Genomic DNA, 288,358 nt, shown 5'->3' with positions numbered 1-288,358 from the left:
TTTCAGCTCATCCCTTAAGAATGTCTATTTAAAAATTATATTTTACTTTACTTGGGACACATTTATTAATTTTCTCCAGTGAATATAAAAAATATAACTTGGCAACCGCTTTCTACCAAGTTGGGCAGTTCTTGTGGTGGTGTGTTTGCCAGATAAAGATGGAGCTGGACACTAAAAACTTAAGGTTTTACTTGCTAGCAGTACTGCTTCACAATGATAGGTGGGATTGGCAGTGTGAGGGGTCTGAGGGGCTTTAAATTGGGGTGAAACTTCAATGGATGAGCTTTTCCACACTGCACAGATGCCATCATGCTCCACATGTGCCAGGCAGAGCAGTCTACATTTTGGGGAGCCTGGGGAACCTGTGCTGTGGATGCATTAAATCTCCAATCTGGATTCTTGTGCAATTGGTTGCGTGTGCTGCAAATTCTCAGCTCTGTTTGCTTGTTCTGATGTCTCCAGATGTGAAAGGTTGCATTAACTTGGCTTATTTTTTTTTGTGCATGATGAAAGAACACACAGTCAAGAGGAGAAATGGTTCTGGAGTTGGTGGATAAGAGATGCTTATCCTTAAGTTACAGTATGGATGTAAATAAAGATGTGAGCTGTTTTCAGTGCTTTTTAATTTGGATGGAGAGGCTGCAACTGGCAGGGCTTTGTACCCTGAAACTAAGGAGAGTCTTACAAGCTGAGCCTGGATCATGGGCTATAAGATCAAGAAGCATTACATGGTGCCTTCATGTGTCTGCTTTGAGAAAAATCATCATTGTGTTCCTTCAAAAAGGAGCAAATTCTAGAGGGAACTTGATGGGAAAACTCCTAAATCACCCAAGTTGTGGCCATGGGATTCTGCAGAGTCCTGTTCTAATTCTCAGAAGAATGTGAGACACATGCTAGAAAGGGTTTTGACTTTAGGAAGATTTAAAATGTGGAAAATGGCATAATTTGATGATGATAATAAAATCAGTTCTATGTTTCAGGTTTTCTCCATTTAAAATCTTACTTGACACATTTTCTACTCAGAGTAGTCCCTGCCAACATTACTGAGCACCTGTAGATACTGTGGTCTGTTCAGTAGTAAATGCATCATGGAATTTAATTTCAAGTTTCCTTCAAACAGTCTACCTGTGACTGATAAAGCTTATGGGAAAGAGAAGATTTATTCTGTTTCATAGTAATTTTTTTGGAGTAATTGATATTTAGGGTGAAAACATTACTTAAAAATTGCAATTCAACAAATCATAAATTTAGGCTTTGCCATTCAAAATTACTCCTGCCTCATTTTCAAAATGGTATATTCTGACACTGACTTCTTTCCCCTTGGCAGAGTATACTAAATTCATTGTTCACCTCAGTAAATTAAAGGCAGCAGAGCTGGGTAAAACACTAATTGCTTAAGGTACATTTTTATTTATCAAGTTATTTAGCCTGTACACTTTGTTCTCACTGCTTTGAGAACACAAACTGTTTTCTGAACAGGTACTTGACATGATGGCTTGGCCCCAAGACCCGTGGAATTATGTTTGATAGGTCTGGAAGCCTCCTGAGTATTGTTGCAGCATCCTTGGGACCAGCTCAGCTGAGATCTATAGGGTTAATAGGAACTTTCTTAGAATTAAATTTAAGACCAGTCTTTGCTAACTGTTATCTGTAACATTTCATATCTTTATGTATTTTTAGTGGAGTGCCTTTGAAAGACCTTAAAAAGACACAGTGTTTGTCTGGGGAAATTTAATGTTGTTGAGTTTTCTCAGCATATAAAAGGCAGCCATGCTTGATATGTCCTAGTTCTTGCAAAAGTTGCTGGAAAATGGCAAGATTTTTTTTACACTTTTGTTATGTTCAGATGGACTTTTGGGGCGTTGATGATTTATTTTCCACATAATCTTTATGAAGAGGGAAGTTCTGTAGTGCAAACACAGTTTTGGTCTGATAGAAACCTGTGGCAGTAACTGAACTGGGGAAACATGGCTAAACCCTCTTTAGCACAGAGAGGAGATGGGATGGGTGTGCCTGCTCAGTGTTTGAGGTGTGCACACCCTGCAGCATCCCTTCAGTGGTGGTCAGTGAAACAGCCCTGCGTGCTGGCCAGGCAGGGCATCCCACCACACTCACCAACAGCTGCCCTGTGAATTTTCCTGTAGCACTTGATACCCAGCGATATTTTCTCTTTTCATACTTTATCTGAGTATTTAGATATTCCCAAGCAGATCCAAAGAATTAATGGGTTGATAAAATATTTTCCACAACAAACTATGACTGAGCTGTAGGGTTGGTTTTGCTGGACAGCTGCAAAAATGGATGAGGTGTATGTTGTACTGCAGCTGAAACTCTTGGATGTTTGTATCCAAGCCTTTTTGAGGGTCACTGGAACAGCACTTAGAGATGCTACTGAAGAGAAAGTCCTGCTGGAGCAAATAGTGGGGGAAGTTATTCAGGAGTACTCATGCTTGTAGCAGTTCTGTCCTTAGATCTATTGATCTTCTTTGTGTGTGCTCCTTTTCCACCTAATTTGGCACAGCTCTGTTGCCAGTTGGTTGCTGAGATTATGATGTAGGGGTTGATAAGCACTTGCCAGCATTCAGAAACTTTCCATTCCCACACTTTGCAAGCCCATGCCATTTTTCAAGCCTGTCATTTGAAGCTGTTTGAATCATGGTAGAACAATGACAAGTGAGGGAGAATCTGTTACTACTGATATTTATCTGGGAGCCTCCTTTGGTGCAATTACCAGCTGGGGAGATAAAAAGTGTGGTGCAAAGAGTGTGTTTGGATGATGGTCAAAAAACAGAGGTTAGTGCACTCTACGAGGAGCTGGAGAGTGCTGGACCAGCACCAAGCAGTCACAGATTATTGCACTGAACAGGCTGGGACCTCCACATGGGAAAATGGAGCCAGGGACAAGGAGAAGAGAGCCCTGGCTTCACCTGTTCCCATTGTCACTGGAAATTTAGGGTTCAGAGGTGGAACTCACTGCCCCGTTCAGACAATATTTGATATTGATGCACAGGTAAGGTAGGAGCCATGGGCAGTCATCAGCAAATGCTGTGACATTTCCTATCTGTGCCACTCATGTCTTCAGAGACTTTGTGTTCCTGTGAGCTAGCAAGGGGTAAAATCCTCATGTAAACATAGTGAGCCTGTTATTCAATGCTTTGCTGATCAAAGAAAACCTTTCCTCCTCCCTGGCCTTGTACACTTTCTGTGTTCAGGTGTTGTGTGTTCAGATAGTCCCAGGAGCTGATGTGTGTGTTAATGACCACTCACTACACACTTGTAGGTAAGATCAAAAAGCACTTGCCATGTTATTCCTCTTCCACAGTATTTTGTTTCCATGCTCCCCCCTCCCTCCCCTTTATTCTTCTTTCAGGTTTTCTGTATGTAATTTTCCCTACTCTTGCTGCTGACCCTGCCCTGCTTGTCCTGGGATGAGCTGTCTGTGCTTGGGATGGGCTCTCACGCCAGGACTGCCCCACAAAGGTTCCTGCCCTGCATTCCATCTGTGCCTGGGCTGTGGTGTGAGCCCTGTGCAGGGACTACTCCAGGTTAGAAATAAATGACTGGCTGTGACTTGGAAGGATTTCCCAATCTGATGCATCTCATAGCTACAACAATGGGCATATTGGTCCGAGACAGTGTGTTTCAGGTGGCTGGGGAAAGAAAATGCACGTTCAAGTTTGACAGTAGCAGCCTCAGATGAAGAGTGTGTGTCTTGTCTTCTTTCAGACAATACAGAGAGGTCAGCAGTGAAGTTGTACTGCACCCTGGGGGGCTGGTTTTGGTTTTCAGTGGGGTGTGAATGAGGGGCCACACCTCGAACCTCTGTGAGTAACCCCTGTGATGGTTTAATTTCCATCTTCCGATCACAAAGCTGTGGTTGCCCTCTCAGTCCCTTCACAGGATGTCTCTGGCACAGGTGGTGGCAAACCTGGGTTGTGAGAGGGGTGAACACTTGAAGAGAAATGTTTTAAGCAGGGTCAGGTGCCTGATCTGACCCCTAACACCCCCATCCCTGGTGCTGAGGCCCATCAGCAGAAGAGCTGGGGTGCATGGCTTGGCTGTGCCCTGTGAAGGCCAAGGCTAACCCAAACTCTTTGCTGCTCCTTGGGGAAGGTGAGCATGAACTCATCAAGTGGTTTTTGTATCTGATGGAGCTTCTCAGCCAGGGATGAGGCAATTAGTTATTAAAAACCCACAGGCCCATAGAGAGAGCAAAGTTTACTGAGGGAGCAGGCAGCACTGTGGATCCAGAGTTGTGTGCAGCTTCCTGCAGCAAGTGCAGTGCAGCCCCAGCTCCTTACACTTGAACTTACTTTAAAAAGCAATGTCAGTACCATTATTACTTGATATGGGCTACTATTTAATCAGCTCCCAGTGGAGCCCTCACTATTTTCATCCTTCCACCAAGTACAGCTCCTTAAAAGACAAACAAATTCGTAATATCTTTGTATTTTCCCTTGAGACAAAGCTGTAAAACAGCCAAAGCCCTCAGTGTCTCTCAGTGATTTTGTTAATGCTCTCAAAACCTCACACTATGTAAAGCTTTGGGATTGCTCAAACCAGGAAACCTGACACAGAGCTCTCTTTTTTATCTGCAAAAAAAGATATTGTGTCATGATTTTTAGGAATAAAGCTGCAAAACAGCTTGATGTGGGTTTTTCTTTCAACAAAAACAATGTGTTGAAGCATTCCAGATGTGTCAGTTTACTGAAGTTCGTGGGGTGTGTAGAAGTCTCAAGATCCTCTACCTGCAATGACACATAAATGCCAGAGCCACTAATTTTGCTTAAATGCTTATGTGCAACTTTTTCCATAAGGTTTGACTCAGAACTGCTTTTTTGAGATGAGTTATGGATGCATCAATTCCTAGCAAGACAGCATGACCACAGTGGAGACTTAGTGCATGTTCTGGTTGATCATCACAGGTAGCCCTGCTGTGGCAAAACTGCTTTCAGATGGGATTTAGCACTGCACAAAACAAACTGGGAGATGTGGTGGCTTGGCAAAAGCGGGGTAGTTGATGCACAGACCAAATCCTTACTCTGCAGTATTATTTTTTAGGTATTAACTGGGAAAAAACCCAAACACAGAGGTCTTGTCATTCTGCAGGGCAGCATGGAATAAATGAACTAGTTTGTTTTAGGCTGCTCACAGACCTTTTGAAACCCAAATTCCTATTGCAGAGGCAGAAATTCCTCCTTGCAAATTCTGAATATGGGCAGTGGTAGAGAAATTGTAGATTTTCAATTGTGAAGAAAGCTGCTAGTAACACCAGATCTGGAAAATTGTCTTTCAGAAGAGAAAAATTTACTTTTTTTTTTTTTTTTTTTTTTTTTTTTTTTTGTATGAGTACTGCCTGCTGAATACAATTAGCATTTTCCTGTAGGGCTAATGATTGAGAATTTATTAGGGACCATTTTATTTCTAGAAGAATGTACTGTATAATCAAAATTTCTGATAAAGGAAAGAGCGGTTTGAGTTATCCTATGATGACAAACTCAAAGTCAAGAACAAGACCAGTCAATTCTGTGATTTCTGGCTATGGAAGAGATGCAGGCACATGCTATGATTTGGGATGTTCTTCACATCACAGTCTAAAGGTGTTTCTAAATGCTGTGGCCACTGTTATTGTTATCACCTATTGTGAATCAGGATGCATCACTTGATTTTTCACTCATTCCACTTGATCTAAAGCAACTGATTCCCTGAGGGGATGCAAAGGTTTGTAGGTGAAGGGTAGGGTACAGGTGATCAGGGCAAAATCTGTGGTAAAGACATCATCTTTTGGTACTATATTTGTTGGAAAAGTTGACAGGTTTTGAGGCATGAAAAAAACATTTTCAGCAGTTCTGCCTTCTGCTTACAGACAGTGCCTTGCCTTTGCCCTTACACCATCACAACCACTTCTGTTTTCTCAAAACTTTCTTGGTTGTCTTCAAGCATCACCCAAAACACTTCTTGTTTTTCCTGCAACTCAAAATACAAACAGTATCACCTTTTTGTGTACAGCAATAATCCTGATAAGATTTCTCAGGAACCTCAGCAGAACAAGTCAGAAGTAATTTCATTGACGCAGTTCTGCGGTGTGCCGAAATACATCAAGTTGTCATTTATGGCATACTTGTTTTCTTTCTTTGTCTTGATCCAAAGACATAAATAATTGTAATGGATTGTTTGTGGTGTTTGAAGAAAAAAATGTTCTAATCGTATGGTTTAGGTTTCTTTCACTTCTGGCTGCAAGGTCTGGAAATAATTAAACCTACTAGAAAGAAATGCATATGGAAAGAAAATATCTGGAGGCAGAACTTTTAAATCTATTAAAGGGAGTGAGAAGTGAGTAAATAACATATCAAGATGAACCAGCCAGGGGATCACTGGCTTTGGGCCATGGTTTTTAGGTCATATTTATAGGAAGAGATAGACCTGAGATCTGCATAATGAACGGCCCCAAAGCTGGGGCATCAAAAATCTGATTTGAAACCATCTCTAATGAAGGTACAGATCAAGTCAAGAGATGGTTTTTAAGTATTATAGGGTTATTAACAAAGAGGATAAGTGTGACATTAGTCTCTTTGAAACACCTTGAATTAGCAATGTGGATAATGATGGTTGGAAACGCAATTGCATCTGGATCAGCCTGCTGATGTGGGGGAACAGAGCAATGGTGTTATACACACTGTAAACAGCTCCTGAATGGCTTCCAGATCATATTGGAAGATAATTGTTTGTACAGCTGGATCTTCTCTATCTGCCTTCAAACCACTCTGCAACCATGTGGAGAAGATTTTATTATATTTTAAATCTGGGTATCTTCAGAATATTCCAATACCTCCTGAGCTTGGAGAAAAACTCTAATTATTGCATAGCTCCAAAACCTCTGGGCTGGAGGTTTTGGAAACATTTGTACATCTCTGTGGAAGGAATATAATTCCTAAAATGAACCAAGTCCTTAAGAAATGAGAGTGTTTCCACTCTTAAGGCCCTCTAAGAAAGCTCAAGACAAGGTGTTCTTCATTATTTTAATTTTAATTCCTTGGTGCACACATAGCAATCTGGCTGCATAATTGCAGAGCTATTGAAACGAATCTGAGAATCAGGATGTTACTTTGGTGGTGGATGAAACAATAGTACAACTGTCATAAGAGTGCTAGGGGTTTTTTAATAAATTACAGTGTAAAAAAGGTGCTTACATGCTTTGAACAGTGACTGTTTTGGTGAGGTTTTTTAGTAACAGTCATTTTTAATATATTTTACCATACACAGATTCCTTCCATTAAAAGCCTTGGCCTGATAAAAATATGGCCTTAATATAAATTGATCTTTTTATTTCACAACATCAAGCTCTTATGAAGAGGAGAACATAGTGGTGACATGCAGAATGCAGAGTTCTTTTCTTGGCAGTGGTGGACATCAAATCAAGATTTATAACAAAACATATTTTACTGAAATGAATTGGAGGCAGGAGCTGGTCAGGATGAGTAACATGCTTATAAAAACTCTCAAACTTCTCTGTCTGATTGGATCCACCCAGAGAAAGTTCCTTCAACTCCATCAACACACACAAGAACTTCCTAACTGCAGAAGTACCACTCATGCCAGCCATAAGAAAGGCAAAAGGATGGGAATGGGAGTGGCTGTTGGTGAAAACAAGGGTATCAGGAATTTTGTCTAGCATTGGAGAAGTTGTCTTTTGGTGGGAAAGAAGGATATGCAGAAGATGCTGTGCCAAAGTGCAATTTGTAGTTGCTCTGATGGGGAGCCCTGGCAAGCCCCCTTTCCTTCCCTAGACCCAAATCTCCTCTAGCAGAACTGGTCCCTTTCCTTTGTGCTACTGCAGAGAAGGCAGTGACAGCAAGGCTGAGCAGGAGGAAGGATGGAGTAAGAGCTGGAGGCTGATTGCTGCTTTGGGACCTTCTTGCAGGCTTTGGTTATTGCATTTCTTCTTTCTTATTCATTGTTTTATTTCTGTCTTTTTTTGCTTTGTTTTTGTTTTTTTTTTTTTTCATATTCCCCCCAACTTATGTCAAACTGTCTTAGATTACAAACACCAAGGGCTAGTTTGAGTTACACTCCCATTACATTTTCAACTCCTGAGCATTACTGCCTAGGAGCAATCTGCTCCAGGACAAGTCTAGGCTAAGCCTTGATATAGTTTGGCCCCTTCTGGAAAGGGGTTTTTGTGACTTTACTGCTAGGGAGAGGGGCAGCTGCATGCAGGGAAGCAGCCAGGCTGTGGGAAGTGAGCAGCACAGGTGTGGGATGGATGGATGGATGGATGGAAGATGTGGAGGTGCTCCCATGCAAGACAGGGAGGGAACTGTCTGGGATGGGCTGTGAGCACAGAGTGCTGCCTGGGGGAACAATACAGGATATCCCCTAAGCCAAACCTAAAAAATAATTTATCCCTCCCTGCAGGCCTCAGGGAACTGCTTGGTGCAACTTTCTTGGATGCAGCGCTGAGCCCTGCTTTGCTCACAGTCCCACTGGGCTGTGGCTTGTGCTCCTGTGCCTTTGATGACTGACTGATGTCTGTCAATCACTGTGCCTGTGCTTTCACTTCTCACCTGGGCTCCCACCTGCACCTGCTCTATATGAAGGGGCCTCTCTGCTTTGCAGCAGCCCACAGAGGCTTTGTGCTTTGGGCAGAGGTACAAAAGAAGCCAACCAAGCCATTGCAGAGCAGTGCTGCAGTGCTGCCCTTCTTCTCTTCCCTCTTTTTGAGAGCCCAGTGCCTGCTGTTCAGTTTCCATCAGCAAGTTCACAGGACAGACCCTTTGCATCTGACAGTGGTCTGATGTCCTTGATGCTCATGTGGTTGGCTGGTGGGATGCTCAGGGAGCAGTGTCCTCCTCCTTGCTGCTGCAGAAATGTTGCATTTCCGAAATGAAGTGTGCTGTTTGCATGTCAAATGGCACAGGGCATTTTCACAGCTCTCCTGGCAGCCACAGGCTTGGCGTATTGCAGGCTGAAGAGCTGCCAAGGGCAAGCATTCAGAGAAAAAAAAAAAAAAAATCCCTTGCAGGCAACTGCCAGAGTTTGGTGCCAGGTTAATCAGAACTCCCCATTGTCTCTCTGAGACAAATGTTCTGATTAAATCTATTGTTGGGCTTGATGGGACAAAGTGTTACTGAGTTACATCACAGCTATAATGTGGAAACTGGAACACAGCACAATTTATGGTGGAATGTTCCCTGGTATTGTTCAGAAATATCACCACAGAAGAAGTTTGTGGGAATGATTATTTGAAAGCTGCTGGTCTAACAGTGGCTTGAGCCCAGCTCCAGGGTGTCTAACTAGGCTCTGCTCCATAGCTTAAGTAAACTACTTAACCTCCCTCTTTCTGCCTTGCCCTTTATGAGCAGTGGTGTTAAAGTGTTTGTCTGCCTTCCTGCAAGGATCTGCTTGTGTTTCCAGCTGGCTCTGGTTTGTGCACCCGTGCTGGTGTTGCAGACTCTTGCTGGGTCTGCTGGACTGGCGGTTTTCTCTCCTCTCTGTCCAGCCTGGTCATTGTGTTCTCATTGCTGCAGCATCTCAGAGGTGACTGGGGTGATTCTGAGTCCTGCCTGCTGGGGCTAGCATGGCAGAGAGATCCTGGCACCCACTGCTTCCACAGTTTGCTCCTGCAGGTCTGCAGTCCAGCTCCATGGGAAGAGCACTGGGACTCCCTGGTCTTTAAACAGTGCTGCCTAAAGGACTATGTGGTTCTTAAACGTGGAAAAGAAGCAAGTAAAGTGTTGGTTGTGCAAGAGGCAACACTGATGAGACCTCAAAAAAGCTATTGCAGGACATGAAAGAGGTGGAATCAGACTGTCTTGTCTAGCCACCTTATGTCACTTAATAAAAGACAGATATCCATGAGACGTGTAGTGCATGAGATTGCATCCAGATTTGGTGGCTCCCATCCATCCATCCATCCATCCATCCATCCATCCATCCATCCATCCATCCATCCATCCATCCATCCATCCATCCTCACACAGCCTGAGTGCTGCTGGCTCCTGGCTGTCCTTAGCCAAAAGGGCTCACTGAGGTGTCAGAGCACACTAGATAACTTGAGCAACCTTAGGGTCACCAGTGTTAAACTGAACACTGAAATTTGGAGAGAAGGTCATCTGTCTCTTTCTCACTGACTCTCATGTAGCAAACAACAAGGTTTGCATGAGCACCTTCTGACGTTTGATAATGTCATCTCTGCAAAGTGTCATTGTGTTGGAGAACAGGAGACAGACTGGACTAAAGGCACAGGAGACTGAGTAAAACAAGTAACAGAGCATCCAGGGGTCTTGAAGTCTGGGTGGGATCTAGCTGGTCAGGTTTTCCATGATAATGGATCAGAATATCTCATCTTATGTCTGTAATTTTTTGAAGATGCTCTAGCCTCCTAAACTCTGAGGAAAATGTTTTCACTATGCCAAAAATTCTCAGGCTTTGATGGCTCTCCCTGAGGTGGCTGAGTCGCCTGTTCAGATGCCTTTCTCCCTCTTGTGCAGTTTGGGGTGGAGGAGAAACAACACCTTCCTTTCCTTTGTCTTGTCTTTGCCTTTATCTTTTTTCTCTGTTTTTTGTTTTGTTTTACCTGGGTTTGGAGACAGGGGTGATTTACAAGCTAAAACAATGCAGCCTGTGGCATCAGGGAGCTTTCATATTGCAATCACCTGGGTTGTGTTGTCATAGCTTTGTTGGTATTTTAGCCATAAACACACCACTCTCACTTAAGGCACAAAGACCATGCTGTAAGTTCATTTTGCTTGGCAGAATGTGCTTAAAAATGAAAAGGTTTCTTTTTGTCACATGTGTTTAATGTATGGGCTAATTAGAAAGGAATGTTAATGTATGGCATCAACCACCAGCTGCAACATAACAGCTGAGCTAAATTTGGTAATAGTGAAGGGGCATAACCCAAGTACCCAGACCAGCAGACAATGGTTAGTGTAACCAAAAAGGGTTTGTGATATCAAAACAAGTGGGAACAGTTCAGCTGGCAGCTTGTAGATTGACATGAGAATCAGAGGTGTAGACAGAAATGAAAAAATAGAATTAAGTGACGGAACAGTTTTGGAAAGAGACAGCTGCATGGATTAGTTGCCTCATCAATTGATGAAGTTAGTTTGAGTACCAGCTGGTGAAGCTCTACCAATGATTTTCATGAGCCATGACAACTTATAGTTTATGAGCTACAATGGTGGAAAGTGCTGAAAATGTGTTCAGTGCTGTGAGGAATGGATTCAAGATGATGTGAGCGAGGGGTATGTGGTGTGTTCTCATCCCTGGAGGGGAAGGATAAAACAGTCTAAAACTGTTTTGGGAATAGCATCTCAACATAGTTGCAAGGACACCACAAGAAATAAAATATTAATTGGAGATCTTCCAAAGATGGGAAATTATTGACCCAGAAATCCTTCTTCTTTCAAAGAGCAATGACATTAGACAAGTTCATAAAGATACTAGGCATGGTAAAAGGGAATTCTACCAGCAGTGAACCTGATTGTGGGTCCTAAGCATTGAATATTATAGCAATGTATAATGAGGCAAAACAATGATCTGGGCTGCTCATGTCAGAGTATCTGGTGATGAGATTTGTTTCATCGATGAAAATCCAAGAGAGAAAGAAGCTCAACATACAGAAGGAGTGAAGCCTTCCTGAGGAGAAAATAAGGGGGGGAAAATTTAATGTGTGCAAAGGAAATAAGGCGCCTCCTAGCATGAAGGAAGAAATTAGTGGCAGATGAGAGGAATGAAGCACTAGACTCAAGCCTTCAGAGAAAAAAATATGCCAATTTTTTGACTTGGGAATGCAGACATTGCATGTGGTGGATGACAGTATCTGCTGGGATGTGGCGGTGTAATGCTGTTACCAAACACACTGAATTAACTGGGTATTTTTCTCAAGATCCAGATTTGTTTAATGTCTGTAACTCCTATATTTTTATGAGATGTATTATACTCTGCCTTTTCTAGAAGACATTTATTAGACAGAGACTGTCAGTGGTCAGAACAAATGTTTCCTTGAAGATGAATTTATGATATTTTGGATGTAGTCAGATGATAACTTTAGCTAAGCTGAACAGGACTCAGGAGTCACTCCAGGCAGATGTTATTGAAAGAAACCCTCAGTATTCAGTGATGCAGCTCCACACAGATCTGCCTTCCAGAAAAATGCCATCTCCCTTGCCTGAGAAACTGAAATACTTAAAATAGACAGTGACTTAGGAACTGCATGGGACCAAAAGCAGTTTTACTGTCGCTGCCAGACCCAGTGCCTGATCCTGCTGTGTCTCAAGGCCTGGCAGAAGTAAGATCTTGACATACACAGTCTGTTTTTTCATGTCAAGAAAACTTGGATGCATTGGCCTGGAGGAAGCTGTGGTATTACCCAATAAAGAAAAATGGACCTGGTCTCAGTAGATCAGGAAGTGCTTGGTCCTGCACTGTCTGGTGCCAAAACCATTCCAGGTAAAATGGCAATCTGTGCTTAGCCCTCTTTAGCCCTCCAAAAATCAAGTATCTTGTCTAAGCAGTGATTTCATACCCCACTATGGTCAGCTTGCATGGAGTGACTGGTCCAGCCTGCTTCAGGTGGCCACACACGTTTGGGTGAATCCTGTTTAAATGCAGAAGGAGCCTGTGTGACCAGCATACACTGGTGATGAGCTTGTAAATGCTGGAGAGTGAATTAGTTGAGCCCAATCCTCCTTAAGTGTATCCCTCTCTTTTCTGGAAAGTGGGGAATTGCCCCCAGTCTTCTCTGAGTGTCTCCCTGTGCAAAGCTGCAGTTTCATGTGCTTGGGTCGGTCAGTGTGATGCTCTGAAGTGGGAGCATTCCTGCAGCCTCATTTCAGGCAGTTTTCTTGTTCAGTTTGATATTACATGTTTCTTAATATGTTTACAAATTGTGGCTTCCTTTTGTCCTGGATTCTGCTGTTCCAGGCATTTTTATTTTCAGCTTTCTGTTTCACAAAATGTCTGTAGCTTTTAATGGAATTGAAATGTACCTTAGAAGGGCTAGACATTCACCATCAAAATCCTTCTAGGAGTTATTTCATTATTTTGAAAATGTTTAAAGTGGCTTGTTGGACTGCTAGAAGTGAGGCTAAGCAGTTATTTGCCTAAACAACACCTTAAGGTGTTTAAAACCCAGCAGAGCTGTAACCTATGTGACTGCTGCCCCCATGTCAGGTGAACTTTGTCCAGTAAAAAATACACCTGATACAAAATCATTGTTGTGTTATCTCCAGTTCAAGGGAATGAAAATAAAAATGCAGATTAATTTCTCACTCCAAGAACTGCCCTGCATTGAGCTAGGAAGGACACCCTCCATCAGCATGAGGTCTTTGTCTGTGCTGCCAACTTGTCCAATGTTGCCCATTGGTCTGAATGGCCCAGTGGATCCCTAATTTCTAAATACAGTTAATGATGTTCTTGCAAACATGCTCACAGATAAGATTGTCCCTTGGAAAAAGTCCTGGTATCAGGACTTCTGTCAGGCTTTGGACTAGTCTGTGGAGATGCAAGTTTGCTGGAAATGTTTGGCATGGCATTTCAGTTGAGTCACCACCCTGGAGGTATTTAAAAGCTGTGTAGATGTGGTGATTAGGGATATGGTTCAGTGGTGGACTTGGCAGTGCTGGGTTAATGGTTGGACTCAGTGATCTTAGAGGTCTTTTCCAGCCTAAATGAACAGATTCTGTGATTCAGCTTGTCACTGCAGCCTGCTGTACTCCCTGCATGGTGCAGCCATGCCCACTGTGTGGCTGTGAGAGGGCTCTCCTGTGGCCACCTAAACCAGTGTGGTGGCACTCCCTTGTCTTCCCCAGAGTGTGGAAACTGTCTAGAGTGACAAGTACTGAGGATTTTGTGTGCCCAGCTAGAGATATGTCATCAGGCACCCTCATTTTTGTCTTATGGGTATTTTAAAGTAGCAACATCTAAATCCATGTGTCACCCTAGGAAAGTCCCTGTGATTTAGCAGTAGAGAGACCACAGACATGTCAGTGCATCGTGAGGGAAAGCTGCATCACCACGATGCCTGAACCCCTTGACTGGCACCTGCCTGCACCTCCAGCCTTGTGGGAGGTAGTAAATGCTGAGGTGAACTGAGGACACGCTCACAACTCATGCTTTTATACAGGTGTTATCTGAGGTGCAGTTTACATGTGTGAAAGTATAGTAACCCCAGACTGATGGCAATCAGTATTATTGGCAAATAGTATCTGCTTATTGTCACTGTTGGTAGTAGTGTACAATTAGAAGGATTTTCATAGCTACCCAGAGCAGTGTGTCAAGGATCATTTCCCCTTGGCCTTCCTTGCAAGAGACTGATTGCTGATAGAGAGAACATAAATTTCAACCTGTTTGAGCTGGTTGTAGCCAGTTTTCCATAAACACGTTACAGTTTAACGCCAAGGAATGCTCTTTAGAACAGATGGTGAGAAGGAATGGCACCCATTCAAACCAGCATGGCTAAAGAAATTTTGGGTATGTTTTTGCAAAATGAACATCGTGTATGCATATGTGTGTGTTCTTACATATAGGTAGGACTTCCATTAACATAATTCTCAGTAAATAACCTTGACTCATTTTTCAGCAGTTAAATACCTATAGAAATGCCAACCATATTTTACTGCTCTCTTCTTAGTAATTTGCTCAGTATTATATAGACTTTTGTTTTTCTAGTGACAAGATGGAAATCATTCACATTGATATGGTAACTGGAACTTTATTACTGTAAATCTTCTGGTTTAATTTTTAGAGATGGGACATACAGTGTCCTGATGATGATACTGTCTGGAAAATGTTATTTTCTTTCCTTTATCACAGTACTTGTTTTACAATGGGCTGCCAATAAGGTTTAAAAAAGTTCTGAAAATATTTGAAAATCAACATATTCAACAATATATAATCCCTACCAGAGCATTGACATCCTCTATGAAACACAGATTTCCTCTGTCCTATTTTAAACACCTGTGAATAGAATTTCAAATGTGCCATGTTTGAGGAGACTCTAAGTTGTTCTGAGAAAATATGAAGAATAATTGACTATAGCTGGCCAGCTGTGTTTTCAGACATGATTTGCACACACGTGCTCACACTCCTACAGGGCTCCTCCTTACTTGGGCTGTATAAAACATCAATTTCCATAGCAAAGGTGGTCTGTGGTTTGAGTTCTCACGTTTGCCCCACCAGCTACACGTGCTGACAGCAGTTTTCATGCTGGGGGACAATTACAAACCTAGCTGAAGGTTTGTGTTTCTGCTGCGTGTCTGCAGTAGCAATGAACACCCTTGTTCCTCCAGAAAAACCTTCCCTGTAATAAGATCAGATCATCTTGTTTGGATTAGCAAATTGTCAGTCTGGTTGTTCCTCCTGCTCGTCTTTAATTTCTAATCTAGTGACAAGCTGTGAGTTATTTGATTTGATTCTTATGGTGGATCCAGGGAAAAAACGCAATGCCTTGAGGATCACTGTGTGGCTGGGAGTGAAAAAGTATGTCCAGTTTGGAAGTCTGCTTTTTATGAACTCCTCAGTGATGATATGAAGTGCAAACTTGAAATCCCTGCCAGGGCAGTCTGAGAAATACAGATTTTATGAGATACTTAAGGAATTTGCAAACATTTTTGAGGGGAGAACCAACAGTTGTTTCAAATATATTTATCTGTGACCTAGAAAAATTGTTCTTGTGGTTTTGTGATCTAATGTGCCTTGTGCTATAGACGTCCACAATAATTTTTAATAACCGATTCATTACCAGTAGTCCAAATCTACGGACCAAAGACATCTTTAGCAGCCATAAGAGCTCTGAGAGCACTTCAATTACATTACACAAACAAGATACTACTGTGTATGAAAGAGCTGTACGACTTGTATTTTTGCTTCAGTTAAAATATAACCAAAACATAATCTTTTGTACATGGCCTCGTGAAAGAATCACGTGCAGTAGCACAGAATAGTGGCACTACCATAAAATTAAGTGGTTGTTAAAGGATTTGAGATATGGTCCTAAAGTTTGTAAAAGGCACTTCTTCTAAATAGGGGATATTAATCTCCACAGTTCTAGCAATTATATTTTATTATATTGTGTCATATTTTATTTTTGTGCTTTTTGTCATGGCCAAAGCAACCGGTGTGTATTTGAGGTGTAGTTTTAAAGCACCAATAGTGTTGTTGGAAGTTGGCTGCATTTCAGTGGTGGGGAGGTGTCAAGTATTTGACTAAAATTTCAGAAGATTTGTAGCTTCTAATTCTATCATTCATTTGCCTGTTCAGCTGGGTTATGCTGTTTTTATCAGGTATAGGTGAGATTGACACTGGCATAGAGCCTTCATCTCTACAGCTTTTAAAAGAGATTTAAAAAAATTAATGGGGGAAAGAAAAGTGCCCCAAAAAGGGGTGTTGGGAGAAGTCTATTTTTTCGCACTAAGAGAAGTTAACTCTCTCTGTCTTTAGCTTTTGGTAGGGCAGGCTCCCTTTATCACCCTGCATAGCCACAGCAGCAAGAGCAGCATGCCATTTCTTCTGGAAGGGGCAGCAAGATGAAGGGTTTGCAGCTGAAGAGGGATGCTGGTACTTAAAAATAAAGCATGACTTTTAATGGGAAGGTGATTAGCCAAACTACAATGGGATGGCATTGATTATCTGCCTTTTGGTAACTACTGAGGTCCTTGCTGAAAGGTATGTTTCAGTCACACCAGAGTATTATTTTAAACAGAAGAAGCCGTTTCAGTAAATAGAAAGGGAGCTTACAAGCAATACGGCTCCTTCTGGCTTTAAATACTCTGAATTATCAAGGTACTGCTGGTTGTTGCAGCCATGCAATTTATGAAGTTCAGACTGCACCTTCCTCCAGTGTGCAGTCCTGGGAAAAGACCCAGCTAGTCCAAGGCCAGATGCTCAAAGATTAATGTTTGATGTTTATTCATTTCTGCTACATTCAGTGGGTTTTATGCCATTATATAGTTCATGATACTTTGATCCTTTGATCCTTTCTGAGAAGGCAGGTGCATATGTGTCTTTTGCATTGTTTTCCCCTCTTTTGGAGAGGGATGTGCCTTGCAGTGAGGATGGTGATATACATGACAGAGACCCATGCTGAGCTTTCTACGAGACATCAGCCCTGAGCAAGCATTGGGCTGAATATTTGTCAGAATCTGAGCCTTTGGATAACAGAGTTACAGATGTACAGTATTTTGTACTCCACCTCTTGGCAAACACACTCATTAATTGTCCATTTGGTAAAAAATCCTCATATATGCTGGTTGGAAAAAATTAGACGGGAAAACCTTTTGCTCAATTCTCAGAACATGGGAAAGAAACAAGAACATGTGAAAAGTGTTTGGGAAACACTTGGATGAGTGGTGTATGAGTGTACATTAATTCATTATAATGAAAATTGCATCAGCTTTCTTTCTGGAGTTTTGGGGTTTACATATGATGCCCCCATGGCTACAAGGACCATGTGTTCTCCTCAGCTGACTGTAGACAAGCTGGTGAGGAGCCCTGATGTCAGCAGAATGTAGCAATGCTCCCTCTGCTCCGTGCCTGGCCTCCCATGCTGGGGCTCTGCTCTCTGTGCCTGTGTTCTCACGACCATCTCTGGTTCCTATCATGGGGCAGAAAACCTTCCCTTGGCAAAAAGGTCCTCCCTTGACCATCCTCCTTCATCTCAGTTGTTTGTTCCCAGATGAGTTATTGATCTGGTGCTGGTAGCCTTGAGCATTGTTTCCAAACAGCGGACACAGAAGCTGCTTGGAAAGGCAGTGATGAAACCAGAATGATAATTGCTGTTAGTTATGAAGTCTCATTTCTGCAGTCTCAACCAGGCAGGGACCAGTGGGTGGCCAAGGCATGGCTGAGGGACAGAACTGATCTCAAGACTGAGAAGATTGCTAATTTAAAGGTGAGTTAGGCATCTGATGGCAGGCAGTGTAGATGGATTATTGGCAACAGATGTCCTTCCACAAACCTGTGTTTTTTCCAGCATTAGAGAAATGGGGTGATTTCTTAGCTTACAAGTTGGAATCTGCCTGAAAATGGTCTTTCTTAACCATTGCCAGTTGGACCACCTCCCTCCTTGGTCCTCTGTGAGCCAGCTTTTCAACAGCCTCTACAGCAATCCCCCTTCTGAAATGTATTAGAGGAAAAAATTGCTAATACTGGAAATGACCTGTTCACCTTCAGATGCCTTCATGCAGGCTGTGTCAGGGAATTTCATATATTCTTTTTCAGTAATGAAGTAAGCTGGCAATGGAGAGTTTTCTTTGCAGGACATCATTAAACAGCCCACGTGCTGGGCTGGCCCTTACACGTGTGCCCTTTTGCCCTCTGCTGGAACCAGCAAAAGGTGTGTCACAAGGACATCATTCCTCTGCATGAATCAGTCCACTAACCCATTTTCCAGCAGCAGCAGCAATAGGTTCTTCTGTTCCTTGTCACCCTGAAGCACTGGGTGGATGCTGTCTGTGGCTGGGTGATGTCTCTGAAGCTGAAATGACCCAATGACCAGCCAAGCAGACTTTTGTCTCCAGCAAATGTGTGCAAGAAACTGCTTTGCCAGCATGCACATGGGCTGCTTGGAAGGTGTTGCATTAGAGCCTCCTCCTAATGAGCTGTGGGCTCTGGGAGTTGTGCATTGGGCTAATCTTTCCAGGAATTTGACTTGAAAGCTTACCACATTTCCAAGTACAGGACATCCCCGTGCAAATGAAGAGTAGAGTGTCTGAACTCCCATTTGACTGTATTTGTTCTAGATATTTATTTGCCCTTGCTCTTGCAGGACTTTTAAAAGTCCAGTATAATGTCAGATGTGCTGAATGCTGTTTAAAAAACCCCGACTCATCAATCTTCATGGATTTTTGTTTGGCACTTATAGGTTAGGCCTGGAGACACAGCCCTTTTATAAGTGTGCTGTGCGCTTTTAAACTCATATATAAGGACATTGAGGCATGAGGTTTGCATTTGCTTTGCACTCAGCCATGCCTGCAAACGAACCAGCTGTATAAAACACACAGCAGAGCTGTGTTCTGCTCCCTGTGATGGTCCCACAACCTGCTGAGGCTGGTCACCACCAGCCCTGTGCCCCAAATCCTGGAGCTGGGGGCTGACACACTAACAGGGAGCAGCTCCTGCTGCACAAGGACAGCCCATCTCCTGCTGTGGCAGCTGCATCACCTGGAGCCCATCCTGTCCTTCTGTCAGGCTGTTTTTGCCATTCCAGCCTGTCAGTGTACCGCAGCCATCAGCAGAGACATTCCAGGGGAAGTTGTGCAACTGTGCCTGCTTAATCATTAACTGGGACGTTCTAGCTGTTAAAGTTTTTATTTATGTCTAGATTTTTGTGAGGGGAGACACTTGTTGGCCCAGGCAGGCTGGATTGCACACAGAGCTCTGGCGCTCAGCCGCGCTCTGCCCTGCGCGCATGGAGCTGAGCAGTGCGAGGCCGGCCAGGATTGAAAGCAGGGCTCCCAGTGACGAAGGGAAGCAAAACTGTCACTCCTAAGGAGCTCTGGCTTTGCTGAAGGTCCTGGCTGGGAGCTGCTCCATGCTGGATGTGTCACCATGAGGAGCCTGCCCTAAAGGGGCAAAGCCAAGGCACAGGGGGTGACCCACGGCCAGGACTTGGGCACCTGTGTGTGGAGAGTCGGGTTGTCACAACAAGAACCAAACCCCATCTCAGTGGGAGGATTCCTGGAGGCTCACTGGGACTGGGGTGTGTGGGGAGGGCTGCAGGGGCTGCAGATGGGGTTTTCTTTCCCCAACATGTGGGGTTTGTGGCTCTTGCACTGGGTCTCAGAGCTCTCTTTTAGACAGTGTCGAGACAGTTCCACCTCACTACTGGCTAGAAGTGGTTGGTGGGGAGATCATCCCTTCTTCCTCCTTCATCCCCCACCTCATGCTGCATTTTACTGTTCAGCTGGGGCATATCTTGGTTTGAGTCAGTGTTTTGGCCATGCTGATTGATTTCAGAAATTTGTGTATTTGAGGCACTAAAACAGCATGGCTTGATCAGCAGAGAAGCAGTCTGAATTCCTGCTCATTTTTGAGGTCTACTGAGGGTCTGCTATGTTCCCCCTAAGCACCCCTCTCTGATTCACTGTCACACTGGATATTTTGGAAGGTGTGAATGATATCAGCTACAGCAGACACCTCTTCACTGTCCTTTCATCTCTAGCTTGCAAGGTCCTGCCAAAGCCACAAGAACACAGGAACAGAGGTGAGAGCTGTCCCTGGGGCAGAGCCAGGGAGAGGGAATCTGTGTTCCCATCTCATCTTCCCTGCACCATTACCCCAGGGATCAGGACCAGTGCAGCAAGGTTAAGGTAACATATTTTGCACCCAAAATACACTGAGCAAGGAATCAATCTAGCAAACAATCTCATGCTCCACAGAGAAATCCTTTAGCTGTGCTTGCTGCTGTTTGTGGCTGTGCTGCACCATGGCTTCCCAGTGAAGTCACTGAGCCCAGCTGGGTGTAACTGAGGGTGGTGCTCACATTGTCTGGGCTAAATGTCAGCAAGGAGCAGCAACAGTTGAACAAAATGGATTTCCAAGCATTTCCCTTCTTCTGGTCGTGCAGAGCCCTCGTTCTTGGATGGCCGAGGCAAAAAGACAAGAGCAAAGTTATTTTAGATGGAAAAGTAGCTAAATGTTTTGTTCTTTGTGCATAGAAATAAACAGAAATGAGCTCTGGGTCTTGTAAACATCAACACCCACTTTTGTGTATGTAGCCCAGCTGCTAGGAAAGCATGGTGTGTTCTAACTCCACTTTGAGTTTAAGGAATAAGCAGAATCCACTGCTCAGCCCATGGGGTTCCTGACCATGCTTTGAGGGTGCCCAGTCAAGACCTGAGTGTTACCTGTGCTGATGTGATTCTGCCTTCCTTCACAGTGGGTAAACTCAGCTGGGCTAGCTCAGAGCTGCCTCTGGAACTGTTTGATCCAGGGGAATGGTCAGAGTGCTCTCTGGCAGATGGACCACAACCTGCTCCTGGATGCTTGTGCTGCGTGTCCAAACTTCCTCAGCTGCTGCATCCACTGCTGTGGCTAACACAGGTGACAGGGGAATGTTGAGGAAAGCCCATGGTTCTGAGCCTTCCCAAAGAGTGTTACCCTGAATTTGGACCAGATGTGACGTACAAGACCTTCCTTTACCCTGATACAAGTCTGAAAATGTCCTTGGTAAGGTACTGATTCTTCAGTGATGGTGCAGAGGGACCTGGGCCATGCTCTGAGGGGAGCTGCTGTCAGATGAAAGTCTGCTGTAAGGTCTCTAAGCAGTTAAAGACTGGCATATTTACACTGAATGTTTTGCTAATGTTGGTCTTCCAAGAAACCAGTTGTAAAACTTGCTGCAGGACTGCTTCTGCAATAGTGTGCCAGGCAGCAACTGGAGCCTTGTGTCCAGGACAGAGCCTTGTGAACTGCTGTCTAGGAAACACTTCTGCACCAGACAAACCCTTGGTTTTCTGTGTTTACTGTTCTGTCTTATTGTGAAACTTGTTCTGAAATATTGTTCCTAATGATTTGAAACAAATTCCTTCTTGCCATCTTTTTTGTGGTGCTTGGAACCAAGGTATCCAAGTCAGAAGGGAAGATTTGGTCTTAACCTGACCTTCCAATAAGCATAGATACAGTTCCACTTTTCTAAAATTATGTGAAACTGGACTTGGCTTGTGTTCTTTTTATGTAGGGTTGAACTTTTCTGGTGTTCATGTATTTATAAACTGAAAGTACCTCAGCAGTGGGAAAGGACATGGACAACTCTGAGTGTCTTCATGGACTGATGTGACTGTAGGCACACACCTTGCACAGGCAGAGAACTGCAATGCTGCAATTTCCTACGCTGATGAGGTGATGTTGGTGAGTTTGCTAAACCCTGCAGCTGTGATGTCTGCTGGGAGCCTGGCTGCCACAGGCTGACAGCAGAGCTGGGCTCTGTGCAGGACAGTGCTGTGCCCAGGGCGTGCATTCTGCGGGACTCTTCTGCTCCCTTCTGGCCAAGTCCTGAAATCCAAACCAGGGAAGATTTTCTCCTCATCTTGGCTGGGTATCAGGATTGGTGTTAGAAGGTCTGTGGTCAGCACAATCCTTGATGCTGGCGGTACAGGAAATGAAGGGTGGGGATGAGTGTGCCCCATCATGTAGTGCAACCATTTATGAGTTCCACTTCTCTTTCCTTTTCACCCACAAACTTCATGGTAACCAGTTTCTTCTAGAAGCTTTTGAGGTCCTCAGAGGATATGTGCTCAAGAGTCACAATTACTGCAGTGCTGCAGCAAGTTAGTGATTTCTTTTCTCCTGCTCAGGGCTTGCTTTTCATGCTGATTTCTTTTCCTCGCTGCTGTACTGCTAATGTTTAACCTCAGGGACTTCCTCACCAACCTACAGCCCAGACCCTGCAGTAATGGCACAGAACTGTCCTGTTTTTCCTCAGGGTAGCTGATTTTGATGTGGAGACAACTTCTGTCTCACAAGGGTTGAGAATTTTGGAAGTGGCAAAGTGCTGCCCATCACACCTCAGTGCCTCAGTGCTTGTCTGCAAGTCAATATGTTTATTCTGGACCAAAATTAAGTGTACTGTTGAATTAAATGAAAGAGAATCTATAACCATGACTGAAATGTGTTTGCAAAGAAGCTCTCCCCTCTTTTTGCATACTATTCAGCTGCTCTGTATAGTTGAGACAAGTGGGGTCCCACGTGGGATTAGTGTCCCCTTTGAGGGACAGGAAACTTGGACACAAAGATACATGACTAAGCTCATATAGGGTCCTGTAAGGAGCCAAGGCCACATAGGGAGCTCAGTGTCCTCCCTAGAGTCATTGACCCAGGCCCAGGAGTCCTCTAATAGATTGGGAAAGAGAGCTGTGCCACATTCAGACTCAGGGTCACTACCTTGTGTGGCCCATGCCACTGTCCCCAGCAGTGTCAGGACCTGGAGGGGTGGCTTGTCGAGCAGGCTGTGGTGCTGCCATGGGTTCACCCTTGCAGTGCTGCTCTGCTCCAGGCATACAATGAGCTAATCCTACACACCTGGCTCTGGCTGCAGTTCCCAGGATGAAAAAAATCACCTTTATCTGTAATCAAAGTTTTAACCTGAAGAACTGACAACCCTAAACAAAAGGCAGTTAAAAAAGAAGCCCAACGTTTATTACCTAACATGTTTCCAAAACCCCATCATGTTTAACCTAAACATACTGCTCTTAGGGGGTGTGAGTCATGTCTTTAATCACTGAGATTTGACAATAGCAGGTAAATTAGCAGGTTGCAATACAGGAAACCTTTCTTAGAATGTCACATTGCCAATCCTGGTGCAGGGTTGGGACCTCAGGTGTATCTTCCAAGAACCTACCTAGGCTGTAGACCAGTATTAGTCAGATATGTTCAAATCCAGCGCAGCTGTGCTGGCAAAAGCTCCTGTGTAAAAATCGAGGTGGTAAAAAAAGCCTTTGGTTTGGATGATTGTATTACTCAGGCTAACCTGCCCCAGCATGAGGGCTTTTGTAAGCTGTCTGCATGTGTGTCTTCATCCCAGTGGAGTTAATTGGAGAAATTTGTTGAATAGACTTGTGTTATCTTCCTACAGCCACTCATGTCTCCAGGTGTCCATGGCATGGAATATACATGGGTTATTTATCATCATGGACCAGCTACTGTTAAACTTTGCTGGGACTTAAAACACCATCCCATTGGTTTCCTACCATCTTTCTGGCTATTAAATGGCTACTGTTTTGTTTATATTACTCTTTTCTGCTACACACATATAACTTGTGCGAATATTTTTATTATAATTATTTTGAAAGTGTTCTCCCATCTTTTTCTCATTTTTCTCTTCCTTGTCAGCCTTCTGCAAGCGTTCCTTTTTTCATCTAACCTCTCACAGACTACTGCTGCTAAAGGCATGAACACTGGATCACCACTAAGAAAAATCTGCTGATTGATGAAGCTGTTGTAGATATCTGCACTTCTTTTTCATTATTACTTCTATCTGTACCAAGTGGGAGAGTCTTGCCTTTCAGACCTTGTTTGCTCTTTCATCCCTTCATTACCTGCCTCGTGCCCCCACTCACCTGTGCCCTATCAAATGCTTATGCGCATCCTCAATGAGGAGCCTGTGTCCAGAAGAGCTCAATGGCAGGCCTTCAAAGGAGACTGTAACATACAGAGGACAAAACCAGGTATTTTTTTCTCCAAGGTTTATGCCGGTAATAAATCCTAATATAAGAACCAATAGATTAACAACAGCAAAGGGGAGCAGCGCAGATGGAGTTAATGCACAGGTACTAATGAGCATACCTGCAGATTTGCACACTGAAAACTGATGTTGAATTATATATATTTCTGTTTATACCCTCGCCTAGTTCCTCCTGTATTTCCTGTTCTTCTTTATAAGTTGTAAACTCTTTAAGGCAGAGGTTTCTGTGTAACACCTGTCAGTCTTGACTGAGGACAGAGCTACTTAATAATGATGTTATTACTAAATAAAAATGAGCGTGCTGGTCATGACTCCAGGTTCTCATTTATCTACAGCTTCATGTTGATTTCTTGATGAGAATCTCCTTGGAAGCTGAGGAAATTGGAACGCCTTGGACTTGGCTTATGACACCAAGAATCTGCAAACTTTAGAGGCTCTGTTGAGAGTAAGTTAAGAGACAAACCATGTTTTTTACTTTCTAGACTTCATGCTGTGCAGCTGGGTTCTTGTGAGAACCTGGCACTCTTATCAACAGGACATGCCTCAAGCCTTGCGAATCCTGCCATAGGTAGCACCACAGGCAGATGGTGTAGATCCATGGGCTTCCATGGTCAGGACAAGAAGTTGGCAGTTCTAAGGTTTGTCTTTCCCTTGTATTGGAACTGCTAAGATTGGGGAAACTCCAATTTTGAGTTGTATTCACCACTGCCCTTTTTAATTTTCCTCCTGGGCTTCATATTGCCTCACTTTAGCCAAGAGGCAACAGGTGAGAGACGGGGGTTTGGTCTGACCCAGAGAGGCTCAGCAGCTGATCTGCCAGGAGCACAGAGCCATTAATGAACCCTTGGGGTTCATGAGCCCAGATCCCTGCAGGTCCTGACTCTTGTGGAAGGTCTGAGCAGGGATGTCTTATGCACAAACTCACTGTGTCCAGGCAAGGCTTGCAGCAGATTGTCTTCTCCATGCATTGGAATACACTGTCCTCTGGTCTTGAGAAACAACAGCAAGGGAGTTTTACATATGAGGCTTTTGCCATGTTGATTAGATTCTGATGTATCTTATCCAAGATTTTAATGGAAAGCTTTCCTCTCCATTCCTACGGGCCAGATACTCAGCTGGTGTAAACACAAATGCCATTGCTGCTGTGTTCTTTGACGCAAGGTTAGGGCTGAGCTCATGGTGCTGTTGTGTCTGGGAATATTTTTATCCTTTAGAGATATTTGCCCCCTCTCCCCCTCTGTCTCCTCAATGATTCTTTCTTCTCAGCAAATGTGCTCTTCTGTCTGGAACATATGGGACAAGTATTTTCTTCCATTCCTTCACTACTCAAAAACGGTCAAATCAATTTGGCTAAAATTAAAACCTTTTGGGTTGAATCTTAGCCTAGAAAACCTCATCTCCCAATGGAATCCTTGAAGAAATTTGTGAGCAATTTCCAAAAAGGATGGAGCTGTTGATGCCTTAGGTTTTAGCTTTTATATTTTTCAGATTCTGTACTGCTATAGTGAGTAGTTCTGAGCTTCATGTTAGGGGATGGTGAACTCTCTTCACAGAGTACATAGACAAAACAATTCCTTCCCGAGCTTGGAACCAAAGACATATGATCCAAATTTCAGGCCCAAGAGCATAAACAATGTGGACTGAAGGGAGAAAAACAAGAAGGATGGGACTTCATAACCTAAAGCTGTAACTGGACAATTAACTCCAACATGCAAATGGACCAGAACTTATAAAAGTGAGAGACCTTGTGACTGGTTGTCCATTTTATGTGACCATTTTGGGTTCATCGTGGTTGTAGCCCTGGCAGGGCTCTTGTACTGCCCAAGGTGGATCCACTGAGGCCTTTTAGTAAATCCCTACTTTATTCTTTAACTCCATCTAGCCTCTGTTCTAGGTCAGCCTTGACAAGGCATCACTGCCTTGTAAGAAAGGGGTAGAAACCAATTGGAAAAGCCCTTTGGTAGTAGTTACAGCCCTGCCTTCAAGTGCACAACTTGGTTACTTGAGAAGGGAGGGTGGCTGGTGACTTCTGCAGCTCTGTACAATCAGCAGGGAAATCAATTCTAGTGACCAAGGCATGCCTTTCCCCACCTTTGTTGTTCATCTGTGTGAGTCTTTACACTTCTGCTTTTGGCTGGAAATGTAAATGACTAAGTATTTGGTTCCAGACTTTGCAGACTTCAGAAGGTCAAATAGCTTGGAAAAGCTTTTTAAGTTTTGGATTGTTTAACCCAATCCTTTGAGATTCACAGAAAATGATATAAAAAGTTGTCATCTTTGTGGATGAAATAGTGAAGGGTACACTGGTGAAGCAGCAAAAAAGACTAATTTCTTACAGTAAAACTTAGTTAGTTTTGCTCTAATTAAGTGAATATTGTCACCCTCCAAGCTGGGATTTTCTTTTCTTATTTTCTTGGATATTGAATTGAGTCAGAGTAAGCTGTGCCCTTGACTTGTTCCAGTTGCAGTAGTGGGTGAATCACTAGCAGTGTGATGAATTCAGTGTGGGGAAGAGCCTGCATGTGGTTGTGGCCAGGTGAAGAGCATTATCTGGTTTGGGGTGGCTGATTAGGGTGATTAGCTCAGAGTGATTCCTCCAAGGAGAGAACCTATACAAGGAATAAAAGGTGCTCACACCAAATTAACTTTCAAGTCCTGTACCACATCTGACATTAATTATTACAGACACATTTCTAGCACCTTATATTGAGGAAACAGGATCTGATTGGTGTGAAATACCTGCTTTGACACAGAATTAGTTTCTTCGTAGCCCTGATGCCTTTGTTCCATGCACTAGCACAGGTGGGACTGAAGTCTGGTTACATCTGACTTTTTATGTGCCTTCAAAGTCTGCACAGAAAACCCACAGTCCTTATGATTAGAGCAATTCTTTGTAGCATATCCAGCAGACACTTATCTAAAGAACATTGCTTGAAGCTGGAACAAGTACTCTGACTGTCTCTGTCATGTTAGAATTCCTGTCAGAACACCTAAATGATAACTTCTGGTGTTTAAACATCAGACTTTACCTTTCGCAGATGTCTTTGCCCTTTTTAAGCACTTGGAACATGTTATACTACGGCCCAGTTTTTTGCCTTCGTGTATGGTAGCACATGCAACAGTGTCAGGCATGATATCTTTACAAAACAAGGAAAAGAAAATTTTTGATAAGTCCCAGTTGTTCTTCTAAATCCCATTGTTCCAGAGTACATATATCTTGAGGGTTGGCATTACAGGGAACTAGAGAGCTTCTGCAAGTTATCCTTGCTGTCCTAGCACCCATCCCTTTCTTTGTACTCAGTATGGCGCTCAGGGTATTGATAAAAATGTCACTGTCACATTTGCTGGACACTCTGACCATCTCTTTGCTGCTAAAGAACCATTATCCTCAGATTGGATATCAGTACCTTGCAAAGAAAACTTCTCTAAATTAGATGGGAGGTATTTCAAATGCCTATTGACTGGAAAACAGAAGGATATAGACAGAGCAGGACCTGGAACCTCAAGTCCCTCTCCCAGCTCTGAAAAGTGGTCTGTGGGGTGTCTGAGCTCTCTGCTTGGCAATGTGTGCCTCCAGGCCATTCTCATTTCTGTACAAGCAGCCAGTGACCTGTGCCTGAGGCATCATCCAGGGCAGGCATGGTCTCACCCACCCAGGCACACACAGCACTTATTGTGCCCCCAGGCAAGGCCAGCTGGGTTTTCTGGGGCTAAGCACAGAAGAGCAGGCGGGAGCCTGTGCTGCTCAAACCAGGACAGGGCAGGACCTCTCCTCCTCAGATTTCCCCCTCTGTCAACCAGGAACTGTGACACTGACTTCCTTTACTAGATACTTTGACATACACTGAAGAGTTTTTTTCCTTCTGTCAGGATTCATAATCATGCAGAAAGATCTGCTGGGCTGACAGCAAAGAACATATTGTGGTGGAACAAAATGTTGATCTCTGTCTATCCAAAAGCTTGCAGTCTTAGTAGAAAGTAGGCATTATGGATAGACAAATATTTTGGGGTAAACATGGGATAGGTGTTGTAGATTCCTCAGGAGTCTGTGGCCATATTCTTCCTGTCCTAGTTTCACCCAAAAATGTTGCTGCGTGCAGTATATGAAGATTGCTACTCATGCAAATTTAAATATTTACACTAAAATAGAAAGAGATTTTTCAGGTCATTGCTTCCTTATAGCAGCTTGTAACTGTAGTGTTCTTGGATCATTGTTTTCACTCACTCTTGTTTTCATAATGCCTGTGAATATTGAATTTCTGTTACAAACAAAAAATTGCAAAAAAACCCAATGCTACAAGAGGATTATTTAGCATAGCACACTGATAAGGACAAAAACTTCTAACTTCAGTATAAACACACTACAGAGCAACGCAGGGATGTCTCTGAGGACACAGACCTGAACAGAAGCTGGATGTCCAAATGATTAGTGAAGCTGAAGCTGGCTGTTTGTTGTAGGTTTCTTGTGTCCATGCTGGTGTTAAACAATCCTTGGTTATGATTGTTGGTATTAAGTTCAAGTAGTTGTCTTGCATTCAAGCAATTCCCAAATTTCTGTCAAAATACAGTGGAGAAGGGAGGAGACTGAGTGCTCACGGCATTCATGGAGTTTGCTGTGTGTGCAGAGCTGGGGTAAAAGCAGAATTCTGCCTCTGTCCTCACCTTTGCTTGATGCAAAACGCCAGGAGCAAGAGATGGACTTGTGTGCTCAGGGTGGCAGATGGGCATGGCAGGTGCAGCAGCTTGTTCTTTAGCTCAGTTTGCATGGAACTTGGATGGAAACATAACTCCAGGAAAAACCAAATTCACCTTTCTGCAGGTGAGGACTTTTCCTTGTGCAGGAATCCAGATGTGGGAACATGAGATTTTCTGCCTGGGTTTTTCCCTGCATGACCCACTGGAGCTAGATGGATCCACCTTGGTTGAGGGATAAGCCATCTGCAAGTAGGGCTATTTAGTTCTGTGTTTGACTCAGCAAGTCTGAAAATAAGTAGTCAATTTGGATTAAATGTCACAACGATATTTAGGTTCCTAAGTAGAAGTCTGGGTGCAGTAAGAATTAGGATGTTGAATGCTTTCAAGATGGCATTGTGAATCTGTGATGCAACTGTGCCATGAAAATAGGAGGTTTGTTTACCCTATTGAGCAATTTGATAGGAACAACCATATTAAGTCAAAAGCATTCAAGAAGTTTCTCCCTCTCAGCCTTTCTTGATGCACCAATATGGCCCCATAGAAAGTGCACTGTGAAAGGCTGAGCCACAGCCTCCCTTTGCTAATCTCAGCAAGGTCTGGCTTGTTTGCTGTTTTTTCTGGATTTTCTCAGGCACATCCAGCATGCACAGCTCTGCTTTTGACCACTGCTGTGAACTGAGGTCATGTGGGATGTTCCACCTGCTGAGCCACCTCCAAATCCCAAACTCCTAACAGTGCTCTGGCTGGAAGTCTCCTCTATCCAACATGGATTGTGCTGGTTGAGAGCCCATATAGAACAGGGGGGATATTGCCAGGCGTGATGCAGTCCCAAGGAATACACTGAACTGGGTTAGATAAATGGATGGTGTTAGTGGATCTCACCAGTCAATACCAGTTGTTGGTAGTACCATTAGTACCAGTCAATACCAGTTGAGGACTTGGTCTCTTGTGCTTCAAGGAAATCTTTCATGAGGCTGGCTGAGTCAAAGGATGCCTCTCCTCTTTGAAGGTGTGTGGCAATGAGCTCAGTCTGTGCCAGGCAGGGTTTCTGGAGGTACCCACACCTGCCTGGGGGAGATGGGTACATCCACATAACTTAGAAAACCTTATAGGGATCTCACTCAGGTGCCCTGGAGTGGCATAATTATATGGGGTTTAATTAGGGATGTGCTGTCTGTGTGACATGCCAATTAGGGATGTATGGTGTTCCCAGACTGGGAAAGACTTACTGCTCTAATGACAAGTGTTCTTGCATAAAAATAGGTTTGTCTTATACTGGAAGCTATGTACAAGTGTCTGTGACTGCTGAGAGAGATCTCCTGAGGATGTGAGCTGCAGAACTGGAATTTGCTCAGGTCTGAAGTTGTTTAGCTGAAATGAAGAACAGTAAAGGAAATTTGCACATTTTGCCCCTAATTATTGCAACATTTCTTACAAACTTCATAGTGAATTTCAGTGAAAACTCTCATACTCAGGATGAGGAGATCATCCGTACTCAGGTGACATGCTGCTTCCCTAGGCTTTGGGACCAGGCATTTGAGTCAAGGAAGGGCCCTGCTGCCTTTATGGGCTTTATTTAAATCTCAGAACCTCTGAAAGCAGCAAGCTTATGTTGAACCTTTTACTGCTGAATATGGTATTTACATCTGCTCAAATCCACAGAAAGCTGCACATGCCTGCACTTACTCAGCCAGAGAAAGACCTGAAAATCCCCATTCCATTCAAAGGACAGATTTGCCTTCCATTCCTCTGCCAGGAATTCTTAGTCAAATCCTATGGAAAATAGTCCTATCTGAGCAGTAAATCTCAGATGCTTCTGCATGTTTATTCTCTATTTCCATCTCATTGGCCCGAGTTCATTTTTAACCTTTGATTAGGGCAGCTATGTAGTGGAGGCAGGCTGGTGGTGTATGCATTTGTTTCTTTTTTTTTTTTCTTTAAAAAAAAGTCCTCTAGCAAAAGAGCAGGGCAGATGGTGATAGAAAGACTGGCTTTGCTTAGCAGTGCAAATAAGTGGTCCCTCCTTCTTCCTCTCCCTGTGATAGGTTAGACTGGAACCAACTGACCTGGTTCTGCCTGAGCCAGCTCCAGAGGGATTATAACAGCCAAGGGTAAAAACAAATTGAATACCTGCATGGTGTTTCCATTTTGCAAACTGCAGTGTTTGCAACAAAGCTCTACAACGATTTGCGTCAAATCAAGACCAGTCTGTTGCTCATCTGACCAAAAGAATTTGTTGTATTTTATGCAGTACTTGCTCTTTGACTATTTTAGTATATAGGCTGAGTTTCTTGGATTCGTTCAATTTCAGGTGGGCTCCTGAAATGCAACCAAAATTCAATTCAGTGCAATAACTAGACATGGGTAACTGCCACGCCCTTAAAATTTTTACATTTTGCAATTTGGGCCTTATGCTGTGGGTCCAGATCTGCCTTTACAACAGCTCCTTGCTTCCTCTGGGTATGAAAAATTAAAATTATTCCCTACCAGAACATTGTGGTCTTGGTGAAATATAAGATCAGCAGACATACAGATGGGCAGTGCTACTTGTCTGCACTGCAGACAGGCTACCTGTCTAGCTTTTAGGAGCTGATATGGACCCTTTATAAACAAAAATAAGCTTTCTTAAGATCTATACAAATGAGGTACTTTGCTTTTCCGTGACCACAGCTGTATAGAGAAGTAACTTTACACTGTAAATCAGTCACTTCAATGTGCATTTTCCAAGGAAGTTCTGCACAGGAGATGGTTGTTCCCTGTTCCCTCGTCCAAATGCTGCTCTCCAGTCTAATTCAGAGCCAGCATTTCAGGGGCAGGATCTGGTTCTTTATCCCGAATTTGCCTGTCATCACTTGAGGCAAATTTTGCCTCCAGTACCCTAAAAGCTGTTGACAAATAACTTATACACAAAACCACATTTAGCCAGAAGACAAATGTCCTAAAATCAATCTAATGCCTCACTCTAGTGACTTAAGGTGAACAATTCCCTGGGACCTGATTAGATACATCTACATATTCTCAGGGAATTGGTGGATGAAGTGGTTAAGTCACTGTGCATCTTATTTGAGATGCTATGGCAGTTTGGTGAAGTTCCCACTGACTGGAAAAGGGGAAATATAACCCCCATTTTTTAAAAATGAAAAAAGGAGGAACTTGAGGAACTACAGGCCAGTGAGCTTCACCTCTGTTCCTGGCAAAATCATGAAGCAGATCTACCAGGAAACTAGGCAAAGGCCCGTGGAAACTGAGGAGTGATTAGTGACAGCCAACGCGGCTTCACTAAGGACAAATCAGCCCTGACAAATGCAGGGTTACCCACACCAGGGTTACAGGGTTACAGTGTTGATGATAAGGCAAGAGCAGAAAGATTACCTAAAAGATATAATATAGATAAAATCATATGAGAACTGCACTTCATGCTGGTGCTGTGATGCATTGTGATGAAGCTTAAGTTGGGGCATCTCATGGTGTGATGCCGAGAAGCGAAAAGAGGCACTATGAAATATAGAAATTCTGACAGCTGATAGCCTTTCTGTAAGAAATGCCATGTGCAAACAGAGCTTTACTTGCAAGGTGTGATGCTGTCTCCAGTAATTTCACAGCAACCATGACTACTAGGATAGTAAAGTCTGCCAACAGAGAGACCCATTCTTTAACTCAATTGGTGAGTTAAAAATGAAGCTTAGGAGTTATTGCCTCTCAAATTGTTCCTTACAGCATTTCTCTGTATCTCCCTTAACCTCCTGCACAGAAATGTACACATTGATCAGGCTGAACTTTCATCTCTCCTTCTGAACACAAATTGAAGCTGGGCCCTCTGACACGATGAAGATGAGTGTACCTGCATTACCCTTTTCCTGCACCTGCATTTCCCAGTTGGGCTCCCTTTATCTCCCCTCAGGGCACTGTGGTGTCTGGGAGAGGGTCTGCCAGACACGCTCATTCTGTCCATGACTTGCTGCTCTCCAGCTCTCACTTGCTTGGATGTGTCACTATGACTTCCAGATGTTGTGACAAACCAAGTAAACCGTGTCTCTGAGCCAGCTCATTCTGTAGGCAGACAAGACAAGATGGAGAGGAGTTTTGCAATAAGATTTTTTTCTAATGCTGACAGAGGAATCCTGTGGGCTTTAAAATGCGTAGAAATCTCATTCCTAGTAAATTTTCCACAGCAGCTGGAGGTTGGTTGGTAAATATGCACTGATTCTTCTTTTAATTCTCTCATTTCTGATGCTTTGAGTACAGGTATACTTTTCCTGGCAGATGATGGAAGGTTTGCATGTTGCACTGCTGAAAAGGAGCCTTTTTTGTGAGCCAGGCATGTACAGGAAATACATAGCTTTCTGGGATTTATTAAAAGCACTGTTTTTAATAACTTATCTAGTGTGACTGATGGGAAGGAAAAACCTCTATAGTCACACAGAAGAAGATTCCAAACTGTCTGTGTTTGGGGGAAATAGGAGATTTATGTAGTAGTTAACATGCAGCTGTTTCAGCAACCATCGTGAAAAACAGTGATGTACTTCAGTCAAGATTCAGAAGTCATCAAAGAAGTCTGCCCTTGTATTCAAGGGATGACCATCAAATACTGTAAAAAGCAGTGAACTGCAGTCATGCCCTGCATGGCTACAGGGCAGGGATGCTGCAAAAGGCTATTAGAGCTTGGATTTTATCCTTTGAGCAACTCAGGTATTACAGTGACACTTTTAAATTCAATTTAATGTGACCTAAGTCTAAAGATAAATTTGTGGGGCAGTCTCAGGGAGATGAATACATTTCCATATATAGATAAGTGACCAGTTCATCCTCTGATGTAAATGAGCATATAACCATTATCTCAATGGTTGTGGATATATTCCAGTGCAGCGACCTGGCACATAAGATTTAGAACTGTACAAAATCTGGTTCTGAACTCAAGAATGGCACCCATTTAACTCAACTGGCCTTATTTGGCTCTGTTGGTATTAACTCCACTAAGTACTTTGCATTTCATCTGTAAACAGCTTTTGGTCTTTCATCAGCTCCTTTCCCATACATGGATTTTTTCATGTACCCTTCACATCATTAAAACGATGCAGACAAGAATCAGAAGCAACAGAGAACCCAGGGACTGAATAAAGCTTGAGTGCTGCAACCATTTTACTTACCCATCTCTTTGGGGGACACTAATCTGCACCAAAAAAAGGGCAAAATTGTGCAGAGAACATTACATAAAAATTTGTGCTTACATAAAAAGAGAATGTGTTTTTAATATTGGAAGAACTGTAAGACATGCCAGGTTCTCAGCTGGAGTAACTGAGCACAGCTACACAGATTTGCATCAGCTGAAGATCTGCCCAGATGTTTGGAGATGGGTGGAGAGAGAAATCTTCCAGTTAAATGTTATTTATATTGACAGCTAATTCCCAAGCTCAATAATTCTTCAAAGATGCAGAATTATCTTGTAAAAAAATCCAGATATAATTGTCAAATCCCCATTTTTTCCACGGATCCCAGAAAATACAAAGGATTTGTATTTCAGGGATCCATGAAAAAGGATCCCTGAAATACAAGGGATTGTCAGCTCATTCTGCAATCCTGTGGGTGAAGGCCACATGAACATTGTAAGCCTACTGAAATACCTCCACCCAACTTGGAAGATGGGTTCTGAGAAGGATTCATGGGCAGGTGTGGGCCAGGCAGAGTTTTTCTGGAGAAATGCACTTTTGTTTTGTTGTGGTAAATGCTGGAAGGTAATGTGCAGGGGCAAGGGAGGCTGGCTGGAGACTGACTGCCTTGTCTAGCTGGGCTGAGGGACGGGAAGGGCAGGGCAGAGCCATCACCAGAGGGAAAGGGAGAGAGAGAAAAACAGGCTCTGCTTGGTGATATCCTCAGGGGAGCCTCCTCAGCATCGCTGAATGGGAAATCGCCTGCAACCCTGAGAAATACAAAGGGCAAATGGAAAGAGTTAGCACATACCACTGCTGCTCTGTGGAAATGTTTACCAAGAAAAGCTTGAGATTGTGCTAAGATGCTGAGTGATGTGACAGAAGTGTGAGATCAGATAAAAGATGAAGTCTCAACTCACAGCTTCAGCATTTTTGATGTCCCCTTGTCAGCTAAACAAGGACAGCACGTGTCCCTTGCTGGATGGAGCCCTGTGGAAGTCCCTCCACATCTGCTTGCTTCACTCGTGCCCAGGTCTCTTGCAGGGTAGTGGGTACTGTGCTTTTCTCTGGACAGTGCCCTGCTTTGGCAAATGTCACTCATGGTGCCTTTCCCTTCCACAAGCCAACAGCAGGTGCCTCTCTGCCTAAACTCTCTGAGGTCTTCTGTGCTTTTCAGCATGAATGACATGGTCTGAGGCTTGTGAGAGGAAACAGAATGCTTGTAGAGAATAGAGAGAGGGATGTCACAGTCTGTAAAGTTGTATTTTGCATGCCTTAGGACATTTTTAGAGTTTCAAAAGCCCTGGCAGAATGAAAACAAGTGATGGCTTTGAGCTGAGGGCATACAGATCCCTGCAAACTTTGATGTGCCAGTTTGGCTTCTTTTGGGTCAAAATTTGTGCTGCCCAGTACCACATCTGGTAGGAGAAAGCCCCTAATGAATACAATGAAGTCATCACATTCTTACCCAGCTTAGCTGGTATTCCCAGGGACAATAGCTGTCTTCAGCAGATTGCAAAGGCTTGTGCACGTGATGAATCATAAGGCAGTGCTTAGAGATGGCAGAGCTGATTTTGTGTGGTGCACCCAATAACTCTGTGCTTGCTGGAGGACTTCTCCTTGACTTGTAGGCTTCACCTCTTGACCTCATTTTCAAGGAGAAGTTAAACTGTAACCGAATTGCTTTGCAAGTTGGTACAAACGGAGCCTGAGGCGCTCTCTGCATTTTTCTCAATTAAAACAGAGAGTAGAAGCACTTTAGACAGTGGACCAAACCTCAGAGAGAGGTGCCAGAAAAGCAACTCTGCTGGTCCCAAACTCTGTGTGCTCTGCCTGTGGATCTCATGGACTAGAGAGAAAGAATACAGGTTATTTCTGACTCTGCTCCATAGGGACTGGCTGGTCCTATAGAGCTTTCCATGTTGGATAGCTGTTACCTCTGGTGTGATCAGGAACTGGTTGGTGCTTCCATATTTCCGCAGTGAGAACACTGCCTGTGATGGAGGACTCCTAGGTTCTAGCTCAATATGTAGAATAAATGTTTGTATTAATGATACATTAATATTTGCATTAAGATGCTGTCTATAGGGCCTGACAGCAGTTGAAGAAGAGGAGGAAAGAAAAGCACAGAGTGACTTTCAGGTGTGGTGTGTAGCTCTAGGTTTCCCAAGGTTACTCTCCCACAAATCCAGCCAATCTCCTATTTTTGTTTGTTTGCAAGGCAGGATTATTTACAAAATATTCCAAAACCAAACCCAAAGGCTTTCTTCTACACTGACTTGCTATGATGCTTTTTTCTTGGTTGGAAAGAAGCTGTGGTAATGTGACAAGTTTATATTGCTACAAGTACTTTTTTTTTTTCCCTGTTGGTAAAACCTCTGAGCTTTTGAATATATTGTGTTATTACGTGGCACTGCAATGTAATTTGGCTTTCACTCTTTAATTCCATCTCTTCAAGCACAGAGCTAGCCCCATAAGTACCTGTCCCTCCTTCCTCTGCACACCTCTTGGAACAAACGTTCAAAAGATGTGGCAGAACTGTGTGCATTTCTCAGAATGCTGAAGGCCTGTTTGAGAGAGGTCACTTTGGTCCTCTGGTATTGTGTGGCTGATGGGAAGTTGTTTGAGGTCTTGGTTCATTTCAGCAAACACAGCAATCTTGGCAAGCCTTTGTCTGTGTGATGGAGAGGCAGGGTGTCAGAAAACAAGATCAGCTTTGCAGAATGGCTTTGCTGCTGTGAGAGAGAATGGCAGAATGGCTTTGCACCTGTGACTAAAATGCACAGGCAAAGGGTTCCCCTCCCTGGGCTTCCCAGAGGGATCCTGACTGCAGCATCCCCTCTGCTCTGTGCGGCACAGGGCCCACCATGGATTGCAGATCCTGTGGATCTCCCACTACATGTGGAGACCAAGTGGCTGCACCCAGACAGAGACCAGGGTGCAAGAGGTATCTAAGCCTGCCAGTCTTTTTTTATTTTTTTTTCCTTATGAGGTTATTGATACAGTAGCAAAAATCACACAAATAACTTCATTTATTATGGGAGAGATGGTAGAAAATTCAAGCTCCAAGCAAAGAGTTGGTGGGGAAGAATTCTCCTTTGCTCAGAAACAGCATCCTGCATTTGTGCTCCGTACTGAAATAACATTACTTGGTGGAATGCTGGCAGCTCAGACCCAGCTCCTCCTTTACTTCTGCATTGCTGTCTGCTGTGATGTTACCATGGGAAAGCTGCCCAGCTGTTGGTAACAGTCAGAATGTCCTGAAGGATTTTGGAAAACATCTGTGCCTTCTCTTCATTCAAGCTACCCAAATGGCTGTGCAGCTCTGGCGGTGAGTGTCACACAGATGTCACTGTGCAGCCAGCCTGGGGCAGTGGTTAATGCACAGAGACGTGTGCATTCAATTGCTGTGCGCCCATGTTCACCCTGCTGGTGTGCAGCCACCTCCTGGGATTGGGATGGCAGCTGTTAAATGCTGCACAGCAGCATTAGATAACGTGTGGGAGAGGAGGAGAAGCAAACAGTGCCCTGCTCAAGTTTGTATGAGCCCACAGTGAACAACTGCTGTCAGTCATAGCATATCCTGAGTTGGATGGGACCCACAAAGATCACTGAGTCCAGGTGACATAGGTCCTGCTCTGTGATCCTTGCTGAATCTCTCTGAATTTACTGGTGGGTCCTTCCTCTTGGAAGCAGTACCTAATCCCTCTTTCAGCTGGAGCAAGATTGTTTATCCCTGTCTGACTGTTCTCCTTCAGACTCTGAGGAGAAAAGACTCTCTATTACTCAGGCCTCCAAGCCATCCCTTTTCTTCTCCTGGGTGTTTTCAATGCTTGAGTTTTCCTGCATTCACAGGTCTCTCTCACCACCCTACATTTCCAACTAGCTGGTTTTGGTCTGTGTGTGCTCCCTCCCTTTCTGACATTTGCATCTGGGCCAAGAACCAGCCTGATCCAATGTGCCTGATGCAGCTGATCCCTGCCTGTCCCAGGGAAAGCTGAAACTCAGCTGTGTGTGGGGAGAGGAGGCAGGCTCAGAGCCCTGCTGGCATGTGGATCTGTGTCCTTTTACCTTTGCAGTCACTCTGAGCTACAAGGTGAACGTGCATTTGGGAGCAGGGACATACCTGGGCCAAAACTCTCCTGAAGCTTAAAATACCCTGAGCTGTTTAGGGGAGGTAAAAGAACAATGTTGTTGGTAGTTTGGCCTTAGGCAGGAGGCACTGTACGTCTGGTTCTGTTTGTTTGGAAGTGGAAATTGTATTCAGCTTTGCAAGTGCTCATGAAAGTTTGCAATGCTTAATGTGATTTTAGTGAGCTGGAAATTTGGTGATTATGCTGATTAATTGGGGGTGGGGGAGTTGATTCAGGAGTTAGAGGCACCAACTCGTGTGGACTCCTGTCACTTGATACTGGCTACATACAGTTTTTCCTCATGTGGATTTTTCTCAAAGAAACACTGAAATCAATGAAATTTGCTTAGTATGTCAAAAGCGAAGTGTATCAAAAGTGAAGATTCTTGGTTTGTCTTTCAGTTTTTCCACCTGTAAAATGGTGTGTAGAAAATACTTTGCTAATGCAGTTTAAAATATGCTGATAAAATGAATCATGCATAATCACTGTCTGGCTCTGCAAAGCATATTGAAGCACAAGGAGCTGAGAACACAGCACCTGCTGGGCAGGGGAGGCTGGACAGGCCTGCACAGGGCCCTCCATGTCCCTGGGAGAGGTTTTGCTGCCTTCTTCAGGATAAATTGCCACAGATACAACATTCCTGAAAGATCCCTGCTTTTTGAGGAGCTGGGCATGGATGGTGGGACAGGAGGAATATGAGCACTGCTGTGTGTCTCGGAGCTCCCAGTGTGAGTGGGTGTGTTAGAGCGCACAGGGATGGCTTGGGAGAGTGCTGTTCCTGCTGTTCTCTGCTCATAGCAAGCTTTCTTGTATTTCTTTATGTATTTCTTGTCTTATATTTGTAACTCTCTATACTGGGCATGCTTCCCTTCTTATGTTAGGCTTTCTTTCTTTCTATTGTATTACTCAACCATGCCCATCAGGCCTTGCTTTTGCCTAAAGCCTTCCTGGATGTAAACCAGCACACCAGCACCAGTCTAGCCATTATTTAAGTTATACATTAATTCAAAGCTATAGTAGGGCTTCATTATTTGCCTGTAACAGATTACTTATAAATAGTAAAATATTTAGGGGTTTTGATTTTGTTACTCCAAGAAAGCTCAAATGACTTAAAGCCAGACTGTATTAACAAACCATGACTGGGGACCAAAAGGAGTTAAAAAATAGTTACAAGGAACTGATTTCACCTTGTACCTGAGGATGTGGACCCATCTTTGATAATATTTTATCTTCAGTGAAGAATTTACATGACAGATTCTGCTTTCTTCACACTTGTTTCTGCTGATTTCAGGTCAACTAAGCAAACACCCAGGACAAATCCAAATAAAAACCCCTGCCACCTTTTCTGAGATTCAGCCTCATGATTTTGTGGAAAAGAATAAGACTTTTTGCAGCTTCTCACAAGAAAAAGAAAGAAAGGCAGCATAGTGCCACCACTGGGAGTTTGTCACACCTTGAGCCCCCTTGTGAAACTGCAGTTTACCTTTACAAGTCACAGCTCCCATGTAGTAAAGTTATCATATTCTTCCTGTTTCCCAGTTCCTTATTTATAATGTAAACACACATCCTTTTGGGAACCTGACCTTTTCCAGTGTTTGTGCTTGATTATAATTGAACTATTTGCATAGGAGACCAATTTTCATTCTCTGCTCTTGTGGCGAGTACACTGTGTTTCCATTAAAGGCGTCGGTTTTCTGATTACTAAGGAAACTAGGCAGGTTTACAGACAATAATGTCATAAAACATGCAAAGTTCTTAAAAGTACATACACCCTACTCTTTCATTTTATGGGCAGACCAGGATGTTGGAGGAGTCCTCCTCCAGTCTCCCAATGCCTGCCTGCTTGTTTACCAAAGTGATCAAAGTTCCCAGGCTCAAAGTTCTGCTCTGCCTCTTGAGGCTGCTGTATGAAGGGTTTTAATGTCTGTTCCCTCAGGCTTCAGCCTTGCAAACTTAACAGGGGCTCAGCAGTTAAGCCCTGGATTTTCTGCATCATCTTGGTTGATTGTAGCAAAATGTTTCTGGGCCATGTGGGTTTGTTCTGGTTTGGCTCAAATGGAAGAAATCCTGGGAAGGCTGGGCTTGAGTCAGCTGTGATGCATGGACTCTTCTAGATCCTGTGCCAGCACAGGCAGTGATCTGTACCAGCTGAGCTGGCCAAAGGGATAAGCTAAATATCAGAGCCTGCAGAGCCTCTGGGTCAAGGTTTGGAGCACCAAGTGGTTTAGCCTTAAAGGCAGCACATAGGAGAGGTAGTGGTGGCCTGGGATGACCTCCTGTGGCACACAAAAGTAGCATTGCATAGTAATTGCGGCTGGAAGGACCTCGGGAGGTCTCTGGTCCAACTCCCTGCTATAATCAGGGCTGATTTTGGGTAGGTTGCTTGGGGCCTTGCAGGGAAGTGTGCTGGAAGTGCAGGGGCTGGAAGCCTACAGCCTGTGGAGGGGGGCAAGGCACTGTGAGACACCCACCCTGAGACCCACAGCTTCCCAGGCTGTTTTCCTTCAAGAAACTTTAATCTCTCTTGGTGAGTGGGAGCTGACCTGGGGTGGGAGGGAATTGCCTGTCCCAGGGCAGAAGTCTCAAGGGATGGGATTTTGAAGACATTGTGCTGCCCTTGGTCTGGACAGAGCTGTCCCTTCTGCCACAGCCCATGGAGGGCTCAGGTACCTCCACCCACCTTGTGCTGCTGCTCATCCCCACGGTGGGCAGCCAGCACTGAGCCACTGGTGTGCCCTGCCTTGTTAAAGCCTGTTTTGCAGGATGCACTGTCACACGACACCGAGTCATCTGGGGACAGTGTCGCCAGGGCCAGATCTCAGAGGGTGTTGTGCTTTGATCTTCTTTTCCCCCCAAATGCAAGAAACCACAAAGACTTCAACTCCCTCAGAAATTGCCACGAGATGAAAATCCTGTGGAAGAACAATAGCTGCAACATGGTTAGAACACGCTTTTATTTTTGTTCCTACGTGTTCCGTGCAATGTTAGGCTGTGGTTGTGCTCGTGGAGAAAACAGCCAGTTCCCTACTGTTCCTGTGTGCAGAAGCACTCCAGAGATGTGAATGTGAGAAGGAGCCATTGCAATCATATGTTGGCTCACATGTGCCTTGAGCAAAAACCTTCTCCCATTTCTGCTGCCCTGAGCCCATAAATTAGATGATAATTGGGATGGCCTGGGCCTGGCCTGAAGAACAGCTCCATCCAAGCTTGCCAACACTTGTGTGCTGTGATAGCTCAGGCTGGGACCCAGCCCTGTGCTGAGGCTCTTGGGCTGGTGTGAGAGCTCAGCGTAGTGTACATGGAACTGCACTGCAGTTACTGCAGCAGCAGTGAGTTCAGTCTAACAGCATGCATGCAGCTTATCTTGAAATGGGCTTCTTTTTAAAATGTTTTATGAATGCCCATGTCAAATACTGGGGTGTCAGCCAGGCCTGCCCCAGAAACTGAGTTTGCCACCCCTGAAAAATCCCACAGGAGGATATGGATCTGATCCATTGAGGGATCAATGGATCAAATCTGGGTCAAATCCACCCACCCTCCACAGATGTTTTATTCTGCTGGTTGATTGTCACTCACACAGTTAAAAATTAAGCTAAGGAAGGCTGTGTGTGAGCTTATTACACTTCAGTTATTGCTTTACTTTTCTATAAAATCTCTCACAACCTGAGGTGCTGCTGTGTTGAGCATGTGGTGGGGGAGATGAATGAATCTGTTGCAAGGTCAGCCTGGCCCTGCTGGCCCTGGCACACTTGCATCACTCATTTTATTTTATTCTTTCCTGTGAGCCAAACACCATCAAAGAGCACTCCACATCTATAAAACCCGAGTTAATTATAATCACTTACTTTGCAAGGGAGTTTTATAACCTACCAAAGCAAGTGTCTAAAGAAGCACCTCTGGGAACACCCACTGGGGCCAGCACCAGAGCTCTTTGTTCAGGGGGCTCAGAGCTGGCAAACTCTAACTATGCCCTGGGGGCTGACCCCAGGAATCCCCAGATTGCCTAGGTAAGCTGTGGCTTTGCCTTGTGTTTACAAGCAGAAGGACATTTCTGACTTTGAAAGCTTTTGCAGGAGCTGTCAGGATGGTGGGTGTCCTGGGGGGCTGCCAGGGGGAGTGGGGGAGCAGGAGCCGGGATGCTCCAGAGTCCATTTGCTGGGCAATGACCTGAGTTCCCTGGAAAATGGTGTCCCCTGAGTGATGGAAGCAAGGCTGCAGATGAAGTCTGTGGTGGCAGTGGGGCCGCGAACCGAACACTACATCCCAACCTCAAAACATGTGTCTTTTCTGCAAAAACCTTCCTTCCTTCCTTCCTTCCTTCCTTCCTTCCTTCCTTCCTTCCTTCCTTCCTTCCTTCCTTCCTTCCTTCCTTCCTTCCTTCCTTCCTTCCTTCCTTCCTTCCTTCCTTCCTTCCTTCCTTCCTTCCTTCCTTCCTTCCTTCCTTCCTTCCTTCCTTCCTTCCTTCCTTCCGCCACTTCCTTCCTTCCTTCCTTCCTTCCGCCACTTCCTTCCTTCCGCCACTTCCTTCCTTCCTTCCTTCCTTCCGCCACTTCCTTCCTTCCTTCCTTCCTTCCTTCCTTCCTTCCTTCCTTCCTTCCTTCCTTCCTTCCTTCCTTCCTTCCTTCCTTCCTTCCTTCCTTCCTTCCTTCCGCCACTTCCTTCCTTCCTTCCTTCCTTCCTTCCTTCCGCCACTTCCTTCCGCCACTTCCTTCCGCCACTTCCTTCCTTCCTTCCTTCCTTCCTTCCTTCCTTCCTTCCTTCCTTCCTTCCTTCCTTCCTTCCTTCCTTCCTTCCTTCCTTCCTTCCTTCCTTCCTTCCTTCCTTCCTTCCTTCCTTCCTTCCTTCCTTCCTTCCTTCCTTCCTTCCTTCCCTCCCTCCCTCCCTCCCTCCCTCCTTTCCTTCATGTCTTTCTTTTTCTTTCTCGTCTTTCTTTTCTTTCTTTTCCTGCGACAAGGACGTAGCCCCTCCAAAGGCCGCAGGGAGCAGACACTGACATTCCCATCTCCCCAGCCCCACAGTGTCCCTCAGCGGCGGGAGCGCTCGGCTCGCGCGGGCGGTGCCGCAGCTCCCTCTGCTGTCCCGGAGCGCGGCTGCGGGGCCTTCCCTGCCCGCCGCTGGGATCGGCCTCGGGTTCGCCCGCTCGCCACAAGGGGCTTAAGGAACTGAGAGTGAGGAGTCTGTTCTGCAGCAGGCAGGAAAGTTTTAGGTCTGATTCAGCTGGAAGGGAAAGGCCAAGTGTTGCTCCCAGCCCGCCAAGGTCCTTCCCGGCCCCAGGGCAGCTTTTGGTGTGATCAGCGCTTTGTGTCTCTGAGAAGGCTGGAAGGGGTAAGGGGGACCAGGGCATTCTCAGAACCTGCAGGTGGCTGATTGCTGCCCTGAGAATTTTCTGTCTGGTCCATCCTGGTTGGGAAGCCCACCCTGACCCTTTTATTTTATCTTTTTTTTTTTTTTTTTTTTTCACATATGGCCTCAAAAGGGGGACAGCTGGTGGTAGGGACTGGTGTAAAGGCTGGAACCAGACCTTCTTCTCCCCCCCATTTGCAATCTTGTAGTTTTTAGTCAAATAAACAAATCCCATGGTTTTCAGGGTGATGGGAGTGACAATTTGGGAATAATGTGAGATTGTTGTCCTCTGAGAAAAGGCCAAAAGTCTTTGTATCCGTAAAATGGAAAATGTTCATGGATTTATTTTTTCTTTAATTTCATGTTTTACAAGCCCTTCTCCCACCAGATTTTCAGATCACTTCCCTGTTAAATAGTGGGAAAACATCAGAAGTCTGTTTAATTCCCAATCTTTATTATTTATAACTTGGAAAGAGAATGTTGAAAAGATTACAAACATACATTTTAAAATTACCTCTCTCCATGCTCTGATCCTGATTTAGGAGTTATTATAACTTCTTAAAATATATAGAGCTGTCCATGCATCTTTTTTGATGCTGAGTAATTTCCTCAGTGCTAAAAACCCTTTAGACACCTGAGCTCTCTCTGTCTCTGTTTCCTATTACCAAAATGGGGCTAACACCCCCTAATCTTGAGAGAATTTTATCAGTATGGAAAGACCCCCAAAAACTATGTGGAGCTGTTTGGTTGCCACAAATGAGGGCACTCCCTTTTGTAGCAGCTAAAGATCAGTGTGCTGAACAGCTCTCACAAATGTCTTTGGACAACAAATGGAAATTTCTGTGCCTTTTTCTTTTGAGAGCAACCTGAGCACAAGGTATTCGTACCAGACTGTAGCCCGCCACTCCCCTAGCCAATGTTTCTGCTTTTCCCTGTACTTTAAAAGCTTGCCTCCCTCTGCAGCTGTATTTTTATCTCAGCTGCTCCAGATGTGGAGGGTAACATCTGCACACTGCTCCTCTCCTCTCTCTGCAGGCTCTGACTAGAGAGCCCCCCCAGCAGCTCTGTGGCTGGAAGGTGACCCGAATATAAAGGTTCTGGCCTCTGCTGAGAGGCCAAGGACAAAGCCCTAAAATCTTTCCAGCTCCTAAAGCCTCTGTCAATTCTGCCAGAGGTTAAGCCAAGCACTAATCCTGTAGGAGCTTTGAAGGTTTTAAGAAAACCCCAGACACAAAGCTGCTCAGAAACTTGAGGAACGTGAGAGTTGTCTTTTGGGCAGCTGGACTTTGAGGAGCTGCACTGCACTGGAGCCTGTTGAGTGTTTGGACTTGGCTTCACCATTCAAATGCTGAACAAATGCCAAAACTGTTTGGCCAGAGAGTCAGGGAGGGGAAAGGCTGTTAGAGCTCTCTCCTGCACACAGATTTCATGACCAGTTTTTTTTTTTCTGTCCCACCCTCAGATTCATGAGAGCAATTAGCTGGCTAGTTTCTTGTATGGCCAAACAGCAGGGCTTGTCTCCTGAGTAACTCTGAGCTAAGCCCCACCAACGTGGAAGAAATCCAGAAAGTCTCTCTATAGCTCTGTCACCTTTTGAGGACCTTGAGATGTGATATTGCTTTCTTTTTCTTGGTGTAAAATTAGTTGTCTTTTGGATAGTAACACCAGCTGATATTGGAAAAGTTGTTTTTGTTGTTGCTCCAAACTTATCTGGTAATTTTTTTAAGTCTGCAAATCAGGCTGAAAGTTTAACATGTTCCTCAAGGGTGTGTGTCTGTGGGAATGACCCTGGGCAGCCCCTTGGAGCCACTCGACATGACCCTGCTCTCTGGCCTTGCACCCCAGCAAGTCCTCAGTGCTTTGTGTCAAGAAATGATTTGAATTATGAAGTGAAACCTAGGCAGAAATCTGTTCAAAGGCAGCCTTTCCTCCAGCAAATGTCTCCAAAGGCCATGGGAAGGAGCTGATTTTAGTAGCTGGCAAAACAGGAACATATGTCCTGACATGTGAGGTGGGATGGTGTTGGGACGGGGTGCAGCTACTGAATGTGCTGTAGCACAAACCCCTCTGGCCTTGCTGCTGGTTTATCCAGTGTGGTGGGACACAGGGGAGCTGAGCTCCATGTTTTGTTAGGAATGGGCAGTTTTTAACTGCTGCTGGATGCTCCAGCCCAGTACAACCCACACGGAGGTGACCCTCCTTGTTGTGGATCAGGTGCCAGATGGACATCCTGGGAGATGCCCATGATATCCACGAGGCTGCTGTGCCATGAAGGTTTCCCCCTCTGCCCATCGCTGCTGGGCAGGGCAGGATCACACACTAGTGAGAAAAGTCAACTTTCTAAGGGGAGTGCCAGCATGAAGGTACAAGGTGTTCACCTCCTAAGTGGAGATTCATCCTGATGGCTCAGAGCATCAGGCAGACGTGCACAACCACATCAGGGACCAAGCAAGTCAGGGACCTCTGAAACTATGTCTCTGCAGTACTGTGATAAAGATCTAAGGCAGCATTTAAATTATTTTTTTTTTTAATGAGAACTTGCCTTCTCATCAGCTGAAGGATTTTCTGGGTCACCATGGCCTCTGTGCATGGCTCACACCACGAGGTCCTTGTGGTGTCACAGCAGCGCAGGTGTGCTGGGCCCAGGGACAGCAGGGCATGGTGGGGGATGCAGGGTGGCATCTCTGGGACCTGCTGCCTGAAACTGGGTCACCTCCTGTGACAGCAGAAATGACTCTCAGCACAGATGGCAGGTGGGACCCTGAGTGACCTTGCCTTGTGGTCATTTTCTCATGCAGAGGCAGAGCTGGTGCACTGCAGACAGTTGTTGGTGATGCCTGCAGCAGGTGCTGAGCTCACTCTGGCCACCTTGTTTCTACAACTTGGGGATATCTGGAAAGCCAATTTTGCCTTGTGGCATAGTGTATCCCCCTCCAGAGCAAGGAGGTGTCCTGGCACAGCTCATCCCAGAAAATGACAGGTCCTCCCTTTCCCTTCTCTCTTCTCTCTTTTCCTTTCGTGCAGCCTGCTCTTGGGAAGGGCCTCCCTTAGGAAATAACGGGTGGACACAGTCTGCTCCACCTCTCAGGCATCAACTTCAGATCAGCACCTCAAAGCAAAGAAAAGCAAACCATCACTTATTGCACAGAGACAGCTGGAAATGCTGCAAGGCCCTTTTAAAACTCACCAATTTTACTCATGTCTGGTTATTGCTGGGAAAAGCTCAGATAGTACAAATAATGTAGGTGCTTATCTCATCCAGCCTTAGTGGGCTATTTAAAATGCCTTAACTGAGCTCAAAAGTGGTGCTGTTTTCTCTCCCTTGAAAATATATTTAAAAGACACTACATTTGTTTGAGAACTTTGCTGATTGACTCTAAGTAAAAATAAGCACCGTCTTGTATTGCATTGTTATGTCACATAAGCACCTTGCATAATTACCTTAGCCCCAACATAATTTTAATTATGTTAGAATTAGTGCAAAGAATTTTATCTGAGGCTCATGTAAATATTTTGTGCTCTCAACACTTTGATGTACCTAGAAAGAGATTAATGTTTGCTTTGATAATTAGTCTGTTGCATGTGGCCAAAAATTCATTACAAACACAGTTAATTAAGTTGTCAACAAACCTTTGGTCTCCGGCTGGTAAGAATAATTCCATAATTTTGTTCAGCTTGACAGGGGATTTTCTTTTTTATTGCTATCAACCCCAGCTGTCCTTGGGGGCCCATGGCACAGCAGCATTTCCTGAGAGCTCATGCAAAACTGGACAGGACACAGCGCACGTGGTGCTGCCCCGGGGCTGTAACACAAGGAAAGAAAATGAACACAAGCAAGAACATCCTTGCTGTGCAGTGACCAAGCACTGGGAAAGGCTGCACGGAGAGATTGTGGAGTCTCCCTCACTGGAGATGAGGACAAGATTCTGTCTGGAGAAGACTCTGTGCCATGTGGCTCTGGGGTGGCCTTGCTTGAGCAGGGTGGTTGGACCAGGTGACCCACTGTGGTCCCTTCCAGCCTCACCTGCTCTGTGATTCTGGGGGTGCCACTCCAGGTGTGGCACAGAGGACAGAGGTGAACATGGGCTCTAGTTCTGAGCTAGAACTCAGGAAAGGGGGAAGCAAGAGACACTGATGTGTCCCCCCACTGATGTTTATCCGCTTCTGCTGAGGGATGAGGAGCCCCAGTCCTGCTGCTTGGAGCTCATAAGAGATGGTGTAGACAGCCTGCCTTGTGTTTGGGGAGATGGCCTGGAGCTTGCCTACTGCCTGTTAATATTGTGGGTCCAGAGAGGGGCCAAATGCCACCATGTGCTCTAGTAACACAGCTCATGCCATAAGAAATCAAGGTCTTTTCCCCAAACAGCCTTTCTCTGTTGCAGGAACTCTTCAGGAGGACTGTAGCCTGGCAGGATGTCTCTGTACCCCTGCCCCAGTGCTGTGACCATGCTACAGTGGGAGCACAGACCTCTCTGGTGCCAAGGATCTCTTTGCACCATGCTCACACTTCGAGCTGGTGTGGCATCCCCCATCCTTTTTGTCTGAGAGCTGCAGCTGCCACTGAACTTGGACTCAGGTAGGTGACAGAGAGCCCCAGGAGGAATGAGGATTTGGGGCATCACTCAAGGACCAAACATCCAGTACCTCCAAGTGACTCATTTCCATTTCAAAGAGCCCATTTGTTTTATCTGGCAATTAGCTTGCATCCTCTGTAGAAAATGACTCCATAAATACCACCGAGCTCCCAGCCAATCTCCCCTTTTAAATATATTTTAAGTGCATGATTAATACACTTTCCCAGCCCCTGTCTGGGACTGTGCAGGGAGGTCAGGGAGCAGGTAAATGAAAGAAAATGGCTTCACTCGGCATTGACTGGGCTATTAATCACTGCCCATTTTCTATAAATCATGGCAGATGGCAGGAGCAGGCAGGCACTCGTGGGAAATGACACTGTGTGCATGACGGGAATCGCGGATCGCAGCGGACACTGGCAGGGGAAGGGGCTGCTCCTCACCCTGCTGTCCCCAGGGGAGGGAGGCCATGGCACTGCACCTGTGACTCACCTCCACGGGGCAGCTCTGCCCTGTAAGAATGGGTGAAAAGGTTTGCAGGAACCCTGGAAAATTCACAGAATCACAGCTGGGCCTGTCTGGGGATGGCTCTGCTTCTCATCAGGCACAGGGCAGCAGAGGGGAGGATTTGCTGCATGTGGGCAGTGAGCATTGAGGAGGATGAGTGTTGAGCATCAGCAGCTTCTAACCACCGTGGTCAGGGATACTTCTAATCAGAGCAACAATTAAAGATTTTGCTCCTGATTGCTTTGCCTCAGAGCAGATGCAGGCGGGAAACGTGAGGGAAGAAGTTAGACTGATAAAGTGAGGGGGACAGATAGATCCTAAAATGAGCTTGCATTTGGCAGCAGCGTTCATCTAGGCATTTTCTGTGCTGTAGGCTTGGAGGGATTCCCTTTTCATGCCTGGGAAATGCAGGCTCTTCCCTCCTGGAGTGATTGACCTTCTAATACTGCCTGGCAGTGCCGTGGGAGTTGTGCTTCCCTGTATCTCTATTGCATCTATGAGTGGTGGAAAGCAGCAACTTTTTTTTAGGAGAACAGACAAAACTATGTGTATAGATGAATGAAAAGAGTATTTTAAATGGAGGCTGTATGAAAGAGAAAAAAAATACAAATTATGGGCTTTCTTCTCCTGTAAATTGCCAGTCCCAATGAAACCAGCTGAAATAATCCTCCACTGCACTTGGTATTTCTTCCACAGGGAATGGGATTTTTCCTGTCACCTCTCTTTTCTACCAGAGAGGCAGAGGGATGTGTTTTTCCCTCCTTTGCTGCAAGGAGAGCTTATGTTGAGCTAATCAGTTTTGCTTTCCCGTAGCCTTGCATTGCCCTGCTTACCCCTGCAGCTGGGCACCCTTGATGCTGCCTGGCAAGGAGAGCAGCATCCCTGCCCAGAGCCCCTCCTGCACAGCTCTCACCTCCAGCCCTGCTACACAACAGCAACAGCTCCTGTTCTGCTGGCAAAATAGCTGGAAGAGCAAACTAGGCTGGCTGCCAGGGACTCCCAATTAAGTCACCACCAGCAGGATGAAAATGGTCCAGAGTAAGGAAAACCAGGATCATCTGCTCCAGACCAAATTCGGTCCTGTCTGCAGGGAAAAGAGTGGACAAGGATGGGGGTGATGGACATAGTAAGTGGATTTAAGGCTTGTGAAGGACAGCCTCTGTCCATCCCTGTAAAGGTTAACATGGAGAATGGCTCCCTGAGGGATGTGGTGGGTGCTTGAGTGTGCTGAGGTGAGTGTATGCTGCTGGGCATGAGAGTCACAGGGACCTGCAGGGTGGCAGATGCAGAAAGTGAGCAGCAAAGCAATCTTGGAAACATGTGACCAGCAAAGGAAGAAACAGCCTCAAAAAGCCTGAAGGACCCATAAAGGCAGTGAGTGGGAGATGTGAAGCAGAAGACATGTGAGATCAGGAAAGGAGAGATTAATATGCCACAGCCAAGAAAGCTTCACATTATGAAGCGCAGGCGGGCTGATGGAGAGGATGGCACGGGGACTTCAAACAGCAGCTGGGTGGCCTTGGTGCCTGCTGAAGTCATCTTCCCAGCCCAGGAGCTGCCTGGGGATGTTGTGTGCCTCCTGCTGCTCCACCAGCACAGCTGGGTCAGGCGAGGAGGAGGAGGGCTGGTCGCCTCCACAGGCAGCTGTGTGCAGATGTTTTCCGCTGAGGGAAGAGCAGTGAGGGCATCATTTGAAAGGAAAGGGAAAAATCATAGCAGAAGCTGTAGAAAAATTATTGCTGAAGGAAACCTTGCTCTCAGGCTGTCTGAAACAATGTAGAGTGAAACCCCATTTTTTTTGGCACCGAGGTTCTTCCTTCCACCCAATGCTGTTTGAACCGGGTGTTTCTCACCCCAAACAAGCCGTGTTTGGCTGCGCTGGGCTCCTCAGCTACTCCACATCCCCACTGCCCTGCCTGTGCCTGGGCTGGGAGATCTGCAAGGAGAACCCGGGGGAGGGCTGGGTCCCCCACCCCTTCCTAATCCCCTCCCCAGCTCCCCCACAGGCCTCACGGGAGCCTAATATTTGTGCATGTGTGTTTTAACACGGCATATGGTCTTCATTACACACAGACTTCTCGCTTCCATAATTATACCATGATGGGAGTTCCTGTCAAAGCCATAAAGCAAATTCTCTTCCCCCCGCCATGTCCCTCCGCCCCCATGAGCCCTCCCCATAAAACTCACAGGGGTCTCCAGTTTGCCAGGAGAACCCTCCCTCGCTGGTGGAATTAACCCTTTGCCTCCCCCCATCCGGCAGCTGCTGGAAGAAGGCCGAGCTTTCCCCATGGCCGCTGGCTCACCAGGAAAGGGGAAGGTGTTGTCCAGATTTTGGCTGTGTGAGAAGAAGCAGGGAGAGCCAGCAGTGCCTAAGCCATGCTGGGGAGCTGGGGAGGCAAGCAGCAGCCTGGGCCATTGCCCTTGTTGCTGCCCTCAGCATCCTTGGGCGTGCCAACCCCACGCACTGCCGAGGCACAGGCGCCTCTGGGTAGCGCGTGGCAGCTGTAGAACAGCACCAGCCACAGCTCAGGACAGGAAATGAGCACAGGCTGCATCTGCAGGGGAACTGCAGTGCACAGGCTGCAATTACCTGCGCTGGAGTTTGGCCAGAGCCTGCTCCTGCTCCTGCAGCGTCACTGCGGGGGCCAGGGGCTGGGGCTCGGGGGCTGAGGGGTCAAACACAGCTCTGGAGGCTGTTTGGGGCCTGGTGGGTCATACCCAAACCTTGTCTGGGGTGGATGGAGGCATGAAAATATGGAGAATTTATGCACAAGGTGGAAATTCAGCTTTATTTGTATGCTGCATTTTATGTGTGTGCTGCATTGAGAGGCATTGGGATGATGCAAATTTAGGTGCCCTTTTTCTTGGCCAGTCTGTAATTGCACTAGAAAGAGGGAGTACTGGAGGGGGACAACTTCTCCCAACAAGTCTTTCTGACCCTTGATGCCAGGGTGCTTCTGAGAGTCAGGAAAGAAACCATTTCTGGGGCTGCCCTGGCCTTTGGAGTCACCAGGATATCCCCAGTGGGAATGGGCTGCAAAGGGCTTGCTCAGCATCACACCAGAGATCCCACTCTGCTCTGTGCTCATCCTGACAGGAAAAATTCTGTTTCCCACTAGGTGGTAGAGAAGAGCTTGGCTGAAAATCCTCCAGCTTCTCACAGCTGAGCAAGAAAGGGGGGTTATAAAAAATTGAAGCCCTCTGTTTTAGCCAAGAATCCAGCAGGCCCAAATGTAGGAGCGGCGTCACTGCAGAGGGCTGGGGACAGGTGAGGGGTGGCTGAGCAGGGCACAGGTGCCACCCAGCCAACACTGGGTCCTGTTCATCACCAGCCACTGTGTGCCAGGCACTGGGAGCACACTTTTTTTTATGGCTGTGGATATTTTATGACCCTTTACTGATTGGTTTTGGGGAATATGGTTTGAAATGGGTTGTATCTGATAAAAGAAAGAGGGGAGCAGGGGACGTGTTCATGCTGATTTCATCTAGCACTTGCAGGTCCAGCATCACCCCAGGCTGTCACAGAGCTGGTGAGCTTTGCCCACAGGCCTGCACTGCCTGCACAGCAGTGACAGTACCTTTGGTGCTTTCCACTGATGTTAACTCCCTGATTTTTCCCTCTCACAAGTCAAATACATCTTCATTGACAGTGGTTTTAACTAGACACGGGAGTTATTCCACGGCAGGATTCATGCCCAGCCTGGACAGAGGGACAAGAAGGTGGCAGGACACCCTGACACCTCAAGAAGGTGGTTTCCTATTGACATCTCCAGTCCCCACAGAGACAGCCCAGGGCTGGGATTCACAGACACCCCACAGGACTGCCTGAGCTCCTCTTCCACACCCTGAAAGATCAGAGGAGTGGCAGAGCTTCAAGAAGTCACACCTGAAGGAGAATAAAACACCTGGCTCTTGCTAGACAGATGTTTATTAATCTGACCAGTTCTTAAATGTCTCTAATGAGGTAATTCTGCAGCCTGCCCCCAGTCTACACTACCCTCATGCTTACAGATATTTTCTTGCTGTATAACTTTAACCTTTTTTGCTACACTTGATGCCCCTGGCTTTCTTTGCAACACACCCTGGGCAGGAAAAGTGTTTTTTCCTTTTGTATATGGTTTATTGTATATCTGAAGCCCAATTCCACAGCAGTATTTCCTCATCTTACCTCTACCTCTTGCACACATCTTCCGTGTGCTCTTACCCATTATCCAAATCTTCCTTGGGGTTTGAGCTCAGCAGATCCATGCAAAGTGATGAAACAATCACAGATCAGCACCCAGGACACTTGACTCCTGCTAGACTAAAGACTGGCTTGAATTTTCAGTACCTGCTTGCTTTAGTTTGTGCTTTCCAGGCATCTTTGTGGGAGCTGGACCCCCAGTGAGGGGTTGAAGCAGGGAGTGAGGCACCAGCCTCAGCATTCCATGCTCTTCCCTGACTCTGGAGTATCACATTTCACTTTAGGAATTTTTTGCGCTATCTAAAAGAATAGTTCAAAGGATGAAGGGTGACAGGTGCTGTGGACTGGGGGTGTGTCAGGATCCCATCACTCAAACATCCTGCCTGGATCTGTATTTGCCCACCTTGGTGATTCAGAGGAGGGTGGAAGTGCTGGCTGTGTTTCTTTGAGTTATCTGAAGTCTGGATGGATGAGCTGCATGTGATGGCATGAAAGCAGGGACTCTGTCTTAGCTCTTCTGGGCAAACTGGATGAGTGGGAGCTGTGCAGTCCAGCAGTTGGGGCTGGGCTCATCCTGGAGGGCTTGTGATCCCAGCACTGCACAACACTGGCTCATTACCTTTTTCTGAGCACACCAGGCTTGATTGGGATGGGGAACAATGAAAGGTCTGGCCCAGCTGAAAGGACCAGCAATGCCTTTCAATCTGAAGGTACCTGCAGTAACTCTGGGAGGTTTCTGCAGCCCTGAGGTGATTGTTTTCATGGCATGAGGGTTCAGAGGCAGTGTGGCCTGTGCTGAGTTGTCTAGGATAAGTGCTTAACTAGAAATAGCTCACTTTTCTTCAGATAGGCTCATGATAATGGTAAACACTTCCTAAAAGAGCCTGAGGAATGGTGTACCTGAATTTCAGAATTTTAGGTGCTTTTTTTGTCAGTTGAAGGAGGCTTAAACATAGAGTGTTAACTTGCCTGGAGAGAAATGTCTTTTTTCAGGAGTGTGCATCTCACGGGTGCAGAAGGAAAATGAAGATGCAGCGTGGTGCTGCAGATTGAACTGCAGGGCATTCAGCTCCCAGCTGGCTCCACACTTCTGCAATGGTGGTGCTGCCTCGTGTGAAAAGGAGAGGTCCTGGAAGCCTCACTGTCCTGTGCTAAAACACAAAACCACAGTCCCCATGTGGTGTGACCCTGGGCAGTGCGTGCTGTGCCAAAACACACTGTCAGAGTGAGAGTTCCTGCAGGACAGGCAGGGATACAAGGCTTCAGGTCTGAGGATGATCAAGGGGAAGAAGGTTCTGTGCTCAGGGAGTGGGGTCACAGTACAAAGGGGTCTCTAACCAGGAGCTTTGTGCCAGGAGGTGCCTGCTGGGTTCTGGGGCTCAGTCTGAGCTGCCCTGGAGCCACAACAGAGCAAGGCACAGGAGGGGCACATCTGACACCTGGTGCCTGAGCCCTTTCAGACTGTGTGGCTCCAATCTTTGCATTTGGGTCCAAGAGCAGGGAAGTCTGAAACCACCAGACTGTCCACAGGGAGAACTCTGAGTGGTTCTGAGTGGTAAAGGCTCCTTGGGGAATTCAGTAAGTTTTGCTTCTTCTTGAGCACAGTTTTCACAATAGTTTCCAAACCTCCTGTTCCTGAGAGCATTCCTAGATACCCACACACTGTGCAGTCCCCTCTGGAGCACAGGGAGAGCTGCATTTGTTCTGCTTTAATTTGAACCTTCAAACCTCCCTTGGACAGTAACAGCACGGAATAAACAAGCTTTGTGTTGAAATATACTCCTCCTCAGTGCTACTCTGACCTAACTTGCTTTTCCTATGGACAATCTTGACACTCTTTGTTCTTTAATGCATTAATCTTCACAAGATCCCAGGGAAGCTGGGAAATGCTGCTGCTTCACTCTCACTTGTTTTTAGGGATGGGGAACTGAGATCCTCAGTATCCCACAATCAACTAAATGCTGTTCAAAGTGCTTATTTTGTACCTTTTCAGAAAACCCAGAGGCCAGCAGAATGGGGGTTGTATGCTCTGGAGGTGGATTGTACCAGAACTGACTGGATTGAAGATCTTGTGTTGACCTGAGGGGTTTTTTCCTGCAAAGGAAGGTCTGAGGCTCCCACTGGACTTTGCTCACCTCCAGCACAGAGCAAGGCTGGTGTCCCCTGGATGGAAATCAGCAGGTGGGTGATTTGGTGGCGTCTCTCTGCTCCTGTTGTATCACCAGCTGCTTTGAGGGTCCTGCTGCAGGGCCTTGAAGCAGCCAGGTCTGCTTGGCAGACCCAGAGGGACCTCTTGTCTTTCCAGACAGTTGTGATGTCAAGTGTCCATGCTGGTGGGAAGGGGGTGAGAGGGGGCTCCCTATCACTGTGACCCCCCATCACTATGAGTGTGACCCCCCATTACTGTGACCCCCATCACTGTGAGTGTGACCCTCCATCACTGTGAGGATGACCCCCTATCTCTGTGACCCCCTATCAGTGTGACCCCCTATCTCTGTGAGTGCTACCGGACCCCCCAAAAGGCCGAGAGCTTGGAAAGCATCCACACACACAGTCGATCACTTCCCTGAACTATCTGTGCTTCATGAGCCTCCAGCTCATGAATCTTGGAAGGCAAGACCTTCTCAGGAGATTTGTGGTGCATCCAGCCCCAGCTAGAAATACCACAAGAAAAGCCTCTCTTGGGGAGATCCCAGTTCTGAGCAGGAAATGCAGAGCGATGTGAGAGTGAGAAGAAATCCAGATGTGGCCACTATCTGCTTTATTTTACTCTGGGAAACCGAGTTCTCTTTTGTGGGATATAGTTTTGTCAAGCATGGTTCTCAGGCATATCCAGCCCTTGTGTTTGCCAGTTGTAATTGAGTCAGAGGCACATTTCAAAGCTCAGAGTGTGCGTGTCTGTGTGTCCGCGTGCCTGTGTGTGGAGACAGCCTCCAGCAGATCACTTTCTGTTGTTTTTCTGCTCACAGACTGAGCAGAGCTACTCACTCCCACATACAGACAGAGCTCTGGCTCACACAGCTGCCTGGGGAGCAGCACTGGCTTTTCTCCTCTTGGGCTAGGGTTGCATTTTTGAATTACTTTACCAAGAAGTGTTTAGGTATTTGAGTTTTTCGAAGTGAAGCAGTTTCTCTGCTACCAAGCCTTTGTTTCCTTGCGCAGTGCAGAAGTTTTCTTTGCAGTGTTATCTTGTTTGCAGTCCCAGCCCAGCCTGGGAAACATGCAGCACAGTTCAATGCTGAGGAAAGGAACTCTTTCCTTTTGAAAGGGACTGCTTGGTGTGAGTGACAGCCACACAGGGGTGGGAGATATTTGCTGGATTTTGGAGGTGAGCTCAGGCTCTGGAGGGGCATTTGCAGGGGAGGAAAGTATCCTGGACTTGCCAGGTAAATGCAAGCCTGAAGACAGGTTTGGAAAGCATTTTATGGCCTTGTGTGACGTGGGTGCTTGCAGTGCTCCCGTGTGAGCTTTGTTCTCCCTGGCCCTTGGTCTGTGGGGTCACTGTGATGTCCAGGCTCTTGTGGTGCCAGGGAGCAGGAGAACATTATACACATTATACACATATCCATGAGGAGCCAAATCTTTATTAAACCTCAAAAAGATCATTAATCTCACCCAAATATTTGCTATTTCTAAAGTTTAGGTAGGGGGTAGATACCCCTAGGTGTTTGGCAGCTAACACTTATTATTAAATTGAATAACAGGAGCAACAAAGTGGAACTGCTGGTCATAATTCCCCTGCCCCTCCCACACTTTTTTGAGTGCATCCAGTTGGCCCCAGAGCAGTACTATTCCCCAGCAGAAACTTTCCAGCATTTATTCATCACACACAGAGTTGACAAGTGCCTCCAATTCTCCAGTTACCAATGCACTAATGAACATCTGCTAGTCTTTCTTGCAAGTTCAAGGACTTGGGCAGGGAGTAGACTGGGGACTAAATTTCTCTCTGTGTCTGAATAAGGTTAAAAGTGGATTTTACATGAGGGCAGAGCCTTCTCTGGGGTTCCTCATACTTCTCAATTAATGGCTTCCAAAGTTCAAACCCTTTGGTTAACAGCTGCTTCTGAGAAATGGGGCTTTGAGGGAAGGAGTGAATGTGTCTTGAACTATCAGAAAAACAAGAAATAGAGATAATTTTTAGCTTGTGAGTAAGTTAAACTATTCCAAGTAGTCTTTGCTGTTGCTAGTCCTGGAGAGTTTGAAAACTTCTGGCAACCATGCAAGATCTTGCTTTGCTGCCTCTTTAGTGGGAATGTAAAAATTGCCCAACAATATATGCAGCCAAACCAACAATCATCTGGTCCCACAATGAGTATCTCTGACAGACAGCTAATTACTTCCCCAAAACCTGTGAATATTTGCTCTGGAGAACTAGCAAATAGCAAGATCTGTCCTGTACAACAAAAACTGCTCTAGAGCTTCTGCACTGTCACTTTAGTCCTGTCACTGTTTTATTGCTGGATGTTACATACAGGAAGAAAATTCAGCTTTGACTTAAGCCCTTGGATTAACAGCAGGTACAAACTGTAGTGGCATTTAACCCAGTCTTCTAGAAAGTAATTTGTTTGTGTTTAATGATTTCTGTCTTCCTTACACCAGCCTTTTAGCTCTCATTCTTTGCCTTGTCACCCATTGCCACCCAGCATGTTGTTTTGCAGCGTGGAACTGGGATGTGGAAATGGCTGGAGCAGGGAACCCAGCTCCAGGGAGAGTGTGCTACCTGGTGGGTATTGCCCAGCTGTGCAAGGAAGCCTAAGAGCTCTGAAAAATAACAAAGGTACGTGTGAAAGCTGATGCATTTAACCACTGGGGCATCTCCTTTAGGAGGTCACTGTCAGCACTTTTCTTGGAGGCTGGGGCTGCCTGTAGGTGCTGGTTACAGGTGCCTGTGTAGGGCAGTGGTGTCGCTGTGAGCCGCTGTGCAGCACACAAATCATTGCTGATGAAAATTAAATACCCAAAAAAGAAATTCCACTACCAATGGAGTGAGCAAATCATGCACAAATGACTAATAAATAGCACTGCAATCTCTCCTTAAGCTGTGATTTATCTGTCTGGAGACTTATTAAAGAAATGTTCCTGCTGTTTGCACAGTTTTTATGATGGTGCTGCTTTTTGACCCTCTCAAGTGTCAAAGCCTCTTTCTGTGCTCTGGCAGTCCCAGCAGAAGCCCCACATGTCCCCTCCACCCTGCAGTGCCTGTGACTGAGTGTCCCCACTCCCTGATGCCCTGCTCTCTCCCAGCCTCACTCAGCTGCTCCGTGCTGCTGTGAAAAGCCCTTCTTGTGCTCTGTGCAATGAAAGAACTTTCTGTGCTTTGTCATCTCCTGATCAAGCACAGGACTCAAGGGAATGCAGGAAGGAGAGTCAGGGGAGGTTTAGGTTGGATATCAGGAAAAGGTTCTTTGCCCAGAGGGTGTTTGGGTGCTGGAACAGGCTCCCCAGGGAAGTGGCCACAGCACCAAGCCTGTCTGAGTTCAATGTGGTTGGACAATGCTCCCAGGCACATGGGGGAATTCCTGGGATGGCTTGTGCAGGGCCTGGAGTTGGACTCAATGATCCCTTCGAACTCAGCATACTCTAGGATTCTGTGATCCTATGATTCTCTTTTCCAAGGCTGTTGCATCACTGCTGGGGGAGCAGAGCAGCTCATGCAGGACCTTCCTCCTTTTCCCAGGCAAAACTCATCCATGTCTGTCTGGACCAGAACTTTTGGAATGTGAGTGGGTCAGGCTGTTTTGGGCAAAGCTGTGGGAGCACTACCCTGGCTACTCCTGGCCCCTTGTCTGTCCCTGCTCTCTGCAGTGCACTCAGAAATACTGAGCTAAGGCCAGACAGAGGAAAATCTCAAACACATGGCTTTAAAAATAAATGCTTTTTTCTTTCTTTTAGCTAAAATGTGCACTTTGCATAGCTGGCTCATGAGTTCCAGCACATTTGGGGTCAGCAATAGTTTGAGGTGCCAGTGTCTTGCTGACATTATTGGATGATGGGCCAACAAACCCCTACATGTCTTTTTGATGTGTGGGACATGACAGAAGCAGCTAAAGCTGTTCTGACTCAGCCCTCAAGCATTTCTGACATCAAAGTGTAGACACAGGCAGTGCTGAATGGTCAGGACTTTGTGTTGAATCTTTTCTCACTGCTGTCTGGGGAAAAAAAAAATCTTTAGCTGCCAGTGAGGCTGACTTCTACTCTGACAATAGTTCACCCTGCAGAATATACAGTGTTATGTGACATGTAAAATTGGGGTATGATGTAGTTTAGTGTTTCCTGCTCTCTTTATGAGATGCACATCCAGTGCATGTAACCCCCTTTTAATAGTTAAAACTCCTTGCACATAACCTCCAATGCACATAACCCCCTTTTAATAGTTAGAAAATTTCAGTGTTCAGAGTGGGAACAGGGAGGAGAAAAAGGCACTTGAGGTATCAGCTTTGAGTGCCCTTTTCAGTGCAGGACAGGGAATATCTGCACCCATGTATGTGCTGCCCTGATCCATTGACCAGAATTGTCTCCAGCTGAATGAGCAAGCCCAGCTCCCACCTTGCTCCCCTCTCCATGGCTGAAGGACCCTCCCAGGAATCTGCCACATAAATTGGCTTCCCAAATATTCCCAGGTCTGCACACAGAAGCCACAATGCACCTTGGACTGTCACATTCCTGACTGCAGGTACATCCACAGAGGCTGAAACCTTGTGATAGCAATGCTAGGAACAGATCCAGCTGAAATCCAAGAGAGATACAGGCAAGAATTAAGGAGGAAGTTTTTCACAGAAAGAGTGGTCAAATACTGGAATCATCTACCAGGGAGGTGGTGGAGTCACCATCCCTCAATGTGTTTAAAAAAAGACTGGACGTGGCACTTGGTGCCATGATCTAGTTGAGGTGTTAGAACATGGGTTGGACTCCATGATCTTAAAGGTCTCTTCCAACCTAGAAATTCTATGATTCTGTGAAATTAAATTTATTTCATTAAAAAATTCATACAGGAGATGGTCTTCAATAAAGTCAGCAAACTTTCTGGATCAGCTCTATTTACTTTTTTTTTTTTTTAATATTATTTCAAAATCATAACTCTCTTTGTTGGGACTTCCAGGAGTGTCACCACCCTTCCAGCACCGGCTGGGTGTACCCAGGGCTGTTGGAAACACCCCCTGGGCTGTGATCCTGCCCTGGCTGCCCAGCCCTGCTCTGCAGCTCCCAGCCCCACAGGGCTCCTGCACACACGCTCATGCCCTGACAAATACACACAGCTGAGAAAGGTTGGAAATTTCCTGCTCAGTGTCTGCTGTCAGAAAATGCTGCTCTGCTACACTTGAGCCATCCCCATGGGAGTGTGTCAATTTGGACAAACTGAAGTTTAGGGAAAAAAAAAAAAAAACCCAGAATAACTCATTTCAATAAATTCAGAGCAGTCAGCTGTCAGAATGGCACATTTCAAGTTTTCAGTCTCAAATGCCTTCTCTTTGGCACCTCTGTGCATTAATGTATACCAGAGTACAAATTCTTACATGAAATAATGCAAAATGAATTATGAAACAGAATAATACTATCCAAATCTGGACTGGAATAGAAACACGGAGTCCTCAAAATATGAAATGTACATTAAATATAAGCATAATGGAACGGAAAAGAAAAAATCCAAAAATGCAAACAAATACTTCAGTTGACCTGAAAGGAAGTGTTTCCAGAATATTGTTTTGTAAGGGATTGCTGACAAACCCAAATTTTACCTTTCCTATTCAGTTTTTAGTGTTATGTCAGAAACCATAGCTGGAGGGAAGTCCAGAGCAGTAGATGCATGAATGTTTTTATAACCATACACAGGTATAACTGTAAGTTGTTATTCGATTTCTCTCTTTTCTTCTTTTTCCTACACCATCTGTCCCATTCTATAAACTGAAGCTGTTTTTACTTCCTACGATGGAGTTAATTACAAAGCAATTAATTGACCCAGTTATTCATGAGAGGTTTTGGTCATCCCATGGATGACAGGACTTCAAGCTCCTTTTATTTTTCTTTCAGGGCAATCACAGAAAATCTAGTGGTAGCATCCATGTGCCCAGGAAGGTGGGGAAAGTTGACCTCTTTCCATTTTTTGCAAGGCTTAAGAGACACAGGTTGCTGCTTCTTGGCCTAAGAGGAACAAAAATCACTTTACTGCAAACAGGTGTTAAGTAAGGATGGCCAAGCCCTGCACCCAGCAGTGGCTCTCCTGCACTGCCACAGGTCAAGGGCAGGCTGTGGGTTTGAAGGTGGATGTTCCCCAATGTGCAGTCGTTGGTAACCTAAAGCAGGTTTATGACAGAGCCAGGATCAGGCATTAATGCAATAGACTGGTAATTCAATCACTTTATAGAAGTTGATCTGTCCTTTTTATTACAATTATTGTCAGCCCGGGTGTTTCGTTCCATCACTGAAAATAAACATCATTTATCATACTTGTAAAGATTAGCCCCTGACAGCTCCAGCTCTGCTTTGCATAAATGTGTATTAATGTCTGCTCTGTCTGAAGTGGAGAGAGAAGTCTATATTTCACAAGAATGATTAGACAGTGTCACCACTGCTTTAAGTAATGTCTTATCATGACGGATAATCAAACTGTGAAAAAAACAACAAAAAAAGGCAATTTTTTGCATATGCATTTTTTCCTTTATTGGGCTGAGAAATAGCAATATTTTTGCTACTGCATTTTTGAGGTTTGTAATGCCCAAGCTCTGGGCTGATGATACTTTTCTGGGTTTCAGGGAGCACATGATGTTTCAGCTCATCAGCAGAGCTGGGACCTCTCTCTGCAAAGCTGCCTTGAGTCTTCCCATTGCAAGACCCAGGATCTACAACTTTGCCAGGCTTTCAACAGTCCCTGCCTTGGGCTGAGTTAAATTTGGAAAGTTTCAAGCTAAAATGATGATGACATTGGTAAGAATGAGATTAGGGAAAATCTGATGCCCAAGCTAAAATATTCTTGCAGACATTTTCCAGAGAAGCTCTAGGGCTCTGGGGCTTTGAAGCAAGAGCTCAACAGTTGGCGTGTGCCTGCCCCCAGGTCAGGGCTGCACTTTTGCTCCTCCCATCAAAATGCACCCACATTAACTGCAGGAAAAAAAGGAATTGTTTGTCAGTGTGTGCTTTAGAGGTGTTAGAGCCCAGCAGCCCCACTGTGTGTGAGTTCTCAGCTGACAGGAGGCAAGGAGCCCTGTTCCAGCGACTCTGTCTCCTGGCAGTCGCCATGGAAGATGTCTCTCTGACATCCAGAATGAAGAACAGCTAAAGACACGAGCTGAAGTCTCACTCTTTGCCAGTCAATGCCAAGAATGTTCCCTTGTCATCTGAGCCATTAATTCTCTGAGAGGGGAGTGCACCTGGGCACCAATGTCCATCACACACTGTAACTCAGCTCTCTGCTGCAGAGCACAAAAACAACTCTGCAACTTCTGTGAGGAACGTCAGAGGTGAAGCAAAGTCCTTATCATCAGCACCAGGGTTGGTACTGGGCCTATTTAATGGTTTTAGAAACTGAAGAAGGAAAACCAAACCCAACGCCTTGTGTGTTTTCAGATTTCACTTTTATTTTTTGCTGAAGTTTGAGTAGTGCACTGAAAATCCTATGATTTCTGGGAATTAGATCTGGATTTTGTGAAAACCTGAGACTGCAGAGTAAGAGTGCTTTTGTGAGAGTATCTGCTTTCATTCTTGCTGGTTTTAAAAAGAAATTTTTAAAAAGAAAGTTTGTGCCTCCATAGGTGGAAAAAAACAAAGCGCACAACAACTTAGAGGCATGAATCCTCAAAAGAAAATGTCAAATAAAACCCTTTTAAAAAATAATCTTATAATTTCTAAGACAGCCATTTTATTTTGGAAAGTTTATGTTTGAGATCAGTGTTAATTGAAGATGACACCTTAAAATTAGCCCACTGTGGAGGTATCTCATTGAATTAGATCCTAAAGGAGCAGTAATACATTAAGTACCATATATGAAAATAAATAAACCTCTTCCCTGCATAACTAATGGCTGCTTCTGCTATTAAAGCTGAAGTATTTAAAGCACTGTAACTATACTGAGTGCTTATACTACTATTTTTTCCCTTTTTTTTTTTTCCTTTTAATGACAGCCTGTTTATTTCCTTTCAGACTGCAGTTACTGCCAGTTTTACCTTATTTTCCCTGACTTGGTGCTTGTGGTGATACAAAAAACACTGTGGCACAGCTCTCCCTTTGCTGAAGAACCTGGAACTTCATTCTGGAATAAAACTGAAAAAAAAACCAAAAAGCAAAAGCAGTGCATGTGAAGGAGCCAGCTGGTGGTGGTGGAGGGAAGGAGTGGGTGAGGATGACACTGGGACCATTAGTGATTGAAGAAATGCTGATTTTAGCCAGTGGTATTAGCAACTGGCACTTTTTAAAGTGCTAAAAGCTTTGGACACAGATTACCATGTGCATATTTCAATTTCCTTTAAATCCAGGGAGATTTCCTCTTAAAGTACACTCTCTCACTCTCTGCACTTTTTTTTTTTTTTATTCAGCTAGATTGTGCTTGATGGGGACTGTTAACTGAATGCAGCATATTATATATTACTTCAATAAATCACCAGCAGCCGAAGCATTCAATATCATGCAGAGCAGTAATCAGGGGAAGTCTTAATCACACTTTAAATGGTTTGGATTTATGCTCTGCTTTCCAGGGGCTGCTGCCACTGCTGGAGAGGCTCCGAGGTGGCCAGCCAGGACCTGGTGCAGCCGGTGCCAGGGGCTGGGAGCACAGCCAGCATGCAGGGTGCATGCCAGGGGTGCCCTGCAAGGGCCAGAGGGGATGAACAGCCCCCAGGGCTTTCCTGGAGCTCTTTGTGCCTGTGCAATGGTCTCTTCAGATTGCCTGGGCATTTCGGTGTAAAAATATGTCACTCTGACAATGTAAACAGTTGCTCTTATAGCATCAAGGTTGTACAGATGTGCGGCAAATCCTCGCTTTGTTTGGACTGAAAAAATGTGTTTTAACATAGAATTTATTTCTAAAGAAATCATCAGATAAGAGCAAAACCAGCTGCTGTATTCCTTTGCCTTTTGCACTCTGTCCAGGGGATTAGAAACGCCTCCTGGATTTTTGTCAGGGTGTGGGAGAAGTAAAGAAGAAGGACTGGCTTAAAAACAACTAAACAAGCCACAAAACCCCTTAAATATAATTTTTAATTTATGACTGGTGACCCACCGAGGCTTTCCATGAAAGTAAAACGTTCCAGCCAGGGGCTGTGGGTGCGAGATCCGTGTGGAGTCAGAGGATGGGAACCTTCCTCCCTCCCCTGCACGTCACACCCCGACCTTCACCTGCACCCTTGTACCATACACAGATGTGCAGTGATGCCTTGGCCACAGGGAGAAATCACAGCAGAAACAATGGCCCTTTTGGGGGGAAGTTTGTGATTTTGGTTAACCCATGGCCTGGGGCAGGGCACAGCCCCCAGCGCGGTCACCGGCCCTTGGTGCCCACTGGGACAGGGACACAGCCCTGAGGGAGGGAGGGCAGCAGGCTGGAGAAGCACACATGGCTGGGAGAGCCCTGGGCACACTGAGCTGCTTCCCCAGCTCAGGAACATCTGTGGGCCCCTCAGCTGCAGAGAGTGAGTCTCCCTTCCAGCCTGGCATAGCCACACTGCCTGCACCATAAATTACTGCTCTGGCAGTGGAAGTGTGAACATGACCAAGCAGAGTGCAGACACAGCAGCTGGGATGGTTAAACAATAGCCCTGCACTCAGGAAACTCTCCCATAATGGTGGATTTAAGTTCCAAGGAGCTCTGTACCTGACCATTGGGTTCATTCCCTCCACCCCCTGTTTTGTTTTTCATTCAGTACCATGTTGTTCCTGTCTCTTAATAGGGCATCCTTCATTATCATTATCCCTAATAGTGGTTTATTGTATTAGTTACAGTTAATTTAAATGTTACCCAAGCATTGAAAACAGATTGCAGATGTTTTGAAACAGATGTTATTTTAATGTTAAACAAAATCATGAATATTTATGGGTCATTATTGCCTGGGTTGAATTAAGCTCTTTAAATAGTAATGTATGGGCTTAATGTCTTTTGAAGGAAATGCTCCAAAAAAAAAGGTGAATGGAAAAACACTGTCATATAAAAATGTAGAAATCATTTCTTCTGGCAACACTGTATTTTTCCTCTATGAACAGACAGAATTAATTACTGTTATATTACTAAAACAGGTACTTTTCTTGTTCTCTAGCTCAAGTTAACCTAAGAAAAATTTTTAAGCTCGGAAACACCTATAGAGCTCTGTATTTCATAGTGAAGGGGCCCACCTGCTCCCTGGAAGCAGCCCTAAAATTGCAGGAATATTTTGAGGTGGAGTCATCAGTTTTTAAGGAAAATAAGGCGAAGATGATGCAAGCACTCAACTCACTTGGTGTCAGTCTTTCCTATGGAAACAAAGAGGGTTTGTTAGTGCCACATGCAGGCTGTCTCTGCTTGAGTCATATTTCTTTCTTTATGGAGATGGACTTAGTCTTTAAGGCAGCAGCTCAAAATGGCCTTTCATTCATTACAAAGTTATTTAGTTACGGGTAGGTAACTCTGAATGACATTTCTACATCTTGCACTTTATTAGTTGATCCTAGCTGCTAAATGACATGGAGAGATCAGCAGATTGTGGCAGGGGAGTTCAGTTGTTTTGGGCAGTTTTAGATGGGGTCCAACCCACTAGAGTCGAACATTTGCCTTTGAGGTGATGAACTCCAGGGGTGTTGATGATGATTAACTCAAGAGGAAGGGGGGTGGGATAATACAGTGGAAATTTAAAAATAATAAGTCTGTAAACACAGGGATGATCTCCTCCTCCACAGACATGCAACACTTCCACTGCCTCAGGATGAGTCATGTCCTATTTAGAAGAGGAATGGCCCAAGCATTCGTTTGTGAGCACTGAGTCTGGGTGATGCTGGGATAGGAATGGGACAGGCATGGGACCTGCAGCCACAACCCATCTCTGCTTGTGTCCCCTGGGACTGTGTGCTCTAATCTGCAGCATTGAGGCTTTGTCCTTTTTTCTTCCCTTTTTCCTCTCCAAATTTATACTTTGGAGGAAAGCCTGGGTTCTCCTGAAGCTGGCAGAACTCCTTGTCTGCAGTCACGAAACCCCTGAGCAGATGGGCACAGGTTTTGGCTGAGCACAGTGGCAGTTGTTGAGCATTAAGGTCTGTAATCTCATCCAGGAGCATCTGAGCATCCCCTTCTCCCTTGGCCGAGGGCAGTGAGTGTCTCCCGTGATGCTCAGGCTGACATCCAGCACAAATATCCCACTGCTGCCACAGGGCAGGGGTGCCCCAGGCCCCAGGACCTGTCTGGTCAGGAAAGGAAGCAGGAATGTGCAGCCTCCCAGCTTCCAGTGTGATGGAGGTACAGGAGAGGTGCTGAAGCACCTTGCATCTCACTACTGCCCTGAGAGGAGGCAAAGAACAGATGTGATTGGAATAATCAGACTTTGTTTTGCTTTCCAGAAGTTGGTCAGGTAAGTTTTCTATAGTGGTGTAATCTCTTGCTGAAAAGCCATACTGAGCAATCACATCCAACTGAAGAGGTGCTCCTTCCACAGCTTGGACCTGCAGTTCACTGCTCCCGTGTCCTGAGTAGTCTGTACAGTACATTACATTCAGTAGACTGCCAGAAAGGGAGTTCATTTAGTTTGATGACAGATTAATACTGATTCACAAATTAATTTTGTCTCTTTGTATATCAAGGGTGTCCGCAACTTATTTAATTTGTAATAAATATAATTATAGAAATGAATGAGCTATCAAGATTTTTAAAGTATGATCCATCAATGTTGGCACGACTTGTAATCCTGGTCATTATAAATAAAATGGGTCTTTTGCAATATGGAATGCAATTTTCCCTGTAGTTTGTCTCATTATTTTCTGACATGTGGGTTAATATTAAATTACAATGCCTTAATTTTCAAATCAGGGCTCAATTTGTAAATAAGAGGTTAATAAATAACCTTTCCAGCTGGAGGCCTTATTGTAACTTCATTAAAATAAACTTTTAAACGAGATGAAGCCTTGATGGTACCCACATTGTCTCATCCGGTACATTGCAAAACAAAAAAACAATCTCCTGTGGCTGCCAAAAAAACCTACCCAAAGTCATTGTGCCTCCAACACATTCCAGTGGTCCTTTAAATGTTCCATATGACTGGGCTATACCCTGGCTTGCTCCATCCCCTGCTGCCTGCACATGGAGCACATGCTGAGCTGTCCTTCAGTGTAACCTTGTGGGGGCTGCAGGAGGTTGGTGCCACACCTTGTGCTGGGCATCTTCGGGGTCCTTCTCATTTCTGTCACTAAGCTCAGACCTACCCCTGCTTCTTTGTCTGCTTTCTGCTGCATTTCATGGGAATAGGTTAGAATTTAGAGAGGATATTAGGAAAATATCTTCACTGAAAGGCTTGTGAAGCATTGGAATAGGCTTCCCAGGGGAGTGCTGGAATCACCATCCCCGGAAGTGTTAAAAAAATGCAGGTGTGGTGCTTGGGGACAGGGTTAGGGGGTGGATCTGGCCGTGTTTTATGGTTGGACTTTATGATCTTTGAGGTCTTTTCCAACCCAAATGACTCTGTGATTCTCTAATGCTCATGGTCCTGTCTCTCATTACAACTTCCAGTGAAAAAGACTTTTCCCAACAGGTGCCACATTCTTCACAGGAATTTTGTGCTCTGAGCTGGATTTCTGCAGTTGGAGAGGTGGAAGGAAAGCTCTGACTTCTCCATTGGAGGCACACACCTGTGACTGGTTTGTTCTTTTCCCATTGCTGATTGCAGCTTGGACAAAGGCTATTTCCTTTGTAAAGGGGGAGTTTCCCCTGAGAGAGAAAGAAATATATGCAAGTTTATAAATAAAAAACCCAAATACCCAACCTCAAAACAAGAACTCCAAGATAAGGTAGGAAAACTCAAAAAATCAGCCCACTCTTAAAGGAAGCAGCAGGTTGCTCTGTGAGACAGAGGATGAGCTAGTTTTGCCTGTGGGTGCTGCTGCTCTGTGCTTTAACTGTGAGGAATGGTAGGCTCAAAATTTGTTGTCCTAAGAAAAAACAAATGACCAAAAATCCCAGGTCATTAGAGGATTTTTTCCCCCTAATTTGAGTATTTTTCATTTACTGTAATAGAGAACACTGAAGCATGTACACCAGATCTAGTTTACAATTGCAATCCCCTGATGGTTCTCCCGCTATTTTTATTCGAAAAATGTAATTTTTTTTTTCAGTAGTACTAAAGGCATTGGAAATATCTTAAAATAATAAACCTCGTCCTGTCTATCATTGGGGTTTATTCTGAGGGGAGAAAATACCCTTTTTATTCACCAGTTGTGCTCACAAAAAGCAATTTCTGAATCTGTTGGAACATCTGTGGGCCAGTGCTTTGCCTGAAGGACTTTGCCAGCTCTTAAATAAGGGCTGGGAAAGAGGTTTTACCTCAGCTAATCTAATTGTAACACAATACTGTATTTTGTGTGTTATCTGGGATAATTTTGAACACCACTAAAAACGTGGTTTTTCCTGTTAAAAGGAGGGATGATGCTAATCTAAAAGGCCTTCAGCCACTTACGTTATTTTACACCTTTTTCTTTTGTGAGATCTTCTCAATCCCAATTTCCTGCAAGTGAAACAACTCCGTAGAAAGATCAGGAGTGGAAAACAACTCCATGTGAGCTCCTTAGAGACTTAACTTTTTCTGGTACTGATTCACCTGTGATTAAGCCAGCCCATGTCTCTGCATAATAAATCTTCCTTTTTTACAAAAAAAAAAGCCCATAAATGACAGTTAAAACATTATTGAAGAAATGTGCAGATAGTAGTTTAGTTGAAAAATCTTTTTGATGTTTCTTTTTTCCAAGACTACTTAAGAAGTCATGTCTCAGCCCAATGCTCTTGTAAATTCAAGGTTTAGATTTGAGGGTTTTAGGATAAAGTTGTTGATGTATTATTAGTAGATGTTAAATTTTGAGGAATTTGAATGGGTTCAGGTTTTAAATTTCCCTCATAATTTGGGCAAATACAGACAATATTTTGGAACTGTTCAATGACCACAAAGCTGTCTCTCGTCTCTAAGAAAGGTTCTCAAACACATTGGTGTCATTGGTGCTTTCAACACACAGACCACTGCTGATTTGTACAAAATGCTCCCCCTTATTTCCAGTTAATGATGGAAATGCTGGGATCTATTTTCTTTTTTCCAATTAAATAGAAACCTTCACCTGGCTCAGCTCCAGTTTCTATTCCCTGAAAACATCTTTCACGTTCTCTGACAAATCTCCTGACATTGCTAAGACAAGCCATCATTTCCTGAGAGGTCCTCCAGCGAGGTGAGACCAGTTTGGCTCCAGGATGGCAGGGCAGGTCCCCTGGCCTGCAGGATGTGATTGGGTCACCACAAGGAGCACTCCCCACAGCTGGTGCTGGTGCTGCAGGGGTTCAGCCCGTGTTCTCAGCCCTCCCTCAGATCTCCCAGATACACAGCCCTCTTTCAGTGTGCCTGGAGTGATGTTTAATCCTCTGTGCATTTCATCGAATTTCACTTATCGTCATTATTGATGAGTGACACAGAGGTTAAACGATTCGCATCAAGACATTTTGCTCAAAAAAAAAAAAAAAAAAAAAAGAAAAAAAAAGAAGAAAAAAAGAATACATCAGTTTTGAGTCCGTGGAGACGCTTTGCTCAGATGCCAATCAGATGGGTAAGTGCAGCAGGCAGGTACCTCCTCAGAGGGCTGCTTTGCCAGCTGGGAAGGGGCCCAGTGAAGCCACCTGGAGATTTCCAGGTTGGTGCTGTACAGTAACAGTGGCAGAAAGGCAGGGGCACGTTTGCTTCTTGCAGCTTGGCTGAGCCGCAGAGCCTGGGAGTGCCTTTGCTCCGAGCTCCCAGCCAAGGGCAGGATGCTGGTGCTGCCAAAGGGTGGGGCAGCCCACCTACAGACTCCACAGACTCCAGGCCTGGGGCTGCACTGCCTTTCCAAGCCTGCTGCAAATCCCAAATCCGTCCCAGCTGCGCTCCTCGGTGGCTGCCCCTGCCACAGCCATTCCCACGGAGCAGGTGGCCGAACCCTCTGGTCACAGCTCCTTCCCAGGGCATGGCTGCTTGCTCAGCTGCTCAAAAGAGTAGCGGGCAAAAGAGGCAACAGAACTAAAAGCGGTGCTCCTGTTCCAGAAGTCCTTTATGTCAAACTTTACAGACCTAAATTCTTCAAAAATGGATCTCTCTTACATCCTCATAAGCATCACTTCTTTGTTTTGTTTTTGTCATGGCCCATGGAATTTTCCAAGTGGAAGACACACTGGGAGACACAAAGCCATGAAGAAAATGAGCCCACCTTTGTCCAGAGTTTTGCTTCCTTCCCTGCTGCTCTCCTCATTCCGTTTGATCTATTTTAACCAATACCACCACTCTGGAACACAGATCTTGGTGCTTTGGCCAACATCCAGCTGTGAAATGTGTGCTCTTCTTCTGCATGATTCACTCCACAGGTGTCAGGAAAGCTTTTCCTCGTAGTCCTGAGTCAAAAAATGTCTGTCTGTCAAAGCCTGGCAGAGAAGATGTTTGTATGGGCAGAGCACTCTGGGGTCCTTCCCAAAGAGGAACAGAAAAGGGATGGTGGCAGGGGAGAGAGGGGGAATTTGTGAAGGTTGTCTTCATCTGTACTCTTTCTGTACAGTGAATAGAGAAAAGGAAAGAGAGTGTTCTTTAGAAGATATTCAGAGCATCAGACCAAGCTTCTGCTCCAAAGTGCTTCCTTAAACATCCTTTTTCTATGAAGACTGTCCTGGGCTGCACTGAGTTAAGGCTGGGCAGAGGAATGTAGATCACATATTTACGCAGTCCTATTCCCTGTTTTTTGGTGCAGAAGCTGCCTTTTGTGGTGTGTCACTACACCTTCTGCTGCCTGCTGATACCCACCCTACACATGAAGGTAAAACAGCCTCTGACAGGCAAAGATATCAGCCAGAGTTTGCTTTTTGGTAAGCCATCAACACCTGGAGAGATGTTTCCAGCAAGTGCACTGTATTGTGTGCAGCAGCCCTTCCAAAGGTGACAGCAGGCATGGCACCGTGCCCCCTACATATCTGCCTGACAGGTCAATGTGGGGAAAATGGAAATAAGGGAGGCAAAGGGACCCATGTAATCAATCAGAAGTGCTGGTGCAGTTGGAGGAAGCTACAGTAGTCACAAACCCTCAGCATATGTGAAAACATTGCATTGTTCTTCTTCTTTTTTTTTTTTTTTTTACCCCAAACATATTTAATATGGCCATTTCAAGTTTTACATGAAGCATAAATCAAAGAGAAATAAGTGTACTGGGCACAACACGGGTTGTTTTGTAGCTTCTAAATTTCTTAAGTGTTAGGTCATTTTACTTACAAGTTAAATGGCTGTCTGCAAGAGGCCTTGGTTGGTCATAAATTGTCCTTCCAATAATATAAAACACACCATTTGTTTACCACACGTATGTGCTTCCAAGCAGATCCAGCAGCTCGTAAAGAACAAGAGCCCCTATGTCATCCCTACAGAGACCACTGCAATAAAGAGCTGTGGGAATGACTCTGTGCTCTGTAAGTGCAATCAGATCCAGCAACAGTAGCTTTTATGGGCTTTTTTCTCCCCTCCAGGAAAACCTGAGATATTAGTGCAATATTAAAGAGCTGTGATGGTTTTACCCAGAGCGCGATCTTACTCTTCCTGCGCTCCCCCTGGTTTTGGGAGTGGAGTGAGGTTAACACTCACAAAGAAGGTCAGAATCAGACCTGTTAGGATGGTTTGTTTTCATAAGGGATATGATTGATTAAAAAGAAGGTTAATTGAATATTATGCAGCTGCCACAGTAGTATAAATTCCAAGCTCTGGCTTATAAACAACATTTGCTCCAGAAGGGTTATTACCTGCTTCACAATTGGAGCAGTAAGCGTTTCGTTCCTTGTTTATTCCAGGATGGTAAAGCAGTAAAAATGCACATGCTGGTAACATGACCTCAGGTGGGCTCCTAGGAAATCTTAGCCCAGTTTAAGTAATAAATATGTTCTCACACTGGCAGAGGTGTGCCCTGATTGAACTCTGAAGAGAAACACCAGCTAAAAGCATCATTTGATCTAGATTAGAAACCTACTTTAAGTGTTTGAAGTAGAAAAGCAGTAGGAGCTGATCTGAGTCTCCAAAACCTTTTGTCAATAGAAAAGATGTGAACAATTTCCTTTTAATAAAATTACTGCATTTTTATTGTGATTTCTGTAGTTCTTGGACAGTACAGAGGGGTGTGATATTTACCCAATAAATAACAGGCTAACAGGATCACTAACACTTCCACTGACTGAGCCTCAGATCATGCTGAGGGTGCCCAGATTGGTGTAAGAGATCCACAGGAGTATGGGATTCACCTTGCCCCACTGCAGAAGGCATCTAAGCTGCCTCCTTGGGGGTCTCTCTGTAACCAATCAGGAGAGTGACATACATCTTTCAGAGGAAAAGTCCACCCCATTTCATGTGTCTAAGACAGGAAAGATTAATTTCACAAGACGTATGTGCCAATCTCTTGCCATGGACTTTGAAGGAACCTGGAGGGTTCGTATAGGGATCCTGAAGACAGGGTGAGGCTTTGTCCCACATGTACCTGATTCTACATACCTGATTCTGCCAGTCAGCTCAGGAGGGATCCCACAGAGTGTATCCCCTTCAGTTGCTTCTGCACGAAACTGCTGGTTCACTTGCAGCAAGTGTAATTCACTGATTCACTGGCCAGCTGCTTTGCTCAGCAGTTTTCATTCCAAGCTCATTGCTGAGCCCACGAGGATCACCTGTCAGCCTCCTCACCCTGCCTTAAGGCTCTAGCCCTGTGCACACCTTGACAAAAACAAGTGGAAAGTCAGTCTCTTGAGTAGCTGAGCTAACTCCTGCTGCAGCCAAATTAAATCTCTCATCAAGGAGCTGGATGAGACACTAACTAGTCACAACTGATGTATCTATCAGTTGCTCACCCAATAATTGCTTCCCATCACATACATAATGCACAGATTAATTTCTCCTTTCTCCAAACTCAATATTCAATTTGCCACTGTCATGGCCCATCACAGATCTGCTAATCTGTCCTATTTCTGTCTCCTTTTGGACAATGACCAAGTCAGTCAACAAGCCATTTTTATCATAAATCTTCTGGTTGGCAAATTTGTCCAGCCCTTGCTCTGAGCCCCTTTCCTGTACAATCCCTGCTGCACTGCCACTGTCCTTCAAATCACCTCTGCCAAGAGCAGTGACAGACACCTGGGCAGCAGGACTGAGCTTGCAGCAGTGACCTTGCTGCCTCTCTTTCTGCCACCTCCATCTCACTGTTGAGTGGAAGTTCTTCAAGGCAAGACCATTCCACATCTGTGCTGTATCACACACGTGCCCTGCCAGCTCCTCACCAACTGTTCCTCAGCACCACCAGAGTCCAACTAACAGTGTTGGTGTGCTAACAACAGACCAGGACCAGCCACCATTTGTCAATAAAAAGAAATAACAACAGACACAATGAATTATGAAAAAAAAAAATTACTTTTTAATGTACAAAAGGTTTATATACAGGTTCAGCATGTTACCTCCATTCTTATGATGTAGAAAACAGCTAAAAATGTTCTTAGGATATAAATTTGACAGAACAATTCACCTACAGTACTTTTAGTAATGATGTCTTCTATACATAATATATACAGTGCTGGAAAGATTATTATAATACTTTTTCAGTAAATGAAGGAAGACCACCACTGGAAAGTCCAAAAAAATCTCAAGTCATTGGAGATTTGGTTTTGCTTCTGTATTTGAACATTTGCTAATGAGATATCTGTGAGGAGGGACTCAGGAGCCATTGCTGCCCTATGCAGCTGTTAAAAAAGTCATTAGCAATCAAAGGACACATGAAAGCCTGATCCATCTCAGCGTAAGGGATGCCCAGTTGTACTCCAAGCGTCCAGGACAACATATAATGTCCTAAAAACATGTACTGCCCTCTTTTCATAAATGCGAAGGCAAGGGCAAGGTCAGTAACTGCAGGAGAATATATACAGCAGACTATAAAACAATCCCTTTAAACACAACTTTCACAGGAGACACAAATAAACAGCCAGGCACCTTGCTTTGCTTCCCTGTCCTCATGCACCCTGGACATCAGCAGGAATCATGGAGGGGTGAAGGGCAGGACTGAGAGCACCCTCTGCCTTTGGGATGAGGATGATGAGACTGAAGGATGCTGAGCAGCACCTCCCTGCACCAGCCATACCCAGGGATTCCTGGCAGCAAAGCTGTCCTGATTGATCCACCTCTGCCAAGCACAGCTCCTGCCCACCTGCTATCACAGAGTTTGCCTGGAGGTAGCACGTGGCATTTCCATGTCAGCCCCTGGTGATACTGGGAAGAGTGATCCTGACATCAGTTTGTGCAAAAGGAAAGCAAGGACACCAGAAAACACCTTTATAGAGCTGTTCTGGTCCTGTGCAGGGGACAGAGTAGGTGCAAATGAGAACATGACACTGATATGACAGGGAGATGGGAAGGAAAGAGTGAAGCTCTACTCAGTCCAGCTGCAAAAACCTGGGGGGGATGTCACATTTGTTCCCTGCCCTTCAACATATGGGGTACAAAGTATTTGAGGCTATGAGAGCAGGATGAGAGGAGTTGTCCTTGTCCAACGCAGTCTGAAGTTAAGCAAGGCCTCCTCCCACGTACATGCACCCCACTGCTTCTACCCTTTTGTCTAATGACAGCAAAAATAAATAATACAACAAAGATCAACTTACTGGCAGGTGGGACTGTCCTGGAAACAGCTGATCACTATTTTATGAGCAGTTATACTCTGGTGGAGAATTGGACTTCAGGAGGCCCTGCTCCTCCCATGTCTTCCCCAATGATGGTTCCAAGAGATTCTCACTGACCAAGCTACTATTCTGACTCAAATACCTTTTGAGACTATACACGTTTAGTGCTGCAGGTGCAGTCTGCTGGTGCAGGTGCTGCAGGCTGCAGGTGCAGTCTGCTACTCAAATGAACTGCTCAGGTTGACCCTGGTATATTTTTCGGATACAGCAGTTTTTTCATGCTGTGGGACATGTTAAGCTAGCACTGGGTGCATGCCAACAGGCCTGCTTGTGGGGCAGGGTGTTTTGGCTTATGCTTGGCCCCATATCAGTGCAGCAAGGCACCTGTTGTGCACATGGAGCCCAGACAGAACCCTGCATTGAGCACATCACACAGATGAACCCTGGCAGATTAACCTGCTCCCCCAGAGCTGCCACAGTGCACACTGGGCTGAAACAAAAGTAGAAGTCTCTCCATCACCATCACTTGTGTATGTGAGCACCTCAGCTCCCCACCAGAGAGCAAAGCTGCTGCAAAGCTGCACAGGGATCCAGTAACGTGTGCTCCAGCACTGTGACATTAAAGATGCATGTGGGGCACCGGCAGAAAGTCACTGTGTTCAGAAGGTGCAAAGTTATGCATGTGTGTCAGTCTGCATGGCAGAGCCTTCCTGCCACGGGGGATTATTTCCCAGTGATTGCTGTTCCCAGACCTCTGCTCCACTCTGCACATGATATAAACCACGTTGTAAACACATCTGATCAAAGTGTGCATTCACCTTTTATGTGTCTCATCAATGTGTCTTTCCAATGTTTTCTCAGAAACACCACTATGTTTTTATAAATGTACATTTTATATATGCTTCTGACAATACACTACATTTGATTTTTAAAGGAAGAGAGGCCTTGGCTACTTAACAAGAAAGCATGGTAAGGCACTTTGCTGAGAAGCCATTTGGAAATGTCGCTCTTTGCAAGGTACAAAGGTATTTATGGTGTAAAACAATACTGCTGGCAGAGGGCTTGTTTGGAGACCTAACTAAACCCTACTCTCATCAGAGCAGAATACATAGTATGGCTTTTATTCTAACCAAAAATGCATCCTCCCATTTCTTTCTGGGGTGGGCTGAAAATGGATTTTTTTTGCAAATGTAACTAACAGAAAAATGATGGGGAGGGCTATTTACAGGGCTTCCCAGAAGGGAGGGTTTCATCTCTAACCACCCTCATGCTGTCTCCTAGCTTGGTGGTGATACTATTCAGTGCTCTGGGAAACCAAGCCAAAAAAATAATACTAGAGGTGCACCCTTGTGGTACTGAACTGCCTGCATAAAGTTTACATAATTCTGTACACAGACTTTTTAAAATTTTCATTTTGAAATCCTTTAATGTATTTAACACTTATAAAAAACCCTACTCTATTGAAACAGATTATTTTTGAAAAGCACATTCATACAACTGCTTCACGCAGAGCCCCTTGGATAGCACCAAGGCCTTGTGCTTTACCGTTACGACATCATGTTTAGAAATTTACTCTCTTCTGCCAGCGTGGTTAGCATGGAGCTCATGTCACCTATTGCCATATTGCTGATCCCCGCAGGTATGGTGGGCAGTGTCAGAGAGTTTCGTGGAGTCGTCAGGCGAGAGGAGTTCTGGGAGAGGTTCTGCAGGATGCTGGGGCTCAGGGTTCCCGACATCAGGCTTGAATGGTCCCCATCGTCCATGATGGCATCAAAATCTATCTGGGGTGGCTCAAGACCTTGAGAGTCCACTGTGCTGGACACCTGGTTTGTTCCTGGGGAAGGCAGAGTGGCTGGCTTGCTGCTCTGTGTGCACTGCTGCTGCCTGACCCGACAGTCCGCGTGGCTGTCGAAGCCGTTGTTCTGCTCGTACATGTGGATTTGGCCGTAATAGTACATCAAGCTGCTGTCCCTCGTGCCATCCCCACACTGCTGGGCTGGTGCCAGCAGCATGTCACTGGTTCTTTTGTGCATGGCCTCCGCTGTCTCCTGGCCAGAGCTGATGGTGTTTGCAGGATGGGCAGTTCTCATGTAGCCCAGCTGCTGGGCGGTGCGGACCCCTCGGGGTCTGCTGCCTGGGTTTGGCTCCGGTGGAGGATGAGGCTGGATCATGCCAGGGGGATATGCCTGCGCAGCTGAACCCACCACGCTCTGCTGAGGCTCAAAACTGGGCTGATTGGAGGTCATGATGGGCTGAGGAAAGGTCTCCTGGGCCACAGGGAAGTTCAGGTGGCTTGGCTGAGATGAGTAGTTCTGCTGACTCGGCTCGTGCATGACCTGTCCCAGCGCTGTGCGCTCACTGTTGCTCCTGACCATCAAGGAAGGGTTGGCTGCCATGTCCATCTGCTGAGGGTGAAGGTGGGGTCCAGACTTTGCTGCCATGTTGCTGCAATTAGGAGAGATCTGATTTGGGTTGCCACTGACTGCACTGGGGCTCAGCATCTGGTGTGGTTGGTTATACCCTGTGTGCAAGCCCATGTCGGGGTTCATGCTGGGACCTAGGCTCATGTGCTGCTGCCGTAGCTGCATGCAGTTTAGCCTCTGCCCATCCATGCCCATGTTTCTTTGCATAAAGCTCTGTTGAGTTGCATTCATGCTGTTGTCTGGCAGCTGCATCTGCTGCTGGTTGTAGTTCTGGTACTGACCAAAGTTCTGCTTCTGCTGGACCACTGCTAAGTTCCCTTGTGAAAACTGCTGCTTCGACTGATTGGACATGATATCAACTGTGCCTGAGCTGACTTCATTCCACTGGACAGGCATGTTATTTTTATTCATGTCTGAAGAAGTATCAAAACTCATGGAACACTCTGCCATCATGGGTCCCAAGTGGCTCATGTTTGCCTCAGCCACTGCCATCCTGCGCTGGCTGGGCAAGGCTGGAGGCTGCAGCTTCCCACTTCCTTGGAAGTTCTGCATCTCATTGTTGTACCCCATGGAAGTGCTCTCGGCCACTGTCCCATTGTTCTGGGACTTGATGTACTGTACCACATCATCTGGCAGCATAATGTCATCATCTCCAATGGGCACGTCTGCCTCCCCGGACATGGCTTCCATGGCGATGTTTTCACTGATGCTCAGGGGCTGGGGTGAGTAGGAGTGCCGGGGCAGGCTCCCATCTGAGCGCCCATAGCTCTGGAGACCAAAATTCCTCCTGTCTGTGGGCTGTGGAGGATGGAAGGGGTTCACACTGTTGGTGCTGTTGAAGCGATGAACTCGTGGGAGAGCCTGGGGGTCTCCAGGAGGTCTCCTCACAGGGTCACTTGCCCGTCTCGTGCAGTTGCCCTGCACCTCATGGGGAAATGCTGGAGCTGATGGGTAGCCATAGGTGTTACCATCACTGCAACGCCTGGGGCCCGGTGGGAGGCGGACGGAAGGCAAGGTGGGGTCTGGTCCATCCATCAGTGAGATCCTGTTCTTCAGGGTCATCCTTTCCATGTTTGGCAGGGGGGTGGGAGGAGGGCCCCCCGTGGCAGCAGCGTACTTGGCTTTAAGCCTGTAGTGCTGAGCTGGTGTGAGGTTCAGCAGCCCCGGCATCCCGCTGCACTGGCTCGCCTCGCTCGACCGGCGGGAGGCATCCGTGGAAATGGGGTCGTAGGAGTCAGCGGAGCTGGTGTTGTTGGGGCGGTGCCCGAGATGGGAAGCCTCGCTGGAACGGCGGCTGGAGAAGTACGGGGAGATCCCTGAGGATCTGCGGCTGACAGTGTAGGCAGAGCTGACAGTGCTCGTTGTGCTGTCACGGCGCTCGTTGAGCTGGTTCAGCATCGTAACCTCGTTGACAGACAGCTCCATTATTCTGGGGTTGGGCAGCATAGCTGAAGAACCACCACTGTTTTCTAGAACAGAGCCTGAAAGAAAGGTTGCAGGGAAGGAAAAGGTTTACTTAGCTGAAAAATTTCACTTTGTGGTGTTCTAGGTGCCAGAATATGGACCCACAAAGCCACCCCCAAATACTTCATGGGAGTGATGATGAGTTTCATGTGCTGCTAGTGAATTCAAAGTTTCATTTCTAGCTCTATGCTCATGCAAAGGGAGCAAGAAGTCTGGGGAGACAAGTTAAGAAGTCCCTGCTGCAGTGTGTTTGTAACATGTACACCCTTATACTCAGCTTCTGAGGAAACGTCTCCACATAGGCTTCCCTCAGTAGCACAAAGGTAGGACTGGTGTGAACAGTGCCACAGGGACAGCACATGGCTACAACCACAGCTACTCTCTGGGACAGATGCACAGCAGTCAGGGAGAGCCCAAAGGTTGGCATTCAAAGGCTCTTCCAAGAACAACCCAAGAAGCTCTGAGATCTAGTATAACCCAGGCACTATGCCTTTGGATTTCTTGGCAAAGTTAGAGGACCTCTAAAAGGTTCAAAGAGATGCTTTTACCAGGAAATCTACCAGCCAGTGGGAAACAAGCATATGAAGCTGGAGGCAATAGCCAGGAGTTTCTGAGTGACAAAAGGCTTCTGTCAGAGCAAGATTATGGAGAGAGGTCTTGTCTGGATTGCTGCTGTGCTCCAGTGGTCTCCCAGGAAGCACATTAGCCCTCGGGGAACTCCTACTGCTAGAAAAAATGCCAGCAGTATTGTGGCTGTAACTGAGACAATGGGGACAGCTGCGTCTGGGTTCTGGTTAAGCTCAGGAACAAGGACACCAAAACCTCTGTCTCCCTTCATAGGTCTGTAGAACTGAGCACCTGGGTTTCTCTTGCACATCACCAGATGGCTGTGTTTACACCCAAGCTGTCCATTTTACCTGACATCTTTATCTATCAAAGCATGACTCAGAGGCAATAAGGAATGATATACATTCCTCCAGGGCAGACTCTTGGTTATGAAACCAGAGTCAAACTCTGAAATGTTCCTACAGGACATGGTCCAGGCCCAGGGCTTACCATTTCCTGAGATGGGAGGCAGCTTGATGTTTCTGGCTTGTGGAGCTGGGCTCACCCATGAGCAGGAATCCTTAACTGTCTTGAGTTTCTCCTTCTTGAGCTGTTCAAGTCGTTGCATCGTCGTCATGTGTTTCCTTAGCTGCAGGCTGACTGCTGAGTTACCAGATGAGACTGTTGAGTCCACGACAGGAGCGTTGTCATCCAACGCCGTCAGATCTCCCAGACTTCCCCCGCTGTGCATGTTCATTTCTACTCCACTGTCATTGTTGTTGGTGCTGCCAAGGGGTGATGGCTCACTGCTGCATGACGACTGGCCACCAGGACTGGACTGACACATCTTGGGGACAGAAAAGAGAAAAAAGAGTTGGGCAGGTGAAAACATGGATGGGAAGAAATCAGGAGCTCAACATCCCCGGTACTAGTCCTGGGGGCTAGGAGAGCTCCTATCTTAGGCTCTCCCTTGTCTTGTTACCCTCCCTGCTGCAGGACCCCAGTTCTTCCAAAAGGCAGATGCCTCCTCCCTGTGAGAGGAGGATGGGACAGCACCCCACAGCTGGAAAAACCATGGTGATTCAACTGCAAGATGGAGAGAAAACCAAATGTTTTTCCTCCAAAAGAAGGACAGATGTTTCTCGAAGAAAAGCAGCATGTCACCTGGTTGTGCAAGGTATATTGCAGCAAACACTGGCTTATCTAACATGGGATCAAGGCTTAAGTATTTCAGACACAACGTACTTCTGTCTTTAAAATACCCTAACATATAATTATGTTAGCTGACAAACTTCCCCACCTGGTAAAAACCTGGCTCACTGTTTCCAAACTCCCACTTGCAGATAAGGCAGATAAGCACCATAAATATTTATTTTATTTACATTAGGAATGTAAACTACTCACATTGAGTAGTTTATTTGCAGCAGACACTATATGGTCTGAACTTGCTCTGCTGCTGCTACCAAACAGGATGCCTGGCTTTTCTGCTCCAGGCCCATGCTCCAGCCAAAAATGGGAGTGCTGAGAAGGCAAAGTACTCTGCCCTGGTCCAAGGTGGGAATGGGAGTGCTGCAGTGTTGTTCTTTACTCCACAGCAGCCCCCCATGGGCAGGGCTGACTGGCTCTGATTGCCCTTCAGTCTAGGCAATTGCAATCCCAATATTTAATGGTAAGTTGTGATGTTGGGAGAAAGGTGGCAAAGGGAATCCTCAGGCACTGCATCCTCCCCCTTTCTGCACTCAAGCAAATTTCTCCTATCCCTCCCCACTGCCCCACATACTTCCACTTCCACCCTGTGAGGGTTAAATGGAGACAGAGATCTGCAGGAGATCATGCTTTACACAGCTATTTTAATACAAAGGATTTCTTTGCTCACCTTAGTACCGACTGTCCTTAGGAAGGTAGAGTAAGGAAGGGTAAGTGGGAATAAAGAACAGGTTGTTAGGACAAAGACAGCATTAACAAAAAGGACCAGGTTAGTAAAAGGAGGAAGAGGGAAATGCAGAATACAGCACAAATTACCAACATATCCCCCCCCTCCCATACCCCATCTTCCCTGCCTTCCCTCTTTGGGGGCACAAATAAAAGCTCCTAGGAGAGACTTTCTACCTGTTTCTATGGGTTTGGGGTGACACACAAATATGGGTCAAAACAAGGAGCCTGGGAATGATGGGAACCAGTGAGGCATCTCACCCCTCCCACCACCCTGACCTTAACCATGAAACAGGAGCTGCACGTGGACCCACCAGATGGGACGCCACCTGTCAGAGGTGCACAAGGGGAGTACGCAGTGCTGGAGAGGGACAGTGAAGAGAAACACACAGCCCAGGGCTCTGCTGCCCGTGAGATGGCTTGGCTGGAACCCTGGGAGCACAGAGTGCTAGGAAAACAAGCCCATACCTTCCGGAGAAGCAGGGTGGGGACCTGTAATTTTGTCAGTGTTTTCACAGGAAAAAAAAACCAACAAAACACATGGAGGAAGAGTATTGGAGAAAGGTCATTCTGTCCAGTGGTTCTCACACTCAGCTTTTGCAACACAGTACAGAACCTCATCACAGGAAACTGTTTCTTTAGTCAATTAGAGACATTCTGGATGTGTAAATACTAATTTTTTTCTTAACTGAAACATGCTACTCATTAGTAATTTGTCCAACAACACATCCCCTAACCCTTCTGAGAAAATCTTTGTAGCTCCAGGGCATGTTTTTCACAGGAATAACAATCTTTTCACCTGGATTCAAATCAAGAAAATATGTATTTTGGAGCTCAAAGTCCTTTCAGCTCAAATGGGAAATCTGGGGAATATGTGAACACTCCTTTGCAGGTGAAGGTCTTTTCTTCTGTATCCAGCCCATACCCTGTCCTACTCTGAGCTGATACAACAGATCAGAACTTTGGGTACAAAAGTGAAAAGAAACATCAAAAGGTAAAAGTGATTCATATGTTGCAACACTCCATCTCCTCCTCCATCCTGGAGGGGGTGGAAGAGGTTTGATGTGTCTGAAAGCACCACTATACACAGTTCCTTAGTACCACTGACCACACTACTGCCAATTGTGGAGGTGCTGTAATGGACAGAAAGCTGATAAATGGTCTTTGCTTCAGGTGCTGGAGCTGTAAAGCTTGATCATGGCTGAGTGACAGTCTGTAGTCTGTGGGCCACAGTTTATTCCTAATTTCACTCCCTTGCCTCATCACCTCGCTACAATTTTCTATGGCAGCTGGGAGCCATGTATTGAATTTCTGTACTCCTGAGAAATCTGCTCCAGCCAACCTGGGCTGATCAGGGAGGTGGGACTAGATGATCTCAAGAGGTCCCTGACAACCCCAGGGATTTTGTGCTTCTGTGTATGGTGGACAAGGAATTGAACTTGCTTTAAGATACTCAACAAAAATAGAACAGCTAGTTTTATCCCCACTGGCTTCATCAAACAGCAGCACTAGAAATAAAAGGAGAGAAGGTTGCAGGGGGGAGGAGAAAAGGGACTGCTGAAGCCAGGACCTTTGCTTCAAAGCATTCATCAATCTGTGCCCTGTGGTCATTGCTCAATTTAAACTGGTGAGGTAGGTAAAGCTCATTTGACCACACTCTTGGGTTTTACCCACTTTCACAGCACAGGAATGCCAACCTCAGCAAAGGGTACCACGTGGTCCCCGTGACTACAAGGGCAGGAATTTATGATGCTGGGTAGGAAGGTACAAAATGTAGTGGACTGTGCCCTGACCTGCAGTTTCATTTCTGGACTTGAACTCTAGGGTTGAAGGGCACCTGCCCAGAGAGGTGAATGGAATACAAATGCTTCATGCCCCTACTGCATCAGAGAGATAAGGGGCCACCGATCTCTGTCATTTCTGCCAAAAGCAACTGCTCTTACCACAGAATTCTCTGTTTTTATCGTTTTGACTTGTAAGCAATCCTCCATGCTCCTGGTGGTGCTGTTGGCCTCGGGGCTCTCCTCTGCCACCTTGCTGCTCTGCTTGGCGCTGGCCTCGTTGTCCCCGTTTTCCTTGAGTGGAGGTGGCCTCGGGTGGACGTCATTGCGCTGCTTCTTTGTGACGTGAGCATCGGGCCCGTGCACGGTCTTGACGTGCTTCCTGAGGGAGCTGGGGTCCGTGTACCGCTTCGTGCAGCCGGGGATTTTACACACGTAGGGCTTCTGTCAACACAAACAAATCTTGGGTTATATTTAGAATAAGCCCAAATATTCCAGGTACAGTGTATGGGCCAAGAAAATACTATGAGCACAGCAGCAGGCAGCAGCAAAATGTGGAGCATCTGCTCCACAGGACTCTGTAAAGACTGAGATATGGAAGATGTGATATATGGGCTGCTGCTGATCCACACAGACTTGGCTTGTCATTTCATGTTGGCTAAACTTCTTGTTTTCAGTTTCTGGATCAAAAGACAGCTAAGAATTAACAAAATACTTTCCTAGTATTACTTTCCCATGTATGTATTTGCTCGGGTGGCCACAGGAATGTTTCCCGATTAAGGATGGGAAGGAGGTGATGTAGCGGACTGGACATAAGACATTCGCTCTGCTAAGGTGGGGTCTACACCAAGAAAATGTCTGAAACCTTTTGGCTGATGGAAGTCCAGTGAATTCAAGCCAGGCTGATTCACCCTACTCAATCTATCACACCACTCCAGCACTTGTCACCTTGAAATCTGCTATTGTGCAAAACAAACCACAGGCATGCAATGTTTTTTTCAGACGACAGCACTCTACCCCGAATTCATGAATCATTGATTGCCACAGGAAAACAAGGCTGAAGCCATGCTTCTGGAAACAGAAATCGGCAACAGATACTTCTATTCTTTTAGCTTTTTTTATTTTACTGAATCTCCAATTCCAAAGTGTATTAGTACTGCAGTTGTTTGAGCTGGTGCTGCTGCACTGGAAGCTCAGAATTCATCCCAAGTTCCACTTTTGGTCTCACAACTACTCTATGTATTTTCCTGCCAATGCAATAGGATAGATCCATGAGAAAAAACAGACAGATGTTAATTGAAGGCTACTCAAAATGACCACTCCTTTAAATTTTTTTAAAAATCTGTTTTGTAATTTTGTCCAGGAACTTAAGTGAAAAAATAAAAAGGAGTATATATTCCTTGCAGAAAGCCAGCATCATCACATGAAAAACACTGAAAGTCTGTTTTGTATTCAAAAGCATGCTTCCTGACTGATCCTGGCACATCATTCAAACCAGCTAAATCCACGTTACACCCCACTGAGGTAAATATATTTTAAAGATGGGTAAACCAAAGCACAAAAATTAAAATAGTTTGTTTAAAAATACCATGCAACCTTTTGGACAAGCATTACAAAAATACTACTACTGTTATTAAGCCTTATTACAAAGAACAAAACCCCCACAACATGTGCTGAAAAAATCCTGTATATGAACAGCTCAAAGATTTTTTTATAAATATTCTTTAGGCTCAACATTTTGATTTTTCACACCCCAGCAATTAGGGTAACATGATCACTGTTGCTTAGACAGCAGACACTCCACCTAAGGGGATTCAATCATCCTCTTCATCAGGCCATACCCATTGCAACTGAGCTAAGCACAACTGCTGTTTCACTGGTGTGCCTTCATCTGTCCCTGGGTTATCCAGATTCTGACATCTAGTGACATCTTTCACCCTAGTGAAGTCAAGGGTTTAGATGTCTCAGATGCCTCCCTCCCACGCTCATGCACATACAGGGTGATACTCCTGAGGGTGGGAGAACTGGAGAACTCCCCACACACAAAGCAGAACTGGATTTATGTGTTTTAGCCTTGTTCAGCCTGAGTTGCTGAAAATGTAACTCTGAGTCTTTGGCTGGCTATAAACTCAAGGCACTCCTCTGTGTATGCACTGGAGAGCGGTCACAGGATGAAAGCCCCTTTTCCAGGTGTAACTTTGAAGGTATCCCCTGAAGGGATTCAAAGAGTCACTGAAAGTTTAAAATGTAGTGTGTATGACATTTCAACAATCAAACCAAAGCCAGTGTGGTAACACATCCTCAGCCTTGAACTTCAGCATGTTTGGACCATACACCCACGTCCTGTCACACAATGATAGTGACAAACACAGAACCTGGAACTTCCCCCTTAGAGGAGACTGGGATGACTAAGTCTGAAACTGGTGTACTCCAAGTAAACACTGCAAGCAGAGGAAAATATTTAGAAGGTAGCTAGGAACCACAATAGAGTTACCAAAGGGTAATGGGAAATATTCACAGCCACACACTTCTGCTTTGCATTTGTGTGGTTTTGTGAGCCAAGGTCTCAGTACAGTTTGCTAAGCCAGTGGTCATGGCCACAGCTGGACACAGGACCCTTGCATGGGCCTGCTGCCCAGTGTGAGGAGCTTTGCTGTGAGGGATACCAGCTGGTGTAAAGGATTGTGTCATATGATCCTCACAAAGAGGGTATCAAAAATATGGCCCAGAGAGCCATTGTATGCAGCCTACAGATCTCCCACAATCTTGGGGTGTGTCTGTACTGCATCAAGGAGGGTTGAACAGCAGTTCAGAAATAAGCATGACTGCAAAATGTAAGATGGTTTGGATAGTGGCAGTGCCTTATAGTTCCTGTGGCAGGGCCAGCTGGTCTGGTACAGATCCTCCACTAGTGGCTGTGCTGTTCCTACACCAGAGACGGGGTAGGTGTACTTTAGGAGAAGCAATTGCAGAGGATAACATCCCTGTCTGTTATCTGAGTCTTTGATTTGTGTTTGAAGGCAGCATGTGCCATGTGTCAGCATATTTAGATCAGGGTCTACAAGAGACATGGAGCTGGATGCTCCTGCTCTACAGCCTCACCTTCTTGCACAAGGGGAACCCAAATGATCTGACTTTCAAGTGTGTTCAAGCTCTGCTCAGATAAGCGAGGAGTCATCCCAGATCCAATGCAGCTCCTGATCTGGAACACTTGGGAATCTGAACCCATTGGAGAAATTACATTTACTAACACATTCAAAATGAAAATTCCACATGGGACATTAGCTGGCTCAGATGGGAAACTGCCTTGCCTAGCAAACCTCCTGGTAAAGCTCCAGGGATCTGAGCTCAAGTGATCTATGGGCAAAAAAGGCGCTCACATACTGTCAATGTGCACAGACTGGCTGAGTGAGTCTGTATCCAGCACTGAGAGCTGTACCAGCAGTTGTGATGCATTCACATGAGAATCCTTAGGAATCGAAGGAAGATGCAAATTTCCTTTAAGAGAGGAAACAATGTTGCAAAAATGTAAATCTTCACGGGCCAATTGATTTATTCAGCTTACGACCGAGAATGCAGAGAGTGACTTAATACTGCAAAATCAAGATGTGGAAATATCAACAATGAAAGGGACAATGGATCCAGCACAGAATGAAGGCAGAAAAAGCATCCACGGCTGGAGAATGAGCAATTTCCAGCACCTAAAATATGAGATTAAGCCACAATTGCCTACCTTTCAGGAGAAGAAGCTTTAACATAGAAAAATTATGTAGTCAAACACCACTTACTGGGAATGCAGGATGCTGAGCAGACAAGAAACTGCAATCTACCTTTTTAGTCCCTCCTGGCCTCAAGGTAGGTGTAGCCTTCAAACAACTCCAAACTATCCAGTTTAAGTGTGGATATGGGTTAATTTTAACCTGTGTCTTGCTGGTGGAGAACACTCCTGACGTTTGGGTTCATACCCAACCCAGTTCAAACAACTCTGGGATCCTAGTCATTCATCAGTCCATCTCAGCATCATCTCGGCCTGGAAGAGGATTCTAGATTTTGAGTCCTCATTCTGACTCAAACAGAATCTCTGAAACCTACAGAGCTTTGGTTATCACTGACTGATACTATGCCAGAGATAAAAATACTCCCAACAAACCCTTTGTAGACACAGCATCGCTTCAAAAGGCTGTCAACCGTGGCAACTGTGTTCCATTCTCCAATAGTCTATATTTAACTGTTGCAAATTAGGCTACAGACTGAATTCTTCATGGCTGAAAACACTATTAGAACTTTAGAGTGTTGGTTTTCTTCCCCTGTCAGCTAATTAGTGGTAATATAAATTTCAATCGTCGGCCATGGTTGATTGCAACAGACCATCACATGCGTTACAATAAAGGCAATTTCCTCTGCTCCCCAACTACTAATAGTGGGTCTTAATTATCCAAGGTTAACAAAGCATTGCATTGTGCTCTATCATTGTACATCAAATGATGGAGGGACTATTATTTCCAGAGCATCAGGATCCAGGGTAGCTGTTAGATTACTGCAAGTCTGCTCCACAGTAATATTAAACTCCACTTGCACAACTGTACTATACTATCTGTGCTATTAAAAATTATATGTTTGGAAAATGCTTGTTTTCATTTCCAAAGTCGATTAAAAAGTTTGCATACTTTAACATCTGTTTATGATTTCAAACACAGCTTTCATAAATATAAAGCTAATGTGGTCTGGCTCCCCAGCAAAAATAAATCCCATTAAAAAATAAGATAAACCTCTCATTACAGTAGGTTTCTTTTTACATGCGTCCAGTGTGTAAAGTGTATGTTTATTGTCAGCAAAATTTAAAAAAAGCCCTCCGTTGAGCTGTGGTGAGCCCAGGCTTACCTCATTGGAATGTGTCCTGTTCTGGTGCTTGGCTCTGTCCGAGGCATTGGAAAAGGCTTTATTGCAGCCTTCGTGTTCACAGACATAAGGTTTTTCTCCAGTGTGGGACCTCAGGTGTGTCTTTAAGTTCTCCAGGCGGGAATAGGCTTTGGAACAACCCTCAAACTAAAATAAAAAAACCACATGAGGAGTGATTAATTAACCAGAAAAATTTGATTTTCCCCCTGCCTAAACCCTTCCAATCTGTTTCTCATTCTTTCTTTTTTTTTCTTCTTTTTAAAGGGCTTGTGTTTTAGGGAACAACATCCACTTTGTTGGGAGAATTTGCTTCCCTAGGCAGGCTGAGAGTTTCAGCAGTGAGTCATATTTGAGGTGCTACTCCTTGTTGGGTACCCACCTGACATTTCAACAAGTGACTCTTTTTTTCCAGCAGGGCTAAACACCCCTCCACTCCTCCCAGAGCTCTCTCAGCCCCTCCTGCCAACCCTCTGCATCTAAAACACTCAGAACAGGGGCCCCCTCCTTCCCACCTAGGGAACTGACAGCTTCTCCACAGTCTGACCAGCCTTGCAACTCCACTTGCACCAACACTGGAAAGAGCAGACAGTTCCCTAACACACAAACAGAAATCTAGCAAGCTTTAAAGTTTCCCAAATTACAGCTTGGGTTTACTCTTGGAGGATGCTGTGGTCAGGCTGTCTGACATTACCAGTTTAAAAAACAAGACTCTCAATCTTGAAGACAGATGGATTTTTGGATGACGAAACAGGCCAGGAACCTTCCTCCTGGAAGGAAACCAGCTGCCCACACAATGAGAAGGAGCAGCTTGGGAGACGTGGTGAGGCTTTGGGTGATTAAAGTCCTGCCACCCTCCACTCTGGCTGGGCTGGAGACTTCTCGCTGCACCTGCCCCATCCCAGCATGGGAGGGTTTCACCTCCAACCAAGGAGTCTCTAAAGTGCTCTTTGACAAAACAAGTGGGAGGTTTTAAGAAATGCAAGGCTCCCTTGCAAACTCTAGCTAAATGTTGCACCGCCTGTTCAGCTGGAGCATTAAAAAGCCCAGGCTGTACTTCCTATACAAAATAACACCCTTTAAATTTCAACAAGCAGCCCCTGCTGCTGTAATGTATGTGTTGTATTCCAGTCACATCACTTAAACATGTCTACAAGTTCAGTCCAGTTGTGACAAGACTTCACATTGCTCTGCTTGAGTCTTGGCCAGTGAAGACACTGGAGCCACAGCAGGACAGGTCATGCTCTGTGTCTGATTTTCCCATGGCAGCTGAGTGGTTCTACACATCCAAAGGTCTGGTCACAGGCACCTGCATTCTATAGCAACAGTACCTGCTACCTTGGGCTCCACATGCACTGCTGGGCTGCTAGGGGGGGAGGCAAACATGCAGCCCATGAAACCCATGAAGCATGGACGCACAGATTGACCCCATACAATTTTTTGTGTTGGAAAAGAAGGCTTACTTAGGATTCTCTTTAAGGTCTAGCATAGGGATGGTGGACATAAGGCAGATTTGCTCTGCTCTTGAGATATTCACATCTCTTCAAGGACCAGTAGAAGCATCCTGCAAGAGCTGATTCCTTCCACAGCTTTGTCAGGGTGGGATGGATCCAGTTTTTTTCCTCAGACAACTTTCATTAGCCCATTTGTCCCATAGAACATGCCACAGCTCTGAGGTAGTACAGTATATATCTTTCTTCTCTTGCCCAGTACAAACAATCCTTTACAAGTCAAGTCTCTACAGTTATTGAAATACATAATTTCTCTTGCTGAAAAACAAAGGGAACTCAGCTTGAGACAACTCATGCATCCATTCTAGTTTTGCTGGATACTAACACAAAAATGCAGTTATTAAGAGCAAAAGTTCTAAGGCCACATTTTCAAATAAAAGCTTCTCAGCAAAGCAGCCAGTGCATGTTCAAAGCAGTTGTTCCCACTCTTACATGTGGATTTGATTATGCCAGTGGGAGTTCTAGCTGTCATCTGTTGAAATAATCCTTGACCAAATCCCAGGCTGCAATTGGGCTCACCGTAGCTTTATGTACATCACAAACTTCGTGTCTGAAACCATTGCTGCTTTGAAAAATCACTGCCAGACTTGGAATGCTGTGCCACAGAAGGGCACTGTCTGCAGAACTGCCATTATCCCAGGCCACTGAAAAATGGTGGTTCTCCAGTTTGGGGACATGCAACATACTGGACATGGAGGGCCTGCAGTTCTCCAGGAGGCAGAGGATGATCTGAGACTCAAACATAGCCTTGGCACTGCCCCAGTGTGCCAAAACTGAGGCTTGAAAAGGGCAGGATTGTGCAGCAGTGTTTTTTCCTGCTCCACCACAGCACTAAAGAGGATTCAGCCACTGCTGTTTTTGTCTCCTGAGTCCCTCTGCCTACAAGGGCAGGCGAGACTTGCCCTCAGTGCTCACTTTGTATGCACCAACAATCAATATTTCTTGATACTTTTAAGGAAGATTGGTAAAGCACTAGACTGGGCAAAGTGCTTTAGAAGATTAAAACAAAGGACATGCCCCTGTGCCCCGGGGGAGCTTATGCTCTAAATTAAATGAACACAAGGCTGGAAGATTGATAAAGGAGTCATGCAGCAGGCAAATCATACATATCCTAATATTTGTAAGCAGGAGCTGGGGCAGCGCCAGGGAGCGAGCAGGGCTGGAATTGGCTAATGGAGCAGAGGAGGAGGAAGATACAGGAGGAGGGCTCAGACATTTGCTGAGCAGGAAGAGACTCATCCCCAAGACTCTGGGGAGAGGAACAGTGTAATGCTGACTGCAGAGGAGCTATGAAATGCCATCAGGAGGAGAAGGCAGAGAGCAGAGGATATCAAAAGACAGGGAAGAAAAGACCTTTGGGAGAAAAAAAGGCTGGAGAAGATGAGGAGGGAGATTGTTAACACCTCTCCCAACAGCTGACCATAGTCACTCAACTCCATAACCTCGTTTCCCCCTTGTGCCCTGCATGAGGCACCCTTGGCTGCCCCACCTCAGCAAGCAGTGTGGTGAGAGGCTCCAAGTGTGAAGGCACATTTGGGATTTCCTATCTTGAGGCTAAGGAGAGGGAGAGCCCAACTCTCCCATATGGTCAGTGAGCCTGCACCCACAGGGCTGAGATGCAAAACAGCACCCCATACTCTTCCTCAGGCAGTGTTGAACCCTAGGCACAGTGCTGCTGGTATGCAGAAGGTCTGGAGACTGAGTCCTTCTTTGGGGTTTAAGCACCTCTGGCTTAACCTCACCTCTGGACTAAGAGAGCAGAGGCAGCAGGTGCTGGCCTAGATTCTCAGGCTAGAAAGAGGCATGTGGGAATGCTTAGGTCTGTGGGTGAGGGAATCTTGCATTCCCAGCAGCTGTAGTGGGTGATGCGAGGTTAGATACAAACAGGGTTAGGCACCTCCCCACAGCATGGCATTACTGGATTTCTTTCTTGGATGAAGGCAACTAAATTGGCTGGATTTTCACCTAAGTGACTTGTCCTGAGTTGCTTTGGATCTCTGTGGCAGTTCTGAAATAGCTCTTCCCAAGGAAATGCAGTTCTGCCCACTAACACCTCACCCACACTCCTTGTCCTCTTGTGCCTGGGGTTTAACCTGCAAGTAGCTGTAACCCAGGCACAGAGTGCTGGACTGGCTCTGAGCTGCTGCCAGTGGCTGGCCTGGTAGAGCCCTATCTGAAGCCATGTCCACGTCTGCAATCACATTTCTGTGACCACCCCAGCCTGGTGTCCCATTGCCCAGTGAGATGTCCCCTGCCAGCTCACCGTGCACTTGTGTGGCTTCTCCCCCGTGTGCCTTCGCATGTGCACCACCAGCATGTACTGGGCCTTGAAGGGCTTCTGCTCCCGTGTGCAGTCCTGCCAGCGGCACACAAACTCCTTCTTCTCCCCGTGGATGTGGTCGTTGTTGATGTGCTGGGAGGAGAGAAAGGAAAACCAGGTCACTCCTGGAAGAGCTGATGCCAGTGAATCATGCACAGTGCTCTGAAAGCCAGATGTTCCCTCCCCAGTGCTTGTCAGGCACTGCAGCACCTGGGTGCCAGGTGCACAGGTGACACCAGGGATGTGGACCCGCACTGTGGTCTAGTGTGCCCTGCAGAGAAAGGTGTGCAGCATCCAGCACACTGGGTACAAAGCAGGCTAAAAATGAGAGGTTTGCAAAAGCAATGGGAGCTTTTTGGAGCAGGGAGCCCTATCAGTGCTTCCCCAGCTGCTTGATGCCACTCTTGACAGGGATAACAGAGTAATTTCTGTTTCTGCTGAACCCTCCTGTGCTGCATTTACACACCTGAGACCCCTTCCTGAGATGCTGCTGGAGGATGACGGACAGGAGACAAGCCTTGGTTGGATTCAATAATCTTAAAGGTTGTTTCCAACCTAAATGATCCTATGCATCTAAGTCCATATGCTGGCCCCATGACATCCACCTGCCGTCCAGAGCTGGTGGCTGGCAGGAAATGACAGCATCTAAGAGCTATGCAGCAGGGAGAGCTCATTTACTGCTAATTGCTCAGGCCCAAGAAACTCTGTGCTGCAGTGTTGAAAAGCCAGGCCCAGAATGGTGCCTTCATCCACCCTGGTAGGGAGAAGTGGGCTGTTTTTTCCCAGTGCAGGGCAGATGAAGCCCTGCCGAAAATAAACAGAGGCAGGGGCCGGCCCGTCGGCAGCTCCCGCGGCGGCCTTGTCTCTCTGAATGGGGTCTCATTGCCAAAAATAATGCCTGTCCTCGCTCCTGTGTTTTCAGAAGACATTCACTGACAGGAAATCCTAAAATAAACCACTTTGGTTTTGGGTTTTGGCTTTTTTTGTGCTGAGATCTTTTCCAGCCCCCGCCTTCGTCCCCAGGCCAAGGCCAGGCACACATGTTGCAGCTAGGGATGAGACTCTCTTGGGGCCATGAGGCAGCATGAGGACACAAAAGCACATGAAAACAGATTCATCAGCCTTCACAGCTCCAGCTGAACTCAGTCTCGGTGTTCTGTGTGCTGCGGAACAATCCTGGGGTCAAGGTCCTCTGCCTGGGGTTCCAGTTCTACCCAGAGACAGGAGGAGGTGTATGGGGCTCAGCTGGTCTCTTGGGCACCACACGTAAACACTGAGAGCCAAAGATGTGTGCTGGGAGAGCTGGGGAAGCCTGGGTTTGGGAGAGGTTTTGTATAGGTTTAGAGTTCTGCTGCCTACAGTTCTGGTTTTACAACATGGCATTGGAGTGATATTTTAGCCTCAGATTGTGGAAATCTGATGAACCTCCCCAGAGACCCATGGACACGCTAAACCATGTCCAGACCAGCCTGGAGAGACACATCTCCAGGCTCTGCTTGTGTGGGAGTCTAACTTGCAACCAAGACTACGCACAGCAATGCTGGGAGTGTGGAAGAGCACAGGCTTACCTTTTGGTCTTGTTTGAGCCAGAGGAAGAACATTTACAGGAGGGAAGCTGTAGCTCCCATTCAGGACTATTCACTCCCTGCCCAGGCAACATCTACTTCCCATCACATGGGGTAGGAGGAGTTGCACAGCTTACTCCACTTCAGCTATAGATCCTTAGCCCCTACCTGGCTAAAGGCTTTGCTTGGGCTTCTCTCAAATTGAGTGTGGCCTTTGAGGTTGGGAGCAGCAGCAGTGCTTGCAAAAATATGTCATCACTGCTGCTGCTCCCTGTTGACATGCACTTCTCCCACAGGCACGCTGTGTATGGGGAACAGCCCCTGCTCACCCAGGTACTTTGCACACAAACTAGAGTTTTTCCATGCATGCTGAGATGGCACCTTCTCAGAAGCTGGCCTACAACATCTGTATTTCATTTCCATGTGTATTTTGGATTTCCCAAATCCACAACCCCATGTTGCTAGTAATCACAGTACAGAATACTCAATTTTTGTAACCTTCCAAATTTAGGAAAATCTTGGGATATTTCATCAAATGTTTTTCTTTGTTTATTTTTGGGTTTTTTTTTTCTGGAAATTGTGCTGAGCTGCCTGGTGCTCTGCCCTTTGCTCTGGGCAAAGTTAGTTTTTCTTACAACTGAGAGGGAGACACACAAAAACTGCTGGACACATGTGAGCCCAGCCCATCTGACAGGCATGCTGTGGTTTAACCCCAAAAAAGCAATGCCCCATAGCATGCAATGTGCAACCCATTAAGCACCTGATCACTCAACTGGCCTTAAAACCATTTCCAAATCTGTCTGTACTCAAGGACTTGATACACTAAACTAGTGGTGTCTGGCAGAGATGGGCAGGCACTAGCCTTAGATGGGAGAAGAACATGCGCCCAAAATTGTAATTTAGAGTGTAGTCCCTCTGCACAATGTTTGTGTGCAGAACATGGGCAAATGGTGACTGATGCCAATTTGGGGGCATCTAAACGTATCCAAAATGAAGATATATAAAAAATGGAGAAAGCAGACACAAGCCCTCAGGCAGGGGGTTACATGAGTGTTGCACATGGGTGGCCCCTGGCAAGCTGGGAGCCTGTTTGAGACAAGCAGCTGAAGGAAAAGGAAGAGGTAGCAGCTCCTGTAACAAAATGTGTTTAATCCAAAACTCTGCTGCAAGCACCAGGGTTGCTGGGCTGGTGAATTCCCAGCAGATATGGGCTGGCTTTAAAGAAATGGGACTCGCACCATAGACCCAAAATAAGGACTAGGGAGGTGTTGGGCTGGGAGCAAAATGGGGTTTAGACACAGATCATGTATGATTTCACAGGCACTTCCCTGAGGATGAGGAATTTGTTGACCCCAGAAGCCAAAGGAAACCAAATGGTGGATACCCAGATGAAGCAAAGCATACAAAAGGTTCTTGGAATTAATTAGAACTGAAAATCTGATTAACGACTTGGTTTGGGGATCCTTCAGAGAGCAGTTTTGACACTGGTTTGGGAACATCACTGTGATTATGGAAGCCCTGTTGCCCAAGTTTTAGAAAATCAACCCACTTTCTGTATTTCAGACACTGGAGCATATCTCCAAAGTCTGAAAGTGCTCTGTTTCTGTGGGAGGGATGAGCTGAGCAGGTCAACAGCCTCTGAGTGATATAGCTCCACAGCTCATTAACAGCAGCATTAGAGGCTTTCCCAGCCTGGACCAGGACTGAGGACAGCATGGATGATCCCTGACCCATAGCTGGTGTAGCTCTGTGGGAAGGCTCAGTGAATATGGCCAGTGAAGAGAGGAGGGCTCAGCCCCTTTCCCCATTTTCTGATCCAGTCTTCTGCACTGAGCCTTCTGTCACTTGGCCATGCACAAGGGAGACTGAAAGTGCAGCCTCAGCAGCTGAGAAGGGAGCAATATCACATAATCTATGAGAGCCTTCTTTCAGCTGAACTCCTCGGGGAGCAGCGACCTGCTTTGGCAGTGTTTACACACCGTATCTCTGATTTGCACCTTTAGTAGCTCCCAGGGTGAGCTCTGGCTGTACAGCAGCTAGTGATAAAAAATGAGGACAAGTGCACAGAAACCCAAATTTATCGCTGGGGTTTCCTCCCAACCATTACTCACATGGACGAGCTGCTCCTGAGTGTCATATTCCTTTGTGCACCCTTCCCAGTGGCAGTTAGTCTCATAAATAACCTCAGGCTCCTGTTTACATTCATCCTTATCAAGATCTTCTTTCAGGTCTGTCAGATGCTCCTGCAACACATAACGGTGCATTGTATAAGGTGAACTTCTTCCATCTGAATTCCTCCATCGCTCATAGATTACAGGGCAAGTATCAACTGATCACAAAACCATGCTTTTTGTGGCTACATAACATTCACTATTACTGTGAAATAAGGAGCTACAGGGTTTTGGCAGAAGTGGACCAGAGCTGACAACAAAAGATGAAACACCCCAAAGTCACTGCTGAAGCAGGGCCTGGATTCAGCTGGGTTGTGGGCAGTTCCCAGGAAAAACTGAAAAAAGGAAAGAGCTGGCTTCTGACCTTTGGTTGTGCTCCTTGCTGGAGCAAAACAATCAATCAGGGCAGAGTGGAGAAACATGAGTATAAAGAAATCACAGGGCACTCAGAGCCCAGAGCCCACTCACTGACATGGGCTGGGCAGGGGGTTCCTGTTTTCTGCATCTCTCAGTAGATGAGAAAATGATAGCCAACCCAAAGATTTATGCCTACAGGATGCTCCACAGGGATGAAGTGATGAGGTCTCAAAGCACTTCTTTGAGAAGGGAATTTGGAAAGCTCAAGCAAGACCCAGTGAAGAGTAGGTTGCAGAACAGAGCTCCTGGGACCCTGGCCTCATAAACGAGTTACTTTTATGCTGGATACACTGTGAGCTCTCTCCTTAACTTCTCTGTCTAGCCAGATCCTCAGTGCTAAATGAAGCAGAGAAGATTTTTGTTATGGCTGCTAGGATTAAAGCATGGGCAACTACACAATAATGTAACATACAACATAATTAGTACACATGTGAGTAAGGACAACTGTCAACTCTGCATGCATCAGACACCTGCACTACAGACAAGGCCATCAGCACCCACTATTGGCTTGGGAATCTAGCAAGACCAAACCCAGCAGGTTTGAACCCCCTTCATTCCCTTTCTTCCCAGATACTACTGCTGCCTAGCACAAAGCATCCTGCCTCCAGGACACCTTCAGACAGAAGAGATTTGTTTTAATTAGCTCTTATTTAAAAAAAAAAAAAAAAAAAAGATATTGCAAGGTGGCTCTTGGGACAGGAAACTGTAGTAATTTACAGAAAGACTTCTGGAGATTCAAACTATACCAGAGCCCAGAGCAATAGTCTGAGAAAGTTCAAAGAGCAGCTTTTTTTCCCTGCAATTCCTATTGGTTGAGCTTTAAACACTATTTTTTTTTAAATGCTTGTCTCTGTGCAAAGGGCAGTTCCCAGACAACTGTAATTTTCTACTAAAAATCTTATTTTGCCAAAATTTTTATATTTTCTGTTGGAACAGAACTGTAACAATTTAATTTGTTGAAAAGGACTGACCTGTTTTATTTCTAGCTAGTTCAATGCTAGTCTGAATCTGTACTGGAGCTCTCTTGTGTCACTGCAGAAGTTCAGTAACTCAGGTCCCTCATGCCTGGTACTTCACTGTGTCCCACAAATCTTGTCTGATTGTATTTTTTACAGCACAAACCATCATGGGAGATACTGTCTTGCCAAGGATTGCAAACACCCAAAGCACAACTCACATGAGGTGTTTCAAATGCAGCATTTCCAAAACAAAATATAGACCTTTTTTGGGATAGATGAACTTCACAGTCAGCATAAAGTGGATCAGTCAATTACTAACTGACTGTAACACAACTTTCAGCACAGTCTCCTGCAGAAAAGGAATTTCTAAATTTAATTAATTCTTCTTGCTTAGACCAAAGTAGACACCCACTATATTCAGTTTTTTAATCTGTTCTCCTTGCCAAGAACGGGCTTTTACATGGTACCTTCTAGTAATTTCCCAGTCAATACTGAAATACTGCAGGATGTGGAACCTACATTTCTCTTGGGGAATTACTTCACATACCGCCTCATTAGGAACTATTAGATGATCAGTGTCCATTTTCCTACCCCTAATTTCACCTTGTTATTCTAATAAAATCTCATTGCATTACTTTAAACCGCTCCATTCAGCGCCAATTTCAGTGTTTTTAAGACCCAGTGGATAAAACCCCTGGAGCAGGGCTGCAGGGGTGAGCCAGGCTGGTGCTATCCGAGCACTCCCAAGCTGGGCGCACACGGCTTCGCACGGAGCAGCGCACAGAGGATGGCAGTGGTTGAGCGAGCAGCTGTCTGTCCCACAGCTCCTCCACTAACACATGCTCTGAGAAAGCAACTGATGGCTTTCAAATATTTTTTCATCTGCTGCAAGAAATAAACACATTGCCCTATTAGCCCAGGCAGCGGCCAGATTGGTTTTTCAGGGCATGTGATTTTGCAGCAGTGTGTAGATGCACTCCTAAACTCAAAGCTCCAGAGAGGTGCCTCTTTGCCCTAATTGTGCTGACTACAGCATGTTTATCTTTCCCTGATATGCTATCTTCATCAATTTTACCAGCCCCCTGATGACTGAACACGTTGCTGTCCCCATGCATCATGCTGAGACCTGCTCCTGAACCAGGGCAGAAGGAGAAATTTGTCATCAACTCTTCCATTCGCCTGACAATAACACAGCTTAATATTTCATGAAAATGAAGTGCCCAGAGCACTCCTGATAGTTTACAGTTGTGATAAAGGACGGTCAGATGGATACTGTCAGCCATTAAGCAGTTTGCAATCACAGGGCTGCAAAAAGAAAGCAAAGGCCTCTGGGCCCTTCTTGGTGTCAAATGTTGTGTCACCAGTGTAAAGGATGTTTCTAGGAGCAATTCCTTGCTGAATCAAGAAGTCGTCCTTTTTTTGCAAGCCTTCTACCTACATGCAAGTTTCCCTCATAATCTATGTTTGCTCTGAGACACTAATGCTGCTTGCTTTGCAGCACAGAAAACTCAGACATCATTTTTACATTATTACACTTGATATATTTGCTCTCTCTTTTTTCCTATCCAAGCACAGCAACAGCAAGCAGAGTCCCACGTACCCATGGAATGCTTCACTCAGTCACTGCAGCTCTGCCCCATCCCTTCCTGGGCTTTGTGCTCCAAGAGACACCTGCCTGCCTGGCAGATTTTGCTGCCTTGCTCCCAGCTACAACAAAAGATGCCAAGAGGATCATTCCCAAAGATGAGACCCAGCAGCTTGCTGCCTCAACCCCACAACATGGCTCACAGGAGGGAGGTTACCTGTGTGTTTGGGGACACTGGGGGCAAGCCCTCAACTTCAGTCTTGACTTTGCTGCGTTTGTTAATTACTGGATTGACGGTGCTGCTCACGGCCGACTCACTGCTCTGCTTGCTCTAGGAAAGAAAACCAGGCAAGAAATGGCACTGGGGTTTGGGATGACACACAGACAGTGGCCCACTTCCTCATTGGAAACTAACTTTAAAATCAGTCAAGGCTGAGCTTCAGGAGTGGCAGGGGACAGCAGGATTGGCCTGGGGTTCATATGAAAACCAGCTCATGAGGGTTTGTGCAAGACAGAGGGATGGGAGAGAGGGAAGAACCAAGGGCAGCCTCAGCTTCAGGCTCGCTGGTGAGCTTGGCCTCACCACTCCTGCTCTGTTTCAGTCCATGGCATAGCTATCAAATCCTTATACAACCCCCACCCAAGCCAGCTTTATTTCTCAATGTGACAAAATGATTTGCTGAGAAAATGAATTCCTGGGGGAAGCAGGGGGCTCTGGTTACATGTGAGGGCTCTGGCATGCTGTGTCAATGAAAGACTATGTGTGTAATTTGCTAAGCTCTTAAAAAATAAGAACAACTTCAGGACAAAAAACATCCCATTGTATGTGCATAAAATTGGAACATTAACATTTTAAATACTCTTGCTAATTGCTCAAGATTGGGCCTGCAAATTTTTGAACAGAGGCAGAACTCTTCCAGCCACATTATTTTGGTAGCCAGTTTTGTAAGGAGAAAACAAAACCAATCAATCAAATAACCTGCAATAACAAACAGAGTTTGCAGTGCAGCAGCCATGAGAAACCCTAAAACAATAAACTAGTCTGAAAAGTTCAGTATGATACTACTAAAACAACGATTTGAAATGGGTGTGACATATGCTGAAGTAAGTCTTCGGGGAGAAAAGTAACTGCAATTTAGACTTGGAAGGAATGTAAGTAGAAAGAAAAATGATTAAGAATGTGCTAGGCATATTCACTGACCCCAGTGCATGTGGAGGCCTTGTGCACACATATATGTGCTTGTTTGCTCACAAGTATTAGTAAGGATGCATTTAAAGTGTGGGATCTCATTCCTAGTTTTCAAAATCTGGCCCTTGGTTTTGCAAAATTTAGCAGTAAAAATTGACATCAGGGACACATTGAGAGAAAACCTACTGAAAAAGAAGAACAGCAAGTAAAATATGAAGAGGTCCTACACAGCATGCACTTACACATTAAAGATTAGGACCATCATCATGGTTCACATCAGTACAAAAAAGGAAGGAGGGATTGGTGAAGGTCCCAACAAGAAGCTTGGTTCACAGGTGTCTTTTTTGCAAAACACTACAGCAACTGATGTTCCTCAATTTCATAGGACATAGCATGTTCAAGGAGATTTCCTGCCTGGGATGACCTTGCATATTGTGTTCAATACTTTGATGGACCAAGGCCTTTGGTTTCTGTAAGGGTAGGCGCAAGGAAGGGAGATGGGTGCAAAATTTGTCTGTGACTAATTCAGAAACACTTGCCAGAAAAAAGAAAAGCAACATAAAGGCACAGTGTGAGTAAAAAAGAGAACTGCTAAAACTCCCACAACCACCATGAAGGGAAGCTCACCTCCCACAGAGAAGGTGCCTCCACTTCCACATGTGCCATGCAGGATGGCTGTCCCTACCTGGCTGGAGTCAGAGATGCAGTTGCTGTTGCTGCTGCTCTGTGCTGGTGATGGGTTCACGGAGATGACTGCCATGTGCTGCCGGGAGGGGAAGGTTGGGGATGGCTGGATCAGGGGAGGAGTGTGTCCAAAGGCTGAGCTCAGGCCTCTTTGCTGGGTCAGGATCTGCTGGTACGTCACGGGGTTAAGCGGGTGGGGGAAGCTGAATGCCGGACTGCAGCAACAGGAGAAAGAGAAAGAGAAATGATGAGGAGTTATTTTCAACAATATTTATCATATTAGCCAGTCACTGATTCAAGTTTGGCTTCTTGGAGACTCCAGGAACCAGGCTGCAATGCCCAGATAGATGCCTTCAATGCCAGGATAAGCTTGACTGCCTACTTTACTACATTTGACTTAAACGTACCTCAGCAAACTTGTGAATCATTTTGATCCAAGCATTAGACTGATCATGATTTCCTTGCTTTCTATGTAAAAAAAAAACCACAACAAAATCCCTTGGGAGTCCTTAAGAGGATAGAACTTGGGTAAATCTGGCTTTGCTGCCCCTAAGGCTCCTGAGTTTTCCCAGGCAGACCTCTTTTGCAAACTTGCAGCTTTGGGCTTATGCTAACCTGGATATGAAAAACAAGCATCACCTGGCTCACCTGGCACAGATTACAGCAGGGGATGAATAAGTATCCACTTAACATAGTCCAAAACCATGCAATTTACTCTGCATTCAGGTGAGGGGAGTGCTGGCTCAGGGGACTGCTGAAGCATGTCACCCTTCCTATGTAGGTCACTGGTTCATCTCCAATCTAGGTCAGCAGTGACCAGGAACACCACTCCCCCTGGCTGCTTGGGCAATGACTGGGGCAACAGGTCTGAGACAGGATGCAGCAGTGGGGAGCAGTAAAAACAAAACTCTGCTCTTGGAAAAAAGGGGTTCACTCCCAGGAGCAAGTCCACTGGGCAGAGAAGGAGAAGCACAGGAGATGCTCTGTAGTAACTCAAGATGAGTGATGCACGAAGCATAGACAGCCCAAAAATTGATTATTTGCCACCTTCAAGAAGTGGCTGCCCTAAACCTTTACCCTCATGGTATTTTCACCACAGAAACTGGCCAAGGTGTGAGTGTTCAGAGAATAGGGCCATAATTAGAAACACGCTTAATAACCAATTTTGCTTTTGGAGAGAGTATTTCATTCCTGCCTTTAAGATGCTGTTAAAATAACAACAAAAAGTCTTTTCATACCAAATTTCTGGCAGTTATGCTGCTATATATGTTACCCATTTTACAAATCCTGACATTTAGAATATATTTTTAGAACACCGAGAAGCAGTTCAAATTCTTTATTATTAATTGATTATTCCCTTGGAGGCTGAAAGTTGACCATTAGGTCAGTCCCTGGACTCTACTGATTTGTTAAAAATACCAGATAGTACTCTTAATATTTGAGTGTAAGTTGAGATGCCACAGGTATGTGCAGCTAATGACAACAGGTAAAAAGGCTAGAAAAAATGTGATTGCCAGATAAGAAGTTGCAATTTGTTTATGTCAGTCTTATGTTTGATTTTACAGTCAATTTCTAAATTATGCTGCTGGATAAAGTGACTTACATAATTACTGCTACACTTATTAATAAAAACATCTCTGTTTTCCCCCACAAGCTTTAAGCATGCATAATCTTTGTAACCCTTTGCTTTGCAATATCAGTGTTAATTAGATCTAACATTTTTGACAGTTAAGTAACAAAAAGAATAATAACATTGTGAAACTTGGGTGAAGCAATCACAGTAGGGATTGACAACAGTCAGCTAGCTGCCTAATGTAAGTGCTTTTTAATTAAGATTTGAACAAAACTTTACTCAAGGGTTTAGATTTGGTTTAAATATGCTTTTAGAATTAGGCTCTTCTATCCACCCAGGCAACATTTTTTCTAAGAATGTGGGCCAGCAATTTGGAGAGTACTTTGGGGCAATCTCTTAAATCAGAGTGTTTCTTAACCAAACTGCTCACAATGAGCATTTTTTAAGACAAATTTATTATCTGTTTCTGCTTGCAGGGACGCATGATCATACTGTAATTACTGGAAACGTGGTAGCCAATAACCCCAATCCAGCCAAAGAAACCCGACCCCAAATGCCACAAAATACCCTTCCACATGCAAAACCAGATGGGGGGCTTTGATTTACTATGCTACACAGCCCTGATGCACAAAAGCAGAGGCTGCAAGGAAGGGAAGCTCTCCCTTGCAGGAGGATCATCTCTTCTTTCGTGCGGGTGGTTCCTCAGCTGAATGGAGCGGATCCCAGAGCTTTACCTGATTGTCCCGGCAGATAAATGGCCATAGGAGCCACTCGCTGCTGAGCTGCTTCTGGAGTTGTTGATATATGCCACAAGAGAGTTTGGGGAGGTCCTGATCATTGTCTGGAGATCAATGCTGGCATCAGAGAGCGGGGAGATAGACAGGGCTCGTTTCCGGCTTAATCTCGGAGTCACCCGCGGGCTCGAAAACCGGGACACTGCAGGAAAGAGAGGCTTTGTCAGACAAGACCTGTGGGCTGCTCCCTTCCTGCAGGCAGGCTGGAAGTGCTGAGAATTGCTGCACTCATGACTGCTGCGGGGTGTTCAGGCCCCAGGAGCAGCGCAGGGACCCAGTGCCCTTTGATGGGAGGTTTCCCCTCTTCTGGGCGCTGAATCACAGGGGTCAGCAGCGCCATGAATGCCTGCTTGCTTTGCTGTCCTCAGGGGAAACAGAATCCTGTCCATCACCCCCTTCCATGGGCACTAAATTAACTTAAAAGGGAGAAGGCCAGCAAGGTTTCCATGAGTGCAGCCCTGCCTGTTGACTTGGTGTCAGGAGCAGCAGGCCAGGGGAGCTGCACATCCAAGCTGGGTGCCCATTGCAAATGGTGAGTGTGTGCCTGTGCACGGGGGGAACAGAAACCAAAGGAGCATGAGCACAATGCTGACCAACCAATTAATGAAGGAGGCGAGGCTCCAGAAACCCTGAAAGTAAATTAAGAGTTTTAAGAAAACCAATTTGGCAGCTCAGGCACAAAGTTCAAGCTCTCCCGCTCTAAGGGGACCTGCCAGTGCCTGGACCCTATTAGCAATTGTCAATCATTCAGGCATGAAGTAATTTCCAACCCTGCCAGGCCCATTTATGGATCTGCAATACATGATGGGTTAATACTGTAAAAGTCTGGCATCTCTCAGTGTTTCAGTACCGCTAACTGGAACTACTGACTTCACCCAAAGGAAACTCTGCCGAGGTCTGACCCACCTGCAGATCTCTGGGGTGGCGTGGATGGGAGTTGCAGATGGGCCAAATCACAACTTTCTTCAGTACCAGGGTACCACATCCAAACCCTGCCTGGAATGACTCATCCCTCCAAAGCAAGCAGTGTTTGGCTTGTGTATTAAAAAAAAAAATATCTAAGGATGAAATATAGCACTTGGCAATGGGTCCTGGCTGGTAATCCCTGCCATCCACCCAGGGATGCAGGAGGGCTCAGCTACTCCAGTTCCTTCCCTTGATGAGCACAGCAATGTATCACCACCTGACTTTTGCAGTGGTGGTCTCTCCAGAAAGCATCCTATGGGTTTATCCTATTAAACACTGTGAATAAAACACTGAACTGCCTAGACAGGCAGTATGAGCCATTTTCCTCTAGCTGTCTGAAGGCACCGATTTTGGATGCATATCACCAAATACAAGCCTGGCACTTTGTAAGAGCATGAATTTTCTGTCCTGATGACAGTGCTGGTAGGTGAGAGGCTGACTGGGATGTAGAAGGAGGTAAGATGGGTCCTCCTGGTGTGATCAAACCATTCATTGTGCAAATGAACTAGCCTCAGCAAAGGCTGGCCTGAAAGGGTGAAATGGAGACTTCCCAAACTTCACATCTGGTTCCTGAAATCTGAGCCCTGCCAGAGCCTGGAACCAAACAACATGAAAGTTGCTTGGGCCTAGATCCTCTGGCCATCCTTAATGGTCCTCTGGCCATAAGGAATCTTGATTCAACACATGCACCACAACCTGGAAAGACCTGGGTGCTCTTCCCAGTCCTCTTCAGCCACACCTCTTTGAGCAAGTTGCTGCTTCTTTCTGTGTCCCTATTTCCCAGTGTCATCTATTTAGATGAGCTCCTTTAGACAGGGATTGTATTTTATTCTGTACAAACTGCACCAAGTGCGATGGGGCCCCATCTCAGATGAGTTGTCAGGATTTCTGTCCTACAAATAATATGCGTATTTCCAGATATAGATATTGTTTCCTGCATTTGCATTCCCACAGTCTCCTCCTTCTCTAACAGAAGGAAGCAGGCCAGATTTGACAGTCATATTTATCTCTGTTACTCCCACATCTCAAGGGAGATCTGTTTATTAATGTGCCACTTCCCTTGATAAATTACTAAATAGAAAGAAAAGCCTTGTACTCATTTCTCGCTCTTCCTTCACATGATTTATGCTCACGGTGCTGGATCAGCCATTGGTCCCCATTAATTTGCAGAGGGAAGAAGACCTGATGTCCAACAGAAACCTGGGTTTTAGCAGTGCAGACGATGTGGGCACTCCTCCCTGCTGCACACAGGTATGCCATTTTTCCCCATGTAAAACTCCATGGAAAGCTGTCAGATTATCAAGCTCTCCTGGGAAATCTCCAGCCCAAAACCAGTAATATGCATTGTGTTAGTGTCCAGTCTAATTTAGATCCTGCAAGTACTGTGGGCTGTCTGAAATGTTTGATAGCAGATCCAATAGGTTGGGCTCATGCTTTACACGAAAGCCTCTCAGGTCTTGCAGGCCTCCACAGAAAGCTGTGACCTAAAATCGTGCTATGGATGAACAATTCCTCTCTTCTTAATGACAGCCTGCCCAAGGTGCCTGAGAAGAGAATCGTCTGGGAAACAAAAAAGGAGTTTAGGCACATGAAGAAATGCTCACTAGTGCATTTAGGAAGAGAGAACATTTTAAAAATTGTTATTCAAAAGCAGATTAACAACACTGGGATTGTTCTAAATAATAAAGTTTGCCTGACCTGAATCTTCTGATCTGAGGACATGGAGCAGGAATGTTAAATGGCAGCAGGCAGCAGCAGTGGTCAGCATTTGTGTGGCTGTACATAGGAAGGGGTTCAACACGGGCTGACTGACAGCCACTGGGGCACATAAGCCAAGTCCTCTGCTTCCTGAGGTCCAGTGTTGTTCCAAAAGAAAAGCCACACACAACTGTTCAGCAGGGACTGTGCCCAGAGAAGTAACTAAAGGCGGGTTCCATTTTTCAGACACACAGATGGAAAGCTTTGGGAACATTTATCACTAACACTCCTCTCTCCTCTCCCCTTTCAAAATGAACAGGATTAGTTTAAAGAATTTTTTGATGGTTGGAAAATATGTTGGGGGAAGTTCCCCAGACAGCTTAGAGCTGGGAGGAAAGTCCAGATTTCTTTGCTAGAAGGAAACAGCATTCTTGGCACTTTCCTGCGATGCCTATGAATTATCACATCCACAAATTGCTCAGAAACTGGGATACTTCTCCCAAATTTAAATTAATCCACAACAGGCCAGTGATAACCAAATGGTCAACTCTTACATGTGGCAGCTTGTGGACCAACTGTGGTGCCTGATCCCAGGGCCCAAGAGCAGGATCAGATCCCAACTTCGTCTGGGAGGTGGGAGCAGAGGTATCCTGCTCTGACCACTTATGCGGCCGTGGGCTATCAGAGGGATTCTACAAGAGATGTTTTCTTCTGGAGCAAGAATTCAGACCTTATGTCACACTAGGGATAGTGGCAGCAAAGCCCTCCTGAAAGGAAACACCAGGTGGGAGCTCCTCTGAGGCTCCTCCAGGGTAAGGAAATTTCAGGCAACCCTTTACAGACAAACATGCTGCTGTGTCATGACAGCACTCAGGGGTATCTGCTCCCTAACAGACGAGCCTGTGAGGCACATGGGCTGCAGATGGCTCACACCCTGCCTGCTCCCCTCCCGCCTCACTGAAATCTGGCCAGAGCCACTGCTTCCCCTCCATCCCCTGGCCAAGCCCCAGGATAAATAGTGTGTTATCAAAATGGTCCCCCTTCCTCACCATTCACCAAGAAAACTCCATCCAAAGTGTACAGAAATATCCCCCCCATTCCCATAATCAAATTAAAACCAAGGGTCCCATAAAAACACAGGATGGTCCCATAACTGATAAGCAGCAATAAACTACAAACACTCTTTGTGTAACCAGTTCCTTATTCCCCTCTCTCCTTCTGCAGAGGCAACACACCTCTTTTTTAGACTGCAGCAGATGCTGGACATTTGTTCTGGCACCAGACAGTGCCCTGGGACCCTTCTTTCTTCTCTCCATAGGCCGATCAACTTTGCAGTTCAAGGAATACTAATGCTTCCCTCAAATCCTAGCTGAAAGACAAGGCTGCATTCTTCTACTCCCAATCCACAAGGTAACTGTTTAGTCGACTCAACTTGCATATGTAAATTGAATTCTTTAGAAACCAGAGTGCAGCAGGATTCCAGACACAGCACTTATGGGGTGCTCTGGGACTTTTTCTCTCTTCTGCACATATTTTTCTGGGGAGGAAAACAGCACTGCTGGCTAGAAATGGGTGGGAAATTGTTTCCCATTCTCTGAACCTTTTCTGAGATTTCAGCAAGTTTCCATTCTATGCTGGGACAAAGAAAACAACCAAAAAAAAAGAAGTCTTTGAGAGTTTTTAAGGAAGCGACTACAGGGCGCGCCGTCTGCCCAGAGTAGCCAACAGCTGGCTTGGTTGGGAAGTCATCTGTGATCCAGCACATCCAGCCTGCAAACCAGGGCTGCTGTGCCTCCAGCCCCAGGGGAAGCACTTCCTTCCTAGGTCCCCATGAGGCTCGGCTCTCTGCTTTTGTCCTGATGGAGCAGCTGCTCCACAGTTGCTCTCTCCTGCTGGAGAGAGTCCCGAGCTCACCTCTCCCAGCCACGGGCCTGCAGTCACCACCCAGCTGCACTGCCAGCCCTGCTCCTTACCCTGCTGGCTATTAAATAATTTCCTTCAAGGAGAAAGGCTCCAACAACACTGACTGAAGGAAGCTGGTGAAGCTGAATCACTGTTTGATTTGGGGAAATAAAGTCCTGCTTTGTGATTTGCCCACATCCCAGGCAAGTGTGCCAGCTGCTGGCCTGTTGGCTATGCTGCACTCAACAAAGCCTTTTACCACATAAACTGCTGATTGTGAATCAAGACATTTGTGACACCATTTGTGGCACCAGGCAGCAAAACACAGGGTAGGGATCCCCCCTCTAGCTCCAGAACTGGACAAAATGGACAGCATTGCAGGGTCATCCCTGCTATTGGTAACTGTTGCACAAACACATCTATACAACCCAATCACACTCTCAAAGCTCTGCAAAGTGATGGACCTAAAGATGATCTCTAATTTCCATCCTGGCATTATTTCAAGATCTGGATCTTGTTCCTAAAGCTGCTCCTACTCCACTCACTGGTCTCCTTTTTCTTCGTGGGCTCCAGTGATGAAATGGCTTTGCTTGTGCAGCACTTTGAGATCTGCTGGTGTACAGGGCTATAACAGCAGCAGCATCAAGTCAGTGTGGATGGACTCCTCTTGAGAGAAAATGTCTCCTCCTGAAGGGCTGAGGGTAATCACAGGAAGCCCTGTGCCTAAGGGAAAAAGCAGCTGCAAGTACTAAACATGAAAGTGGTAGCCATCTCCAGGGTCATTGTGTTTCCCACCAGTTTTTCCTGCCTCAGGGATGCTCTTGCACAACCACTCTGTCACCTGGAATAATCCACTATGTAGTATTACTTCTACAAAAGAAATACAAAAGATTGTTTTGGTCTGCTGAATAGAACCTGTAGACAGTCTCAAATGTACCCCATCAGCAATGCTATGACATTGGAAAGTGATTAACTTTTGATTTAAAAGTATAGGCTTTCCAGAAAATGGGATTAAGCCTAGATTCAAATTAGACTCTTGGATTTTGAGTCCTTGTTTGTATGAAGAAGTGGAACAGGAGAAGCAACTGAATGGTTGTTTAGTCTCCACTGGGACTGGTCTGAACACCACAACAATCTGGTACGTAAAACTTAAATCTGGTCACTGCTTCATCTTCTAGCTGTACACTGAAAACCCAGCAGAGATGCAGCTCTGGGCGGCCCAGCTCAGTCACCATGTGAACACTCATCAGACCTGGCACAGGGATGTCACCAACAAACTCCAGCTGACATTCATATCCTATTACTTTTCCTGACCTTAGACATGATGGAGTGAAGAACACTGAAAAAAACATGAAGGCACTCAGAAATTCTCTGAGAAATGCAATTACAGGAACCAGAAAGACACAGGTATGTGTCTGTGGAAGAACCACCATAGCCAGTGTCCACAGCTCCCAAGGACCAACCTGCAGTTGTTTGGAAGTGATGTGACACTGAATAGGCCAGATTTAATATATGCTTATCTCCTGCTTTTCCTTTTGCAGGTGCCAGTGTTATCACAGATGAATGATGGTGCTGCATGTGGTTTAACAAGAGCTACCTGCATTTTCAGCAAATAATTCTTGTAAAGTTTCTATGTTCCCAGGCTGGGAAGAAAAGGGCTCTCTGAATGACAGATGCAGTGAGGTGATGACTCACTGGGGGTTTATGCATGCTACTGATATTCTTGTCTCAGAAAAACACCATAAGAGGATGCTTTATTAAATTATCTGTTCAACTATTTACTTAGGCCCTGCTGATTTAAATTTTTGAAATAACTTTCTAAAAAGAGAAGGAGACACTGTCTCCTCATCGAGCATTTCAGAGCCATCCATTTTACTCTCTGCTTTAATAATGTACAATTCTCTCTTTTCTCTGGGTGATGGATAAACCCAGGCACATGGACTGGTACTGGACTGGTGCTCCTTTACACATTCTTAAAAAGCAGTGCCACATTCTCATAATGTTTGAAAGTTTCCATCTCACACAGAACCCACGTGAAGGCCCAGAAAAGGCTTTCCAGTTAACCACCAACAAAGCTTTTCACAAAGGTCATAACAAATTCTTGGTGAGCCCTGGCTCTGCAGTGAATCATGGTTATGAGCTTGGCTGCAGGAAACTGAGACCTTTGATACATCATTCACCATAGAGCTGTTTTCAGGAGAAGGCAAACAGTATGAGAGTCTTCTGCCAAGGGGAGTATCTCAGTACCTCAGATAAAGACTGATCTTCAGCAAACCACGGGATGAGCATTTTGGTGTGCTGGGAGCCAGCCTGTATCACCATGAAAACAGTCGTGTTTGCTTCCCTCACTGGTTGTTTATCTGGCACTTCAGTGAGGCACTGCTGGTCAGAGATGGACTAATAAGGAGGCAAGGAGGAGGAAGGAGTCTTGTTCATGAGCCCGAGGAGAACTTGGCAGGGCTTGTTTGCACCCATCTGCTATAACCACAGGCATTAACCCTTGGGAGAGAATACAGAGCAGTCTCACTGACCAGCTGCTTTGCAGCAGTGAAGCCTGAGATATATTTTGGGTGTTAGAGGGCAGGATGATACCAAGGAGCTTGTGCTCTATCTGACTGGGATCCAGGTTCCAAATTAATCTAGGAATTGGCAGCACAAAATGACTGTTCAGGTAAAACTTCCACAGCAGCCACAGATGAGAAACTGTTTTTCCATTAGAAGTATCTGTAAACTCCCATCACTGAAAAGCCAGAACAGCTTTTATCATTCTAAACCAGTCACTCTATGAAGCAGAAAGACCACGAAGTCTTTCATCTTAAAAGCTCAACAACAGAAACTTTGAAGCGGTAATGAAATGATGCAGATCCCCACTCCAAAACTTGTAATGGTCCACAGGCAAATCGGAAGACATCCCAGGAAACAGATGCTGAATCTGAAAGTTGAGCTGAGATTTCTCCTTCTTGCAGCAGAAATAATCCTCACACTGCCCTCTTTAATATCTGTACAACCCAGTTCTTGCAAGATGTAGCATGAAGTGAAAGACGTTTCTAACAGCTCTAAAAATCATTTGGACCTCATATATGCTTCCAGACAGACTCTTCCCAGGGCAGCAGACAGGCCACATGGGTGACTCAGCACTACAGTGCCTAACATGACTCTGTTTCTTCTTCATGTAGCCAGGAGAGACAGTTTTCTGAGTTTATAACACACAAGGCTATCACAAATACCACATTCCTGCTTTATTTAATTTCCTTGCTCGAAGTACTGTTTTATTCTTTCCACTGTGTCTCCCCATTCAGATATTTTCTCTCCTTGTGGACCTGAGAGGTCCTAACCAACATAGAACGTTCACTGTGCCTAGCAGAGCTTTGCATGTACATGGCCCAACTTCACCCCAGACACCAAGCAGGCAAAACACAGGGTGGGATGGGGAGCTAGACATGCAGCCCATCCCCAGGCACGCTCTGGTCACCCATGGTCAATGCAGCAGGACAGCAGCAATGCCCAGCTTGCTAGACCAGCCCATCTCCTACCCATGCTGCAGCCATACCATCCTCCCTATGAGAGCAGAACATACCTATTTTAGTTTATGTATATTTTATATATATGTATCTATGGAAGGAGGTGACCTTTTAAGCCAAAAAAATAGCGAGGCACCCCAAGGTTCCAGCAGGGCAGAGTGACCACATTCAACAACCTCCACCTGGAAGGCAGTCCCATTCACCTATCCCAAAATTTCAGCCATGCCAGGAAAAACCCAAGCTGCTACTCACCATCGACAGGGCTGAGGTAATCGTGGAGGTGGGCTGTGCTGGCTGCTCCCCCGCCCTGCATGAGGAGGTCCCCGTAGGGGTTTGGGTGGCCGGCCATCAGCGTCATTTGGTGGTAGTAGTCAGCAGGGTTGGCTCCCGGTGGTGGCGGGGGCAGCCCGAAGAGGCCTCGTTCCTTCAGGTGCTCGTGAGCCACTGTTGGAGCCGCGGGCGAGGAGAGAAACATGGGGAGAAGGTTCCCAGTGCAGTGTTAGACCCTGGCGCTGGCGGCCCCGGCTCCCCCCGCGCCCCCCGGCAGCCCCATGCGCACGGCTCCGCGCGTGACGTGCGCTTGGGCGTGCTTCTGTGGACAAAGGAGACCAGGCTGGGGCCTCTGCATTCCTCCATTTCCGCAAATTTATAAACAATCTCTCGTTCCCCCTTCTAATAATCCTCCCGTTCGGACGCGGCCAGCACCCCTGGGAGGGGGGAGAGGGCCCAGGCTGCCGACAGCAGTAACCCTGTCAGCATTAACATCCCTGCCTATTAGGAAGGAAAGACAAATGCAGCCCAGTTCCCGATATCAGCGTGAGGAAATTAAAGCCAAGGTCTAATGCATAGAACTAGGTTTAGTGTCTGGCAGCATAAAACCATTTTGGCTGCCAAAGCCAATTACACTCACTTTCTCCCAGCTGTAATTTTTCAAACCTGCCTCCCTACCCGCTTGCCCCATTAACTTATTTACCACCACCTTAAACAAGGGGAGAAAAAAAAAGGAAAAAAAGGAGGAAAAGAAAAGCAACCCAAAACGCAATGCCTTTCTTCCACAGCAAACAATGAAACTGGTTTTGGAAGGAGAGGACAGGGCAGAACACACACAAACACACACAAGCCATCAGACTCTCTCTGGTGGGTGCCTGAGAGTTCGAATGACGTTTCAAGGGGAGGGAAGAAGAAGACATATGCATGTCCCCATCACTATAGTGATGTTGTTTTAGCTATACAGGACAGTTTTATGCTGCCAGACACTAATCCAGGGTCCTTGTTGCTCTCTGGTGCACTTTGCTTTGCAGTGTTGAAGGGCTGCTGGCCCCTGCAGCAGCTCAGGAGCCAAGGGATGTTGGGATTTGCTGGGCATGCAGAGACCAGGTCCCCAGCTATTCCCTGGGCACTGAGCCAGCCACCTGCAACTGTGTAATGAAGCTCTTCTGATGAAGTAAGGCATGACTAACACCTTGCCACGTGAAAGCAGTGTTGTGCATTTTCCCCTTTCCCTGCTGGATGTCTTTGTCCCCAGCTCCTCAACATGGGGTCTGATAGGGCTCAGAGAACATGATCACCTCTGCCTGCACCCAGCACCAACTCCACACGCATCCTTGCCTTCACTGAGGGTTGCTGCAGAGCAGCTCAGGAGTAAGGAGGAAGAAAGCATGGCCCCTTGCCTTCACTCAGCAGCCACACTGACCCCAGACACAAAGCCAACAGGGGATAACCCAGCTGGCTTTGTCTCCTCTGTAACATCAGTCTCAGCCAGGCCAGGCAGCCAGAACAACTGTGACCCTCTCTGGGGAAAGCTGGGTCCCAGCAGAGACATAAGAACAGGGAAGCTCCTAAGAGAGAAAGAGAGCGCTGCAGAAAGGAACGTACTTTAAGCAAAATATTTATAATATGATCCAGCAGTAATAGCTATTCTCACGCTCTGCTTTCTCAGTGCGATGATGCAAAACAAATGTGTAGTTAAAGGGGGAAGAAAAAAACCAACAAAAAGAAAAAGAGACAGCCCTCCCACTTCAGAGAGCAGCTGCAGAGTCTTTGCAGCTGTAAATCCCCGGGTTTTAGGGAATTTCAGTCCTGGTGAGCTACAAAATCGCTGCAGTACCAGTAGCAGAGTGTCTTACCGTCGGCAGGGCTGAGGCCCCTGGCAGCGGAGATGACGGAGAGCGTGGGGCTGCTGTGCACAGAGCGGAGGTAGTGCTCCATGTGGGGTGCCACGTAGGGGTGAGGGGGGCTGAAGGGAGACTCGCCGGGCCCGGCAGGGTGCGGAGACAGGCGGATGAGGGAGATGTCGGAGATGACAGGGCTGCCGCTCAGAGGAGGAGGCCTGGGGAGGAAAACAGAGACACGCTGTCACTCACAGCCACCCCGAGCAGGCACAACTGCTTTCTGTCCTGCCCCACCACCTTTGCCCACAAGAGAGGAGTTCAAGCATGTCATGGGACAATCCTCTCTTCTTGGCATACACAGAGTCTGAAGTTCCCAAGCTTCCTGTGGACATGCACCAGTATTGCACTAAATATGTATTTGTGCAAGGCGGCTCACCCACACTGGGCCGCTGTGGAAAGGGGCATGAGCTGCTTTAGGCAGTGACTGCACATAGAGCAGGCATGGAACAGACCCTGTGCTGGAGATCCCACCCCATCTCCTTGCACAGGGAGGCTGGCCACACAATGATATTTGAGGCAAACTTGGGGTGTGCAAGCTCCTTGCTGCCCCTGGATATCCAGATGTTTAGTGCTGCCATGTGCAGAAAGCCCTAGACAGGGCAGTGTGTGCAAGGATGGAAACGCTGCAAGGAGAACTTATGTGATGTTGGGCTGTGCTTTGCTCAGCCCAGCACGTGTGGCTTGGTCTCTGCTGGTGCAGCAGCCCCACCTCCTGCTGTCCATCATGGCCAGCACAAACCTCCTTGACAGGTCGGTGGTACGGTTCAGAGGGCAAAAGTTCATGAGAGGTTTTACTGCATGCTTTCTGGGGGCCGCCTCTCTCAAATCCCTCAGATCTTCCCCAGGCCAAGTGCTACCTGAGAATAAAGTCAGTAAATACTGAGGGATTCAGCAGGTAACAAAAAAATGTCACATGCATGCTTTAGTGCTTAAGCAGTTTTTTGAAGGATGAACAAGGATGGAAGAGAAAGTCTGCAGACTTCTCCAGACACGTGTCCTACTGTACCCTCCAGCCTCTTAGACAAACCACAGAGGGTGCAAAGGAGAAAAAGTTACACACCCTGACCTGCGAAGCAGAAAATCTGAGCTAGACACCAAAGGAGGCAGAGCTGTCATTAGGCAAAACAAAAGAGCAAAATCTGCTTTGTATTAGCTCTCTCTGTACTGACAGAGGGCTGGAAGCAGAGCTGGTGTTGACACACAGGTCACAGCAGGGACAGCATTTGTCCCTGACTGGGTGCTCTGGCAAAGCTGAGGGAGATGGATGTGCAATCCATGGGGCTGCACCCTGAGCACAGAAGACAACGGGGATTTGGAGGTCAGGGATCTGGGATGTGGGCTGATCTAAGGGAGGGTACTACAAAGGCCCTCCACTAAGACTATCCAAATATGCCATTAGTGAGTGCGTGTAAGATTTGTCTCTCCATGCACAGACAACCACAAACACGATGATCTGAGCAGTTTCAACACGCCACCAGCACCTCAGGATCTCAGTCACACCCTGCCTTATCAACAGTTCACGTGCATTTTAATTTATTTGTAATACTTGCATATCAACAAAACCACACAGAAATGTAATATAAGCTTTGCAGACTTATTCAGCAATTTAACAAGCATGTTTGTCTTTGTTTGATCTTCTATGTGTTTCTCGGTCTTTCTGATAAATTAGTAAACCTTGTGGCTTTTTGAACACTTTCTGCTGATGGGTAGTAAATTAAATGCCTTCTGAAATATTTATAGTTCAAAGTACTTTCCTGTAGCAATGCACTCTGTGGCTCGGTGGTGTGAAATACCAGGCAGTGAAAACCTGTCACACACAAAGGCTTTGTGGAGATGCACAGCCACCAAAACAGGTGGCTCATCAGAGCCAGGCCGGGGTTTTGCCAGAGCAACACCCACCAGCATCGACCCTGTTTTCTTTCCTGACACTGAAAGACGAACTGATGATGGCATGGCTATTTCAGCCCTCACAACCTCCCCACCTGTGTTGCCATGGCCTTCCATTACCAAAATTATGGGGTGACCAGAGTCACTCCCCGGTGCCTCTTGCCATGACGTCAGCCGCGGCGGCGGCGAGCTCAGGAAGCTGCACCGAGGCTGCTGGGGCTGCTTTCTGTTGAGGCTGCTAATAAAGGCATCCGAGCACGGAGCCGACCAATTTATTTCTACCAGGGAGGAGGGAGAAGTGAATCAAAGTCTCTGTTCCAGATTTAGTTTCAATTCATTTCTAATAATCTCCACCGCCTCATCTGGAAAAAATGAAACAGGATTAAAAAAAATGATGTCATTAAGAAAACATCTGACTAATTTTTCTTCTGACGAAGACTTAATATAAGTGAGGGGCGATGTAAATTAAAAGCAGCCCCAATCTTCCCTGGGCCACAGAGCCTGCCTTAATACATAAGCCATGAAAGAGGTTTTCTTACATATACAATAAGTTCCCTCTTTCATCAGTACTCACAGCTTCTCCCAAAAGGGTTGTGAACTTCTTTGATGCAGTCCTGGAACTATGTATTACCAGGTTTACGAGCCTTTGGAGCCTCTGCTGATCAAACTGTGAGGCCGACATCTAAAATGCGTATAACAATATGAAGGGTTTGCTGTTCATTTTCTCTGTGCTAAATTAGGCAGAAATGCTGGAGTCCCTCAGAATAGGAAAACTCCACCCTGAACAAAGAGGTAACACTGGGAAAAAGATCAAGAATTTCCCCAAAATGCATGCAGCTGGAAACGCAGCTGGTGTTTGAGCATGAGGTTGGCCCTGTGCACAAAGACTGTGCTGGAGAGTAGGCAGCTCCTTATGGCTCTGCTTAAAGCCTGTCCTTGCTCACTGGTCCATCTGTGGACTAGGACAGCCATACTCCCATCAAGATCTGGCTCCTGTGAGCCCTCCCAGGCAGAGATCACCTCTCACTGTTGTACATCTACAATTCTAGCAAAACAACATCCCACAGTGCAGCATGTTGCAAAATAATGTGGCTTCCAGGAGCTGCCTCCCTAGAACTCACTCAGCCAGCGGCATCCTCTGCTCCTAACTCCCCAAAGGTTTGATTTTTTCCCCCGCTTTTTCCCAACTGCATTGTTTCATCCCACATTGAACCATCACACTGGCACTGCAACTACACAGGGAGAGGCAGCTGTATCCTCACAGGTCTGCTCCTTGCAGAGGAGACCATCACATCCTGCTCTTTAGAGGCAGTGGATGAGAGATGAAGCAGTGCAGGGGCAAGGCAGCTCTGTCCCCATGTCCAGCTCACATCCAGGGCATGCAGGGCTCTCCATGCCCATGCCCCAGACCCTGCAGTGGGACATCCTTCAGCTTGGTCTGGTGAACCAGCAATGAAAACATGGTGCCAGAGCTGTGTTCTTCAGCCTGTCCATAGAGCTCTCTGTCCAGATCTCTGCTAGCCATGTAACTCCCCATTCCTCTCCTGGATCCCATAGATAGCATGAGGAAAACGCCCTACCACCAGAGGGAGAGCTCCTGGCTTTGCTGAACACAGTGCTGTAAAAATGTTGCTGTCTGCAGTGGGATGAGGGATCTCACCTGACCACATATATATCTGGAGAAAGTGGGATTCTGGATTTCAAATAGGCTAAGGGAATTGGGTGTCCAAACACCATTAAATTTAATGTGAGCCAGGGGCCTGTTTTCCCTGTGGCTCCCGCAAGAAGCCCAAGCTCTATAATTAATGCTCAGGATTTGCAGAGCAATTTGCATCTCTGACGAAGCACGTGAGCCTGGATTCATTTCCTCCCCCACCCAGGAGAGGCTTTTCCTTTGCTGCTCTTTAACAAGGGGAGACATCACCTGATGCCACCTAAGAGCTGCAGGGCCTCATGGTGGTGCTGGGGGCATACAAGCTACTAAAGGCTTTACAGAGCAGGTCTTCACCAGTGCAGTGGATGACCCTTCTGGGAGAGCAGAAATCCTGGCACAATTTACCAGTCTTCAGCTGCCTGAGGAGCAGAACTGTGGGGCTGTGGTAACGCTTGACAACAGAGAAACACCATCAGCAAAAGGAGAGATACCAGCATCTGAGACATGATACACACTGCCTGTGGGACACTGGGAGACTTCTGGTGGTTTCCTAGGAGCTTGTCACTCTGTAACAGTCCTTCATGGGGGAAAAGAGATTTGTTTAATTTTCTAGCCTCTTGGGTTTTGCTGAAAGGAGTGACAGCTCATCTGAAGCACTGCAGTCTCATCCCAAAGTCTGGGGGAAGGAGCTGGCAGTTTCCTTTAAAAACCAAGGCAAGGAAATCTCATCCCGTGGTTTTCAGTGAGGCAGAGCACCATTCTCCTGTGCGTGCCTTGGAGCCTGGCAGGTGCTTGTCTTTGATGCTGCTGCTGGATGCAGTGCTGAGACAGAAGCCTTGTGGTCCCATGGCAGAGGAGCAGCATCCTCTCTGAGGAATTGGGCTGGGCTCCTGGGAAGAGAAAACCTCAGGAACTGGCAAAACCAGTGCTGGCTGCTATGAAAATGGCCTTGGGGAGACTTTTTCCCACTCTCCCTCAGTGGACATGTATCAGCAATCCCAAAATCTCACGTGACAAAAATGAGGCAACATCTTGCCACTGCTGTGAGCCTGCAGCCTCTGCAAGGGGCACTCAACAATGAATGTAACAGTTAAAGAAGTTGCACATTTCTGAAATAATCTCCATCAGTTAAATAAACCCCGGAAAAATGTAGACAATTACCAAGCACTAATGTTCCATGACTAGTCTAAATTAATACTTATGTGACAAATAAATTCATTCTGCAGAAAACAAAGGGCTGAATACTTTTCCATACGCTTAATGGAATATGGACACTTGAAGGCAATTGTTTTGCTCCACAATAAAGAAACGCATAGCTGCTAAACAGACATAGAAGCAAGGAACAGAATTACTCATGGGGAGGGGTATCATACTCTGGTAAAGTTTTGTTATTTAAAAAAAAGCTTTTAAAGGCAACAATCATTTTTAAACTCCACTTTTAAACCCCACAACTTCCTTTTGTTTTGTTTTACATAAAATTTCCTAGCCTGTTTCTCCAAGTGCTGTGTACCCAGAACACCACCTTTGCCTGAAGGAGGAAAGCCATAAAGACAACTGAAAAATGGACTGCTCTCATGGCAGACACTGTATGGACGGGATGCCAAAGCTGTATTCAACAGGAAACCTAAAATGCCCCAGGATTCATGCTAAATGCTTCAGTCTAAACAGCTCTCAGTAGCCCCTCAGCTTCACCTCTGTTTATTTCTGATTTAAAGTCCCTTACAACAGGAAGGGCGAGAGGTCGCAGCAGTTGTGCGGTACCCCGAGGATCAAACCCCGCGAGGTCCCTCAAAACAAGGTAACTTCCAGAGGTCAAACCTGGGCCACGACTATCAAATTCACATGGCATTTGATCATTCACACAGATTTCCCTCCCCGCCGTGTTTTCAGCCCGGAGAGCGGAGGATGTGCCGCAGGAGCAGCGCAGAGCTGCCTCGCAGCCGCCTCTCCGCAGCCGCTCCAGGCATCGCCGGTAATGAGGCGATGGGGAATCGCTCGCTCTTCCCAGCTTTCCCAGTGCTGCAACAAGTTGATAATTACCCAGTAAAGTGACCTGATGATCGAATATAAGACTATCAACTTGGAGAGCCGGCCTCTGTGTCCCTCTACAAAGAGGTCAAGATGGGGACTCCAGAGACATCACTGCTACCTCCCAGACCCTGCTCCATCGGGATGCACAAGTAATATTTCTTTCCCCTGTATTTATGAGCTCTAAAATAAGGTTAATATTTTTTTTTTCATACTCACAAAGAGGAATATATAGAAAATCAGAGCTACCACAGCTAATTCAGCAGTTAATGCCCTCACTTATAAGATGTTATAGAGATTGTGAAGCTGAACAAATGTTACAGCTTTTCTGCAGAAATTTAATGGGTATGTGCTTCATGGAGTTTGTATTTTCTCTTTTCCCCTCAAACATGTCTTTGAGCAAAAAAAGGAAGCATAAAAGTAATAGTAATAAAAGGTTTATAACAATAAAATATTGATTTTAAAAGGTATTTTTATCAACACGGGTAAGTTCCCATTAGATCGGTTTATAGATGGAATTGCTAAATTCAGCATTGCAACAAGACTGTATGGCAAAAGCAGATGCTTTTTAAAAAGATGAGCTTTAAGTGCACAGCAAGGTTTGGAGTTTTAATAGTAGGAAATAGTAATTTCTCCCACAGTAGAAATTAAAGAGGGAAATCCTATGGCCAGTGTTGCATTAGCCAGATCAGGTAACTGTGGTAATTCCATTGGGCCTTAACAGATAAAAAACTCTGAATATGACATCTCTTATTTGTGAATGTGTGGTTTGGGCAGCGCTTTGAGAAGGATTTAGGTAGACACTATGAAAATCCCACTCCACAACCACTGGCAATGGTAGTTGTCATGCCTTCAGTCTAATCTTGTACTACTGAAATCAAAGAAAACTCTGCCACCAATGGGAGGAGCAACAAGAACACGTCTCCAACACAACTCCTATGATTTTCATCTACACAGTATCGTAATATAAGGTACAATTTCTTTACATGATTATTTTTTCCATGCCTTAGACTTAATGCTACTTCCAGCATGTGAGTAATTTAAAATCCTTGTTCCAGGTAAGAAAAATAATTTTTTGTTACAAAAGTAGAAAAAAACAGTGGTAAATATCTTTCATTTTTCCTTTTGAAGGATGATTCCATAGATGATTCCTGACTTCAATCCTATACCTAAAATATCTAAATCCAAGAACAAATCAAACAACCTATTTGATTTCACCTGATATATATATTATTTTTTAATAATGAAATCAAAACTGTTTTGGTTTAGAGCTTGCAACCTTTTTTCATCTAAGTTCCACCATAAGTTAACAACGATTTCAAGCTCACAGGTTGTTGGCAGCCTCAGTGGGGACAGGAGCAACTTTTGGAGAGAGCAAAGTTGGGAGCCTGAGCACAGGGATTGGTTCTCAGATTAAAAACTCTCCTGACCACACATGGTATCTTTTTGCATTTGCGCTGCATTTATCACAAGGGTCCAGTATTGGCTGACATTTGTAGTCACAACTGCAACACAACAACAATAACAATATTTGCTTTTAAAATGGAAGAAAACCGCAAATTTTTATAAGTAAGGTTGCCCTCCATTATACAACACACAAAGAAGCAAGACATCAAAGGTAGAAATTAGGGTTGATATGGGACCTTCAAACCCAAATCAAATTAGTGTCTTAGGGATAGATCTTTGATTTAAGCTTAATAGTGGTGATTTTTTCTCGGATTGTTTTATACTTAATCAGCCACACAACCCACTGTGCAGACATATGTTCCAAAAGCACATCAAAGCAAGTAAACATTCTGTTTCAGATCCTAATATCCTTTTTTTAATCTAATTATCTTACTTACATGATCTTTTAATTTAAGTTCTGAAAGCCCACCTTTTCACACAAGCTTTCCTTTAGGAATGGAGGTAGAAGGATGACCAGCTCAGTTCCTGTGAGATACTTACCAAAAAAACTGCACAACGAATAAATCAAAGCACAGCAGATGAGGCTCTAAGATAGTTTCTTGAGAGATTAATGATGAAAGCCTTCAGAGAAGCGTATTTTAAGAAGGGAAACTTCAAGGAAGGTAGCTGAGGGGGAGAGAAGGAAGAAAAGTGAGAGAAAAGGCATGAAGGAAAGCATGAATAGAAGTGTAGGAGCCAGTGAAAGGAAGCAAACCTAAGGAGCAGTGGAAGCCTGGAGGCATGTAAGCTTCACGTTGAAACCACCATGCATGAGAACTTGATTCCAGAAGTCACAAATTTTGAGAGCTGGGGTGTCAAAACACTGCAGGGTCAGGGTGGGGAGGGGATGAAGGCTGGGCTGTGGCATGGCTGATTGAAGGAGCAAGTCAGGTGGGAATCAGTGGGGAAAAAGACAGGGAGAGGTGTAGACACAGACCAGATCCTGATGGCAGAGCTGAGGGAGATCTGAGAGGAGCCAACACTGGTGTGGGGATGTGGGAAACGGGTGTCAGAGAGATGTGTCAGATGTGACACAACCATTTCTCTGCATCTCATTGTTTTCCCTTGGGACACATGTTGAGGATATTAGCACTTTCAAGTGAATACTTTGCTTGTAGCTGTGAAGAAATTGGTCTTGGGAAAACAAATGGAAGTGCATGTTTGTGGGGAAGAAATCTGAGTTCTTGAATCCCTGCCCAGTGTCTTCTTCCTATGCTACTTTTGGGTGGAGGCTTCTCTCCCTTAAAAGGTTATAACATTCAAGTGCTACGGAAGGGTTTAGCATTTAAAAGACAATTCCTATACTACTTTGGGAAACTCTGTTTCCATGTTATGCCAGCACTAACCCATTGAGGAGAGAGAAGGACAGTGGCAGCAACACCATAACAACAGGGCTCATGGAAGAGTCAGGCAAACTACAAAAAATGCTTATTCATTCATTACACTTTAAATCTGCCTTGGCTCCATACCTGTCATATCCCAGAAAAGCAAAAAAAGACCATTCCTCTTCATCATGACTGTAATACAATCAACCGGCTGCAGCATTACTCTAACCAACGTTAACTAACAGAGTCTGTGTCTGACATCTATAATTTCATGTTAACAAATTAGGTAAGACTCCTGCATTTCCTGGTACCTTGAATGCCCAAGAAGCTCATAACTTTTCTTTATATGCAAAATGTCAGGGAAAGGGCAAACAATGTTATGCCAGAAGACCATAGCCAAATCACTTGGTTGGAATGTGCTGTAAATCACGGGGTGAATGGAAAATGAATCTTTGTTCCAGGACAACGACTTCCAGCATTAATGTTTCTGCTAATATGCTTCTTTTTCTGTTGGGAATGTCCTCTTCCCACAATCCAAGGTCCTATAACTTAAAACCTATAGCTAAACAAGACACCAAGGAAGGAAAACCTACATCCAATTAATTACAAAACTCTGAAATATCCTGCTTCTCTTTACTAAAGTACAGGAGAAAACCATTGGTGTTCAAGCCTTAGAAAAATGACACACTTGCCCTAAGCAGCAGTAAGCTGCTGTAACTAACTGGAAGTAACCAAACCCCATAGTTTACAAAGGGGAATATAACAAAATGGAACAGGTACAGCACAGATCTCTACAGAGCCTTTCCAGACACAGCAGACAGAGGAGCTCTGTCAGTACATAAAGGTGATTGTGATAGCTGTGCAGAAATACATCTCTCACACACACAGACACATGCCAGGGATTCTGCTGGTGTGCTGTGTGCCTACCTGCCTCTGGTGCATCACAGCACAAAGGAGTAAGAGACATGCCTTTCCATAATAACAAAGCTTTTGGTTGGGGCTCCCTGGGTTTTCTGCAGGAATTAATTTTACTGGTATTTGACACATTTTAAACAGCAACAGTACTCACAGTAACCTCCAAAGGGAAATATTCTTGAACAATATCTAATAAATACATTGATTTCTAATAATAACCATCTGCCCTAAATCTTTTTGCTGACAGGTTTAGTTGGACCAAAGGCCCTTTTCACATCTACTTCATGACAGTTCCCATCACTACATAAAGACTTTGAAGTGCCCTAACGTGCAGTAAAACGCAAGATAACCTACCAAACTGTCAATATTTCTTCACTTCTAAAAGGAAATGCTAATGGCACTCAAAGAGCTCAAGATGTAATGTAAGATCTGATCCAGCAGACTGGCTGATCTAACCAGCCTTTGCTTTGCAACGAGGATGTTGAAAAGCAAGCAATTATATGGTGAAGAGCAGAACTAGGTAAAAGTTTTTCACTGATATGACTGTAGGGAATAAACCCTTTTTATTCCAAACAACCTTTTCTCTTGAAGTATCTGGAGCTTTCTGTACAAAATAAGAGAATTAACAATAAATCAGCACTTCAACATTTATTTCTTCTTTTTAACCTATCACTTTTTTTCCATTTCTATTTGCTTTTTTAACATTAGAAAGAAAATGAACATGAATGAGACATAAATGGTTTTTTAAAATCTGGACAGCATTCCACTAGGGTTTAATTTTTCACAGAGAAAAGCTGAGCACAAAAAATTCCAAGAAAGCAGAGTCTCTCCAATTGCAACAAAACTAATTTGTTGCAACAAACAACTGGCATGCCTGCAATGTAAGACTGAGAAAGGCTCTAGAAAGTAAAAGCAATAAACAGAAGCCCAGTCCTGTGGTAAAACCCCAGTCCTGCTCACCACACTGTACAACTTGAACATACTTCAAAGGAGCCAGGATGCTTCCCCTGCCCCCCAAACCATCATCTCATGGTAAAAAAACATGAGGTGTTTCATATCTCATCTGCCACGTAACCACCCAAAGAGCCTTCCTTGCAAAACTCCTTTGCTCCCAGATCCACTGGTGTCATTGACTACAGCTGCTCTCCTATTCTTTCGGTTTTTCAGTGGCATAGGAAAATATAACACATTTATCAGGGAAAGAATAGGGATCTGATGTTTCCCAGCTGTTTACTGCTGGAAGTTTACACTAGTGCTGTTCAACCTGTGGTTCGCAAAACCCTTGGGAAGCACTAAAAACTCCTTTAGGGGCTGTGAAAGACAGCGAAAAATCTCTGCAAATCTCTTGTTATTCAGGCCAAATTCATGATACTATGTTTAACAACTCTGCTAGAAATTTTTTAGGAAGGCCACATACTGTAATAGCTTGAAAACCCCTCACTGACCCTATGCTTCCCAAAATCAGTAAAAATTACATACAAAACATTCTTAGAGTAATCCCTGATGTCTGCACCAATCCATCCTGCACCCACCAACATCAGCTGGTGCAGGAGCAGGCACATGTGATTTAGGGAACTTTGCAGTGCTGGTGCAGAGGTAACCCCATCTCCTGTCTGCTGAGTACCTACAGCAATACCTCCTTCCCAACACCATGCAAAGGGAGACCTGTGGGCCTCATCTTTCATTCCCTTATCTCATGCAGCTATTCCTTATGCAGACACATTTCTGTATACAAATCCCATTATACTTGACCCTCAGTTCACCCTGTTTCCATTACAACGCTGTAGACTCAACCAGACTTGCTCCAGTGCCAACTCTGTGCTGTCATTCCTTGCGCAGAGTGGTAATAAAGAAATCACTGTTTTAAGCTGACAAAGAACAGATTTCTTACTAAGTAAACACTGATGTTTTGGTAGGGAAATTAAGTTATAAAATTGTGTCTACAAAGGGAGACCATACAGATGGAGTTTGTTAAGAGACAGCAATACAGTCAACAGTGGTTAATTCAATTGCCTGCTACTTATCAGATTTTTTTTAAAAAAGGCTTATCCAGCTTTTGTAAATGCAAATGCAGAGGAGCATTTCAAAGAGCCGTTGTCATTGCAGCTGGAGAGTGATGTACACATGCACATGGTCTATCCAGGCCAAAGAACCCAGCACTGCATATCTGCTGTGGCTGTGCTGGTGCCCAGCAGGTCTGGTGCTCACCAGCCTGGCAGGAGAGGGGGCCTGGGCACAGACAGCTCCTCACCATGCCACCACCCACCAGTGGCTTCTGTCCTTAGGGCTGTGCCATGGCCTCGTGTCTCCTGGCCACTGCTCTCACCTGCCCCTCTGCCTGCATGGGGCCTCCCATCAATACCAGACACCCCAGACCTTCCTTCACCTCAGGTTACAACTGGGCACTAAGCTCAGCTGGGTAGAAGCAGCAAGTTCAGTACATCCAGCCCTCAGCTGACCCTTAAGATATGCCAACCTGACCTCAAATGTCACATCTAATTCCCAAAAGCACCAGGTTGATGCCAAGTAGCTGAAACTGTTTCTCTCCTAAAAGCTTCAACGGCAGAGGCACAGCCACTCTTTATGCTCCCCCTTCCAGGGAACTGCAGCTGGGTTTGGGGTGCTGCCTGAAAAACAGGGGGGTTTTGCAGCATCAGTGCTGGCAAAGGCCCCCAGACATCCTCCTCACACTAACAGTTCTGGTGCCTCCTGTACTGCTGATCCAGGGGTAGAAACAGGAGGATCTTCATCACTCCACAGCCTCAAAAATTCACCCTTCCTGCATCTCACCAAAAACCAGTGCACATGCCATTAAAGTGGTGACAGGGATGAGACCCCCAGCCCTGTTTGTGCACACTCAAACTACGCAGGGCCGAGGAAGAGATGGCTGCATGGGCAAGGGCAGGTGCTCAACTCACAGGTTACAGCCACTGCTTTCCACAACAGCAGCCTGAGATGGTCATCTAGCTAGTCTGAACACAACCCCACTGCAATGGGGACAATTTAAAACGACCAGAGAGCTGTGGAGGGGTTCTTTGGAACATTTTATCAAGAAAGATCGAGAACATGATTTATTTTTTGCATAGGATAAAGTTCACTGTGAGATTCAGCGTGTAGCATGACGTAAAGTCTCAGGCAAGCCAAAAGGTGTTAACATTATGTGCCCTTTAAATGAGGCAATTAGTCAGTAAAACGAGATGTGCTTAGGTTGGAACTATGTAAATACACTCATTTTATTAATATAAGGCAAAAATCTAAAAAATATATATTGCTGGGCAATTAAGTCACCAAGTATTGGTTCTATTTAAAATTCAAGAGAAGGGATATTAAACACACTCAAATTTTAATGAAAACATTTGCATCAGTTTTAATAATTCAGCACAAAATGTTATTTAAACATTTCTCTCTGGTTTTGGAAAAGGCAAACACAGGGCCATTGTACTGTGGTCTGGAAATGAGAAATCAGAACCGTTCAGGTGCAGTGGATTTCTTTACTCACTTTAGACAACTCAGTAGCAGAAAAACCAAGCCTGGCAATCAAAGCTATGCTGAAATCCCAGTTGTGAGGTTTTCCATGCGTTAGAAGCTTTTGAAAGTCCCATCAGTCATCTTTTTGCACCACCAAGTATCATCTGCAGCCCAAGCTGGTTTCAGTGGGGTATAAGCTTTTACATACCTTCATTGTAGGAAAAGGCTGTAGGCAGGATTTTGATAAGAAATTCTCCTATCTGCAGTTTAGTTTTAAAATAGAACTTAAGATCCTGCACTTTGCATGTTTTGGGGTTTTTTTATTTAGCTGTATCAGCTGCTTGATTTGTTTAAATAAGCAAAGGATGTAACAGGTGAAACTAATGTTGATTTAAAAAATATTTTATGGTTTAAATAATCTAAAGTATTAGTGGGAACCAAGGAAATTCAAGTATCTGGATCTGAACTGCCAATATTCACAATTCTATTTGTGCATGTCACATCAGAGTACAGGAAAGCTGCTCATAATCTAACGACAATATAATTGCTCTTACCCAGCGTGCAGTACACGTTTGGTACTCATGAAAATGTAAGGATTAATACAAGCATTCATGCCTACTACAAAAGAGTTTCCAGCCAACGCTAAAAAGGTGCAAGAATGCACAGGCCATGTTCTAAGGTCAGTCATAGAGTATCTGAGGGACAGAGCAAGTGCAGGAAGTTACAAGGACCTATTGGTAGGAGATAAACGTTTGATTACAAAATTCCCACATGAAAGGTCTCATTCTCCTGTTCAGTGAAGGAGGATAAAAGTTTGACAAGTCAAAAATTATTAACAAATGCAGCTTGTGGTATTGTACACATGGATTTTTACAGGCATATTTGTCAAGTTCTTGTAACATCTCCAAAGAAGCGAGACTGCTGTGCTGCATGTCCACCTTCCACCTTCAATAACAGCTTCTGAAAGTCTACAATTTCATTTTAATCAAAGATTTCCTCCTGGACACCACTGGCTCTTTCAACTGAATCTCAAATGTGATTGGGGAGGGCAGACCATGGTGGTAGACCAGGAGATGACTTTCAGCCCAGCTTTCACCCAGTGAGGCTGGTAACAGGAGCAGGAGACTAAACTGAGACCTTACACTGCTAAGTAAAGAAGACACCACACACACCCTTATGTGCACACACAAATCCTTACTGCACTGGAAGTTCATAGATTGCAGCAAATTTGCTGGTGAATGTGTGAACCACAAAATTGCCCTGCCTGGGAGAAAAGCACCAGTGAACACACAGCTGGAAGGGCTGGGTTTATGGAACACAAAGTAATGAAGTCAATCACAGAAACCAGATCCTGGAAAAAGTCCAGTTTGGCAATATAGTCAAAAACCAAGTGAAGGGATAAGAAACCACTGCATCCAGTGCAAGACTTTGGCAGGGAGCACAGTCTGCTGCTCTTCAGCACAAGGCACCTTACGGAATCTTCTGTCCCTCAATTTGTGCCATTTACTCACTAAGTCACCCTGGGAAGGGTAACTCACCCAATATACTGCACCAGAGTGACATACCTGAAGCAATGTGACATCTGCACAGAAATCAAACCCAAGTCTCTGCTCACCATCCATCCTTATCAGAAACTGTCACATAATTCACCAGAAATGCAAACCCTGCTCTGCAGGGATCCAGCAAGGAAGAAACCAGGTTGACAAAATCCTAAGCTCCAGCAGTACATCAGGACTTGAAGGGAAAGAAGTTACAGCTCACAGAGCTCCTACCTTCTTCACATTTGGCAGAAGTCATCTCTTAAACAAACAAACAAACAACTCTTTGAAGAGATTCTTATTCTTGTGGTAACACTCATCCAGGCACTGACAGGATTCAAACCAGACGCGGTTGAGGGAAGTCTGGAGTCATACCAGGTTTAGATCTCGCATGCCAAGAGAGGTCAAGACCCAGCCAAGCCTTGAGCAGACAATCCCAGGACATGGAGGAAGTGGTGTTGGGGGAGAATGCCTTTCCCTCAGACTCACTAGGCAAGGCCACGTGATGCTGCTCTGGTGAGGAATATGAAGTGGTTTTCATTGCTCGCCACTACAGCCCACAAGTCCAGTGCATTTGTCCTCTGTAAAGATCCTCTGGAACCCTGAAAAGACATGACTTCTAAAATACCTAAGCTTGCTCAATTCCATTTTAGCCTCTTACATCTCATGTCTTGGGTGAGGGTTTGAATTTCTCTGACCTAGCCTGAAAAGTGGTTGGGTTATGTGTTTGTGTACAATTTCTTTTCCAAAGATGGCTAGAAATCTATTTGACTTTGGAAGTCTACTATTTTGTCAAGTGAATAAAGTGGTTTGGGGTCTGCTAACACTGGTTTCATATGACTATTTTTCTGTTTAGAGACTTCTACTGGAAACAATATATAAACAGGTTGTAACTACTGAAGCTTCAAAATGTACTGGATAAAACTTTGCAGATACTTCACTGTCCATCACTTCCTAGCAATACTTCTTACAGAGAATCAGTTGGGCTGGAGGACTAGGAAAAAAGAGGAAAATAGAAATAACTTCTATATGATTTCTCTCCTGGGAACTAACTGCAAAATCCTTCTAGCTGGTCTACAGAAAATAGAATTATTCACCCTGACCTGATCCCTATAATATACCAACTCTCATGCTGTACCTTGATCCCCAAAAGATGTCATCACAAACGTGTACCTTGTAATCAGGGTAAAACAGCAGCAAAGGCCTCATTTCAGAGGCCAGAGGAACTGAAAATGTCATGGGCTCCTTGAGCACCAACACAGTCTGACCTGAGTGATTATCAGTAACACAAAGCAGCACCTCAAACACTGGTAATTCCTTCAAAATTTGGTCATGGTAGGAAGCAGACACTGGGATATTTTGTCTGCATGGTAACATGGCTGGACTCCTCAATCTGGCCGGTTTGACACCACTTCTGGGATCTCTGTGATGATGCTGGAGTCACAGTAATGCTGTGCAAGTAACCACCACAGCTCTAGAGTCCCTCTTCGTTAAACTGGGACTTATACTTTGCAAAAACCATCTAAAAATCATAACAAGTCTTTCATGAGAATACCAGCAAATAATCCACTGCTGTAAGAGGTCTGAAGTCAACAGCCAAGTTTATATTGACACAAGAAAAATTACTAATATGAACTAATTTTAGAGCACAAATACACAAGCAGGATTTAGTAAACATTTCTGTTCTGTGGTATCTTCAGAAGAGCACTCTCCTCAGGACAGCATGTGAATATTCATTAAAGTTTTTCTGAAGTCAACAGACCTGAACAGGCATTTCTAATTGAGCATACAGTCACACATTCTCCTGAATAGGAAGAGACTTAAAAACAGTTCTTTAGCCCAGAGCACTTTCTGTGTGACCCTCTGCATTACCAACTCATCTTTTAGATGACACTTTTCAAGAAGATACTTTTCAAGTACCTTCTACAAATCTTCTCCTTCTTACTACTCCTCATTAGATTGATCTTCCTTTAATTTACTGATTTGATGACTGAATGCATTAATTCCTTCCCCTCCCTATCATTCTACACTCTGCTTTCTGTCATCTACAATGCAGTTTTCTCTTGTAAAATATCCTACTTCACTTGAGTGAGAATGAAAGACAGCCTATGAAATGAAGTGTTTTATCTCACAGTGAAGACAAACAGCCTTCAAGTATGTGTATGTAAGAACATCACCCTAATGCAGCTGTAAGCTTGAAACTTTCCTATTTTTAATGTATTAACCACACTCTGGTAGACTTCCTCTACCAGAGGTACTTTGGGATGTGTGGTTACTCTGTGGGATCTTAAGAAGCTTTCACATGAAGCATTCAATCAGCAGGTACCATGTCCAGCAGCTGGTTTGCAAATCAAAAGCCATGTAAGTAGCCTCATAACCAAGATAGGAAAGTCTCTTTTGAAGGGGCAAGAGAAGGAATAAGACAAATTCTTCTCCAGGATGCTTTCACAGGGTCAAAAGGCAAATATCTCAAAGGCCCTTGCTGGATTTACATTTATTGTACATTTATTGTACATTTATTTACATATAATGTACATTTATTTCCCTGAGAGACTTAAAACTCAAAAAGCTGACTGTGACTGCATTTTATACAGTCCCAATGTATTTTTTCAGTCTTGCCTGGCTGTACCCAGGTGCTGTTATAAGTGACTTTGGCTCACGTGTGCAGAGCAGGGAGAGGTGTAAGAGAGAGATAAAATGAGCTGTGCAGGAAGAAATACCCTGCTGCGAGGAGGCTCCACCTGTGCAAAAGCACAGGCACACCACGGCAGCCAGAGAAAGGGCAGGAGGCAGGGGTGGAGCCTAATTCTCACATTTAATGTAACAGCATGAGCTCACCAGCAGGGAAACCATGGGACAGGTCTTTCTGCGGCCCAGGGGGTGAAAAAGGACAGCTCCTACCATGCTCTAAGGCACTCCCCACTCCATCAAGTATCTGCTTAAAAAAATCATCTAAAGGCTCGCATTCTCCTGGTTCACTATCAGCTACCACCATCAATTATATCAATACCCAGCCCCACCTATACCATTGAAGTGGGAGCAGGGAATGCAGTAAACTTGCTCTTGAAGTGGAGCCTGGCCAACTGATATAATCTAAACCTTGAATGTGTTTTTTCCACAGCACATCCTCCCATGAGATTTGCCATGTGCATGCTTCTACAACAGAGAGGAGACAGGGCAGAAAACATCCCCATTGATCCTGAGGGAGCTGCATGGCCTGGGCATGCACACTGGGCTCCAAGTATGCACAAGCCACCTCATTAACATGTCTGTGTTTCTTAACTCCACTCCAGCCACTTTATGAATTTTTAGGTACTTAACTCCTTTACTACAGATGGCTTTAGTGTCCTGATTTTCAACAGAGGTTGGAGTAGTTTGACCTTAAATAGGATCCAGCTTGTTTGAAAAACCCATTGAGCCTTTGCATTACTAGCACTTGACAAGCCAGACCTAAGAGTCAACACTATTTTGAAACCCACAACACCCACTTTCAAACGCTATTAGCCAGACCCAGTACACTGGGATTTATGATCTGAAATAACACAGGCACTTTTAAAAGTTTGACCCTTGAGAAATGCTCTAAATTTTAGCTGTGAGCTGTCTATTTAATATCAATGGTGAAACATAAAAGAACAGGAATCAAGAGTCTCCAAGGCAGAAAATTGTGTAAAATCACAAATTCTCAAAATGGTCTGGCACACAGAAGAAAAACATACTTATGTGGTTTAGTGTCAGAACCAGGGCTCTAGAAAGCCCGCTAAAACACATGCACTCCCACGGGAGGGATGTGCAGGTCTGAGATTTGCCAGGGTAACAGCACCCACTTCTGCAGCCTCCTTGGTTTGTGCAGATGGGCCTGCAAGGTGTCAGCTGCACGCAGGGTATCCAGATCCTCACTTCTGCCAAATAGGGTCTTTTTCACATTGGTATTTTTCTTTTAAGTTTCCCCCCAGCCATCTGGGTGGTCCAAGAATCAGACCCAAAATACCTAGAATCCCTCGAACCACATGTTCTAATCCCGGCAGAATTGACTCAGTCCTTCATCCATCCAGGGTAAATTGACTTCCCTGCTCTTTGCCGCGTGGGGGGAACTTTTGGATGAGATTTGAAAATTTCCGCTCTGTATGGACATTAAAAATCCTACATTTTTCTTCCAGCCAACATCACAAGCCAGCATTTCTGCCATTAGTTTTTATCTCTCAGCAGCCTGTGTAATTTGCTCCCCATGGCCACTGGTATCTGGGAATCCAGATTAACCAGCACCTGAAAAGTGATGTGCCGCAGGCTTCATTCCACAAGCCAATGGGATGGATGCATTTTGTCCATTTATCTTCGCACATACTGGAAGGATTTCAGAGAAACACAGTGAAAATGAGGAGGCTGAGTGGATTGATATTTGACTATATGCTGCAGGCTGCAGCCTGGCCAGTTCATTAGAGCAGGGAGGAGGATATGACAACATGCAGCAAATATCTGGAGGGGTGTGTTGCACAAGGAGGTGTGCTAGCAGCAGGAAAGTGAAATTCGGGGAGAGAAAAAAAGGACGGTGGACCAGAAAGGTGAACTGCATGGAGAGCTTTAAATACTGAGAAAGGACCTGCTACAGGATAGAGAAAAAGTTCAACCTGGAAATACAAGACCAGGAGATACAAGAGGGAGCCCACAGACCCCTGTGCAGTACAAGAGAAAGTGCTACAGAGGAAAAGAACACTGCAACAAGTCCCAGCATCTCTTGTCTTTATGACCACAAGAAGCTGGTAAGAGGTGAAATACCATCTAGAGAAGTGATTTATTTAGGATTAAGAAAAAGAAGAGGCCAGGAAGGGCAGTGCTCCCCATTTAGCTGAGAGAAAACTTGAGAAACAAATTCAGAACACTGGAGTTTAAAAGGGCAGGAAGTTGGCACCGAACATTTATCCATTTTCACAGATGCTGAAAGCAGTGGAGAATGGGCAATCCCATTGAGATAGCTTCTGAAAGACACGCACCCTCTGTTTAGAAACTCTTTAGAAAGCAGCAGGAAAAGAGAGTTCAAATAATTTTTTTTTCCTAAAGCACAAGCTTAACAGCGGATAAGGTGGAAGCATGAAGTCACTTTTAATCTACTATAAAGTGAGGTAAGCAAAGGGATTATCACTTAAGACTCGCTGACATGAAGCTCTGCGAATGACATTTAAAAGCAATGGTGGATTACACAGTGACATCATATTAAATGAACACATGCCAGAGGTTTACATAAAAGACCTCAAAGATCATGCTTTTGTTCTCAGTACTAAAACCTCTTAGCCATTTTTAAACTTCTGGCGGTGATCAGGCCAAATTAGAGCGCAGTTTTTCACAGCACCAGCAACTCGGTGGCCCAGATCTTCACTAAGGGTGAATGGGCAAAGCTCCCTCTGAGCTCACCCAGGCCCCTCACTCACTCCAGCCCCATGGCACAGCATTCAGCAACTGGAGACCCAGCCCACACATTTCCAAGGCCAATCTGCATTTCATTGCATAGCTTAGTGAAGCTAAGATCCCCTTCAGGTCCCTCTGGACTTCAGGTTTCAGTTACTCAAAGTACTCTGAAGGCTATTTAACTAAATGCACATGACAAAACTATCCTGAATTTAAAGAACAGCACAGATGTGTAAATCTCTCTCATAATGGAATATGCTTGAACAACTTTAAAAAGATTCAAAAGAGAAAGCTGTGGGGGTTTGTATTTCGTTGGTTTGGTTTTGGTTTTGTTTGTTTATTTGTCTGTTTGTGTTTTGGTTTGTTTTTTTGCAGAATAGTTTATAAGACAGGAAAAGCCTCCAGAAACATACTAGCCCTGATCAGTGTTTTGGATTACGCCTTCCCCATTCTCCAAAGACCTGATCAGCCTGTCCTCCCACTGAGGCCAGAAGTTAGGCATGGAGCTTCTCACTTTCTGCACAGGCAGGTAGCGCTGTGCACCGCTTCCCTGGTGCCTGAAAATGGCTAAAAGACCAATCTTGGAAGCCAAAGGAAGCTATTTCTTATTTCTTATTATTCTTATTTCTTCTAGCTCTCAAGATATCAAAAGGATGAGTATTACTCTGACAATATTTTAGAGATGAGGAAAATAAAGCACAGATAGAATTAAAGTAATTTTTCCAGCTCCCAGAACATGACAGCCGAAGCCTAGTATTTCATCTGTGGTCTCCTGGAGATGGAGATCAAGTGACCATCAAGTATTAATCTTGGAACTGACAGTCCCCCAAATCACCTCCTGTAGGTTACCAAAGAGCCACCTCAAAGCAACAGACTCCTGCTAATTACAGATCATGGAGAGGTTTGAACCAGCCTTCTGGAGGGGACCAGACCCTGCAAACCATTGAAAACTTACACATTCTGATTTTCTTAAATAAATAAAAGAAGCATGTGGGAAAGAAGGGGACAGAATAAATTGGATGTGGGAGCCCCCAAACCTGTTTCCCAAATGAGCAATGTATCTATTTGGTGAAAGTCGTAAAACTTTGCAAAACACATAAGAAGGCCTCTCTGAGCAGCTGTTTGCTTTGACTCCGGAGGGAGCTCGCTCTGTCTCCTAAGCAGCACAGTACCATCAATCATGACCTGCCAAAGATTTTCTACTCCAGTAGCAATGTAAATATGAAAACACAGAGGTTTTATTGGTATGTACGTTCTGTGGCTCAGCTGAGAGGCATCCTTGCTGCAGGAATGACCATCACCAGGGGTCCCATCCCCAGCCCAGCTGCAGCCCCTGGCAGCGGTGCCCTGCGGAGGGTAACCCAAGGCACTCTATGCACGCTGCATACTGCACAAAGGCAGCTTCCAGAGCACTCTCTGCAAGCAGCTCCTCTCCTCCACAGTCAGGAATTCCCCTGGATGGAAGGGACGGCAGAGAGGCCTCAGCAGGGAACGGGGAGCACCATCAGGTGAGCCCTGGCAAGGTTCAGCTGAAGCGTGGTCAGGGCCACAGGGCAGTCGGAAAATTTCACCGCAAAACTCTGACACCCCTTCAACGCGTGTATTGGAAACAAGACCTTTCAAAGGATTCCTATCTGGCAAAATTGATGGGACTTTGTGTGTGTTTTTGTGGAATGGGAACAGCAAAAGGCACATCTGTGACAATAAAAAATTCCAGCTCTAAAGCAAGAGACACTGGTGTTTCTAAAAGCAGTTATAAGATGATGATGATTATTTTTTGTATGGCTAAACAACATATTTTCCCTTAACCCCACTTGGCCTCCCTTGGCTGAATCTCACAAAAAACAACAAAGGAAAGAAAGAACCAGACTGGAAGAGATATTAAACATAGAAAATCTTGGGTTTGACATTAAATTTGGCATATTTGTAAACACTTGAGACATAGTCTTTTTATGATGAAAAGTTTAACAGTCAACTCCTCTGCCTGTGAATCACCCTGCATAAACAGCTCAGGAACATTTTAACTGGTCCTGAAAAAGTATTCTGTAATTTTTAACACAGTAAAAAGGAAACAAACTTCAACAGGGAGGGGTAATAAAATCAGATAAAGAAAAAAGTGTAGGCTGGATATCAGGAAAAATCTGCAATAATATATGAAGATTTCAGGGAAATGGAGGAATATCCTTGATTAAATGAGATAAAATCCCTACCAGAGGGAAAATAAGGGCAACTCCACATTATCATGGAGATGGAGTCATCTCTATGTTTAGGTCTTTGGGATAATTCAATCCTAATGAAAACCATGGAATTTGTGATTATCAGCTCAGCGTTGGGGTTTTTTTTTACTATTTTTATGTCTGGACAGAAGAGCAACACAATATTTTGTTAATAAATAATGTCAGAACTGCATCCTAAAACACCGCCAGGATGTTGGTAGAAAAACAAGGCTGCTTTTGTTTTTTACAGTGCATAATGCCTGATGGGTTTTAACCACAGTTAGGAGCTACTGTTAAAAAGCTTCTTGCTGAGTCAAGCCTAGGCATGCTGTGTACTGGGGTTAGCCCCAAAGGCTCTTGCATTGGCAGGGACTTTTAAGCTGAGCTAAGGAGTTTTTAGTTATTTTTGTTGTGATTTAAAAAATAATAATAATAAAGAACAGGTAAGCATGTAATCACCTTCGATATCTGCCAGCAACTTTCCTCTGTAGTCAAGGGCTTGGTCTTGCAAAGCTGTGCCCTTAGCGTAAAGCAGAGACCAGGCCCAGTGGATTAGGTTATTGTGAAGAAGTTCACTAAAATACAAAATACCCCTTTTGTTAGAAAAGGACCTGTACTAGCTGAGGAAGTGAATTTCTCTGGTTCACTTTGAGCCTACTTTGAGCCTGCACACACCTGGCTGATGACTTTTGCTCAAATAATGCTGACCTACAACCAGCAGCAAAGAGTGAAATTCTGACAAATCAATAAAAGCTGCATGCAGAAAATGTATATAAGACCCATCACTGCTCTTCCACAGAGCCTGAGCCATCCTGCGCTGTGGAAGAGAGGATCAGAGGGGAAAAAAAAGAATGTGGCTCTGTAATTTGATCCAGTATCTCCAGAATAAGGCAGAACCTCCAAATTTATTTTTCTGTCTTTTCTTAGCCTTTGAGTATTGTAGTATTACTTACTGCTAAATGAAGGTTATATTGTGGAAATGTTGGCTCATACCATTTTATGCACCAATAAAATTTCTTCTATTCATTCTGCTCTAGTTCTACATTCCTGGAATAGATTTCATCCCATATCCAGCCTCACTCCATTCTGCATTGCATTCTTTATGGAATCCACTGAACTCCAATCCTGCCTCTCCCTCTATCCTCCATATTACCACAGGCACACTATCATTGCAATCCTGGACAATCATCTGAATGAGATACTTTATTTTTCTACACAAGCCAAGCAAGCATCACAATTCTGTCAAATTATTGTTAATACCAAGAAAAAAAAGTCCAAATATTAAAGATGTCCAAAAAATTCACCACCAAACAAGTAAAACCAACAGTAGTTGTACAGAAAAGTGGGTTGTCCTAACAACTGGAGAAACACCAAAACAATCTCTGAAAGTAGAATTCAAGGAAACCCCAACATAATCTGCTTCTGGACATATATAATAAATCCTCAGTGGTTTAGAAGAAGACTCATGTCCTGAAAATTATTTGTCATGCTGCTTGACAAGAAAATCTGACACACCAGGAATGACAGTACTGAGGAGAAACGCAGCAAGTCTTTCAGGCCCGTCTTGGCATGGGGGTCCTTTTTTACTCAAGTTTTTCACATTCCCATCTGTGTTCCCAAGCAAAGGGTCCCACAGGTGGTTCTGCTCAAAAGAGCCTTGCAGATGAGTTCTCTCCAGTTGAGATAAAATAACGTATATTCTCATTAGGCCAAATGCAAACAGTGATGAAGGGGAATGCACTGCCAGGTCACATCAAGCAATCAGGAAACAAACCTTCGACATAATACAGCAGGCAGATAATAAGACCCCATAGTTAGCAAGAAATGAGACTGCACTTAATTTGCCATGCAACGTTCACATAATTAGATAAATTTGGTACCGTCAAGGCAGCAGACAGGTAGAATATAGACTTGATGAATTGGGGGCTCTCTGTCAGGCACCCATCACATTAATCATAAAGCCAAAACTCAGTGACGCAATTTTTCTTCCAAACATTTGCCATAATTTTCTAGAGTGAGAATATGCATATGCCCTTGGGGTTTTTTTACAGGTTGTTTACTTTCAAAACAAGAAGGATTGATTTCTGCCCCACCAGGAGAGAGTACAAAATTCTAGAAGCTCATCTGTGCCCACAGAGTATTGAACAAGGCTGCTGGGAATGCCGTAATTCAATTTGATTTCACTGGACAACAGCCCGAATGAGCTGGTGGCATAAATTGTCCAGTGTATTGGACAAGAGCCATGCAACCACCAAGTATGCTCTAGCCCAGGTCTACCACCACGTCTGGATGATTTCACACTGGACATCCTCCAGCAAGGAGGGTGAGCGCTACAGTGTGACCTCCAGAGCACAGACTGGAGAAGAGAGAACAAAGACAAAAGAGACGTAGAATAAAAAACAAGAAGAGTAAAGGACAAGACATGCTTTTAGGATGTTGACAGATAAAATTTGAAGAGGAAAAAGGACTGAGACCACAGCTGCAGAGAGTTTTCCCAAGAGGGTTGTGCCATAGTGCAGGGTACTTCTTGACAAACAAACAAACGGAAGCGGCATTCTCTCGACCCTAAAAAATTGTCACAGCCTAGAAGCACTTGGCAGCTTTGGAGCATCTCCAGCCACACAGGCACCTTTCAGTGCAGTGCCCAGGTAGCTTCAAAGAGGAGTATGTTTACTCTTTAAGACCCGCAACCAAGTTTTCTCTCCCGTACCTCGCAAGTTTGTTTTGTGAGAGGAGTTGCTGCAAAGGAGAGGAATCCCAAAGAAGAAACGCAACAGGTATTTGCCAACAATTCCACTCAAATACTAAGCAGGATACTCTTGGTGCACTGATAGACAAATGTGGTAACTGCTAACACAGTAAATTATTAATATTGGTGCAGATGAACTGAAACCTGATCTGCCAGGGCTGTACACTTTGCCAGGATCGATCAGCTGGACAAAGCCAACATGAAAAAATACTGGGGTTACTGGGGAGATGATTCATAGATATGCAGCATCAGTGGCAAGCTCTCACTTGCATTTTGTAGAAGACCTTGCCTCATGACCCTGCCACAGAAATTGGTGCGGAGCCCCAGAGTATATGCAGTGCCCCCAAACCTCCTCGTGAGGGCTGAAGGAGAACACGGAGTGGGGCGCACAAATAACCTGCGACAAACATCAGGACATCTGCCAGCCTCTCTTCTAACCACTGTTCTGAATATCTCCCTGTTCCATATGTGCTTTATTAGCCAGAGCTCTGGCTAAATAACTGTCTCCCAGCAAGTTATTATTCTGTCTTTTTTTTCTACAATTTTTGCATGAAAGAGCAGAACTTTTTCATGCAGCCTCCCTAATCCCCCCTCAGTTCCCATGTTAGCAACTTGCTTTGTCATTTCCCCTTTGCACACAGCATGGAAGAAGCTGTTCTGCCCCTTTAAACATCCAGTCAAATTGACTGTCAGCCTGAAAGACAATGACTTGTCTTCTATAGGATCCGGGGAAATACCCTATCATTTATTTCTTGCAGTATTTTGGAAGCAGAATAAAGCTGTGGTAGCTGTGGGGCTCCACAGATCTGGCTGCTGCTGTCTGCATTACTTGCTTCCCAGGGTCTGTTCCCCTGCTCACACCTATCCAGAAGCAGCACAGCTCCAAAAGCAGCTCCAGCAAACCCAGGCGAGCACAGCCCCTGGTCAGACAGCAAGGCTGCAACAGGACTGCAGGGGATCAAATGGAAGGTTTTTAAGCGATGAGCCCTAGCTGTTCTTTCCTTGTTCTTGAAAAATTATTCTGGCCCTCAGTGGTTCCCCTACACCCAGTACTGTGGGACCTGTCCCTCAGCCAATGTCTGAGCCCTGTGTTACAGCTGCGGGTTGAAGGATTTTGGGATGGCTGTGGGACTGCCAACCACACCACACTGCTCCTCACCTCTCATGGGAAAGGTATTTGTCAGGGACTAGAAGAAACACTTCCAGCCCCACCATCACTAGAACCACTGCTCACATCCCTGCTGGCTCCATTTTCCTTGCCCTGATCAAAATTCACAGGAGGTGAAAACAGATCTCTCTGTAAACATCTCCTTCAAGTCATCAAGAACTATTGAGCTGTAATGTCCCTGGATGAAGAGATTAACCATGAACCCCCCTCTGAGGGTGTAGCCCCTGACCAGTCTCTGTGCTCACTGCCCATCAGCTGCCTCAGCAAGAGGAGGATTTCATGAGAAGGTCGCCATCAAAACTCAAGAGTCCTATGCCTCCAGGGTGGACACGGACACCCCCATGAGAACCTGACTTACCACTACTTTTAGAAAATGCTACCAGCCCAGTCAGGCTGTTGTCCAGTGAAATCAAACTGAATTATGGCATTCCCGGCAGCCTTTTGCCACCATCCCCACAATTGGCAGGCAGGGAGGAATGGTACACAAAGTCTCCAGAAAGAGGGAGCAGCGCTGGGTCTTTGCCAAGATGCTGACAGAAATGACCCAGGCAAGGCACGATGTGAGAAACACGGTGGGTGCAAAAACACAAGTCAAGCCTGTTCCCGTGAGCTGAGCTAGATAATGACAAAGGAGCCCTATACTCCCATCCTGCTGCTATAGGGCACTTCTGTCAGCTTAACAGAGCTGTAAAGCCCTCCTGCCAGGCAGGTCAGTATTGTCATTGGATGGGGACAATGAGGTGGAGGGTGGCCAGTAGGGCCAGCCTGCCAGAAGGGCAGTGAGTCCCAGGGACTTTAGCAGTGGGGTTTGGAGTACTGCAGGTGGCTGACATTTAGCACAGGAGTGGAGGTGTAAGACTTACCCGTGGATAGCGTGGATAGAGTGAGGTTCGTAATGGTATCGTCCTTCCTGGTGGCGCATGTCAATTGGCAAAGGAGCGTGGAAGGCCGGAAAAATGTGCTGCGGCACTGTTATGGGGAATAGAAGAAAAAAAAAGGGACTTCAAAAACTTTTCCTTCCCTTTTAAAACAATTTCAAAGGCACTAAATCTCCATGAATTTCAGAGCAAGAGCAGTGCAAGACAAGGGGTCTTCATGATATCAGCGCTATCATACACCAGAGAAGTGGAATGAATAAATAATCAAAGTCATGCGGAAAAATCCTACATCTTCGACATAAAAGATCTCCAACAGGGTTTTTGACAAAGACAAGCAGCTAAGCGCTCTTTGAACTTGAGGAGATTATAGCAAGCACCAAGGAAAACTAGACTTGCAACGCAAATCAGACTCAACAGAGCCTGGTGGGATCCAGACCTGCATCGTCCCTCCAGCCTGGAGTGGCAGCAAACACTGTTCCTGAAGGTCTGTACACATAAGTTGGAAATATTTACCTAAAAATATAACAGCAAGAGCAGCGCTAAAGCAGAATGTCTAGGCAGTCAGAAGAGGCTCAGAAGTGCCTACTGCCAGGTTCTGAGAGAGGAGCTCAAATTGCTCTCACTTGTAATCACTTGAGGCCCTATTTTTTATTCATTTGAGAGGCTTGTTTCATCTTTGATGGAAAGATAAAGTGGTCTCAAAAGGCAGCGAACACCTACATTGACTTATTAAATCTACAGGTTTTAATATTTATTATTGACCCCAAAAGTTAACGGCGAGAATATTTGAGTGAGTTGAGCTGATGGAAAATTCATCAGGTTATTTCTCCTCGCCACCCCCAACAATACTGCCTGGCCGCCTGGGCCTTTCCTGCTAAAATTACAGAAGCTAGAGAAAGAAAAAGAATTAGCAGAGCCTCGACAGTGATACCGCACAACCGCAATAGCGATCCCATACAATCGCCCTCTGACGGGGCTCCGCGCGTCTCTAAAGATGCCCCTTTCTACATTTGTGGCAGCGACCAGTTTAAAGATAAAAGGCTGGTCTTGCTCTGCCTTTACAAACAGTCAGAAGTTCTTCATTAAAGATTACTTAATATTGTTGCAGGTTTTACCATTCTTTCTCTGCCGTCTTGGCCTTTCCGTCTAGCTGGAGACCAAAAATAAAACAAACCCAACCTCCTAAGTGAGCAATTCAAAACCCAGCCTGTGCTCGGTATTTCACTGTAACTTGCCTCCGCGACAGGTACCATCTCTCTGGAGACTGGGGAAGCACCATCCAAAACCAAAGTGTCAAGGCTTGGGCCAAGTCTCTCGCTGTCGCTCAGCAAACTTCAGAAATGCCAAACTCTTTTTCTACGAAAGACCTTAAAATTCAGCCTTTTGCATCTGTGACTCCAGCTGCACCAGAGCTACGCCGATGGCGTCCGGCGGGGCTGCGCTCCGCGTGGGTCCGTCGCGCAAAGCCTGCGTGTAATCCTCATATACGTCTTTCCCGGCATATCAGCGAGAGGATCTGCGGCTCCTACTCCCATTGCAACGCTCAATCCCTGAGCACAGCGCGGCACAGGCGCGTCAGCCAGGCTGCTGGGAGAGGTGAGAGACTACACAAAAACAACCCTCCTGCCAACTCTGCTGAAAGGCGTTAAGCTAAGGTAGTCGGGGTGGAAAGTATTTAAGGCTCTGCAGCAGACTTGCTCTCCGTGCTCCAGCAAAGGGCTGGCACCTCACACTACCTGATACACTGGGAGCATTTTTGCAGCTCGCCTAATGTCAGGACACAGTAGAGTAACTGTTAACCACCTCCCCCGCTTCTGCCCCCCTCCCCTCCTCTCCTCTCCCAAAAGCAGCTCAGGGAGAGAATGAACTTGGATCCTTCAGGATTTGCTTTTGCAGAAGGAAGATTCACCCTTTAACTGTCCTGAGTAGGGACGATCTGTTACATAAGGGCACTTGTAGGGATTCTTCATTTTAAGAGGCAAACCTTGTTTTTCCAGATCAAAAATACACCAGGAGTTTAGCTGTCACACCCTATCCCCTGCTCATACAGCACGGTAAAGCCTCTGGTCTCCCCAAACCATGCTCAGCTCAAACTACAGCCTAGGCTGGCAGACACCTACAGCTGCTGTCCTCCTCCCTGGGGACACTGCTGTTCCCTGCCACAACCTACGGCTGCTGTGGGGACCAGAGGGAGTTGAGCTTTTACATCATCACATACAAAGCATGGTCACAAAATCAACTGTCCCTGCACAGACATTCAGTGGCAAACAACACAAACATCTCTTCCAGCCTGAACCCCTAGGCTGGGCCTCCTGCAGTGCCCACCCCATATTTGTGCTGTACAAATAAACCAAAAGGAGCAAGAAAACTTCTGTGGTCCTGGGATCAACCCAAAGTGCTGCCAGTGGCATCCCTATAAGTGAAGATTAGCAACCTTCCAAAATAGGGTGGTTTCTCTGCCTCAAATGGACAGGTAAGTTAATGGACAGGCTGAGTTAATCCCCAGAGTGCAGGAAAGTGAGAGCTGACCTGGGCTGAAGCTGTATTGGCCATTGCAGCTGAGTTTTAATGATGTGGAGAGTCGCCCTCATCCTTTGGCCTGTCCCCTAGGGCAATTTAATTTATTAATAATGATAAAACTACTAAAAACAGGTCAAACTGAATCTCTTAAAAGCCAGGCCAGCTATGTTTTATTTTGTACCTATGCATTTTTATATGATTGATTGCTGAGATAATACTGGAAATTTCTGTGCTAAAAGAGTCTCTCCTTGTCACTCAGGAGAGCTGGGAAATAGAAAACACGGGCGGGCTGTTTGCTGCCTGGCCTCCTTTCTTAGCTATCTGTTGGTATAAAATTGACATCTGAAGAGAATGTCTCCCTCCTCACACCTCTGATTATTAATGGGAGAAAAAATTTCCATGAACTTCCTCCTTTCCACTGCACTCTTGGTTTGTTTTTAGCATTTCAATCTATTTTGCTCATGGGAAGCTCAGCAATGCCTCTGCCTTGGGTATCTGCTTCACACTCCCAACTGTAACCTCACCATGTGCCCTGTGCTTCGCTGCCACTAAGGGCAAGGGAAAGGGTTGGTTCTTTTTATATCCCTTTGCAACATTCCCCTTCATGACTTCCCCTCTGCTTCCCTGCCGGGGAGCACCAGCCAAGCCTACGGGCCCCAGTGGCTGGTGCTGTTCATTTTTATTCTCTTCCAGGTGCTTGGTCAGAAATAATGAATGGTTTTATAGGCAATCAACTACCAATTCATAAACGTCAGCCTGGCTCTGCTTCTTGTTCCCACCCCTCCAGAAGAGGACTGTGAGCTGGCAGCAGGACAACAACACACGCTGTTAACAAAGATGGATGTTTTACACGTACGAGTTAAAAAGACAATTATATTCAATTACTTCAAGTAAGTTACGGTGATGTATTCCTGAATAGCCACGGGAAGGGCAATATGATGATTAGGGCAATGAATTTGCCAACTTTAATCTAATCAAGGCAATCTTTTGTTTAGCATTATCTGCTTTGCAGTGGCAGAGGATTTACCAAACCCAAGCAATCTTTGTAGATTTAACCCCAAAGCTGCCCAATTAGAGCTAATGATGATTGCTTCACACAAGAGGGAGGGAGATTTTAGAAGGAGGCCTGGGGAAAGCTTTTCCCCAGGAAAAGGCTGGGCCATATCAAGCCATGCAACACAATACTCTGAGGTGCAAAGGCATGACATGGCACCTCCAGAAGTCCCCAAGCACTGCAACCACAGATAAACATTTTCTCTGGTTTCTGCTGGAAGAAGAGAAAGCCACAGAACACATCAAAAGCAGCACGCAAGGGGCAGGGACGATGAGAGAACAGCGTGTTTTGCACAGAAACAACACAGTTCTACACCAAGTTGGTGAAGCAGAGCACAAGGCACGCTCAGGAGGCCCCACCTTCCACCCCACCGGGCTCCTGCAGGAATGTGTCTGCTCCGCCGCGCCATTTGATAAGGGGGAAGATGCTGCTACCTGTCCCCACTTGTCGGAGCCGATTTTCTGGCCAAGGTTTATGAGCAAGACACGGACCTCCCACTGCTGTGTTCTCATCCTTGTCTATTCAAAGGCCAGCCAACCCTCTGGCTTCAAAGAGAAAAGATAGGAGGCAGAAATGCAGGTTTAAAGGGGATGTCCGTTTGCTGAAAATCCCAGGAATCAGGGAGGGAGGCATCAGAAACAGCCCTTACTTGAGGATGATGCAGGCTTTTGATTATCTCTACAGATAAGTCTGTGCTTCAAGAGAAACAAGACTGCCTGTATGGGTTTGCATAGCGAGCAAAGGAGCTGTTTTGACATCACTCATAGCAGCACCTTTCTTGAGCTCAAAAGTGAGAATGAGGAAGGGTCTAGCAAGTTTTTTCTATTCCAAATACTTCAGCTTACACACGTTTGCTGAAAAGAAGAAAAAAAAAAAAAAGGAGAAAAGAAATCAGACCCCACGGCACTGAAGTGGGTTTCATTTGCAGTTTGCTTTGACAAAAACAATTTAGAAAGCCCTTGGGAAAGGACTTAAAGAAGTTGCCACTTGCAACTGTGGTGATGCAGCCAAGACTGGCTGGAAGAGACCCTGAAAAGCCCCACACACACCCTTGGTACCACACAGAATGCACTGGGCTCCCCCTGCTTTATCTGAAGCACATGTGAGTTGTGCAGGCTACCATATGGGCTAAAAAATATACACATTTCCTATGGGTGTCCAACAGTCTCCTGGGGGAACAAGCAGTCCAGCCTGTAAGTAGGCTTCTTTGCCATCAGAAATAGTGCAAAAATATTTTGCAATCAACAGTGAAAGTCATTTGTTGACGAAAATATAAAATATCATTGGATAATTCAGTACCTGTTGTGCTTTTCTCAACAAATTTGCAAAAAAGATCCCAAAAAAACTGGTATGTTATAAAAGAGGAAACACAAATTCTGATTTCTTGACATGCCTTTTGGTTTGATTTCCTATGGAGTCAGTGATGCATGGGACACAGCTTTCATAAAGGGATCACAAGATCCCTTGCAAAGAGTAACAAAGCTTCCCCTCTCTTTAGGAAGGGAAGAAAACATGCATTTGAAAAACCATGCTGTTTTTTAACTCGAGAGGGACTGAAGCAGGCTAATGCAAAATAACTTGCACAAGTGTACACAGTCAAACGAGCAGGATACCAATGAACCTCAATCACAGCAGGCAGAAACTGCAACTTTATCAACTTTATCTCTAAAAAGCTTCAGAGCCCTGGGGTACTGGATTGATTTGTGTCAGCGGGCAAAAAACTCTTCCAGACACCAGCTCACACTCTCCTGTCACTGCAGTGTCATTAGCAGCTGTGCACAAACAACCAACAGAAAAAATGGGAAAGGGATTTCCCACAGGATGCTCGTGAGATTTCACCAGTACTTCCACAGGTGAACTGAGCTGTGCTGTCAGAAGCCCAATCCCTCTTACTGGGGAAGGTGGGATGGCACCTGGTGTGACACAGCAACTTACAACAACTTTTGCTTCTTTTTTTTTTTCTCCCAGGTTCTTTGAAAAAAATAGTAGTAAAACAACGGATTTCTGCAGAGGCCCTTCTTGCTGCCCACATTTTCTCCCAGATGTCCAAATCTCAATCTCTTTCTCAAGAACAAGGTAAAGGTACAACAAACATGGAGTGTTCTTCACTCAGTAATCTCCCAGGAAAGCCCAAAGCATCAAGTGAGAAAGAAATCTTAGGCAGCATTAGTTTTTCATGTTACACGTTTTAGTGTCCCAATTTTACTCATCCACAGTATATATTTAAAGAGATGTATCTTGGCATCCAACAAGCACAGTGGCTGTGAAACAGCAAAGACAGGCCAGTGCTTTGTTCCTCAGCTTTCCTGCGGTGATTTTCCTCACATCAGAGGTCTCCTAGAGGTGGTGAGTTCTGAGCATCCCTGGACAGTCTCAGTGTGTGAGCCGGGGAGGCAAACCCGGCCTCGAGCACCGAGTCTGTGTGTGGCTACTTGACTCCCTTTGATAGTCCCTCCTGGGCGTTTCACTGTTGTGTTTGGATGGCCGCCCCTCTGGCAAAGCGCTGCAGGACTGTAGGTGTCGGCAAGGGAGATGTTTTTGTGTTTGTGTGACGTCCCCAGAATAATGATCTAGCTGTTTAAGTGAGCTGAGCGAATGAATGAGCACAAGAAAAACATCTTCACTGAAAGCGCAGCCAAAGTTAATGCACCATTAATAATGGTCTGGGTGAATTATTGGAAGGGATAATAGGCCTGGGGTCAGGGAAGGTCTGAGACAAAGAACAGGGAAAACTGGGTCACAGAAACATGACAGAGCAGATCACGCTGATGCGTCCGTGGGATTCTCCTCGGATGAAGTCATATACCACCATGCAGAATGTTCAGGGCTTTGCAGGGACAGGCATTCCCAGAACCACCACTCAGATCAATATAGGAAAGAGCAGGAACAGACACACAAGGCTGCAGTGACTGCCTCTTAGTGCCCCTTTGAGAGATTGACTTTAATGTTGTTTAGCTACTTTGCAAAATACACCATATGCCTCCTTCAAAAAGGGATACTTATGCAATGGCCAATTACACCAATCTGAGAATTTTCTAAGCATAGAGAGGTGTCTGGGTAAGTGTGCCCCTTCTCTAAATAGCAGCACTATGCATTTCACAAAAAACAGGTGCTTCAGCAGCTCTGTTTTTCTGTCTCCAAAATTGTGGAAGGAGCTGCAACCCCTATTCCTGCCCCATCAGCTGCCTGTCTTCACAACACTAAATTACTGACTAACCTTGCTTTGTCAGAATTTCCCTTCTTTAAAATGAACATAATAATACCTCCCTACCTCAGAGGTTTGGTTAATGTTTATATAGCTCTTTAAAAATGATGTGGTAATTAAGTGCTCAGTATTATTATATCAACGTCTATAATGATTCCAGCAGACAGCCCTATAAACAGGGCTGCACCATGCCTACTTTCCTTTTGTTTGGCTTGTTAGCATTTAGTTTGGTTTTCGTACGGCACACTTCAATTATCACTGGTTAATTATTCTGTTGTTTTATTACCTGCTCAATGGCTTTGACAAAAATAAAAGAGGAACTACACAAGAAGAGTAATAGGAAATATTCATTTTGGCCCACTGGGAACATTATAGCAAGGAGAAGCAGGAGGCAGGCCCCCATCAGCTCACCTGGGGAGACCTCTTTCCTGCCCCAGGCACTACAGACCATTTTGAAATACATCCAGCCAGCTGCTGCCACCCAAAGGGATGCAAAACAAGTTTTCCCTTCTTATAATATAACTAATGGAGAAAGATGCTGGTAGCCTGATTTACAAAACTATGTTTTTCAGATAATGCATGTCAGGATGTTGGAAGACAACATGCTTAGTTTAATGGTGGGTTGGGTACAGCATCCCATCCAGATAAGAAATAAAGATCACACAACTAACTTCTCTTGGGCAAACAGCTCAAGTAATGGCAAATGCCCTGTAGGAGAGTTGGAAGGAGAAGGGGCCTTGCTGGGATGCAGATATGTGAAAAGTAAACAGGAAATACTAAAACACACTGCCCTGTAGCTATAAAATCACAAAAAATAATGCCTTGAAAAGCATTATTGTACTGACATCTCAAAGCACCTGCAGGACAGAGTCAGTGTGACTTCACACTCAAGAGAAGTTGGGGTGCAGTGAGAAGCAGAGGATAAGATCTGTCTCTCCACTGCAGTACTGCTGGAGCCCCTGCATGCGCCTCACCACCACAGACAGACCCAGGGGCCACTGGGCTCCCTGCCCAGCTCCCTGCAGGGACACAGACTTCACATGTACATGTGGACACTTACTTGACACAGAATAAAGCCCATTCCCGGGGCTACCTGCATAAAAAATGCCATTATGAAATCCATGAAAGATAGCAAACATCTCCCTCAGACACTGCAAATGGCAGGGTACCCCTCTCCATCATCCCTATCACAACAACCATCCATCCTCTTGGGGATGGCCTAGAGGAGCTTATCCTCTTACAAAATTTATTCTATTGCTTCAGCTCAGGTGGAAGAAAAAAAAATTTCATTTGAAGATGCTGAGGCTTACCCAGCCCTGCCTAGCACCCAGGCCCTGCTGGCACACGGCAGGCACACTCAGGGCTCTGCTGGCTGCGGGCTGTGTCCGCCAGCAGGGCGGGCAGGCAGGCAGGCAGGCAGGAGGCTGCCGAGCGAGCTGGCTCTTGCAGCTGGGATGGGGCGAGATTAGATCTGCGAGCTCCCCCCGCAGCCCCGTGGCCGACTCGAGGCAACACTGAAGAAATTTGCCCATAAATTTCCTCCCCACCCCCAAGAAGAAGACAGCGCACTTAAATGAACTCAGGCCCTAATGGAAGTAGGATATTCTTGTTCAGCTTGATGTCTAACCCATCCTGAAGCTCCTGGCAGCTCCGCTCAGCTCTCTCCCATGCACTGCCTGACCTTTGGTAAGGGCATTAAAACTGTCCATCTTTTCCTGGGCAAAAGAGACGGAACAATTACAGTGAGGCTAAAAATGGCCTTTCTCGCTACTGGAAAATTTAGATTAAAAATTGAAGAGTTCACTGACATTTTCCACAAGAACACAGAACTGTTGTTAAAAAATCAAACCCTGAAATTCCTTCATTGCTATCTACATCTCTGAAACTCATCATGAGGGGCTTTCCTGCCTCATCCACCAAAGGAGCAGGGACAGCTGCTGCTGGAAGGGACAGGAAGACTCCAGGAATGTCTTCAACATGCTGCCATGCAGCAGCTGGATTTGCAGCATCCTTCTTGTGTGACCAAAAATGGGGCATTTCACTTCTTGGTGAGAAAATGAATTTTCTGAAGCCTGCTGACATGAGAAGTCCTGGATTTGGTTGTGCAAAACAGATTGTACCCAAAACTTTCGAAAATTTCAAAATAGTGTGGGGGATGAATATATTCAGGTCTAAAGAAGTATTTTCAAGCATTCAGATTAGCATTTGTGCATGAAGGCAATGCATTAACTATTATTCTGCAAGAATTCCTGGGGTCTTCAGGTTACTGATAAGTGGCAGCCTTAGGGGGACTACCCATTATTTTTTTATACCTCTGGGAAGAGTAAATAAGATGAAAGCAGAGCTCTCCTGTGGCTGGGAGGAACCCCACAAGCACAAGGAAGTCCCGCAGTGGGGTGCCCAAACACCAAATCTCTGATGGCTTTTCGAAGAGCAGTAATTAGAAAAGTCCCTTGATCAGCCTTGCTGCCACCAGCCACCTTCTTCAATCCCAAATAGTTGGAGCTGGGAGAAGCTTTAGGGCAGAACACTTTTTCATCAGTTAATGTTTTACAGGTAGCTGCAGCCTCTATAAGAAGCAGCACAGAAAAGATTAAGATGGTTTAAGATCTATTATATTTTAGACTGCGAGAATATGGAAGTTATGAAGTTGAAATGCCTTGACTTTATTTCAACAATATCTGCTGAAAAAGATTTGAAAGGACTGCTGCGCATTTTGCTTCCTGGAAAATTAAAAAGAAATCAAAATTGCCTTTCTCTGCTAAATAAGCACTGAATTCTTTGCAACACAATGAAATCTGAAACAGCAGCACTGCACATTTCCATTGCAAAGGAAGCCCGCTCCACTCACACATTGCTGCTGGAGAAGCAGCAGGATGCCAATCCCACCTGGGATGTACCAGTCTACCCCACCATACCTGATCAGGAGTTTCTACATCCATGCTGAGCATTTCCAGAGTGAGACTTTCCCACTAGTGCTAGCTTTGTATTAGCTGGGTAAGGTGATATGATCACTGAATGGCAGAAAAGAAACCAAAAAGGAAAGGCCTAATGCAGCTTATTAATTCCACAGGTGAGCTGCAAATGCCGAGAGTCTTGAAAATCACTTAATTGCCAGGCTGTCAGGCCAAGATGTGTTTTGAGGATGCTGCCAATCTGACAGTTATTAACAAACAAAGAGGCCACAAGCCCTGACTGCACTGAGATCCTTGTTATTTCTACTCATGTGCCACCTCCCAACAGGAAGTACTTAATAAGAATAATAATATCCCGAAAGGCCAACCTACGGCAGTGCAATTAAAAAGCTTTTCTGTCTCACTTTGAGGAGAGAAAAAAAAAAAAAGAGGGGGAAATTAAAATCAGACAGGAAATTCCACTAGAACAAGCTAGCTTATGTCCTAATAACACAGGGCTGTGCCAATTCTTCCAGAAAGTCGAGGAGGGAAAGAAAATAAAAGGGGAAAAAAAAGAAAGAACAGAAACAGAGAAAGAGAAAAGCAGCCCTCTAGACTGACTCAGATCTGAGGCTACATTGTGGTTCGGCTGTGGCTGCAATTCTAAAGGGAGAAAGGCAGCACAAGCAAATAAAAGGCAGTTTGCTTTTCAGGCAAGTTGCTGTTATATGATGTAACTCTTGTATAAAAGCACGGCCACTGCTGCTTTGTTGGGAAAAGACACAGCCTGATAAGCTCGAAGGACCAGATGGATCTTGGGGCTTGTTCTCCCAACAGCTGCTGCTGGAGAATGGAAAGAAGAAAAAGAAAAAGAAAAAAAAGAAGAAAAATCCCAAGCAGGAAGGAAGAAATCCCGGCACGCGAGGGGCGGGCAGGGAGGTGGGGCAGACCAGATGGTGGTTCAGCTTGTGCCTGCCTGGACGGGCAGGAAGAGAAAAATCCGTTTGTCAAAAACTTCTATGAAAACTGGTAAGGAGAGACATTTTCCACAAGTTGTTATCATCCTGCTCCCTGGGGAGCCACTTGGATTCAGCAACTGCCTGAGCCTCCAGCTGATGTAGCAACTTCGAAAATAAGTAGGCAAAGAGATTTTCTCCTAACTTCTCTGGGACCAGGCCAATGGATGACAAACCTTGCCTGTTTCATAGTAAAGCTCATTTCACCATGGAACCCACCTCACTTCAAGCCAGCTAGTGTAACGGGAGTGTGTGAACCTCAGCTCCCCAATACCCCCTGCCTTTCTCTCACGGTCCCCAACACTGGCTGTGAGTCTCCCCAAAGTGCTCAACAGGTTTCTTTTTCTGGGTATCCAGAGGAGAGAGGAATGCATTTGATGCCTGTGCAAACATGGCCCTGACAGCAGTCCTGCCTCCTGCAACAGTGACTCTGGGGAGCAGAGAACTAAAGCCTGAGTCCATAGTTACCTGAGCATGTAGCTCAGTATTGCTCAGGTGTTCCTGGAGCTTGAGTTTACATCTGAGCAGTTTTCCTTCCAAACTTCCAAAGGAGTTTTCCTTGGCTCCCTGAAGTGCAAATGCTTCAGGTCACCTATAATACAAGGCTAAATTGTATATTGCCATTAGATCGAGGCGTTATGGGAGAAAGCACTAACTGGCATTTATGACCAGGAGGCAGCAAGAGCACCAGACAACACTGCTGCCCTCAGCTGTATCCGACCTGACCAAGCCCAGGATTTCTTCTGGTGAGATGTGATGGACAGGGAAGTTGAGCAACTTCAGACTGGAAACCACAAGACTGGTGGAGTACCAAAGGGCAAGGCAGTAAATGAAGATGGAGGGAGAGCACATCAGCTATCACCCAGCACCTTCTGGACAACACTCATCTGGGCAGCAAATCTAGCAGAGCCCTGACCATGCACCATCCACTCATGCAAATAAAACCTTATTGAGGAGTTTCATCCCAAGGCACATTTCTAGGAGCAGATCTACAGATGGAGATGTCTTTTAGCTTTCACGCCCCCTTTCATGCATTCACACCCCTCCCCTGAGGTGCCACTGGCACTCACTCAATCGCACACTGAGCCAGCTCAGGGAGTTCATCCAGTTGAAAACTAATCACCTAAAATTTTATTGCACGGGTTTAGGCTGGATCAGCTCCCTGAACCAGTTTTCTATGAGATCAATGGTGAAGAAAAAGCAAAAACCCTTAGGCTGCTGTTCAGCAGCCACTTCCAGCCTAGGCTGCCACTGCAAGCATTAGCCCTGACCTCCCTTGGCCACTTGTCCCCAGCACACTCTGTCATGGTGGCCAGGATGTTTTCTGTGACTGCAGGGCTGACTGGACTGAGGAGTACGTCTCAATGAAAGATAACATACCCCTCATCAGCAGCTGATGCTCACAGCCCAGCTTGCAGGTCCTGCTAGGCACAGCTGCTTCAACATGTATGGAGCAGTGGGGCTGACTGGCCATTGCTAACTAAATACACTTCCCCCAATCCATCAGGTAGCACGCTACGAGCTGTCTGCTCAACCAGCCAACACAACTTGCAGGAGCTGGAAAGCTGTCTTGCAGAAGAGAAACTCCCAAGCAGATGCCTAAATCCTGTGAAAGCTCAGGTGCCAATGCCAACAAGAAAGGGCATGCCAGCCCGCCCTGAGCACAGACCTACCTGAATGGTCTCTGCCACTGCAGGGCTGCCTGCTGCCCTGGTGGGGACACCTGTACTGCCTCACGCCACAAAGACTTGCTCAATCTTTCAGGACAAGGCTGTGCTTCAAATTCAGCACTGGCATTTCGAGCCTCTCTAATCCAAACCACAGGAGTCAGTTTGCTTTCTTTATGCATATGCTCCTCCAGGCATTAAAACAAACTGAAATCAAACTGTTCCTATAGGCAATGGCTTGAAAAATTTCCCCTTCGTATGAAAGGTCTGTTTATGTAATTTGTAAAATTGAACAGATTGAGCCTGGAAAAAGCCCTTGCAGTGTCTGCTGTGCATTTTGACCAAACTTCTTGCTGGAAATGGAAGAAAAGATGTCTGCTCTCTACTAGTTGTGATAAAATTGCAGGGCTGGGTATTTTTCCTTCTAGCACTTATACCCGGGTGATAAACATCTAGGCAGCCTTCAAAGAAGAGTTTTGGGAGCTTTCATGCTTCAGGACACCAGTCCCCAAAGCAGTCCTAGCTGATAAAAACTGAGAGGATACTGCATGAAATGGCTTTTAACCAGGCATAAGGCAGCCTGCTGCTCTTAACTAAGCAGAAGGTCTGATGAGGAGAGGGGTGAGGAAGTTATCTGTTTTACCCAGCTGTGGTTTTGGTGCAGGCTAATAACTCCCATGTATCATCCTGCCTTCGTATGAAAATTTTCCGACTGGTATTAAAAATGGTCCCAGCACAGTTTGCAGCAGATTCTCTGGGCAGCTCATGCAAAGTGCTGGTTGTTAGCATGCTGCTTGTGTAATGAGGGTGCTTAAGACTGTAAGGGGTCTCTGGAAGGTCCTTAAGAGTGATTGCAGTTCAGGAGACTCACCCACCTGGCAACACGCTGATTTATAGCCTGCTCAGTTAATAGCCCTGCTTAACACAGGAGTTTGTCGAGATTAAGTAATTGCCTGAAACAAAAAGTTTATTATCTTTAAGTCTCTGCTGATGAATGACTGGGTGTTGGAAGAATCATGTGAAAGATCATCTGTGATTCCCTCCCACTTTAGGGGAGGAAAAAAAAAAAGGAAAATATAATAAGATTTTAAAAGACAAGCTCTTCCAAAAGCAGTTTGAAAGCTCACAATGTACTCTCAAACCTGGTCATGGTTAAAAGGAGGGGTTTTCACACCTAGGGTGCCATCTAATAAATAGCTCAAGTAAAAACACAGTTCTGTGATGCGTTTTTCCCCCAAGTACTGCAAGTGTTTTGTAAATATTAATTAATACCACCCCTTGAGAGATAACTGATCCTGTCACACAATAGTAAGACTGGGAATAAATCAAGATGCAAAGCCTGTTTAGTTTCCATACATAGTGGCCTTTCCCATCCCACAAAAATCTGGAAATTTTCCCATCCAGAAAAGACTGCAAATAACTGCAAAGTTAAAAGATGCCGCATGCTACATTCTACTGCAATTATTTCTCGTCTCCATTTCCAGATGCTTCAGCAAGGTTAATCAGCTTGATTAAGGTCACACACACTTACACTGCCTCATGAAACTGAGATCCAAAGCTCACCAGAGCACAGGACTTTGGGAGCTGCCCTGTTCCACCCCCAGCCCGAGATGAGCTGCCTGCCTGCAGTGGGGCTCGTGCTGGGAGATCACACGATCCAAACCTCTCCTCCTTCGTCCCCCGTTTCCTTTCCACCCACAAATGTTCTCAGTTGGCACACAGCACAGGAGTTTGGACACAAGGGAAACAGGACTGACAAGGAACCCCCATGTCCACTGCAGCCACTCAGTACATTCCCACAGCCCCAGATGTCAGACACACTGTCCCTCCTCACATAATTTCAAGGCCTTCCTGCAATAAAATGGGAATTGGCTCCAGCTTTTCTTAGCACTTCTCATATTACCTTTTAATCCAAATACATATGGTTCAGGGAACACCGAGAGACTTGCATGAAAGGATGTACACCAAGAGAATGCAAACCCTGGAAAAAAAGGGATTAGATCTGCAAGACTCCCTTGGCCCCAAACGTGTGCCCCCCAATTCTCCAGCATATTAATCAAGAGTCTGATGAGATTCCTTTTGAAATCCCCCAAAAGATTTCTGTAGACTTCAGTGGCTTTTGGATCAGGCTACAAACTCAGAATAAATCATAAACTGGCTACATCTGCCAAGTTTATTTCTTTCTTTTCCAGGTTTCAGAACAAATCCATTTTACTGCTGGGAAAAAGCAGAATGAAATAACAGACAAGAGTTCAAATATCCTGTATCACTCCTCATATTAATTCAGCCAGTCAATCTATCCCATAACTTTGGGAAGTGAAGCAGATTACTTTGGCCAGATCAAACCACAAAACTGTGCTGCTTCATTTATGTGCAGTTTATTATTTAAGGCAACCTGTGCAAACTCCTTTCGCTTGGGTTAGGAGTGACAATGTGGGGGCCTAAAACAGAGTCTTAGGCTAAGCTACAGTTAACCAAAATACATTTGCACTGAAAAAACCTAATGATTACCACAACCACCTCAGCCCACAATCAATTTTGGAGAGTCTCTCTTATTAAAAAATAACTAATCTTAAAGGATACACAAAAAGCAAACACTTAAAAATGTGAGCCAGATCTCTGGAACCTCATGTTTTGCATAAATTTGGATGGGTTTAATAATTTGTGGTTAACGTATTGCCCTTTTCTTCTTTTTTGTTTTTTTACTCTATTTATCACTGATAGCAAATTCGCCATGCATAAAAGACCTCATTACACTTAGAAGCTAGGTGATTCTGTAGCATGCCTCTCTATCAGCGAACAGAAAACAGAGTTGCTTCCCCATTTTCAATTCAGAGCCCGGCTGATGTGTGCTGATAACTTCAAGATACCTGGAGAGATCTGCAAGATGGGGAACTTCCTATGGCAAACAGCTTCAGATATCATTTAGGGCTTAATTTATTCATTCATCATCTGCTGAAAGCAACACTAGCACAGGCTTTGAGTTGAAAAGCCACTGCACAATGGCTATAGCATCATACTGAACTTTTCTCTCATTTTCAGTGCCTTCAGGAAAAACAGACAGACATCCTGACAGGAGAAGACTCTCATATGTGCTTTGACCCACTGCCTGGAGCCCCTTGGGGCATTTCAGGATGGGATCTACACAACCACTTGTGAACCGGGCCCACAAACTGGGGTAACAGCAAAAATGGGTATATTAAGTTTTTCAGAAATGCAGTAGTGGCAGATCAAAACATCTGTGAACACTGTGTTTTACTGACAACACACTTCTAACTTTGAAACAGGTTCTGCTATCAGGCTTTTAGTACAAGCACTTTACTTTGAAGTATGTACTGTAATTCTTGCAATTTTACTCCCAGCTCTGGTATTCATTTGGCTCAGGTTACTTCTATAATTTATCTTCCCACTGGAAAAATTCAGTCTGTAATACACCCATCCAGAGTGGTACGGGTATATGCACCCTTTTTCTGTGCCCCGCTTTTATCCGGCGTGGTATTTTCAATAAGAAACTTTAAAAGGGAAAAAAAGAAAAAGAAGAAGAAGAAGAAGAAGACGTTTTCAATCCCAGTGATGCTAGCTCTCAGTTTTTCCCATGAGAAAATCACTTAGCACTTCTCTGACTTGAGGTGACTCATTGCTGTTCCCTTGCTGAGGCTCCGTGCTCCCCTCACGGTGTTTAACCCAGGCACGTAACCCGCCCGGTGTGGTGGGTGTGTTGGCATTTGCTAATAGGCTTCCTGGGCTGTCACCTGCATGTGATGGCTGAGACAAAAGCTTACGTGATGATTTCTGTTTACAGAGCAGTTATGATAAGCTGACATTTGCCTCTAGCTGTTGGGTTTGATAACTCAAACATGGCCTACATGAGCGCTCCTGTGAGCTGGCGACGCTCTTGTTGAGAGTCGTTTCAGAGGAACTTTTCCACTTATCCTCTTGAAAATTATAAGTGAATTTCTAATGCATGTGAATGAGGCTGCACTGACAGCTGAGGAAGCTGTAGTGCCTTAATCTCTGCACTCATGTCTTCATGTGTCATGTCACCCATGCAACCTTGCTGGCAGCGGTCAGCGCTCTTGCAGCGCTCAGTTTCCCAGCTCCCAATCCGAGGAATACTTCCTTCAGCCCCACAAATACGGTATCAGTATGAATACATCCCTCACACAGGGTACCTGCTGCTTGGGAGCATCTTGAGCGGCAAAGCTGCAGCAGCAGATGCCTTTGAACAGCTAAATGAGCATTTTCCCAGCACCAACCCTGATTTCACAACTCTTCACTTGCAAACAAACAGCCTGTGTGTGCTCAAAAGGAAAAGGGATCTGGGTCAGGGACTGTGGAGCCAAAGAAACCACACTGCAAGAAGAGTGCTTTTGTTCCTCAGGGAACAACAGTGCCAGGTAGGCACCAGCACCTTGAAACATCGCTGGGGCTGCTGAGGAGGAGGAAGGAAAGAAAGCACCAAGATAAACTCGTGTTGGCATCACTCGAGTTGTCAAAGCCACAACTGGTGGAGGTCATGGCAGACCTAACCACACTGGTGAGTTCACAGAGCCCTATTCCATTTCTCCAGGAATCAGGTGGTACTTATCCTGAAACTTTCACTTAGTGAAGAAAAGAAGAGGTGTAAGAAATAGAGCAAGGGAAGCTGTGATGTGAAGGAAAGGGATGACAAGCTATTGCTAAACTGCTAATTGAACACCAATGGCCACAAATCACTATGGCTATGTTTAATTATTCACACTCACCCCTATGAGATTTTCAGTTACTTGGCTGGCCAGCAAGTGTGTTTGTGGGTGCAGCAATTTTCCAGATTGCTGCGTTTTCTCTATTTCTCAGAATCCATTTTTCTCTCATCTTCTCTTTTCTTTATCTCATCTAGTATCAGGGCAAACCACATCCATAGCCCAAAAGAGTTGCCAAACACAGCTTTGATAGTACATACACGTGGTAATTAATATTATTAAGCTGTTGCAACCACAGCTCCCAGCCAAGAAGGGACTTCTCGAGTATAATCCAAATTCCAGGTATTCCTATCACCTCCCCTGGCAAATACCATGTGGTTGACATACAACTGGGAAATGGAGGCAAACTGGTTAATACATTTTCCTCTGATTCAAATGACTGTGTGATCACATGAAAGAAATCTGTTAGCAGCTGGGCAAATAAGGGAAATTAATTGTTGTTCACCTTCAGCTATTATATGTTTTTTTGTTGTTTTTTTTTTTTTTTTTTTTTTTTTTTTTTTTTTTTATCAGTGTCTAAGAAACCATTATGGTGCTAAGAAACCATTAATTTGTTCTTTGTAAGTCAAGTGTTGCCACATTTGCTTATGTCCTGTAATACCATAGTCTGCAAACAGTTTCACTGACTTAAGGGAGCTCCAGCTCTGACTGGATGGCAGATTCAGACTTTGGAAAACAGCTCTCAATTCAGGAAAGTGATGGTGCATATCCTTATCTCCATCACAGCACAGCTATCCCTCTTTTCACAGCCTGAACTTTCAAGTGACACAACACACCCCAGTCATGCAGAGGTGGTGAGAGAGGCAGGGCCAGGTCTCCATCCACCCATGTCGGGCACTCTCCTGTGCTCCAGCCTTCCACCCTGGGTCAAGAGGAAAAGACAGTTCTGCTGCCCAAACTGGGACACTCTACATTAAACCATCATAGCTGGAAGCATATTTGAGCTGCCAAGGAGGCAGAAGAGCAGAGAGATGATCTGCCTTGAGAAACATCAGGACTGATCCCTTCCCATCCTAGAGTAAACCTTCTGTGACTCTGGCTCCCAGTGGAAACAAAATGACCATTTTTATCGCCTCACCTCATCCCGGGTCTACAGAGAAATGCAAGGCGAATGCAGTGACTGCTAATATCTTCAGCCACATTTACTGAAACCTTTTGACACCAAGGCTATTTTTATTACCTAAGTGCACTATGCCTGTATCAGAATGCAAGTTTTATTGCTTACAGTTCAGCCTTGCAAAAAGCCTTTTCCAATAACTGTCTGTGGCAAAGATATGCCTTAATGACATAGGGAGAGGCTGCAGTACCTCCTAGCACAGCCTGGCACTGAGAGCAGCGTTAGACATCCCACACACCTCTACCCTCCCACAGCCCTCACTCCCCTGCAGAGCGCTCTGTGCACCAGGGCTGCACCCAAAAACACCTGCCTTGGCCACACAGCTGGACATGCCAAAGTGTATGCACAAAACTGGAATGAAACACAGCTCTCTACAAGTTTTGTTTGACTTTTCAAAACAGCACAATAAGCAGATTTTACTGCTTAGAAGTGGATGGTACATTCAGTCTCCTCCTCCTCCTCTTCCTCCTCCCAACCTCCTGACCAGAAGCCGCAATTCCCTGCAGTGCCCAAGGACCTCAAAGCAGCTCCAGCAGGTCAGACAAAGCTCATGGTGCCCCATCTCCAGCAGTAAGATGAGAGAGGGCCAGAAGATGCCTACCCATCATGCTCTAAAGTCCTCCCCCCAAGGCAATTTCCCATCTTGGGTCCTGAGCCAGAGATGTGCCTTCGTATTTAATGACCTTTCAGAGGTTTCCCTTCTGAGCTCTGCCCAGCAGCAGAACAGGAGAAAAAAGACTGCCTTAGTTTTATAAGAATTCATAACAACAATACCATTGCCTGCAAATGGCTTTAAAAAAGACTGGACAGAAATCTGTGCATATGTATGCAAACCCCTTAATTTTTAAATTTTCTTTCAATTACATGGCATTCACGTGTCTATTCTTTTTTCCTGGAACTGCTGACTCTTTCAAATAGTAAAATGTATCCCAAGCAAATAAAAGTAGTTTAGAGTGATACAATCTTGGTGTCTTACACCCTCAGAGCATCGCATGCAACACCTATATTGAGAAACCAGGAACCTGAACAGATGCAGTAAGACTGCTCGCGGTGGGAGTTCAGAGACAAATAATTCAACCTTTCATCACTCTCTAATCCCAGGAAAGATATCAAGGTTAAACTACTGAGAAAAATATAGCGAGTGTTAAGCAATATGGATCTCTCCCTCAAAAGGCATAATTAGTCAGGTAGCCATGGTCACCCAGCTCAGGAATTTGAACCTACAGTAATTTCTCTCTTCCCAACATGCACAACCCAAGTAGGTGCATTCACTGTCTGCAGCCACGGCGTGGGTTTGGTGTCAGCCGCTCGCTCTGTAATTGGCTCTTTATTGTGAGTTATCATGAAAGGCTCCAGGCAGTCCCCACAGACCTTGCCCTTGATCTGGGTTAAGATACTTTGACCCATGATCCTTTATAATAAATGATATCCCCCTGCTGAAGAATGCTGCCTTCAACAATATAGGCCTGCCCTCAGGAAATGGGAAAGGAATTTTCCTATAAAGGCAGATTAACGAAATTCCACGCAAATTTCATGCGTTTTGAATAATCACCTGAACCGTGACGAACCAGCTTCCCCTTGCACAGATCCTGCTCCAAATCTTTGTAGTTTGAAGACAAATTTAGCTGTCTCTTTCTTGGCTGCAAAGTGTGTTGTTTTTCTTGGACTTGGCATGTCAGGCTGAGAGCGGTGCTCAGGGCAGCTTGTCCCCCAGGCTTGGCTGCCCAGCAGACAGAAACCACCACCCAGGTACATCTGTAGTTGTGTGCAAGAATGCCTGTAATTTGAAGTTTATACACAGCCCAATATTCCCTGTTGAGCTGGGATAAGCTCCAGTGCAGGGATCAAAGAGGATTTCTTCTTGGGCTGATATCCCCTCCTCCTTGGCCCAGCTGGTAACAGGGGCAGTGCAACCTTCCCTCCTGGTACTTTCTTCCTCTGTTTTTGACAGCTCATGAAATTCTGGGTTTGGGACAGGGCTGTGCTCAGCAGCTGCACAACCTGCACTGATGGCACCTGGCTGGGTAAGTCACCCACTGGGTGTTCTCTCTCAGGCATCTTCCTCTGGGGCAGTTCTGAATGTCCTTCTCTCAATATTTTCCTTTTGCTTAATTTACGGCCTCTCTAAACATGATAACAATAATGTCTCCCTAAACATGATAACAATAGGCCCCTATTGCCCCTTTTCCATCCCTGGGCACCTCTCCAGCTCCTTCCCCAGGGGTTTTCCCAGCTCTGAGGGTACCAACATCCATCAGGCTCCCCATCAAACCCCTTTTCTATCCCCTAGGGACATTGTCACTGCTCTAAGGCACACCTCCACCACTCTCAGGTACCCCAAAGCATTCTCCCTACCAGATGTGCACCATTCCTCCCAATACCTTCTCCATGACCGTCAAGGTTGTGTTTGCCTCAGCACTTTTGAGGCTCACTCCCTGCATTTTGATCCTTGAGCCAAAGTCCTCACTAAGGCACGGTATTTTCACATCCTCCTGCTCACCAGGGTCAAACCAAGAACCAGCAAAGGAACATCATCTACTTTTAAATTTTAGTTTCCTAAAGAAAATGGTTTATTTCAAGGGACATGATTGTGTTAGCCAGACACAAGCACTTTTTCCTAGAGTAGTGTGTAGTGATGGGATCCCAAGGGACAATAAGAATTTTAAAGCATTAAATTTTTTAAAAGATGCAATACAAATTATAACAACTTCCACTGTTCCTCAACCAGTTTTTATCGAAGTATTTTCCTGATACTCATGAAAATATCAGATGAGAAAACCTTCAGTTTACAAAAAGAGTCTTAGGAGTCTTTCACACGCAGCAATGTTAATGAGACTGCAGCCACAAGGACTGAAAGCACAGGAGAACAGTGTTTGTAGTGTATACATCAGCCCTCATGTGTGCTTTCAGAGGAGGAAGCAAACAAAATGTTTTGCCAAGCTCCTGAAATGGTATGATGTTAGGATAAACTCCTGCACACCTTCACTTACTGGAACATAAAAAAATGCAAGTAACTATCAGTTGTCATTACTACAGCTAAACTAGGTGATATTCAAAAACAATGCTATCTTCCTGGCAATCACCACCACAATAAAAGACAGAGGAACAGTTGCTCTGAAAAGGATGGCATTTCCTTGATTCAAGTAAATAATTTAAAAAATTGAGATCTTTTAAATGAAAAAGTTTGGGAAAAGTGTATTGCAGTTAACGGCAAAGCAGACAACAGCACACTAACAGCCTGACATAAAGTCTATTGAAATCAATGGGAGTCTTTCCACCAACTTCATTGAGGTTTGGATCAAATCCTCCAGGAGAATGAGCTATTCTGCAATATCTATTATTACACAGTGTTTTGTGCTGGTAATGAGATGGCGGCAGAGCGCAGTGCGATTGTTTAAGGCACTGATCACTCACCCATGGAGACCCGTGCTCAGAGCCTGGGTGGGTTCAACTCAGAGGGGCTGCAGATTCCCACTGGCGCCTGTCTGCATTCCCAGCCCCACTGCTGCTCCCAGGTAGACAAGGCAGGAAAAGGCAAGAGAAAGAGAAGGTCAGGGCTGAGCTGGCAGAAATGTGGCGAGCCCCTGCCCAAAAATACCTGGTTCCTGCCCTTCCTCCAACTCCTTCACTTTCCCCATGCACCGTCACGCATGCATAATATTTTCAAAGAAGTGGACAGCCAGCAGGTCTCAGGTCTGCACAAAGCAGCTCTGTACAGCCCCAGGCATTTCTCAGAGTGCTCTGAGCGTCACCAGCATTACTGACTACGCAGGGAACATGACTCTGTGTTTGCATCTTGTTCCTAAGGTAAAACATACTGCTCCTTGGAGGATGAGTTTGAGGGAAGGACTGCAAGTCCCCTGCAACCAAAATACAAACAAAATGGATAAAGCATGCAGAAAGGACTCCCACCACGAAGCTGTACATTGGATCACTATGAATATAGGACTCCATGCCATTAGCTGCCAACAGAGAAGACAATATATTCTGGATTCTCAGAGGAGATCATTGCAAAGCTCTGCCTCTGCAATGAGGCTCAATGCAGAGAGTGAGCAAACCTGTGCTCATCAGTCAGGGAAAAACCCCAGGCAACTGAGGAAGTTCAGCAGGTTGTGGCTGGGATGAAGACAGCACTACAGGTTGCTAGTTCACAGTCTCTTTCCACGGAAGACCTGCGAGCCACCAGGTAACACAGACAGGATGCAGCTGACGATGATCAAACGCATTCCCTTGCACAGTTCAAAGCCTATCTGTGGCACTGCTGTAGGATGGTGCTCACACTAAAAGGACGTATCATTTCAGAAAACGACTACAAATTCATGGAAGAAAAATCCTGTGATGCCACCTGGAAATCAGCTGGTCCTTGAACTGCAGCATTTGCGAGGCTGTGAGAACACCACCAGGAAGCTGCTTCCACACCTGCACTGCAACTGAGTGCTCCTGCCTCTCTGAAGCTGGAGTCAAGAGGGAGACAGACCTTGACCTCGACCTATGCTGCTGCTCCTGAGCTAAGTTTCATGGATACCCTTTTCTGACACAGCCTGGCAGCACGTGGAAGCAGCAGGGAGGCTGGGAAGTTACCAGCCTGGCATTAATGGCAATGCCTGCTTGAGTCAGGTCTTCCTTACCTCCTGTCTTTTTTGCAGCTAAACATCTGAACTAATCTACAGCTGCCAGTATTTCCATCAATGGGGGAAAAAAACAGGTGAGGTATATTTCCAAATGCCTGCAGCAACTGGGGATCCTTCCCTTTTGCTATTTTCCGTGTTAAGGGTAGCCACTTGTAATCCCCAACTCCCTCCAGTTTTTGGTCTGGGAGCTGGCTCTTCTGCATCAGCAAGAGGTTACACTTCAATCCCTGATATTTTGGCAGAGCTGATGGCCTCAGATGTGCCACTAGCTCAGATGCAGAGGAGTTATCATGCACCACACTCCATCTGGAACACCTGGCTATCTTTCTGCTGCTGCTGGGCCTCAAAAGGCCAGGATACTAGCTCTTGCCTTCACCACTCCCCATCTCAGATGTCACAGGATATTACAAAGACATGGTAGAAGCAGTCTACAAGCATAATTAAAGCAACTGAATTAACTGAATGTGTTTGGATGAGCTTTGGTCACGACAGTGTGGAAATCCTCCCACTGGCAGCAGACTAGGATGGGTCCAACAGGGGGAACACAGGGCCTGGTGTGAGCCCCGTGCAGTTGGAAGTGAGGCCTCCTCCTGCGCCGCTCCGACATCTTACAGATCTGCAAAAGCTATTTGCAGTGAGAGGCTTACTTGTACAACATAAATGAATACCAGCTGTCCAGACAGGCTCAGAGGGCAGGCTCCCTCCTTGGATGGGCTGTGGTCCCTGGGGAGGCTGGCAGGACGTGCCTTGTCTCTCCATCCCAGGGAGACACACAGGCAGTGCTGCGGTGAAAGGGCGGCAGTGTTTTCCTCCTGAGGTGTCGCTTGGTAAGCAAACTAACTGCTTTTTCCCCTCAGAGGGGAAAACAGTTTTTTTATCATCCCTGATTTTTTTAAAAATACATTTCTTTTTAACCTTGAAAACAAATCCCATTTTATGTTACCTGAGAAGAAAGTCTGAGTCTTCCTCACTGCCCCAGAGACCCACTTTGGATGCACTCATCCATTGCTCTCCTTCAAGCACAAGCACATTCCTGCTCTGATGCTGGGTTCCAGCAGGGTCTGCCTTTGCATATCCCAGGGCTCCAGCTGGGATCCTCTGCCCATTTCTTTTTTTTTTAATTTACCTTGGAAATAATATTTCCTGGCAACATATTAATGCTCTTTTCAAGGCTTAAAAGAAAATCCAAACAGCAGCACAAACCAGAAGCCAAGCATCTGAGGAGGGAGAATGGTACCTGCTTTAAACCTAAATATTTATAATTTGCAAATGCTGCCATTAATACTTAGTTTTATTTTACTTATGTGTTTTATCTGTTTAAATAGTGACTTGGCCTTCCCTGCATTAAAACAACAGGAACTTTGGCCAGTGTTTCACTCTTCTCACACTGACCCAACAGACCTGACTTTGATTTGTAGGTTTTTTTCACTGCATATGAACAAATGCAAACATGCAAAAGATGTTTGCTCTTGCTTGCACCTCAGGACTTTCACAATTACAGTACGGAGGGACACCAGGCTTTTGCAGCTTCCCAAAGGGGCAGAGCAAGGCCCATCCATGTCAGGGACAGCATCCCAGACTCCAGCAGCTCTGGGCACTGAGGTGACACAGCCACAGGAGTACATTGCAGTGAGCATGCAAGGGCAATGTTCAAGTGCTGGCTTTAAGCATTTGCCTGCTGGGAGTTTTAACCTCCAAAATTACTTGCAGGTATAAATGGCAGCTTACAACCCTCTAAGCCCCATGTTGAGTGAGAGCTGAATCCTGATGCACCTGAAGGGTTTTGCACAGGAAGGAATCAGAACAGGACTGAGGCGGGTCTGAATGGTTGGCTGGAATCTGCAGCCACAAGCCAACTTGAGTGAGTGTTGCTCTGGGCAGAGCACGGCCGTGTGTAGTTTGGAGCTGGTAAGATTGGTTTGGTGCAGCTGCTGGCTGAGCCAGCGGCCCTGGGGGAGGCAGGAGGCCAGCACTGAGTGCCCAGCCAAGGCAGCAGCCTGCCAGCCCCAGAGGAGCTGCAGGGCTCACTGCCACTTCCATCCCCTCGCAGCAGAGACCTCAACAACTCGTCTCACTTGTGTCCTCAAACCATGGTGAACCTGAGGTATCAGGAATGCTAATCGCTGCTCAGCTGAACATTTCCCTGTAATAACCTTTAATGACTCTGTAATTACTCTTTAAACCATTGACTTTGCAATCATTTTTTAATTCCCCTTTGCCACATCTCTCCCAGTGCTACCAAGCTGGAAGGCTGAACTGTAAGTGAATATTAGCCCGCTAAGGCGAGGGCTGTACCACTGCAGCTGTGCTTAATGCGAGGGCTTTGAAAGAGTTTGGAGGGCAGGGGGAGGGGAGGGAGGAAACAAAAAGCACAGCAAGATTTTCCCCAAATTGGTTTCCCTCAAAACAAAGCCCTACCACTTTGCTAAGCTGCTTTGGGGAGCGCTTGGAAAAAGCAGGGATTCCTTAGCAACTTGCTCCGCTAACTCTGCAAATAGACTCCTGTGCTGCGAGCACTGATTTTCAGCTGAAACAAATACTAGAAACTACATAGTGATAATTCAGGGGGAAGGCAAGTCCCTCGCTGAATGAACTCAACTGAATCTACCCCACTGGAAACCAGTATTTTGGCGGAGGGGGGATACAGAAACAGTAAAAGAAACTTGAGTGTCCAAGACTCAGCGTGAAGCCAGCACAAAGCAGGCAGGAACGGGCAATTTCTTTTCAAGCCTTCGCCTCCAGGAACAATGGCCCTATTGCAACCACCCTTTGCTTTTCTTCCCGTGATTAACATGCAGCCCATGTGGGAAGAATGGGAATTTATTCTGCAGTTGAGATTCCAGAGGTGCTATCGGGTCAGGTGGCTAATCGTTAAATCAAACTGCTGTCATCTTCATTCAGGTCCTGTCACCCAGGGCCACATTATTACTCGGGTTTATGCAAAATAAACAGCTTTGCTAAACATTCCTCTAAAAGAGGGTCAAATAAAGAAGGGAAGGAGGAGATACACCACCGACATCCAGTAAATCCCGCATTCCCTCCCACCCCTGCTCCAGCTCTGTCCTGGACTGATTAGATGGGGATGGGGGAAGGAAGGTTTTCAAGTTTTTAAGCTTTTGTTTTTATCAGCATGCCATTTTTCTCTTTTCTAATTCCACTCAAGGCTCCTTAGTGAGTACTGTTAACTTATTCTTGTCTGGGTCTGGCTAATTCAGTTTCTTTCTTGAACTACATAGACTTACAATTCTGTATTTTCTATAGGTGAACTCAGCCATAAGAAATCTCTTATAACTCCTCCATAAAAGACAATCTCTCAGAGGTTTCCTTCAAGACACATACAGAGATGCTTAATACAAGGCACTCAGAAGGAATGTTAATTGCAGTACTGCACACACACATTTTTGGATCAGTGGATTATTTGGAAATCCTGGGCTTGCTGCTGTAACAGGTAGCAGAGAAGAGCAGGTCTGCTGAAGTGTTTCCAGTTACTAATGGGCCAAGGCCTTGTGAGGGACAAAAATGTACTGAGACTAGCACGATGCGTCAGAAGGAAAACAGTGTGGGATTTTGCAGCAAGAAGAGAAACAGCATCTCCAGCCTCTCTTGGATCACTCTCCTTACAGCTTGGCTTCAGAACACATTTTCAAGGACAACAAACACATGGATCCAAATACTGCCTCACCCCAGTTCCTCCCATCAAACAGCACCACAGTCAAAGATAATTCACACAGACCATCCCAGCATCATGCTCATGAGAAACAAAGTCCTGGCCAATATGCACAGCAGCCTGATGTCCCAAAAATAGCCAGACAAAATGTATGACTGTCAATGACAAAGAGCAGAAATATTGTCCTAGATAAAGGAGCAGAATGATACCCATTGAAAGTGAGGCTGTTCCAGGTCCTTCAGACCAACAGCAGTCAAAAAAACCCAAAATAAACAAACAAACAAAATTTCCCAAAACAAACAAAAAATTCCAACAAAACCAAAAACTACAAAAACCCAAGAAACTACACACCAAGAAAAAAAACGGGAAAAAACACCCCATCCCAAAACACACAGAAAACCCTAACCAAAAATCCCAAAATCCCACCCTCATGATTAACATTCGTCTGCCTTGAAATGAACTTTTAAAATATGTTTTTGTTCTCTGTGGCTTGTTGATCCCCGGCAAAAAGTCAAAACTGGGATTAAAACTGAAGGGCTGTAGCCAGGAGACTGTCACTTCTAGTTTCTCTTCCCTCAAGGATTAAAAAGTTACTTTTAATTAGTGTTGTTTCAAGATGTCAAGCCTGGCGTGGCTGCCCCCAGCGCTGTTTCCAAAGGCTGCGTGAGCAAGGCAAGCTTGCTTCAGGCTCTTCCCACCCTTCTCACAACCTGCCCTTTGTGGCACACATCAGCTCCCCCAGGCTGGCACACAGCAGCTCTCCTGGGGTGTGATGTGCCCATGAAGCCAGGGCAGGGTGCCCACCTGATGGGCTTGGGTGGGTAAGGGCAGGCAAACTTCAGCTTTGAAATACGCTCGCACAGCACGCCTGTGTGCAGGATGAGCTCTGCTGTCTTTTACCAAAATATTTTCATTGCCTGAGCTCCCTGGGGTAGGTATTGATCCTGCCCGAGCACCAAAAGCCTGTTTCATGTATGAAGAAATCCCCTCCTAGCCCAAACATCAAAACATCCAAGCGTGAGTCCAGCTTTGCAGAATTATGCCGGGTTATTCCTGGACTGTACACAAATTGGATGCTAAACACACACCAGGGCGTATGACTAACACATGTCGCTTCCTTCCTGCATGCTCTGGCAGCGAGTTCAATTGAAACAGGACTGTCTGAAAAATCCTGCCCCAAAAGGTCAGACACAGAGTGTCTCGGTTCTTCTGGTGTTTCACAGAGAATCTGGTATGAGGGAAAATTACGGCAAGCAAAAACCGGAGCACAAATGTGACCACAGCCCTGACCTCTGATTGAAAATGCCTCATTGCTAGTTCAACCACAGGCAGACAGACATGATTTAATCCAACTTTTTCACTCCCTTTGCTGCATGGAGCTCACTCACACTTTTGCTGCTCCTCGGGGGTATAAAACTTTTTTTTATCCACCCACGGTAGCCAAGGTACATACGCCACAACCACCAACTATGAATTTATTCAAGGTGTGCTTAGAAATTGGCAGGGCTAACAGAATGTGGAACAGTTTAAGATGCCCTGGAACATTTTTACATCACATGTCCAAGGAATCATGTATCTGTTGAGGCATTTGGGGAAGGAGATAGTGCCAAAAGTGCTGGGGAGCTCACTAAAGAAAGACTCATGTCAAGTGGAAAGATCCCACTCCCCAAAAGGATGGGAAGACCCAAATCTTGAACTGCACTTCCCACCACCTTCCATGGTGAATGGAGAGGTCCCACTGCTCACAGCCAGGGCAGCTGCTGGGAATTCTGCCCTGCCACAGCTGGGCCAGCGTCTCCCTGGCATGTGGGGCCACAGGGCTTTGAGGGGAAGGTGAACACCTGGTGCGTACGGGCCCAGACTGCCTCCATTGCTCCTGTACATGACACAAGGAGCACTACTAGTGCTTCACAGATAAAAACATGAAAAATCTGGTCACCTTTCACCTTTGCATCATCTCCTCAGCAGAGGGATCAACAGTGAGAGCTATTGGAGCAACCAATTTCCCATCCTTCACCAGTGGGAAGCAAAAGAGCCAAATCTCATCAAGTGCTCAGGAGAGGCAGGAATTAAAACCAGTCAATGAGTGGAAAGACTGAAAAGCACCAGCATGAGATTCTGGTGGCCCAAGAACAAGAGATTTGAGTGCTCTGTGAATAAAGACCAGTACAAAGTGTTTGCCATTAAAAACTTCCACAAAATTACATTTTCGCTCTATTTTGCAGGGATTGTAGATCACAGGAAATAAGCCATATAACTTGTCACCCATATAAGGTTATCCATTTGCAAGTCAGAAAGCAAATTACTACAGTTAAGGCAAGCAGGTCAGCAAATCCCTTATTGCTCTGAGACAGGTGGCATAAGAAAACTTACCTCTGTGCATAGTATGGAAAAGAAATGGAAGCTTTGGATCACCTCCACTGAACAAGAGGATTGGAACCATGTGACCACTGTTTAAGAAAGGGAAAAGGCAAGAGGGGGAGGGAAACCAGAGAGAGGGAGAGCACGATAGTGATCCCATTCATCTATAGATTGTTGAGGGTCGACATAATGAGTCTTGCAAACTGGACCAAGCAGCTCTGCAAGGCATTATTGCTAGTAAATAAATCACTTAGCAGGAGAAGAAAATGCATGTATAAATCTTCTGTACTGGTAGCAGACATGTTTCACTAGCAACTACCTTCTGAATAACATGCCAAGAAAGCCAATAGAGAGAGAGTTTGTGAATGCATGTCCAAAGCTTCTTAGCAAACTGTCATATTGATCTAGCACAGCCTAAGGAAGCCTAAGAAGACTCAAGGAGTTTGGGCAAATGCTTGTATTAGTGTTCCTTTCCTCTTAAGAGTTTGCTGAGACGGCACTTCAGTGTTTCCCAAGTAGTGCACCTCCGACCCTGGCAATCCATCAAGTGAATGCAAATTGCGGACCAGACAAAACCAGGCAAACAGCAATGCTGCTTAATAATAATGTACTCCCAAAGAGAAGGACTTCCTCTACAATGATTGCTGTGTACACATTTAAACTAAACACCCAAACTTCTTATTAGCCTCATCATGATTTGTGTTTTTGTTCCCTTTGAAATGCTCCAAAGTAAATGGCACAAGTTTACTCAAGGCTAACCTCAAACAGTAGGCTTTCTGAACTGTGCAAACGAACAAAAGTTGGGCTATATATAGATGGCCCACATTTATTATAAGGCCCTTTTGAAAACCAACACCCAGCAAAGTAGAGCTAAGGAGCATGTTTGAAAAGAAAATAATCTCAGTAATCACCACTCTCTTTGCATTTGGCCTGACCGGCCCTAATTTGGTGGGGATTGTCCAGGACAATGCCCGGGGGCAGCTTCCCTAAAGTCCATCTCCAGCCATATAATTAGCAAGAGTCAGCTCAAGTCAGAAGAGCAGTTTTCCTTCTGATCTGCACAAGGTGTTCCTGCTGCCAATACCATTTCTCAGAGCCTTTCACACTCAGGGGAAGAAAAAAACAAAGAAAAAAAAAAAAGAGATCCAGAGTGCTTATTTATTCACTGCATGTTAAACACTGAAAGTGGTCCCATGAGCACGGGGTAGCCCAAAATATCACAGATCCAGGGCTGACCTTCTGCCAAAGCATTTTTGATCCAGCTCTTAAGAAATGTGGTTATCAGAGTGTTTGTTTTAAACTCCTGTTAATGAATCGGGCAGACCTACTCTGAGAAACTCACTAAATTATATTTAACCTTGTTAATTTAACTCAAGAATTAATGAGTATATTCTAATGAGCTTTCTATTAGTTGTTTTTCACGTGTATTCGCAAAATCTATTCTGTGCAATGGAAGTTTTCCTATCTGTTATAATGGGAACGCTCCCGAAGTATCTAAGTGCTTAGGTTTGGCTTGACTTGGACCATCGCTACTACATTTTTTAGCTTAGAAAAGAAAAACACCGCCACACACATGCTCAGATTTGTCATGGGTTCACAGGATATATGAACACACAGAAGGAGAAAGGAGCGTGTGCTGGCTGACACAGACTGGCTGTGGTGCCCTTTGTTGGAAGGGATCAAAATCACTTTTCCATGGAGTCAGGCCAAACCCACTTATGAGTCACTGCCTTCAAAGACCCATTGTAAAATGTGCGCAGAAGTCCTCTAAGGCCACTGAGACTGGAGCTGCAATACCAAGTTGCCTCTTGTAAAAAAATCCACACGTTCCCTCAAAATGCACTAAAAATCAATCAGCAGATCAACTAATAAGCACTCAGAGTCTGGTTTCACTGCCCATATTCTCAGCTATTTGGTGCTTATTCTGGAGCACTTTAGAAATCTTGAGGGGTGAGCACTGATACTGAAGTGCCTGTAAAGTGGTACCTGCTGGCACGTATACACATGAAGGTACAAAAATATTGACTCCAATACAAAGCAAGACTGCCATGCAGCAGGCACAGAACTGCCACTCTGTGGTGTCAGCCAAAGGCATGGTGATGTACTCCACTGAAGCCTCTGTTTAAGCTTGGGTATGACTGCTCCATCCTGAGCAGTCAGCAATACAAATTCACTGCAAGCGTCACTGGAGCCAGACATCATAACAGTACTGCAGGAGCACTGACAGAACCAAGAAAAAACCAGAAATTTGGCTTCTTAAGATGATGAGAACTGATTCCCAAACAGCTGGGCCAAAAGCATCAGAGCTGATTATGAAATAACAGGGCTTTGCCCAAGCAGATCGCGATGGTGGGTTTCAGTGTCATTTCTGCTTGTCTTTCCATTACGAAATGGAACTGGCAACCCAATGGTTACTTTGGGAAATAAACACTATATTGGAATAAACTTTGGCCAAAATGGCCATCATCCCTCAAGCACATGACAGAGCAGAGGAAAGAAGAGAACAGCAATGGCTTTGCAATTAGCCATTACTTCAGTCAACTCCAGCGTCACGGAGCTTCCTTGGGATGCAGCCACCAGTCTGGGCTGCTCCAGAAAACTCCTCAGTGCATGAGCTGGGCCTGTGCTAGTGAGCAAATTATTATGTTGTTAGTTGGGATGGGCCAACATTCTTCTGGCCTTGACTTAAAGGGAGTAAATGTGTTTACATATCTTTGCTGCTGCTGAAGTGTGTGAATACCACAGTTCCCAAGCAGGAAGCCATTGATGACCGGGTGTGTGCAAAATAGAAAATAGCCCGTTTATGGCACACCATTCAGTATTACCAGGAGCACAGTATCCAAATTGTCTGGGGGAGAGCCTTTAGGGCAAGCCACACTCCAAATCTCTATCCTCTTAAGAGCAGGTTGAAGAGGGTGTAATGAGCCTCAGCACACTCAGAGACTTATTTCAAGAGCATTTTAAGAGATTTTGAAAGTCCAGTTTGAGACTCTGTGCTGCTTTCAGACAGTTTGTGTCTCATGCTGGTGAAACATTCAGCACTCAGGCTTCAAGCCTGAAAACCTATAATCACAGATCCATAGACTGTGATCTGCTGGAAGAAACCTTCAAAGATCAACTAATCCAACACCTCTGCCATCTTTACTAGACCAGGTTGCACAAAGCCCCATCCAACCTGGCCTTGGACATTTGGGCATCCCCAGCTCCAGACAACTTGCTCCAGTGCCTCACCACCTCCCGGTACAATATTTTCTCCTAATGCTAATTCTAATATTAATTCTCTTTCAGTTTAAAATGATTACACCCTGTCCTTGACAGAAAGTCTTTCTCCACCTTTTTTGTAGGCTCTTTTGAGGTATCTAATGGCTGCAAATGAGGTCTTCTCTGAGCCTTTTCTTCTGCAGGCTGAACAACCCAAACTCTCTCAGCCTGTCTTCACAGAAGAGGTTCTCCAGCCCTGTGGTCACTTCTGTGGCCTCCTCTGTGCTCTCTTGTGCGGGGGACCCCAGAGCTGGATGCAGCACTCCAGGTGGGGTCTTACAAGGGCAGAGCAGAGGGGCAGAATCAGCCCTCTCAATCTGCTGGCCAAACTTCTTGCACAGGTTTGGTCACATACAAGGAGGATGTGATTTTCACTTGTGAGTTTGTCCCTGCTTGCCTTGGGCCTATTGAAAAAGCTCTGTCTGAACAATTAAACATTCTAGGCTTGAAGAGACTGCACAAATCTTCTGTGAGAGGGAGATTAAAATGTTTGCACAAATTAGAAACTAAATTCTATCTCTTCCCACATCTCTAAGTTTTAATTTTTGCAAACACTAATGCATGGTTGCACTTAAGACTCACACAAATTAGATCTACAATACAAATTACAGTGCATTCTTTAAGAGTTAGTCTCTTTCTCAATAGGAACTAGCTGTTCTGTAACTAAGAGACAATCTCCTCCTTTTTCTCTCTGCCTCTTGTTTTGTTTTAGGTCACTGACTAGAAGTAATGTCTGTGCAGAGCTACCATAACAATTTCCTATACATCTGAGAAACCAAAGTCATAAACTGAATCCAAAACAAGGAAATAAACAAACAAAAAAGAACCACCTAAGGAAGTGAAACAATGTTAATGTTACTGGTTTTTATCTGTGTTCAAGAGGAGGCGCTGAGTTTGGGAAGGACAGAACCTTAGTGTGGCTCACTGAGCTTAGTAAGAGGAGTGGGGGCATAAGAACTGAGACACTGCAACAAGGCAATAAAACCCAGGGAAAACCAAGAATTCCTTCTGCTGAGTGGTTCAGCTTTTCATGTGGGCACTTGCACACCAGCACCAACCTCCAGCACCTTTCAGGTCTGAGACACCAACCCACATCACTTGGGTGTACACAGACATAAGCAAAGTTGTAGGCAAATCATGATCCTCACTGCTGCTGTTTATGGTCCTATCTCCTAAGCTGCTCCTTCAGCTGACCCCAAGGGAACCACCACTACTGCACTCTATGCTTTCCCATTTTTACAGTGACTGTAAAAATTCCCACTGAGCAGGGCAAGACTGGGAAAGGGATCTCCCTTTCCAGGTGCTTTTGGGGCTGCAGGTACCCAGCCACAGATGGGGTACCTTGGCTATGATCAGCAGAAGTCAATCAGCCTTCCCAGAGAAGTGCCCAGGAGTGCAAGCAATGGTGTGTGTGACTTAATCAAAGAAACTGGGTAGCTGCTCCAAGGGACACCTCCCCATCCCTGGAATTCAGCATCCTGATTCTGGAGCAAGAGGTGACAAGTAAAACTGCAGAGCTGAGCACTGGAGGTTTGTCTGAAAGACAACTGAAACCCACAGCAATGCAGGAAATGGGATGGTCTCTGGAAAATCAACTAATGCAAAAGTTCATTTACACCACGAGTACCAGAACAATGACTGAGCATCAGGAGTTACAGCTGAGTAAGGATTTCTGGGCTTGGCTCAGAAGAGCGAATCACTATAGAAGAAAAATCCACTTCACTTCATATATGCAAATTGAAGCTTACAAGAGCACATAACTCTCATTAAACCTTTCAACACACATGCTGTGTATTTCTGCCAGCACCTGATTGTATGTTAAAGTGCATTCAGTTTCAAACTATCAGTCTCTGGACCCCTACTACATGGCATGAATAGACAAAGCATGTAATTAGGGTCAAATTTCTATCTGATGGCCACTGAAGATATTTTGTTTGTTTTGGAAGGGGGAGGGGGGTAGGAGGGAAGAGTTTGGTTCAAAAACAATGTTTATTTTGAGCAGCCTGAGCAGAACTGCAAAGCATTTCAAGAGTAAAGAATATTTTCTTTGTTAAAATCTTCAAGCAAGCCTCATAGCAGCAAACTGATGAGGGGGTAACATTCCTCACTGCTAATTATAAGCAATGTATTAAATTTCATTCAACAGTAAAGCAGCATAGAAACACAATGAAAAAGCTACAGCACAGCTAAAATACCCCAAGTTGTTAATGAAAAATAGCTGAAATAACATACTGGTTTGGTCAAATCTGTGAACATAAAAGATGCATTTATATTAGAGTGGAGCATGGAAAAAAAAAAAAAGATGACGACAATACTATTTCTGTGGAATACTAAATGATTAAAGGCAATAAAGATTTCTGTACAGCTGGGAGAAACTCCTTATGGTCTCAGCTCCTACAAAGTGTGCTGCATGAGCTCTGATAAGAGTCTCTGTACAAAGAAAAAAAGGTCCCTGACAGCAAAGATTCTCCTAAGAATGTATACACACAAAACTCTTGTGAATCAGAAAGCCCCTAAATATATACCCCTAGTTTAACCAAACAACTGGCTCAATCTCTGGGCTAAAAGCTACCTTTATTGTCATTTAAAAAGCACAGCAATTTGTAATGAGAAAATACTGATCTTCGAGAGGTGAATGCAAACAAAGATTAAGAGGCAGCCCTGGCCTCTGGAAGCCCAGGAGCTCAGAGGGATGTTAGGAGGATAAGTATTTCAGAGCAAAGTACAAAGGCAGCGCCGCTCATCTCGCCCACAATTCAGTCTGAATAAATGCTGCTGTGCTGTCTCAGAGACATGCTGATTTCTAGCTCCTGCTTAATGGGACGACTTGTTACTACTCAACAGGAATACTTATAACAGAGTTTTGCCTCTTGAGATTTGAACTATTCAAGTTTAGATAGATTTCAAGATGTAGTTTGTCATGTTCTTTGTCCTTAGGATGCCACTCCAGATTGGCACCCATAATCTATTAATACACAAGGCACCAGCATGCAAATAAAATAATTTCTGCCAAACTGAGACAGATTTCAGGATGATTGTATATTGATAAGAAAAAGCTGCATTCATCTGCAGTCACAGGACTTTACTCCGCAACTGCTTAAACCTCACAAATGCTTACTAAGGAAATCATTTTTCTTCTCTTTGTCTGACAGAGAAATAGCAATAGTGTTTTTCCCTTCCCAAATTTGTCTGAAAGGTCTTTCCAGCTTGCCTTGGTAACTGGAAACACAATCCAAATTGTTCCCAATGCTCCTGTAGATCTAATATCACGTTGCAAATAGGTCCTAGTCCAACGCTTACTGAAGTCAACAGCTATAAACTGGTACACTAACAGCTTTCCAAGGCCCTGCTAAAGCATGTACTCACAGAGTAATAACCTGGGGCCAAATAAAGAGCTAAATTTAGGTGTCCCAGCACTTCCCAGTAACTCTGTTCTCACCACCAAACAATTCAAGATCTTATATAGGAAAATAGTAAAAGGTGACCCCTTTTTGTGATAAGGAAGAGCAAAGATGCCACTGCAGCGATGGCAAGCACCAGGAACAGCGAGCAGTGCAGGAAGCCACATGGAGAACTGGATGCTGGTGCTCAATGGGACAGCACAGGACAATGGGGGGCCCACAGGGCCAGAGAACATGCTGCTTGCATGGGCCACCCCACACAGACCAAAGCTAGTGTGAGTCTCCCATGCTGGAGGTCACAAGCTGGTGCAGGCATCAGTTCCCCAGGCTTCCCAACATGCTGCCAGCATCCTTGGTTTCTCTCACCAAACATGCTCATCCTTGATTCCTGACATGAACTGCTGTGAGCTACCCTGTGCTATTTTCCAGTCCTGCTGTACCTTTTCAGGCTGTTGGCCACCTTAGTTGCAGTCCACAAAAATCACAGGGAGAACAGAAGTATCAATACAGACCCATCAGAAATGGACGTGCATTTAACTGTAAAATGACAGCTGCTTCACTGGAGCTTGGATTAGGGAGGTTACAATGTGACTAATTACAAAGTTAGCTTCAGCATGTGAAAAGATGGCTCACAAAAGTTTAATGTCAGATTTTCTTAGTCTCTTGTATGAATTTTGGATGCTTTTCTCTGCAGCTGCCAAAATGCTCGCTGTTGACAAACTAGTCTAAGTGCTACCAAAGCATCTTTCATGAGCTGACTGCGTACATCTGAACAGATACATTCCTCATTAATGTGCTGTATTTCAAGCTAGAGAAAACAATGCATGTCAAGAGACTATAATACACAAGTACAAATGATCCAGGTCACCTATGATGAATATAACCAGCGTTACATGAAACATGACACATTGGGCTCTCTTCTTGGGGAAAAAAAAAAGGGTAAAGTAGAAAAGACGCAGAAGGGTTCTACATTCTTATCAATTTCTCTCTTTTGAAATCTGTTGGAGCCAGGGAGATTTTCAGAATTTTTTTCCTTACTGTTTTGTACACAGGGTGCTTTCCCCTCCCACCAGACACCACCCATCCTGCAGGAACATCAAAAGAAACCGAGTTTGAATCCAGATTAGTTTCTAAATCCAGGATTAAGCTGATGGCTAAACTAGAAAAAAAGGGCTCAAGCGGAAGATGTGAACATGAGGCTCTTGCCTGGTTGCCCATTTCTGCATCCTTGTGAGATGAAGTTACACAAAAAGGAATTTTTGTGGTGAGAGTCTGTTTCTCCCCACACCAGAAAGTCAGAAGATTGACCTGAACTCCCTTCAGTCCCTCCTTAAAACAGATACCTCAGCTTTGGTGAGCCGCTGAAACCAAAACATTTGACTAATTCTGCTGATTTAAAGTTCAATTAAATTATGTCCCTTGTTGAAACAGATGTCAGATAGGATTTGATTCTGTTGGCTTTGCTTGAATCTGCACGCTTTTCTGAATAGAGGAGCAATTTATAACTTTGATAAGTTTCCAGCTTACAAGTACATCCAGAAAGGCACAAGTAAAAAAACCACAAAAAACCCAACCAGTTAATAAATTACTATTATAGAAGAAATATATGACAAACAATGCTCTCTATATATTCATTAGCCCATACCTACTTTAGAAACTAAATCTTGAGAGATTTTATAATTAATGCCTTCATGCTCATCAAAACATTTTTTATAGCAATCACTTTTGTGACACATTCCCCCCTCCCTTCATTTGAAGTAAACAGAGTTATGGAACAGTCACACTACAAAAATACCTGCAAAGTAGCAGCTGCCCAGGAAAAGGCCTAGATATAATATGACTGCTGATTTTTGAACTGCTATGCATGCTGTGTATGCCTGGAAACATAACAAATGTGCATGGCTTGGCTTGTAGCACCTAATTTGCAATAATATTGAAGTCCCCCACAATAACTCATTTACTCTTATAATAAATATATAAAAAAAGACAAATTGCTACATCGAACATGCATTTTCTTCACTGCAAGTAGCTGCTACCCCAGGGAGAAAGCCCTGTGCTGCTAACTAATAGTAAATCCTTTGGAAAATCATGTGTCATAATGATGGACAACCAGGGAAAGGGTATTAAATAGATTTAGAGGTTAGATACTCTAACAAGAACAAAAGAGGCCTTTTGCAAGCTAGTACCAATCAGAGCCGCCTCATTGGTATGATTAGCACCAAATCCAAAGAAAGTTTCCATTACGAGACAAGACAAGAGGGAGAATATAACCCAAAATCTTTCTAGGAAGATATGTTTGGGATAGATCAAGTCCCCAAAATATTGGGTAACTTTTTGGTTCTCAGGAGACACCATGGTGTCTTCAAACTACTTTTAGGCTGGGGTGATTTTGCTCCACCTGTTATTTTATCTATTGGCACATCATTAGACAAAGCACATCTGAGACAGAATGTATTACAATTATATGATGCCAACAAAAAAATACAGACTGTCTGAAAACACACCTGATGGACAAAAAAAGGGGCATTATGTAGAAGCTGAGAAAAGACAACATTCCTTTGCTTCATCTTTAGAGAACTATTAAATGCATAAATTTATCTAGAAGGGTCATTTTTTTTGGCAGGAGTGAGTTCTAAATACCAGTGGTCTGCAGAATTGTACAAACTGGAATGATCACATCCAAATCTCAACTTCAGATCCAGACAGGATTTTGGCCTAAATTGATTTCCACCAGCACTTTCTAATTAGATTTGATACACTGGGGGTGTGGGAACCTTAATTCATCATAAATGTCTTGAGTTTATTTCACGCAGAAGCAAGCAACAGCCCAGTCTTGACAGAAACAAAGGGAAAGAGTCTTTTAATTTGTATTTTTGAGGACTCCCTGGTATCTTTCATATCTGCAGAACACCCAGCTGTTCCCCAAACAGCTCCAAGTTTCTTCCCCCAGAACATTTTCTATTGTTTCTGATACATCATCCCATAGTGATTTATCGCTATTTTGTGATCATTATCAGTTTACTATTTTGACCAATACACCATAAATCAAGAAGAAGAATGTTAGGTGGGACTTCATAGTGTAGCTTTCATTCATTACCTGCAAAGATTATAGCCATTTCATAAAAACCAATATGAGAGAAAGAAGCTTATTGGCAAGGACCAGTGAAATTCATTTCATGCTTCAAAAGTTTGTGATTGGTCTGCTAAGAAAAAGACCCCTCAATTGTTGGAAATTGTTTTTTCTTTCAAACCAGCAAATGCCCGAAGACTGAGCTATATCAATTGTTTGCTGTACTTTCTACTCAAATGCCATGGAGGCCATTCCATATCTGTCCTTGTAAAACCCACTGTGCTTACTATTCATGAACTGCAGGAGAGAGAGATACATAAAGCACAGGTCCCCCATCCGTTATGCTGCTCTGGAGAGTGTGGCACTCTGAGCGTGGCTCTGGGAAAGTCAGCTGCACGCTGGGCACGGCGTGTCCTGCCCGTGCAGGGGACAGTCAGGAGGGAATGACACACTGCCTACCCTGCTGGAAGTCAACTCAAGATCAAAACCAAAACCTCCCCCACATCTTCTTGCAGAGAAAACTAAACGAACTGGGACAAATTCCTTTCATTAGTATTTGTCATTCCTGAATGACTGCTGTCCTTATTAATCTTAGGCTCTTCTCTGAACTGCTAAAAAACTTCTCAGGCTGGTCCAACACTGCTTTTTGATACCTCCTCTTTCCACTCACTTCTCACTGGATCTCAGAACACAAATGAGTGTTCTAAATAATCCTCCAGTGTCCTGACATGGTTTGTTAACAATATCCACTTTCTAATAGGGTCAACCTTGTGCCTCTTTGTTTCTCCCAATAAGAAGACTCCCAAGATTTTTTTTTCATCTTGCACAAGTTTGACTGCTTGGACAAACATATCTTTAGTACTCACAGGGTGTCAGCATCTAGTGGTTACCTTCTCAGTCATTTCCCTGGAGCAGGATCAGTGAAGCTAAAGTCCCACCAGGGAACTACTGTGTCCCCTGTTTGAGTGAGTGCAGCCATCCTGCTGTGCTGTACCAGGAGGCAGTGGGCACATCTCGGAGGAGAGCACTGGCCTGCGACTGTTTCCAGGGTGTGGTGCAGACAAGCCCACTCTGCTTTGGGGATTGCTACTCTGCACGGTAGCTGCATGGACCTGGGGGGTTAAACTGGACTGCAGGACCAGACATGATGTGCCCTGACCCCTTCAACTGTGTAAATGCAACCAGGAAGAGGAAAGACAGGGTCCATCTCTTGTATGTGCAACTTTTTGTTAGTTCCCTTTCATCTGTGGATGGAATATTCCAAAAGCAATTTTCCCAACCATTTTAGAAATCCATCCTTCAGATCAGATGAAGAACTTTCTGGATGTGCATCTATAACTGTGCCAGTGGCTTAACTGGTTCATCATAAACTGTGTGCTTTTGGGTCAGGCTAAGTGAACACATCTGACATGTTCTATCAAGAGACACAATTAATTATCAAATTACTATCCCAGCAGAGACGGTAGGGATTGAGCCTTGGCTTTCAAAACCCAGAGCTGAGATCCCACCTGGGTCAGCCACTTTCTCCTAGGAGAAGGAACCTGGGTCCACCACTCCTTATGGGCACAAATGGTTTGAGGTGAGCCCAGAAACTTGGACACTTAACAGCATCGGCAGAAGGTCAGGGAACAGGAGACCTGCTTTCCAGCCCACCTCTGAATGTCATCTGACTTGGAGCTCCTCTGAAAGGGGGTCCTGCAGCACCTACTCACTGGGAGGTCTCATTAGCTGCATGTTGGGCATGTGCCTGGAGAACTGACACACAGAACTTTTCAAGTTCCCTTCCTATTTTCCTTTTTTCCAAAGAGAATAGACTCAGCCGCCTCCTCTCCACATCCCGACTCTCAGGAACGTGCATCAAACTTAGGCTGCACAGAAAGCACAAGCAAACACTGCTAATTTACACTTTAAGAGGCAGGAGAGAAACCCTTCCCTTCGAGTTACCATTTGTTACTCAAATGCTTTTCTCCCTGTCACAGTCACTGGGAGAAAGCTGCTGAACTGGAGCTGTGGAGCTCCTGCACGAGGCTTCTTGAAGTCGCACATGGACTGAACATCAAGTGGACGGCTGTGCACAAAGGTGTGGTTACCATGAATCATTTATTACCTCAGCTAAAGCTTTAGGAACAACATTCACTAATGTAAAAGATAACTTGACTCTGGGAATACTGCTGTCACTACGGCTGCATATTTTACAAGGGGAAAAGATTCCTTTAGGTCTGTTTGTTGCATTAACCCTTTCAAGCCTGCACCTCTACTGCAGGGACAGTTTGATCTTTTATTTTTCTTGCAAACAGAGAATAACAAACAGCACCCTGAGTTTTTATTTAAGTTTCTATATAGTACACCCAACCATTTCAAAATACTTGTGGATCCTGAAAAAATGTTGGAAAAGAAAGCTCTCACCAAAGACAGGAACAGCATATCTTTATTTCCCTGTGTACCCAGTTGTGCAGCTACCTCTCAAATATTTGAACCACGCTGCATGATTATAAATAAAAAGAATGGAAAATAGCACATTCTGTCCTCTGTACATCACCAGAATGTAACCTCAGCCAGAATTTATCTGAGGGCAAGTGTAAGTGCAAAGTAGGGAAAATTTCCCTTATTCAACAAGAGCTGTTAAATTAATGATCCTCCAAGATGCTCAAGAATATTTCCTAATTTGCTCTTGGTGTTTTGATACAGAGAAGAAACCTGTATGCCAGTGGGTGCACCAGTATGGCACAGGGGGACACACCACATCTGCCCAGTGGGAGACCACTGCCAAACATGCAGAATTTACACTTTTCTGTGTACAAAGAGAGCCAGATAACTTCCAACTGCATGACCTTACTGCAGATTAAGAAGAGACAACTGCAACTTCATGACTGTGACAGCCTCCACTGAGATTAATGCTGAATTGTCACCTATCTCTGAAAAAGAGCACAGGGCTTAAAAATTTAAACACATAATAAACAAAATGCAACAGGCAAGCTAAATGATGCCTATTCTGCCTCTAGCTACAACTTGATGACTCTCCAAAAGGCCAGATTATTGTCAGACACTTCCAAAAGCTGGGATATTTACTTGCCCTTCTTTGATCCATAGAAATAGCACAAAAAGTGAGAGAGAAGCCCCTCTTGCAGATTTTCAGGGCTTCTAGAAATAGGCAGAAAACACAGAAGCAACAAAAATGGAATTAACTACGTTTGTGCAAAGAGAAGAGCCTACACTGGGCTTTTAAAGCTGGCTTAAATACTCTTTAAACTGGTCTTAAATACTCCTTAAGTATTTAATCCTGTTTTCCAACATTCAACAGCTCTTGCTATCCAAATTCCTCGCCCCCAAGGAAGCATCTCACAAAGGCATGTGTGGTCAGTGAGGGAGAGGCACACCATGGGCACAGCCTGTGCACATAGAGCCAGGAGTAGCCAGCAAAAGGCAGCAGTGCCAGGGCACAGCCCAACCTCTGCCTGTGCCCACCAGGAGTGGTTTCCTCTGGTGGTGTGGCCAGGGGGTCCACAGAGTGTCAGTGACCACTTCTACTCAAAGGAATTTAGATTTGCCCAGGGCAAGAGGTCACCTGCTCCCAATCTCCCCAGTGCTTAGCATACCTCGTTTTTAACACAAATGGTTTCTTCTGACCACACGGCTTTTGAAAAAAAAAAAAAAATTCTCCCTTTTTTTGCATATACACAAGTGTATATGTATGTATTTATATGCACACACCTCACACATACACGTGACTCATGCCCGCAGCATGCAAGGAAGGACTGAAGGACACACAGCTATTTGCTTCCATTGGCGAAAACATGATTTGATCCACCACGCTTAACTACCACTGAAACAGAAACTCTGTAAGACCTTCTCAGCCACCAGCCTGACAGAGAGACAGACCCTGAGGGAGAGTGCCTTTTTAGCAAGGCCTAATTGCTGAGCACCACTGAAGGCTCGTTCCTGCTCTGGGGATGCTGGAAGCCGTGGGTTTGTGGGTCTGGGCGGCGGGCGAGCGGGGCCGCGCTCACGGCACAGCGCAAGGCAGAACCCATCGCCCGCTCTGCTCAGGGCTCTGCAGGGACACCCACGGGGGCAACTCCTCACTGCACAGTCCCTCCCCTCCCCCTGCAGCCACACCGAGCTCATTCCACACATCTATAATGAATCAGGCTCCAACTCATTAATAAAAAATGACAAGCCATCATCTCATTGAATCTTCTACGATGGTACGGCATGCAGATAAAACCCCCAACTCTCTCTCCTCAATTCCTCTGTGGCCCAGCAGCTAATGAGACTACAAGATGGACAGGACAAAGTGAGCTGCAATTGCACAGAACTTAACTTGAGAGAGAAGGGGAAATAACCTTTTCATTACAGTCATGAGACTTTAATTTTAATGCCCTTTTTTTTCCTTTTTTTCTTTTTCTCTCTATGCCAACAAAAAGGTAGGATCAGAGGCCTTGCTAGGGCCACCAACCAGGTCACTGAGCTGCAGAAGTGTCATGAGACACAAAGGAGGTGAGCTTTGCTATAGTAATGAGTGTTCAGTACTTTAGGTCCCAAGTCAACATGATTCCTAAGCACAGGATTTCTAAGTGTTAGCAATAACTAAATACCAGGAAGGCAAAATAAAATAAACAGGGTGATGAGATTCACAGATACTGAACTCTTCCCAGGGGGTTTGCTGGTCACTTTGAGTCACAGACACTCAAATCACTCCTGCTGGCCTCCTCTCCATCTTCTGCATCTCTGACCCACTGTTAGGATGCTGAAAAGCCACAATCCAAATGTTCTGTTCTTCTAAGTGAGATAAAAAGTAATAAAGAGGGATCAACAAAAGGAAATGGTAAAACCAAATTGCATTGTCTACTTGATATTAAGAACTACATCCAGCCACATCCTTATTGAATAAACTTGAGTTATACAGTGAAGTAAATACAAATTACAGATCACGATTTCATATACAGCACTAACTTTAGTCTGCATAGCATCCTTTATGGAAACTACAGCCCAAAATGTTTTACACAATTAGAAGGATGAATAACAGCAGAAACAGGAGGGAGAAAGGCAGTCCCATAGCAGCGGGAAGGGAAAGTTGAGACTTGGAAAGGGACAGGCAACAAAAGGGGAAGGTCAGTGACAGTATGATCAGCTAGGGATTGCCACAGAGGGGATGTGATGTGCCCCAAAATCGAATCCCCTTTTTAACACCTGGCCCCAAGCTGCTGCTTTCCCCCTCTGTCTGACTTTGGTTTGAATCCCTTTAATTAGCCCATGATAGAGACCTCTGTTACAGTGCTGTAGGTCTGTGGTTCAAACCCCATGGGTGGTTGCAAAGGAAACAGAAATATCATTTTTGGGCATAGTGGAACTGGCATTTTCTATTAAGAAAACAAAGAAATTTCACTTTGGAAAATGATGAAAAATATAAGTCTTTTCTACTAGACAAATAGGAGGATTGATTGAAGAACTCCAAAGGAAATACAGAAGTTTGGGCTGCTCAGACTACCTTGCATAAATTAATACAGGCTTTAATTACATAATCACACATCACTTTTGTCCCCAGTGTCTTTGTCTTAACCTTAAGGGAATCACTTCAGACTAGGGCAGACATCTGAGAAGGTAAATAAGGGAAGACAGTCATTAGAGTGGTACAAGCAGGAAGTACAGCACCGCACAAGCCATCAGGAGTAAAATATAGCTAAGTACTGGTGGGCGGCTGGGATTTTTAGCTCTATGGTGATATATAACATTAGATCATAGTTATTTGTAATGTGATAGTGCTATGTAAAGCTCAAGTAAAAACCACCTCTGCTCTACTCTTTGCATGTGATGTGAGAAGATGACCCTGGTCCAAAAAGTCTGTAGTCTCAGCAGTTGTCAAAACAAACCCGAGGGACAGGGTGGAGTAAAACCACGATAAGGCTGAGATAATGTGAACTAGTGCTAAAAAGCTATGGTTAAAACATGCTGGCTGCTCCCTGATTCCCAAGACACTGGATCTGAGCTTAGCGATGCTACTGCTCCTTCGGTTCAGGCCGAATATTCGGATGATTCAACAGGAAGGCCAGAAACTGTCAGCATCCCAAACGTCTTCAGCCAGCCCACCCCTAAAGCAGGAATAATGAAGTCAGTTTTACAAACAAAAGTTGTGTATCTGCCAGTTCTGATTGCAGATTGTACATTCCAGCACCACAACCAGACAACAGAGAAAGAAAAGAGCATTGCGTTGTCCTGGGGTCAAGTAATCATTTATTTCTTTCCCTTGTGTGCCATAGACAGAATGAAATTATGTTTCCTTTCTGGAAAATATTTGTTTGTTTGAACAAAAAAAAAAAAAAATCCCAGGCCCTTCACATTTAAATAAAGAAAATTGCTTAGAATTAAGATAATTTCTTCAGGGGCTCTTCTGGTTTTTGTTTTTTTGTTGGTTTTTTTGTGACTCTGAGGACTTATGTTTTTCTAGTTTGCAGAAATGCTGAGTTGACAGTGTGAACTGTCCATGAAACTCCCTGCGGACTTCTTCCCCCCACCCCCAATAAAAAAATACAATTTAAAGAGTATGAGCTTTCCCACAAAGCAGAAGGAAGTCTTCAGAATGGAGAGGTTAGGCACTTAAAACGCAGGCTGAATAACAATCCTATTTTAATTTCACACACACACACAACAGGGTGTCTTTGCACAGACATTTGAAAACCAGAGGCTATAAGCCAGTAAAGTACCTCACTCCACACAAGGGCCAGTCTGGCTTCTACCTACCTTTACTAGTTTTGTTGAGTTTTTTTTCATCTGCAATTACTATTTGCAGCCAAAAAGACTATCAATCAAGAAATGTCCCCTGAACTGTGCCTTAAGAAACTACTGACTACCTGTGGGTGAGCAGCTGCAGATGAATTCCACTCTCAGAGCCCAGGACCAGCACCTGCCTCCCCAAATGCAGGGGACAAACCAAGATGTAATGACAAAAGCAGCGGCATAGGCAAGTTGGTGTCCAGGACTCAAAACACAAGGGCAGTTTATGTAACTGGCAACTCATATTAAAATGAAATTACATGCACTCTTATGTATATAAAAATATTTAATTTTTTTTCTGAAATCAGTTATTTTGTCCACAGTGCTGCAAAGTCACTGCAGCTAAGGATGGTTTATGTTTCGGGCTCTCTGCGCTGTAAGGAAATGTCACACAGGGATGAAAATAGGAACATGAAGGGTGGGGGGTTCTGAAGTACTCAGTGCTAATTTAACTTGCTCTTCGCTTCTTTCCTCCCCACCCCTTGATGTTCTTCAAGACTTGCTGTCATTCTTTTCAAACAGCAGAAAAGTTGAACCGCTGCCACCTGCTTTAAGGAAATCCCAGCCCTAATGACACGTTCAAAACAACTGGAGTAGTTTGTGACAGAATGTAACTCTCGAGGCCTAGTCCAGTGTTCTAATAAATAATAGATAAATAAATACATAAATCACTGTTCTCTAAGCCTGAGCAGTCTGCACTGTTCCTGCAGCTGACTGGGGCAGTGAGGGAAGCCCAGGCTGCTGTGAGCACAGGGATGCAGGCAGGGCTGCCCCACCAGCACTGCAGCATGATGGCCACTCCCAGGAGCTGCACTGCACCCTGCACCTACTTACTGGAACAGTTCAATACTTTTGCCTTGACAATTACTAATGATGGTGCATATCAAAGAAGTGCCAAAATTCACATGAGGGTTTGGAAGGCATAGGAACAAGCTTTCAGCACACACAGCAGCAGTCCTGCAGGGTGGGAGAGATGTGCAGTGGAGAAGGCAGAAGTATGTCTCTGGCCAGCTACTATTTTTCAGGCAATTTACACCCCACATCAAATGCTACACTAGTAACACAAGAAGGAGGGGAAAAAAAGGAAAGAAGAAAACTAGGTGCATTTTGTACACAGCATTCCTGTGTTTCAGCCTCCTGGACTCACTTATTTTACGAAATCAAGTTATCTGAATCTTAATGTGTAGTACGGCAGGAATTCAAAGCCTCTTCTTTACCCACTAAACTTGATCTGAGGCTCAACTTGACAATGTCGATAAATATGTTGCGCTGCATTATTCATGCCCCTTCCCTTGCCTTCCCCTGCCTCTGCCTGGCAAGCGGCAGCCGCCACTGGTGCAAAGTTGTGAGCTGGGAGCAGAGAGACCTGCCCTGTATAAATACCTGCAATAAATAAAAGATAAACAAGATATGTTGCTTGGCGACATCTGCCTCCTTGCCTCTCTGTGCCGGGCTCCCAGCACAGCAGCCGCTCAGGGGGGCCTGGGAAGGGGGTTCACAGGCTCTGCAGCTGGAAGTCACCATGCTGGAGGTTTGGCTGCAGCTGTATTAAATAAACCACTTGGATAAGGACAGAAAACACCCCAGCACTAAAATATCTGAGAGCTGAAATTCTGCTGATGAGCGTCAGGAGATCAGTGGTTTACAATGCGAGCAACATTCCTTCAGCTACTCATCATCATCGTAATCATCATTATAAATCTTGGCAACCAGCTAAAAACATCTATTGTTTCTAGCCCTCACTTATTTTCCCTCCAGATCTGCAGACTTAGTGACGAGGATATTTTGTTGTGGTTTAACCCTCAGTGGTTTATCCAGGCAATGCAGGGGGCTGCCTCATATGAAGACACTTTGCTGCAGCACTACTTGAGTGGCTGTAATGGCCAAATCAAGAGAAAGAGTTAACTTTGGTTTCTTCTCTTACATGCTGTCAAATGGGCTGAAACTTGTAGTTTTCATGTTCTTCCTCTGATGCCAGCATCTTAACCTTTCCAGCCTTAAGTTTGCTCATTTGTACACCACCACCAGCATGTCCCAAATAGATTTAATGTGGTTTCAGGAAAGCTTCTCTATTCAGCTTCACAGTAAAAGTACCTTATCCAAGGCCTTTCTTCTACAACATACATCTTGCTCCAAAAAGAAAAGCCATTAAGTCCCCCAAAAAATTAGAAATTAGTCACATTTACATTTTCACTGCATCTAGCGTGGAATCCACATAAATTTCAGGCTGCTTAAAGAAGAATAAACCATGACAATGTATGTATAGACACGCATATTCAGAGTTTCTGCAGGAACAAACTTCCATGATGGTGAACATGGTCTCTGGCCCTGCAGAAACTGAGTCATCATCTGACCCTTGAGGCTGCAAAACTGAGATGATGCCACATTACTGTTAAAGGAGACAGCATCATAAGAGTCACACAAAAACCACGCTGTGCAGAAAGGTGACAACACCCAGAATATATTCAGACACGGAAAAGGTCAACAAAAGCAGAGATATCTCTAAAGGCTGCAGCAAAGCACAGCCATTAATGCAATCGAGGAAGGGGTGAAAGCCTCAAGAGCAGCACTGTCCCACTGACAGGGTATTCATATGTTCACCTCCTTGAAATTGCACACTTCTGCTGCATGACTGGAAGAAGCCAAAGGAAAATGACTCCAGGAGTGACAGGATATTCCCTGTAGTCACTTTTAGTGGCTTAAAAATTCCCTCTACTGCGTCTATTATGTTCTTGTAACTAATACTCCATGCAGCTGCCAATTCAATCCTTATTAAAATGAACTCTGTGTGTTCATTTCTTGCAGGAACACTGGTGTCTGAATTCTGGGAACCAACTGAGATTTGGGAGGCACTGTGGCTTGGGGCAAAGAGCTCTGTTTTAAAGAGCTGTGCCAAGTCAGGATTGAATGGTTTTCCCCACTTATAGCCTCCAGACCTTTATTATGCTTGGGCTGCAACATACACCCAGCTCCACCTCTGCCAGACCCAAGCTGTTACTTTGCTTCTGAGTCATAGCAAGCTGAAATACTCATCCTTCACTGCGTACCTAGTCTGGGATACACTCTCCTTCAGCTGAGACTGGTTATAAGGAAAAGAATGGGCTACAAGTCACATACAGGAGCTGGCGCTGCTCTGTACACTCTGCTCTGCACTGTGACCTGGACACTGCAAACCATGAAAGTGGGGATGCTCAGGGCTAACAGCCCTTTACACCAGTGACTGCTGTTTGCGCTCCAGCCCCTTGGTACAAATGCACAGCTTTCATCCTTAATTGGGGGAAGCTGCTCATCTGTACCAAGATAAAGTGTGGGAGCTTGGCCTCAGGACAGGATAGTTCTGCACAGGGCTGGTGTGGATTTTGCAGTGTGGGCTACTAAAGTTCAGCTGTTAACCTGCTAAACTCAGGGATCCACTGAACCTGGTGGTTGTTTATTCATCAGATTTTTCCATTCAGCTCATGCTCTTCAGGCCGAGTTTTTGCCTGAAGCCCTGGTTTCTCTGGTGAGAAAATGTAGCTGGAGTGGTCATACCCTCAGCCATAGTAGGGCCAGAGCCCTTGCCAGGATGGGCTACAGGGAAAGGATGTGTCTGCACCAGAGAGCTTTGCTCGAGACCTGCTTCATTCCCAAACCCAGCAGTACTGGGATCTCTGAGTGCTTGGCTCCAGGCCATTTCCTTATTAAACACAATTACAAAGTGGTGCTCTTACCACCAGTTGAAGTTTGTACTTGTTAGATCAGGAAGAAAAATATACATATTGAAATAAGTTTCTCCTGATCTGACATGCACAAACATTATCCATGCACCCAAACACACACACTCAAATACACTGGCCTACCATAGACACTGCCTCCCTCAACGGTCAGACCCTGAAACCTGAGGACTTCCCCCTCAAGTCATGTTTTATGTGATCTAACAAACCATGGGAGATAATCATTGCAATAAATGCATCCTGCAGGAGAAAGTAAGGTGGCATATGTAAGTATCAGATATTTGTCACTACCATCCTCAGCTGGCTGGGTAACCAGGAGCATGTGGCAACCCAGGGCACCTCCAGCCAGACACTGATGCTCTTCTCCCTGCAGAACATTATCCCATCCTGGGGACACTCCTCCTATAAATCAATACAGGTATTCAGAGAGTAATTAGTCAGAGTAACAGAATCTGAGTGTCCTCCTTTATAAACACTAGCTAATTAATTTTCACAGTGTCTTTAAGGAGTCAAGAAAATACAATGACCATTATCTAAAATATATGACAAGAACATTACTATTATCAAACACAGACCTTGAAAAAGAATGGGAAGAGCCCCCCCCCCAAGGAAATATACATCAACAATTGACTGCCTCTACACTTTAAATATTTTTTAACAAAACTCAGAGATGAACATTTATTTTACCAGTGCCAAAACTAACCTTAACCTCTCTAAAAATTTTTACACTCTGTTAAAATACATTAATTTTCTTTGCAGTCCTGAGCAACTTCCTGATTTCACCATTCTGCCTGAGTACTTCTTCTGGAAGGGGACTAGTAGGATACTGGAACAGCGCTTGGAAGATTTCAGAAGCCTGTTGTGGTGTTCATGAGGCTTCCTCTATGCTATGTACAAGCCACATAAAACAGAGCATCAGTACCTCTGCGGCAAGGCTTGGCATATCTCTGTATACTGAATCAACATAATTATTTAGAATCCATCTCTCTGCATGTAATTTTTTTATCCCGCTATTGTGTTGCAAAGAATGAAAACCATGAGGAGCTGATCATCCATGCACCCTCCCCTGGGTTTTTTTTTTGAAGTTAAAAAATTCCTGGTTGTGACAGAGGCAGTTTCAAAACTGGAAGCTGTCAGGCTCAGAAAAAACACAGTCAGAAGCAAAGGTGGCTGTTCAAATGCAACCCTGAAGTCTCCACTCGAGACAGTCAGCTGCAACACACCACTCACCACTGCAATATAAAAGATTTTAGCACGTGGCTTCCCAGGGGAACCTTTTGCCATAAGAAATTAGTGTGGACAAAACTTCAGGAAAAGTCTTAAAATACCTGAGCACATCTGTATGGATAACACCATTGACTGTAAATAATCAAGTTAAAGGATGGACTTGGGAAGGGGAGAAGTTTAAATGCTCCACTGCTTCTGAGGCAAAGACTTGTGCATCTGTTTTTTAAGGAGGTAGCTCAATATAGAAGGTTGAACTGCTGAACCATAATTTCCTAAGCCTTATAAGAGCCAGGAAAAGAAGTAAATTACATCCTGTGAAAAGTGAGTTTTATCATGGGGAGAAGTCTAAGAGGAAATGATTGTTCAAAACATACAACTAAATAAAATTAAAAAAAAAAATAAATAGAAACAGAGATCTCACACAGGCAACTGCAAAAAAGCTCCTCCACAGCCAATCTTCTCCAACCATTCACTGATAATTATTGAGCAGAGGACTAACTCTTTATCAAAACAAATTTGTTCTTCATTAAGAAATGCACCTGAATAGAATAATTGGCAAGATGTATGTTTGGAATTACAATGAAAATCTCACAAGGCAACTCCTCCAGGGCAAACAAACTGGATTTTTCATTATTAAAAACACTAACTGTAAGTGTATAAATGTCAACCATCTCAGTACATTCTGCCTTATCAAGAGCCACGTACACAAACAGCACGCTCTTTGCAAGACAAGTTTCTGTGCAGCCATGAAACACAAATGGTTACTATGCAATCTCCCAGGGAAATCAAATTAATATAATAAAAATAGTTTCTCATGCGCATGATACAGCATACAGATGCTGCTTATACAACACTGAGAGCCGTTACAGTATAACTCATCCATGATCATAATCGCTTTTTTCTTAAGTCCTGGAATCCCAAACAGAAGTGCACATGTACCTGCACGCCTGCTTTTGCATATACAACTGCTGTCGCTGCAAGCATAAATTAAGTATGTATATTGCTACATAAAAACCTACTCAGTTACAGATGTGAATTTTTTCTCAAACTCCTTCCAGCTTCTCCTGGGCTGGACTTCTGGCTCAGTGCTAACAGAGCTCCCTTTTACGCTCTCTAGTTTTTTACTGCATTCCCAGCGTGTAAGAAGAAGGAAACGCCTATTCTTAACTGCAAGCAACTGTACAGAATTGCAAAGGTGAAGGGCAAAACCAGGCAGAACCTTATAATGTTTTTTACATTGACATCCCCATTCAGCCCAACTTTTGTGCTCAAAACTTCAGCTTAGATATCTCTAAACTCAGCAGGAGCCACAGCAAAGTGCACTGGAAGCAGGGCACGGACATTCATGGGGTAGGGATTCCTATTTGGTGAAGAAGGGGCTCAGAACCCTGCAAGGAGAATCAGGAGCACCTGCAGGCAGCAGAGCACAGCCTGGTCTCCACTCTCAAAGAGATTAGTGAGAGGCTTTACCCTGCTCATCCCTGCTGGACACTGGGAATGGGGCTGCAGATGAGTCTGCAAGCTACCATGCAAACCCAGAGAGCTCCAGTTTCAGCTCAAATGTGCGGTGTCTGGGCAGCCTCCAAGGGGTGAAAAGGAGCAATCTTTGGAGAAAAAGGGGCTGGTAAAGAGGAAAACAAACCTGACCTTGAGAACCCCACTAATGGAAGAAACATTCCCCCATGGTAAACTGACAAAACCTTCTGCCCTGATTTTAAGGCTGAAAGGGACTTGCAGAGAAGTGGCACCTACTTCATCTCTTCAAGTGTTCAAGGCAAGGCTGGACGGGGCTTTGAGCAGCCTGGTCTAGTGGAAATTATGTCTGTCCATGGCAGGGGTTTGGAACAAAAGATTTGTAAAGTCTCTTCAAAACCAAACCATTCTATGAATCTTCTGGTTTCTTGGCTCCTCCTGGTCCTAGCAAGAGATAAGAACTATACCTACAGCACGGAGCTGGACTGGCGGCCAGCACATGCACATACACACACGCACAGAACTGCAGCAAAATACCTTCAGCATAAAAAGAAAAAGAAGACTAGAATCAATCCCTTTATCCTTGACATGGTGTAAAAGAGGTGCATAGTACTGCACACTTAAATGCACTTTTAAAAATCACCTACTGGATGGGCTGTCTAAAAAGGGAGAACAAAGCAATCCATGCCTTTTAAGTAATGGAATGCTGAGGAATGGCGTTAAACAAAATTTGCTGATACATTCTTGCCAAAACTGCAATAATGATAAATCCACTATAAAGAACAAAACGTCTATTTGCAGGGGAGAAACGGAGGGATCTGTGCTCCAAATTCCATTGGAAGCTTTTGAAATCCCACCCTTAAATAGCACAGTCTGGTGCCAAACTTCACAAATCTGCTAGTAAGTACTTGCAAAATTACTCGAGAATCAAACCAGCAACAAGTTTTGCTACCCATGGGTGTTGATTGTAACCACATCCAATAAATATAGGAAAAATAAGAATAACAAAGATTACATTAATGTTTGGTTACTATTTTCTTAACACACTCCCTTAATCAGTATTGCAGGAACATAAAGACCTCCAGACTTTCTAAGGCTCATTTTCAGGAGGCTTCTGCAAAGCCAGAATGCTCTTCCAGCATTCACCAGGCCTGAAATTTTATAGAAGCAGGTTCTCTGGAGGATGTTTTCTTAACAACTGTTTCAGTAAATGGACTTGTGAGTCCCTGGTTTTCTTCATGGATTTGCCTAAATAAGCTTTAACAAAGAGCAGCTTTTTTGCTTCCCACTTCTATTTGCGTGCAGAATATGAATACTTTTCTACCTCAAAGGACTTGATTTTCTAAATCACTTTGAAATCCTCAAAAGCTGCTACAAAACCAGTTATCTTGACTGAGATCAGGATAGGAAAAAGGGCACAGAAGGATCCCCACTGGGTGAGTTTGATAGGACCATGTGTGTGACCTCTGCAATGCTGCACAAGATTTAGTGTATCAGGACAGCACTCTCACAGAAGTCAGAGTGGCTGCCTGTCAGTAGCATTAAATTGTTTGCATTTGATTTTGTTAAAGTAACAATAGAAAGTGGAAAATAATTAATTGCAGCAAATCAATCAGATTAAAAATAATTTCTAACAACAAAAGTAATATTTAAACAACTGGGGAATAACAGAAACCCACTTTGTAGCTTAACCGAATCAGTTCCATCTGTTATTTTAAGGGGTGAAGCCTGAACTGAGAAATCTGTGTCACACAGAGGCCGGCAGGTTTGTGAACTCTACTGGGAGCTGCTTAACAGTTGGTCTTAATCGTTTTCCAAGGCACAAAGCCGAGATCAAGATGAATCTGTTTCCCACATTGTTTCCTCCCAACAGGGTTGGATTTCAGATTTGCCTGGATTAGAGTAAAGCCACCGGAATTCCCCACCTGGACACTAAGGTTGGAGGCCTTGATTTCAAAGACAAGTGGTATGCAGTAATTCCAATCTGGCCCCACGGGACTACAACTTTTCATTTCTAATCAGTGAATTGTCTCTGTGCAAAACATTTCTTTAAGAGGAGAAGTGGGGGGGGAGATTTTATTACATCTTCCCCTTTACTTTATCATTTTCTTTCGAAGCCAACATATTTTTAGCCTAAATACTAATGAATTAAAAGTAGTATCATTAGTTCACCTTTTCCAGAGAAATTAATAACAGGGCTGAGATTTTTAAATCCCATACTGTTCTCCTGCTTCACCCTGAATTTGCTCATGTGTTACTTTTTCACATAATCGGCTTGGGCTCAGTGGCTGTGCCAAGCTGTGATTTAGTCTCACAGCATGCTGTAACAGCAGTGACCAGGACCTGAACCATCTGCACCTTTATCCTACAAGTGCATTTACCCAAAGGAACAGCCCTACTTCAGCTCAAGAGCTGGAGAGGAAGAAGGTCAAAGCTTCTCAAAAGCCTTCTAGGCTAACGGGAAGAATGGGACCCCTTCTCTTGCAAAGCCAAAAATATTGTGGCATGGTTAACTCTCTGCATAGTGCCTCTTTGTGCTCCTCCCCTTGATATAATGGTCCAGGCTGAACCAGCCACCCCACATCCAATTTGCAAAGCACTGTGGATGTCTTCAGCTCCCTTGCAGTGGGATGGGCCTTGGTACCTTTCCTGCATACCCTGCTCCACCCCCTGAAGTCCTGAGCACAGACAGATGCTTTGGCCAAAAAAAAAAAAAAAAAAAAAAAAACTGCAAAAAAAAACAAAATAAAAGCAAAAAGCTGCACCACCAGAAGGCTGCTTCTGCCACCACACACAGAGGGACCCATCAAGACACCTTGATATGAGTATGTGAGTATGTCCCACTGGTCTGGAAAAGTCCAAGTGTTTGTCTTGGCAAACCCCAGCTCATCTCAATGTTTTATCCATTGAGCTCCAGCTTCCATTAGCTCCCCAAGAAGGTTTACCCTGACAAATATTCCCCAGTTCCAGTCAATGAGTAAAAGTCATTTTAATAGACTTCAGAGGAAGAGCTTTGATTTTTACCCCTACAAAGACCTACTTCTGCAAGAGAACCAGAAACAAAGGAAACAACAGCATTTGCATCACCCATGTGGATGGGTGGAGTTTTCAAACATTGCTGACTTGAATCTGGAGGATGGAGATGGTTAGACCAACCATCTCAGATGAGCTAGGATAAAATCTTATCATTTTCTTCTGCTGAAGTCCAGGTGTCTCTGGCTCTCTGACAAGCAGAGGCAGTAGGGCGTGGGATGGCTGATGGAGTCACCACTTCCACAGATGCCCCTGCTTTGCTTTGAGTCAAGTTATCCGTTATCAATCCATTCCTGGGACTCGACAATTTACAACAGGCATTTAAGCCATCATCCAGTTCCATCTGCCTTAACCATCACTCAAGTGCAGCACTTGAGAATGCTGATGACAGACAAGCCATGGTCCACTCAACAGCTGCCCCAAGCCACCCTAACCACAGCTTTCATTTTTCCTTAGCCATTGTGAAGTACAGAGAGAGCAAAAGTGTAAAAATGTGGACAATTCCTACACACCTTCTCTCTATTTGTGATATTTCAGTGCAAGGTTGTGGTTTTGCAGGTCAAGAAACAATTCCTGAAGTTATTGTGAGAAAGCATACATTTCCCTCCTTTGGCTATAATAGAGCAGTCCTGTTCCATTCCCATGGAGGCAACGAGACTTTAAACAACATGCAGGACTGGATATTGTTACATACCAGAGGAATACTGAAATTTGGACAAAATCTCACATTCACATGGAAAAGAAGAACCACATCTCTAGACTTAGAACAATAACCGGAAACAAAAGCCACCGACCGCTCGTTCAAACAAGTCTGGTGTTTGCCACATTAGACTCAATCCTGTGTGCCACACAACAGAACAACAAACCAAAGTGCTAAATATATGATCAAAAAATTTTAAAAATCTTTACAGCCTCCTCATGATGATGTTGGAAGGTTTTGTCAGAACACATTTTTGTCTGATAGCATGTGTTTTCAATACAGACATATTTGGGCCTGCATGTCGCTATTTTAGTGCTAACATTTACAAGCTTATTTGCTGAAGGCAATTTTTGAAGACATTTTGTCAGTGGCCAAGTCCATCTCCCATTGAAGTTAAGTGGAGGACTCCCACTGACCTCAATAGGAAACAGCTCAGACAGTCAGGGCAGGATTCAGAGCTGTTTTAACTCACTGAAATGCCACAAGTTGAGAACAGATCTCTGAGAGCAAAATGGGTAAACCCAGGAGGAAAATGCCACCAAGAGAAATAACAGGAGAATATCCATTAATAAATACATTAAAACACGGCACGATGGAATTCCATCCCTGGCTGTGCCCGTGTAACAGATTTGCAGTCCGTGTCCCAGCTCACTGCCTGCTGCTGCCAACGGGATCCTTTGTGGGGCTGTGCACTGCTGCTTGTTCTCACTGAACCTGACTGGGGGAGAAAAACTAAACAAAAAAAACTGCACAAGGTAGGATGCTTTCAGCAGTTCAGAGTAATCCTGCTGAAATAACAAGATCAATTCAGACTCCTGAAGTCAGGCAGAGACAAAAGCACCAAAAGAATCCCCCATTTACTGTCTTCTTTCAGATAATTATTTTCCTCTGGTTTGTCATAAGTAGGAAAATTTTGTTTAATAGCTTGTAATATTGCTATCATGACTGTAACTGTACTTCCTTCATTTGAGTGGAGAAAGAGCTTGAAAAAATTCCTTGCAGACAGCTTTTTTCCCCCTCTTTTTCTTGTTATAAAGTCTACACTTGCTGCAAGGGCACAAGGGATGGAAAAAGTATTTAATTAGTATTTCCAGAAATATCCTCGCCTAACCCATAATGAGGTCATGCCAGATCATAATCCTCCTCAAATACAAGAGACTAAGTGATTTCCTTTTCATACAGCATCCTTTTCTGGGTGCAGCATCGACAGCTTTTCTGTGGTTTCAAAGGAAAAATAAAATTGAGTCAGTCTGAGTGAGGGAAGTCCAGAAACATCTAATACATCTTCCTGTGAGATAAATTCAGCAGTGAAGACATGGGTGGGATCTAATACAACCAGGATACTTTCTTTTAAAGAAAACAGAAGGAAAAATCCCAGACCAAACCACAGCTCCAATCACCATGTGCCCAACTGAACTCCTTTGAACTGTCTGCTCAAATAATATTTCTCTTAAATCAGGCAGGGGTGTGTTTGGGCTACCTGTATCTATTTGCTATTCCTCTCACTTGCCAGAACCAAACCTGAGTCTTGGGTGGACTCCTGAAAACATGGAGCACTGTGGACACCGCAGGGCTGGTGGCCCAGGGAGGGGCTACACTGGCACTGCTGCTGCCAGGGCTTGGCTTGCACCAAAGAGGGGCTGGCAGCCGGAGCAAGGACCAGCTGAGATCAACCTTCTCACTGGAGGTCATTCCTCCTCCTTCCGTGTTTCCAGTGACCAGAGCACTACTGTGTTTTCAACACTCCAAAAGAAAAACCCATCCCTCAAGTGGCCCTTCCCAGACAGGGAAGCTCACGATACTCCGATGTTGCACAGCCCACTCTCCTTGTGAGAGATGAGTCAATGAGCCAAACAGCTCGTACATGGCAAAAATACTAACATGGAGGAAAGCTTTCAATCTTATCTTGATGAAGACATCAAGAGCTTGAAACCCCACCAGCTCCCTTAGTGGCTCATCCCAGTAATTATTCAACTCCACTGTCACACTGAGGCAGGGAGCAGAGCTCAGGTAAATGCCCAGGTTTACTCACAGCTGGTGGTGGCTCATCAGCTTTTCCCCACTGGAATAAGGGCCAGAGAGCACAGAGCATTTTCTCTCCTTCAATATTCCATAATTAAAATAAATCAGAAAAAGGACATTATCTGCTGTATTTGCCCTCTTCTGCAAACACACCATGTGTCATTTCACTATAGAAATCACCGGACAAGGCTGATTTACTGGCCAGCCTCAGGAAGCCAGTGATTCTCCAACCCTCTCTCCCATCCCCCAAAGTTTATTGTTGAATTCTTGGATCATCAAGTACAGAGTGTAGAATAATTTAATGGTGGGGGGGATTTTCATCCTCCTTCTCTATCCCAATATGACTAAATTTATTGATTTTGGATTGCTGTAAATTATAATGTAATTATCCTGCTGCACAAGCAGCTTCCCATTCCAGAAATTAAAAAGCAATTCAGGTAAATGATCTTTAGTTATCATGGTGCATCCCTGCAGAACTCATTAGGTTGGGGGATTAGATGGCACACCAAAACTCTTACAGGGAGGGTGACATTGAAAACTATCACGCCTGACAATACAGAACTTCCTTGGGAAGATAATGGTGTGGAACTTTTTTTTCCCTTTCTGAAAAATTTGAGATGCTAGCAACTTGTACTTCTCCCTGGATCTCTAACACTCACTTACTAACCCTTCTAAAAAATAAACACCCTTCCTTTGAGATGAGAATGCCATTAAGTGGAATTCAAGAAATGGACAACATCACAAGGCCATCTGTAGAACACTGTCATCTGATCCCACTGGATCTCAGGTGGAGAAGCAGCTCATGTGAGTCAGAGTCAGCAACTACTTTTTGAGGTGGGAGACCGCCAACTGGCACAAAAGAGAGCTCACACCAGATTTCCAGACAGCTAAGGTGAATTTTCCAGCTTTCCCGAAAGAAAGCTCTATCTGATGGGATTGCTAAAAGATCTGATCGACTGTAGTCACAGAAGATATGTGCACTTTGCCAGCACAAGTGTTCTCAATCCCTTTGTCTTGCCCAAAGGTTATGTTTTGCCTCCCTAAATCTTCCTGCACTTCAGGCATTTTCCACTTGCTGTTCTACACTGTTGTGATGGCTAAGCAGCCATCACCAGGCTTCACACTGAAGGCGGCTACAGTCGTTGGCAGATGAAAGGATACGTGTGCACATAGTTTGCACATCATTAAGTTCGCAAAACGCTTTGAGGATGAAATGTGCTACATAAATATAACAGGTTATTAAATTTCTTGATGCCTGCAGTGGTCTTCTATGGATTGTGCCTAAACCTGCTACTGCTTTTAGCTTCTTGGCTTTTTTTTTCTTTTACCCCCATGCCCCAGAAAATTTTAAGTTTCTCCCTCCAGCCAGGGAGTCTTTGACACCTTCCGCTGGCCCCACGGAGCAGCTGTGCAGAAATGGGGAGTCACACTGGCTTTTGGCTGCATGTGTACAGTCTGCCCATTTCCTCTGAAAGTGGGGGCTGCCAGACTTGAAAGACCCCTCTTGCTCCCCCTGCTCTTCTCTAATATAGCCCTTAATTAACACTGACGGCTGCTACCACTTTTGAGTAGGACAGTGCAGATCCTTGGTATATTAGTCAAACACCACAAAGATTTATGAACTCATCAGCATGACCAAGGTACTCAAAGAGAAGCAACACTCTTCAATTTAAAATTCTCCAACACCATCAGAAATTTCAACTTCATCCACAAGTTCTTCGTACTGTGAAAGTTCACTAGTTCTGTTATTTCACTTCTAGTAAGGAACATGTCCTAATATGGACATTTTTGCAGCATTCAGCTAAATTCTGAAGATATACGAGGTACCCTGGTAGCTCTTTCTCCCATTAAAAACAATCTATTAACTCAGTCTCATGAAAGCTCAAGTCATATCTGGTCTCTTTCTAACAGAGGCGGCTCAGCAACCTCTCTCTCCCCATCTCAACAGCACACAGTGCCACAATTGCACAAGGGTTGTGACTCGAGCATGGGACATCAGTGAAAAATCTCTGTTCTTTTTTGGGATGCATGCATACTTTTCAAATTTCCTAAAAGGAGAGATTATTTGGTTTTGGCCCAGCATCTGAAACCACTCACAGGCCACACACAAGTTACCGAGTAAGCAGACGACATCCTTTTCTTAAACCCTTATGGACACAAACAGATTTTGAAAACATGTAGTTCAACCACCTCAGCAAATTGTTTCCCCGGTGTGTTGGTGTTGGGAGCCCAGTGCCTGCCCTTCCTCCTTCTCCTCACCCCCCATTCACTGTTTACAGCAAGAAGGACATTTGTGCTGCACTGAACCTGCTCCAGTTCTTTTATATAGATTTAGACCACATAATTTGATCATGACCACCGGCAGTTTTATTGCCCTGATTTATAAGTAGCCTTGCAGGGGTTTGGGGCTTTTTTCCCTTTATTTGGTAAGAAAGTGAAACTCATACAAGTTCCTTTCCTGCTGCAGCCTGAGGACAAGCTGCGGGATCTCCACAGTGCTGCCACCCTCCCTCTGCCCTTGCTGTGATCTCAGAGGGGAATATACACACTGCAGGAGCTGGCTGAAGCTTCTCCTCGAGCACAAATCCTCCCTGTGGCCCTCAGAGGGGAATACACACACTGCAGGAGCTGGCTGAAGCTTCTCCTCGAGCACAAATCCTCCCTGTGGCCCTCACTGCCTCACAGCACTTGGCTTGTCCTGCCCAAGAGAATGGTCCAAGTGACATCCAGGGGAACTCATGTTGCCAGTCCTCCTGTCCACGAGTGAGACACCCTGACAGAAACCCCAGTGTCATTCCCTCTCTTGCCTCCTAACCCTCCTCCCAGGGAAGTCAGAAAAGGCTTCTTTGGCCAAGTCATCACTTTTACAATCCAAATAGCAGGGGATAAAAACCCAGGCAGCTCTGCCACGGAGCTAAGGGAGATGTGGCTGTTGGGCCAGGCACGTTGCTACCAACCATCTGCATTCCCAGGGCACACTAAATCTGGGATCTGTATTAGTATTCTCCAGCAGGCTTCTGGCAGATATTAAATACCAGCCTCCCTGGAGAACTTGTTACCTCCTCATGCTTGACTGGGTGAATATAAGTGAGCGCCGTGCTTGTATCTGCTACCTGAAGAGGCCAGACGAAGCCTATCTGAAACATGCCAAGACTCCATATCTGTCATTACCATACCAATTTCCTGAATGAAAATCCTGCCTGTCTTTCATTTAATCTGTCTTCTCTCTCATTACGTGACCAGAACACGCTGTATTAATTACAAAGACAGGTCAGTATGTGACTTAAAACCTAATTTCTGTTACTCACCTAAAATGATTACTGCCTGGATGAGCATGATGCTCTGGAACAAGAATAACAAAGCCCACCAATCGTTCTGCCCTGTCGCTAGCATGTGAAGAACTAATTTTGCACTGGTCCAAGGGCTTAGGGAAAAGGTTCATCAGAAATCCAGTCATCTCACCTCATCTTCACAACACGTATTTTTTTCCAGCTTATCTACCTTTTGTCTTTTTCTGCACCCAGCCAATTTCTTCTTACACTTCTGAGTGTGTAATATTTCCTAACTTTTCTCTTTGCTACCAAGTTCTCCCCTTGAGGATCCCACAAAATGGCGTCTGTTGGCTCAAACACTGCTGTTAGATTCTTGTTTCTCACATCTCTGTACAGCAGCTGGTCAAAGACTTTCAGATCCCTCTGCACACCCCAGCCCTCCTCCCACACAACTTGTCCAGGCTAATTCTGCTGCTCTGTGTATTATTGTACCTGAGTAAAGCCTTTTGACTTTAGTACACCATGATTTCCATAAAGGACTCTCAGCTTCTCTCTACTACTCTGAGGTTACTGGCACCCTGTGTCCTACCCCATCAAGTAATAACTTTGCAAAACTTTGAAGCAGAAATCACATCCTCCCTAGTTATGGGGTTCACACTGATCAAATATTCCTGGCATTTTCTTTTGCCTCACTGAACATAATAATTGCCTGGAAAAATAATTTCAAAACTACCTGCAGAACTGGTACCAGAAAATTCATAGGTGACAGGAGCCACCATCCAATTATGCACACACTGGGAATGCTGGGCACAGCTGCACCCTTTGCAAGTGTCTAGAGAGACATCAACCCTTCTTTCTGGCATCCATAACCATGGCTTTCAAGGGTCCATTCCTTCTTCTCTTCTCGTGCCTTATTTAGCTGACACTGCCTTCAGATCCCCACTGGTCTGGGCTATCAGCCCTGCATCTCACAAAACACAAGGTTAAGTGAAGCAAATTCAGGAGGACATTTCTATTCTGCCCTCAGGACTTAACTATGGGAAGGATTTGAGGCTGGAAAAGAATAGTTTTTCATTATGGTCACAGAAAGGAAGAATAAACTAAAACCACTGCAGATACAGGCACTGAGGAAAGGCCCTGTGGGCTGATACTTAGAGAAGCTCATTTCTATCCTCACTCAAGTGCTACAGAGGTTAAAGACCTGCTACAACCTGCCATAAAAGGCAAACCCCACATTAATAGGAAATGCGTTCCCCTCCCCCATTCCAAATGTATTTTTTATGAGTAAACATTTCTGTATTAAGACTTACTGTCTTCAAAGATCCCTTTTATGTCCCAAAGGTAACCATTTAGGTGTTCTTATAACAGCCGTTACTTATCTTTACAATGGGCAATGCATGTGAACTCAGTGTCTGGAACTTTAATTTTGCTATATATTTTTTAGTAACTACATATAAATCCAGCCTGTTTCAAGTGTCAGTGACTCTATGTGACCAAAAGATAGCCTTGGATCTTATTTCACCTGCAAAGACATTGTTCTGAGTGGAATTAAAAGCAGTAAAAGAATTTGCAAAATTCTCAACCCTTTTAACGTGCTTGCATAAGTGATGCAGAATGCACAGAGCTCAGAATATGAGATGCAAATGTTTTTCACACATTCAGTCATCTCATATCTATTTTAAGAGTCACTGCTCCAGCAGCTAAAACACAGGACCCTGCAGTAAAGATGTTTTAAGGGTGTCTTTTTAACAGCACAGGAAAGTTCCTCTGGAGTTTTCAAAGGGAAAAAAATCACACCGAACAAGAGCACTGCCAGCTCCTCTGCAGCTGATTACAGTATTAGAGCTTGCATGTGCACAGCAGACTAATGGGAAGGTAAGCTGAAACTAAGTTTCTCTCCGAAGCTGTTATCCCATGACAATGATTTTATCCTTCCATCACCTAACGTGCAAGAGTCTAATTAAAAAGGACTTTGCTAAGACCACTGTCTATTGCTAGACTGGATGAATATACATGTCTATTGGGTGTCTGTTGCTTGGGTCAGGGTAAACCATGAAGCTCTCCGCGGTCTCTGTAAATTCATCCAGATGTGTCCAAAATCCCACTGAGGTATCTGGAGCTCACCCACAGACTACTTACATAAGAAACTGTTTTGAACTAAGAAAAATAATTTTCTCTTGTTTTGATACAGAATATTTACGTTTACAAGTTGTTATTAACAACTTGATGCTCTCCAGCTGAGTTCCAGGTAAGATCACCTCACTTGAGAGCAAGCATGGCCCTTTGGAATACACTCAACCTCTATCCCCCAAATGATCTCTCTGCTGCAGATATTGAAAACACCTTTACTGCAAGAACTAAAACTTATCTTCCCCAACCCTAAAAAACTGTTTTATTATCCCCTTTGGACAATATATGTGACACCTAAGACATATGAACAAGGTCACTCTTGTAAGGCAGCACCCAGGGGCAGCAGCACCCTCTTGCAGCTGGTGGGGAGTGGGAAATGGTCACCTCCCCACAGTCTGACCCATTAAGTGTTTCCTTGTGACCAATGCCATAAACATGCTAACCAGATGCTGATGGATGGGCCTGGAGGCCCAAAGAACAACCCGAGTTCATTATATAAATGAGGGAGGGAAGGGAAGTCAAGCAGCTTTCCCAAAATCATGAAGGAAGTTTGGGACTTCATCAGGAACTGAAACTAATTTTCTCCAGGCTCAGTTCTGTGCCCTCACCGTAGGGAGCCACCAAAAAATTGGGTATCTTCGCACAAGCAGCCTCTGGGAGTCGGATCAGCTTCCCACAACACATAATAATTCCTCTCGTTAAAACAGGACGTGCAAACTAATGCCTAAAGTCCTCACCTTTGTGTTTCTCTGGTTTTACTTTATAGTGTGGCAGTAAATGCCTCTGAAAGAACATCATCAGCTGTACCTGCAAACTGACACAAACAGATTTGGCTCAAACTCATGTCTCACTTGCAAGAAGGCACTCGCACACATTAACACAGGACAGGGACATTCACTCCAGCCAGGATGTAGGAAATTCCCCCCATCACTGCTGGTCCATCCCAAAAAGAGTAGCCATAAACCAGGGTGAGTCTCAGGTAGAAAAACTGAGTCAGAAAGGTAATTTCATCACCTCACAAATACAAAAATTTCATTTCATAAAAATCTAAATATTACCTAACATTCTGGCTCCAGGGTCAGCGGTGCTGACCCCCTATCACTCTCTCTTGGCTCAGAGCATCCCCACAGGTGCATAAAAAACTCTGCTTTCTTTAAAAGATTAAATTATTGTTGAAGCAGCACACACAGGGCCAAGGGCTTAGAAGAAGATACCTCCTGTATTGGATAGTTTTCAGGAATGTCAGACACTGATCTCTTGTATCAATACGACTGAAGCCATCAAAACATCTACTTCAACTGTTTATTTAAGGATGCATCTGTTGCCAGCTGTGATTTTTTCTGAAAATCTGTCAGTCAAGAGCCAATCACTGTAAGAAAAGAGAACAGAATAGAACAGCTATCTGGCTAAAATGGCACCATTCAATCCCTGAAAACATCACTGTATTTTAGAAATCAGATACTGGTGGCAGTAAATATAAATATTTTGCTTATAATCCTCATGTTCTTATTTATGATTTACTTACAATTGAAAGCATTTTCAATGGGATGATCTTAAAAAGATCTGGGATTCCAGGATGAGGAAAGAGGTATTAAAAAAAAGAGAACAGAAACCCCCACTGAGCTCCCGAACAAACTACAGAGAAGGCAGAATTGATTTCCGTCAAGTTTGCAATCATGTGAGATCACATTCAATTTTTAAATTTTCATTTTGGACTCAGCCTATGTGCCCAAAGTTTTGCTCAGTTCTTTCCAGCAAGGTTTGCCTGATTTGAACCCAACACCACTATGGGAGTAACAGAACACCCAGCACAGGTCACTTTCCAACACATGTAAAGTCACGAGTTTAACATAATTCTGAAGAAGTTTGCATAAAAATACTATATCCCCTTCATTCCTTCAAGAGATAAATTTACAATCTTGGCTGAGGTTTTATTCTCTGTCATTACCATTACGATCAGAGAACTCATCCTGTCAAGCACAGTCCCCACACAGAATTCATGGGATATCAATTTATTTCAGAATTTAAGGTTTCTGCAATTTTTGTCTCACTTGGTTCTGGAAAAATCTGTAGTCTCTAATTATGAGCCCACTGTGCTAGGTACTGAACAAAGGCACTGCTGAGTTAGTTTAAATTCAGTGATAACCTATTTGTGCTACTGAGCATTTTCATACCCTTATGCAACCAAGAGGAATGGAGCTGCCTGCTGCATCGTGATGTTCTCAGAGGCTCTGGATGATGCATACACAACTTGTGCTCATCTCTCCTGAAGGGAAAGAAACAACGCCTCCGTTTGGCAGATGGGCATGAGGATTTGAGTCACCTGACCATGATTACATGGCATATCATTAAGAGAGGAAGGGCTTGCTAGTGGATATGGTGAACCAAGGAACCTGGGCTAAGACCTCTGCACTATTATCCACATCCCGTGTACACCACATATGAACTTCTGAAATCCCAGAGATAATCACTTCTTGACATCCCTCTGAAACAGCTCAACCCATTTCAGCCACTTTGACCCTGGAAAAAAATCCCCTGTGCTCCCTGTCTGCAGAATGGGAGCAATGACATCTCCCTGTCTCGCCAGGATGTTCATATGCAGACAGATGCTGAGGTGTCGAGGCTGTGTGGGGGCTGCACAAAGCAAGAAATCCCCCCACAAGCCCTGGGCTTCCCACAAGCCACCATACAGCATAATTAATCTCCTCTAATTATAAAGCACCAGTGAAACTGGCTGTATCCTCTCAGGTCTCTGCACCTCACTCATCACCACACAAAACCATGAAAACAGACAACCTGATTTCATGGGGGGCAGTTTAACAAGGTGAGGAACAATGCCAAGTCCTCTTTTCACTGCGAGGTCTATGGATGCCTTCTCAAGGCCATTTCTTTAGGGGATGCTGGGAATACAAGCCCTGTTTCTTGGTGCTGGTATTGGATGCACAGCATTTCTAGGAACATTTTTCTTTGCCACTTGTCTGACCTCAGGAGCAGTCCCACTGCTCTGTGCAGGCAGCCATGGAACACTCTGCCAAACCCTATCAATTATTTAGCATCCAAAGGTAGACCTAATCTGTGTGATAAAAGGATAGATTTTATCTAAGGCTTGTTCCCCTTAAAGTGATTTACACAACTGGCCTCTCTAGTTGCTTCCCTTAACATAATTATTTACTTTTGCATTAATAGCTTTCCTCCATTTGGGTTATTTTTAGGAGCTTTTTGTAGCCTTGAGAATTTATTATGGTTTTTTCCCCTTGTATTTTTAGTGGGGATTTTAAATTTCCCATCTCTCTGAATGGGCTGTTAAAACACTTGTTTTGCCAACCCTGGTGTAAAGCAGGAGCAGCTCTGGGAAGCAGCCCCCTGGCTGTGTTGACATCTGGGTGTTGAGTTTGCCTCTAACTTGAGAAGCCAAGGGTGAGATTTCAGTTCAGAGCTGGCAGTCAGGGCTCCCAGACTGCTCATCAGGCTATGGACTGATGAACATGAATGAAAGGCTTTAAATATTAATCTAGTCCCACCTGGGTTTCTCACTTTAACCCCACTCTGCAATTTTGGCAAAGTTGGGAAGACTGGGATTTTTCCACCTAACATTAAATCAGGCATGAAGCCCTCAAAGGAATAAAGCATGCACAGTGTGATTCACTCCACCCTAATGCAAAAGCATCCCAAACTAGACACCTAACACTTAGGCAGCAAACTTAGACAAAATAACTCCCGTGATTATGGCAGGCTCAAATGCCTTGGCTAATGGGTGCTGTTGGGAGAATTGATTTATAAAAGCTGCACAAACTCACAGACATTTAAGCAAAAAGCTGCCAGAGACACTAAAAATTCAAGCTATGGGGATGTGCTAGGAGAAGAGATAATCCAGGAGATAATCCATTATCACCACTAGATTTTCTTGACTACAATTGACCAATCCACAACAGATAAGTTTAGCACCAGTTAAAAAGGTGTTATTTAGGTACTCTCTGAGGGACACTTAAATGAAGTCTAAGCTGGGTCCCCAGAGAAGACTTACCAGTATTTGCCAGAATAAACTTATGGAGCTTACAGAGTAATAGAAATGCGGAATAGAAATAATAATAGAAATTCAGTTTTAACCACTTGCCCCCTCTCCCTTTGGAGCCAGTCCCAGCTTTTCTGTTGAACACACCTCTCCGTATTTTAAGATGTACACAGCAAAGTGGTGCAGGGCAGAGAAACTAATTATTACAATTATTATTAATGATAAGATAATACACTCACAAAATACAAAGGTCTTCCAGGTGGTGCTTAATGGATGGGATCACCAATGCCAGAACCAGCCTGCGAAGAATTACTTGTCCTATTTTAAAGTCATAAAAGCTTTTCAACTTGGTGTGCAAACCTGCAGTATGGTTAGGGATGAAATAAAATTACTCTGTCTTCAAAAGTACCTTTGCATCTGTAACGAGCTGACATTAGAGGAACTTTTGCTGTAACAGTGTGGAGGAGCTGTATACAATTAGAGAATGCTAGCTGATGCTATGAACTATAGAATTGTTTAAGCTGGAAAAGACACTTAAGATCATCAAGTCCAACCATAAAGCTGTTGCGTCATCTAAGGGCTACACAATTTGAATGAAAAAGTCTGTAAACATTAATGGTTATCCACTCTGAGGTCACACCTTTGCCCACAGGGTTGGCTACCACACAAAGTCAGTGGAGAGGCCTGGGCAAGGACTTTCCCCCATGAGGGAAAAAAGAAAACAAACCAAGAAGTCAGACTCCAATCACACATTTAAGCAAAGCAAAGGATTACCTGGGCTGACTCTTTCGAAGAAGAAACTAGGGAGACAGCATTGCAAGCTGTGGATAGAAGAAAAAGGGCAGGCAGAAGACAAGACATGCTTTTGTAGCACAGGTTATTGCAATCTTAATTATCAAAATTCTGTGACTGTAACTGAAGAACTAAACCTGCTGTTCCCAGAGTGCTCTCTGCCAGGCCCACACCCCAGATACTGCTCATGAAACATAAAAATGGTGCAGCCTGGCTTTGACTTCATCTATCTCCACACAAATCCTTCTAAACTATCCCAAAGAGCAGGTGTCAGGTGACCAGCATGAGACAAAGCTGGCAAGCTTGTCACTGTCCTTGATATCCTGTGACTGGGGAACAGTCTCAGCACTGCACCAGTCCGAGCACCTGAGACATCCAGCGGCCCAAAGGGACATGAGTGGGTACACAAGGGACTGTAGGCAATCTGCCCACTCAGAAGGGCTACAGTAGCAAAGAAATACACCCTAGCACCCAACAGAATTAGTTTCATGAAAGGCTGACAGAAACAGTCAGAGAAGAAATACAGTTCTTGATCGCTGCTGCTCTTGTGGCAGCACTGCATTGAAGCTTTACCCAAGGTGGGGGCCACTGAAGTCTGTGCAGTAGGAGAATTTCTCAGTCTGAATTACAGGATTTTCCCATCACTCAGTTTTAACCACTTGCCCCCTCTGCCCCTGGAGCCAGTCCCAGCTTTTCTGTCGAATACATCTCTCAGTATTTTAAGATGTACACAGCAAAGCAGTGCAGAGAAACTAAGAATGTGCTTGTACTGGTTATGTTCCTTTTCCTGGAAAATGTGAACTGAATGAAAAACATTCTTCAAGAAGATCCCTGCCCCTCCAGGGTGGACATAGGAGATGACTTCATTGGGGCTGTTCTCATTCTAATTTGTCTGAGTCTCGGGCCACACAGACTATATATTTTTTCAGAGCGCTGAGGTGTGCTGGGATGCTGGCATTTCCTCCTCCTCATTTACATGGTCTTCCCATAATCCAGCACTAAGACAAGCTGAACTGCATAAGGACTCCCTGCCAATGCCACTTGGGGCTTGCTTATGGAAGACCTCTGGAGAGCGATGGGAGGTGCTCCCTGCCCTTCTCCTCTGCCTGTGAAAGGGCTGAGTGTGCTACTTCTGCAGAACTAAGCATTCCTGCCAGCCCATAAATCAAGTGAGCAAACTCCATCCCAATCTGATCCGCTGCAGAAAAGCCCCATACTCTGCCTTTAAAGCACACACAGGGCAAAGAGCTGTATTTCATCAACCGAAGCCTTAATATCAGAGGAGAGTCGTTACCTCCTGGAAAAAAAAAAAAAAAAGCACAGCCAGAGCCTCACTAGTTCTGCAGCTTGGCTTCCCCATGTTTACACCAAATGACTTGTTGAACTTCATTATATACAAAGTATTTCCATAGATCAGAGGCAGGGAGACCTGTGCAGCTAACATAAAATAAATTACCACCCTGTGATAAATGGTTCTATTAGCAATCCAGATTGTTAAACTCAGATACAACAGGATGAAGGGAGCACTGCCCCATTCATTCTCCCTGCGGCAGATACTGAGTTGTAAATAGGTTATTTTGTGTGTAAATAACACATTAAAACTCAGCATTAGCCGTGTCTTTTGATAGAGAGGAAATTGTTCCAAATAAATAATTTCGGACAGGAATGTAAAATAAGCCAGATTTAATAGTGCATGCCTGCTGTAGCTGTGTTAAACATGACTAAAATGATAAACCCCAGAATATACTAATAGTAAACTATGCTCTGACATCAAAGTAATGAGGCTGTATTTTTACCCAGCTTTAGAAATGCTAAAATTAGTCTTGACAGAGCCAGACATCAGAAAAATGTTTCAAACATAAACACCATCAATTTGGGAACTTGGAGTTTGTGTCATGCAGAGGGTGGGGTGGAGAGGGAAAGGTGCATTCTGGACCTTGTTAAAGTTGGGCAGTTAGCATTTAGGAGAATTTGTATTTAATTTTTATTACGAGATGAGAAACCTGTCTTCCTAAATATCTCTGCCTTTGAAAGAGTGGCTCATTTGAATTTCCCCTACAGTCATGTGCCTGGGCTTCCTCATGCCTGTAGGTACAGAGGATATGTCAGAGCCAGCCTGAAGGACACAACCCAGCCCCACTCGTGGTGCTTTGCACAAACCCTCCCACCCTACACAGCAATATGGACTCTGGCATTCAACAGAAGGGGTTTCTGCCCTTGAATTGTTCTAAGTTGCCCTTCAGAAGTAGAGACAATAAAACAAGAGCCTCTTCTGCAGATTTAACTTGTCTATAGTTCCTACATGCTGTCATTATACACACTTTCCATCTCAGTCGCACATACACAGCTGCCCCTACTGCAAGTGAAAAGAGGAGCTTTGACTCCTTGGCCAACATGATTTATGGAAAAACAGAAAATTAGGAGAGACTTCCCTGATGTCATATCTGTGAGGCCAATTTCTGAACATCTGATCAATGAGTTACTATAAAAGAACTGTTCGGCATGATGTTTAAAATGGCAGCTTCAGAAGACTGGGATGCAAATTTTTAGTACAAAAGGACTCTTCTCTACTGCCAGCATCAACAGTATTGATCTCTTTTCCCACAGCCATAACTTAATTTGTTAGAGGCTGGAAACATTTGGGAAAAATACCCAAAGCAAGGGAACTAGAAATGCAGACTGAACATATTACCTTATAATAATACAGTCTAACTAATAATAGAATCAAATCATTATTCTTCAATTATTTAACTCACATTCAGTTTATTCCTTCAATTAATTAGACATAAAACCTTATGAATCTATTAATTCCTACAAGGGAAAAAGAAAACCTTGTGATCTGAGAAATATGCAAAGTGTGCTATGATGGCACTCCTTCTATGGGACTCAGTAGAATAAAGGAGAAGAAATGTGTTGCAAATTACATTTGTTTGGCTCTGGAGAGCAGCTTGGTGATTTGCAGCACTGGCTGAGCCTCACTGCCACTTTCTCATATGCTAGTACAAAGAGTAAAACCTCTGCAATAAATGAAATCAAGAGTCTGTCTTGGATGAGAATAAAGACTTGCTCGTATGGCCCCAAAGCAGGGTGGGGAGCTCAGAGGCCCCCCCTTTAAAGACGATGCCATCATCAAGCTGAACTTCCTAATTAATTTCCAAGCCTCATCTGCTTTCTTCTGTAAAAATATAAATAATATAAAAATATAAATACTCATAGTTCAGGCCTGTTATGAGTAATTACTTTAGTTTAGGGAATCAAACATGTTATATTAGCATGAATACCATGTAAGTAGAGTCTCATCTCTACCCAGCCCTTTTGTCATCACCTGCTAAATCGCACCTCGCAGTTAACTCAGGTTAGAAGACAACTCTGTATCCATTTTTCTACTTCCAAGCACACGCACAAGCACGCTGCTGGCTTTCAGGAGGCTGTATTATGTCTAGCCAGAGTTCAAAGGAAGCACTTGGAGCCACAAGAGCACGTGCAGCACCTGCAGCGTCCCGGGGCCAGCGCCCAGCCACACACTGCTCCACTGCTGCCCATTTTGGGTCATTTATGAGCACTTTTCTTCACAGCGTGACACAGATTTCACTCTTTACATCTCATTACACAACGCTTTTATCACAATTCCCCTGACATCTTCAAACAATCCTCAACTTACTTCTCCACTTCCTCCTACTAAAAGGAGAAATATTGAGCCCATAAATCACTTTTTTCCAAAGGTGAGAACACACTGCTAACAGAACATATTATACTGGATGCTTAAAAACCAATTAGGTCTCCAGGGATGCCACATGGGCTGATGGACACTCCACCTCAGGGCATCCTCATTTGGATCTCTGGAAAGGTTGTGACTGCTTCCTCAGTGGAGGCACTCCCAAGGCAAGTGCCAAGTGGGGAGAAGGTGTTTATTCATAACAGCACATCTATGGAATTTTAGAACATGCTTGGACTACGTTGGGGCCAATCAACCCTTGAGGTCTGCCAGTCACTGAGATGATACCTCAAGTGGGCTGCCTCAGTAGTTCCTACAGCCTTTGCTTCTTCAGGGATTTGCTGGGGGATGCCAAGCTTCTGCATATTGCTGTCCCCCCTATTTCTGCTTCCTGGCAAGCCTTCCTTTCTGCCACTCTGTGCAGTGCTCACAAGGAAAGTGGCTCAGACCCATCCAGGACCACAAAACTTCACTTCCCTCCCAACAATTATGTGAATTACTTTTTGGTTGCTTTTAGGAAAATGTTTATCAAACTCACAAACTAATCTGATAGATTACTAGCCACTCCTACATTATTCTGTGCATCTGAATCTTCACAGGTCAATTGGAAAAAGAAACCTGAGTAGCAAAGTTTATGAAAAAGGAGAGATAAAGCAGATTTAAGCCTTTTTGGTCGGAAACTATCTTCAAAACTCAGGCAACAAAAAACTCAAACTCTCCATCCAATCTGGGTAAGAAAGAGAGGAGCTCACAGAAGAGTCATTCTGTCCTCCTGGGGTGATGAAAAACCACCCTGCACTGAAGGAAGGGGAGATGACAGGATCATTTTGAGGTAGACTTTGACTAGCAACAGCATGTATTTCAAAAAGGAAAAAAAAAGCTGCCTGCAAAGTTTACACAGCTGGGGTGTCTCCTGTCACATCCAAAGTGGTGGAGACTAAATTTGTCTCTTATACCCTGTCCAAAGACGACAAGCAGTCCCCAGCGAGGGCAGCTATGGTGGCTCCTCAGTGGGCACAGCCTGGCCAACAGCTGTGCCACCATGATGGGCCCTGGCACTACTCTGGATGTCCACCAGCACACACGAACCAGAGATGGGCGTGGGTCTGGCCTGCCACAGCAAGCAGGAGGAGGCAGGAGCAACATCCCTGCACACCACAGTTACATCCACCAGTAATGGCTCCACGCCTGCAGGTATCCACAAGAGCTTCCCACTTGACTTCAACAGCAGCAAGACCAAAATCTTGCCTAACACACTGACTTGAACAGGAACAGCACAAGTGGAGGGGTTTCTTTACGAACATTCCTGCATTGGGTCTGGATATTCCCAAATTCCTCCCTAACCGTGAAACTTCAGCAGCAGTGACTGAAGACCACGCAGTCTGTTTAGCTCATTAGCAGGATCACAGCTGGCACATGACACTCTTTCTGACCAGGATAATGAGGTGCTCCCCATCTCCAGCCAGTCCCTCCAGGCACTCTTTAACCATGGAGGAGTGGAGGGCACACTGCTGCAAACACTGTGCAGCACCAGTCAGCTGGTGGCAAGCATTGATGGGATGTCCCAATGCCCCCACAGCCACCCCTAACCACCCATCCCCTCCCTCACCCCAGCCCAGTTCTCCATCACACAACAGTGACATTTACATGCCATACAGTGACACAGCTTCCAGATCCTCTGACAGCCAAAAACCCTAATAAACCCAGCATGTTCACAGGAAGACAGATGCCATCATACTTATTAAACTCTTACAGCCTAATGAAAAACACCCCTGCTGCTTTCAAATTGTGGAAAACAAAGTACCTCCTTGTGCCACGGCTGCTCCCGCTGCTGCTAGAGGAGGGGGTTTCTTCCCCGTCTCTGTAAAGCCATTCCCCTCCAGAACAGCACCTTTCCCTTCTTTTTTCCCAGCAGCTGTTGAAGCAGAAGTTTCCATCTTAGACGGGCATCTTCCAGCTCAGGAACCCTACAGGACATAAAACAAAACCAGATTCTGGTCACCACTCACAAAACAGGAAAAATCAACTCCATGAAGCATAAGATAGTTTGGCAGAGTTCAAAACCAAATGGCAAGCAGCAAAGAATTCCTGGGTTCCCAACTCCAGCAGTCATAGGCACAAAGGCCACAACCATGTAAAGGACTGGGTGCTCTCACAGACCTACAAAGATCAGGGCCAAAAAACAATCCCCAGCTAAACTTGGGCTATACAGTAAAGTTTACAGGTCCAAAGGGCTTTCCAAGATTATAGGACAGGTAAGATACAAATATTTAGCACACATAACATGGATTTACCCATTGTATACATGACCTAGACCATCCTAAGAAAAAACTCAGTGAAAAATTTCCAATAAAATACAGATAAACATGTATTCAAAGTGAGGGTTTTTTCTATCCCACAGTGGGTGGCTATGCTGTGGGCTGGTATGGAACCAGTGTCATGATCAGAACTTTGCAGCAATGCTTATGGATGAGCCACAGCAGGTCTGCCATATCCAATCAAGTTCTCACTGGTGAAGTCTAACAAACACTGATCCCTCTCTCTCTCAAAACTCTTCTTCTATCCTGACCAATTGCATCTGAAAATCAGCCACAAATAGTGAATTAAATGCCATGAAATATCCACAAAACAAGAAGATACAAATAACCTAGTTTTTTAAACTTAGGTTGATAAAACATAGCAGCTCCTGAACTTTTTGACCATTTTTTCTGCGTGATTCAGACTTAAAAGCAAACACATGGGTATCCCAAATTTACTGTAAAAACAGGGTTTCTCTTAAATGAAGAGGCATACTTTGTTTCTGAACGCAAATACTTTGTTCCCCTCATTTTACCTTGTTTGATTTCACGTCTCCACCTGACTCCTCCTTGCACACAACCAGCACAGTTACCTGGCACTACCAGCCTCAGGCTGGGCTTGGGAAAACCCACTGCTAATTCCTCTTTCCTTTCTAATTTTAATGCAGATCTGCAATTTCTCACATGCAAATTTTCAAATGCAAATTTTTCATCTCCTGAAATACTCTGGAGCACACTGGCTGTTTGCCTTACTGGAATGAATGGGATTGGGGGAATATCTGGGAAACCAGAACATTTTTTTGTGGGCATGCAGGTAGTTTTATCACCATTGTGCCAATTCAAAACTTCCCTCCCTTTTCTCTGGAGGTCTGACTGACTCCTGAACATACTGGACTAAAAGGTGAACTCTCCTAAAAACTTTAAAGCACAAACATTTCAGGAATTTCCACCCTGTGAGGGACGTGGTGGCTGTGGAGGACTGTCACCGCTGCTTGGCTCTGGGACAGTGGTGTCCCACGATGGAGCTGTGTGCTGCAGCCTGAGCAGCTCATCCCTGGAGCCTTCAGGCGTGGCTCACGTTAATGGGACAACGAAGTGATGGATCTGTGGTCACAGTGTGCAGCTGTAAACTGCAGAGCTCGCACTGGAAATGACAGGACCCACAATTACAGGCTTTACTGATGACACAAGGCTCTGCTGAACACCGAAGTGGCCCCTCAAGGTCCTGCCCCGGCATGTGCTGGGCTTGATGGCAAGCATGGGATGTGTTCCTGGGGCCAGGACTTTACAGTGGTTTAATCCAGGAATCAGGTTGGGTTACAAGCCACGTATGAAATAAATACACCCGAACTGCAGGAGTATTTGACCTAGGTCTGACAGCCTGGGCTTCTGTTCGTTAAGCAAATAAACTTCAGAGGCTCTATGGCTAACCCCCCACCTGTTTCTTCTTAGTCCCTCCTTTCAAGGCTTTGCACTTTTGTTTGAAACCAGAGCTGGCCCTTGCACCCCAACCCCCTTCTCTGGGCACCCTGACCCTGGGGGCAGCCCCGGGGCTGAGGGAGCATCCTCGGGCACTGCAAAGCTCAGCAGCCAGCCAGGGGAAGGAAGGAACTGGGAACAGGACTTGTTCTGTGAAACATGCAGATTAGAGACATGGGTTTTTTCCAGATGCCTGAAGCAAAATCTCTACATCCCTGCCACAGACACCTCAGTAGGGACCCAGTTTTTCAGATGTGTCATTTATCCAACTGGAATGTGACAGGAGATCATGCCTGTATTTGAAAATCTGGTCTATGCAGCTCTAATGCTCTCTTTTCAAATGAATTATGAATTTAAAACAATATTCAAGTGTTTGTATTAAATGGTTGTATTAAACAGGTAAATCCTCAAATACCAGATTAGAAAAAAAAATAAATAATGCAACTACTCTAATCTCACAGGATTTAGGGTAATAAATCTATAATTATTTTTGCTTTGTAAAGGTGCCTGGGGCAGAGCAGGCTGACTACGAGGTTCTGAGCTTTTCCCCAAGTCAGCAGCAACTAAAAGTCATTTTCCTTTCACAGCACCTCACAGCCAGAGCTGATCATCTCAGCCCAGGAAGACACAAGCATCCTTCCTGCCAGATCCTGCTCTGCTCAGCACCTCTGCCCACAGACCAGGAACAGAGATCTGTGAGCAAAGCAGCACCAACACTGATTTCACATCCCACCTTCTGAGGTTTCATAGACAGCAGCCAAGAGCTGGTGACCAGCAGCCTTCCCTGTGCTGCAGTGTGTGACCAGGACACAGCACTGGAACTCTGGAGATTTAGGTGCCCATCACGGACCTGCTACAGTCTCCTCAGTGTCCCTGGGCAAAAAGCTTAACTCCTCTCTTGCAACCAGTTTCAACAGCCATAAAATAGGAAATAGTACTTTGCCCTATTTGCAAAGTGCTTTGAGATCCTTTGAGGCACAAGGCTATGGAAGTGTTTTTATTACCAGTATAAGAAGATATATTGGTGGAGGCAGTCAATCCACACTATCCAGGAGCACAACATTCATTTTTTAAGCAATGCATACTTTGCTTTCTGTTTGATGCTAAACTTTTTCTACTGCTCTGTGCCACGCAGAATTTATAAATTCAATGACAGATTAATCTTAGCAGTGAGCCATTTGGCATGAAAAAGGGTTTCACAGGGAGCCTGCTTTTTCCTGTAAAGAGCATGCATTTAGGAGTGACTATACAGAGAAAGACCCTATGCACTTATTCAAGCACAACTCTCTGCCCTCCGTCATTACTCAGAATTAGAAAACCAGAATGGATTACTCAGATTTTTCCTAAGGTTTGTAGCTTTCTCTGCAGGAGGAGGGCTGGGTAATTGATTTTGACACTAATACCAGCACTATTCATATGCCCTGTAATATAATTCTGCAGTGACACTAAAAAGGCAGCCATCTGAGATCTGAACAAGGAAAGTGCTATATGATTTGCCCTAGACAACCCTAGCTATTTTAACAGCTGTGTTGTATATTAAAAGGGAGAAATCCCAACAGAATTAAAAACAACAAAGTCACATTTGCCTTTGAGGGAAAACAAGAAGCCGTAAACTTTCCTAATAAAACAATCCCTCCCGCCAGGTGCTTGAGGAATGGTCTGAAGTGCTGTCCGAAAATGCCTCTTTTGGAGGGCATCAGCCTGAGCAGGACTGCTGGAAAACTTAGGAATGAACAGATACTCATCAGCCATACCCTCTGCACACCCTTTTTTTTTTAAAAGGCAACTATTTCCTTCTTCAGGATTGTTCCTTCATCAGGAAACACCCTTCTCCTCCCCTAGACAAGGCAGAAAACATTTTTTTTTCTTCTCTGTGAAAAATGAATGACCAATTTTGCGTATTTCTGCTCAAAGATTAAGCAGCACCATGGGAGTGAGCTCTCTGGCAGAGGGCAGGCAGTGACACTGTGACTCAGATCCAATCCTCAGCGCCACCTTCAAGGCTGGTAGCCCCCTGGAAGGGGCAGAAAAGAATTTCCAAAGCATTCTTCCAGACGCCATCTTACTTTTCGGGAATATTTTGGGCTTTCTCAGGACCAGTGTGCATTCTCTCTTCATTCTGAGTTCACCTCCACCTGACCTCCCCACACACAGCCCTAGCAGTGCCAGTGAGGGGGCGTCACCTCCAGGGGACACGCTGGACGTGTGCTGGCTGCTGGCACCAGCACCACAGCCAGTGCCCATTACCACTGCTGCTGGCTCCTGGCAAGACTGATGGGAGCTGGGATAACCAAGGGCAGCCTTTGCACAGCCCTTGCCAGGTTTGTGCTCAGGCACCCACAGGGAGACAATTCTGCCACATCAGCCCTATGTAGGTACAATCCCAGGTCTGACAGCTTTTCCTGGTGTCCTGCTTTAGTTAAGATAAACAAGGACACACTCCCACCATCTCTTCTTTTCAGTGGACGGTGTCATACAGCAAAAGCCATCTGAATGCATGATCCACTTATGAAATTCAGTGTGAGCCAACTGCTCTGAACACTGGCTGCCGTGATCCTTTTCAGTCTCCCAGGGTTTGAGCCAAATTATGTTCTCAATTACATGGAAGTAGCAGCAGTTAACCTGGTGAAGTCATAGGCTCTGTACCACAGCAAAACTTGACCCCTCTATTTTCTTTTATATCAGCAAATGCTTCAAATTATAAAGAAAGTTTTTTTTTTCTGTCTAAATGCCACTAGTAAATCTTGGGACTACCCAAACAGGCTGTCTGCTGCTGAAGGACCTACAACTGTTTACAGAATATCAATCTCAGGTAAAAGCAGCATAAATATTAATTCAGAACTAATCACTTTTGAGGTCCTCCTGACACAAGGTTTCCCATCTTGACATTTCTTAGGAATGGTTTGCTTGGGCCAATCCTATAGTGTTGATTACACATGTAAATTAGAGCTGTACATTGGGGCAGTAGCTCTCTGTCTGGGGGCCACTCCTGCCCCTTCCCCTCAAAAAACCTTCTGCAGTGGGGCCCTCCCAGCTTCTGGGATGAAAGGAAGCAGAGACAAACCCATGCTGGCAGAAGCAGGGCTAGAAGGGCACAGAGCTGCTCAGGGGTTATGCTGTTTTTCTACTCCTTACCCTGACTCCTGCTCAGAGCAGAGTAATACCAGACTGCCAAAGGGAGGGAGGAGGAAGCTGTGCTAGCAGCAAACAGGATAGGAAGACACACAAGTTCTGCCTGCCTATTCCCAAAGGTAAGGCTAAAATTGCTGAGAAATCTGAGAAAGCTTCACCAAACAGTTCCAGCCCGTGGCAAATGATGTATCACTCCAAAAAATTAAGAGAAAAAAAAGAAAGAAAAGGAGAGGGGGAAAAAAAGAGACCAAAAATACCCTCAGTAGGGCTGGCAAAACTGCAATAGTTATACAGGTTCTGGAATGTACAAAGGCTGAAATCAGAGACTTAGCATCTCTTTTGAACTTCAAAAACAACAAGTCTCTTCAAATCACTCCGTTAATTGGCTTTAAATTAGAGTTCTAAGTTTAATGAACAAATCCTTCGCGTACGGCATGAAACGGATACACTTCTAGATTAACTTCCTGATCAACACCATCTGCCATTTCCATATGGCAACAGCAAACCAAAAGCACGAGGAAGAAGCTGCTCTGCAGTACTGGGAGGGGTCAAAGTCCACCCAGAACCCACTGGGGCTTGGTAGAGTCTCTCTCTTCTGTGCTAACATCACCTCCAGCCAGCTCCACAACTCCTGGGATATTTCAGGCACAATTCTGTCCAGGAAGGTAAAGAAAGGAAAAATGCAGGGTAGGAAGGAGGAATGAGGGAAGGAGGGATGTTTGAAAGGATGACTGGATGGATGTGGAAAGAGCAGTAAGTTCCTGAAGATGGACACGGGCCTGGAAAACAAGAAATAAGGGGACAAGGGAATGACCTTAAAGGCTTACTGAAGAGTATGAGTGAATGAAGCACAGACAATGGCAAATCCTGTGGAAACAGAGAAGCATGGAGAAAGAAGCAAGACTGTAGGAAGACCTGGCTCCCCGAGAGTGGAGATGGAGATACATGCACTGCTGGGGAAGGTACAACATGACATCTGCTCGTGGCAGGGACAGGACAGGGAGGCAGGGCACAGAGGGAAGAGAGACACAGGGAAGAAAAGTGACATGCAAGGGCCTCTGATAGAAGAAATATGTCTGGCAAACAGCTTCAAAGAATGCGGCCTTCCAGCCTGCTCCATCACTCTTTGTACATGGAGTACCAAGACTTTGTGTCTAGGCACAAAAGGACTTTACTGCTTCAGGTGGTCCCAGCCATGTGAAAGGAAACATCTCAGAAAGTCACAAGTGCTGTCCCCACTGCTTACGCTGACACTGACCACAGCAGCCTTCCCCTAACATCACACAAGGACAGTAGAGTTGGTGGTAGCACTCAGAAATTATCACCACATGGACTGTCTGTAAATATTCAGCTACCTGCTCAAGAATCAGCCTTCAGCAGCTCCTGGGAGACCTTCCAGCAGGAGCCAGTCACTGATGGGTGCTGGGCAGCAAGGGGGCAATGCCAGCATGCACAGAGGGACAGACAGCCCTTGGGCCCCCTGCTCCTGGGCAGGGCTGACAGAGGTGGCATAGCACTTGTGGGAGAGACATGTCCTTCAGGAATGTCAGTCACAGACCACCCTATCCTAGGATGCTCTGTGGCACCAAATGACAGCATTGAGGCTACTGTATTGCAACATAAATGATTTTTCCCTTTCTAAAGCCATTTTACTTTCTGGGCTGCTTTTATTGGAAAGGAGATATTAAAGAGAGGAACCAAAATTTCAGCCGTTTTTCAGGTTTAGCCTGATGTTCCTATTTTTCACAAACACTAATGTCACTTTAATATTGCTGCTTCATTACAAACAAGTCTGATTTATAAAACAGCAGAACATTTGAACAGTTTCCCCACTTCCAGTATATTTTCAAGTTGCCAAACTTAGAGCCTTGAACAAAAATTATCTTTCAGATGCTGGGTTAAAAACAATCACAATACATCATCAAAACAAACTAACAGACATAAAAGCTCAAAGCCAGACACAGAATCAGCACTGGTCCATGCTGAGGCATGCAGGCTGGGGTACCTGACTTTCCCTCCTTTCCCTCAGAAGTTATCTCTGTTTCTCTACTTTGGAAGAGCTCAGAGGATGGAGGAGTGGGGGCTGGAGGGAAGAGTCTTTTGTGGTAGAACAGGAAAACAAAGTCATGCTTGTGATTTTACAAAACCAATCCTACATGTCTTATCATGAGAAAATTTCCACTAAGCAAATTCCGACATGCGAAAAAACCGTCAAAGAAGATAATCAAGACACTCCTGCAGTCAGAATCTGTATTAACATGCAGCAAAAAATATGGGAGGATGCCACCAGGTAAACAAAAATTGCTTAGAAGTGATGCGTCACCATTATAACTGGTCCACGAATCTTCATTGGGTTTTGTTTATTTGTTTGCTTTTGTAAGAGTGAGAAAATTGTGGCAAAGTATTCACTAAGTTTGTGTTTTTGATGTAAATCCAAAGAAGTTTTTTTCAATTTCCTGTTACACAACTGTGTTTTTTCCAAAAAACAGAACCAAAAATACAAATACTACCTATGTGTGCACACATGTATCGAATGAAGAAGTATTGTTTTCATTTTAGGAAACCTTCGCACACCAAAATAGAAAACTAAAAAAAAAGGCAATATAGAACTCCCCAAACATCCCCTTCATCAAGTCTTCATGCTCCAACAAAAGCAGGAACTGCTAATAACTGACATGTCAGAGAGAACATCTGTGGTGCTTGGCAGCTACACCAGGGTGGGTTACAGCTAAACAGGGTGGGTGACAGACTGCATGAAGACCAGGGTGGAGGACCATTAAACTGTTAACAACAAAATTAGACTCTAATTGCAAATCACTAGTAACTTAATGACTTTTCATCAGGTTTTATGAGTAAAAGATACTACAAAAGTAAACTGCACATACTACAAGAGGAGCAGAAACTGATTCTGAGCAGAGATGTTTATGCAGATTCCACAGAGCAGAGAAGGGTCAGCACAGGAGATCTGTCTAACAGGAGAAGAGCTGCCTTGGTACTGGATTCAAGGGAGGTTTTGAGAAGTGAATGTGTTGCTGGCTTGGTGGTGACTGAAGGAGAATCCTCTCGGGGGTTCACTTCCGTGCTGCAGTAGTTTGGGCACTTTCAACTCTCATGAATGAAACCCCAAATACAAACCACATGGACTGAAGTTTAATGGCTTTGCTTTATGTAGGGGTGGGATGAGTAATAATGTCTTGTAGTGGCTAGTCCATCCAGATGACATTGAACAGGCTCCAAAGCTTGGATAAGAAACCCCTCATTTGGCTCAAGAAACGAAAATCTTTATTTTGAGCAATGAAAGATGAAGGACTGCATCCTTGCAAAAATCCCTATAGCAACTAGGCTCTTTCAGAACATGTTTCATTACAAAATTTTGGTTTATTTTTAAACATGACAGTTCTGTTCATCAGCCTATTGAATTCTGCCTCCAGAGGCACACATGTAAGCATGCAGAAGAGAGAAGCCTGGGAAGGAAACAAGAATGTAATTAAAAACAAAAAAGCAACACTTCAGTTGGCTCATTTTCCTCTGCTGAACACATACACCACACAAGCTGCTATTCCACATTTTATTCCACTCCACATATTGTCTTTATAAGACTCCAGTTGCCAGCTGAAGGCAGGATGCAGACCACATAAAATGGCTGGCAGTCCATAAACAGGAGAATGGAGAAAAATTCATCCAGATGAGAATGGCAGAAGAGTTTCTCAAAGGAACACATCTAGGATTGGAAAGGGACCATGGAGGTCATCAAGGTCAGCCTTATGCTCACAACTAACATTTGAAAAACCCAAAACTGTTGCAATACCCGACAGCTGCTTCTGTAGGAGAGGTCAGAGTTATATGGGATGTGCCCATGAACCACAACAAAGACTAGTCTGCAAGGACACAAGCATGCTGATGAAGAAAAATTCAAGGAGAACCAAGAATCCTTGCAAGGAACGTTCCATGAGGAAGAATGCAATCAATACTTTGAAGAGCATTCAATTTCTGTGAGCTGTGACTCAAGTTACAAACCTACGTATTTTTCCAGAAATTAACAGGTAAATAAGTGGTGACTGGCAGAGCCCCTGTGTTTTCAGCAGTGCAGGTCCATCTTCTACAGAGAAAAGAAACTGTTCAATGTGGCTGGCTGTCATTACAGTGGATGGGAATAAGTCTTTCAGGAGACAGGCTAAAGTATTCAGGAGGGTATTAAGCTAATGACAAAAGACAAGGGTGAAAATGAGCACTCATTTAGCCAGAAATCAAGATGTCAAGATTAAAATTAATCAAGGTACCAAGGGACTCAAAGAGAAGAGGTTCCTTAATTGTGTAGACTGTAACACTATGAACATGAGTAATAAACAAGAAGTGGAATAGCTCCTTTAATACACAAATTAGTTCTGACTGGTATTACTGAATCCGGTGGAAACATTCACATGAATGGAGAGTTACAATAATTTTGTGTATCAAGGACTGGAAACAAACACAGAGTCATGAAGCCTGTCAGTGACAAATGGGTGTTGACATGGTAAATAAAGATGATTGCTTTATACCAGTGAGATGCTCTCCATGCCTAGATGGCCTAGATAAAGATTATAGGTTCTAAAGCAACCACATACAAGGCCACACATCTGGAAAATAATTGATTAAAATGAAAACTGTCTGAGGAACACTGACTGGAGATTACTTGAAGTTTATGGCGGGCAGGCAGTGGCTGAGAAGCTCTATGGAGGGTACCAACATTAAAACAATTAAAGCAATATGTGTTTGTCTACCCCGAGTTTGGGAGGCTGTAATGCCTCCCTGCCTAACCCTGAACTGACAGTATGTGCAGTTCTGGTGCCCACAGTCCAAGCAGAGAGATGAAAACTGCCAAGGCTCCTGGGCCACACATGAGAAAAATGAAAGAGAGGTCAACAGAGATGCACTTGCAGAATGACCTGATCAGTAATATTAACACATACACAACCACAAAGGCTAAGAGACAGATATTAAACTAGAGAAATTCAGATTAGAAACAAGGCTCCCAGATTCAACAGAAAAGAGCACTAGATTCAGTCTGGTGCCAGACTTTCTAGCATGGCAGAGCTGACATTCTGTTCAGGTATTTTTCAGGAGGTCTGCTGTAGTGTAAGACTTATCACAAGACATGGGTTTTAAGTACAAGATGGGTTTAAGCACAGGAAAGTCCTCTGATGGTATTATAGAGAAGCTCAGACTAGATCAGCACCTTGATCCTCTGTGCACCTATGTATCAGAGTATTATTAATGGTTGGTCTGCCATACCTTCACACATCAAAACATCTGCATTTATTATGATTAAATTTTAGCATGTCTGTCTCTGCTGACCACAAAACTAATGTTTACCTTCCAGATTCCCTATTTTTTTCTTTTGTGCTAAGGACTCAGGACAGGTGTTTATGTCCTGCCAATGGCAATGTTGCAGAATATACATTCTTTCACTATGCAGTTATGTCTACTGTGTACAAGTATTTTGATGACTAAGACAAATTATAAAACCATTTAACAACAGAATATCATGCAATCTTCACATTCTAGCCTATAAGAACTCACTTCGTTTCTTGATCTGGTAAGTGGCTGCCAGTATCAAAAAAAGGAAAGAAACAACACTGTAATTTATTTCATTCTCTTGTTAAAAAAGCTAAGGGGAAAACCTCCCATCTCAACCCCAGCAGTGGTGTCTCCACAGCGCAGAGAAGACCAGGAATACGAGGAGGTCTGGTCCTCTGCAGCCCTGCAGTGTCTGCTTCACATACAAAACAAGCTGGGCTGACAAGCCAGAATATCTCATGTCCCCAAAACTTACTGGAAAAAAACAAAGGCCAGCAGTGAACTTGTAGCAAATGTCAGCAGGTTGCTATGGCTCAGGGGAACTGAACAAGTGAAGCAGAAGAACCGTGTGTGGTGGCAGCCAGGCCAGGGCCCGAGCACTGGAAACTGCATTTGCACCTGTTGAGCCCCCACAGGTTTTCAGAGGCTGTACCAGACTTCAGGGCACAGCTACTGATGTGGCCACTAGACACAAGAAGACTCTACACTGTTTCATTACATAAGACTAAAGTCATTAAGGCTAGCCTGAGGAGATTCTGTAAATCCTGCCTCCTTATTTGCTGTCATTCCTAGATAGTTTCTAATTTAAGACAAAATGCAAAGGATTCATATCAATTCCTTTGGACAGAACTCTTGTACAGGAGCATGTGTGTATACACACATACACATACATCTGGTTGCAGTTACAGTTATTATTTAGTTATAACTAATATACAACTATCTACTAAAACAGTTACAATACAACTTGCAGTTATTGTACATTATTTCTGTTGCATATTAATGCACATAATTATATTCTATATCCATATATTTTTCTGCATGCAAGCTTGTTGAGTTCTTCCTTGAGAAAACAGTAAAAACAAGCTAATTATTTTACTTCCCATCTACAACTTCCTCCCTGCTCCTGAAGTTTCATCTACTCTTTCTTTCAATCACCTCACTCCTGCACAATCATCTTTTTTTGCTCTCCTTGCTCTTTCTCTCTTCTTTTTTCCTCTTTTTTTCTGGTCTGCCTCCCTCTAAACCCAAAATCCCAGTTGTGTCTATAACTCTTTCCATCTTCCTTCTTGTTCACTACAGCTAAGCTGTATTCAAAGCCCAGTTGCCTCTGGGCTTTCTCTCCACTAAATCTTACCTACATTTTACTGTCAGATTGACCTAGTTTGGACCTAATTCCCTCCAACCACACAGAAACTTCAGCCCATCTCTCAAATATTTCTCACAGAAGTCTGGCCATGGTTAGAAGCTAGCAAAGGATGCCAAATGCTGTAGAAGTGGATAGCATCTTGTTTGTTATCCAAGTTTGAAACCTGGGGTGGTCCTCAAGATTCCTCCAACCTCACTCTAAGATTCTGCCTCTAGGCCACCTCTGACTCCTGCTTCTTCCTTCTGCACAGCGTCTCAGAGTTTGGAATTTCCTTGAGCTTCCTGCCACTCACCTACACATCTGAACTCAAAACACCAGCCTCTAACCCATTCATTTTCATTTACAGCAAGTTCCTTTACATTGGCTCTAATGAGTACAAAGCTGATTTCACAGCCATTCAGAATGTGGGAACAAAGAACATTTTCCTAGCTTGTCACTTTTTTCCTGTCACTTTGCTTTACATCCTTTGATGGCATGCTCTTTTGTTTTGCCTCAGCCATTGTCTCCTCTTTCAAAGCCTATCAAAGCCTACCACACTATGCTTTCAATCTCACTGGCTTCAGGAAGACTTGAGCAAATGCATATGCACTTGCTTCCATCAGGGCCTAAATATGTGTTCTTTGAGTGGATTTGGTCATACAGGTCAGAGATATCTGCCCACTCCCAGTCTCATTCATAATTAGTTTTCCACTAAAACTACTAACTTGAGCTGCCTTCTGTTTCATTACAGGTCTCCAAGATAAGAGACCCAGATCCCCTCAGAAAAATCAGGAACCAGTTCTGATTTTCCTGCTCTGTTTTCAGAAGTACTAGGGTTCCACAGTTAATGCTGTGCTTCCTCCTGCAAGGGAATAATCACTTGCATAACTCATTTATCATAACTCACTTGTCCCTCACCAAAAGAAAGATTTTACTTCTTATATCCCCTTGCTCTCTGCATAGCACACAGCGACATTCAAAATTATACTTTACAAACACTGAGAAACCTCTTCAAGTATGCATTTTAATTGCTGTCACAACCTAGCACTTGACTGAAAACCCAGTTATCTTTTTCTCTACTGAAGAAATTAAACATCTATTTTTCCCCATCTCTACATTCATCCTTTTGAGTCCAAACTTTCAAAGAACTGAAGGCACAGGGATGGGGGACTTGTCACCAGCCATAGATGACCACACAATTTCTTGGTTTTAAACCATATCCATAGCTACTCAACATTTAGTACCATTTGGACTCTTGGGCGCTTCCAAGCCTTTCCTGTATTATAAGTGAGACATCTCAACATACTTTCTGTCTTGGAGACGGTATCATCACTGCAAACTCAGCACTTCACAGGTTTATTGCTAATAAATGCTTATAAATGTTAATTAAAAAAAAAAAACAACAGAGAAAATGTAGTTTTTGAAAACAAATTGATGGACATGTCCCAATCAATAGTGGAATACTGAGAAAACAGTAGATGCCTTCCCTTAGCACTCTTGTAAGCAAAGATTGTTCTTTATTTCGAGAACATATTCAGGCAGATGCCTTCAGAGAAAGACCTGAAGCATGTGCTGGATTGGTTTCCATTGTCACAGCCCACTGAGATTTTTATAACACAGGACTGCTGGCTGTGAACATTGCTTAATGTTGAGACCCTCCCTTTTGCAGATCACTGCAATGATACACCAAAGCCCCAAGGCCATGTGGCTGCTGCCTGGCCCTTTGGCTGGGACCTGGACACTCACACTGTGTGTCATGCAGAAAACCTACAGCTTTTCCCAAAGCCTTTTGGGGTTCCAGCCCCCACAGCCAGCCAAGGGCACTGGCAGCTGAAGGCCTTTCTCAGAGCGTGAGAATTGGCAATCACAGGAACGAACCATCCACAACTCCAGCACCACACGCAAATTACACAGCAGGCAAGGCCTCAAAGCAAATGGCTGAGTGTGTAAGTAACTTCGGGGAAAACACACATAGCAAGAGATCTATTTGTTAGAGAAATAAATGATTCCTGTCTCTTAAGGTGCAAGGGAGCAGACCTCAGCTCCCAGAACAGGCCCACTTGGAAGGAACACGCAGCTGTCCCACCCCACTGTGCTACACAGACCTGTGTCTCTGCCAAGAATCGTGACTGTATTACCAATAAGCACAAAAACAATTAACTGCACCACCTTCTTAGGAAAAGTGTAGTAAACTACAGCCTAGTGAGAAATATGATAAAATAAAGGTGCAAAAAGGTTCCATTGCTTCTAAAAAATCCTCTGTGCAGCTTCCCAGCTTACCTGCCCCTGCCACAGGACAACACTGCACAGGAAACCAAACAGATACCAAAACAGCACTAAATATTGCCCAGTCTCTTTTGCTATTGTAAAACTTGAGGGGAAAATAAAGTGAAGTGACAATGAAGAGCTTTTGTAATGCAATTTTGCTGCTTTGACAGTCCATGAGGATAGAGAGATGACCAGAGAGGTTTTCATTCAAATCCATCTTAATACAGAGGTAAATGGTTTTGGATATATATATATATATGTTATATATATATATTATGCTATATTTTCACTATTAAATTAATAAAAATAACTTCAAGAACTGCTGAAATTTATGTAATAATTGTGATAGTCTCAAATGTCCAACAAAATAGTTTTGTTATATGCACAATTAACATATTTAAATTAATTTCCTTTGGCTGAGTCATCAAAAATGTGCAGTTGCTCAGCCCTCTAGATCCACACCATCTTAACCTCCTCTGGTCACAGCAGCACACAGTACAATTGCTTTTCATGTCATCCTTGGAAAAACTCTCTGTTGAGCCTTCCTGGAATGGGGTTGCATTATCCAAGTCATTCTGCTCTTCAACATCAGTACCAATCCCCAGCATCCTTAATAAATGCAAAAACACACCTTCCCAGAGCTCTGTTTCCAGAGCAGCTTTACTTTGCTGGTGACCACAAAAGTGTGAAGATTTCTTAAGAGTTACTTGATGCTAGTAGAGAAAATATGCACACCCAGGTACTTGCAGTCACTTTTCACATTTAGTTTTGACTTTTACTGGTCTTGGGTCCTCCAAGAGATCCAAGTCTTACCGGTCCTGCCCTCCCACATTTATTTCTCTGACCTAGAAAATCCCTCTGCTGCAGCTTCTGGCTTAAACTTTCACCCTAGATAGGACTCTCACTGAGGAAAAAAAAAGCCTTTCTGATTCTTCAGTCATTCCCAAAGTTTCCTGATCTGTCAGTAAAACCCCAGGGCTGATGCATCTCACCTTCAGTAGCCAGCTCCTTTGTTCTGCAGAGGGAACACCACGGCCACACATCCCCACAGGAGAGCCTGGAAAAATTCTCCTCACAGTTGTCCTGAGAAATTTCTGCCTGTTTTGTGACTGTTTGAAGTTTGGAGGTTGATGATGATGCACCTCTCTGCAAACACCAAAGTCATGCCACGATGCAGCAGTGATGTATTCAAGCACAGACAAACCCCCAAATTGTCACAGCACTGCCTAAGGACTGTCACACGGCAACAGACAAATGGTCCCACTCATCCAACACCCTGTCTGACAGCAACCAGTGATGGATTCCTCAGACTAAAATACAAAAAGGTCATTTGCTTTGCCCAGTATTACAGCAAGGCAGCAGAGGGCAAGGACTTTTGCAAGCTGGGGCAGCAGATGATCTCTTTGTGCTGTGTCAGATGAAGTGAGAAACTGGGGAAGCATCTCTGTAGAAGGTGTGAACTTGTTCATTTGGAGTCAGAAAGTGCTTAGAGATCGTCAGATCAGAGATAATACAGAAGCACAAATTATTACTATTAGGGCTTCTCCAGATTTGTATACTGCAACCAGAAACACTATTACCTTATTGTAGAAATACCTCAATCTTTCCTGAAGCTTGCAGAGCTACATTTTAATAAATGCACCATAAACATACTTCCACTTCTGAAGTTAATCACAATTGCCTTACAGGAGATTAACACCATAAAGCACTTTCACAGCTGACGCGTCTTTAAAAAAATTCCCAGAGTTAAACTTGTATAAATAATGTAAGTGACAAGGAATATAATTATTAAATGTTGTCATTTTGGAAGAAAATTAATTAGCGATAGCTGTAGCTGTCTTGTGTCTATTTAAGCAGTGTGCATCTCAATTAAAATTTAATTGCAACAGATTCAGTCACAGCAGGGAAAAGTGATGGAAATGAAAAACAGTCTGATCCTATATTGCTGTCTACAAGAGAAAGCATGGTAGAAACTGTGGGGGAAGGGGAGGAGAGAGGCATGAAGGTAAGAAAGCAAACCCACAGAGCTGTGCTGCTGCACAGCCAGGATGCCCAGCTCCAGTGGGTGCGGTCTGTTTCCAAAGCAGGTGACTGGTATTGGACACCAGCACCAACAGGAGCAAAAAGGAACGGCCATTGCTTCCTATCACAGCAGATGAGCTCACATACCCACTGTGGTATGAGAGATGGCATCATTCTCCACACCACTGTGTCCTTTGCTTTCACCACCTCCTCCAGATCATCCTGGAAAACGCCTAAAGCAGGACTGAGAGGAGCCTTCCTTAAGGAAGAACCAGAAAGATCTTGAAGATAAAGCCCTTCTGACACTCTAAGTCACCAGAGGTACAAAGATTTGGTTTGAGGAAGAACACTCCCCTTCATGTGACTTGGAAAAACATGCAACACCCTGTATAGCTCTGGATTATCTTCTCTATCAGAGTGACCCAGGTATCACCTTTATTCACCTCTGGAGGATTTTGGATGTCCATGATAAGATGCTTTAAAGAAATTATACAACCCCCAGAAGGAATTAAGATACCTGGCACATCACTGCACATAAAAGGTATTCCAGAGTGTCCCTAAAATTCCAGCAGCCAATTCTCTACACTGACTGGAAAATACTGTCCTATGTCTTAACTGAAACACTGAAACAGCTCTTCCTTCAACATTCATTTCTCAAGATCCAAATTATCTACTACCTGCTTACTTAAATGAGTAATTTCCATCTCAGAGAAAAGTGAGTATATTGCTGTAGATGTGCAGGATGCAAATCACATTGAAACAAAAAAAAAAAAAAAAAAAAAACAAAAAAAAACAAAAAAAAAAAAAAAAACCAACCCAAAAGGTGCAGAGTCCTGAGTTCATTTATGACAAGTAAATAAAATGGGAACCAAAAATGAGATGCTCTGGTCTTAAAACTTCAGCTATTTATAAAATACTTGCTGAGTATAACATCACTGAACTACATAAATATTCTTGAATTACTTTTGTTAGGACTTATTCAGCTTCCAAATGAGAAAAATGTATTTCCTCCAAATTCCCTGGGCACATTCTCAGTCAACCTGAAAACCAAGTTATATTGTTTCTGACATCATAATTATAATGTAAGTTTACAGTACTTGATCATTTTGTTGATGATGTTGAAGTCATAAGAGAATCAAACTCATTCTCCTACCATTATACAATTCTGTCCAGTCATAAAAATCATTTTCTGCTATCAGAATTAGGGATAGCAACCTGAAATGGTATGTTCCTGTTGAATACAGTGATTAAAACAATCATAATCCTAATAACAATACTGTCACAGTCTTATAATGCTACTAAGGCACAGTTATGATATAGCCCTAGTGAAATTAAGATTTCATTGAATTTTGGTAATCCTAATCGGGTTTTATTTTAAATACAGTCTAACTGAAGTTTCCTTATCCTTTAGGATAAAACAGAAAATAAGCATGTATACATGACTTAATGTAGAAGTCTGCAGTTATAACAAAGCAGCAAATGATGTGACACTCCCCAGAGAGTTCAGGCTGGGTGTTCAGAAGTTTTCTCCAGGAAAACCATGCAGTGCTGGACCAGGTCACCCTCAAGAGGCTGAGACATCTCTTTGCAAAGAGGTTTGCAAGACTCCACTAAACAAGCCATGACCAATTGAACCCAGCGCTGGTGGCAGGCCCCACTGGGGCTGGAGGCTGGGGACAAAACAACCCCCTCAGCTTTCTGTCACCTGAAAGTTCTGGGATTCTGTGATCCTGCAGAAGTGGAGATGAAAAATCTCAGTGCTTTGGAAGATCATCCAGTTAGCTAAGGATTCACTGCTGCTGCTTGAAATGCTCAGCATCAACCAGTCTGAGTGCCTACCCCACAGGTCAGAGTCAGCAAACTACAGGGAAGGTGCCGGATTTAACATGGAGCCTTTTTGCTAAAACCAATCCCAGCTGCACGTGAAGTAGAACCTGCATCAAAGGTGCAACTGATGATGAACAAGCTGAAACATGACTTTAAAATATTTCTTCCTTCTTTAAAAACAAACAAAAAGATAACCCCAAACTTTTCACTGGAGAAATATTTAACTTTCAAATGAGACAATCACCAACTTTTTTCCTTCCACAAAACACTTCAAAATGGGGACTGGGGAGGGGGAGAGCGGGAGAGGGGAGAGAAAAACAAACTCCTCAGCCTAATTTACAAAAGTCTGCAATATTTTTGTTAAGGTTATCAGATGTCTTCTATCTCAGCATAACTAAAGCCCAGAGAAAAGACAGCCTGTTCACTGGCACATATGCTGATCTCACAGATCTAATGCAGAAAGCACATGCTTTCCTGTGTACAGCACTCCATATAGTTTATGGGTACGTTTTCCAAATGTTTTCAAATACACGGGATAACACATAACACGGTGTAATTTTTTTAATCTCTTCTCACTTTTCTCCATATTAATATACAATGACATGCAGGTTTTCCTCTGCTTTTGTCTGCTGCTAAGTGGGACTAGAGGCAATTCTTTTTTCATACCCTTTTCAGCTCACCATAAAGCTAAACTCATGTAACTTCAGATCCTGAATCCGACTGCTGAGCATACCTTTCATCACATCACATTATTTGGTCTTCATTTAGCTGTCACAAAACCATTTCCTTTCGTCTACAGATTAATCACAGCCTGGTGAGGTTTCAGAACAAATACCTTTGCCCATCGGAGCCTCTGCAAAGACACAGTGATTCATGCAGTATCTATGCCTCTGGAAGGGAAAATAAAGCTGAGGCAGGACATGCAAGCTGTGAGTGGATCCGATATCAAAAGAGCTGGAGCCTCCAGTGAACAGCCAGCCATACCAACACAAATAAGTTTCTGCACGACTTGTGCAAGAGCCACAGCTGAACATGAACCACCACTTCAGTTCGGCACTAAGCTGATTTAGCTACACCATTCATTCATCCAGGACTAAAGATGACAAGGCAGGAAGTGTCACTCAGTCATGAATTATATGTGACACAAAAAAGCCACAGGTGTGGTTTGAGAGACTATGCATGCAGCCGCTGCAGCCCTGGATTCCAGTTAATTGCTGTAAGTAACTATGGAAAATGGACAGTGGGAAACTCTGTAGAAATGCGGAGAGCAAAGCAGTCCAAGAACACTTTCCCACTTGTTCAAAGCAGCGAGATGCACTCTTTAAACATGTGTCAACTGTATCTGATGACGACCATGTCAGTGTATTAGGTCTGGGTGGTTAGATACAAAGGGCTCGATTCTCTGCGGTGCCAGAGCCGTGCTGGCAGCGAGCTGCTGCTGCTGCTGGCTCACAGCTGCCTGTGGGCCACGGGCAGGCTCTGCTCCTGCTGCTCAGTGCACACCGATGGGCTCTGGCACACACGGAGCACCCCGAACATCACCCCGCTCCTGGGAGCCTCCTCTGCCAGCCTGGCATGGAGGGGCTTGCCCTGAACCTCCGCCAGCCTTTTTGTCACCTTCTTCTTTGGGGCACGCTGAAAACTTCCTCTCCCTTTAAAGCAATGGGATTGGAGAAAGGGAAATAAATTCAAGGATTTTTAACTATTAAGAGCTCAGATACACATGCTACATGAACCAGAGCTTCTAATACCTGAAATGATTCAGAGGAGATCCTGACTTCTGATCGGATCTGGACCAACTTTTGTGTGGTATTGACAAAGTCACCTCTCTGCCATGAAATCCTGGCAAAACCTTCCTGACAGTTTCCTCCTGCCAACTTCTTCCATTGCGCAAGTGGAGCTGTTTTGCCAGCTGCTATGGGTGTGCATTAGGCCACTTGTGTGGCCTGTTTGGGAAATAAGAGCTAAGCAAGGGATTATGGATCCAGTTAAACTCATCCTTGCAATCACTGAGAGCTAAATATATCAGTGAAATTGATGTTTTCTCACCTTTTCTCTTCAAGAGCAAAATACACTTATTCTGGTGGCAAGTCAACTCATCCTCCAATCCCACCTCTCCCAGTGCTGATTTTATGACCAAAATTTCTCTGTAAGAGCCTTCAAAATGAATGCATTTTTAAAATTTTGATTTTAATTTTCCCTTACTTCACACTCTGACATACCCAGCTATTTTCTAAAAGACAGTGTATTTGACCTCCTGAAAAATCATGCATCCATCTGATCCGACATACAGAGCACAGAGATCTCAAGACCAGTATTTGCTGCTTTCTCAGTGATATTCAATATATTTTTTAACCTATTGAGGGACAAGAGCTTTGTTCTTTGGTGTCAACTTCTTCCCTCCATCCAAGAGAGGTCCATCTGCTGCATGAGGACGCTGTGGCTCTCAGGCAGGTACCCAGCGAGCTCCACCCAGCCACCAGGGACAGTCCCAGCAGTATTCTGGCCTCAAAACCACACAGAACAGCTAGTTCTTTCCAGTGTGATATCCCTGCCAACAATAATCAACTGGTGTTTTGGAGAAATCACCAAATGAGAGGAGGTTTTTTTGTCTGGCTTTAAATTATACTAAATATCTGCAGTCCTCTTCAGCAACAAAGGACACAAAGAAAGGAGGAGGGAAAAAAAATCCTTCTTCTTTAGATGTTTTTGCTGATTTTGGAAAGGTTCCTGGATCAAAGCTTAAAAAGCTGCAAGTTTTTGGAAGGCACATTAGCAATGCTTAGTGAGGAAAAACTAGTGAACCGTGTAAGAAAGACAACCGACCCAAGGCAGAGGATGGAATCAATGGGCAAACTTCAGGAAGAACAATTCAGCAGGAGGAAGTATGCTGAGAGCCTTCAGACAATTCAACAGGAGCCACCTTGCACTCAAACCCAAGGCAGGTCACAGCGTGAAAAGGCACCAAGAAGAGGAGATATATTTTAATTCATTAGATTGTATTTTAATTCATTAGATTGTATTTTACAAGAAATGGAGTCTCCAGGGAAGCCATTATTCTCATATAGATGTACTCCGGTGAAACAGATGAAAAAATACCTAGACTCCCTGATGCGAGAGGTCAAACAATTACAATTTCCTTAATTTCATATCCAGTTGGGAAATTAAACAACAGAACTATGGAAGCTTTACACTTCATTTTGAGGAAAGTGGCAATTTAAATTAATTTTTTTAATGTTATAAGAATCGATGAGTGAGTAGAGAAGGGGGCTTTTCCCCAGTGACATTCCCCACCACCCTTTTTAAACAATCTTGCTCATTCAATGGAAAAATAAATAAATAAATCAGAGAACACAAAGTCTTTCATAAAAGACTGATTCCTTCACAGACAAAGCACTAGGTGTTACTTCTCATGAAGCTGTTTTATTTCATTAATAAATTTTTTTGCACAACTCAACACGTTTTGCCTACAAAATGTTTGCCAAAGTTGGGAATATTAGCCTCTGTAAAGTAGCATCCTTTCCTCATGTTATAATATAAAGGAACAATTTATTGGAATGAAAAAGGAAACAGGAGACCTGTGGTCCATCTAGGCTTGGGCTATGTCTCTCCTCCACAACCCCATAAGCTAAGTCATGGTTATGTTTTTCTAGGTCCTGCAAAACCAGAAAAAATTCAAGGCCTTTATTGGTAAAGAACTCACCCAAGGTCCTGCCCTTTGACTCGGCTCCTTTGAAGCCTGGCACAAGGTGGATCCCATAACACAGGATGGACACGGATGAGAGAGCCTGGGAGGGTACACCAAGAAACCCACATGGCTTCTGCTCTGGCTCCAGTCACAGCATTCCCAGAGTCTCTCATCAGAAGGAGGCTGCAGTTTGGAGTCACATCACTCTCTCAGTGCCACCCAGCACATGATACGCACAAAACCTGGCAGCAGCAGCCAGACCACAAAAGCTACAGCCAGGAAGAGCATGGCACTGATAGGAAACAAGCTAATGCTTGACACAGAGCAAACAGGCTCAGGATCCCTAACCACGGGACAAAACCAGAAAAACACAAGACAAAACAAAAAATGCATTAGCACTTGTACAGAGATGGTGAAAATAAACAGTCTGCTAGCCATTGGGGATGAAGATGAGAAAATGAATCAAAGACCTTTATCAGTGATTCACTGGTGGAAAAGTATGAATTAGAGGGGGTGGTTTTTTGGCCAGAATTAACTCCTGAAAATCTGCATGCAGGGTTCAATGGATACTGCTATCCTGAGGCTCAAGAGATAGTTTTTTAAAACTTTATGCCTAAAACCAGCAAGTCAACAGAACTTACATTATATAGCTGCAAACTCTGGCACCCATGTGTGACTCTGCCGACATTAAAGATTTTCAAATTAAAGACAAGGACATTTGCAAGACAGATGATTCCAGTTTACTGCCAAGCCCATTGGGAGACACGACTGAAGCACAGCTAGAAGTGCAGAGAACAGCTCACAGACAGGCTAGGCCAGGACAGTCACTCTGTGTCCCAGGATGTTCCACTAGACAGAAGGGAGAAAAGCAACCCAGCCTGAAGCACTGAAAACCAAAGCAATTTTTGTCTTGATGTGGTAGGTGATTGAAGAAAGGCAGCTGTACCTACAGTTATGAGGACACAGAAATGTCCAGTGAAACAGGAAAAAAATCAGTCTGACATTTGCAGGCTGCAAAACCCTTGGTGTACTCCTCAGAGCAGCCTCTGGGGACCAGCCCTCCTCCTGGAGCTGCTCAATGAGAGATTCAGCTCCAGCTACAGAATAATCCCAGTTACTGATAAGCAGGATCACACTGCAGAAGCACGACTAAGCACGAATGACATAGAGTGAAACCACTGTATAACCAACTGATTAAAAAAATAAATTAAAAAAATCTGAAAGACAGAATTACTTAGGCTGTGTAGTAGCTGAGATACAGGATTTCCTCCACTGGCTTGGGAGGTCAGTCAGTGGATTTTTTTGCTGTATTCTCCTGCACAAATTATCCTGAAATCTATGCTCCACCAGCCACCACAGACACAGCCTGATCCAGCAACCAAGGAGACAGTCTACACCAAACTGAGCCTGGGATGCTGTGATTCCATTGTCCTGCCTGCCCCCATCTTCCCTCCCATTCTCCTGTGCTCACATTAATGCAATCACAGTGTCAATCCATTCAGGGCACTGATCCAGCCAAAAAAACATTATTCTGGGAAGTATTTTTTAAAAATCTATTTTCAGCATCTGAATGTGTATAATGTATGACCACAAAAGTGCCAGAAGGGTAAAGATGGAAAGACAATTTTAACAGCTGGATCATTTTAAGTTGCCTTTGACCAATAGTTTGCAGAGGAAAATTCTAAATACATTATCTCACAAGTAACAGAGACTAGGGCATCCTGGTGCAAGTGGAAGGGCCAGCAAAGTCCATGAATGTGGCTCCACAAGGCACTGTGGACAATTTTTGAGCCTCTCAGAGGCAGGCATTTGCACTGGGGAGACTAGTGATGGTTTCCAGGCAAGGCATGTGGGCTCCAAGTCCCATCCTGACAGCATTCCTGTGAATCTGCCACTGACCAAGAGCATTGCCCCAAGTCCAGTGAGTCTGAAAATCATCTGCCTCCCAAGAGAGGCCACCAGGCAGCAGCTGGAGAACAACAGCAAGTCAGAAGATGTGAAAAGCTCCAGCTACTGTGCATTAACCTCTTTTCACAAGCTTTATCGTAACTATTTTTAAACCACTAATCACTGGGTTTAATAAAAAGTGCAAATGGATAGTGCCAAGGCCAGTCAGCCATTCCTCCATAGCTGCTCCTTTGGGGACCTTCTCCCCCTTGGCACAACAATCTGCTTGCTTCACTTCAGGCTGCAGTGCTGAAGTTCCTAAGGAAACTTCTGGTCTTTAAGAACCACAAAATGTTGGGGTTTTTTTAATATAAAGTTCCCTATTAAAAATATTACACAATCTGACAGGGGCAGTTGAGGTTCTGAGTTGTTTTTACACCCCAATGACAGAAATCCATATCACCTGAAAGCATCTCCAACATCTCATGTTACACAAGCAGCAAAGTCCAATGACTAAACTGCTAAACAGCCACTTCTTTCCTCAGCCACTTTAAACTCCATCTCACTGCAACTCCCATGATAAATGGACATGATGGCCCTGCAGGCTGAGCCTCACCCTTTTTAACCCTGACCAGGCCCTGTATCAACAAATAAGTTTTACAAAGCTTTGTTTCTTCACCTGTGAAACGAGGAAATCTGTGCTTACTCGTCTTTGTTAATATTCTTTTGTTCGTGTTTTGTAAATTATCTTAGAGAACATTTATCCCACTGTGGAGCACTGTGCAAATTATTTTTCAAGTTCCTGCAAAGTACACTGCGTAGGATCCATAAAACAACACTGCTTTTATCTCTCTCTCTGCATGCCGCTCTATCTCCCGCCTTAGCATAACAAAGACGACGATGTTTAGGGGCATCAAAACAGATTTTTCGAGGGTAAAAGAACAACAGCCGGTGGCTAAATAAATGTATGTGGAAGCGGAGTAATCAAAGCGCAGGAGATAGATTGGTGATGTCTCAAGTAAATCTCAAAGTTTTCCAAACGAAACATTCTTGGAAACTGATATTCTCACTCTCCTAAATCATTGCTCCATGGCTGGAAATCCTGCTTCCAGAAAAACATTTGGTGCTGCTTTTTGTGCAGTGAGGAATGTAAAGAATAAAACTCCTGCAGCCCCATGTTTTTATTGTGGTTTCTACAAAGCTGCACTGCTGGAAAAACTCAATGGAAAGTGCAGCTTTCTGTGGATGGTGAGGAATTATTTTTTCCAGGCGCACATGCGGAGGGTTTTGCTCGCAGGGCTGGGCAGAGCTCCCCCGGAACACGGGCAGGGTGTGAATGCGGAGTCAGCCACTCACCCACGCGCCGCTCCATTTCCTGGGTTTAGTGAGTGGTCTTTGTTGGAGCTGAAAGGCTGCAGCTGGGGTGGAGGATACAAGTTCACCAGGGGTTATTTAGCTCCAGACAGTCTTCATAAAAGCACAAGTAAGTCAGAGCAAACTTTCTTTTTTTTTTTTCCTTTTTTTGCCTCCCCCAAGCAATGAACTTCTGAACTCTGCTATTGCGAGTCGAGATATGACAGGACAGTAGAGGACTGCTAATTTGCATTTTGCTGATCTGCACAGCCCATAACTCACACAAACACACGCAGAGCAAACACATTTCTCCATACTTCTCAGAAAAGATTTAATAGTGAAGCGTATGGCTGAGGTCTCCTATTACTTACGCAGTTATGTTTTCCAAAACACACAATACTTCTACTATATCTGAAAACAACTAATACTTTAAAGTGCTCCATATGCATCAAGCCGGGGAAAAAATACATTAGGTGATGTATTATCCTTTCTTTTTTATTATGGACCTTTGCTTCATCACTAATGAGTGGAACTAAATCGCTCTTACAGCTGTGAGTGAATTCACACGGGGCGAGTTTCATAAAAGGGAAAGCTCTAAAATAGCGAGGTCACAAAGCAGAAAGGGAATAACTCAGACATTTCTGGTTTATTGATCTCCTGCTTACAACTGCTTGGATACCACCATTAAGCTCCAATCCAAACAGTGACCTGCAAAAGCAGATTCCCCAACTGAGCTCTGCTCCAGCAATACTCCAAATCTTAATGGCACTGTACAGCTTTATCAGCAATATGCTGCACATTGCATATACACCAAAACCTGTATAAAAGAGGTCAGGAGCTCCTGTCACAAGAGATTTCCAATTGAAATCATCAGGTTGTCCACACTGGAAATGTCTATGGCTGTGCATCAGTCAGAGGTAACTGCTCGTGGGCTGGGTCAGAACGCTGCTTCTTTCCTCAGCAGCTGTCCAGGAACACACCCAAACTCTCCAGCTTCTATTCCCAGGAAAACCCACCTCATGGACTGCCTTCTGCACCTGGGAGCTGGGATGCCTGTCCCAAGCTGCTGGCAGGAGCACAAAGCTTGAGAGAGCTCCATGAATCCAAGCTCTACATGAAGCTTAAGGGGGGCTTTAAGGCCTCCTTCCCTGGGAGTGGGGAGTTGGAGCAGACAGCTGTTCTCTTTCATTTCAGAGTAATCAACTAAAACCAGTTTTGGTTTTTTGGGTTTTCTTTTTTTTTTTTTGCTCCAGAGCAAAAAATGTATGGAATTTCCTCTCTGTGAGACCCTCTTAAGAGGTCTGTTGGAAAATGGAGTGAATTTTCACAAAATATTTTCCCCAAAAGTAGAAATGTCAGTTAGCACCAGCTCCAATTATATGACAATTCATTTCTTGTCAGACAACCAAATTTGAGATCCGTCTTATCCTTGGGCAAGTCCCTTTACAACCTTTTTTGTTCCTCTTAGTCAAACACACTAACTTCCAAACACTGAAGAATCCTGTATGCGAACAGCCTGAAGAAAAGGTGGTGATTCATAACACAAGGGAAAACGTGTGATAAAGCAGAGGAGCTTATCCCAGCTGTTGAAAGGGATGTGCAGAAATCCATGCAAGATTAACATGCCAGGTTTCCATTTTCTTTGGATATTCAAAGAGAGAGATGCAATCTTTGCATGCTGCCAAACTCCAGCCCAACAGGAATGTGTGCAGTTGTTTTGACAAACTGCAGCTTACTAGAGAAAACTTAATTTTCACATCATAAACTTTCCTTAAGCTGGCTTCAGGCTTCATACTTGCAAAACCTCAGCTACAAAAATGTTATTCAAAACCAGGAAAGTTTAGGGACACCAGCACAATTCTGTGTCTGAACCACATCTCCAAAATCTAAAGTTTGGTTCTGCAGCTCTCAGTGATCCCAAGCAGCACTTAAGACATATGGTCTACCCAAGACCCATGTTGCTTTTCATTGCATGTTACATATACATAATTAAACCCTTCTGGCTCAACACAAACCAGAGTTTAAGATGCAGTTTGATCACTACCAGAAATTCTCTCCTCCTCTCCCTGCTCCCATACACACATGGCCCTACAACAGCTATCAGAATTTATGGGTGTAAACCATAGCAGAGGTAGACCAATTCAGGGGTCCAGCACTGGTTGGTTGCTAATTATTCCACCTCTATTTCTACATTCCTAAGGGAGTTTTAGTCTAGTGTAAGTCCCCAGCCTGCAGCTCTGGAAGTCATTTACAGACATGGCTGTGCTGTGTGTGGAGCACGCTGAGGCACCTCTGGGCTGGGGCTGGCCAGACCTGGGCTGCTCAGCCTCACCAGTGAACTGCCAGGACGCAGCTGAACCTGCCGTATCACTTGCTCATCTGATGCCTGCTCAGAATGCTGGAGCTGCACCACACCAAGGGAACCCAGTCCCAGCACTGCCCTTTCCTCCTGGCCCTCAGGGGAGACGTGGAGGACACAGCTCAGAGTTACGGCCACTCACTCTGCCATCTTGTCAGAGAAAAGTGACAAGAAATGATTCATCCAGAGTGGACATACTGCAAAGACAGCTGATTTTGTGGACATCACAATAAATCCTGGAACATTTGTTCTGCATTAGAATATAGGATTCTGAAATTCTTGCAGACCTTAAGTCACTTCTGCAGTGGGGCAGGAGGGGACCATGAAGTAGTGGTCTAATTCCCAAGACAGGGAGCAAAGAGCCCCCATTCTCTGGCACTATTATCAGGTGTCCTGATACCCCTGACTGTCCATCTGTGACTCAGCTTCTTAACACAAGCATCTGGTATATAATATTCAAGCATTTCTTTAAAGCACCTTGAGACATATGGGAAGAAAATACTTGTATGGGTGTTGATGGAAAGAAACAACATCCCTTAGCCCTTCAGTCACAGCTAGATTTGTTGTGAAATGAGAATGCATCAGGGGAAAAACTTCCATCACCTATGGCTGCTACCATCTCCTCAGTTTTCTAAATTAATGTGCAAACTAAGTGAGTGAAATATGTAGCTCTAAGCGTGAGCTAGTTCATCTATAACTTATGGCAGCTAACAATAAATAAAATACTAAGTTTTGCCAAGGAAAATAACTGAAACTGTGATATAAGGCTTTTCTTGGGAAAACAGAATACAAAAGTCACTGAGAACCATGTTAGAACCCCACACATCAGAAAGCAAAAACAAACTAACAAGTCAGAGCACTTCCTACTCTAAGAGGTAAATAAAATAAACTTCTGTTGACACAATGCACCTTATGACAGAATTACTGTTCCATTGCTTATTTATTCCCTTTTTAAACCCCATACTTGGCTTCCAACAGATCTTGTGGAGAGACATCTTATTTATACATAAACAAAAATAAGGTACTGTTAGTATATGCTGCATGTACAGAAGGCCTAAATCCTCTCTTATGGATGCTTAAACTCAAAATCAGAGGTAGCACATAGTTTTTACATGAAGCTGCAAGGACACTGAACTACAGTTCGCATCAGCAGCACTTAGTGTCCTGAAGCCATTAGCTGAACACAGAGAATTTCTCCTATTGAAAGTTTACATCTGTGCAGACCAAACTAAAGAGCTTTCTTTGAAAGCTGGAAGAGATTTCACTGAAAGCTAAATGAACATTATAAACATTTACTCTTGGAGGCCCACAGTGCTGGACTGAGGAGCAGGACTTGCAAGAGATAAAGGCAGGGCACTAGTATGGAGTAATGAAGGATAGATGCCCTGGAAAAGGACAAAAGACAGTAAAGAAACAGTGCAACTGTCAGCAAAATTAGCTGAAGACTTTCCAAACTTTAAATGCTGCTGAAGAAAACGAACACTGTATTTTAAGTCAATATAATCTGATTCCATTGCCTGGTTTTCATGCACACTTGTTTATGTTTTCTCATATTGTAGAAGAAAAAGAAAGGCATGTTCCTTGCACTTGGGCTGACTCCCTGCCTCAGTTTTGGCTTCTCCTCATGTCCTGCCAGAAGGAGGGTCTGGGTGCTGATCTGTCCTTTCCAGGAGCAGTGAGACATCTGTTTCACAGTAGGGGGAGAGCAGCAAAGGCCACGCACATCTGAAACTCTTTTGCAGTTACTATGGGGAAATGTAATGAGATAGACTACTGCTTTATTAATCAAACATCCACAGTAAATTAATACTTTCACTGCCCAAGCTGGCTCAAGATTTTTCATTGCCCTCAACAGATAAGGAGGAAGGGCAGCCTTTTCCTTTCTTACACTGACAAAAAAGTATGCTTACTTTGCCTTATAGCCTGCCATCCTGCACAGGCTGGCTCTTGCAATCCAGGACTTCTGGGAGCTGCATTTCTGCTGCTCCTGCTGGTGCTTCATAGCTCCCACCCATCTCCTGGTCCTCCAGGTGCAGGTTATCAACTCAGACCAACAAGACTGGGAATACTCCAAATGCTCCAGATCATAATCCAGCCCTGCTGTGAAGTTAAAACTGGCCTGGACTGTGTGGTGACCTCAAAATTTGCTGCAGTTTATTCCGAGGTATCCTTTCCCCCCAAACACTTCCTTCAGTTGCTCAGGCTTGCTTTTACAAAGATGTCTTTTACTGTCAAGGTTCAGAGAAGTTTGCAGCAACAATTAAAAGAAACCTGACCAGGTTTACACTGTCCTCTTGAGGAGTGCTTGCCTGGAAAGTCTGCCTTGTAAATGGGTTGGGCCTAAGTCTACTAATAGAGGTACAAAAGTATCATCAATCAACCTCCAGGGGAAAAAAACTCCAGTGATGTCTCCTGCAAATGCTATGAGAGACCCCCAGCTGCATAATTAAAATTCCTTTTTAAAGTGGCCTCAGAAATAAGGTAGGGAGGATAATTGATACTCCTGCACAGCAGTGAAACCAAACAATTTTTTAAAAATAGTTCTGGAGTCGTACTGACATAAATGATTTATTTCTGCTGAATGGAAACCACTTAGATTAAGGTGGCAAACTTGAGGTAGCTTAGTGGTTATGCTGCTCTCCTGAGACGATGGGGCCTGAGCACACATCCACTCTTGGTCTGGATGTGAAGAGTGGTTCCTCTCCAGGAGTGTACTCTCACCACAGCCCTCAGTAATGGGAATGCAATGAAGACACAATTGTTTTGACGTTTCCCCACATACAAAATTCCCCATGAAAATCATCCACCAAATTAATCCATTTCTGAGGAGACCAAAACTGTATTTTTTAGCAAGAAAAATATTCATCCCCATGCAGAGGAGAATGAAACCCTTCAGCAGTTCTTTCTTCCCACAGACAGAGAGGATAGAATTCAGAAATTTCCCTGAAGCGTATGGACACAGACCCCTTCAGGGACAGCATGAGCAATACAAAACACATTTAAGAACAATTATAAAAGACACTTTCAGCTTGTCTCATTTATGCTCCAAGAATGCCAGTGCTTTAAAGTTTTCTGTCCTCCCTCTCTTCAACAAAATAGCCAAGTTTCCAGTGTGTGCTAAGTGCTACAGCTGCATTTGTTTCTCTATTTACATGAATCTGCCATCTTCCCCATGCTACCATTTTAGTTGAGATAACTCTAACTTGATTTACACAGCTAGTTATCCTAATTTTCTAATTTAGCCCTTCTAGATTAGGAAAAGCAAAAAGCATTCAAGAGTCACTTTTAAGCATAAAGAGTAGAGAAATGAATCTTTTCTCAGTTACTGTGGAGGACATTTTAAAATGACAGACAATGCACTGTGTTCTGCCAGTAGGAAAGTGATCCTCTGACCTTAGTTTGCATTTCAAGTGAAGTGAAAAGCAGAAGAAGAAATGGGAGTTTCTAAAGAAAAGTTAAGGTACAGTATTGTAGATTTATAAAAGATCATAGACCATGTGCATCAATGGGAGCTTGTTTGTCCTGATTTCTTTGAAGCAAAGTGAGAGATTTCTTGGTGCAGAGCTGCAGCATAACTTTGATATCTATTCCAGAGACCGTAAGTGAACTAACCCCCAAAAGGTAACACTACAGCTCCTGGATGGGAGGAGTGAGGGAGGTAAAAGAAGGTCCTGATCAAAGAGCAGATACTACTGACCTGGCCAAGCTTGCTGTGCCAGTGGGGCCATCTGGGCTCAGCTGTGGCTCAAGGGGTGGCTCACACCCCTGACATCACTTCCACCACCACAACACCAGGAGCTGCTCTGTCACACCCAGACATGGTGCATGTGTGGAGAGGCGCAGCAGCTTTGGTGTATGGTTTGCATGCCTCTGCATCAAACACATAAAACACAAAAGGCATGATTTGAAACTGTCCTAATAAAGACTCTGGAAAACTCTGTCTTCTTAAGCAAACAGGGTTGTGCCCTAAACACTGAGCAACAGGACTACTGCTGGAAAAGCAGCCCATGGCTTAATACATCACACTGTCAAAAAGCTTCTCCCATTATTCAACTGAAATTTGCCTTCTCTTAAATTTCATCCCATTACTTCTAGTTACACCCCATTGTACCACTCTAAATAATTCTTCATAGCCTTGGTGTTTACACCCTTCAGATATTTGTAGATTTATATCTCAACCACCCCATTTGTCATCCTTTAGCCAAGTTATCTATATTCAGCTCTTTCGGTCTTCTCTTGTAAGTCAATCCCTCAAGCTCTCTTGTTACTTCTTTTTTTCTCCTGAACTCTCTCCAATTTGTCAATCTCTATTGTAATGGAGTGAAGCAGACCTGAATGCATTACACTTTCTGCAGTTACCAGTGCTGTGTCTTCAGTCCCATCTGCTGCCTCAGCACAGGACAAGCAAGCAAACCTTTTTTGGGGGTGTCTTTTTAGGTTATGAAAAGCAGCAAATTTGCAAGACCTTCATGCTCAGTTATTAATTATCGAGGACCTAGGTATCCCAACAGATGCTGCACCCTGGATGTTCACTCCACTGGATTTTTTCCCCCAGATAACCTAGTTGTTCTTCCTACTTGAATCCCATTTTAAGGTGCTGTGCTGCTTCTTGCATGGTCTCCAGAAGTCACCTTCCCCAAATGCTGACTCTGCCCGCCATACTGCTTCCAGACTCGAGGGTTTATTTCGCCATCCAGGATGCCACAATGGAGAACTCCTTCACCATCATTTCCACTAGTTCACCAGGTGCCCTCACAGAGCATTCCTATGGTTCTCTGATTCCACCAGAGACTTTCAGTTCAACACAAATTGGACACCAAAGCTATGCAGTGCTGGTGTTACAAACCTCTGTGCTCAATCAAATGTTCTGTCTTCTACAACAGCCCAGATGATCACAGAACACACACTGCCCTGAGGGACCCCAGTGCAAAATGAAGCACAAACAGATGACATTCCTCCAACATGTGCATCTCCATAAAGCCAGTGTTGTTTCTCCCTGTCCTGTGAACACATCCTGCTGCACAGCTCCTTCAACAAAACTGTCTGGACAAATCACAGGAGGACTGCTGAAAATAGCTGACAGGGGCTAAAACCACAACTAAACGGGTTCTCAGTTGCGCAAGCACAAACCTCACAGCAGGACAAAGGCCCTGGAGAATAACCCTGGGAAGCAGAACTTGTGGCTGGGGGAGGCACTCAAATCCCCTCTGGTGACAAGGGCAGACCTTTTGAAGGGAAATGAGCAAAGGCACATATGACTTCAAACTGAAGAGCTGCTTTTCAGCTTTCCTGGCTACTGCTGGTCTACCTAAAAAAGGAGACTCGGTGCTTTTCTAGACTGTGCTCTGATCTGTTTGAACATCCCCAGTTTGAGAAGATATCCCACAAATCTACAGTTCAGGCATACAGCAGATGGGCACTCACTTCTCTTCAACACATTCACTCTGTCTCATATTAGCACCATGTCTTCACCACATGACTTTTGAAGAGAAAAGCTATTTTGCATACCTATTAAAAATAGTAATTTTCCTCTCTAATTGTAACTTTCATGTAGCATCTAAAATCATCAGGTCACAGTGCTGCAGAAAATCATCTAATATGAACTTAGACTCTATTAGAGGCATGAATGATCAATTCTGCTTTTAAGATTACATATATACACTCAAGTTATTATAAAGCTCAGCTTTGTACAAACAACAACAAAGCAAAAGTCTTCAAAAACTGTGAAAGACAGTGAGGTCCCGAAGCCATGTCAGAGATGCATTCAAAGCCAGGTGGGACCGATCAGCTCCAGTTCAAGGCCTCTCTCCCCACAGCAGAAAGCGTGGTGGGGAAGGACAAAAGCTGACCCCTCAGGGAACAGCTATAAAAAGCATCCAAAAAACACACAGCAAGCTCTGGCAAGAAGTTTGCATTTGCCATCACTTAAATTAACAGCAAAGGAATCCCCAGGAGGGAGGAAATTTGGACTCTGTCCAACATGCAAGTGTGCTGTGTGAGGAGCTGTGGGGGGAAGAAAGAGCCACAAACAAGCACTGTGGATTCAGAGGAAACCAACACAAACTGCCAGCAACCCTGAGCCCTTATAAAGGGCAGGAGCTTGGCTTGACTACATTGACAGGTATCAGGAGAAAAGTTTCTTGCAGGTGATCTCAAACAGAATTGCCACTGTCAGTCATCAACTTTCCATGAGCTGTCTTTCAAAAACAAAGACTTTAATATTTAAAAAAACCCCAACAAGTTATCTTAAAGTATTTCAAGAGTTTATGAAAAATAAAACAATCAAAAATATCACAGTTGGCAACAAAGCTAATGTAACACTGGGAATAGTTCCCTTGCTATCCTACACGCTGAGTTGTTATCTCTACCTACACCACATGCAGGTCATGCTGACTTCCAGAAGACTCAAATCCCAGTCAGCACTCATTTAGCTTATGACACAAAGAATAGCTGCTCCACTCTTCCATAATGGCCTAAAGAGTTATGATGTATTCTGGATTAAGTCCTAAAACACCTAAACAGATGGGGGTTTTTACCCCACAAAAGTCATTATTAAGTTAAGAAGTAATTTGGTCATGTAAGTTTAACTTAAGCTAGTAAATCAAATAACATCTTTCTAAAAGCAGTAAAGTGTTCAGAAGTTAATCCTTTTAATTCCTGTTTATCCCCTTGGCACTTAGACTATTTTTATTCTATTCACTTTTGCTGTAATAAAATGTTAATAAAAGAGCGCAAGTAGTCAGACAAGTTACAGAAATAATGAAGACTGGTTTCCTACAGGTTTGGTGTCTTACATCCCTTCTTTCCCCCACAGTATTTTCCCAGCTGCCACCAGGTTGTCTGTGCATCTGTCTCCTTGGGACCCCTTCATGTCCCTTAACTACTCATGAGCCAAGCGCCTGCTCGGGGCTGGCTGTGGTTTTGTACCAGCCCGCAGGTCTAGCAGAGCAGAGAGCTGATAACATCACATTCCAGACTCCTCTTCTGCTGGGGCACTGGCTCTTCTGCTAAAGGGCAACAAATTTAAGGCAAAGATCTCCCTTATAAAAATAGACAGTGAAAGTTTTATGAACTTCCTACATAATAATGCAATAGTTTTTCTAAGATAACCCATGCAGGTATTGTTACCAGCTAGAACTGTAATACATGCATGTCCCACAAATGCCCTGAAAGTAAGGTGATCCTTGCAGGCCACAGGAAGGGATCCCTCAGATAAGAAAAGGGCAGGGAAAGCATTGCTTTCTGAGAAGCCCCATGGGAAATAATCAAACTTACAACCAGTTCTTTCATAAATCAAGAGGATCAGGTTCAAGTAGCTTTTCATGTGCCACCATAACAGTGTCACAAAGGAAAGGTCTGTCCCAACCATGCAAATCCTTAGCATGGTGAACATTTCCAGTTTACAGCAATTATCTTGAAATGCCTCTGCCTACTTGTATGCAGACAAAGCACAAGGAAGCAGAGTGTGTATCACTGCTTGTGGAAGGTTGCAGGGTAAGTCACTATTCTGCTCCAGTACAAGCTCTGCATGGTTCCAAGGCCCATGATCCAGATCTAACACATTAGTACAAACAGGTCACAGGGGTCCATGTAAGAGGCAACTGGTGACACACAAGGCAGGACGTGCCTGGTCACACCTGGTCTCACAAAGCAGTCATCACTCACTAGCTCTTTGCCATGAACCTGGGATACAAAGAGCAGCCCTGTGCCCTTGGTGAGCTGCCACATTTCCTGGTATTTCTAAGGGTCTGAGCTGTGGGTCCTGAGGGAGCTGGTGGGTGAAGTGGCAAAGCCACCATCCACCCTATTTGAGAAGTTGTGGCACTCTGGTGAAGTTCACACTGACTTCAAGAGGAGAAACACAACACTCATTTTTCCTCCCCACAGATACAAGCTATACAGTCAGCTCCCTATCCAGCAGTCACTCTGCCTGAGGCTGATGGTCCCAGCAGGGCACTTGTCACGTCCCTGCAATATTTCTACCACTACAACACAGCTGGTTTGCTGAGTCCAGTTGAACACTGCAGCTCCCCAGGAAACATGAGGAACTGGGGTCCCAGTAAAGCAGGAGTTGTCAAATTGATCTGTCAGAGACACAGTCCAGTGGAAGCCCTGCACTTATGTGGGATGGTACCAGGTTTCTTTCTGAACACAGTACACCTCATCATTCGAGCACCACACTCATAACTATACCTAAGCATGAAACACAAACTTTCTATTATTGTTTTCATAGATAACCAATAAATCTTTCATTTCTACTGAAAAGAGAATTACAAGCCCAACATGCTTAAGACACAGGCTGTGATCCAGCCTTCCAACATGGATTCAGATCTAAGCTTTTGTGTGCAATAAGTGAGCAGACATTCAGTGCCCAGTATGACCAGTCCACTTGCAAACTGTGACATCAGATGGCACACTCAGCACCTAAGCTCATAGGTGGAAATACCACCTACAAGTACAAGGTACAGCTGGATGCAGGTACGTGCATAAATCCCATTCATGGCAGTGTTAAAAAGAAAAAAAAAAAAAAAACAAAAAAACAAAAAAAAAAAAAAAAACAACCAAAAAAACCACAAAAAACCCCCCAAAAACCAGCAAATAACTCCAAACAAATAAACAAACAAAAAGGAAAAATAAAAGGAATACAAATAAAATATGATGAATTTTCAGCAGTGGTCTAGCTAGCACACGTGGGTGTGATGCATGTACGATCCCTTGCAACATCTGCTCTGGTCTTTGCAGCCCTATCCTTTATCCTAACATTATTCCCCAGCAGCTTCTTGCTTATCAGAGAAGTGATCTGCAGTTCTGCCACTGGACCAATTCAACTCTCTTTTCTGCAGAAACCCAAGCAGTGGCTTTCCTGAGTTTTTTTCCTTGGTACAGTGAACTTAATAGAGATGTCGAGCACAAGTGCTGGCTGCTTCCTACCCCTGCTGAAATTGGGAGCAGACCTCCTGCAAGGAGGCAGCCCCAGGGAGCAGCTCTAATGCAAAGCAGCCTTTGCCATTCAGGAGAGCTGCAGCACCAGGCTGCTGCTGCCAACTTTTCTGCCACGTTCATCCTGGCACTGCAGATGAGGAGGAGGAGCGGCATCCCGTGGCCACACTGCTGGAGTGACACCCGGCTACCCGAGGGGTGGCTGGACTCTGACCTCCCATTTAAGCACAAGTTGGTCATGAGTCAGAAAGCTCCACTGCTGGGGGGACGGGCAAAACAACATTTCAGAGGCAAACGCCCTGGGAGCCACGCTCGTCACTGACGGAACCCAAGAGATCTGGATTAATTTGCCTTTTTGCTTTCAGTTTACTTCTTGCGACCTCACAGTAAACCGCTTAACCTTGCAGGCAATAAAGCGAGATGCCAGCATGTTCAGCTCATAGTACTCACACTATGCTCTAATCCAGTCTGCATGTCCAGTCCTGTCATTAGCTGGAGGAAACATTAATCCAAGACAGTAGAAAAGAAGGAGTAAAAAATTGTTTCTGGAAATGCAATTATTCTAATGGCAAACTGTGGAGGTTTGTTATCTAGACCCACAGCTGAGTTAAACTGAAACATATTATATTTAATGAAAAAAAAGTTTTAACCATATGTTTAGTCATTTGTGAGCTCTTGATCCTAACGCACAACATAAGCTGCAATATCAGTGTCAAAAGTGCCTGATTTAAAGCATAAGAGGCAGAGTTACATGAAGTCAAGTTAAAATCACTTCTGCAAGTTTGTGGGCAGAGACCTTCACGTGGACAGACAGGTACAGGAGAACACATCCTAGGGTCTGTGTTGGACGGGGGGAATGGAAAGTTTTTTCATTAGAAGTTTTTCTGTGAGATTGGCTAGAGGGAAGATGATATAGCTGGGGGGGAAGACTGAGACAGCTAAAGAATAACACATGGTATGCTTTCAAAACATACAGCAACATGTGACATTCGTCTGCAAGTCTGGCGCTGAGGAGCCTGTGGTCTGGCAGCAGGAAGAATTTCTGCTTTTTATTTCTTAAATCATTGCAGGCATTTGAACTAAACCCCCCACCTAATAGTCTGAGGGGTGGAACATAAAATCAGATTTTACGTACTGTACTTTCAGTCAGCCATTTTCTCAGCGGATTTTTTATCCTCCAACTCAATTCCCACATCATTAAAGTGATGCTGTCTCTTTAAAACACAACGTGGTGCCGTGCCAAAGCCTGCAATAAGAATCACTGGCACCAAAACAGTCAAAGCACACAGCTTAATTCTCTACTTAATAAGACAATTAAAGAAGAGTATTTGGATACAGCAGTCTGCAAGTACCAACACAGAGCACTGATGTCTCCAAAGGCATGTTGATCTGAAGGCTTTATCAGAAAGCATCTGTCACAACCAGATGCCATCAACACCTGAGAAAAGTGTGAAATAAAGTGGGTTAATGTGGCTGTGATACGCACAAAGGCTTGCACTGCCCAAGTCCCTGTTTGTGAGCATTTAAGAGGGTGCAGGATAAAATGCCCAGATGTAAAATTGCTCACAGATTAAAATAAAATTAAAATATATGTATACAGCTACATCTGTTAAAATACAGCCTTGTGCATATTACTCAAATTACAATGGTATTAAGAGTACTGCATATTTTGAGTATTCACTGCCATAATCATAGAAAGGCTTAGAGCAAAGCTGTTTTTAAGTACTGTGCTTTGACAGATGCATTAATATACATGGATGAATTGGGGTACAGAGACTAACTCCGGCACCAGTGATTGCTCATATGGACTCCCTTGACCATATCTGCCTCTAAGTTTCCAATCAAGTAATTCTCAGATGTCATCTCCTAGCAGGCTTCATCCTGCAGAGCTGAACCAAAGCTAGAGAGAAAGATAACAGCAGCGATATGTGAACTAATTAGTCATTTGATTAGCCAGCAAGAAGACAAGGTCCTGCAGTTCTGTGACCTAAAAATGCCACTGATGACCTTAAAACTCCATCTCAAGGGTGTCTGGAAATCTGTAACCTCCAGGGAGAGAGAGAGAAATGGGTGATGCCTAAACTGCATTAGCTCACATGAGATGTTGAAAGAGCACAGACGTTAAGCCGAGGATAGGTGTGACATTTGAAGCACTCAGCCAGCAAAAGAGCACCTGCAGCTCTGCACTCTGTTTGAACTGCTGCACCAAGGACTCCCCGTCCAGCCTACATGGGAGGTTCGTGGGACGAGTGGTTTAGCACACCCAGAAAGCACACCAGGACCACAGACCTCATCCTAGCAACCCAACAACACATGGCAAGAGAGCAAAAAAATAAACCAGATAAAATCCCCCAACTGCTCCCCCTTCCTTAGAGCAGGGCTAACAGCCTGCCAGTCCCAGGCAGCAGCTCCTGGGCTGCACCATGCCAGCAGAAGAGAGTGACTGAGCAAAGGAGGGAGAAGTCACTTTGAAGAAGACATCCCAAGTGGTTGCCTTCTTCACTTCCACTGGAAGGTCTTACACTTCACTGGAGATCTGATTTTGGCAAACCCCATGAATGCACTACTTATTCCACGTGCAATAACAGGAGGAGGGAGTAGGGTGATGGCAGGAGGCTGAAAAGTTGCATCTTCAACAGCAAAGGAGGAAGACACCAAAATGACCAGGGTTAGTGGTCCCAAGTTGTTCTGTGTCCCCTTCCTCAGTCTGACAGCTGGAGCATTTCATCACCTGACTGTACCCAATGCACTAAAGGTTTCCAGCCTAAACTGAGGCAGTGCATCCCTGGAAAGCCAACATCCAGTGCAGAGAAACCCACAGTGACCAGAAATGGGCCAGCCCAAAGTGGGCGGCAGAGAGCAACACCAACTCACAAGCAGTGAGTTCCTCTCTACCAAGAAAGCCAATCTTATCTCCCACCTTCAACAGCTTGGGTGGAGTCTGATTCTCAGGTGTCCCTCTACTCTGAGAAGAGATTAAAGGAAACAAATGCATTGGCAAAGATGCTCCTGCCATCTGCACCTTGGAAATGCCCTCTGGAATGGAGAAGAGGAAGACCCCTCACCGTGCATGCTCCTGGGAGAATGGTGCAACCTCCAGCACTGCCCCATTTCATCCCCGTCCTCTCAATACAGATCTAGACTTGCCTTTCAACGCCCACTTCCCCCATGTGCTTGGACCCAGAGGGATGAAATCACCTCCAGCATCAGTCAATTTCTCAAAAGAAGTCCAACACATAGTTTAAATTTTACCAACCCCTGCCAGAAGCCTTGGAGTTATATGCAGAAGTAGGAACATTTTCTCAAATAGGAAATGGAGATTTAGAGTGCTGCAGCAAGGTCTCTAAAGAACTGCAAGCTTTGTTGGGATAATGCAACCCCAATACGCACAATGTTTCCCTCCTCATTCCCTTTTCTCTGCAGAAAATGGGGAAAAGACCCCAACTGCACACACAATAAATCAAGCATGAAAAATTGGCCATGGCCGTGGTTCAGAAACACATGTGCTGTGCTCAGCCCTGCTGCTCCCTCACAGCTCTCAGAAGCAGTAAGTTAAGAATCCAGTTACTGCAGTTACAAAGAAATGTAAGATTTCCAAATATGACTTATTGTGAATTGAAACAAAACCTCAAAATGCTGAAATTCTCCACAAAAGGAATTCTAAAACAATCACTTGGAGTCCACTGTAAAAGCAATTATATTGCTACTGTATTTCCTACAATGGAATTATACTTTAAAATTCTAAACAGAAACTTACTTCAACACAAAGCATGTAAAACAATGAATTGTTAACACTCTCAGAAAAATCCTCCATCTCTTTTTTCTGCAACTTTTTTACAACACTGACCTGGTTTTGTAGAAGATTTTAGTGTTGATGACTCCAGATATTGGAATATGAGTCCATCAACGAGTCCTAGCCAGGAAATACCAAAGCAGGGGTTGCCAAAGCAACATAATTAACTTGATCACGGTACATACACTGTGTGCCACTTCCCAAATGGCCCTTTAACACCCAGCTAAATCCTTGGCTTGAATGGGGCATCCGAATGAGTTTCTCCTCCAAGTTCCTCAAGAACACAGAGCAAAAGGAGAAGTTGTCAAAATTACTGAAAGCCAAGTACCACTCTGCTCCCTGGCCAATGGTCCCCTGCGCTTGAAGAGGTCAAGGAGCAATTCTTGAGCCTACTCCCCCAACTATGAGCTGTAGCAATCCCAGAAATGTGACCCTCTTGCATTTTATAAAGATTCACTTTTCATTCACTGTTACCAAATTTAAGAGGTTTGATTCTTTTATGGCATTATCAGTAAAATTACTACTGTTTGGGCAGGGAGGCCTGAATGCTGGTGCTAAACCTTGATCCTGGGCCCACAAACTTCAAAACCTGAATATGCTGTCACTAACTCGATGTGTACAATGTATCAAAAATAAGAATCTGTCTGTTCATATAGAAAAAAAATATAAAGAAAAGTAAGAAACAGAAAAAAAAATTGAGTGATGGGCTTTCAGCCTGTCATCAGGCCACTGTGACCTCAATTTTTGAGAAATAAAATCAAAATCTATTCTTATCTTCAGAGATTCAAGATGTATTTATGTGTCAAACTTTCTCCCCCTTGTCCTTAGCCTTTGGGAAGCACACTAAAAATCATATCAAAGCCTGCAAACCCTGCCATCACATTCCCATTCACCTCTGACCCAGGATGCCTACAGCTCTCACCAGCTCCTCAGTGCATCCTCCCCGCGCGGCAAAGGCGGCAGGTCTGGGAGCAAACGGCTCAGGATGAAATAAAGGCCACTTTGCATAGCAAAACTGTGCTGCCCCGCTCAAATTCTGAAGGCCAGAAAAGTTTTCTTTGGCGGTTTTCTGCTTCTTTGTATCTGTGAAGGATATTTCACCACCCTCTTCCTCTCCTTACATACAAATATTTGATTATTCTCTTTGAAATGTCTCTGTAACATCTACAGGCATAGGATGCCGAATGCAAACACTGATTGATTCTTTCTTAGCCATCAAATGTGCTTACACAGCAACTACACACAGCAAATGCACACAAATCTCACATTTCACATTTTAAAATATGAACATGCTGTGTTATTTTTTTTACTCAAACATAATGAATGAGCTTAAATATTAGAACTTGAAATTATTAAGTAAATCATGGCACCTGTAAAGCTTTTATTTGCATACCATTAATTCTTGATGGCATGTAAAACAAATTCATCACTCTCACTGTATTGTAGTCTGATTTATGTTAGAATTGGAAAAAATAAAAATCTTGAGCACAAAATTATGTTGACAAGATGTACGTGCTCTTCAAAGCACAAGATTTTTTTCTTTTCTGAAGCATCAAAACAACTAAATTATGGAAAAGAGGGCTGGGGAAAGCATCTTTAAAAATGACTAACATACTAGCGTCACACATACACACTCTACAGTTATTAATGTCAAGCATGGTGAAGATACTCTAGAAAATCATTACCATTCATAGCTACTAACAGCCATTAAATTTCAATCAATTCAACTTAACACAAGTGTACTTCAGCAGCCCTTACAGTTCCTTATAGAGGTGTCTCAGAAAGTCCTGTCTGACTTATTGCATTGTCCCCCGCACAAAGGGGCATTGCTGAGCATTGCTGTGAAAAGGAGCGATCTTGGTGTTGGGAAATGATGCTCTTTTAACACCGCTGCAATCAACAGACCTTGCTTTTAAAGACGGTGTGATAAAAGGGCTCTAACAGAGCTCCTCAGGTCAGCGTGGAGGGGAGCAATACACTGATTCTAGCTAGGAATGCCACTTTCCAAGCTGAAAAAAAAGAAATGCTGAGATGTTTTCAAGGGGTTTTCAATGAATTTTAGCGACGGAATCAAACTGCTTAACACAGCGCTAAACAACTTCCAGGTGATCTGCTTGCTTGAATAGACTATAATCATCAAATATACAGTTAAACAAAACAGGATTTAACTTCCAGAGACTGGGTATTTAAGGCTCTTAGTGATGAATATAAGCCACAGCACTGTAATATTACAGAATCTCCACTCTTCTGAATTGCATTGGTAACACGGGAAGTTTTCCCAGTGCCACTGCAGGAATTCCGCTGTGCAGCTAAGCATCCCCTGCAGATTGTGGGAAGAACCAGCTGGTGCCCTGCCGGGGGTATTTGCCACCTCCTGGCAGGGGTGAGGGACTGTGACCACGGGGGGCTCCTCTCCGAGGGGCTGGACCCGCACCGGCTTCCCCTGAGCAGCACGGCATCCCACAGAAGGGGTCTGTCTTGCTCTGGACAGATTTCATTAGTTTCATGTGAATGGGTTATCTACACTAAAATCCTACATTTCACAGGGGATAGGAGATGCTTTATTACTATTCCCCCCCACCCCCCAGAAGCCCAGATTTTTCCAGCAGGGCTCATTCTGCTGGGCACAAAGTCCTCTCTCTAGATTTACAGGCAGCTGAAGCTTGCAAGTGCCTACTCCTACAGAACAGAGAGTCACTCCATGCACAGAAAAACAGATGTGCCATCACTATAGCTGAAATTACAAACCCAAGTCCAGAGTCCCTTTTGTGGCTTTTAGATCATCCTTTAAAAGTATCAGGATTGATGCTACTATTCATTGGGAGAGTATTTAGGACTGTTCTACAGAACTCTATGGTTTTGCTTCCTCTGGGACTTAGACTTTGCATTTACCATGGGGTAGCAGTAAAGTTCTTAACAATTAAGAAACATCCAAGTAATCTCTCAGGCAGATATATGCTTCATTTTAACTCATTTCCCTACACTTACAAGCTGCACTAAATGAAATGAAATTAATGTTAAAAGGGGCGTTTATTGAAAAATCTTCCAGTGACAAGTTCAGAAAGTGCCAGAGTTCAAGTAAAGCATTCCATGGAAAATGTTAGCAAAGCTTAATCATACTGGAAGCCACATTTAATTACAGCTTTTTTAAAGTCCATCTGGGAAAAAAGAAGCGACTTAAATATGTCACCTGAGATGATCTAGATACTGAAACTATTTGTAAGTTAACAAAAGCATTTGCATCACAAAGCGCTCTGGGGCAGCACCACGGCAAAGCAGATGTGTAATGAACAAGGATCACAGGACCAAAACAATCAGGACTGTAAATAACTACTACTAATCTGCAATCATTTAAATTTGGATTTAATTGCTAGGCAGCAAATACATTTAATTCCTGAAGAGGTAAATGCTCTGCCGAATAAACACTTAAAGGTATTTAGTGACAGAAGCACCACAGTCAAGAATCCAAATGTCAGGAAGGCAGGGAAAAGCCAAGGAGCAGAGCTGGGGCTGCCATGAGTTCACAACTTTAAACAAACTTTTCCCTGGAAGAGAATTAATAATGTGGCCATCCCCACTGTACATACTGTAAGCGCTGCAGGAGTGACACAATGAGGCACATGGGAGGCAAGAGGGTAGTGACTATGGAACAAAATTCAATCTAGTGACTAATGAATAAAAAGTTCCTTTTATTTCTCAGTTGTTTTTGGTTCATTAAATTTTCCACAGATTTGCAGAGAAGAAAACGTGATCAATAAACCTTGACAAAAGTGAACATGTGAAATAGAGGAGAGAAAGGCACAGGAAGATAAAAGTGATATCCCGATCACAGATTTCAGAGGCAGATGACCAGAGCTCTGGGCTGCTGAATAATCTGAATAGACCATCATTTCTTTACAGCCTTTTACTTTCTTTTCCCTGACTGTTGGAACTCTTCATTCAATACAATAGTAAATGCACTAAAACTTTTTTTCTTATGCTAATGGTCGAAATCGGGCGCTCACAGTTAAAACACACTTCCCACCAACTTGTTTTCTTAAAAAAGAAAAAAAAATTAACCTATTCAAGTTAAACTAAAATGTCAAAGACAGCTTAAGGCTTACTCTCACCATTCCTCAAAATTAATGGTTTTCTCCCCAGTAGATACAAAAAGAAAAGACTTGAATAAGGATAAAGCTGCAAGACTCTTTTCATATGAAAAAGAACACTTAGAAAGTAAAAAGAAATACATCCAGTACAAAGATCCTGGTACCTACAGTTCTAATTTGTATTGTTTCCTCTTAGAATATTTATAATTGCAGAAAGGTGACAGCCAATCACAAATAATTGTGAAACGATAAGAAAAGATTCACCAGTGACTAATGTATTTGGGCAGTCATGCCCATGACAGTATCAGAAACGCTTCCACTCATTACAATAGGAGCCCAAGGGAGCCTATTTTCAATTTTTTTCTAATTTGGGTGTCCACTTCCAGGCACTAAGGCCTCTTTTTGCTGTAATACTGAATATTCATAAATCCCAAACAATTTTTACAGCTCTGACCTTCTAAATTAAAGGATAATTTACCTGTTCCCTTTGTGCAGCACATTTCATCTTTAGTGCATTTGGGTTCACTTTGTTTATAAGAAGTTAAAGATTATGGGTTGTGGTTTTACAGTAGCCAAGAGCGAATGAACAAAAGTTCCGTGGCCTCTCCTGGACTACACACATCGAACATGTATCCACTCCCAACTGGAGCTGGTCTGTAGAAAATTTGACCTGATTACCCACTATTTCCATTCCAGTCACTTGTTCACAAGGGAAACCTGCAATTTTGCCTCTTGAACTATCAAGACTGCCATGCAAGATGCAATTTTTCATTCCTTTTACACCAAACACCAGTTAGTTTCTAGAAGATGCATATATATGGGATCTGCTGTATGCACAGATCATGAATTGTGCACACTCCATGCATGCACACAAATGTGTGTACATACATGCAGATATGCATAGGCACACATGTATTATTTGCCTTTCTAACACGATGCCTTCTTGCTGTCATTCATAGGAGGATTCATTCTTTGCTGTTATTTTATTTAGTGTTGCATTAATTAATTCCCAAATACCTACAAGTTGTTTTGGTTTTCTTTACAAGGGTCCTGGCAGCAGAGCTGAAGCAAACCCTAAATACCACTTAATGCTTTGTGGCAAGTTGTCCAAATGTGCAACTGTTTAAAATATTTACCCAGGTACATAAGGGGGTTGTGCAGCTCTCGAACAATGCCCTGGAATCTTTCCCATCAGCAAGAAAGCGGACAAAAAGCAGAGACCGCTTAACCTCAGTGCCTCAGCAGCAAGTGAGAAGTGCAAATATTGCATTTCTATAAAGCCCTAGAAGCTTCATAGAAATGGAGTGGCAACTAATTAGTTTGATGCTATAGTCACATCTAATGTTCCTAAGTAGCTTCTTTGAAAAAACTCACTGCCTTGAAATCCTTGGCCAGATTATTAAGTGGAGGCTTTGTGATGGGGCAATAGATAGGTGTTTGCTCCACAAATATATACAGATTTTGGTGACTGCTTACTGAATCCACTGCCTTCACTAATCTGCACTGGAAACTTCACTATGAACAGAGCACTTCTCAGAGTACAAAAGCATGAAGTATCTGTGTACCTTTCAGACTACAGGGCAAACAACTGGCTTACAGTAGGGCACCAAAAACAGGGGCAGGCAGTTAACCAAGTTAACTTGCAAACAGAGAATGAGAATAATGAAACTGCTATTAGGTCATATGCTCTACCCTATCCTTAAACTAAAAAAGAGATGGGTCCAGAGGACTGAAAAATTCAAACATTCTCAATAGAAATAAAGTATCGGTTCATGAAAAATGTATTTTCAAGTCAGACAAAACTGTAGCAACTACATAACCCTTTCTGTGTACAGCTGATCACACAGCCCCAGAGCCTGTGCAGCTTCTATACAACTGTGCCACTGAAAGGGAAGTTGTGGTATAAACTTGTAAGATCATTAGAATCACAGAAAACATAATCAAAAATGGTTCTTTGACATTGAAGTTCACACTGCTTTTCAAAACAATGACAAAAATACTGCTCATTATCTATATGCAGCCAGAAGGCTGTCTTTTCTAAATGTGACTTCAGTGTGACATTTGGGAACACAAGCTGCTATGTATTGGATGTCTGAGGTCAAGTTCTATTCTCTTTTATCCAAGTATAACCTGGAGCAGCTTCAGTGAAATTATGCTAGATTTATATTGACATATGCATCTAGTTCAAATTCTTCTATGGCTCTAATTTTTCTCTAATTGAATGACCTAACACAAATAGTATTTGTCCATCTGTATACATCCCCATTGACACACTGGAGAAAAAAAAAAAAAGAAAGACACTGAAAGGAAGTTGGAAACAGTCCTCGAGATCTGTTTTCCTTTGAAGAACAGCAGTTGCATTTCTGGGCACTTCAAAGTCACATACTTTAAGCAATAACAACATTCGAGATCAAGTGAATCTTACCTCAACTTGCTTTAAAGATCAACTCTTTCACAAACACACACCAGAGGTTGGATATACACATACCTATAGATTAACAAGTTCATCTTCAGTCAATCAGGCACTTTGCAGTGCTACAGATAGGTCATGCTTTCAATCAAATGACAAATTTCCAGGAGTTGTTTACAGTGGAAAAGCCATAATGAATTTCATTCGCTTCTTAAAAGTTGTCAGTTTTGCAATAACATTCAATACTACATTTTTATTGCAATTCAAAGTTTGACAGGTGTCACCATTTCCTGACGTTACAGCCCAAATACAAATTACCATATCCACCCATCAGAAAAGCTGAACCAAACCAATTCACCAACTGTAGTTGCTGTATGCAGCAATTATCGCGCAATTCAAACGTCTCAGCAGTATAAACAATTAGTTAATTATCTAGCACAATCCTCTTTTCCAGATGAATTTAGTTTCTTTTCTAATGAAGTTAATTTTATTAGATTTAGAACTTAAAAAAACCAAAACAAAACCAACCCCAAAAAGACCTCCAAAGTTTTTCTTAAAGCAAGGTAGCTAGAACAAGCAGATAAAATCAGCAAGTCTTACAACAAATCAGTCTATTCCACTTGTGTGTATTTTGAATTTCATGGCTTATTTACTTAACTTTTTTGGCACCAACTCCACAGCGCATGCCAATACAATATTTGTTTAAATGCTGTTTTATGCACATGCTAGTAACGCTTACTTTCAAATTCTTGTACATCCCAAGAGCCTCAGTTGAAAAAAAAAAAAAAGAATAAAAAGAAAAAGCAAAAAAAAAAGGGGATTGGTAGGGGGTAGACAAGCTTTTACAACTAGCGCCTTTATCTGTGGCCGTAAAAATATAAACACCATACACCAATAAAATGCTAATTTCTGTAAGCACCAAGTTTTCCAGCACCTGGGGCAGTACGAAACGCGAGGGCAGCTATAGGAGACACAAGTTTCAGTGCCCCGGCCGGCGGTGACCCCACGCCTGGGCCTTTGGGCACCCGGGCCATGCAGCGGGGCCGAGCCGGGTCCCGCCCCGCGGAGGGGGCACCGCACCCGCGGCTCAGCCCCGGCCCGGCAAGTTTTGAAGCCCTGGCTGCAGGTTAGCTAAATGAATGAATAAATAAATAAGCCCGTAAACCTCGGAAAAGCCGGCAGCAGGACCACTGATAAATCACCCTAAGCCCCCGCGCTGGAAAAGTCAGGTTTCCCAGGAAATGATGGCAATCACTTGAGGCAGAAAAGGCATCTAGATGAGCCCATCTCCCTCCCCTCCTCCCTGATTGTTTTAAAGCCACCGAGTCCGGGGGAAAAAACTCTCAACTCTCTAAGTCCTTAATAGGATTGGAGTCCGGGTCTCTCCAAGCCGCTCCTCATCACACAGGGATCAAGTTGCAGCAGGGAATTTTTTAAATTCCTCAGCAAATATACTTGTCGAAAGATTGCCCCTCCCGGATGGGGGGATGACAAGGAGGCGAGGGGGCAACTTCATTTTTCCTCTGAAAAAAGAGACAAACTCTATTCTGGCTTTGGGGAGCTCTGCCGTCCTCCGGGAGCCAGGGCAAGACGGTCCCGGCAGCAGCCCAGGGCTGGGACTGTCACCGCAGCCCCCGGGAAAAACAATGGCCGTGGAGGCACGGTCCCGGAGGGGTCTGGCGGGGAAAGGGGGGGACACGGCGGACACACGCGCGGCCCCATCCTCCCCGCTCACCTGCGAGCTCGGGGGACACACGGGATGGGCCCCCCTGAGCACCCGCAGCGAGGAGAGCCCCTCACCAAACTGCACCCTCCCTCACACACACCACCCACCGGCGCAGGGCAGCTCCAGCCAAAGCGGGAGGAGAGGAGGGGAGGAAGAAAAAGAATAAAAAGCACAATGAAAAGACACAATAAGCATCAACTTTACCCAAAAAGCGGAGCAGCAAGTTTTCAGCAGACGAGCGGTTGCCGCGGAGCAGCGCTGCTCCTCCGGACCCCCATCATAAACTTGGGGGAGGGGGGCGTGGGAGGGACTTTCCCTCCGTCCTTCCCTTTTGTGCCGCTCCCCCGCTCCGCTCCGCTCCTCGCCAAAAGCTGCCGCGGATCCCGGCGGCGGCGCGGTGCTCTCCCGGCGGCAGGCGCGGAGCAGCTCCGCGGAGGCGGGCGGGGAAGGACGGGGAGAGGGAGGGAGCGAGGGAGCGCTGTGGAGGGCCGGGGGCGGCGTGCAGAGGTGAGGGGCTCCTGCTGCCCATCCGCCCGGGCCGCCGGCGGGACACGGCGCGCACACGTTCACCTACTTTATGTATATAATAGATATACGCACACATGCACACACACGAGAGATGAAGTTGAGCAGCCTGCAGGAAGACGCTGGAGCGCTTTCAAGCCCTGACACAAGAGGAAAACTGGCTCTAGGGTCTGTTTTCTCTTCCACCCGCCCTTTAAGAAAAAAAAAAAAAAAAAAAAAAAAAAAAGGGAAATCTAAACCTTTCCACCCTTTTGGCGCGGGAGCAGCGCACCGCTCCGGATCTTCTCTCTCCTCCCCCCAGCCCCTTTCATCCCGGCTCGCCCCCTCGCCTCAGCGAACCGCACCATTTCGGGTGCGGGGCTTTCTGTGGGGCGCGGTGGATCCGCTCCGCCAGCCCAGCCCGGCCCGGCCGCGCCGCTCGGGAGCGCCGGGAGCCCCCGCACACCGCGCTCAGCTGGAGCGCATCTGCAGCGAGCCCACACAAATCCCCTTCTCGAGGAAAGCTGCCCCCCCTCCCCAAACAGCACAAGTTTGGCTTGTGCAGATTCGCTCGCGGAGAGGCGGGGATGGAGCTGGGGGTGGTTTCCCTCCAACTTTGGTGGTTGCTTTTTCCCCGCGAGTTTGCGCGACTTTTTCAAGCCCCCGCCACAGCAGGGCTGGAGGCAGCAGAGCTCCGCGGAACATCCTCGCACACGGGCGGCTTTACCCGCCAGGAACATCTAGGGGGAGAAACGCGTTCATTATAGACTGTTCCCTAAACGCGATAAGCAGCCGCACCGGAGGTTGAATCTAGTTTCATCCTCTTGTTTTGGGACTAAGGCTACGAGGAGGGGAGAAAGAATCTCCAAAAAGTGCCCTGCTCCCACCCCGATTATCTTCGCTTTTGCTCCGTTCTACATTAAACAGCAGTACCAATGAGAAACGCAGCAGCCTGAACTTGGACTTTGGCCAGGCTGGGCTTGTTATTTAAATTGTTTTGATTTCTTTGGCTATGGAATTTATCAAAAGTTTAAAACGCAACCAGATGCTGTTGGGAAGGGTCACTGCGCTGTACTCCAGAGCAAGCTCAAACTCGCCGTATCATCAGGGTATCTGACTCCGGCAGGATTATGGCCAGTACCATGGCAACCGCATGCCACATCAGCCCCCAGCTTCACTTTCAGTCCCTTGGGCAGTGTTAACATTTGCCAGCGGATTTGCCCGACACGCATCCCAGGTCCGGGCAAGTGGAAAATGAGCACAAACCACTCAGAAACCTTCCTCTTCTAGCCTGTGCAAAGCAACCTGGCTGGACTGCTTCATACTACATTTTTAATCCCAAAAACCAGCTACCAATTTGGGTGCCTTCTGTCTGAAATTTTGCGCACATATCTTTTTCTCATTTTTTTCTTCTCTTTTTTCCCTCCTTATTTTCTGGATGTCATTAGAAGGCTAGTATCTGAGGGTGACAACTGGCTCACCATGCACTCCCAAATCGCATTTATTCCATTCAGATAGCCTGGGAAGGACTGTGAGGCAGATTATTTTGCCAACCACCAACACTGCAACTTTTTTTTTTTTGGTCAAAGTCTTGTATTAATATGCACTCAGTGTTTTATCCAAAGAAATTCTCTCCTCTCTCCGTGGTACACATGCAGTCGGTGCTGGCACAGCAGCACAACCTTCCCCATCCAAGTGGACAATTTTGTGCAGAGAGGAGTTTCATTGCACCTACTACTGATGAGCACCATGCAAGGGAGAAGAGGCTTTGGTTACCAAAAGAGGGATCAAAAAAAGTCTTTGATCTCCAAAAACAAAGCTCACTTTTATTCCCAGGTTACTTTACTTGGGAAAGATGACCCAGCAGCTTAGGAGATAGGTTAGAATAACGGGGTTTTGGATGGATCAAAACGACAAGCTGGCAAAACAATAACACTAGATATGTTCTAAATTCCTGCTGCACAGTTATAAACATGTGTACATCCAGACTCCTGGCCAAGAACATATTTAAAATCAAAAGAAGGAAGAATTAAAGGATTAATTCAGAGTTATGTAAAGAAGGACAGTTTTCCCTTCCAGAATTCTCACATGCCAATCTTTTAGAAGATGGAGATTTTTAAGCCTGAATGGAAACTCCTCCTTTTTGTCTGAAGGATGACGGCTGGCGATGGCTGGTGACGGCTGGAGTTTTTTGAGAACTTTGAGTTGGCTTTTACATTATCTGCCTGCTGTAGCTCATCTATCCTTCCCTCTCCTGCTCTGCTCATTGAACTGCCCTCTCTTAATCTTCCATAGGTGTCCGAGATTAAATAGACGACAGGATGACTGACATTTGGTACACATAAAAGAACCAAAATATGAACAACGGGTCAAAGTGCAAGCCTTCCCTCTTGTCTTCCCTCCTGCTCTTGTACAACTTGATAGGGATGAAACCAAGTAGGGATGTAAGGATATATGACAACGTGCACTTACTATATCTTGCTGTAGCACGATCATGTGGATATAGAAGATATATTCCAAAATGTTCAGGACTAAGGAAAGAGGGTCTTTTAATCACAATTTTAGAAAAAACCTCTCGCAATGATAAAAGATTGACACACCACCAAGTCCAGGATTGCTAATCTGGGATCTGTCCCATTTCTGTTAGGTCAATGGAAAGAATCTGGAAATTAGACTAGCCTCAAAAGGCACAAATGTGGCTATGAAAATATTTGATATAGTTCTGAAAATGGACTGTAATTCTTTATTAAAGTACATCTTAAAAGAAAATTGTTGAAAAACCAGTGGGGAATGCTCCAGTCTGTTCTGTTCATGCCTATAGAATTTATTTCTATAAATCTTCATAAATCCTTATGATAAATTAAAAGGCCCATTTGAGTATTCCAAAGGATATTCACAGGTAGAAGCTACCAGGAAAAAAAATCACATTTAAATATGCTTCTCTTTTAGAATGTAGAAAATAATTACATGTGGGATGATCACTAGGAGATAGAAGCCTAAAACCATGTTTCATGCAACTCATATCTTTATGATGCCTGGTTTCAGTCCAAGTGGGAAGTAGTACATGACCACTTCTGCCCTGATTTAAACAGCTGTACCAGCTCTGGGGTCAATGAAGTTGCACTGAACCTGAATGTACCTCGTATCTATTGAATGTAATTAATCACAGTGATATTTAATGAATTAACAATGTCATGTGTAATGCTGGCTCAGAATTTTACTAAGAGAATGGGAAAGATTTTTTGGCACAGTAAATTCCTTTCTTTTTCTAAAGTTTCCCTGTTACCTGGGGGAAATGTAACTGTGGGTAGACAATGAGCTGATACTCATGGGGATGATATGCAGCTCTGATTCCTATCTGCCTCCATGTATGTGTTGTCTCTTGTTTAAAGCTTCAGTGTAAAGTTTCCCAAGGCAGGTGCCATCTTCCTGCATTTTACATTTTTATTAAGCCTTATTTTATTTTTCTTGTCTCCAAAGTATATTCAAATTATAACTTCAATACTAATTTCCTGATAGTTGCTGCTTTAGTTTTGTTTGGTTTTGTGTTTGATTTGGTTTGGTTTGTGGGGAGAGGACTGGGAGGTTTTCTGCTGCATTGGAAAGATCAATTGTTGGCTGGTTTAATCTATACTGGATCATGAATATTGAACTAATACCATAAACTCTTCTTAGGGTCTTCTGTGATAACAAAATGATACTCCTATACTATATCAGCAAAGAAGGTGGTACTTCTATTTAATGCAAAACTGGCCTGGAAGCCTGCCTGTCATTTCAGAGAGCATGCAAGTTCTTTTTCAACTTCAAATTGAAATGCCCTGCTAAAACAAGACCTTATTCACGTGACTATATACACTGAAATTTCTGCTTGTAAAATGATAAACCATTTGAATGGGCATTCACAATGGACCAGGGATACACACACCATCCTTACCTGTCTTGGCAGAAGGACAGAAGCTTCTTCAGAGTGCACAGAGCCCATCATGTCTGCAGGGTTTCAAGAAGTGTGGTACTTGTGGCTGCCCTTGCCAGACCCAGCCTGTTGTCACACTGTGAGAGGGCCCTTCTCGCTCAGGTCTGAAAAAGGAAGCACAATTTGCTCTAAGACTGGCAACTCCAAGCTCAAACTGCAGAAAGTTTATATGAAAAGCTCAGGGATAAGTTATGCTTCTCACAGTGTTTCCAGCTGCAGAAAAGCAGGAGTGCATTGTTCTTATGTGGGGAAAGGAAAACAAGAGAGCCTGCAGAAGCAAGCACTGCTCTCTGCCATGGATGTGAAAACAAAATGTACAGCTTCTGAGTGATGATCTTTTCTCATCATTTGCAGTTTCTCATTCTTTAGTCCTTTTCTCCCTGTCCCTCTAACTGTAGCCCCCTCTGCCATCCAGGAATGGGCTGCAGGGCTCTGCCTGCCTGGGAGGAGGGAGCAGGGCAGCACAGCAGCCTTGCAAGGCTCCTCTGGGCTTCATCTGTCCCCAGCAAAATGCTTGATTTGATGAGAGCCCAGATAACAACTCTCTCCCCAGGGCTGACTGGGTTATTGGAAATCTGTTGTCTCCTCATAGGGAGGAGGGGAAGAGAGCAGGGACAGGAATGCACAGAGTAGGAACTGGGATACCTGTAAGTGGCATTGTGTGAGGAACTGCAAACAGCTGGAATTGGCAAGGAACAGAGAGTAAAACTCGGACATTGATATAAAGTCAATGAGATTTGTTGGAAGCTATATTTATATTTCATGAGGGAAAACTAACAAGAAGACTTTTCATTCTGCTCCAGGAAGAGAAAATTTGTTAGGCTTTGCAGAAAAATAGAAATCCTTGTCAGTACAAAATGTATAACCTGGTGCTGTACACATTATACCATATTGTATATACACAGTGTATATATACTGAGAAATAATTTGCACACATTTGCCTTGAGGTTGGACTGCTGAAGCATTATCTACTGTGGCCAGTGCCTGTAATAAAAGTTTGTTCTTTCCTCCAGCCAAAAAACTTTATCCATTTAAACTTCATAGTTGTATAACCATTAATTAGGATCTCTAATGCTTATCTAATCCAAGTCCAGATAAAGAATCCCTGATACAGCTGGAAAGGAAATCCCAATTCATAGACCCAAATTCAGGCTACTAGATAATGCTGTCTCACAAAGAAATCCTTTGCCAGAGCTCAGCTTTATTCTGCCCAGACTTAAGGGTATATAAAGCATTCAAAGTGATCTCATCTTATTTACTTTTGTAAATCACTTTTTCTAAGTATTTTGGAGGAATTACAAATCCTCCATGCTGGATGGCATTTTAGCAGAAGCACGAACTCCTGTGCTAGTCCTAGTTTTAGGAGGCTGTAAAGGAATAAAAGGATTAGAAATAAGAATATGACCACATCACTGACATCTCAGGGTTCTTGTGTACTAAGGGCCCCTTTCTCCAGATAACACATCCAGGGGTTGCAGAACAACAGCCAAAGTTGTATAAGTACTAAGAGTTCTGGAAAGGGCTCCAATTTTTCAGTACTCAGTAGCCTGCCTTCTTCAGAAATGAGTTGTCTGTGAGTTATCTCAAGTCAAGCATCCAAAATACCCATCCTTTACCATAAATTCTGACTAACATCTTATGGTGATGAGCAAAGAATGTGGCCACAGATATATGAAACTGCTGGCTGAATGGCAGGAGGTGTCTGAAAACTCTATCAAGCCAATGTAAATTTCCATTACATTTGCTGAATAAATGAGTGGCACAAACATCTGGAATCAGAAGTACCCCAAATCCCTAAATAATAGCCGTCCTATGTGCTGCCCACAGAGGTCCAGCCCAGTTTTGCTGAAGAGACAAGGAACATTTGCAATCATACCTAATATATTTCAAATTGGTTATATTGTTTATAGATTGCTTATGTCAAAACTGGTGAATTCTCTGGTGTGCTTTAGGATTTATGTATTCTAGTTCTTTGAAAGGTTTGTTTTTATTTGTTGCTACCTGCAAAAATATATATCTTGGCCCCAATTCACAGTGGAACAATGTTAGGTCATTATTCCTTGAATTGTTAGGCTGTAAAGAAGCAATTTCTCACTAACCTGTGACACAGGAAATTGTGATTCTGATGTCAGGTCATTGCTGGAGTTCCTTTTACAACAATCTGTTTTACTTGTCAGCAAATGACATTTATGTATTATTTCTAGAAAGTGTAGGCGTCAGTATTTTTGTATGTATTCATTCAATATTTCTCTTCTGCCTCTTATTCTGCATAGCTGGGAGTTTTAATATATGATTCAACTGATAAATAAATATATTTTGATTGATAGTGCAAATACCTGGCAGCTGAAACTAGTGCTATCTCAAAGTGCTTCTCAGAATAGTTGGGTTTCCTGCTTTTGTTTTCACTGTGATTTCTTTCATGAAGCATTGCAATGAATGATTAATGCTTGGATGCCCCTTTTCTCTGGATCCACTGCTGAACTTAATGTGTTACTTTGTGCTCTGCATGGAGGGAACACAACCCAAACTGCCACCGTGGCAACATTCTATACCCTATTTAATTGGGCTTGGTGTTAGGAACCACAGTCACTTGTGAGCTTCAGAGCTCCCTGTGATGAGAATAAATATTTTTTACCAGTGTACTGCAGCCTAATGCAGTTGTTTTATTCTATTCATTTGAAATTGGGTAACACGTAAAACATTGGACAGATGACAGTGTGCATATGTTTTACCAATAAATATGCATATTGACTACACAAAAAGTGGTTTGCCAGCAGAATATGTTTTACATATACTTAGGGGGTTGATGCTATAAAGCTACACATCCACAGAGACAAAGTTATTTCCATTGAAACGCACACAGCATCAAACCTTTCCACAGAATTAAAGCACCTCTCTCTCTGTTAGTGGTTTTTGGGATAATAAGCACAGAAAGGGAGCTCTATAATACTAATATGATTACATTCTTCTGGAACATCCCAAACATTTCCAAAACAGCCTAGATCCTGCTGGCTTTACACACAGGAGGTGATCTGTGCATGTCTCATGGGGTAAGCAGATGGGATAAAGTCCTCAGTGGAACATAATATATACACTAGGTCACATAACCATAGGCAGGATAAACATTGGAACCACACACAAAATTAACATCTTTCTCTTAAATGCAGAGGCTATTTAATTATCCAAGACAACTAAGATCTGTTAATATATTTACAGAACAATGGCATCAGCAGAAGGTGACTAGCAAGGACCACAAAACTTTCACCAAAAGTCCAAATTAGAAATTAATTAATTTCTACCACCTCCTAACCATCCATTCATTTTAATCCATTGTTTCTGATGCATGGATTCAAATAAAGTTTTCCAAAACAGAATGAAAATTACAATATTTATACTAATAAAAAAAACAAGGCAAAATAAATTCCATCCCCAAAGACTTCCATCCCAAAATTTGGAGTGAACAAATCCTAGAAAATATACTGGTAGCAATTTTACACACAAGAAGAGAGGTTATGCTACTAAAGTGTAGTTTGTTAGTTTTTGATTTCCTCAGGATCAACAATCAAATAATTATTTAGCATAAAACATGGAGGAAAAAAACCCCATTGTATTATGTTGATATAAAAATGTGGGGTAAATCTGGTTCTTTGAGAATACGACCTCTTAGTCCGACAATTAATCTTCTAGTATCACTGCAAATGTCTCAATTCCAGCTGGCAGAGCTGATATGACATAACCCAAATGCTAAATGTAACATGGTGAGAATGACTCACCCAGGCAGCCCCAAGGAGAACAGAGCTTCCCCCACCAGGAGCTTATGGCATGAACATGTCCATATTGACCATGCAGATTCTAATCAGTGCAAAGAACAACAGTCCTCTCTTCAAAGATCATCTAAAGAAGTTGACAAACACTGAATACAGACCAGTAGTCCCAATTTATGAATATATTCCAAATATCAGAAAGAATACTGTTAAAAGTCCTGCTATCATTTTGTTGCAGCACCGCTAAGCAACAGTAGGATCCCCAGAACTGGGATGGTAACTCATGGGATCCTGGTGCAGCCCAACAGTTTGTTACATCCTCAGACTTCCCTCAGGAACACACTCTCCCCAAATTATGTGAAATCTGAAATTTTCTGAAATGAACACACTTAACCCCATAAGCCTTTTATTGTGCCACAAAATTACATTTTCCCCTTCTGACCACACAAGAATAAATCATAGTAAAAGTAATCACATACACCCTGAAAGATTGTCCTAGCCCAGGCTTTTCCTTAACTTTACAGAACATTACAGCTACCATCTGAAGTGTTCCACACTTTGGAAGACCATGAAAAAAAGAGGGTGCACCTATAAAGTATTATAGCAGAGCACTTTCCACCAGCCTGGGTTAGGTCACTCACACTCCCAGGGGTGCTAGGCACAGCCCACCTCTGTTCCTTTCCAAATGCTCTCTAGAAAATGCCCTTTTTCTCCAGCTTTTCTAAAGAGTTAACTGCCCAGGACAAAGTAACTTAATCCGGTTCTGGATGAGTCCAGAGAAAAATGCAAAGCAAACGCAGAAAAAGGCTGGAGCTGATGTAACCTGAGACAGTGCACACCCTGTAGTCCAAAGGTGGAAAGCCCAGACTGTACTGTAGGAGAATAACTCAATCAAGAGTGACGCAAGCAGAACCACGAGAAAGCCCACAACAAACAAACCCAGCAGCTCAGAAGACCACAGTGAGCCCTGGGCCCTGCTTGGGTACAGTCCCTGAGGAAATGGCCCATCCCAGATACAGTGCTTTCCTGGGAGCAAAGAGCTCCAGCCACAAGTCTTGTTCAGGGATTGCACAATTGGCAGCTGAGCTGCTGAGCTGTGGCCTCCTTCCCACCACCACCTTCAAAACCAGCTCCTGTGCACTGCAAAGCAGCTTCCACAAAGCAGCTGGGGACTGAGCAGAAGATACAGCAGGACTCTGAGCATTGATGATGAATTTTCCCAGCACTGATCATCACTGGAATCACTGAATAGAAGAAGAGGGGCTCACATCTTCTAGTGCAGTGCCAACATCCCAGTCACAGAAAATGAAGTTGAAGAGCAGCTTTAAACAACTCCAGTCAACACTGGTAACAGCTCAGCAAGGAGAGCTCAGCCTCACGAAGTGCTGCCAGCAAAGGGGAAAGGTTCAGTGACATTCAGGAGGTCTGCATGGTGCTGTGGGGACTTTCACTGTAGAACATCTGGAAAAAGGGCTGGAAATGAGTTGCATATCTTTTTTTAAAAATCCATTTTCTGAGATTTGAACTAGCTATCATATTTTTTTGACTACTTCAGTCTCTTGAAAGGGTATGCCAATTTTTGTTCCTACAAAATGGTTTGTAAGATCTTTTGGAAACAAATGGTCAGAGATCCCACCTTGCACTTTACCTGAAGAATGTTGAAGCAAACATTGCCTTCTCCCATCGTGCTGGGCATTGTCTCAATGCTGACCTAGCAGGGGGATTGCCATCAGCTGAGTCACCAAGACCACTTCCTGCAGCTCCTCTGTGGTCCTTGAGGAATCCAACTCCAGAGCAGCACTGACCTTGTCTGCCCTCAGAGGGTTTTGGGAGCCCAGCACAAAGACATTTCCATGTGAGCTGCTCTCTGAGGGGCTCCTTCATTCATGTTAAGCTACATGGTTCCACTGCAATGGGTAAAAGGTTATGAAGAGAAGGAAGCACAGTAGGAATCTCCCTGTATGGAAATCACATTTGTGAAGATGATTTTACAGCACCCAGCACAGACACACTTAAGCAGCAGCTCAGTTGTGGTGCAGTGCATGGGGAGAGTACAAAACTCATGACAGGCAGATCTGATGGAGTGAGCTATGGAGATGCACTCACACAAGCAGCAAGAAAACCCTCTGAACCTTTCCATCCTGTGTTCCCTGTACGTACCACATCTGCTCCAGAACGACGGAAGACTATTTTAGGCACAGTTTATGGAGTTTTTAAAAATGTTATTGGGACTATATTTTGTATCCCTTTGCCAGTAAAGCCAGATGACTGCACCATGAGCTAGATCTCCAGATGGTTTAAATCACAGATCTTTCTCTAATTTGCTCCAGTAAAGGATCTGGCCCCATGAGTCGAACTACATGAGGTGGATGAAGCTATAAAGAATGTGCCAAATGAGTTAAAATAGCTTTTCTAAAAATAAATATCATAACAGGACTTCCAGTGCTACACATAAGCATTAGGCCTGTCAAAATAGACTTGCCAATCCCAGGCATTCAAAAATCATGAGTTGGACATAAGGCTGGCTTTAAAAAAGCCCACAAGATTAAAAAGAAACAAGCAAACAGTAATATCTATGTACCTCTTTTGGTTTGCATTCTTGGTGGTTTTGAGTCTTCAGGACAAACCCTGGTCATCTTTTAAAGCTTCCTCTGTTTGGTTTTTTTTCCCTTCTTTCCCCCTTGAAAGCATCAGGGCTAGAAACTTGCTGCTAAGAAAAGAATGTTAAAAAAAGAGAGAGAGAGAAAGATTCTCATGTAATTGCCTGACTTCAGAAACTAAGCTTTTAAGAAGAATATCATGAGACTCATGATAAAATCATGAGAGTTGGCAACACTATTAGTGAGCTGGAAATGATATAAAGCTCCCACTTCTGCAGTCTATGAAGTATTGGACTTTTAGTCACAAGCTTTTTATGCACAGAAAAACTGTCACTGCCATATAACTGGGCTTTTCATTGCCACAGTCTTCAGATTTCCATTAGATCAATTCAGATAGTTTCTAGGGACCTTCTGTTTGTATGCAGTCAAAAAGCACTTGGCAACAAAAGACTTGCAGCAAATTGCAGATGGACACAAACAGGAATGGGCTCGAAGCAGGCTGGGAGCCTGAAGGAAGGGCTGCATCTGGGGGAAATGAAGGATTTCCACATGCCTCTATCTGCTGGACTTGTACCGCTCTCTGAAGAGCCAAACCCTCCCCCAGAGATGGATCTGCAAATCCACCTTTTACACTGAAAAACTAGTAGTAGGGAAAGAACAAACAAACCAGGGAATTGCTTTGACAGCTTGACATCTGCAAAAGGCATGGAAAAGATTACCGTGTAACAAGGGCAAGGAAGCTCCCAGCAGCATGGGGCACCAGAAGTGTCCTGATTATTGTGTCCAGTCAGTGCTAATCTGCCACAACAGGAGTAATTCAAATTAGATGTGTGAAGAAGGGAGATCACCACCTTCCAGGACATAGCCAGTTTGGGGTATCATTCCTCCTCTCAAAAAGAGATTGTGTGACTTGTATGTGTTTGATGCTACCACGGTACAACAGGTCACTCCAGTTGTAACAAGCTCCAGTCAATTCTGTGAGATGCCAATGTCCTTACCTAGGTCACAGGAAAGTGTGAGAATGCTCCATGCCCTTGAAAACCTATTAGGAAGCATTGATCCTCTCAAATGAAAGTTTGTAAGACTTGCACTAGAGTTAGGAAAACAGATACAGATAGGTGTGAGTACATCACACCTCTCTGGGGCTGTTAAAAGGCTCCCACTGCTGAAACAACAGCACATGACAAAGTTAACACATCCTGAAGTGTAATTTGTTATTTGCCTTTGTATGCAAAGCTCACACATGTTCCTTCAGAAGTGAAATTTCAAGTGCCAGTGCCTGCTTAGTGGCTAATGGACCTTAAATCCCCAACACTGTTGGGAAAATCTGTGTTGCAGTTTTAGCTGGAGAGATCTGGATCCTGAAACAGCTCATCTGCTTCCTCAGCACAGACTGCAGAGCCAGGACACAACTGTAGCAAACTGAGTCATGGGTAAGGGAGAAGTCACCAGGACCAACTGTCATCGATGTTGCACCAAAGTTAGGCAGGAAAAAATCCATTAAACTCAGTGCATGACACTAGCACAAGCTCCAGCAGAATTTCTTAAGGTTATAAGTAACAAGCTCAAGGGGAGAAAATCTGCACCCAGAAGAAGTGTCCTGTGAGTCAAGGTTATCTTTCCAGGGATCCAACAATTTATGGGTTTGAGTGAAACAAGAAAAATCTGGTAGTTATAGAAGAGTTTGCTTTGAATTTTGAAGCCAGAACTGGAACCTGAAGAACCTCATGCAAGCACAGGAGCATCAGGACTGCAGATTTTATTGCTGCAACTTTCTGAAGTCCTGGACCTGCCCAAATGAAGAGAGTTCAGCACTTGCAAGGGAAAAAGGCATTGAAAAACTCCGGAATATGGAGCAGGACAGCTACCAGCTCTTAGAAAGTATGTTCAATTCCTTTAGCAATCAGAGAGGAAAAAAATTGTTTTGTGTCATAGTGCTGGGCTTTTTGAGATGCCCTCTGTCCAGAAATCTGAAAGAGCTACAACACACACCCTAGATCTGTAGGAGAGTGGTTTGGCCAACACACTCCTTCCTGCAGAGCCCCGGAGGAGCTGTGTAAAAGGGTCCTGTGGAGATGCAAAGTGCATCTGATGTATGCCAATCATTTCTCAGGAACCACGTGTCCTGCAGTGTAGGTACTGCAATGTCAAACTGAGCTCAGGTGAGATCCATCAATGAGTAAACAAACTTGTTGAATTCTAAACAAATTGGTGAAGAGCACATCACCATATCTATTCTGGTTCCAATCTATTCATACATGAAACAGTTCAACTACAAAGCTGGCAAGTGGACGATGCTCAATTAATGGAATGGACCTGAACGAGTATTTCAACTATGACAATCTGCCACCTAGTGGGAAAGTGAAATTTACACATTAACCAGGCACTTAGACGGCAAAAAAACCTTTGTGAAGCCGGGCAAAAGTGGAACAACCTCTTTTAGAAAATTGGGAGTTGCATAGACAAGGCTCTCCATGGATAAGCAACCTTCAGTCAGCATTTTAACCTCCCAAGGGCAGTGAATCTGGCCATAAATTTATAATATGAATATGTAATGTGTATATTCCCTATATGATGCTCATAACATTACTTGTGTGTGTTCTTGTGTATTTACATTGGCTAAAAGTCACCATGTAGTCCCATCCATGTCATAACTGAGCACAGCCCAAGTCACCTTCCAGCTACCCAGCAACAAAATCTCACACAGCTAAGGGAGGCTGCACGTGGATTCAGTGCAGCCCCAAGATGTGTATACAGAGCCAAATTTCCCCATAGGACCCTGTATCATTCCGTTGGTGATTAGCATCCTGAGGATCATACCACCCTTTTGAAGCACAGGAATTCTGATTCTCAGGGTACCCCTGAAGACAGCAACTTTTTTGTGTGGGAGACACTACTGGAGCTGTAGTAGCAGCATTGGAGGAGCATTTTTGGAGGGAGCTGCTTAGGAGAGACAATCTGTAAGGGTCAAAGAGTAACTTTATGTTTATGGTAAATGCATTTGTGGAAGTTTAATGGTAACACTGGCTGTTTGCATCACATATATTTCTGGCATCTGTGGAATTAACTTTCAGTTGCTGCTGGCTGGCTTTTGCCTGACCCTGGAAAACAAAGAGATACCACCAAATCACTCCTCAGCTCTCTTACATGTCACCATCCTGGTAATTTCCTCCACTGTGGCCAGGGTATTCAGGAGGGAGCCCACATTTCATTGTCCCAGTTCAGGTCTAGTCAAATCTGATGAATTTGTTTGCTACTATTGGTATTATATTGATGTGTGATTCCATGCCATGGAAAGATGTAATAACTGGCTCTTTTTTTTTGTTTTGTTTTTTGTTTTTCTACAGGACACAAAGACTTTTTTTAGTCTGAAGTTTTAGAGTTATCAGTTTACCCAAAACTGTAATTGTTCTAAGTCCAACTCTGCCATCTTGTGGTAGATATTAAAAGGTACTGTTTAAACTTTTGTCATTTCTGGTGATAACTCTATATACTGGATATAATATGTTTGATGAAGACCCATTGTGTCAGCCTTCTGTAACTGAAGGAGGCCTACAAGAAATCTGGAGAGACTTTTTACAAGGTCATGGAGTGATAGGACAAGAGGCAATGGCATTAGACTGAAACAAGGCAGGTTTAAATTAGATACAAGGAAGAAATTCTTCACTCTGAGTGTTGTGAGACATTGGCAGAAGTTGCCCAGAGACGTTGTGGATGCCCCATCCATGGAAGTGTTCAAGGCCAGGCTGGATGGGGCACTAAGCAAACTGGTCTAGTGGAAGGTGTCCCTGTCAAAAGCATGGGGCTTGAAACTAGATGGTCTTTGAGGTCCTTTCCATCCCACACCATTCTATAATTTCATCATTGTAAAGTATTTGTAGTAAATATTCTCCTCTGCATGTCAGGGAAAATCTCTATCCTTCAATGAGATAGGTTAAAAAGTGAATTACCTCAGAAGCTGTTTGCTTTACATTTTGCCTTGGATAATGAAAGGCTGACATTTGTTTCACATTTGTGAGGAGCTGGCTTGTAGTCAGGTTTACTTCCCAGTTCTCATGCAATGGTTCCATGCTGCAGTGTTTGGATTATAAACAGGGGACTATTTAAACTCAGGCAATTACTTTTCCTCCTCACTGAGGTCTAGGCAGGAGCCAAGTTTTAAACAAAGCAGTTCAGTCAATTATATGCAAAAATTATTATAAAGCAAAGAGCCATCTAAACCTTTTTGGAAAACTGATATTTGCACAGTGCCAAGACTCAACTCAAAGTAGCTTCCTCTCTGAAACCAGTGACCTAGCCTGTCTCCCACACTGGGAACAGACACTTCAGAGGAAGGAGTAAGAAATCCTGCTTTCAGAGAGTGACTCATCTTGGTCTTTTCCTCCTTCCCTGTACAGCTAGCAGTTGGCAAGCCAGGGAAAACAAACACCTTGTTCTCACTGTGACGTTGCAGTCACACCTAGTGTAGCAACATGAACTTCCCTTCACCCTCTCTCCCCATTCAGGTCTCAAGTGAACCCCTCTTGAAATGAAACCTTGGCTTACTCAGTATCTGAAAAAGCGTCAGCTTGGTCTCCCCCACACCTTATAAAGGATTGAAGTGCTCATGGTCTGTGTGTCAAACAAAACCACTGCAGACTGGCAGCGAGCTCAGCTCCAGACATGGAGCAGGACACTGCCACGTTGAGCTCAGGGGAGTCTCCAGTCACCACAGCATTCAGGGGGTTCAAGAGACCACCACATTTTCAACCTTCACCCATTTGTGAAATTTGCATTTGTCCTATCTAACTTTGTTCTGCTGACACCTTTAATACTGGTGTGCACATCCTTTTAGATGTAGCAAGGCACTGGATTTGGAGGTCTGGTTTGAAGCCACATCAAATTATATCAATCTTTTGAATATATAAACATAGATTGAAAGTTCTGGTGTGACCCTTCCCATTTCCTTCTTCCCCTTTCCCTTCTTTTATTAAATAATTTATGCATACAGAACTGCAAACTCATGAATAAACCTGTAGAAAATAAAAGGTGTTGCAAAGGCCATGCAAATTAGTGCCTTACATCCAGCCAAGCTCATCTCCTACTTCCCAGTCACATCAAATTGTGATCTTTGTCCTCCCAGTTTCCTACCTGCTCCAGAGATGTGTCTCCTGCGGCACCTTGGAGGAGGCCAAGCTTGGCAGCTGAGGAAGCCAGATGTCAGGGTCTACAAAGAAAGTTTTCAGCAGTGGCAGCTGCTTGTCAGATCACATTCCCCCGAAGGCTTATGTTTGGCTCTGACGGTGTATCTGTTGGTGGCCATGGCTGGTCTTCCTAAAAGTCATATGTGGGATCAGCTCCCAGTGGGAAACTCAAGTTTCTTCTCCTGAAAGGCAGTCTCCACTGATTTGCAGCTCTGAGAAAATGTTCATTCTTTTTTCTCACGTTCTCAGAAGGAGTTTCTGTTCACTTTGTATAAAACTGAATTATTAAGAAAGGTAATTTCTAAAGAAGAGAATGAAACCCCTTTTATTTGTACAGTTTTGAAGTATAATTTCCATAATAACAAATATATACATTCGTACCTACAAAAGTTTTTATCCTTGGATAGGAACTGGCTTTGGGATACTTATGATGGGTATTGATTTTCATTTGAAGCAGAGAAAACTAAGACAGATCCTTTAGAACTCAGGCACTCCACAAGCACTTAAAAGAGTCTTTGGTTATGAGATTACCTTGTAAACATAATGATCAAACGAGGCTTCAGAATGACATGTTAGAAAAGTCAGCATTTACCCACAGATTGAAAATATTTGAGACAATCTCTGTCACAAAGTAAGCAGACACCTGTGTCATTAAATGAGACTTCACCTTGAGCTGTGAGTCAGGCAAACACCGTCTGTCTTCAAGTACTCTTCCTCCTTTTCCTCTGGGCAGGTCGATTGGAAGATGGCATTTTCCTGCTGCTGCTGGTTGTGCTCTTGCTGCCTGGGCACTGGCTTGGTGGCTGGTCACAAACCTGGGACTGGAATCTCGGCTGCTGTTGCCTGTGGAAGGAGGAGAGCTCACTGACAGAGGGCACAGTGTATTGATTAAACCCTTAACCACAGTGGTGCTGAGGGCCCTGTAAATGGTCAGTCTGATGGCTAGTAACAACAAATGCCTTGGACTGAGAGGAACATGAACCCTATTCCTGTTCTACCAGGAAAGGATGCCAGGCCCTGCTCCTGATCCCTGTGGCTGTCCCACCTGAAAGGAGCACTGTTACCACCCTGAGCAATTCCTCACATTTGATCATTCTCCCACCTTCACTACAGACAAAGTTTCCTGGAGCAGCCTCAGCTGAGTTAGCTGTGATGATGTGAACTGTGCTGTACAGCTCAGACCAGCTGATGGAAACACCCCCTACCTGTATTATTTTTACAGCCACTGTGAACAGCAGCTTCATGGATCACCATGGAAGCTTTATGGGTGGGTTATGGTAATGGCATTAAAAGAGAGATAAGGGCTACAGAGAAGCCCTGGCATGCAAAGAGGAGTTTGAGAAGTGTACTCCTGCTCCTGGTGACAATCACAGTAGCTGCAGGGTGTGAGCTGGGGGCTATGCTCACAGATGCCACATGAACTTCTGTCTTGACCCCAGGGAAGCAGCCATATACCATCAGCATTGTGAAAGCTGCAGGATCTCCTCCTTTGTCTCTCAGAGTGTCTCACTGCTGTTGGCATCTGTATGGGATAAGATGAGACTTATTTTGCCATAGTACACGGACATAGTTAAGGAATCCAGCTGATTCCTTTATGTTTCCTTCAGGCCAAAGAAAACCATGGTTTCTGTCCTACCTCCAAGGCAAGTGAGCTGTATCTCTGGTTAACATCTCTGTTCTCTTTAAATCACTGCAGCTTTCATCAGGACAGGTAGGTAGGATTTTTCTTGTTATGTCAGGGCATCAACAGAGTAAAGCTTTTTCTACCTTTGTTGCACTTTTGCTACACCTGTCTCTGGTGATGCCCTCAGAGATCCAGGCAGGGACAGCCCCAGGCCAGGCAGTAGATGGCACCAATGTACAGCATTTACAGTATGCACAAAAACAGTTTTAAGGAAAACAAAATCACACTGTTCTTCCTGCTTACAGCCCTTCTGTTTGATCTTGGCTCAAAAACATCTTTTCTAATGATCATATTTCCTAGCAAAATCCAGATCCTGCATCTTCAGGTGCAAGCACAATTCAAGGCTCTCCATGGTTGTTTCTCTTATTCAATTTACCCCTCTGTAAAATCAGCACAAGAATTAGGAAGCAGGATCCCTTCATCTCTGTTTCATGCCTGTAACAAATCATTAACACCCTGTACCATTCTCTTCCCAATTGATAAATCTGGTTCATGGTCAGAGTATCCATGCACCGACCCAAATTTCAAGCTGACAACCATATTTGAATGTGGAGGGAACTTCTTTGGGAGGGTTGCTGCTGATTCCCCTCCCTCTCTGTACTCTGGACCATAATCTGCTTCCCAGGAGCCATTAGTGAGTTTTTTCCAGTGGAGATTTCTGGCTATCACAGGGTCCTTGGACAGCAGCAGAATTGTCTCTTTCTTGCTGTAATCCAGAAACATGTTCTAGTTTGTTTCACACCCTTTGCTATTGCTCTTAAGTTTCTGACAGTATTTTATGGCCTGTAAGATGGATTTTGATACAGGAGAAAGAGGCACATACAGACTTTTAATACCTTCATGTATGTTAATATGGTTGCCTGCAATTTTTGAGGTGTGTCATGATCCAATTGTTTCTTTAGTCCTGATATCTTGGTGCACTGAGGATTGCCTCACACTTTGCTTACCTGTACTCACAACTCCAGTTTAGATCTGCAGCAGGATGAGGAACTCTTGTCTTCCATGGCTTTGCTTACAAACGTGGAACACAAAGCAATACAGTCCATGGCACCACCTTAAATACCTCCTGAATAATTATGACAGAGCCATTTGGTGTCTCTACTCCCCTCCTCCCCTCCTGCAGCCACTCAAGGTTCAGATCCAGGCTGCCAAAACTAGCTAAGCATCTCCCAACTCTGTAAAATCCACGTGGGGCAGAGCATTTGTACTTACAGAGGGGTTTCACCTGAAACCTGGAGGGTCACAGTTTCTCCAGAAACAGAAAGAACAACACCTCCAGAGCTGCAAGAAACTATGCTGGCTAACATATATTTTAAAGTGAATCAAAGCATTATTTCTGTAGAACAGATAATTTTTCTGAAACTTTAAAATAGTGATAGAAAAAAAAAAAAACCCACAAGAAAACCTAGCAAGCTGTCACTGTCCTCCTACAGCTTTTAGCCAGCTCTTCTTTATGATAAACACATTATTGGCCCTATATAATTTTCACATTCCCAGCAATTGTTCAGTTTGGTCTGCCCCCTTCTCTCCTACTTTAATTCCACTCACAAAGGAGTTTGTTTCAAGGAAGTTTTGTTTTAAGTTGAAGTTTTAAGATAAGTTTTAGCTAAGGTGTTGTGTCCACCTGAGTTCATTAGAAGGTGAGTTCCCTTTGCTTATCTGAGTCCAGAATAACCTTATTCTGAATAACACCTAGGTACTTGGGAGGTATCTCTGGCTCAGGAAGACAAATTATAAAAGACTTCAAGTCTCAGTGGCCTCTCCAATAGTTCTGAAGATCCTGCTCAGTGGGAACTACAGATGGTCCAGTAGGCACTACAGAGAAATTTAGGAGACAGAGATTCTCTAGAAGAACTGATTTCTTTCCTGTCCTTGTCAGAATTGCTTAAATCTCTGCAGTTGCCTTTCCTCATCTCCCCTTCTTTTCCTCATCAGGGTGCAGCTACAAGACTGGAAATAAACAGTCAGATATTTGCTCTGTGTTAATAAAACCACATATAGGTCCCTTCATCCCCAGTTCTAAGGACAATAAAGTAAAACATTTGTGAAGAATTATAATCCACTTTGTTCTTAAGCAACCTTGAAAAGCCAAAGAAGGATTTCACATCAGCATGTAGTTTTACACCAACAAGCACATTTAGAACATTATGACTCATATAAGTATTTCTGGGTCAGAGGAAAAAGGGTTATTTACCTTTTGCTGAAGAGCTACAGTCCTTCAAGGGAGGGGAAAAAGTGAATTGGAACATGGTAGCTGGGTCATCAGGACCAGGTTTCTACAGTCCCTGTCACAGTATATGAAAGGTGAGTAAGGAAAGAAATACATTTCTCCTTTACCTTCCCCCCAGCTCTAGACATCTCTAATCACAAACCAGCTCTCAAAACCTAATTTAAACTTTCTCATCAAAGATCTAAAACTTCAAAACTGGACCATGCAAGATGACAAATACAGGATAAATTAATGACACAGCCTGCTGGGGGTGGGGGGTGGTTCACTGTGACTCATGGGCATTTGTAGGTGAAACTGAGTGGGTGATCTCAGATTAGTAATGCTGATAACTGTTATTTGGCCACTTTATATAGGTGGATACAGTGGACAAGATTTGGAACATACAGTCCTTGGGAAATGGACTGTGCACCATGCTGCAGAAAAGGACAAAACTATAGGAAGGAGAAACAGGTGTTGGTTCCTGCTGTAGAAATGCTGTTCACTCAGCCCAAACCTGGTGACTGACTTAAGCCTGGCCATGTGAAGCAAACACACCAAATAGATGCATTACTCACAGCACTATGGTGCTGTCATGTCCCTCAGCCCCATGTATCCCTGGAAAGTGTCCCCTCTAAAATACTCAGGTCCCAAAACAAAACTTTGCCCTGCTAAGCTAGATCTGCCACTGCCTGGGTGTAGGAGTGATGGTCATCAGGGCTCTGTGTCATCAGGACTTCCTGTACACCAAGGAGCTCTGCTGCAGATCAGCAGAGAGCCAGCAATGCCAGCCTTTCAAAGTAACAGTTTAAAAGACTCTGCTTTAGTGGACACTGATGAAGTTATATTCCTTTCTAGATGTGCAGCCTAGAGTGTCATGAGAATGCTGTTCTGTGGTTGTTCAAGGTCAGAAAGGTCCATATTTGAAGGTATCTAGAGGTTGTATTTCTTGGTAATGCATGACATCTATTGATTCATATATGTGCAAGAGTCTTCCCACCCTGGGTAATTCCTCTCCACCATCTGCTCCCAGCAGGCTTGAAGTTACAATTTCTCTTTATGAGAGTTAGAGTTGTTTGAATAGAGGATGCTAAAAGGCCTGAAAGATCATGCTGGGTAGGGAGCATCAGCTAGTTTAGCTTTGTCAGAGGAGGAGGATGAAATAAAGGCAGGCAACTGCTATTCTGGCTCCTGCATATGCTCAGTAGCTAGACCTAGTTAGAAAAATCTACTCTGACGTTCAAGGCAATACATTCTATTTGTCAGCTGATTGGTTTGATGAGGGCAGTCAAATCTGCCAGCAATAGATACAGTGTGGTGAGTAACATCCTCCATAGCACAGCAGTGCCATGGCAGTGCATAGAGAACATGGGTGTTCTACCAACATGGAAAGAATTCCTAAATCAGGGTCTGTGACTGTGATAATTCTGTCACTAAGGTACTCTGAGGGATGGTGAGAGATAGATGAATATCTAAATATGCTTTCCATAAGATTAAAAGAATAAAAAAGAGCACTATAGATCATCCTAGTATTATTGGGAAACCTAGTGTGCTTGCTCTGTGCCAACACAGTAAGATCTCCTAAGGATAATACAACATCCATGTCCTAAAGATGACACAACATCAACATCCAGATTTGCAGGAAGGGAGCCAGAGAATATTGGATCAAATTTGTCTGTGTACCCAGCACTAAACTGTCTGCTGTAATTGATACCGAAGTTAGAACTTGAGCTTCCTAATGAAGCAGTAGAGCACTGAGTCCCCACTGGTTTTGGTTCCCTAACAAACACCATCTTTATGAAGTCACGTTAAAGGAGTTCATGTGGAAGCTACATATTTAGGACATGTGAGGACCTACCATTCAGTCAAGAGTCCTGGATCAAGCAAGTGGTGCACTGACTAAATTAGAACTCAGGGATGGTTATAAGATCAGAGGTTAAAACAGATCTCTGATCTGTTCAACCATGAGACTTGCCATTCACATTTCTACATAGCCCTGCAGAAATCCACTTTGGGAGTTGCCATTTACTCTGCTATTTTACACGTTTTAAGGTATTCTAATTCATACAACAGTCCTTCCTCTTCTCCAACCATTATTCAGCTCCCATAAAAGCATTATAAATAGACATCCAGGTATGTATGTATTGGCTCTCCCTTATCCATATGCTTGCTGACCTCTTCAAAGCACCCCAATAAATTGTGATGCCTGAGCAAAAAAGGTTCATTTAGATTCCCTGCTATGCAGTTCTCTGTGCATCAAACACTGGCCAGTTGCTTTAACCTTGTGTCTGAAGCAATACCTACATTTATTCTTGATGCCCTTTGATAACGGTTCTCAGGATGCTGAATTAAAGTACTCTGTGGTCAGTATTACAGAACAGCTCTGACTACTCCCTGATCTATTTCTTCAGCCATACCTCCAAGATATTTAAATTCCCAATAAATTTGCAGATGGTACTTTTTTCACTTCCTTTTCTGAAGCAAATAAGATACTTATACTCATCAGTTGTGGGCAGACAACTTGACATAAAAGGCAGGGTTCAAAGCATGAAATTTTCTGCATTCTAATTGCCAAATTGAAACAAAAATAAAAGATCTTATCTGATATAAATTACTGTTACATAATTAACACTACTTACATGAAAATATGTTATGTTCTAAAAATGCTAGAGGGTAAAAAAAATACAACAACAATGATGAGATGAAGGGAAAAAACCAGTGTACTCCAATTTTCAGGCACGAGTGGGAAGGAACTGCAGAATGCTGGGACAAAGATGTGTAGGACAAATATATCGCCTGCTTGTGTACTGTTACCAAAATACTCACTGAAACACATGGGGCATAAACAACCCTATTTAGAATACAAGATTGCACACATAGTTAAAAAGCTGGGAAAATAACTTGAAAACCTAATGAGCATCAAATGGATACTGTGGAGGAAAATGCCAGAGAAATGGCAGGTGTGAAGGCTACGTAAGATCATCTTCGATGAACAAGTCAAGAGGGTTATGAGTACTTAAGATTTGTATCACTTCTTCAGATTATAGATGATAGCTCTTAACAGGAGGATGCTACTGACGAATTACATTGTCAAAATATTGTTGTTATATAGGCATGAAGGGTAAAATATGTTTAAACACACAGTTTTGGATATAGTGAGATATCTGTTCAGCTCAAAGGAAAAGATGCAGATATTGCTTAAAAAGTAGGATCCTTTCTGCATCAGAAATGTGCATGCTGGGATAAAACCATTGATGTGAGCTGTGGGCATGACATTTCCAGAAAGATACAGAGCATTAAGAGAACAAGCGTGAGAGGTCATGGATTTATAGACCTCTGACCAGGAAAGTAATGTTAGCAGTACTGTGTTTGGAAGAGGCAGAGGATACATAATGATCTGCAAACATGCAAAAGATTGCTTTGCAGAGTGAAGTCAACATTTGTGTTTAAATGTTTTAAAATTGTGACAAAGATTAGATTGGTATCAGAAAAAAATTACTTACTGTGGGGGTAGGAAAGCCTAAGATGACTGAGGAATCTCCACAATGGGAGCTTCCCTGCAAGCATGTTAAACAAATACCTGCTGGGGGAAATTCAGGCGTGGTTGATCCTGTTATGTACCAGTGGACCCCTCTAAGTCCCTCCAGCTGCATCCATGATCTCTGCATTTCTATGAAGTTGTGTACAAGGTTAGATGTTTATGACAAGATGACGATGACTTACCTCCCCATATTCTTTCTAAATGAAATCTGTATGTCATAAATACTGATTTTTTAAAAAGGTTAAGAATTTAAAAACAGACATTCCCGTGAAAATGATTAGCTTTAAATCAAAACCAAAATCCCTTATCAAAATATTTCAAATGAAAACAAATATTCTGATTGAAAAAAAAAAAAGCTCCAGTTTAGGATTGTTTCCCTGGTAACCAGGAACACTGTCATTCTGTGGACTTGTTCTTCCCATTCTCCCCCGTGTGCCAGGCTTCCAGCTTGCCCAGCACTCCTGTGGCTGGGACTCCTGTTAGGGTTGCTCCCCCCTCTCCCAAACTGTGGATCATGAAACATTATGGTATGTGCAGACCAAGGTGGGTGCACAGCTGGAACAGAACAGGATCAAGAGGAACAACAGAGTTTCAGTGAAGTCACCTAGCAAAATATGTAAGGAGAAATAGTTTTAGTATAACTTTTTATTAAATTAATCTCTTTGGGTTTTTAGAGAACAAATAACTGTCTCTTGTCCCCCACAGACAGCTTGAGGACAAATAAGTAATTTATGAGAAGCTCCCGACATCAGCTTTCATATTTCTAATACATCACAAGGAATGATCTGATTCTGGGTTGTTTTTTACTCCTTTGGCTTCCCTCAGATGAAGAGATTGCATTCAATGCAGCCATTGGAAGTGTCAACATTGTGCACTTCCCCTAAAGCAAGACTCAGCCTCTGCCAGGCTGTGCTCAGGGGCTCAGCACTAGGCTCAAAACATGATAAAACAAACCACCCATAAAATGGACATCCCTTCATTCCAAATCAATGGGAAGTCTTTGTTAATAATGTCTGTTCCAGGTGAATGATCCAGTGGGACAACAATTTCCCTGTGCTGTGCTCACATTTCAGAGGGGTACTCTAAAAGGAACAGCTGGTTGACTTCATGGAACAGACCAGCAACTCCATGGAGTCCAAAGGGGGTATTTTGGGTGATACACTTCAATAACAACTTCCCAGGGTGCTCAGGTGAGAGGCACTGCCCCACCTAAATATTTGACCTGAAGCTGCTCACTGAGCAGGCTCTCCAGGCTGAGTTCTTTGATGGATCAATTTGGAATGTGTTAATGGCATTACTCAGCACAATAAATAAAATGAGACTCACCTTAACGTTTCTTGGAAGGAGTCATGGAGTTTATGACACCCAGTGGGAACAGCAAGAGAGGGTCATCTGGAAGGAACAGGGAAACATGCCGAGTGCTCACAAGGGAAATTTCGAGAAACAGATGGAGAAAATATCAGAATTCTCAGCAGCCCCCAAGGAACGGATGAAAAACTTTTGGGTCAATAAGCCAGAGAGTGAAAGTCTCAGAAACAAGGTTTTTGGTCAAATTATCTGGTCCACATACTGGGAAATGCTAATAATCCACTAGTTCCTTCAGTCTTCATGGGTGCAAAATGTTGAAAAACTTCTGAGGTGAAGCAGTAGGAGAGATATTTCCCATGTTATTTATGGGAAATAATTTATTTTTTTTGTTAAGTGGGAAGGATGGCTTTTCATTCACTGAAGAACCTTATAAGGAATCTGAATTTTCTTTCTTTTGATGATAAAATCAATAGGAGAGAGAATTTTCTAACCTGATCATCAGATCTGTTACTGAAGGCTCAATTGGTGCAGAAACACAACACAATAACAATTTTAGATGGAAGTTCCATTTGTAGCTGTTAAATTACCCAAAGGATCTTTCACATGAATGCTCCGGACTGAATAGCATGTGCGTATACATTCCAGCCATGGATCCAAAACAAATTAGGAAGCTAATACACACCCTCCACTGGGACTTAATTGACCATTAGTTTCCTAGGTTCTGAAAAATCATGTCATTATATCTAACTTATTTCAACATTGCCTTTTACCCCCATAGGATTCTACTGCGACATACGTTTTAAAAAAATGCATCCTCCACCACAAAAATACTACTGCTTTTTGAGGGTGAAAGCTCCTGCCCAGCAACACTTCACAACTGGTGTGGACATTTTTGCTCAGGAATTGAAAGATACCATATCTCAGTACAATTACGCAGAAGAATGTAGGTCAGACAAACATAATTACCAATTACAGAGTTTAGACGAAGATGTGTCAGTAACAAGCTCACTGCTGGGAAACAGTATAGCTAGTTCTTAATAATAAATTTCCTTTAGACATCTGCCTCTCCCCAGAGATTCACACCAATAAAATGTAGCAGAAATATAACAAAATCCCTTCAAACGTCTGAAGGGAGTTTATCTTTTGGGAAGAAAAACAAAAAAACCCAAGCAGATAAAAATTGAAAGTAATTATAATTTCAGGGCTAACTGTAGCCATTCCAAAGCTAAACCTTTCATGAGCAAGTTCTGGGGATTTTAGCAGTGCAGACAGTTGCACACCAGGCAGCCCAGCTTTGTGTTTGAGATCAGCAACAACCCCCTAGGAGTTTAACATCTCTAATAACACTGAACTGAAGTCTCAGTTCGATATTGAGTTGGAAACTGCCAGTCCTAGACTCTGCAGAAATAACCCCAAATATTCTTAGCAGATCATCTTTACTACCCTTTGGTCTTCTGAAGCTGGTCAGCTATGCTGTGGGGTAAGATTGAATTGGAAGGTGATAAACCCAAGGAAGAGCTAAGCTTTGTGGTTTGTTTGTGAGCTCTTAACCTCCCTGTACGCAGGGCTCTGTTTGGAGCACGACTCAGCAATGCACTCTTGGCTGGTTTCCTTTGAGCAGGCAACCCTCAAAGCACCTCCTGCATTCTCATGGGCGGGGAGCCAGCCCCAGCACCCCAGCCAGCCCCAGCCACCCGTTAGCTGCAGCCAGCACCCCTGGTTTTATGGTTCCCTCTGCTCCTCAAGAAACACTCAATCATGTGACTCTCTGAGCCTGAAGATTTTGCAACTGTCACAAGGCTGCACCAGACAGGTACCTCGGTCAGGTATTTGGACTTTCTTTAAACTCCATAAAAATAACAAACAAAAGGGTTGACCTTGTACTGTACGTGCATGAACGCAGGATTTAAACAGATGCAGAAAAGATCAAGAATTTCAAATAGGCCCAGGAGAATGCCATTCTGCAGGAGTATATTAGGGTTCAGTGTAAAATCTCACCAGAGAAAAAGAAATTAAATGAAATAAAAAATAAGTGTAAACCCCAAGAGTACTAGCAAAGATGTTGAACACTCTGCTCCAGTTCCTGTTTTCTGACACTAATCATACATTCAAAAACGTGTGTCCATTTCACAGAGTAAATGACAATGCCCTCCTAATTCCAGCAGCTGTATCTCCATCCTCATTTGAAAGACATTACAGAAATGTAAAACATAGCAATCAGATACAGTCAACCCCTGCACATGTGTCTAAGAAGCGTGACTCCATAAATAATTGGATTATTTTGGTTTTTATCATGCATCTTTCATTAAGCATCTGTAACTCTCAGTGACTTCCAGATCCCATCTTCATGGCTAGAACAACATCCACTTGGAAGAAACTAAGGGCAATATTTTAGGTAGGTAGAAGGCAGGGTTGGAAACACAGTTAGAAGTATGACACTGTTGCATACTTATAAACAGCCATAGGTAGTGCAATGTTTATACACCATCAAGAGACTGGATTTTACTCTAAATAAAGAAAAATATCCAAATGACAGAGGCTTTACATGTCCACGAGATGCATTTCTATAAAAGACATGCCGTGTTTCAAGTATGAGTTATAGGACCAGATGCTGGAATCTGGGTGAAGAATTATAGGCTGCGTTTATGGGAGGTCAGGTCGGGTAACCACAATGGCCTGAAAAATATATTAATCTCATTTGAAAGATGGAATGGAATGCAATCTTTAAGTTAATATAAATACACCATCTGCAGCAGTGAGCCCTGAGGAAGGCATCAGAATATGGAGCAATTTAGGCAGAGAGGAATGAACCAAATATGAGATAAGGCCAAATT

The 288,358-nt window shown here is 44.3% G+C and overlaps 1 protein-coding gene across 1 annotated transcript; it reads right to left on the bottom strand.

Annotated features, from left to right (window-relative positions):
* Positions 1 to 73,398: 73,398 nt before the first annotated feature.
* GLI2 (GLI family zinc finger 2) lies at positions 73,399 to 261,031 on the bottom strand. Its single transcript, XM_058028387.1, has 14 exons — positions 260,966 to 261,031; positions 212,615 to 212,777; positions 139,330 to 139,435; positions 112,628 to 112,830; positions 110,754 to 110,945; positions 102,355 to 102,556; positions 100,049 to 100,262; positions 98,392 to 98,505; positions 95,154 to 95,285; positions 91,421 to 91,570; positions 87,632 to 87,796; positions 82,913 to 83,194; positions 79,548 to 79,884; positions 73,399 to 78,508 (listed from the first exon to the last, which is right to left on the bottom strand). The coding sequence occupies exons 2-14, from the start codon at positions 212,745 to 212,747 to the stop codon at positions 76,152 to 76,154; spliced, it is 4,587 nt and encodes a 1,528-aa protein (XP_057884370.1). The 5' UTR covers positions 212,748 to 212,777; positions 260,966 to 261,031; the 3' UTR covers positions 73,399 to 76,151.
* Positions 261,032 to 288,358: the final 27,327 nt, after the last annotated feature.

The sequence above is a fragment of the Melospiza georgiana genome, chromosome 7 (genome assembly GCF_028018845.1).
Source record: "Melospiza georgiana isolate bMelGeo1 chromosome 7, bMelGeo1.pri, whole genome shotgun sequence".
NCBI lineage: Eukaryota > Metazoa > Chordata > Aves > Passeriformes > Passerellidae > Melospiza > Melospiza georgiana.
The sequence above is the reverse complement of the archived record's forward strand: the minus strand, read 5'-3'. Positions and strand labels throughout refer to the sequence as shown.

Excerpts from the sequence above, each read along its gene's own strand:
- GLI2 (XM_058028387.1), bottom strand. The coding sequence starts at position 212,747 with ATGGAAACTTCTGCTTCAACAGCTGCTGGGAAAAAAGAAGGGAAAGGT. Across the intron at positions 112,831-139,329 it reads TCTATCCACGCTATCCACGG|GCCTCCTCCTCTGAGCGGCA; the intron begins GTAAGTCTTACA and ends TTTCCTCCCCAG. Across the intron at positions 95,286-98,391 it reads CAGTGTCCCCAAACACACAG|GAGCATCTGACAGACCTGAA; the intron begins GTAACCTCCCTC and ends TATGTGTTGCAG.